Genomic DNA, 288358 nt, shown 5'->3' with positions numbered 1-288358 from the left:
ATGCTGAACCTTAAAGAATTTTATTTCCATCCTAACAAAAACATAAACTTGGAAAGCTCTTTCTTTACTGTTTAAATGAATACAACTCATGAGAGATAAAGATTTTACTAAAACCACGTGTGAAGACTACTAATAAAAATGGAAGAAAGAAATATAAAAATTCGAAACATGCATAAATAACAGTATGTTCCTCTAAGGCTTAGAACCCTGTGAAAGTTATTTTTAGTTATTTAACGTATCTATTGCTCTTTGAGTATTTCTCAATTTTTAAGTGGTTTTAAAATAGAAACTTTACTATTTACTGAATATTTTTCCTAACCTTAAGAGTTGGGTTTTTTTTGAAATTTAAATAGACAGTAAAAGAAAATAAAATTTACAAACCACTTTCTATGGTCTTCGTAATGTAATAGGTTAGTGCTTCATCTTTGTATACAGTAAAATTATTTCTGATTTGTTACTAAAACTCCATAATCCTAGGACTAGTGCTTCAACATCTATGCTTAGCAGTCTCAGTAGGCACTTAGCCATTTTAAAAACATTATCTCCAACCTCGCAGAAAGTTTAAGAATTTTTCAGAAGTGAATGTTTGATTTAGCATGTTACTCTGAATTTCTCTCCTGGTTTTAAAACAAAGAAGAAGTAACATCAAAAATTCCTTTGGGGGCAGATGAATGAGTACATTTGTTAGACTTTCAGTTATTTTACTATTACTTGTGTGCCCCAGGTAAAAGTACTCCCCAGGGAGTACTTTATTCTATTTTACAGAGATTTTAAAACATATCCATGTACCACCTAAGGCAAAGAAATTTTTAATCAGTTTATGTGTAAATAAATAAACTTTTGAGTTGAAGGATGCAAATTGGGTTTACCGTACTTTTTTTTTAAATAAAATGTTTAATGTATAAATAAGATATGGATAATAAATTATGTCCTTTGAAAAATAGAGTTTTTATGTATAGGTAAAGTACAACGAAGAGAGGAATTTTGCATTAAATCTGCATTTAGACAAAAAGCTTTGGTTTCTGAAGGTTGACAAACATGACGAGGCTCAGGAAACCCATCCCAGTGCTTTGAACACAGGGACCTCAGCATCCGTCACCGCAGAGGAGGACGTGTCATTTCAGGGTTACACGTCCTGTGTGTAAAGGAAAAGCTGGATGTGAAGAACGTGTTCACACTGATTATTATTATTATTATTATTTTTTTTTTTTTTGCGGTACGCGGGCCTCTCACTGTTGTGGCCTCTCCCGTTGCGGAGCACAGGCTCCGGACGCGCAGACTCAGCGGCCATGGCTCATGCGCCCAGCTGCTCCACGGCACGTGGGATCTTCCTGGACCGGGGCACGAACCTGTGTCCCCTGCATCGGCAGGCGGACTCTCAACCACTGCGCCACCAGGGAAGCCCCACAATGATTATTTTTACCGTATTTAAAGCATGTTTCTCTACTCACTACTGTTGGTTCCTCTTGAGCATGGCAAAACTCACACATTTTAATATAGAAAATAGTGCTGGATGGGTCCCCTTGCCTTCTTTATTATGTATCACTGCCCACAAGACTGATCCAACCCATCGCCTCTTAAATAAAGCAGCCTCCATTTCTCCTATATTTCAAGCCTACAAAGAATATTAGCTTCCCTCATTTCTTGTGGGTGTTTTAAAACAAATATCTCTGTGCTGTTGGGTCCTTTACTCAGCCCATCCCTCCTACGAAAAGAAAAGAACTAACAATTAGAGGATGCTTTCTTCTCTTGGCCGGTGATGCTAGGTGCTTGCTCTAGTCGTGAGGGGCTACCGAGGATGGGGGGCCTGTCTTGCAGGAACTACCTTTCCTTAGAAAACAACCGGTAACGCTTTGTGGTTCCGGCAGGCTTTGATACCCATCGGTGAGTCTGTCTCTGGCCTCAGATACACCGTTGTTTATGCCAGGGAGTAGCCCACATTTCAGTGCAGGGAAACACATGTTCTGCTGAAACCCGACCCTTCCCATCGGCTCCTGGGATGCAGAGGTTGAGGACAAAAGACAAAGATGGCTGGTGACAGAAGCAGCCAAGTTCGGAGCCGTCTCCAAGGACGTTTCTTAAAGCGAGGGAGAAGTTAGAAACCAGAAACCTGGCTGGAGGGTGTGGGTAAAGTGAGTCTCCAGGACACAGGCCTGGGTGGGGACACCTGGCCTCTTGTGGCCCCCGCCAAGCCCCCCAACATAATTCACTGCAGCAGGAAACCCGGTGCCGCCTCCCAATGACCCTGCCGAGGTCACGGGCACGCACGGCCAGACGTGGCCAGAGGCTCCTGTTTCTGTGCTGGGGTTTCCTGCTTGTAGCTCTCATCTCTTACCAGCCTGGATTTGTTCCTGCTTCTGTGTCTTGGGCAGGAATCCATCACTGGACGCGTCCAAGTGGGGACATTGAAACAGACGGCAGTGACAGGAGCGTCTCCAGCCTGGGGGCAGAGGCCCAGGGGAAACGGGGAGATTTCCGAGTGACCACAATCACAGCTCCTTCTATACGATAGACACTTGCATCTGCTTGTGAACCAGTGACGTGTGTGAACGTGATGTTCCCTGAAAACCTTCTGTGAATATTTTAAATGTGTCTTATATGTACATGGACACAAAGCCCTAGGTGCCATTATATCTATGAACCTATTTTTTAACTTCCCAACAACATGTAAAAGTATAACGTCAAAGCTTCACCCTCTTGCTCTTTGCTCTCTGCACCTGAGGACTGGGGCCTGACAAGATCCAGGGCTCCGGGACGGCGCTAACCCCTCCCTGCCCCTCAACAGATACATAAACGGGAAGGGAGCAGAAAGGGCTCAGCCTGGAGCGGCCGCTCCCGTTAAACCGACCTTCTCCAGCAGAGCCACGCACCGTCTCCCAAGAGTGGATGTCAAGGTCACCCGGGCTACCCCGAGCCCGGCCCGCCCCGCCCCGCCCCGCAACAGAGCGGCCAAGTCAGGGAACAGGGGTGAAGCCACCATCACAGAAATCACGCGGGAACGTCCAGCGTTAAGGAGGCACCTGACCACAGCGGCTGCTAATTTGTGGAAAAAGCCCAGTTACTGGATTTAAACTTGAAACTTACCACTGCACCCTGGGACACATTCCAGATCAGGGTGCACATCACAAACCCATGCTGATCTAGAACACATAAGTGCTTCCTACAAATACAATAAAAAGTTACATGGATATATGTATTTATATACGCATATGAAAAAACAATATAATTAATTCCTTTGAACTTTGCTAAAAGTATGAAAACGGTTTATAAATACCATTTTTAAAAGAAAATCATTTTTCCTATGCAGAATATAACTAGGGTCTAGGGTCTTGAAATACTCTACAGAAAACTCTGGTAAAAACACTGAATAACATTTCTATTAAAAATTTAAGTGTATGAATGAAAAGTAAAATATTTTAGTGACTATTACCCACAGAAGTCTTTCAAACTGCATTTTAATTCCTAGATTCTGTGATCTAAGAAAATCTCATTTTCCGTGGTAGAGCTTACAAATGAAATACAAAAAGCTGAGGTTAGAAAGAGATTGCATTAGTTACATTTAATGCCATTTAAAAAGCTGAGTCAGAATTGAATGTCAGAGAGCAGCGTTTATTGTACACGTGCTGGGGCTCGTTGATGGTGCTGGAAAATTGCAGTGTGAGGTCGGGGGGTCGGGGGAGCCGGTGATCACGGAGGGGCGGGATCACAAAGGCAGGTTTCCAGTGACCAGTGGACCTGACCCTCCACCACGTGGACTCCTGGACCGGGGGCGAGTCTCATGTGAAGATTTCCTCACAGCCCCATCTCGGCTATGCTGGTCTCGCATCGGGTTTGCCCTTCCTCTCTCCTGGGGGGTGGGGGGCAGAGGTGTGTCTGCGGGGCAGGGAGGGCAGTTCTGGGGGCCCTCAGAGCTGGCCAGGGTGGAGGGCGGGCTGTGGCAGAAGGTGGACAGCATCTTGGCTTCTCCTGTTCTTCCCCAGCTTTATGGGGAGGGGGGTGTCTTTATTTGGTAAAAGGCAAAATTTCAGACAGAACTTCAGGCGCACGTTCACATGTACCTACAAAAGCAAAACCCAAAGCCAGATACACATAATTTTTGGATGGTCATTATTCTGGATTGCTTCTGTGATTTTTTTTCTTAGCTAAGAGATAAAGAGAGAAACTTGCTGCAGTGCATGAGAATGGGCAGATTTTCATATCATTTATTTTCCTCCAAGGAGATAAGAGGGCACATTGAACAAGCTGGCCACCCCGTCCTTCCTGAGATGAAGACACCCAACCTCCCCAAGCCAGTCTGGTACCAAGCCTCTGTGCAGAGTTTTGAGGATTCGTCTTATTTTTGCAGAAAGCCTGCCGGTTACACCTGTGTTTGAAGCCCCGCAGGATTTCCGGTCGCCTCACGGGAGGCAGTGACTGACCCCAGCAAAGCCACCGGCCCGGAAGCTGCAGCATCAGCCCCACGTCCTCTCTGAGAAGCACCATTGGCAACGGTGCCGTTTCCATGGAGACAACTGCAGACCCAGAGGAGAATCTCGTCCCAGCAGCAGGTGCCATCAGTAGGACCCTTGAGCAGAAAATGCAGAATTAGGAGAAAGCAGTGCCCTTTTGTGGAGAATCAGGCCCAGATTTAGAGTCTAACCTGGGTCTCCTCCTGGCACACACTCACGCATCTTTCCACGAGGCCCACTTTGTGTTAATATTTGCATAACAACAACAACAGCTCCTGCTCTGATTTTCATGGTAATCAAGATGCCCTGTGCCCATTTTACAGATGAGAAGGTACAGAACAAACAGCTCACCCAGCTTGTAACTGTGCCAGTCGTGTCATATTCTGAGCCTGTCTACTGTAACCATGTCACATCACCAGGTGGTAGAATTGGAAGGGGTCCCCAGATTGATCACTGGCATAAACTATTTCCAAATCTATACCACAGAAACCAAAATTACAGAGGGTATAGGGTACGCACAGCTGTAACCCCATCGTGGGTGAGTGGGAGGCATTCTTAAGGAAGGAACTCTCTCTTGAGGCTGTTGTCTGTAAAATGCTTATAATCTGCGGAATAACACACGCTTGGAGGCTCCCATACGATTAAATGGGCAGGTGAGCACACCTCTCCTCCCACAAGGACCAGGATTTAAGGCTACATTAATGATAAGCAAAGTTGATGAAAAACGCATGAAGACAACGCACAGGATTCTCTCAGAAGATCTACATAAAAGACCCCTCCATGGGCACAGAGACCTTGTAGAATTAGCAAACAGCACTAACTGTTCTTCTAGCATTGGGTATGCAGCCAATGCTATTTCATCCCCAGGAGAATTTTGAAGGCCGTCCACGACCTCTGGGAAGTTTGGACCTGTTAACCATTTAGTCACGCGACACTTACTTGGAAAAAGAAGCCCTTTCTGCTGTTTCTTACAGCTTCTCCTTTTAGCACTCCAGCCCCATTAGGTAGTAGGCAGAATAATACATTTCTTCGGTTTCCCCTCCATTCTAAGCCCAGTATAAGAAATATGGTCCAGAAACCTACTGAATGTTAAAATTGCTGGCGCTGGTTCAGATCGATTAGGGAAGAGCTGACTTCATAGGAAGGCGCTGAGAAGGGGAGGATGGAGTCAGCCTCACACTGTCACCTTCACGGTGCGTCCCAAAGAGCTTGCTCTACCCCGGCCACAGTGTCCTCACCTGTGAAGTGGGGGAGGTTTAACCCAGGCACAACCCAGGCCCGATTTCCAAACCCCTGACTTCATGAGCAGCATTTCGAGCCCAGGGCTCTGAGCGCCTGGGCCTTTGCGGCTCCTGAACAAACCTGCCCGGGGCGAGTGAGCAACAAAGAGGCCTGGATCCAAAATACTTGCCCCAAAGTCTAAGCACCTCGGGCTTTTATGTCCTCGAGCCCTCACCCGTCCTTTTGGTTGTTATTGTCTTTTTTCCCAACAGCCTGCAAAGTTTAAGTGCAGGAGGTCTGAGTGAGAGCTTCGGATGGCACCGAATTCTGTGGAGCTGCCAGTGGCTCCGTTTGGAGAAGGAAAAGCCCACAGCAGGGGCTCCCTCTGTCCTTTTCTCCTCCAGCTATAACAGGTTAGTAGCAAAGCGACCCAGAGACTCTGCTTTTACCTACACAGTTTGTTTATCTTGTACAAAGATTGGACTGAAGCAAATATTTTAACACACAGCATTTGTTCATCTTGAAAGGTGAGAACCTGAGTTTTTGTCATATTATTTTCAGTATTTGTATGTTTTGTTTTTGCGATAGAAAAGGCAGCAAAAGATAATAAACACAAAATATTTAAACAAGAAATTTAAGATTTCCTGAGAGGTTTTTAACTTAGAAAATTTTAAATCAGATTTAAAATTTTTTATTTTAAATAAAAAATAAATAAAATAAAATAAAAATAAAATAAAAATAAAAAATAAATTAAAAAATTTATTTTTCTATGCCTAAATTTGTTAATAACTTGAATATTTCCTCCCTGGAAAAAAGAAGAAAGAATTCAGAAATCACAAAGTAGTGTTTGCTACTTATTATTTTGGTTTTCTACATCAGCTATGATAGATACAAAATGTCCATAATTCCTCAAATTCTCTATTGCCAATCTCTTCATTGTCAAACCAACTACATCAAGAAGAAAATCACATTAAGATAAATACAATTCAGTATATTTATGCTTTTGCATTAATGAGACAATTTCAGGTCACAAGGAAACTGATACTCAGATTATTGATTATTTGCTATAAACATCATGTTTACTTCACACAAAATGTATAAAATGCACCCCAATTTTGTAAGAAAATATTTTGAAAAAATGTAACTTGTATTGAGAACAATTTTAAAGTTCTGGGAATGCAACCCAATCCATTAACTCTGAAAGGAAAATATCACATCACAACGCTAAAGAAACTGTGTCTCATGGTTAATACGGACATATACTAGGTAACAAACAGAGCATATTTGCTGGGAAATTGTCTCACACTGTCCACGGCCATCGCAAGGGCAAATAGCGTTACTGTATCTAGTGAATATTAGGAACTAAAAAGCCACGTTATAAAATAACTTTGACTGACGTTTAATAGAACACACGAGAGGCAAATATAGCAATAAAAATTTATTCAGAAATGCAGCAAAATAAAACTTTGAATGAATTCCTAAACAGGTAGTTAGAGTGTATGTAGACAAAATTTTTTGTTATGAAGAATACAGAAAAAAAAATTTTGGAGGAAATATAAGGTCATGCTGCACATTCATGAAAGCAAATCCAGCCCCACTACTAACACAAATAGGAAGAGGAAATAAAAAATAACACATTTCAAGACAAACTGGTATTTCAGAATTAGCACTTGTAAATACGTCATGAGCAGAATAAGCATGAAAAAAGAGCATCAAAATTTCGATCTTCATCCTCAAAGACTAGAAAACTCTCATCTTCAAAAGCAGAGGCCCACCCTCGAGGAAACCCAGGTGAGCCTCTCATCATTGCCAGCTCTGGCTGTTGTTCGCCCAGCCATCACTGTTGTCAGGCAATAAATCACCCTCCACAGAGTGGAAGGCACCGCTAATGCCACGTGTTTAAGGGATTAGACCACTGCCCCTTGATATTCAGCCTTGCATGAAGCCTCAACTCCCATGCTGGTCCCCGGGGCCACTTCCTTCCCCTCCAGGTCACTTCAGAAGCCCAGTCTTGCGCCCACCTGTTCCTCTCCTCCTTCCTGAGTCCTCCAAGTCACACACTGAGTTCCATCTGCAGCTCACAGCTGGCCGTAGCCCGTCCGGAATTACGGCTAAATCAGTGTGTCCTCCAGACACTTGGCACCAAGGAATTCAGCTGGGCTTTTGAAAGCCGACAGGACTGGCTGCCCACACCTCCCTTTGTCTGCGGACGGCTCCACGCCATCCTCATTCATCTGCCATTTTCATGGACACAAATATAAACTTCACTTGAGATGCTTTCTTCTGGTACAACGTTTCTTCTGGTAATTGACACATCGGGCACTCATGACATTGACAGCGTGCTCACACAGCTCTGTCTTCTCTCTCGTGTCGGAAAGTTATGACCCGTTAAAAGAGGAGTCCACCTTTTTTTTTTTCCTTTTGGGAAGCACAATAAATATCAAAAGACTTGGCCATACTTCTATCTATAAAAGGCAAAGATTAGCTTTCCTGCTAGCGTCCAAATTTACGTAAACTAATATGTAGCTGGCATATTTATGCTCGAAATAACTCAAGTTTCCTCGTTAATCTGAACACATAAGGATTGATCCATCTGTATATTGTTACCAGTTGTTGTTAGTACATTTTCATGTCAATGGTTACTAAACTCTTCAATTTTCCTTTATCTAATACTCAAGTTTCTCAAATGCTGTGATTGTGGCCACTGCGGAGATCATTTTGTTTGTTCTTATTATGTTGATAGATCCACTAGCTTCTTGCTTCTCGTTCTGATTTCTAGAATCCTTATTAGTTATTCAGGTTTCAGTGGGCAAAATGCCCCTCAGAAAACTTTGTTCCTAATTTACTTTACTAAATCATTAATATGGAGTATCTACCTAATATTGTAGCAATGCCTCCATTAATTTTGAGCCATGGCTTATGATACCAATTAAATAAAAAACTAAAATGTGAAGGGAATAACTAAAATTCTACCTTAAAAAAAAAAAAAAGCAGCAATTGGTTTGACACTGCAGTCTTGGCTAAGTTGCTGAGGTCACCCCACCACCAGGAGGCCCTAGAGGGGCCTTCTTCGCCAAGTTACTGAGGTCACCCCACCACCAGGAGGTCCTAGAGGGACCTTGGCCTGCATCACCCTTTGCAAAGGCTCGAGACCCCCCCCTCCCCACCCCTGGGACTCAGAGGGCCCCCAGGCAGACAGCTGTCAGGCCTCCAGCACCCTGCCTTGGGGACAAAGGTCCCAGCCTTGGAAGGGACATACAACCTGAGGGCCCTGAAACCAAGCTTGGTTAGTGTCATGGCCTTGGAGTTGAGGGGAGAAGGGAAACAGTCGTGGGAAGAGAGGATCCACAAAGCTGTGTGTGTGGGGTGACCCCAGGGGCCTGGGTTCTCATGGAGACAATGTGAGTGGGATGAAGAGCCTGGTGGTCTGAGGCAAACCTGGAGGTAGAATTTGGCCATGCGGGCTGGAGGACCCTGAGTCCCACACCCCTTCACCCCACAGGGTGATATGGGGCCGGAAGAGGAGGGGTTTCAGCTACAGGGTGTTAGGGCTCCGTTCCAAACCCCAAAGCCCTGATCCCTATGGCCGAGGGAGGAGAGACGGCTGAGGAAGACAGTGGTCTTGCCCTGCAGCCCGCGGAGCTCTTGGTCCTCACCATGGGTGCTGGGGATGGTCAAGAAGCCCGCCGGGTTCTGACAGAGAGAATCCAGCATGTTCCGCTGGGATGGGCGGTGGAGACGGTCTCAGATGGCTACAGGTGCGGTGAGGAGTCTGCGCTTGCCCTGCCTTTTGCGTTCAAGCTCCACCCGGGGATGGAATCAGCCAGGAGCCACGTGCTGGGACTAACCTGGGGCCAAGAGGTGAAGCTTAGAGCAAAGCCCTTTCTGATGGAGAATGAGGAAAATCGCTGACAGGGCAGGCAGAATGGACTGCACCCCTAGGTCGTGGGTTTCAACACTGAAAATATTTTAGCCAAGACTGTAGGGTCACTGGTAAGAAAAGATGTAGAGAGGATTTGTCCACAGAACAGGAGTTTGGAGGACAATTTCTAAGTCTCCTCACAATGATAATTTTAGAATTCTTCCAGCCTTCTATGAACTTCTATTACTTTTACAGTCTCTTCCTTTCCACACTGGTTTCAGGTAAGTTATCAGGCCTCTCCACCTGGAATTCAGGGGGTGGCTGCCACATTTCATTTTCCTTTTGTGTCCTCAGAATGTTGAGCACAAAACTGGAACCAAGTATTGACCGGCTGATTGATGGTTTGGTAGGTTTATGCTGTTAGTGGACTTTCCTAGTATGACATTACTGTACCCTCTTCTTTCCATAAGGCCACAATTTACAGTACTCCAACAATTAGGACAAAAATGTTAGGAAATGGTGAACCTGGTTTTAGGCTTATGGGAGTTGAATCGTACTGTTTCTGCTTCTTTTTTCAAAGTAGAAAAGTTTTAAAGACCTTAAAAGAGCTAGGTGAGTGCTGCGTGTTGGCCGCATTGGCTGCACTCGTCAAGGTGTTTCAAGAAAGAACTGGTCTCAGGAAAGGCTGGTACAGAACACAGCAAGCAGGTATGAAAGTGGATGGAGAAAGTCCAAAATGTGGAGCCTTAAGGAAAGGAAAAACCAAGCGATTCCAGATCCGAGCAGGAACAGAGGCAACCAGGAGAGCCTTCAAGAGCAAAAGGCGCAAACCCTGCCCATTTGGAAACATGACTAAGAGCGCGCGGAGGTGTGGCCTCCACGGTTATTTCCGGGATGAAACTGGCCGGGGGCGGGGCGGGGGGTGGGGAGTGGAGGAAGCCCAGCTAGAATGGGGGGGGAGGAGCCAGGGTCCCGAGGGCAGGAAAGCGGAGAAAGTAAGCAACTTTGAGAATTATTCTTGAAATATCCTCTGGGTGTGGCTAGTGGCATATGGAAGTGACCAGAAGCACGTAGGTCAGAAACCTACTAAGTTTTTAACAGCCTTACTGAGATATACTTCCCGGACGACAAGAGTCACCCATGTAGTGTATACAGTTCAGTGGCTTTCAGTGCAGTCGCAGAGCGGCGCAGTCCTCGCCACAGTTGATTTTGGGCACTTTGCTCACCGCAGAAAGAAACCCCGTGCCCACGGGGGGTTACGCCCACTTCCTCCCCTGCCCCCAGCCCTCTCCCAGGCCATCCCTGATCTATTTAACGTCTCTGTAGATCTGCCCGTTCTGGAAGCTTCACACGTGAGGAATCATATACAATATGGGGTCTTCTGCGTTTGGCTGCAATCATGTGGCACAACGTTTCCAAGTCTCATCCATGTTGTAATCTTCCTTTCTATGTAGTCTTCCTTTTTAAGGCTGAATAACTTTTCGTTGTACTGCTACACCACATCTTGTTAATCCGTTTATCAGGTCATAGCCATTTGGGTTTTTCCCACTCCTTGCCTTTTGTGTATAATGCTGCTATGAAGATCCATGTACACAAGTTTTTGTGTACACACGGGTTTTCAGTTTGGGGGGTATATACCTAGGAGTGGAATTGCGGGGTCACGTGGTAACTCAGCTTAGCTTTGAGCAGCTGCCAGACTGTTTTCTAAAGTGGCCGCACAGCCTTGCCCTCCCACCAGCACTGTATCAGGTTCCAACATCTCCCGCCCTCTGCAACACCAGCTATTGTTCACCTTTTCATCGTGGCCGTCCAAGTGGCTGTGAAGTGATATCTCGTGGTACTTTTGACTTGCATTTGATGAGTATGTTGAGTATCTTTTCCTGTAAACCTTCTTTGCATCCCTTCTTTGAAAAAATGTCTATTCAAATCCTTTGCCCATTTTTAAAGTGGGTTGCCTTTGTATTGTTGAATTGTAAGAGTTCTTTATATATTATGGACATTGAAACCTTATCATATTGTGATTTACAAATATTTCTTCCATTCTGTGGTTTGTCTCTACACTTTCATGATAATGTCCTTTGAAACACAAAAGTTTTTAACTTTGGTCAAGTCCAATCTATCTGTTTATCTCTTTTGTTGCTAGTGCTTTTGGTGTCATATCTGAGAAAACAATGCCAGCCTATGAGAATATCCCACTCTAAACACCTCTAGCAACTTTTAATAGCCATGAAGGGCTAGGTCTAGCCACATAAGAATTGTTGAGTTGTGTTTTAAAAAATCAGAGATACAACACAAAACTTATTCTGCAACGAGTGAAGTACTGAAAAAAAAAAACAGAGGTCAGTCACTGAGACACATCCTGGTTAGGTTATTGAATTTCTATCAAATTGCAAGGATCATGAACATTTTTTCCCAACATACAAGCAGAAAAAGGAAGTCATCTACCAGGGGGAAAATTCCTTTTAGGCTCAGTTTTCCAACAAGCAATGCCAAAGACCAAGGGAAAAAAGGCCACAAAACTCAGTAGGAAAGGAAGTGTGACTGTGGACTAATACACACAGTCAGCTTGTGATTGGAGTTTAAAAACTAGCCTCTGAATGTCACCCACGTCACCAGAAAACCATCCAAGTCTGCGATTATTTCCATGTTAGTCTGTCCTGTTACTGATGTCCAATTGCTCTGCACGTTTCCCAGTATGGACTGCAAATCCCTGGAGGGCAAGCATGTTTCTCTTTTGCTCTTCGTAGACCTGGCTCATAGGAGGCACTCCACCCTGTGTGTAAGTATATGTGCCCCGTGACAGCTCTGCACCAGCCTCTCCCCGTCAGACTCTTGGAGTTGACGTTAGTGCAGGTCAGAACCCCCAGACGGCTCAGTGACACCGATTCCACAGGTCTGGGTGGGACGGCACCTCTGCAGTCCCAGGGGCTACTGCCGCTGGACCAAGGCCACACTTGGAGGGACACTGCTCTACATGGCAGTCCCGGCTCTGGCTGCACCTGGACATCACCTGGGGAGACTACTGCTGGTGCCTGGGGCTCCCCGAGACGTAATGATTCAATCCACTGGGGAGAGGGCTGAGCACTCACATGACTCCCTCAGGCACCCCGTGCCTGAGCTGGCCCTCCTGTCACACACCCTATGTATGGGCACGGGATACAGGTATCTTTATGGGAATAATGACAGGTGAAGGCAGAGATTTTGGAAGGTTTGTGGGCTACTTTCCTCCCCAGCACCTATCTCTCATAGTGACAATAATGAGTGACCAAAAGGTTGTTTGAATAAAGGAAGGAGTGAAAGGAAGAGTTGGGACAAGTCACAAAGAGGAATTAAAGTGCAGTCCTTGGTGGGAGCCCCCCTCCCTCGCATCCTCCCATAAAGCCCAGCTTTGCGTGGGCGACAGCATCTCCGTCCCCCAGAAGGACCCACCTGCCCCACATTACCTTCATCTGTGTCACCTCATCTCCTAGACATCTCAGAGTTTGGACCCGGGGTTTGGGATGCTCTGTAATGGCCACGGCCCCCCTGGGCCGGAGGGCAGGAATTCGGACCAGAGATCCTGTCCCGGGGGTGGGGGGGACTTGGAGGTCACATCGGATTTTTTTCCTAAATTTGTCATCATTGCAAACAATGCACATGCCTATTTCTTGAATAACTGAACTCCTTTATGTAAAGCCTGTCGAATGGAATTGACAGAAGTCACTCCTGTCCAGCTCAGCAAGGGCCTCCTTCTTGCAGTTTGCTGGCTTCGCCTGACCCCGCTTCTCAGCAGCCTGGGCCCAGCGCCTCTAGCATGCTCTGTCTCCAGGTGGGGCCCACCTCCGCGCCGCCTTCCGCCTTCCCGGCTGCTGCCTTAGGCACCTGTGCCAGTTCAGCTCCACCTCCGAGGGCCGGAAGGTCCCGGGTTCTTTCCTGAAGCTGCTCCTCGCCTGTGATCTTACCCAGAGCTCTCGGGCGGACCTGGGGGAGGGCAGGGGAGGGAGAGAGGATGGGCAGCTCTCCCCATTACGTGGTGTGTGTGTGTAACACACAGCAGAGAATTCATAGCTAACAATCCTCGCTGTTGTAAGGACAACTTCTGAATCACCAACAACTTTATTTATTCAAAATACATGGAAACAAGGAAGACTTCTCTTTCAGAGTCTCCCAGAATTTCATGACAGATTCAGCTGGAAACGGGACAAGTGCATCACTCCTCGGAACTTCCATTTCACTCGGGGGAGCCTGCTCTAGGGGTGCTCTCTTTTTGGTCTTAACATCTACAGCTAATCAAAAGCCCGACTGGGTTAGGATGAAAGAACCCTGTCCCACTGCATTCCCACATTCTTCCTTCTTCTTTCAGTGTCTTCCAAGATCTACTTTGAACTGGAGTGTTGTATACTGTTCAGGGGCCCTTTGACCTGTTCCCATTAAATCAAAAGGAAACTGGGTCTCAGCCTTCACCCAACAGCCAGCCCACTAAGGCCCGTGTCCAGCACCCTTGCCAAGGAGGTGGTCATTTCCAGGGGCTTCCCTGCCAGTCTGTCTACACAGCTGACTGCTAATCCAGTCCAGATTAGTGGGTAATTCTGGAATTAGCCTCTTTGAGGGAAAGTGTGTAAAGGATGGAAGTTTACAGGGAATTTTACCGACCTTGGAAGACAACACAGAAGTTCCCAGCGGGCGGGAGAGGAAAGGAGAGGAACTAGCACGGCCCCCGACCCCTGCACGCCCCACCCTGTGTGTGGGCAGCCCACGTGGCACCTTTTGACTTTTCCAAATATCGGGAGAAAAAGCAGCCACGGTTTTATGTGAGAACAAAAGCCCTGAAGCTCCAATTTCCGGTGGTTAAACAAAAGAGGACACACACCAAGAAAAGCCAGTCCAAATGCGTGTGAAAAGCTGGACAAAAGAGAATCTGCATGTAAACAGAGAAAAAAAAAGGAAAAAGAGAAATGATCCATTATTTGGATGTAGCATAACTGCCCGGTAGGTGTTTTCATAAATTCCTTGGGCATCCAGTGACGGGATAATGTTATAAGGTCCACATCCCTCGGAAAGAGAACTGGTCTGGCCCTGCATCTTCTCCGAGGGATATTCATCACGGGGCACAATTAGCACACAGATAAAGCTGCTCTCACCACAAACACGGGTGTTGTGGGCCTGAGTTCAGCATTGCTGGGCCTGGAGCCCAGAGACACCCAGATTTCTCGGCGGGCGCACAGCCCCCCGGGAGCAGGGCCTGCGGCAGAGCAGGGCAAGTATTCCATAAAACTGCCCATCAAAGAAGTCAGTCAGAGTGGAGTCAGGGAAAAGCTGCAAATTGATTCCAGACCCTGCTTCTCTCAGGCCGTCCTGGAGAGAGTGGCTGAATTTATTGAAACCTTCCCGCCAGGGTGACTCCTCCAATCACTGCACCCTGGTCTCCTGGGAACAGGGTGGGGGGCCCGGGACCTCACCTGAGCCCCGGGGGCACCGGCGGGGCAGGTGAGATGCAGGGTGCAACCTGAGGGCCGCAATGGCCAGCCACCTCCTTCGTGTCCTGGAAATCCCTCCCCGGGCACGTTTTATTGCGCATCTGGATATAATCCTCTTCCGGAAATCTTAAATTGACCACGTTTAGTCACATCTGAGGAATCACGCTGAACAAAGAGAGGTGCGTGAATACTGGAGAACGACAAAAGCGCCAACTTTGTGTAAGAAAGAACTAGACGCATCTCAGGTTCTCAACTGGCACATGGGACTCAGATACAGAAGAACTCTAATGGAATAGTCAGTTTATTGATAGCTTGATTGCACTTGAAGAGGAATAAACCATGCATCCAACCACGTGAAGCGACTGAAGATTTGGTTATCACACGTGTCTGTAATTGAGGGGCTCCCGTGACCCACGGGTGTGGACCCTCAGGTGACAGTGGCCTGGAGGAGAGCCTCGTAAGGCCGGGCTTGTGCAGATGGCTGACGTGCCAGGTGACGGAATCTACACCAGAACGATCTTCAGGCCTTGAGCGAGGAGCGAAAAACAAACAGATCAATTTATTAGAGATAAAAGTTGAAAAAATATAAAATTCTGATTTCAGAGGCTCACAAATAATTACACAGTTCCAGTGCAGATAGCAACCAGCTTGGGAGAAAGGCTTGAGGATGAGTTACAACTGCTTCAAAGAGATAAACAGAGGCAGCCGTGGCTAGAAGCACAGAGTCCCCGTCACGGGTCCCTAGAAGCCCTGGCCGCTCGGCACACGTGTCAGACAGGCCATCCCGGGCCCCGCCTGCCACCTTCCCCACGCCTGCTGCTTCCCCTCGTCCTTCCCCGCTGCCCAGACGCTGGCCATACCGACAAGCACTTCTTCCCCGTAACGAGGTCTCGCCCGCATTCCACCTTTAAGAACATGACAACCTACTCGTTTCAAGCCCAAGTTCAAATCCCGCCTTCCCTGCCTGACTCTCCTCTTCTCACAAGGAGATGATCCTGCTGCCTCTGGCCATGGATCCCGCGGCTTGGGGTCCTGGTGACTCTCAGCTGCGTCGTCGGAGAGGGTCTTGTCTGAGACCCTTTATTACACTTTACGGCTTCTGAACAACTCTGTAGGCAGCTGAGGCTATAACTGTATTTTTACGTAGAGTTTCCATTTGTCATATAAGCCTATTCCTATTATGGGGAAGGAGGGAGGGAAGGAGGACCCAGTGGCCAGAATGGGGCCCCCAACTCCGCAACTCCCAGGAGGAGGGGTTTCAGACAGTCGGTCACATGTCACACAGTCCATGATGCTGGCATCAGTTATGAGATTATAAAGCTCTGCACCAACGTGACAGTTAATCCCACCCGCCTTGAGAGAGTCAGGCTTGGGCTTGTCGACTGACAGGTCTCAGTCTACACGGATGTGCCCCTTAAAATACCAAGCACCACTGTGGTCGTGGCCCCTCCACCCGTGTGTGAGGTGGGTGTCGGACACGCTGGCAAAGAAAATCTCTGCACCTAGTTTTCCTGGAAAACTTTTCACAGGAAAATCTCAATCCACAGGGCAGGAAAACTAGGTGCAGAGAAGAACATGTCTCTAAGCCCAGCAGTAATTTATTAAAAGGTCAGGGGGATATATAAGCATTTTCCCCCTGAGGCATATGTAGACAAAACTAGAGGAAAATGCAAGTATAAAATATATTACATTTCAAGCCAGTAAGCACTGGTTCAAAAAGATTTAAAGAGGTGCGGCTGCACAAGTGAGCTTGGGAGCGAGTCTGCCCAGCTCTGCCCCCGAAGCCGGGGAGGACTCGGGAAGGGTCAAGTCCGCGAGCAGGGTTTAGATTAACAAACCCAGTTTGTTTTGGAAGCAGATTTCTTCCAGAATGTCTTAATGGGTTATTACTATTCTACTGATTTTCTCTAATCCCTACTTTTTGCTGGGACTTCAAATTTGCCAACTGTGGCAGTTTTTGGGTCTGTGGTTGATGACCATGAACCCAGCGGGGGTAGCCCCGCTCGGTCTGGCTCCCTGGGACGGGTTTACACACAAAGACAAACTTTTATCCGAAGGGGCTCCTGGACACAGGTCTAGCCTGAGCCACCGTCGCTGTGCAGAGAGCGCGGCAGAGCTTCTCCCAGAATCCTTGAACTTGGACATAAATACATCAAAGGTTGGATGAGATCCTGATAAGCTGTGGGAACAAAACTGGGATTTGTTTACAACACCACCCAACCCAGGGATCTGAGGGGGTCTCCTGACCCACGCTGACGGTGAAATGTGCCCCAATCTGCAAACAAGATGGTTTCACTCAGTGAAGGGCATTGGCCTGTGAACACTGCATCAGTTTAAAACAATCTCATCTCACCCCGCTGCAGGCCCCACGCATGAAGTCCTCGTTAAAGTTTACAGAGCATGTGGAGCTCTATCGCAAAGACAGGTCGTTGATGGAGAATGTCAGGCGCTTCTCCCTATTTCCTACTTCAAATGTATTATTTTCTCCTTTTAAAATATTTTTTGCAGAGTGTAAAGTTTGGGTCAAGCCAAAACCTCAATCTTTATATTTTATTTCTGAACATATTATGAGTAGACAGTTGAAAATAAATGTCGAAGCACTTGGTCTCTTTTAACCAAACCAATAACAAAGAATTTAAAATAAACTTTCCGAGACGCTTATCAATTACACGATGTACAAAAATTCCACAAACACATGAAAATCTTACTTTTAAACATGTTATTTACATTATAAAAAAATCTTCAATATGTTTTTTTTCAACCTCCAGACAGCTTTTCAGATGAAGTACCTCTAAATTTAAAGCAATGATCCTATTGTTAATCTGAACAAAAGCGCAATAAGTACACTCCAAATATTCGGGAGACATGGGGAAAATAGTATATTTATTGTATTTTTTCAGGCTAACGATCAGATTTCTTGTTTTAAATTGAGTTACTTTACCTAAAAAGGTGTCTGGAGGTTGGGGGGAAACGTATTAAGTATATCCTTTGAAAACGTAACTAATAAACTATTGAAATAAGTTTATCCTCTGTTGCCAGCCTTTTCAGACAGGCTGCATGTTATCTAGGCCCAGCAGAGCATTTTACATACTAATGAAGTACATATGGGTCGCAAAATTACCGCCCAATAAAAGTTAAAGACATGAGCGTACGTGTTGATCTACAGAAAGAGGCTGATTATGCCAGGGACAGGGCACAGAGTCTCTCTGAACCCTCAACAGAGAAAAGAAGCTTGAACAAAAGCTGGGATGTACACCCCCCACCCACCCAAGGAACAGAGGTTCTAGCAAGCACACATTTCCTGAAGGCCTGGTTTGCTCAGCGATCCATCACACAGGCCCTGACGGTCCACCAAGCCTGTGGTCCATCCATGGGCTGACTTATTCCACACATTTCCTGAGTCTCTACCCTGTGCCAGCATCACAACCCCTGGGAAGCTCTTTTTGGGGTTTAGGCACAAAGTTCCCAAAGGCACAAGACTTGACACAAGGTAGCTCAACTCACAGCACTGAGGCCCCTGCTCTGAATGCTCCAGGGACGTGTGCCCACCTGGGGCACCCGAAGGAGGAGACTCAGCTCCCAGGTCTTCAGAGGGCGCCTTCCAGGGCACTGCTCACTGCCTGGGACCGTCCCTAGGATGCAGGCAGAGGATGCTATTTTGATGCCTCTGGCCAAGAGGCGAGCCCTAAGCACAGCCGCCGCTCTTAAATTCTAATCTCACATTAGCGTAAGCATCACGAAGCCACTGAGAGTAAAGGCACATGCGATTTTCGTCTCTGATGTGCTGTGTTACACAAATCTGGGCTATTTTATTCGATTAGATTATAAATGGGCAATATTACAATTTGTTAATTGCCAAATGTCAGCTTAATTCGTTTAAGATGATTGCTACTGCAGGGCCTACCAAGACACCCCGACCCCATCCATTTTCTCAGCCAGACGCCCCTCCTTCACAGACGTTCCCACGCACGCACAGACATATGTGGGCCCAGCGGGCTGAGGGTCCCGCCCCACTGGCTCTTCGCCTTCAGCATTTCCCAGGACGTGGTCTTCAGCGTCTTCTCTCCCTCAGGCCGTCTCCCAAGACCCTCTGTGAACCTCCTGTCCTCTCCTCTCCATCAGTCTCTCAGTCCTGACTCCCCTTCCGATATTTTAGGGACTCTTGTCACCATAATGTCAGTTTGCAAATATGCAAATTGAGGTCTAAAAGGAGTAACAATCGAAGATTTAAGCATCAGAACCATATGCAAAAGCTCAGCGTAACAGATACACCAGCCGCAGAATCAGGACTGCTGAGAAGCACGTGTGGCCCTCCTGCCTCCCTCCCTCCCAGGCTTGCTCTGAATATTCCTGCTGGGCTCACCGCCCTAACTTTTGAACACAGGTGTAGCCTGGCTGACAGGTGCTTGTGCTCCATAAGGTTTCCAGGCGCTCAGGGTCCCCCTGCCCTGATTCTCTGCTCTACCCAAAGTGCCACCTTCATCTGCCTGATGCTCCCCCACCAAGCGCACACTCCAGCCACGAGGGAGGAGGGGAGAGGAAGGGGGGAGCTGTCCAGCAGGGGCACAGGGCTTCCACGCCTTCCATTCACTGCCCCCCCCCCGACACACCTCCACCAGAACTTAGGCATCTGGCCACACCTGGCTGCCAGAGAGGCTGGGATGACGTCTGCACGTGTCCAGCCAGCTATGGACCCAGCTGAAAACCCTACTGCTCTGGGCGGTGAGAAGATGGATACTGGGAGACAAGCAGGAGGGTCTCCACACCCAAGCTCTTCTTCACGTGTCTCTGCTCAAATTTCACGCTGAATATCTGTGGTCCTGCAACACGGTCCATGATCGGCCAGCCGGGTGCCCTGCAGGGCCCCCCTGAGCAGGTGCACCTCAGTCAAACTTCCGCCACCAGCTCAGGCTTTCGGGAGCCCCTGAGAACCCCCCACCTCCCTGACTCTCTGCGCCCTCCGTCCCCACCTTGTCTGTAAAGGTCCCCCTTGCCACATCCCATGACGCGCTCCCTCCTCTGAACTCCTGCACCTGTTGGGCACCCTTCACCCCATGCTCGGCCCTCAGCACCTGCCGAGCAGCCCCCGGCTCCCGCCCCGCCTGCTCGGGAAAGCTGGACCTCCAGGCCGGTGGTGCTCCCGAAGCAACCATGGCGGGTGCGCTGCCCCGTCTCCCTCGCTCTGGGTGGACCAGCCTCAGGCTGCATCCCGTTGGAATCCCGGTGGAAGTAGCAGGCGCCCACCATGCAGCTGGTCTCATGTGTTCCACGTTTCTGCCCGTGCTTCCTGGGATCACACTAAATACACCCGTGTCCTCGAATCCTCATGTCAGCGTCTGCTTCTTTGGCCCAAACGGAGACAAGCAGGCCCCGCCTTCCCGCTCTCCCTGGAGTCCTGGTGGCTCGCCCGCTTCCTTCGCATCATCGTGGTCCAGCACGCAGTAGGCACTTAACAGAGGCTGGGCTTTGTCAGAACTGACTGTATCTACCTTGTCCTTCTCTGTCCTAAAGCCAGTGTAGTAACTTGTCAGGTTAAGACCCAGGTTGCTAAGGAGCGGCTACTGCACACTCAGAAGCCTGTGGTCCCGCTAGGTACCCACCTGCTGCCCACGGGGATTCAGCCCAGAAGGGCGTTCCCCGGGCTTACAGGGCACAAAGCTATTCGTCTGGGCTTCATCAGCACCACTTCACTGAGCAGCACAAAGGGAGGCTCTACAACGAACCAGCTCTGCACTAAGCCTTGCTTACTTTCTGCAGAATGAACGTGCTAATTCGCTGTCACAAAATCCACAGCTGACATGAAGATCTGTTGTCCACTATCTTCCAAACGTGAGCAACTAAAATGTGTAGCAGATGGCCCCGCAGGACTGAGATCAGCCAGGCCGGCGGTGCACGGGGCTGCTTCTCCCCCCCCTCCCCGGCTCACTTGGTGCCCCTCACCCTCCGAGGAGGGGGTCCCAGGAGAGATAACCATTTCCATCCGGCGCGGCCGCCCACAAGCTGCTTGGATTTGCACCCATCACTTTTGCTACCTCCCCAGGTCGTCTTTGCGGTTGTGTTTGGGCGTATGTGTAGACATTTTTCAAGCATTTTGAATTCTGTAAAATCCAGAAGAAGCTGCCCAATCTATTCCCTTCTTGTGTTTTAAACCCATGTACATTTAAAGGGATATTCAATACTTTTGTTTTTGAACTGGTTACCCATATCCCATTAAAGCGTTGTCTTTTAAAAGCTATTTGCTATTCAAGGAGCCTTGGGAGCCCATTAAAAATCCTTTTTAAATCCTTTTTCTCTGAAACAGGAAGTTGCATTTTGCCGAGTAAACACTCTGGCCTGAGTGCGGGGTGCCGGCCCCGCGAGCGGCTGCCCACACTTCACGTGTGTGAATCCCCAGAGGAAATCTCGGTCGAGGCAATTAGCATTAGAAAGCAACAAAGTGAAAATCAGAAGCTTAAATACCAGCAAAGAACTTGTTCTTCTTCTGGGGCCAAACCCAGTGATGACCAGAGAAGACGTGTTTCTCGGAATCTCGGGAGTTCCCGGGATGAGGGTGCCGCGTTTCCTCCCCAGGCTGCTTTGGCTGCCCACATCAGCGCATGAGTCGGGCGGCGTGTGGCTACGATGGCCATCTGGACGGTCTCACCCTCAACACTTCACTTCACCTTTAACTGGCCCTGCTGGGGAACACGCGCCCCGGGCTAGAGAAAGCAAGGTGAGCCCCCTTCCTCCTACTGCTTCCTGTTGTGGACGTAAGGAAATGCATGGCCACTCTGGGTTAGCTCCCTACAGCTGCCAGAACAAACCATCACACACTGGGTAACTTCAAACAGCAGCAGTGTGTTCACTCTCTCTCCCGTGATTCTGGAAGCTGGACTCTCCATCTCTGCGGTCACCCGGTGTCCTCTCTGACACGAGACGTTTTGGACTTAGGGTCCACCCTACTCAAGTGTGACCACATCTTACCTTAACTACTGACACCTGCAGAGACCCTATTTCCAAATAGGATCACGCTCTGAGATCCCAGGTGGGCATGACTTTCGGAGGGATGCCCTTCGACCCTGGAGAGGCCCCCTGCTGGCCCCGAAATGTACGTTCATCCCACGTGTAAATTACATTCACCCCATCCCAACTTCCCCAAAAGTCTTATCTCAGCATCATCTCTAAGTCCAAAATTTCAAATAAACGCCATCTGCTCGAAAAGTCCCAGTCTCACTGTCTAAACCAGATACGGATGAGGCCCTGGGTATGAGCCTTCCGGGGACAAAATACCCCTCCCTCTGGGGACCCGTGAAACTAGAAAACAAGTTAACTGCTTCCAAAATGCGAAGGTGGGACAGGCAGGGGATAGGCTTTCCTAGTCCTAGATGGGGGACAAAGGGGCCACTTGTCTCGAGCAAGTTCAGAACACAGCAGGGCAAATTCCGCCAGGTTTCAAGGCCTGGGAATAATCCCATGAGTCTCCACGCTTTGACCTCCAGGCCCACGGAGGCCCCAGGAAAAGTCCGATCAGCCCTGCTGTCTGGGCAATGCGTTCCCACCCGTGGAGCCCAGAAGCCTGACACGCTTCCCTCATCTCATCCTGTGTCTGTCCACTCCAGTCCAAGCTGGCAGTGTTCCTACTGGAATGACGTTCTCATAAATCCGGTTGGTCTTCCATGGATATCACAGGCTCCAATGTTGCCAGACACAAGGGTCCTCCGTGGGTTTTTCCTGGACCAACCGATCCCTGTCCCTTACTCCTGCTGCAATGGTTCAGGGACCCACAAGGGTTAAACCTAATCTCTCCACCAGAGCTTGTCCAGCCTCACCCTCAGCCCTTTCTCCAGAGCACACCTTGGCATCTTCGGCCATATGGACAGATTGAGAATTTTCCAAATCAGCAAATGCTTGTTCTTTTTGTTTTCCAGTCCCCTCTGCAGTTTATCTCCTTCCTCACGCATTTTACTGTAAACAGCAAGGAGCAACCGGGCCACTCCCTCCGTCACACCTTGCTTGGAAATCTCCCCAGCTAAATATCCAAGTTCATCACTTTCCACCCAACATAGAACTTAATTCAGCCAAATTCCCTACCATCATATAACAAGGTTCACCTCCAGTGTCCAATAACATTTTTCTCACTTCCTTCTCAAGTCTCACCGGAGGTACTTTTAAGGTTCACATCTCTAGCAACGGTTCTGATCATGACAATCTATATTCCCTAAGACAGCAGAAACTTCCACAGTTTTAGATGTTTGTTACAGTAGAACCCCTCTTCCCAGTACCAAAATCTGTATCAGTGAGGGTTCTCTAGAGAAATGGAATCATTCAATAGGAGAGATAGATGGATGACAGATAGATGGGTAGATAGATAGATACATAGATGATAGATAAGATACATAGATTAGATAGATAGATAGATGATAGATACATAGATTAGTTATAGATAGGTAGGTAGATAGGTAGATAGTAGGTAGATGATAGATAGACAGATAGAAAAGTAGGAGAGAAAGAGATTGACTGCTTTGAAGGAACTGGCTCCCACGGCTGTGGGACTTGGCTGGTCCAACATGTGTGCGGCTGGCAGGCAGGAGTTGGCGCCATAGTCTTGTGCGTAAATTCTCCGGGACATCTCAGTTTTGCTCTTAACAGCCTTTGCCTGATAGGGTGACGCCTACCTACGTTTTCCATTTTAATTTTTAAAGTAAACTGATGGTAGATGTTAACCACGTCTACAAAATCTCTTCATGGCATTTAATTAGGTAACTGGGTACGAGCCAAACCGACACATGAAATTAAACATTGCACATTCCCAATGTAATGAGACCCCAAGATTTAAAATCGTTTGTCCATATTTGAGTGGTCACTATTTCACTTATTTTAAGATTCAGTTGGCCTCAGATGAAATTATTATGTGACTTTTAGGGGCAACAGCATCATTTTTCCAATCAAAGTTCAGAGATAAAGGAAAACCAGCTGACTTGTCTCAGCTCTTACAGCTTAAAGATGTAAATGGATTGAAAACGTGGGAGACAAAGGTATTCCTACCCAACGTGCAAATGTATAACGTTTGTACCGCATCAAAAAAAAGCATGTACATATATCATAGGAAAGCACACTTGATTTTTTTTTTTACTTTTAAAAAGAATCTTTATTTCTCCTGGTTACAAAAATAATACATGTTCACTCTAGATAATTTGTAAAATGCAAACAAGTAAAGAAAAGAAGAAAAATCATATAAAATTCCACTTCAGAGGTATCCTCTCAACATTTTAGCGTATTTCCTCAAACATGTTTTGCCATATACACCTACATACATTAACATACACATGTATAATCCAGAAATGTGTGTATACGCACACACACACACGCACACGGAGACACATATACACACATATATATACATATAAAATTCAAATCGTCATGACACTTTATATTTTCACATTTCTGGTTTATAAGTCCCCTTTTCCTCCCCAGTAATTATCTCTATTAATTTGTGGTCAAATTAGACCCCTCAAAAACGTCCAGTGTGTATCAAAACTTACAGCCTAGAACAGATGTTTAGAGACTATGCAATGATAACCTACTTTCCACAGTGGCAGGATGTCACAGTCCGACCAGCAGATCTAGACACAACTGCAGCAGGTAGTAACCTGAGTATAATGTGGGCACATTTCCTGCACTTCCGACAGCACAAGTTTGATACCAGGATTAAAACACATGCAGGGGGGCTTCCCTAGTGGCGCAGTGGTTGAGAGTCCGCCTGCCGATGCAGGGGACGCGGGTTCGTGCCCCGGTCCGGGAGGATCCCACATGCCGCGGAGCGGTTGGGCCCGTGAGCCATGGCCGCTGAGCCTGCGCGTCCGGAGCAACGGGAGAGGCCACAACAGTGAGAGGCCTGCGTACCGCAAAAAAAAAAGAAAGAAAGAATCTCTTGAGCATCCAAACCAAACGAAGGAGAGACACACATTAGGTGGATCATCTCTAAGAAGAAACTGTCAGGCCGGCCTCAGCTTCTCTCACAGTCACATGTGACATCAGGAGACAGGTGCCAGTACCTGTGATGGCCTCAGTGACGTAAGAGGAGGTCTGAGAATGTAACTGAAGGAGGTCAACTGAACTCTCACTCACATAAAAAGGCAACAGCAAAAGTTCACAATAGGCAAGAACTCAGCTCCCATGACCCTTTACTAAAGAAATCATTAAAGGATGGACTCTGGCCAAAAACTAGCAGTGACACTGGATCCATCAAACTGCAGGATTAGGGTTAAAGCAAAGATGGGCTGAATACAGTAAATTTTATAAATCTTGTCAATGTAGAAATAATACCACAAAAGGTGTGAGAAGAAAAAAAGATGAAGGTGCAAAAAAGAATAAATATGCTGATTTCATCCTTGTCTTTTATGCTGGATAGACAATTATGCCACTTGAAGCTGATGAATCAAGTAATAAAGGTATATTTAAAGATATAAAATAACACTAAGAAGAATAAAATAAATAAAATTGCATGATGGAGGGGAACGAAAAAAAGATGAGAAAGGAAAGTATATTAATTATAATAATGTTCACAGAAGGAAGTCAAAGGATATTGTCTAAAGAAATGTAAAGTAAACTTATAAAGTTAACCATCAGAACAAAACTTCAAACCACCCAAGTTATCAGAAGAAACAGTGAAAAAGGAATAAAGAAAATACAAACCATATTATGAAAAAAATTTAAACTTAAATCGAAGGTATAATGTTAAATATTGTGGCACATAGGAATTGGTATAAGGGTCAGGTCAGAAAATGCAAATGGGCAAAACATTCTTAATAACAGAAGCAGATTTAAAGGTTGTACCACATTATGCCATTTGTAATCTAAACATTAAAATAAATGATGGTGAAAGGATATTAGGCAAATACAAACCCCCCCAAAAGTTGTTGATTTAATATTATTTAAGACTGATTTAAGAGCAAAAGTTTTTTGTTTTTTGGGGTTTTTTTTGGCTGTGTTGGGTCTTTGTTTCTGTGCGTGGGCTTTCTCTCGTTGCCGCGAGCGGGGGCTACTCTTCGTTGCGGTGCGTGGGCTTCTCATTGCGGTGGCTTCTCTTGTTGTGGAGCACAGGCTCTAGGTGCGCAGGTTTCAGTAGTTGCAGCACGCAGGCTCAGTAGTTGTGGCATGTGGGCCCTAGAGCACGCGGGCTTCAGTACTTGCAGTGCGCGGGCTCTAGGGCGCACGCGCTTCAGTAGTTGTGGCTCGCAGGCTCTAGAGCGCAGTCTCAGTAGTTGTGGCGCACAGGCTTAGTTGCTCCACGGCATGTGGGATCTCCCTGGACCAGGGATCAAACCGTGTCCCCTACATTGGCAAGCGGATTCTTAACCACTGTGCCACTACGGAAGTCCCAGAGCAAAAGTATTAAGTCAAGTAAAGAAGGTAAATTTATTAAATTCTATAAAACAAATAATACAGTACCTACATTCATAAATCAAATTATATAATTAATATAAGAAGAAATATACAGAGGTACATTACTTTCAGGAAACTTTATTTCACATTGCGTCAACCCAGGACAGATCAAGTGATCAAAAAAGATCTAATTAATATAATGAGATACATATATATGGATGTACATTGAACTCTGTGCCCTAAAGAAAAATATATATCTTATTTTCACATAAACATGGAACATTCATAAAATTGACCATATAGTAGGTCATAAAAATCGCTCAATAAATTTTAAAAAGTATAACACAGGCTCCATTCTCAGAACAAAAGGAAATAAAACTATACATTAATAATAATACAGGAAACAAAAAATCCGTCACTTGAAGATTTTAGAACTCTCATTTAAACAAAGAATAGCTATAAACTTTTCATGAAACTATAGAAATTACTGTAAGTTTTCACGGAAACACTAAATATCAGACCTTATAAGATACAAGAAAGTACTGCTCAGAGGAAAATACATAGCCCTAGATATACATACCAGAATAAGAAGGATGAAAATCTATAAATTAAGCATCCAACTCAAATATTTAGAAAAAGAACATTATAATAAACTTAAGGAAAGCAAAGAAAAATTAAAATAAAGGCATTAATGAATAAATTATAAAATTTTCAAACGTTTTTATTTCTTGAAAAATAAATAAGTAAACTGACAGTGGTAAACACTTGGCATGGCTCGTTTAACCCTCTTTGACCCCCTTTCTGTTTGGACAGGATACAAAATAAAGAAAAACATTTCCCGTACTCCCCTGAACATGGGAATCTGGTGTATGTAGCAGGGTCCACCAATGAGACACATTTGCATGAGATTTAGAAAGTCTCAGAGGGAACCATAGGTGGAGCCCGTAGGGGGAAAATATCAGGAGTTCAATTTTAGACTGGTTGAGTTTCAATTGTCTTTTAAATGTCAACTGGATGCACTGAATAGGCAACTGGATTTACAAATGTGAATTTGGAAGGGTGCTCAGAGACAGAGGTATAAGTTTGGGAGCTGTCAGCACGTAGCTGGTCTTCAAAGTCGAGAGACTAGATGAGATCCCAAGGGAATACATGTGGATAAACAGAGGAAAGAACTGGAGTCTGAGCCCTGTGGTCTCCAACATTCATTCACTCAGTGATAATAGGTGGAACCAGCAAGGGAGATAGAAAAAGAGTGACCAGTGTGATAGAAGAAAAACTGAGTAAGAGCGACTTCTTGGAAGCCAAGTGTAAATGCACATCGTAGAGGAAGGAGGGATCACCAGCTGATGGATCAAAAAGATGAGGACTGGATTTAGCAAGTGCGGAGGCCATAGCTGACCCTGGAAGGAGTAGTTTCAGTTGAACAGAGGCTAGTTAACTTTGCTGTCTGCTCATTACCCATAAAATAAGAATAATAATAGCATCTACTTCAAAGGTAGTGTTGTGAAGATTGCATGAATGAGTATGTGTGGAATGGTGCCTAGTACATAATGGCCAGACAACAGATGTTCTTGCCACATAGCATGATTCCATACATGAGAAGGAAAACCAAGCAATAACTCCAAACTGCCGAGTAGATATAAATATGTGTGCACAGAAAATTATGTGGAATAATATACATAAACCTACTAACATCACCTCTGAGAATATAAGTATGACTGGGAATGGAGACCAGGGATGACGAGAGAGTAAAATAAATGTTTTATCGTATATGGTTCTTTACTAAATTCTTTGCACTGAGAATGTGTTCATGTATATTATTTGTATGATATTTTCTAATTAAAAATTTATAGAGGGGAGCAGCCTCAACTTGATAAAGATCATCTATAAAAAAATCCACAGCTAGCATCATACATAATGATGAGAAACTAGATGCTTTGCTCCTAAGATTAGGAACAAGCAAGGATTTGCCCTTTTACCACTCTTGTTGAACATTGTATTAGAAGTCCTAGCTAATGCAATAAAATAAGAAAAGGAAATAAAAAGTTTACAAGTTTAGAAGGAAGAAATAAACTATCTTTTTTTGCAGATAATATCATTGTCTATGTAGACAATCCCAAAGAGTTGATTAAAAAAAAAAAAAACAAAACCAAAACCTCTTGGCACTAATAAGCATGTATATTAAGGTTGCAGGATACAAGGCTAATACACAAAATTCAATTGCTTTCTCAGATATCAGCAGTAAATAACTGAAATTTGATATTAAAAACACATCATTTAACACCAAAGAATTAAAACTTAGGTATAAACCTAACAAAATATGTACAAAATCTATATAAGGAAAACAACAAAACTGATTAAAGAAATCAAAGATCTAAATAAATGGAGAGATTGTATCTTCATGGACAGGAAGACATAAAATTAAGATGTCAGTTCTTCCTAACTTGACCCATAGGTTCAACGCAATCCCAATCTAAATCTCAGCAAGTTGTTTTATGGATATTGACGATCTGATTCTAAAGTTTATATGGAGAGACAAAAGACCCAGAATAGTCAACAAAATACTGAAGAAGAACAAAGTTGGAGAAGTGGCATTACCCGATTCAAGACTTTCTACAAAGCTACAGTGATCAGGACAGTGTGGCACTAGTGGAAAAGTAAGACGCATAGATCCGTGGAGCAGCATGGCGAGCCCAGAGACAGACCAGCACAGATGCAGTGAACTGACCTTTGGCAAAGGGGTGAAGGCGACTCAATAAAGGAAGGGCAGTCTTTCTAAAACATGGTGCTGGAGAAACTGGGACCCACAGGCAAAACACTGAATCCAGACACAGACCTCACACCCTTCATAATAATTAACTCAAAATGGGTCACAGACCTGATGAAAATGCAAAACTATAAAGCTCCCAGTAGATAACATAGGAGAAAATCTAGGAGACTTTGGGTTTGGGTTTGGTGATAACTTTTTAGGTACAACACCAAAAGCAGGATCGTGAAAGAAGAAGTTGGTAAGTGGATCTTCATTAAAACTAATAACTTCTGCTTAAGACACTCAGGAGATCGAGAAGACAAAGCATAGACTGGGAGAAAACATTTGTAAAACTCATATCTGATAAAGGACTGGTATACAAAATATATAAATTTCTCTTAAAACTCAATAATAAGAAAACAGGGACTTCCTTCGTGGTCCAGTGGTAGAGAATCCACCTTCCAATACAGGGGACGCAGGTTCAATCCCTGGCCGGGGAACTAAGATCCCACTAGCTGCAGGGCAGCTAAGCCCGTGCACCATAATTCCTGAGCCCGTGCGCCTCAACTAGAGAGCCCAAGCACCACAAACTACAGAGCCCATGCATCCTGGAGCCTGTGCACCGCAACAAGAGATCCCGCATGCCTCTACGAAGATCCCGCGTGCCACAACTAAAACCTGACACAGCCAAACAAACAAACAAACAAATAAATAAATAAAAGGCTGTGGGTGGCAAGAAAAGAGATCACATTTTGCCTTGTCGGGGTGAGGTTTCAAAAGGTTGCTTTCTAAATAAACCTCAAAGTAGAAATAGAGATAGAAAATAAAAGATGCACTATTTAAAAAAAAAAAGAAGAAAACAAACATCAAACTCATAGAAGCAGAGAGTAGAAGGTGGTTACCATGGGCTGGCTCGCAGGGTGGGCAGGGGGCAGACACTGGTCAAAGGGTACGAAGTTACAGTATGTAGAACAAGTCTAGAGACCTAGTGAACGGCATGATGGCTAAATAATACTGCAGAGAATGCTGGAAATATGCTAGGAGAGTAGATGTTAGGTGCACTCATCACACCAAAGACATGGGCCACGTGAGGAGGTAATATGTTATTAGCTGGGCTATAAGAATCATTTCACTCTGTGTATATGTTATCAGTCGTGTTGTGCACCTTAAATATATACAATCTTGTCAAAAACTATGTAAATAAATGACAAAAGTAATAGGAAAAAAGGAAACAAACATCCCAATTACAAAATGGGGTCTGAACAGACACCTCACCAAACAAGATGTACAGATGGCAAATAAGCACATGAAAAGATACTCAGCATCACAGGGATTAGGGAATCACACGTTAAAATAACAGTGAGATTCCTCCACACAACTGTGAGAGTGTCACACAATTAGAATAGTAACACAGAGATTTCTATCATTTACCTGTGGAATAAACATAGATTTGCACTTTGATTACGTTGTTGCCAGCCAGGGGAGTGAATCTTTTGTCTCTTATGATAGAATCCGAACCAAACTAGAAAACAGACAAACCAACCAGACCACTGACAAGAAGCCAAAGACCCGTGTGAGTACAGATCAGAGGAATAAAATGCTTAACACCCAAAACTAACTTTAACTGTCATATTTCCTGTAAATATTATCAATGCCCCATCCCTCAACCAGCACTATCATAGTGAAAACATTGTACAAGTAGAGCTGTTTCCATCTCTTATAGATTTTTTTCTCTCTTCCCCCTCTCTCACTGAGAGAATTCAGCTATGGGTCTATTGAAGGCAGTGGTTCTCAACTTTGTGCATTCTCTCACCTGGGAGCTCTAAAAGTGTCCAGGCCAATGAACTCAGAATCCTTGGACAATTCTGAGTTTAGTTTAAGAGGCAATTCTCTCTCACTGGAAGATGTGTTTCTCCTATTTCATATTTTTGACAAGTAGCCTTTGGCATAATAATAAAGCTTAACACTTGTACTGCTCTTACTGTGTAACAGAAGTTACAGTAAAACGTCAGCCTCTTCATCTGTAACTGTGTCCTCAGCTCCTTCGTGCAGAGCCGCTTTCTCTTCTGTTTAAGAAAAGTCCACTCACTTGGTTAGACTTAAACTGGAGACAAAATCAAAGCATCACATTTGTCCGCGCTCTACAAGAGGATGAATCTGCATGACTGTTTCTTTTGGTCCCTGTTCACGAAGCCTAAATTATGAAGAACTTAAATGCATGATGCAAATATTTTAAAAATCACCTTTCCTTCTGCCGCAGTGATAGGACGCATTTTGCAGCTAATCTGCAGGTTTCTGGTCAGATGTTCCTTCCTCGCTGACAAATTTGCCACCTGGGTGTAAGCAAGCCCCCGGGGTCAACCTCCCCGGAAACCCCGCATGCCAGCCCCTCTCCTCAGCTTCATGGCAGTCCAGCCAGACCCATGTGGCTGACACCGGGTTGTCCACTCAGGACCCGGGCACGTGGATGAAGCATCAAGCTGCACACACCCCAAAGGAGGTAAATAAAGTTCCCGTGAAGCAGCTTTGCTCTTTCCCTCAGTTCCCTTCCCTGAGGACGACCTCAGTTCTCGCCGCCTCTTTCCCTAGAAGACCTGTGACAATTGCTTCCCCCAAATCCACACATGGTGCGCCTACCCTCACTTTGCAGAACCCACTCAGAGCCTCGTGGTGACAATCCACCCTTCCCCGAGGGATCTTGCCTCCCAGGGCAGGCAGCTGCCACAGCGTACCTCCGGAAATACAAGACCCAGGTTTGCTCTCTTAGAAGACCTTTTCCCATACAGTGTCTAAATTGTACTTTTTTCAAAAGGGTTTTTATAGAAATCATACAGCTAGCTACCCATTGCCACTCTGAATCTATAGTTCTGAAGATACAAAAATGAACTGAACTTACCTCCGCTCAGAGATGGAGAAGGCAGGGCAGTGGAAGAACAGGTGGCCTGTCCAGTTTCTCAAAGCTTATGGCAAACTGTGGAAGGTCACCCTATCCCCTTTGACTTATAGCCCAACTTTCTTACCACTAAAGAGCGCCTCCCAGTAAGGACAAACTTTCTGCTTGAAATGGGTCCTTCATCTTTATTTTCTCATCCATAAACTGAAGCTACGCCTTATCCTTGAAAATGCAAGTGGCTTCTGTGAGGACGCATATTATGAATGTGAACATACTGTGTGTTTCTTAGAAGAAAGAGACCTAATCAATACAAGGTGTTGCTCTAATCAAGATCAAGTTTTGACCTCGGTTACATGTCAGTGACTGATGTCATGCATTTCGAAGCAAAATGTAGCCCGATATTGTCTGGGTAAACCAGGCATGTAAATTAACTCAGCCGTAAAAACTTCCTAAAAATTTTAAAAGAGACGAGCTTTGTCAAGTCATTAAACTACAGAACAATATAAGTATTTCAGGATGTTGGTGCTACCCACTGCCATCCTGTCCGTTACTGCTGCGGCATTGACAGCGTGGCACAGGCCACTGGCTCTTGTGAGAGGTAGATTTGTCCTAATCTGTTCATGAGATCGTTCACACTAACCCCTCTCACTGGGAAAAGAGGGCATGGGAGGTACCAGCTGAGGTGAGGCAGGTGATCCGGCGCCACTTCTGCCCACCCCGCTCCTGGGCGTGGCCTGTCTGGAGGATGCAGCAAATTGAAGGGATCGCCATTCACCCCTTTTCTGTACGACATGGCTGATTTTACTACCAAAGCCACGAAGGCATCGTAACCCATGGAGGGCACTTAGTAAACTGAATGGCATTAAATCATACCCAGAAGTCTGAAATTGCTTTCTGTTTTGTTTTGGTTTTTAATACAGAAACACATTTGAAATGTATTTGTCTGGTAGGGATGAGATTGGCATAAAGGTAAACAGCTGGCAGGCTGTTCATAGCAATTAATTTGTGCAGTGGCTTTTCATTCCCAAACTTCAGAAATTAGAGACTGACTGTTCACCAGATGTTGTTAAAAAAAAGATTTTTTTTTTTTTTTACTAATTAACTACTAAACTACTAAAAGGTACACTCTTGTAAGTCCTCTTTTAGCTGAAAATGTCTGTGTCTTGTTAACTGTTTATTGAATTGAGTAATTATATTGCTTTTGCTGTTAAATGATATTGACATTTTTGAATGAAGGTTTTCGGTCAGGAGAAATGAACATGCCTTCTGGCAGTAACCTAACGTGTGCAGTTGAAACAAACAAACAAAAAGCTTGACTATTTGTGTTATTTCTCCCTTTTCCTCTTCCCCAGGTTCTCGGGGTGTGACTCATATCAGAATATACTTAAACATGAGGACTTTGTCACTTACCATTGAAACGTTCAAAGTAAATCCCTAGGGAGCTGCTGGAGTTGGGGTTGATTTAGCTCTGAAACAGCTGCTTCTCAAACCGTGGGGCAGCTGCTTGATTCATTTCAAATTATTGTGATAGAAAAAGGAAAAAAGGGTTTTTAAAATAGACATAATACAATCATCATTCATTATAACATTGCCAGAAGCTTAATGTTTTGTAAAACATGTTTATTAGGACTCAAGACACCACAGCAAATGACAAAACTAATTTCCAGATGGAATTGTCAGTTTGCTGCAGACTTTTTTCTCTACGCAGAATGTTCTAGTGTAAAAATCTCTCAATTTTGTCTGTTATATGATTGGCCCTCCACAAAGCAGCTGTAATTAGGCCACAGGAAGAGGATCAGTGGCAAGGTCGGCCCGCTGTGTTCCGACACATTCCTTTCTTCTCTGTCCCGCTTCCCACTGTGTAACAGAGGGTGGCCTTAGAGCTCCTTATTCATTTAAAGGCACCATTCTGATTTGTGTGGAAGAAAGAAGTTGAATACAGCCCTGAATGTTTCACAAAGAATCTCCAAGGCAGATTTTTTTTCTTTTAGGTCTCCCTGTCAAAAAATAGATTTAGACATCAGGGTAAGTCAGATATAATCAAATGCGAATGTCTAGCACCAGCTGTGTCCACACAGTAAGGCAGCAGATGGCAAACCGACTCCCTTAATCCAAGCCCAAGTCTGAAGGCATTTATTCATCTTAAGTATCCAGAATGGCTATCAGGGAAGTCTCCAGTTGGCCAGTTCCTCAGCATCCTGTTTGCTTTACTTTACTTTAAAGCACATTCCTGCACAGCCAAGGCATAACCACGTGACCAAAGATCTGGTCCCCACTCTTCTGCTCATCAGCAGGGCTGCTTCTATCAGGTGCTAGGATGGCCCGAACCAAACGGGGATCCCAATCCTTCAGTCCCAGAACAGGTTCTTGAGCGTCTTGAATATGGTAGGCCTGGAAATGTGAGGAGAATTGATAAAGGCATTTGAGCCCATCACAAGCAGAGGCGCTGAAAACCATAGGGCCTATCTGGTGAAAAGTGAGTGGGCTGAACTATTCAGAGTAGGAGGTTACTTTCAGTCTTGAAAGATGTGCAGGTGGATGGTGGTGGGTGGATGGTGAGAACATTAAAGAGAACAGGCAGGACAGTTAAATTAGTCCGGCAGGTGAAGTAATTTCCAGAGGTCTGGCCAGCCGGAGCGTAAGTTCTGGGTGTGGGTGGGGACCGGTTTACACCAGCAGGAGTCAGGTAATCGAGTCCCCAGGCATGCTGAGGGCTTTGAATTTAATCCAAGAGGCATCGGTATTTTTGGTGAGTTTGTGTTTCAGAATGATCACCCCCATGACTTAGAGGGTGGGCTGGAGGGACAGTAATATAGGAAAGAAGACATGAAGTGGGAGGAGAAATTCTAAAAAGGTGGAGCAGGCAGGCCTCCTTGTTAGGTGGCACGAGAAAGGTGAGGAAGATGGCTTGGGTCACTGTCTCCATGAAGGTGCTCCTCTTAGATACGAGGGAGAAGTAGGAGTTTGGTATGAGACAGGGTAGTCTAGAGAGGTGCTTGTTAAACATTGAAGCTGAGGGAATTCCCTGGCAGTCCTGTGGTTAGGACTCTGCACTTTCACTGTGGAGGACCCGGGTTCAATCCCTGGTCGGGAACTAAGATCCTGGAAGCGGCTCACCGCTGCCAAAAACAAAAAACAAACACATTGTATAGGGCTTCCCTGGAGGCACAGTGGTTAAGAATCCACCTGCCAGTGCAGGGGACACAGGTTCGAGCCCTGGTCCGGGAAGATCCCACATGCCGTGGAGCAACTAAGCCTGTGCGCCACAGCTACTGAGCCTGCGCTCTAGAGCCCGCGAGCCACAGCTACTGAGTCCTGCACGCCTAGAGCCCGTGCTCCGCAACAAGAGAAGCCACCACAACGAGAAGCCCATGCACTGCAACTAGAGAAAGCCGGAATGCAGCAACGAAGACCCAGCACAGACAAAAATAAATAAATAAAATAAATAAATTTATAAAACAAACAAAAAAACATTGTAGCTGAATCCCCAGTAGATGGGTATGGAATTCGGGAAGGATCACTGGAGCAAATATGTATATATGTGTGTGTATATATATATATATACACATATACACACAACAACTAAAATATATAAATATGTATTATATATAGAATTATTCTTCTGATTTAAAAGTAACAGAAGCTTATTTCAGAAAATTTAGGAAAATCAGCAAAGTGTAAAACATAAGATCTGAAATGGGGCTGGATGTGTAGACTCAATAGTTAAGCGTCCTGAATGATAATTGCCATCTAGTTCACACGTGAAGCATACACTTTCCAAGGTTTATCATATAATAAAATGCACTTAAAAGTAAAACTAAACTGTATACAGGATGTAGTTTGACTGTCATGAACAGAAAACGACCTTTAGAAACTGAGCTGCCATGAGAAGGAAAAGCTCAGTGTTCACTGCATTAGAATCGAAATAGCGTCCACACCAACCAGATCCAGTCTTCAGGCCCACGGGCCACCTCTGCAGCCCGCCTGTCTCAGCAGGCCCATTAGGAAACGGTAGCCGGAGCCCCACAGCCTTGGGCTCGTCCACCGTTAACACAGCTACCTGTAAACACCTGCCCCTTTAATCTTCTGTTGCCTATGTATGGAATTCTACGATCTCCAGTAATAATCGCCCCATACATGAGCAAATCCAAACTTCCTTTGAGAAGAAGTTGGCTCTGTCTTTGGTCAACTCTACAGCTAACTTCCGCAACAAGGTGGAACCTCTTTGAGGCAAGAATGAAAGTCAGCGTCTACCGTTTCCACAGGCACCTCTCGCTTACGTAGAACGTACGCACTCTAGGCTCTTTCCAAACCAGCCCGAATTTTTCTTCTGTGTAGAGGTGTGCCTCACATGAAGCGCACAACTAGACGACTTCTCACATGTTCCGCAATAGACCTACGTAATCACCACCAAGGTCTCCATAGAGAACCTGTGCACTCAAATGCCCTTCGTTCCCTATTACTGAGGGCGGGGGAGGTAGGATAGGCCAGGAGGTGCTGGAGGGGGGCCAGGGGAACATGATCTAAGAGACTGTGAGGCCGTGTCTGTGGGGCGACGTGCAGGTGACATCTGGGGCTTAGAAGGCTGAGAAATGGGGCTGAGTCTCAGCAGCAGGGAGTGAACCGGAGCAGGACCCTCAGGACCCTCTTGGGTGTAAGAGCCCCGCCCTCATGTCTCTGTCTCATGAACTCAGAGGACTTGCATCAGGCCTCCCCTGAGTCTGAAAAGTCTGGATCAGAAGTTAATGATGAGGAAAATGTGAATGTGTAGAAACAAAGAAGAGCTGCTGGGCTGGAAACTGGTGACAATTTTAATGACAGATCAGCAGAGTCCTAGGACCCTTAGCTCCTCCCTGAAGCGCACAGATAACAATGTCTGATGCTCACCCCTAACTTGTTTTACAGAAACCAGACTCCCACCAGTTGGAAACTGCTGACCACAAGCCCGTAGGCCCCGGATGGGTTGGGATGAGAAGGTTGATGATGCTGACCTCTGAAATACCACCCTGTCGTCTCAGCACCAGCCAAGCAGAATAAGGTCCATGAGCTGGTCCCACTCCCTGAAACCCGCTCCCTCACCCTGTCTTTAAAATCCTTTCTCTGACAGCCCTCAGGAAGTTCTGGTCTTTTGAGCACAAGCTGCCCATTCTCCTTGCTGGCAACCCTGCAATTAATGCTGGGCTTGCCTTCTCCACAACCCCGTGTCTGTAGGGCAGCTTTGCCAGGTGAGAAGACCCAAGTTCAGTTCAGTAACAAGAGGTCAGGGAGCAAGACAAGTTGCCTGGCTGTCGGGAGGGTGCCCAGGGCGTCAGTTCCGACAGCGTGAAAGTTGGAGAAGTGAACAACGCACATATGGAAGGAGAGATGCCAGGACAGTCCCCTGAAATGAAAACAGGAGAGATGTAGATAAAGAAAGAGCCTGGGAAAAGAGAAGGGCCAGCCCCCTTTGGGGAGGGTTTGCGGGGGAAGCACGGAGGGAAAGCCAGGCTTCAGATGAAGAAGTAGGAAAAACGTTGAAAAAATGTTCAGGATATAGAGGAGTTCACTAAAAATTAAATGAGGAATTCACAAGAATAGTCCAACTTATATTTAGATAATTTATATTTAGATAATTAGAATTAATTAGTGAAAGCAAAAGCCCCATGAGCCGTGTTCCAGAAACCAAGCATTTCCCTGCTTCCACATACTCATGGCGGTTCCTACGCTTTTCTCCTCACCTGGTTTCTACATGCTGATGTGGGGTAAATACTTTGTTAGGTCATTTCTTTGCAAATTACAATTTTAAATCAAGAACTTAGCTTGACTGCCCTACATCTTGTCAAACGAATTCTAATTGAAGGCAGCATTAAATGCCCTTCCGCCAGAACTTTGAACACAGTGATAGAATTATGTGAATTGACTCACTTTCCCAGGTTTAAGTCTCCTCCCATGTAAGAAGCATGTTCTCCAACAGCGAAGCTTTGTAAGCTGGTGACATATTTGAAAACTGCTAGAGTTCTAACATGAAGTGAGTACAGGACTTTCCCACTAGAAACTTTCCTAGACTCTCTAATTTGATGCATCAGGAAAACCAAATGATTAGGTATCTTGCTTTGATGCTGTCACTAAATCAGTCCTAGAAAGAAACGTATTACTTTTGAAATTATTTGACCTTAGTGGCACTGAAATTCTACTTGCTCTTATTCCCCTTGCCACATTCTAGGATTTTTCTTTACAAACCACTGTTTTCCCTTGTTACAGAACGTTCAGCTGATGTCAGTGCCCTGAAGCTTGCTTTTCCTCCATCATGAAATTATTGGAGTCACGTAATCCAAAAAGTGTACATCGAATAAAAAGAAGCCAAAGTTATTGCAAGATCATCTTTTAGAACTAGTTATTATTCTTAAAGTGTAAGTCTAATATAAGACCCGGTCGACTGAATGTCTGCAGAAACCAGTCCTAAGGGAGCAGGCGGTATCATGGAAGTGGGAGGGTCTCGGGGGATGCACGCCTGCCTGCTTGGCAGAGGGCAGGGCCCCTTATCCGCGGACAGAGCAGGCTCTGAAGCCCGGGGGGCCTTTGGGTCTGCACTCAGTCTTGGTGCCTCGATTCTGGGTCTCAGTGGACTGTACCCTGGGGGAGAGAGAGAAAGCCAGGACCTGCACAGCTGGAAGTTTCGCTGAGAGACTAGAAGAGCGCTGGACGAGGGGGGTTGCTCTGGTCAGGAGGTTGGGGAGGAGAGAAACACAGGAACAGAGGAGACCCCACTGTATGTGGACACTTGACTCTTACCTTAGTGGTGGGTACCCAGGGACTCACTTTCTTTTTATTCCCCAAATTATACACGCATTCTTTCCATCAGGTTGTTTTAGTTTGATGTGAAATAACTTTGCTAAAGTCAAATCCATGTCAAAATATCAAGGGCAATTTCAATTTAGAAAATGACCTTTGTTGCCCACAAAAAGCACAGCTAATATGTTAAAATACCTGTGAATATACAGTCACCCCAGAGGACATGCTTTTATAACAGTTTTGCAATAACCCACCTCCTCTGCTTTATCCTGCATTTGGCGAATCAGAGGAATACCAAACCTTGGTTTGTCCAATTAGCTGAAGCTCAACTCTGTCACCAAACCCACTATACTCCTCATTTTGCTGTCAGATTGTAACAGATGAGCCTCTGTAACCACCAGCATTGCTGAGAATGACTTGCAAGTTTTCAAAAATCAAATTCATACACCCAAAACAAAGAATGACCAAAAATAAGGTTTTATTTTAATTTTCCAATATTTGAAAACAGTCCTAAATAGGAAATGCAAAGCATTTTGAGGACTGGCCACTCACCAGAATATGTGTCCAGCTTCCCAAACAACAACCCTGAAGAGGCCAACATTCACTCAAAAGTCAAAAACTTTGTGTTATGTTTTTAAAGAATCAATTTCCTTAATTCATATTATACCCAAATAATGCTTTATTAATGGAGAGATGTTTCTGACAGCCCACAAACCACTTATAGAAAATACCAGCTGTTGAAATATTAAAGTTAATATTTTCTCTGTTAAGTACTTGAAGAAATCAAGAGACGTCGTGATTTGCAATTTTAATTAGATTCACTTGAAATGTGGCCCTAGGCTTCAGACCTAGCATCCTGAGGACAGCTGTAGGCCAAGAGTAAATGCCCCTCTCTCCCAGCACTGCCTTTAGAGGCAGGACTCCAGGCCGGTCACGTCAGCTGCCTGGTTACACCCCACACGCACAGGGCATTCCTGCCTCAGCACCTCTGCACCTGCTGTTCCTTCCGCAGAAGCATCTCCAGCCAGAAGCCCACGTGGCTTCTGTTCAGGTCTCTGGGCCTTTCCTCAAATGTCATCTTTTTCTGTGAGTCCCCTCCCCCAGCATTCCCTGCCCGCATTCCTTCTTCCTCTTCCTTTTCTTCTTCTTAATTTCAGCTTTATGGACTCAGCTGACAAATAAAATTGTAAGACCTTTAAAGCACTCATCATAGTGATTTAATATATATACGTTGTGAATGGATTTGCCCCATTGAGTTAATTAACATGTCCATCACCTCACATACTTACACTCATCTTTTTTTCTTTTCTTCTCCTTCTCCTTCTCCTTCTTCTCCTTCTCCTTCTCCTTCTTTTTCTTGGTGAGACTATTTAGGTGCTACTCTCTCAGCAAATTTCAACTATACATTACGGTTTTGTCACCATGTTTTAACATGAGATCCTCAGACCTTCTCATCTTATGGATGAAGGGCTGTGCCCTTGTACCCACCCCTCCCTAGCAGTCTCTCCTCAGGGCTGTTAACACTTGCTTTACCTACCTAGGTGCTGCTATGTTGGGTGCATGAATATTTACAAATGTTACATCCTCTTGTTGGATTGACCCTTTATTGTCATATAATAACTTTTTTGTCTCTTCTTACAGTCTTTGGCTTAAAGTCCTCACCCCTTTATTCCTCCACAGTCTTTGTCACATCTATCGTCTTACACACTTTTTAAGTGTTTTTATTGTCTGCGTTCCCCGCTAGAGTGTAAGCCCTGTGGGTGCAGGGATTTTTGTCCTTTTGTTCCTGCTGTGTCCCCAGCACCAGGGGGAGGGCTGAGTACTTAGCAGACGGGCAGGAAATATTCCTGAGTGAATGAATGGAAGGCAGCCACCCACATTCACTTGTTTCAAATAACGACGAGAGGAAGACTCCCACCTACGGACCTTCGGGAGAGGCCGGGTCTTCAGTCACCGAGGTCGGCAGAGTCTCCCGGGGCAGAAATCCTCTGGGCTCTGAGCCTTACGGCCAAATCAGGATTGCAGAGCAGGGCACACGCACCAGAGATTTTTCTCTCTTTGCCCACTTTTCGAACCCAATGAACATTATAGAAACATCCTTTATTTCCGGTAGGTTTTGCCATAACTCTCCAAACAATGTTCCAACGCCAGCTCCCCCGGCAGGAGCGCCGTGTGGGGAATGAGCCCGCAGTCAGTCAGCCGCTGCCTTTCTCGGGGACTTTCCACGCCGTGTTTTTCTCCTCATTCTTAAACCTTCCAGATCTGCTCATTTCTCCTGGTGAGAGATTTAATTACTGGTATTTTCAGTGGTGCATGTTCACTACAGGAACGATGAAAGCGGCTAGGATCGGGGCTGAGAGGGCTGAGTCCTGCCACGGTGACCACGAGCCCTGAGTGACAGCGACAGACCCACCAGGGCCAGAGCCCCCACTCCGGGCAGCTCATGCTTGCAAAGCAGCTCAAAGCCCGACAGAGTCAGTCCTTTCCTCACACGCTCAATTGTAAAATCCTAGAGCAATGTCAGCGTGAGAACTAAATGGTAATTTGCATGGGTCTCCTCCATGTACTCCTTCTGGAGAAATAGAGCCGTGTGGGGTGTTTCAGGCTGAAAAGCCTTTCCCTGCGCTCTGGCTTCAGTCCACTTTCCATGGCTGGCTCAACAGGAAAATGAGTAGGAATAGGATAATCAGCACACTGGTTTCTAACTGGTTCCATCTATCTATTAATTCAGCACAATTGACCTAATTTGTAGAGTGAAGTCAGGTGGCATTTGTCCACAGCAGAAACAGAAATATGTCACCAAGTAGCCACTGCTCCGTCTTTAAGGCAGACGGAAATTTATTTATTCACCTGCCAGTCTTTTATCGTCACCTGTCCTGGGGAATTCTGAAGGGAGTATAACACGATTTCTCCACCGATTTAATAATGCTGATCAGTCACTCGAAGTCCAGATGCAAACCTGGCCTCTACAGAAATCTAGTCATCTACACAGGCAGGTGCAGGTCTTTAACTGGTGGGGATAATTTTATATATGAATCTTATTCATTACTTAGAGTTTACAGAAAATGGAAAAACCTCGTTTTTAGCTAATAATGTGGAATACAGCATACCCAGTGTTGTCCAAACTTTAGGCATTCTCATTCTGCTTTCAGAACTTTTGTCATCTCCAATGTACTTCATTTCTATGACACTCTTTAAATTTCCTGAATAATTTTCTTTACAAACCCACCTTTACCTTCATTCCAAGTAACAGTAGCTACCAAATCATTGGTTTGGTTCATGCTTTCATCTAACAAATATTTATTGAGCGTGTACCTTGTGACACATTTTTGGGAGCTGGAAATATAGCTGTGATGACGGGGGACCAAGACCCCCTCTCGGGGAGGTTACATTCTGAAGGAGGAGAGAGTCAGTAAACAAGTACTTACAGGGTGTTCCAGAAACACCATGTCAGCTGCGTGAGAAAAAGAAAACTAAAGGAAGGTGAGGGGAAAAGAGAAGTGGGGTGAGTGAGCCTCTGAAGGGGGGACATCTCAGCGGAGACCTGAGTGCGAGCCCAGGCGGCCACCGAGTGGGAGACGAGGGAAGATGCTCCCAGGGGACAGCGGAGGTGGGGTCTGGGACAGAGTCGGGGGCAGAGCCCCGGGACCGGGATCGGGGGCCAGGCGGGGGGCCTCACAGGCCCCGGGGAGGAGCTCGGGTTTCCTTTGTGGGTAACTGGGGGGGTTCTGTCATCGTCATCACTGGGGCTCCTGCGGGAAGCACAGACCTTGGGGAGCAGTTCTGGGCACCACTCAGGGTTCCCACGGTGATGGGGGCGGGGAAGCGGATGGATGAGCCAGCTAGCTTTATTCTTCTCTCTGAGACACACCAAAATGAACACACGACTACTAGGGGAGGTTTGCGGTTCCTCCACGTTCTGTGTGGACGCATGTCGAAGGGTTCCTGGGTCCGGCCGTCGGGAGGCCCCACCACAGGCTGGGAAGGCGGGCTGCCTGGCGTCCAGCCCGCTGCCCGAGTTCCTGCCTGGCACATCTTTTGCAGGTTTCTCCTTCTTTGTCTGGATACCAAGGATGCCGAGAGCTGTCTCACGGGGTCCCCGGCGGTATCAGCGAGATGGGTATGGCCCTGCTCAGCGCATTCCTGCCGGATAATAAGCAAGGGCCGCTCCAGTGTCTGTGAGCAACACGGGACCCAGCCCTGCCCTTCCCACGGCGACGATAACCAGCCCCACGCGGACTGCACGCTCAGTTTTACTTGCTGCTCTTATTACCCTTAAGAAGAGCCACGTTTTGTTTTTAATTGGGCATTTAATAAACAGCAGTAATACTTTCCAAATATAGGGGGTGTTTTCCAAATAATTTCAGGGCTTCAAAGTCCCAGGAGGCTTTTGCTCCTGTGCTCCCGCAGGTGAAATCACAGCTGGGACGACCAGAATTCTCCTCCGCCTCCAAGAGTCTGAGTGCGGTGGGTAAAGCTGACCCAAGTGCCCCAGCCGCCCCCGAAGAATGAACAGAAGCACGTGTTCTGAAAGGGACGTAACCCTCAGTTCTCAGAACACACATCGGCTGACACCTGCCGGGCCACCTGGCTTCCCTTATCGCGTTTATTATTATTAACTATTTCAAAAGCACCTTGGAGATTTTCAAGAAAGGGATAGATTGTGATCTCTGCTTTGAGTGTGGTCCTGCCAAGAGACCCAATGACTCTTTAAAGGTCCCTTTACTGACACGGTATGTCTTAACTGATACTTTCCTTTTAAAAACAACAGTCCTTTTGGGGAGTGTGCAGAAAGGATATTGGGGATTATGTTTGAATAAAAACACTGGAACTTGCTTTCCTGTGCCCCCTTTTTTTCAGGGAAGAAATCCTCTTGGAATGTGGAAAAGAAATGAGTTTGAGCAACTAAATCCAAACATCCCCACGCTGATCTGCTCCTCCCAGGTCAGCACCAGAGCAGAAGCCCCACGATGTTCCCCTCCCTCCTGGAAGATGGGACCACGACGTGCTTGCCTGCTTGAGACGGGCGGGTGGTCTGCAGGATGATTCTCCTGTGAGAACAAAGGCCTGCACACACACACACACACACACACACACACACACACACACACACACACATGCTTAAAAGACCCCTTGAGGAGGCCTTCTGCGAATCTCTGTGCTGTCCCCAATTCTTCCAACTCAAATTGAAGAGCCCTCTGACTTTTCAAACTTTCCCTAAGTAACACCAAGTGCTGGGCTTCGCTGTGCTTTCCTAACTGGATATTTACTTGACCGGCCTAATCAACCCCCATCTGAGAATAACCTCCCAGCTTCATACTTGATTTTCTTCTAACCATAAACTGTGGCAGCCTCTCCTCACCAACCTCCAAAATGAGTGTGATTGGGTGAATCTCAGGACAGCCAAGCCCAGACTCACTGAAACACGGGAACGCGTGACCAACAACACTTTTCGGCTCAGCCCAAACTTACCTGAGTGCTCTTGCAAAGTGCTCACGTAGTTTGACAACCTGTTGACCTGCGGAGCCGGGCCACAGGCAACCTCAACTGTGGTAGAAAAATACACTAGGGAGTTACGAGGGGCAGAACCTTCCAACACTGCCTTCCCCCGAGTCTGTTAGCAATTCTCTTGGGAGTTGGTGGAAAGCCCATTTCTCTACCTGGGGTAAGTGTTTCTTCTTCTGGATTCCGTACTAACTGAATCATCCCACATATTAAAAAATGTAATTCGTGCCCCCACTTATGGAGAATTTTACAGCTAAAATGTAGAAATACCGTAGTCAGAATATTTTATGAAAGACCCAAAACACGTGGTAAATTAAGATTGATTTGCATGAAATTTCACAGATACCCAGATGATAATATAAAAAGGAAACAAACTCTGAACCGTGTAGCTGTTCTATTAGATTATCCCCTGTCTGTCCCAATTCCTGCTTCTGATCTAACACCTATAAATGGCCATGGAAATTGTGTATAAAACATGCATTTCATATTGCAAAGGTAGAAAGTTCAAGTTGTACGAGAGTCAGAATTTTATTAGAACCTCTTTGACTCATGCCTTTTCCTAGCCTTGAAAATGTGGGCAATTCATTTCGATCACTCTTTGTAACTCGGAGAGTTTGGTGGCAGCCGACAAACTGGTCAGCGAGCTGGGAGACGTTGCTGGGCTGTGAAACATGGCGAAGAGGTGAACCAGATGAGTTTGAACTTAATAGTCTTCTAATCCACTTTTACATTAATTTCTTGAACAAATGGGAAAACTGGAGGAGCCCCCGGTGGCTCCACTGACCCTGACCCTGGATGAGGGCAGGAAGGCGGTCTGGCTCCTAAGCCCCCAGCTTGCATCACTCCATCACTTGCTTTCCTCTTTCCACAGGTGGGACCTGATCCACTGCTACAAGCCTCCCAAAGCGAAGGCATCAAGCAGAGAAACTCTTTCCGAGGCGCACTTCTGTGCCAGTCCTTCCAGAACATGGCCTCTGCTGGAGATTTCTAGCCAGAAAGCTGCGTTGTGCTTGTCCTTGCCAATGCTCCTATGTCTCTTCTAGCTTCTTGCCTGGCACCCCTCTCTCTCCATCTCTCTCTGTCTCTCTGTCTTTGTGTCTCTCTGTCTCTGACTCTCCATCTCCATCTCTCTTGATAGCCGAGGGCCAAAAGATTGGCGTCCAGTTCCCACGACGTACAGACTGTGTCCGGGAGGAATGTAAGGCAGCGCAAAGACCTCGCCGGGAGCCGCAGGCGGGAATGGGCTTCTGTCTGCCTGCTCCTTGGTCCTCGTGCCTCAGGTTCAATCACGCACGGAGCACCGCCTGAGAACCTCCCCAGCCAGACTCCTGGACACGCTGCTCTTGTTTTTATAAATGCAAGAAATTCCCCGTGATTTTAAATCAGGACCACAGTGAGAGAGCTTCTCCCAAGCACATGTGCCCAGTAGACAGCAGACCCAGGACTCCCACCTCAGCTCCAAACTCTGGCTCCCGCCCCGGTCAATGTCCCTGGGCTGCATTAGCTCACAGCCGGTTACTTCACAGTAATGTCAAGGGCCATTGGAACTATTTTAGCAAAGTCCCTGTAGCAAAATTTTCAGTATCTGTTTTCCAGATAGACTGTGAATCTACTGCTGAACTAGAGCTAGACTCTAGACTTCCTGAAAAACTCCATTTGCCCACTTGCAGCGTCTTCATAAGCTCCCTTTGGTGTGAAAGCACTTAAACCTTCTGTTCTCCTGGGGCCCCTGGGCAGTGGGCAGGTGCACCCTAACTGCGACAGGCAGGTGGGAGTCAAAGACTAGGGACAGGGTGACACCAGATGGTTAAAGCTGTATAACTCTTCCTCCCCCATAAATGTGAACTTCCCATTCTTTCTTTCTTAATTAAAAAAATTATTCTTTATCTAAAGAGCAAAACTTAAAGTTTAACCATTATTTATAGATGAATTTTTTAAAAATCCCTCAAAGAAATGAAAGAGGAAATTCTAACCAATTGCTACCTTTCCCCCATTTTCTACCATATGAATCTACACCTTCAGTTTCAAAGCTCTTTCTTCCTGGCAGTCTGCGGCAACTTTTGGGCTGCCCAGTTCCACCGCTCAGGGCACTGGGCAAACGTTACTGTGGCTTCAGCTCTTGGCTGGGAAGTTCTCAGGTGCCTGGGCACTGACTTACATCCTCAGGAGATCCTGATGAAGGACCCTCCATCCCCAGGTAGAAAGTGGCCATTTTCACTCCTTTTGTTTTGAGTTTCCACCACCCAGTTAGTTACTTAGCTTCACTAATAGTCCTTATTTGCATATTATACTGTTTATTGTGCTTTATTTTTGGCAACAACCGGACTCACAAACTGCCTAACTAAGAAAAGTCTGAACAAAATGTGAACGACTCTTAGGACAGGTCCTCACACGAACTGGATCATTTCACATCCACTCACTGGAGCTGCCCCTGCGACCGTCACCAGAACCTGCAGGCTGGGCTCCAGTTAGTAGCACAGCAGAGCCGAGCGTAACTGCAGGACGAAAAATCCCAGTAGATCACAGAGATCCACTTATAAATTATAATTTTGCTCTGTGTGGAAGAAAATATTCAAGACCTGTATCACTCACATACTTAGAAATGAAAGCAACTTATTTTTGCCCTACTTTCTCGAATTGCTTGGGGGTGAAAAATGTTAAACGGATAATATCTTTCAACGCTGAATTGATTTCTCAGCTTAATTTAAGCATGGAAATTATGTGCCAGATGGCATAATCAACATGTTCTGTTGAAAGACTGCAATTTTATTCCTACAAGGAAAAATAAAAGAAGCGTTTTTCCGCGTGGTCTACTCAGTGGGAAGGAAAGTTTATACGCGCTCCCTCCAACAATGCCACCTTTGATGAGGAGAATGACAACAGCTTGAATGTATTGACTGAGCGCTTTGGAAAGCAGGAATAGTGCTTTGTTTCATTCTGCCATGCGGTTCACATGGGAAGAGAAAGAGTGAAAGGAATAATCATGAATACAGTAAAACTCATCTCAGCACCACTGGACATTTAAAGTCTTTCTGAAATGCATTTCATTTTCAATCATGTCATAACTATTTCATTAGATATCCTGAGCCTCATGCTATAAAATCGGAATATGCCCTTGGTTCTCTCCTCCCAGGAGGTTGTTCAGAGATTTGCGTGTCTTGGGAGAGATGGGAACTGCCTGTTTTCACAACCCAATCTGTTTTATGTGACATTCCCACTCCCTGCCTAACGCCCATAAAGCTCTTGGCCGAGGAACTCAGTTATGAGCTAAAGAGAAAAGCATGATGTTTATGAAGAGGGACGAGCACAGTTCACCGGCGCAAACATCTGAGCGTGAAGAAGAGGTGGGGGCGGAGGAGAGGAGAGCAGACGCAGGCAGGGTGACTGATGCGTGACCTTGTTTCTGTGCGATGAAGATGCCCTTCCTACGACAGATCAGTTATTGCTGGAGAAGACAGGATGTTTCTACTAACTTTGAACAAAAATTTAAAATGATTATTAAAACAGATCCTTGGAATAAGATATGTTCCAATAAAGCAATAACCTCTCAGTCTACACTTTTTGGGTTTCATCAGCACTTTTATGGTCATGGGGGCAAGTTCTTTTTTTCATCTCCGGGTTGAGACTCTTCCCTCTTATCTTTAAAACACTCGTATTTTGGTGCCTCGTCAACTCTAGGCATCCCTGGCCCGAAAATGACAGCCTGCTTGGCAGTATTATGCTAAAACACGTTTTTCAATCTTCTCACATAAAAATAACTCTATTGAAGATGCATTCGCTTATCATAGCAGATACATTTCAGAAGAACCACATTATGTTTATTCAGACATCTAAATCTTATTTCTTGAGTGTCAATTTTTTTCCATCATTATTCTCATGATTAAATACACGTCACCACAGTCTCTTACACAGGATGACATGATACAATCAGCTTCTATGAAGTTTACTAGGTGTCTAACAGATCACTATTTACACATAGTTCAAAGATGACAAATCACACCAGTTGACACGTTAATCACTCTGCACCTGGGCTGTTGCAAGTTCCGCATGTCTGGGGTCAAGTATGAGTTTGCACGTTGTTCCAACCCTATTTCTATCCCTATACCAATGAAAACAATATGAATCAAGGAAATTTATTTTTAAATGGTTTGCTTTTTAGTTTACATTCTAGAATAAACAGACCAAATAAGTGGAACATGGGGTGGGGGGAGAGCAGCTTTTATTTACCAGACAAAGTGACAGAAAAGCCGTACTTGAGAAACGTGAGCAACACAAGGAAGAACGAGGTGCAGAGACCACAGAGTCTGTGTCCAGAACAGGGGGAGCGAGTTTCCAGAAGGAGACGGCGGCATCGCTGTCAAAGGCAGCGGCTCATCAGAAGTCACTCATTAGGAGCTTCGACTACGAGGTGGGTCTGAGGCAAAGTGCAGGGTTTGAGGTGTGAATGTGCAGCAGGAAAAGGGACAGCAGAGAATCTTCTGCAGAATTTAGAGCAACTGTTCTGCATTTTTTTCCCTGTGAAAGGAAAAGTGAATGCCTGCTACATCGTTACGGCTCCTCCCTCAATCTTTAAGTGCTATTGTGTACCCCAAGTTGTTGCGTCAATTTTGCACTCTACTTATCTTGCACTTGAGTGATGTTGAGTAGTCTGTGTTCTAGTTTTGAATCTTCCACAGTGCAGAGATTGAGAAAAGATTTGGGTGCAGCGAGAGAGCAGAGGGAGAGACAGGGAAGGAGGGAAGGTGGGCAGGGGTAGCTGAGCGGACTGCCCCTCTGGGGACGGAGCCAGTTCCAGTGGGATCTGCCGAGGAACCACCGCAGACCCTCCTCTCCAAGACCTGGGGCCGGGGGAGTGTGCACTAGTGCCCCCAGCACACACACCGGGCGTTGCCCCCCAGGGCCTTACCCCTCCTGCACTTCCCGGGGTCCGACTGTGTTGGAGGGACCCGGGCAGAGGAGCCAGAGGAGAAGGGGCTCGGTGGGGAGGGAGTTTGGGGCGCCTGCCCCACCAGGGGAGTCAGACAGCTTCCTGGCTCCGCCAAGGGTCCTGCTCGGTCGGGGCGGCACCATGCTTTCTCATCGCCCGGCCTGGGAGGGACCACTTACACCTGCTGGAGGAGCGTGGCCTTGGATGCTGTGAATCTAGGTGCCTTGAAACAAACGGATAAGCAGGTTGAAAGGACCCCAGGCCGTTAGTGGAGTCTGATACGGGGATGAGGGCCGAGCGGCCTCCACGCAGAGCCCAGGAGCCCGGGCTGCGGCCCAGACAGATGCGGGGTGATGCAGCCATTCTCCTGCCTCCTGTGTCGGCGGCTCCAAGGCCAGGGCCAAACCCGCCCCTCACAGAGATGGATCGGGAGGTCGAGCAAACACTTCTGTGTCAAAGAGCACAAGTAGCTAATAGCGCATGCAGTGGTAATAGCACAAGGGACCACCCAACTCCAGACTGACCGTCTGACGGCTCCATGCCCCCTTCCCACGCCTGACACGGGCCCTGACACACAGGTGGCTCTTGTCCTATCAGTGCGGGGCTCCACCCCAAGGTGTCACAGCAATGCCAGCGCTTTCAGGGGGAATGGAGGAACCCACAACGCGTGCATTTCTGCTTCCCCAAGGAGCTCACAATGTCCCAGACCCGCGGGGCTCCTACTGGGTTCCCCGGGCCCAGAGCATCCGCATCACCTAGAACAAGTTCTCCCCCGTGACCGTGACCGTGACGGAGACCGAGACGGAGACCGAGACTCTCTCCTGGACCAGCTTTGGCCTCCGAGCCCTCTTCTCAGCTGGGCCCTCATTTCGGCTCCTGTGTTATTCGCGCTGTCCAGTTCTAGCAAGAAGCCTGTCAGGTGGGCTTAGCCAGAGCCCTACCACCCACATCTGCTCACAGCCGCCATCTGATTGGTCTCCTCACCCCTGGAGCCCCCAGGCTGTCCGATCGCCCTCAGTGGCGATCCCGTGGGGTCAGTTCAGCCAGCGCGCCCCGCCGCCCCGCCGCGAGGTTTCCTCCGAGTAACCCTCCTTCCCCAGCCCCCTGCTCCTTGGCTGTGAACCCGCACTCTCCTTGTGGCGCTCTGAGTGAGCCCCACCTCTCCTCCCAGCTACAGGGCCTATGGAAGTGCCCCCTTGAGTGACGTCTTCCTTACCGTCCTTAAGAAGCAGCAGAATCGCTATTTTCTCTAACAACCTCCCTAGACCTAGTGAAGCGGAAACTCTGAGAGTGGGGCGCGGCACCCGGGTTTTATACAGCCCTCGGTGGGTTCTGGGGTGATGACACACGTTTGAGACCCACTGCTCAGACGGAGACCCTACACAGGGCACTTTCCTGCTGCAAAGACGAGGCCCTGGGTGACCAGGTAGGTGCCGGAGTGCTCGGAGGAGGTGGAATCTTCATTCCCGTGGGTCTCCTGTCCGAGAGAGCTCCAGCTGGAGAGGGGCACCCACCAATGTGCAACAAAATTGAGAAAGGCTGACCCAGGCCCCCTGGAGGAATTGTGATTATTTCAGGCATCCGGTGGTAGTCATTTAAGATCGGGATTTAAGTATGGAGACAGTTGTGGCTCTAAAAACCCCACAGGACAGTGGCTAAAATTCTAATTGCCAGGATCAGTTCTGTGGTTCTGGACTGACCTGTGGTTTCACATGGGAAAGACCCACAGCTGTAGAGGAAACCACAAAGGTCTGGAAACGGCGGGCAGAGGTAAACAGAACCACAGTACATTCTGCAAGGGATAATAAGGAACCACAGAAAAGTATCAAAAGGGGAAAAAGTGCATTCCTTGGCTGAGACCTTATTGAATGTTTAAAGTCAGGGAACAGACTGCTAAGAAGGGGAAGGGGATCTCCTTGGCTTGAATTCCGCAAAGAAACAGCAGTTAAAGCCTATATTTTTACTTCTTATTAAGGCTGGTTAAGAACATAATACAACAGAGGAGTTATTTCAGAATATGTCATTGTTTCACTTCGTATTTTGGTTGCATTTTAAAATCTCTACAGACGTTAGGAATGTATATGTCTCTGCAAATGTTGAAAAATACAGAAACTTCTATAACAGACAGGCTTTTACAAGAGGAATATTTAAATAAGGAGAAAACTTCACTTCTCCAACTTCAGCATTTGACCATTACTATCAAATCAGCCACCTAGGAGACAGGTGAGTGAGTGGTAACTGTTAGGGCGGAGATTTCTTCAGATTTCGCTCCACGTTTGTCCTGGAGGAGCCCTTAGACTCCCTCTGGTGGCAGCTCCTTTGGAGCTGGAGAGAACAGGCATCTCAGAACTCTGCACAGTAGAATTTCATGTGAAATTTCAAATCCAAAAGCTGCCCCATTGCTAATGCCCACCTGCCTCCAAAACAAAAGTGCCTTTTCCTTAATTCACTAGAAATACCGGGAGAGGGTTTTACTTTGTGGCAAACTCTAGTGCAATATTTGAATAGTCATTAAATTCTTTAAATTATTCCTTAAAATTATAACATTGATGTTAATACTTATAAGTCATTTATATACGTCCCTATCAGAGACAGTGTTTAACACTCACGATGCAGAAAGACAAAAGCTATTTCTTTAATTATGAATTGTCTGTTCTACAAAAATTAATAAGACAGAAACTTTATATCTTTGTAAAGGTTTAAAACATTTAAAATTGGGAGAAAACTTCAATTCTCCGACGTCAGCTTCTTGGTCGCAAGTACTTATGCTCCAAGTCCCTCGAGGTCCAGCCCACTTGGGGCGAGCAAGCCCATCCTGCTCATCGCAAACGTCGTCTCCTGCACCCTATCCCCGCCACTGCCCTGCCCACGTTCCCCTCTTCCTCCGTCCTCACCCTCCCCTGCTGTCTTTAACACACGCTAGTTTAGGGCAGCTTCCATCCCATGATCGGCCGGACCGGCACTGGTCAAACGCACCCACCGTTTTCCTCTGCCCACATCCAGTGGTCCCTCGGGTTTCCTTCCTACTTCCTGAGGGAAACTGGACTCCTCTGGCCTCCCAGCTCATGACCCTCCAGCGGCTGCCCGCTCCAATCAGAAGGAAATACAGCTCCCCCGCATGGCCAACAAGGTACTGCATCATCCAGTCTCGCCAGACCTCCACACCTGTGTCCCCACGCCTGCCCTTGTGCCCCTGCACCGTCTGCTCCCCCTGCATGCACGTGGTCCGCTGCATGCCTCTCCTCCTCTGACCACCCCGTCAAAGCAGCCCCCACCTCATCCATCACCTTTCTCAGCGTGCACGGCACCTTCCCTGTCTTGAACCGTCTCGTCGGTTCCTGTGTGTTGTGTCTCCACCACCAGAACGTAAGCACGGCCGAGTCAGGGATCTCCTCTTGTTCAGCCATCACTGGGTTTGCGCGCCAAGTACTCAGGATGCGGTCTACTTACTGAACAAATCAACGAACGCATCAGTGGTGCTGTGAGTTGCCCCTTCCCGGGCATGTCCCGGGCTGTGCTGGTTTCCTCCCTGCTAGACCACCTGGGCCTGGTGGGCATCCCCCTCCCACATCCTCCATGCCCCAACACCAGGAGAGCCTCAAAGGGAGACTCCTCAAAGGGAGACCTCAAAGGGAGACTATTCCTGGCTCTGGTCCCCGAGACAGACGAAGGATGAGTGGATCACGGCAGACATGAGACCAACACGGAGGCGATTTCAATGGTCCAGGAAAGAGATTAAGTGCCTGAACCAAGGCCCCCGCAGGGGCAGGCGCAGAGTGAATAAGCTCGAGAGATACTGTAGCAGCAGAATCGACTCTCTAGGTAAGTGGGTTGGGAGTGTTCTCGTCTGCTGGGGCTGCAACAAAATTCCACAGATGGGGCACAGCTTAAACAACCGACGTTTATGTCTCCCAGTTCTGCAGGCTGGAAGCCTGAGGCCAGGGCGTCAGCAGGGTTGCTTCCTTCTGAGGCCTCCCTCTCTCCTTGACTTGCTGGTGGCTATGTCCTTACGGTGCGTGTGTCTCTCTTCCTATAAGGACACCAGTCCTAGGGGATTAAGGCCCCACCCTATGACCTCATTTAACCTTAATTACCTCCTTAAAGGCCCATCTCAAAATACAGTCACATTGGGAATTAAGCTCCAACATGTTAATTTGTGGGGAACAAGATTCAGTCCATAAGAAGGAGGCCTGTGGAGGTTAGGGAGCATCTAGAATGACTTCCAGAATTATATGAATTGCTTGGTTGTTCTTCGTTGCTATTACTTATGTCTTATTTATTTTCTATATTAAGCATATTATGATCATTTTAAAGGGCAGGAAAACCTTCTGTTGCTTGCAGAGCACAATCTATAGATTGGTTTTAGGACACAGGATCCCTCAACTTCCAAATTCCACCCAAAAATCCCTGAGCCAATTTCTGCATCATTTTGATGAGTGTGTCAGGGGGCTTCATTCGTCTTCAGCACCTGAACCATCACTGCTGCTTCTCAATTCTTCTTGAAAAGATTGGGAAGGAGCTGAGGACACTGTGGTCCCTACAGAAGTGCCCACTGAAGGCTGAGGGTTTGAAGAGTGAAGCTTGCATACCCCAGGTGGGAGGGCATGCAAGACAGAGCCAGGGTGCTGTCCCAGCTGGGCCACCTGCACCTCATCACCTCCTGCTCTGCACACACGCCACATGGGCTTCCGACCTTGCAGGAGCCCCTCTTGTCCCAGCGCCAGGACTGCCACGCACCACACTCCACGGTCAAGCCTCGAGCCCACTTCACCGACTGCTGAAGGAGAAGCAACACAGCTGAACATGCCTCTGGCTCAAAGCACCATTTCCCTCAGAAAATGTGTGATCTCCCTCCAGCACATGGGGCCCTCCTTCTGGCTCCTTCTCCCTTCCCCAGCCTCTCGATGCCCACGATCTCCTTTAGGACCCCTCCTTTAAAGATCACATCCATGTCTCTAGCTCTGCCCTTGCCCAGCTCGACCGTCTTCCACGCAACACCTCCGAAGCGGAATTCCCGATGTTTCCCTCCACCTTCTCATCGCAGCCACGGACACCAAATCCACCGAGCTGCTGAACTCACTAATAATAATGAGAATAATACTTGCTAACACACGTGTGTCTACTGGAGGCCCAATTCTGTTCTCAGCAGGAAACCTGCTCATTTTTAAGGCTTCCCATTTTCTGCACTGAGCTTCCTTGGAAGGTTTCTTGGAAGGTTTCTTCTGTACACGGTAGGAGCACAGCCACAGGACAAGATCAGAGCTCCCCTCCCGCTGCAGCCCTCACCCACCCATGCTGGACCACGGATGCTGCAAGTCTGCACCTGAGCAACCCCGCCCCGCCCCCGGAACGCCGTGCTCCCCTTCCTAGGGAGGGTTAGCTGATGGTAACAACTACCATGCTCTTTTACACCCAGGGAACAGAGAGCTCACAGAAGACACTGCCTCTCGAAACTGCAGCAGGAGACACTATTAAAAACACAACCGCAAGGAAAAGCTTTAGCTGCAGGTCGAGACCCGCAGGCAAGCCCAGGGCAGCCGGGCTTTCCGGCCAGGCCACCCTCCCGGCTGTTCCTCCTCCTCGAGCCATGGAAAGGGACCACATCCGTGAGCCAGTGGGCACCAGGTGGTGGCTGGGGACACATGTGTCCCTGTGTCCCGGCCGCAGTGGCGTCTCCGTTGAAGGGCTCGGGCGAGCGGCTCAGCTTCACAGCCGTCAGGACTCCGGGTAAACACGCTTGACTGATTAATGATAACAGCTCTAAAACCCCACAGACGTTTCCAGCACCCAGAAATGTTTATTTTTTATACTAAATTAAATTCATTTTCTCCCTCATTCCCTCTAAGGGAAACGGTGACAAATTTAAATTCAGAGTGGCCTTCTCTCTTGGAGGTGGCCCTGTGCCATGACCTCTAAACAGGCTCTGGTTTGGGTTTGTCTTTCAGCGGGGGCGGGGAGGGGGAGATTGAAGGGCAGGAAAAGAAAAAGTACTGGGTACAGTGCCCTGAGCCAACCGCCTCGCGCAAGAAGGAACTTGTTAAGTATTTTGTATTTACCAGGTTCACAGTAGGTGCTTACTTATGATGGAAAAAGAGAAGGAGACAAATCCTTAAGGAGCATCTGCTTTGTGCCAGACACCACGATGCTGGGAAACAGAAGACGTGGTCTCTGTGCAGCTCCTCAGAAAACTGAAGCTTGGAGGGGTTCCGTTGCCCAAAGCAGCACCAGGCAGAACCAGGGCTTCAGCTCAAGTCTCTTGCATTCCAAAGCCCATTTTCCATCTCTGTATGTTTATCCACACAGCCGTCAATGAGGAGAGCAGCAATAGACCCTGATTTCTGCCGTGCCTATTTTGTTTACATAAATCATTGTGGCCATTTTTATGCTAGTAAATTTGTTACCTCTTGAAAATCTGTATTAGACTACATAGCCTTTGTGCTTCTTTCCATGTTACCCTGGCAATTCCCACCAGCTGCGCACTGGCCAGCAGACAGATGTTCTCAGATGAGCAATCCCTCCAAGGACTAGCTTTCCCTGGATGCTAAGGCTCTACCTCTGGACTCAGGGATGTACACAGACCCTCTAGGAGCTGAGACAGGACGAGAAATTCAGATTGTTGAGAATATCGTTCTAAAACACTGAGCTGAAATAAAGCCATGGTTTGTCAGTCAGTGCCAAAGGACAATCAGACATTGCTTTTTCCAGTTTTGTTTTCCTTTTTAAATTTTAGTCACCGATGAATTTGTAAAGGCGCATGCAGTTACGTATAAAATAAGAAGATGTGCGGCTTAGCTGTGACCTTCAAGGAAAGAAGACACTTGACTTGCTGTTCAGGAAAAGTCATCATAAATGTTGGGAGAACGCTTGACGATGATTCTGATGTTTCTTCTACATGCTAAAGATGGGCCTGGATTTCCCTCACTTCATAAAGTGTAATGTAGAAGTGAGGGAGGCCAACAGCGTGGATTGGGTTGCGCTTCACTAAGGGCCTGTATCAAGAGCTGTACTCGGTTTCAGGGTCGCATCTCGGCCAGACGCTGCCCTGTGCTGATGCCCAGCGGTGGGTGGGACGCAGGAGTGAGAGCAAACAGCCGAGTGCAGGACTCGAGCCAAACTATCAGTGAAAAACACGCTGGGAGAGATCACGTTTCAGAACCTCCTCTCCCATTGAAACAAAAACGAAACAAGCGAACGCTTGCCCCAATGTAGTAACTACTAACTCTCTGAGTCAAAGATTCGTTCCGGAAGGTGCAACACACTTTATGAAGCTCTCCAGGCCTTCCTCCGTGGCTCCGCATCACAGAGGACTCATGGGGCCAGTGGCCATTTCCTGCTCTCTGAATGCTGAGCTCCTGCGCATTCCTCAAAGCCCAGCAGAAAAGCCGCCTCCTCCAAAAGGACCTTCTGGATATCCTGAGTACACTCTGTGGCCGGCTCTACTGCTGTCTTAGAAACAGATAATTCTCTAGCCCGCCATGGCGACTGTATCTGCCTTTGCCTGTGGGAACGCGTGGCCCAGGCAAAGGCCACCTGAAGTTACCAAAGAGAGAAAGCTCTCCTGTGAGACCGTCCTGTCATGGCAGCCCAGCTGATGCTTCGACATTTGGTCAAAGGAGAGCACCCCATGGTGCAGGGGGCCCCTGCTGCTGTTGGGTCCCTGTGGACCCGTCCACGGAGCCCTGGAGCCGAGCACATGGGTGTCTGCCTTCCACGAGCCCACTTTTTGAGCTTAGTGCAAAAACTCAGGACGATGATGTACAGAAGGGCCCCCGATCACGGTGAAGCTGTGCTGAAGGCGGGGAATCACGCTGCCTTCGTAGCAACACCACGTCGGCTGAGCTGTGCTTTGCTGTCAAAACAAACAACCCTGAACCCTCAGGAGTGACGACAACAGCACTTCTCTCTCACTCCGGTGACCCTGTCCTGGCCGCGGCTCTGCCCCACCCAGTCTTTCTCCCAGGACCTTGGCTGAAGAAGCAGACATGATGCAGACATTCTCCAGGAGGGAAAGAAGGTGACAGGTCCCATGACTGCTTTTCAGGCTTCCTCTGTTGCTGCTCCACCATGGAAAGAAGCCGGGGGCTGAGATGGGCCCCAGGGGGACGGGAAGCCTGTAGGAGGGGCAGGGACTGTCCTAAACAGTAATGTCACCCGCCACAACCTGTGAGAAAGATGTGCTATTGAAGCAATCCAGAAAGAACGCTAGACGAGCAGGTTCCTACTGAGTTTTACTGGAAATACAGTCCCTCCAATTGTCTGGTTCTAGGCTTTAACATTTTCACCTATAAAATCAGAGGTTTGGTCCACGTGGTGTCAAGGTCTCTTCCAACTCTGCGTTGAGCCCGAAGCCTTGCCTCATGGTTATCTGTTTTGCTATCTTATCCAAAGGACAAGCGCCAGTATCATTTCTCTCTTTCTCACCAAGTGCGGTGCGTGAGAACACTGGCTGAATAAATAAGTTAAACCTAATGAATAGCTTACGCTTTAGTGGGAATTCAATAGATGATTTCCTGGAAGCAGGTTCATGGCCCCCGCCTTGGTGGAGAAGGAGGAAAAGAAGGAGAAGAAACAAAAACGCAGCACAAGAGGGCCTGGGGGTGGGGGGGCAGGCCCGACAACGCAGCCTGGGGATTCCCGGCTCCTGAGACGTCCCCTTGAGGGCAGCTCCGTCACCACGGGACTCAGCCCTGGATCTCCCCATGGCTGAAAACTCCTTAACTTACTAAATCTAAAGGCATATGTATTTTGAAACTATTGCAAATGGAAAGAGGTTTCTTTCTTTTTTTCCCTGTTCCGTGTTTTGTGTAGGGAAAGTAGGTAAAGAGCACACTCCCAAATCATTAGAATTCAACTATAGGAAACGCTGCAGTATTATGCGAAAATGAAATTCCTGATTTTACTGTGAAAAGGAAATGATAGCCTTTCGAACCTAACAAAATAGCTGATTTGCCAAGAAAATGCTCTCAGCTAGAAGGAATCCGCCAGGAAGAAAAATAGTCAGTGCTTGGGTCCCATTTACTCTGTTTTTGTAAGGTGATGAATAATCATTTTTTGAAGCTCTCCTAAATTTATGACAAATACACAGCATTCTTATTTCAATAATTACAAAGCATGATTTGGGTTTCACATTTTATCTTCAGCTGGAGTGAGTGATGGGCACTGTCTTCCGCTCAGCCCTGCCGGTCCCGCCCTGAGGTGCAGCTTGGCAAGGTCACCTGCGAGCCTAACTCCTTGTTCTAAGGATTGTAGCCCACAGTAACTCCTCAGTCATTGCACTCCTTGGTTGTAAGAGTAAATCGGATGTGTAGATTCACTTTGCATCAAGCCTTTGTGTGGTTTGAAATTAAATACAAGTAGACCCACAACAAAGATAAAATCCATCAGAATAACAGGGGCTGTTTTGTAAGCTCAACCAACATCATGCAGCTGGAAAACCAACCCTTTTTCCTTTTTCCTTAACTAACTCCAACATGATGAGCTGTAAAACTCCACATGCTGTAGTGAAATCTGAGAAGTGAAACAGAAAGCAAGTGAAGGAACAACGCAGGAGTCGGGTACGAACGCACAAACCTTGAAGGGTCCTTTGTTTTCCAGCTTTCCTTTTGTGGCTTTCAAGTATTACCTTCAAATCAGTGATTTGAGCATTTCAGAGAAACACATTTAAGGAAAGGCACTTCTACAGCATAACTTTTTTCCTCCCTCAGAAATCTGTACTCAGGAGACACTGGCCCTTGCTTTGGGGAGGGAAGGCACCCCGTCTCCCTACCTCATGACACACCCACTGGCTACAAGCCGTTCCACCAAGTGGGAGACAACCCACCCTTAAGCCTGACACTTCTAACTCATGAGCATTTTATACTTTTCACCAACTGTCTGGAGTATTTCTGCTTCCAGCGGCTAAAACTCTGTATGTGGGTGATACTGAGAACGTTCAGGAAGCTTAGGCTTTAAATATATAACGTTCGAAGAACTTTCAAGTGCTACTTTACCACTAAACCCCCGAATCACGGAGCCTGGCAGCTCCGCGGGCAGGACGTGATGCCCGCCGCCTGCCTCTGGCGTCACATCCCCCCGTTGGTCTGCAGTTTTCCTTGGAGACGGGCCATCTTCACACTGTGCCTGCATCCCCTTCCAGCCCTCCTGCCACTGCTCTGTGTGCACGACCCTGCCTGGGGCGCCTGGGACGGATCTCCTGCCATTTCCTGCACTCTGCACAAGCACTAATTGAAAATTTGGGTGGCCTTGCTTATTTATTTTCCTGGAATGCAGTGGGTTATATTTTCATGGCATTTTCTCAGCAGTGCAGCATTTCAATTTCAAACTAGGACAATGAGAAGAAAAGCCAGTTCTCATCAGCAAAAGACGACTGCACCCAGTTTGGATTTGCAGGATGGCGTGTATAAATTGTGACTAAATGTAAACCATCAGAAATGCCTGTTTTTTTCAGGAAACTAAAAAGACAAGTTGACTTTCTCCCTAAAAAGAAAAAAAACAACAACATGGTGATGGGCTCAGTTACCACAAAAAATGAAAGATAAATAGAAGGTACCATTCAAAACTATTCGGTAAAATTCAGCAATTCACTGTCCATGTCTAAATCTTCATAAGATGCACTGGCTCGAATTTTCTGTTGGATTCGTGCCTGTCAGAAAGCTTCACAGCAGCACTGGAGTCTTGTACAAATCACATCCTGGTTTGCATGGGCATTTCTCTTTAGCAATATGAAGGCTAACAGTGGAACTTTTAATTTTATCAAGATGTTATCCCATGTTATTCTAATAATCTACCACTGCTGTAAGTTTTGTATTGCTTAATATTTAAAGAGGAATCTATTTCAATGAAGTTGTGTAGAAACACAATTTTGGCAAAAATTGAATTTATACACATGGCTTAGAGAGTTTACACCTTAAAACTGCCTTTCGATTTCATCCTGAATGTGTGCATCTTTCATTTCTGAAATAACAGTATGTATAGAGTGAATTTTTAATATCTGGTACATTTTGCATGAAATATTTTAAAAGAAAACTTTAGAATGATTGAAAATATATGCACATGTTAAATAAACTTATTTACCAAAGACAATTACTTTAATAAAACTCCCTGAAAAAGTGCCAGTTGAGGGGCAAATACATTTCCAGTTTCGTGTCTTAAATAGGGCTGAGTCTAGGTCATTTTCTTAATCTTGAGAGCTACCTTCCCTTGGTCTGTATGCATTCCTGCCATTGGTGTAACTGACGGGCACACCAACTGTACATCAGTTCACCTCAGAATGGGACACTGACGAGACCTTTACTTGGAGCAAAGTTGCCACGGCTATGATCTGAAAGTAAAATGTTCAAAAGCCTCTGAACTAGTTTGGGCAGATGATTTGGGAAATAAAGAAATTTCGTCTGTTCATTTTAATCAAACAATTAATACTATTAAGTTGCTATTCTGAGTTACTTTTTAAAAATTGGAAATAGTGCTAAATTGTCAAAGAATCAATGACACTGGCACATATCTTCCCATAAAAATAAGTACTAAAGGTATCTGGCTTCTCAGGTGAACAAACTTATTAAAGCTTCACTATAATTCATGAATAGGATTTCTCTTCCACACACATTTTGTCTTAAAATTAAGGGTGTTAAAGAGGAAAACAAAATCTGTTGGACTATGTAAATATTGCTGAAGTACTGATTTTGAATATACAGATGTGAGCTGAATAACATAATTATAGTTTTTCATGTGCTACTGATTATGTATTTGAAACTCACTCTATAAGAAATGCTGTGCATATAATAATGGTAACACTTCATGTTTACATAGGTCTTCATAAACTTCAAAAGTATTTTTCAACATATGTAATTGAGGTTCATAATAATTCTTTGAGGCTCACTTGCTTAAAAAGCACATTAAATTTTGTGTTTTAAGAAAAGGTATTAAAGGAAAGTAAGCGTATGTTTATTAAAAACGTAGACATAGTAATAGAACCAAGCATGGAAAACAAAAAAATTTTACAGTTTAAATAAAGAAGATACTTGGCCTTGGATGGCCGTGTCAGATGTTTGATCCAGTGCAGCTCTTCTGACCTTCTGAACAGCTTAGGAAACAAGCTAGCAGAACTTCACTAGCTTGGTAAATTCAAATATATTTGATGTAGTATTTTTCCTTTCATTTCACTGACTTTAATAAAACGATAAAAGGAAATATTGCATTATTCACATTCACATCATTTTTTCCAGTAGTGGGCCTCTTCTTATGTCTGTCTTGTTATGTTAAATTACACCTTAGGAAAATAAATGCCATCTGAGATACAGTCCATTAGGAGACTCGCCGTTTGTAGTTGAGTCAGAACAGATATGGGGAAAGATATACTTGCACAAAGTGTCAAAAATAAAAATTACATATTTCTAATATTTCCCAGTATCATTTCCACTTTGCTGGAATTAACAATACATTTTAGTATGGCTGATGATTTCTTCCCTAGATGTGAAATAGCAAAATATTTTTTAAAAGAAATGTACGTCACAGAACAAACAAGAACCAAACCACTTCTGGTGACCAGCCCTTCCCTGCGTCTGGCGGAGCTGCCGCTTCCTTAGGTAGGGATGTAGGATGACTCCAGAGTATATTTTACAACTTGTGCGTAGACATAATTCACAGCCGAATTTAGGAATTGCCCAACAGAAATTAATTCCTAAAATGTCGAAACTACTCCTAATAAAACCGCCAAGTCTGGGCTGGAGGATTATTTCCATGACAGGGGTGGGCCGTTACCTGCAGGGGAACAGGCTGCTGCGGGGACTGCACAGAACAGAAAACCGAAAGCCTGAGTACGAACATCTTCTCATCTGTGCTTTCTCTGGAAACTTAACGACTTGGACAGCAAATGAGGTACATGGACAGTGTTGGAGAACAGACTCGTTGGATCTATGTATCGGTTTTCTGCGTCTGACATCCAACTGTATACAACTGACAACTTACCTGATTTGGATTAGTTTATCCAAAGCACAGGCAAAATAAACCAGGTCCTGATTTCTTTTTCTTGAGAAAATAAGCTGGTTCTTCTGCACACTTTCTTGTAATAGAGGCAAAAAGCGGTGCATAACTAAGAGAACAAGGCACCTAACAGACTTCCAGGCCAAGGATCTGCCAGTGTAGACCGTCCACTCCCTTCAAGTCGGGGAGTGGAGCCCAGACCCTCCCAAACATGATTCTCCAGTTACACGGCCTCAGACAATCTCAAGAGGCATTGAAAGCAAAGCACAGTTTACAACCTTCCTGTGATGAGGAGGCCAGCCGCAAAAGAGAAGTGTGTCAATCGGAGAATGTTTTAAACATTAGAATGTTGCTGTCAGCATTCCTTTCACAGAGAATTCTGCCGAAGGCCTCAATTTACAGAAAAGATGAAAGAGCTGCGAGGAAAACAAGTATTTGAACTGTGACTGAGGGACAGGATGAGGCAGGTGGGCTGAAGCGGGTTAGGACAAGCGGAGTCTGAACGTCAGAAGCCTGCAGCCCCCATGGTGGCCCCCCGGTCCTCACACCTGCCGCCCGTGGGACTGCGACCCCCAGGGGCCACCCCTCACCCCTGCAGCCCTTCCCAGCGGCTGATACCTCCAAACTCGGTTTAAGCTTTCATTCGTTTCTTAGAGGGTGTGGGTGTGTGTGCATGTGTGCGTGCACGTATGCGTGGGTGTGTGCGGCGGGCAGTGACCCACGATGCACACCGCCGGCCTAAGCTCAGCAAGCCCCTGGCCTACCTGCCAGGTGAGTCTTTGCCCGAAGACGAGGTGGGGCCCCTGCGCAGGGCACAGCCCTGCCCTTGGGTTGGCTGCCTTCACCCGCCACCTCCCGTGGCTTTTAGGAGGTGAAAGCCGAAGCATCAGTAAGTCCGTGCAGTCACTTGCTACTCTGCCTTCCAATTCTCGCAGAAGCATTTGTTCTGTTGGGAAGTGGAAATGGAAGGAGGGAAGGGAGGGGGATGGCAGGAGGGAAGGGGCCCTGGTCTGTGCCCTCGCGTCCCCATCCCCTCCTACTCAGTTCTTCCCCAGGCACCATGACTTGTCAGCTGAGGGTCCTCGCCTGCCTGCGGCTGCCTCTTCTGGTTCTCTAACCATTTTTCTCTTCACTATGAAAGTGTGATTTTCAGTAATAAAAAGCCACAGGATATAATCAACCCCTGTGAATCTAAGACAAATTATTTATGCAAAAGGGATAAGAAGTTGACACCTGCTGCTACCGTCTCTGGCAGGTCCAAGTGCTTGCTTCAGTCTTCTGGACCAGTGGCCACCACCTCCTGCCCCCCAGGGTGCGGTGCCCCCGGGACTGGCCGTGAGTCTCTCTATACGATTATGTTCACGACGGCCTGAAAAGAACTCCAAAACTGGGTGGAGATGTTTACATCTCAGACTCCCCCACAGACTCTGTACATGAAAGAAGGTTTTTGTCTCTAAGTGTTTCTCAGCGATTGCAGACTACTATTAATTGTAAATATTGTTAGCAATATTAATTTTATTATAACTATTACAGATATGCTGAAAAGATAAGTCAGCCTAAATTCATATATCAGAGTTGCTAACATTTTTAATTTTTTCATCTTTAAATAAGCTGCTTGCTTAGTCTTCTTAGAAGTGCAGTTCATTAAGTGCTTCTGCAATGAGAACTATTCTGATTCCCTCTTTAAAAAATGTAAGGTCTCTCAAGTTTGTAAAAGTTAATTTGCTGTTGCTGTTTATATGCTAAGACAACATGAAATCTCATTGGATGAAGGAGAAAGCTTTGATTCCGTAAAAGAGCTACCTGCATCCTCTAATTATATTTTATAAGCAAGGTCAGTATTCTAAGTTAGTTATTTAGGTTCATTAAATGTCATGAAATATATAACATTTATGGTAATTTAAAAATGTTTAACATGCAGTTATTAGATTCCTAATAAGGATGGGCATATAGTTTCAAAGTACATTTGATTTGTTATTGTCCTTTTACAAAGAAAAAGGTGGTGATAATGTGTATTTAATTGTATTCTCGTATGAAGCTTACAAATGGCCCATATTTCTGTATCTCCGAGATCACAATAATGTGAATGTGTGTGCATATAATGTGAATTATAACATATAGACTTCTTCCTACACGAATAAGTTCACATTAAAAAATTCAAAGATTAATAGTGTACAGGTCGCTCACTTTTAAAGCAGTGTTTATCTGGGCTAGCATTGTAACAAGATTAGTTGTGTCCATAGCCTTGTGCCTGGGATTATTTCCACCCCTAACTCTGCTTACATAATTGTGTTAACTCAAACCTAACCAATACCCAAGTCCTTTACATGGTTCTGCTCAAAACTTGCTGGTTTAAATATGTTAGAGCGGGGCTTCCCTGGTGGTGCAGTGGTTGAGAGTCTGCCTGCCGATGCAGGGGACACGGGTTCGTGCCCCGGTCCGGGAAGATCTCACATGCCGCGGAGCGGCTGGGCCCGTGAGCCACGGCCGCTGAGTCTGTGCGTCCGGAGCCTGTGCTCCGCAACGGGAGAGGCCACGACAATGAGAGGCCCGCGTACCGCAAAAATAAATAAATAAATAAATATGTTAGAGTATGCTTGAAAAACAAGCAGGAAAGGCAGATTCTTCAGAATTCTACCTCTTATTTTCTTATTTGTTAAAATCTTCCCCCCAAAGATTCTCTCAGACAATGAATTTGCTTCAGCCCTAATTGTAAATATTTATGAAACAAGACCTGTATGCAAAAAATAAAAAGACAAAACAGGATGTTTTATTTATCATCATCACCTTCCACAATCCAAAATATGTTGTTCTTATTTTACTTTTGGAAAATAAATATTGCGAACAAATAATTAGAATGTCTTTAATGGCAGATAAGCTTAATTTATAGAAACAAAGAGAGGACGTGTAGGGAAAGAGCAATGCCCAGACTATGAGGCACTGTGTCTATACTTGTTGATCTGCAAAGCAAGCTCGGATTGCTGCAAAATGCATGTACAGAGGACCTCTCTGAATTAGTGGCTAGATGATTAGTTTTGTGCAGAAAACAAACCTTTTTTTGAAAGTGCTTGTTAGAATTCAACTGCCTCTAGCACCAGTTAAACAGATATCTTAGACATTAAAAAATTACTACCAGCTCTATTGAGGTAGACTTGAATATAAAAATTGCACACATTTAATGTATACAATTTGGTGAGTTTGGAAGTTACACATCTTGAAAGGAAAGAATTACGGTGTGTAAACCAAGAAAGGAAAGCAATGTGAAAATTCTGTAAGTATAGGAAATCAACTAAAAATGCAAAAAGCTTGCCTCTCTGATGTGGGAAGCTGCCTGGTCTTGTTCAGGAAGAACATTCTCAATTCTTTGAGAATTAATTTAACTCTTATTTCTCTTAAAGCATGCCAAAACCCATGGGTCGGAGGCGGCCAGGGCTGTACAGCAATGCATTGCTTCTCCTTTATTTGGACGATGCTCTACTTTACACTACAGTTTCTGGTCTGAAATTATATTTACTAGAAAAATTGCTGCCAAATTTAGAGTCAGTAGTTAGCAGCATGCTTATGCAAAAACTATTAAACTGGATGGTGTTTAATTTTTTTCCTGGTTATTAACCCATGTTGTGTCTTGTCACACCATGGCTGGTCGCTCTTCCATTAGACAGTGGAAGAGAACTGGCGCTTCAGAGCAAGCCAGCACTGTAACCAAGGAAAATATGGTCTGTAAATTCTGGTTCAAAACTGATTTTCATAAAGAATGAAAACCTCCTTCTAAATGTGTCCTGACAAATACAAGCTTACAAAGAGAAGGCCAGTTAACAGCAGTGACAATGACATTTAAACACATCTGAAACACAAATGGCACGAAAGGGCTAACAGCAGTCACTGAAGTTTTCTTCCACAATTTGGAATCAGCAAGCAGAGCATATAAATTTCTAGGATAAAATTATAATTACAGCATTAGAGAGACAGTCTCCACTAGTTCTCAAACAAAGCTTTGTTAGGGAGCCTCAAAAGTCTACAGTTTGAAAAGCTGTTGTTTATTGGAAAGAAAGCATATGCACAGGCGAAAATCTGTCATTCATATCTGTGCATTCGAGTGTCTCTGTTAGCGGGATGGATATGCAGCATGATAAATATATGTAAGGCATAATAATGCAAATCAACACAGCCTCACACATCTGGGCTCTGAAAAAATGTGGCCAAGCTTGGAAGGAATTACTTTATGGAAAAGTAGGAATTCAATAAAAACATAACGTTGAAAATCAACCCACATGTTTACATTGTATTGTTTTCCTCTTCATTGCTTTACTTCACAGCTAACCTCCTACAGTTTGACTTTCCACTCCAGCTGCACTCCAGTGCCACCGCCAGGGACAAAGAGGCAAAGATACTAGTTCACGGCGGCTGGGGGCTGTGGAGGTGTGGACGCGATTCAGGACAGGGGTCAAAAGTTACAGAAACAGAAAAGGATCAACAATCTGCTTCAAGTTCGGAGAAGGCAACCAAGAAGTTCTGTTTTAAAATGGATTGCATTATAGGTGACAAATTCAAAGAACAAAAAGATCCCTTTAATTGAATACCAAGAAAAATTAGTGTGACCTGCTACCACTGGCATATAGTTATTCCGAAAATCCCCACTAACAGCCCCACCTGTCTTCCCCTATGCACAGAGGAAGGCCCAAATTCACTGCAGAACAGTCACTTGCTGGAAAACAGAGCCATGAGTTCAGGGCTTACAGGGGCTTTACGGTGGCTCCTACCCACCACCTTATTTCAAAAATGAGATCACCGGACCTCTCAAGGGGTCAAAGAATGCACCTGATCAGGGTCCATATAAGGCTGGCCCAGAATGTGGGTTTCTGGACTCTAATCTCTCTCTATATCTATCTATCTATCTATCTACCTACCTATCCATCCATCCATCCATCTATCCATCTATCAATCTATTTACCTATCACCTATCTATCTATCTATGTGTATTTAAACCAACAGCAGTATAGTCAACTCTTGATTTTTCAGGGACCATTGATATTTGTTTATTTTTAGTATGTCAATGCTCAAACTCCACCAGGAGCACAAAAATAAGTTCTTACTCAAATCAATTGGCTATACTTTGTTATCACTTCTTTTTTTTTCAAATTTAGGTACTTATTTAATTCAGGTACTTATTCAGGACCTGCATAGGTTTAAAAAAAAAAAACCACATACAGTAAACAAATCATAAATGAAAAACTGGATGCACTGTCACAAAGTGAACACACCTGTATTATCACACAGGTTAAAAAGTAAATTCAATTATTGCCAGCACCCCAAAGTCTCCTTTTTGTCCAGTCCCAGTCTCATCTCCACCCCTACATTACTGTTTGCCCGTATAATTGAAATCATACAGTATTTATTCTTTTGTGTCTGTCTTCTTTTGTGCAGCATTATCTGTGAGTAGACTTTCATTGCTCTGCTGTACTTCATGACATAAATATGCCACTATTTATGTGTTTATTTTCACTGTGGACAGGCATTTCACATACACCGATGTGAATGTCCTCTTACACATCTTTTGTGCCAATATAGACACAGTTCTCTTTGGTAGATGGCTGGGGACAGAACTGTATGTTATCACTTTTGTTATAAGGGTCCAGTCAGAAAGGAAAAAGGTTCAGACTGTTGTCTAAAGTGTGGGCTGGATGTTTTCCTTGGCTTTTAATTTTCTGTGTACTCCTCGTCCCTCTGTACCACGCAAAGTGTGTAGGGAGCTCTGCCTTCCTGGGGGATGGCCCAGGATACTGGGCGGTGGGAGAGCACCAGCAGCTGCTTGCAGTGGAGCTCACAGGGCGCGGGGGGCAGGACCAGCCTCTGGGATGCACAGGCCTGAGAGCCGGGACACGGGTGTGGTGAGCAGGTCCTGCACACTGACGCTTGCTGTTGCTGTCGGGAACACATTCACTACTCCAAGCGGGGTATAGCTTAGCTCACAATGTAGGCGAAATCTACTGAAAACAGAGGGTGAGAAAACTGCCTTCAGGGAGTTTAAAATCTTTTATCAGCTTGGTGGGAAACCAAGGAGTTAGCCAAGCAATGAAAGGACTCATAAATATCGTGTCACATTAGAATAAAAAAGAATGAGATTTGAGGCCAGGCAGATTACACGTATTCAAGGCATTCCTAAAACTCCTGGGAAGCGGGAAGCCTTCATAAAGAAGTGTCCAGAGGACTGAAATCCTACGCAACAGCCGAGAGGCCGACAACATGTCTCCCTGCCTAAGTGGAGCCGGAACTGGCGACATCTGCCTTTACAGCAGGGCGCAAAGAGCAGCAGGCCAAGGCAGCCGGCTGCTCCCGAGCCCCCGTGCGTTAGGACAAGCATCGCGTCAGTGGAATAAACTGGGAACGTGGTACCATTTTTACGGCTACTGATAAATGCAAAGCACATAGGACCTTAAAGTGGAAAGCCGGAAAAGACAAAACACACACACTCAGAAACCCAAGACAAACAAAAAAGCTCCCAACCCCCTAATGCTGCCTAGCAATTTAAAACAAATTAACGCTACCTTTCATTCAGTGATAAGTCCTTCATTTAGAACATAAAGAGGCCTAAATTCCTAGTCACAGAACCTCAGCAGCAGCAGGGCCTAGCAGGGCAGGGAGGCCTCACTCCAACCCTGTTCCCTCTCTCCAGGTGCCACACCTCTCATGTCTCTCTGGCAGCCAGTGACTGTCCTCAATCTCTGTCCTCTTCCAGACCACCTACAGACAGCCGGGAGAGACCCCGGAATAAACACAGCTGCGTCTTTGTGCTGGTGGCAGCAACGGGGTAACGCTGTTGAAACACGGTATCCTTGCGCAGACCCAGCTTTATTTACAGGGTGCTTAACAAAATATGCAAAGAGAAGGTAAGCAGAAAAACACAAGGGCTCTGCTTTGCTGTAGAATTGGAGACATTTATTCTGAGGCCTTTGCAGATACAGCGCTTTGAAGCTGACAAGAAACACAGATGCTGAAGTCCACACAAAGGCATCTGCTAGGAGTACAGGGTAGCCAGATTCCTTAACCAACAGGCCCAATCTGAGAATTGCTAAAACAACGTCATAACTGTTACAACCTTGGAGGATTTCAAATTGTCCTTGTGATCTTAAATCATAAAAGACTCCAGCAAAGAATGACAAAGCTGGGTGGTATTCGATGAAACCTCTCAGCAATTCATACATTGTCAAGATGGACACAGTAAACTGGGCTCATGTTTGCCTCTAAGTGACCATAAAGCACGTTCTGAAATAGACTGCTAGAAACAGGCATCTCCCCCAACTCTGCCACTATCATGATGTATTGTTATGATTGTTACTTTTCGTTTTCCACTCAACACTTACTTAGGTTGTGGTTAGTGCTATTACTGAGTGGCTGGCCTGATGTATTGAATACCTGCTGTGTAAGGCCCTGTGGTATCTACAATGGAGACAGGAATTTGCCATCAAGGGGCTTTGTTAAGCTGTGTGTTAACACATCAGACCATTGTCAGTCTTTGGTAAAAAGGATCACTAGATATGGCAAAATATAGTTGTTTTGAGGATTAGAATCTGTACTAACTATGGTCCATTACAGACTGATATACCATGTAGCATGAAACACTTCAGGTGTTCACTTAATGTAAAAAAAAAATCTACAGAATGGGTAACTGTGCCATCATAGTGTTTGCTAAGACTGAAACCAAAGGAATTCCACGTTTCAAAGTTATTTTTTCCTCTCTAGGACAAACAAAATCTGATGCAGAATTGCAAACACAAGCTACAGTGATATTTAATTGCCTCAGCAGCTACTCCAGAATTTCGGGTTTAATGATTTAATTTCCGGCCGGCTTCTGCACGTATTGCACTAACACTTGCCAGGGGCTTCAGAATGTGGACCAGAAGTTTAAGAAAAAAGAAACACTACCAGTAATTTTTATATTAGCAAAAGACTCTTTCTTCTTCTAGTGTTTCTGTCTCAGGGATACAGTATCATTTATCATTTTTTTGATCCAGGAAAGAGCTGTGAGTCCTCAAGAGTCATTCATACCAGCTTAATGGCAGGATCGCCTGACTTGGGAAACGATGCATCACCGAGAGCAAAGGAGAGACGAGAAACAGGTTCAGTTTCACTGTGAGGCAGGGTACCACTGCCGACCTGTGCTTCAGGCCGCTGACTCGTGCTTCCTGTGTTTAAAGTGAATGATCCTGGGAAAGCTGAGTTGCTGCACACGGAAGCACTCCTTCCGAGGTAAAGGGGAGAAAAACGAAGTCACGCCAAGTCCCACAACTGAGAACGTTTGTCCAAAATGTTACCTTCTTTTTCTCAGGATGTATTTCTCTAATATAGGTGTGCAATTCAACATGTAAAGGTATTCAAATTATAATAAAAATAGGCTGCTTATTTTTCTGTGATAACGCCTGTCTTGGCTGGACTCCCCCGGAAGCTGACCCTGCGATACGGTTTCCTCGAATTTAACTTGGGAGGTGATACCAGGAAACACCAGGAGGGGATGGGGAAGCCAGGTGGGAAAGGGGAGGAAGCAAGTGGAGGTGTGGGTGAAGGTGGTCCTGAGGGCACTGGGGCCCAGCCTCGAGGGCAGCTCTGGACACGCTGGATACCGTGCCTCCCAGCCGCCCCGGGAGCTCCACACCAACTCCTCGCCTGTCTTTGGCTGAAGCCTGCTTCCGGGCCAGGAAACTCTCCGGTGCTTCCAGCCTACCACGTGTCCAGGAAGAAAGACCCAAGGCACAGCGGCAGGTGCCAGAGAGCAGAGGGGCAGCAGAGGGGGTACGGGTGGGCTCTGGTGGGCACTGCTACACCCTGTTGTGTTCACCTGGTCCTGTCACTGGTGCCTCACGGAGTTACAGCCGCACCAGGAGTGCTGATAGACTGAGCTGTGGGCTCCTGCTGCAGTTAGTCCTGGGGCCACAGAGGTTCTCAGCATCTTCCTCCTTTATCACTCGTTCCGGATGTCCCTCACTCTCCACCAGCACTTCTGCTGGCCTAGGTTGCCTGCTTGATGATGTTGCTTGTTTCGTCCCTGTGGGGTCTGAGCCCCTGGTTGCCATACCCCTGTCAGGCCAGGGGTGCTGCGTTATCCATTTGCTGCTATCACCAGGCACGGAAAAGATGCTCAGTGAGTGCCCTGAGTCCAGAAGTAATCCTCCCTGCCCCTGTTTCCTACTGATCATAAAGGTCATTTTTTTTTTTTTTTTGTCGCCTGTACGAGGAGCCCAGGGGAGGAGAGGTCCTTAGATTGAGTGGAACCTTGTGTCCCCTGGCAGAGCATCCTTCCCTGCCGCAGGAGCCAGGGCTCTACTGGGGACGCAGCACCGTACGCTGGTACGAGGTTCACAATACACCTTGCATCCCATAGCACAGCATCCCACCCCCGCGAAAAGGTTATTCCCGGCCAGAGCTACAGTTGTGCCCCTGAGGCCGTTCTAATGTTCTACCAGGGTGGCACCTTCTGGGTGTGTGAAGTAGGGCAGACCCAGTGCATCTTGCGGTACTGGCCCCTCTGTCATACCTCTTTCACTCTCAAACGGGTCCCTGTCCCAGGTGATATCACGGGAAGCCCCCCTGATGATATATCGGACACAGTGAGCAACTGCACAGTGATGACTGCCAGAGCCCTGCAGGCAGGGAAGACTAACCCGAACCCGGATCTGCATCTGGGTCTGAGAAAATCCGCTTGCCACCCAGTGGCTGCCTGGCCTCCGGGAGGGAAGGCCCCGTTCCCCGGCTGGACCTCGGCCTCCGCGTCCGGAAGGGCGGACGCAGCGCGCAGCTCCATAGCCGCCACCACGGATACACACTCCCAGGCCCCGGAGCAAACAGGCCGGCCCGTCGGCTGGAGTAACCCGCACAGGCGAGCGGAGAGGAGGGGCGGGGAAGCAGAGGCGCAGCCAGCCTTCATCCCTGGTACACACAACGCGCGACTCCCTCCGCACTAAACCGAGTGGCCGGAAGAGCGCGTTCTCTTCCGTCCCGCAGCGCTCGGGGCTGCGCGTCACTTCCGGCCGGCCCGCGGCGGCCGCTCCCTGTCAGGCAGCCGGTTCCTCCTGGCCGGGCCCGGGTGGGCCGCCTTTCTATGTCGGAGGCCGGCTCCCGGCAGCGCCCGCCCACCGAACCCGAGCACTGTCCACGCGCAGGGGTCCCGGCCGCGAGCACCATGGCATTCCGGCCTGCGCGTCGCCTGCCGCCCAGACGCGGAGGTTCAGCCTGAGGCTCCTGAGGAACCGGGGTCGCGGACGGGTACTCCGCTCCCATCCGTCTCCCAACTCCCGCCCCCACCCCGCCCCTGGGGCTCGGCCGTTGGGCGCTCGACGCTCGACTGCGCGGCGGATCGACGCCCTCGGCGCTCCGGTGGCGGAAGTGAGGGCGTTGGCGGCGGGGCGGCAGCGGCCAGGGAGCCCTTGGTCGAGCGCGGGGCCCTGTCCGTGCGGGCCTGCAGGTAGGTGTGGGGGGGGTGAGGCCTTGGCTGAGGCCGGCCGGGGCCGCCGTCAGCCCCGCGCCGCCCTGCAGCCGCGACCGTGCGGAGGGGCCCTGCGCGGGTCCCGGAGCCCCGCCCCCTCCCCGCCGTCCGGGGCCCCTGCTGGGGACTCGGAGCCCCGCCCCGGCGTGCGCCTTCGGAGCGCCGAGCCTCGGGGGCGGTTGGCCGTTGGCCTCAACTGCTCCCTGGAGCGCCTGCTTACCTGTCCCAGCGTAGGGTTGCGGGGTTCACTGGCGGGGAGCGAAGTCAAGACGCCGGTGTTGCTTGTTCTCTTCGGACGCGTCACTGGAGAGCTGCGCCGAGCGTTTACTAGGCGCCCGTCGCCTTGCCTCCGGATCGATTGCGTTATCCCCACTTGACGGACGGCTAGACGGAGCTCATCGTGGCGGCGCGCCTAGCCGTCAGTCTCAGCGCGGGCTGCCGTTGCGGCCGCGCCCGGACGCCGGTGCTGCCCCAGTGAAGCCGGGGCGTGCTCAGGCGGGCGGGAAACCGCGCGCAGGCGCTTCTCTCGGAGGGGAAATAGGCGACCGCTCCTACTAGCGAGTCTGAGAAACGTGTGCCTTTCTTTTCACCTTTTTTCTTTTTTTAAATGAATCTGAGTAAACTTGCAAGGAAAGCTTTAACAAAGTGTTTTAGACCGCTTAAGTAAGTCGCCTGGATGCGGTGGATTGAAAAGCTCCTTCTCGCTGAGGGTGTGCGCACCGCTCCTCGAATGCCTGACGATGCTCTGCTTACATTCTGGGCAGGCTTGGTGTAACGACAGGAACTGACAGCCGGAAGCTTCCCAGGGAGCCTGTGTGTCCAACGTGGTGGATCCACAGAGGGTGATGGAAAGAGGGCGATGCGTGCTTGGTACTTAGATGCTCTCTTCTGTCTGGTTCAGTAGAAGTCTAGTAGTTTTAAACAGAGGGCCCCCCAGCGCAACTTGGAACAATTCTTGGAAGTTTCAGAAAATGATTTTTTCTTCTTGTCAGGCATTTAATTTCCCGAGCTGAATATCGTGTTGAAAGTTACCTCTCTAAAAGACGGTTTACCAGCATGCTAAGTCGAATTTTCATTCATCCCACAAATATTGGAGAGCCCGTGCTGTGTGACTCTAATGGGAAGGGGAACTAGTACTTAAAATTTTTGCACAGGCAGCCTTTTAATAAAGGACTTCGGCCAGTTCAGTGCTGGGCCCGGCAACCTGAGGCCATGTAGGAAATGCTGGTTGTACAGTTAGCCTCTCCATTACTGTTCACCCGTTCTCCACCTTACTCCTGTCATCTCGCCAGGGTTCCTAGTTCAGCGCCTGCCACAGAGTAGAGCTTACATGTTTTCCGAGTGTGTGGGTTTTAGGCCCCTGTTGGGTAGAGAGGATTGTAAATTGACTGGGGTGGGAAGTAATGCCCGTCACTCTGCTGAGCAGTATGCTAGGGCCTTGATTGTTCTCAGACGCTGGGGAAGGTGTTCCTGGATCCCCGGGAGTGCCTGGTGAGACCGCAAGGTGGAAGTGTTTGTTACACTCACATGATTCTGTGCATGTTTATGCCGATTGGAAAGAATTGTTGTTACAAACACAAGCTTACAGCAATTGTAGAGAAATGATGCATCTCTGTGGACACACCTGTAGGTATCCTTAGACCTCAGTTTGAAAATTATGGAGTCGAAGCACCATTTACTGGTCCGTGTGCTACCACCACCTGCTTTGTAGCATGGGCTGAGCTACTTAGCAGCCTTTTTGGGCTTCAGTTTCCTTGTACCTGAGGATATATAAAACTAGATTATCTCAGAGTTCTTCCTGCTTTGAAATTTTCCAACTCAGTGAATCCTATAACCACTTAGCGCTTGTCCTGTCCTGTGGTATCTTAGGGGTTGTAGCTATTGTTGGTATTTACACGTCTGTCAACAGACTAAGCTCTTGCCAGACAGGGATTAGCCTTAGTCATTTTTGTATCCCAATTTTAGCATATGCCTGACACATGTTAGAAATAAAATTAGTCTGTATTCAGAAAGGGGATATTTTTGCCCTCTCCATTAAAAAACAGCCAAGAACGAAGCTGCAGTATTCAGTGTAAGTACAGCAGGAATTCAGAGGGGGGAAGGATCTTTTGGGGTTGGAGCAATTGGGAAGGCTTCATGGAGATCAGACCTTGATGGGGGATGACGTGGCCCTTCCGAGAGAAGGCATGTGAACGTCTGGGTGGCTTATGAGAGACAGAGGCCCATAGGCTGGGAAGTGAGTGCATTTTGGATTATGGAGTTCCTTGAACTTCAGGCAGAGGAGTTTGGAACTGACTTACGAGGCTTTTTTTTCCTGGAAGATTGTATTAGGTTTGCTCAAAAGCTTCATTAACATCCTTTAATACTGTTGGTAGCAGTTAAGACTGGGGTGGACTATACAGTTTGCTTAATTTTCGGTTTGGGTTTGAGTAATTCCTTCTACTTGCTAGTTCCCACTTACAGTCAGTCTCGGTGCCAGTATGGAAAGAGCAGTGGACACTGGGACTTAGGAAGCCTGGATCTGAGTTAGAATGTAAGCTGCGCAAGGAGGATCCTCGCCACGACCTGAGGTGCTGTCTGGCACCAGTTCGCTTTCAGAAGTCCTTGTGCAGCGCTGACTGAGCTCTGCCTCTGCTGCTTGCTAGCTGTGCCACTTTTGACAGGGTCGACCTTTAGTTTCATCTGTAAGCTTTGGTGCATTTTTTACGGCCATATCCGCTTGTAAAGTGCGGGGTGGATGATTTTAACTTTTGTTGTATTATAATTTTACTGAAAGACAAAACAAGGTAAAAAGCAAGGAGTATTTGGTTTTAGTTTAATTTTAATGAAAGCCCCATGTGATTGACATATCTGGGTAAGTCAGGGTGTCAGGAATCAGAATTCATGCCAGATGGTTCAAATAATGAGATTTAAATAAAGAAACTACTTGCAGAGGTGTGGGCAGAGTGAGGGAACAAACGGGATAGTGAGGCCCCAAGGGCAACTAAACAGCTGGAGGGGACAAAGGAGAAAGCAGAGCTGCCCCAGCTGGAGCCTCGGCGGAGGGGTGGCTGCTGCCAGAGGTGTGGTGCTGGGGGCTGGGGGAGCAGGACAGAGGTGCCCCAACCTGAGACTGGTTCACCTCTGAAATCCGGAGCTCAGACCACCCACTCTTTGCTGGCAGTCTCTTGTCTTTCTGACCCTCACTCAGTTACCTCCCTCTGCTCCTTTACCCGATATTCCGTCACCCTTCTACCAGGATGCTCAGTTGTGTCCTCCCTCATCTTTCTGTGGCATCTGGCCGACAGATTATCAGTCCTGGACCATCTCAACTCTTTGCCTTTTTTAAATGCTTGAACTGAGGTTCTGAGACCAGAAGGGGAAAATCATAGCGCCTAGATTTGTACCCCTATAAATCTGTGGTCACCACTTGCAAGTGGCCATCAAAGAGTTTTTTAGAGTTTTCTTTGTTAGCCACTTGCTGCTTCTCTGCAGAATCTATTTTAAGCATTTTCTACTCTTCTCAAACCTCTCATCCTTACACATAATCAGTCTCTACAAAGCCGATAATCTTGCCACCTGAGAACTATGAGAGCCCTCAGAGGAGAACCCTGGGCTCTCTTCCAGAACCTTTCCTCCTCCCAGTTACATTGAAAGTGGTTGCCTTTACCCCAGGATGGATCCCTGTACCCCTGCACTCCTGCCTTTGGGAGCACTGCACTCAGTGTTCCTCTCTTGCTAAAGGCTCCTTCCAGTCAGCCTTTAAACGTGCTTAGACAGACAGCAGCAAAGCAAAATAGAAAAACAACAATAAAAAGGTAGCATCCTCCTTTGATTTCACATTCACCTGTTAAAGCTTCTCTCTCTCCTTCCCTTCCAGCCAGATTTCTTAAATAGTTGTTTATAGGCTGCATCAGTCACCCCACTGCTGTCTGGTTAGGTGCCCACCACTCTGCTGAAGGCCAAGGTCACCTGGGACCCCCTTGTCACTAGGTCTTGTTCCTGTCATTTCCCTAGTGTAGTGCCAGAGACCCAACCAATGCTTACTAGATACTTGTTTTGACTGAACAATCTGAGGGTACTCCCTCGTTTCAGATCCCGGTTTTATCTGCATCTTTTTTGTTTTTCTCTTTCTTTTTTATTGAAGATTTTTTTGATGTGGACCATTTTTAAAGTCTTTATCGAATTTGTTACAGATATTGCTCCTGTTTTTGTATTTTGTTTTGGCGCGAGGCATGTGGGATCTTAGCTCCCCCACCAGGGATAGAACCCGCACCCCCTACATTGGAAGGCGAAGTCTTAACCACTGGATCGCCAGGGAAGTCCCCTCTTTGTTTTTCTTAGGGATGGGAATCTGACACTGTCATCTTTTGAGGTGCTGGGTAACTAGTCTCTATATATATCTCAAATCTTCTGGGTCCACTAAACAAATAGAAATCTGTTTTATTTGATAATGACCTTTTCAGTATTGTCCAGGTGACCTGTCTTTCCAGGGGAACCTGGACATTTTTTTCCCTAAAAAATTACATTTCCTAAAATATCAAGAAGTTATGTTGTGTCCACCCCATGTGGATCTAGTAAAGAGGAAGTGGTAGGGACATGGGGACAGCTGGCAATAGACTTGATGAACGAATAATGCCGTGCTTTGACATGAAGCACTCTCCTTCTTCCTTCCAATAAGTAGTGTATCTTCTTGGAGGTTTTTGCTCTTACGTTTCTTTTTTGAAGGGTGGTGGTAGAGGGGATGGATTTGCACTGTTCTGTTTCATTTTTTTTTTTTTTTTTTTTTTGCGGTACGCGGGCCTCTCACTGCCGTGGCCTCTCCCATCGCGGAGCACAGGCCCCGGACGCGCAGGCCCAGTGGCTGCGGCTCACGGGCCCAGCCGCTCCGCGGCATGCGGGACCCCCCCGGACCGGGGCACGAACCTGCGTCCCCTGCACCGGCAGGCAAACTCCCAACCACTGCGCCACCAGGGAAGCCCTCTGTTTCATTTTTGATATGTCATCAGTGTCCAGTGGCATGAGTTAGAGGACCAGTCACCTTTGGGACCACAGCTTTTCGCTTTGAAATGTAGTGAAGGTAATTGTCCCCTAGGAGGAGACTTAGCCTGCTGAGGCAGAGAGTTTATAGTTTCTGGGAAGTAAAGGAGCGTTTTAATAAACTCTTCTAATTAAGATGGAATCCAGTGCTTGTTTTAAGGGAGTAGCTGGGTAATCAAGTATTTATGTGACAGATGAGGCGTGTGGGAGCTCTGGAGAGTGGAATTGTCAGGCTTTCCCTGTGGACTGTCTGGCTTCCAGCATTCCCTGCTAGTCGCCTTGTGTACCTTCTCTCCCTTTAATACCGTACCTCCAAACATTATTATTATTATTATTATTATTGGCACGCGGGCCTCCCACTGCTGTGGCCTCTCCCGTTGTGGAGCACAGGCTCCGGACGCACAGGCTCAGTGGCCATGGCTCACGGTCCCAGCCACTCCGCGGCATATGGGATCTTCCTGGACCGGGGCACGAACCCGTGTCCCCTGCATCGGCAGGTGGACTCTCAACCACTGCGCCAGCAGGGAAGCCCTATCAGTTATATTTTTTAAATCATTGGATTTTTTCTCCCCAAATGAGTTGAAACTTATACATTCATTAAAAAACCCAGTATACCTCAGTTATACTTTCTTTATGGGAGTAATAAGGGAAAGAGGTATAAGGAGAGAGCTGGGAAAGCAAGGATGCTTTATCTCTTGTCTGTCCAGCTCTTTTGCTGACATCCCTTCTGAGACCTCAGGAGCCTTCTTAGTACATTTGGTACCCCACGGATTCTTTCAGATTTGTGCATGACTCTGTTTTTGTTAACCATGATTTTGAGACGGAGCAGGAGGGAGATGATTAACTTAGGACACTGGACAGGAGTTCAGGACCTTGTGTCTGAGACTTGTCCCGCCCTGAGCTTGAGATGGTGGAGGGTGTGGCAGTGTGATAGAACTTGACCTTGTTCAGGAACAGTAGAGTTTACAGAGGACAGAAGGAGGTAAATCACCATTCTCAGAGACTTTTCCCCAGGTCTCTGGGAGATCCCTCTGGGGCCAGCTGCCCCTGCCGTGCCTTGCCGTGGGGGGCAGGTCTATCCTAGGATAGGTTGCAGTGGCACCAGGAAGATGTGAATTCTGCAGTTTGGGTCTGTTGGTGGGTGGCCCAAGAGTCTAGTTGAGTATGATTTTATTTTTCAGACTCATTAGGCAGCTCTGCGACCAGATTTTTCTGGGGGTCCTTTGGATCCAGGGCGGCTCTGGGCAGGATAGGTCTACCGAGTGCTTCTCAGACACTCCTGTGCACAGACTGGCTTAGATGTGTATTAGTGGGTCGGACTGGGCTGCTGAGAGTCCCCCTTCCTGATTTGCTCCCTGGTGATGCTCATTTGAGTAGCATGGGGGTGGAGGCGGGGGGGGGGGGGGGGGGGTGGGGTGGCGGCGGGGGGAGTTTGGGAGTTTATTATTACTATGATTTGGTGGTTTGGGGGGAAACTCACTTTTCTACGGCCTGACCTCAGAAAATAGTGCTTCAGCATCAGGAGGCTTTCCTTGGCCTATTTGCTGAAGGTTCTCCAAGTCTTCAGTGAGTCAGAACTTCTGTTTTTCCAACTCCTGGCCTAATCCCTTTAGCTGAGCTGGGCCTCTGGGTACCTGACAGTGAAAGAACACCTGATCACTCGTTTTGTTCAGATTTCTTGTCTGCTATTCCAATCAAAATTCTTCCTTACTAAATAGTAAAAAATTTTGGTTTAATCCTTTTAAAGCTACTTTGGTGGTTACGTTTTCTGTTTTTTCCCCCCAAATGCTGCTACTTGTTATTTTTTTCTATGTACATTTAGCCTGAAATTATGTAAAAAATAATTTACTGTGTCTTTTTTGTATCAATAAGTCTTTTGGAAAATTAAAGATTGTGCCACAGTGAAATATGAGAAAATTATAAAATTAAAATTTTCTGACCTCTGTTGCAGAAACACTTGATATTCATGCTGTGCGCTTCATTAGAGGAAAAGAGGCAGGCGGGTTAAAACCAACGTAATATAAATCTAAAAGAAAATGCATTATTTAAGTATATATTATAGACTATAAGAAAATACGTTTGTCTTTATTTTAATGAAATGCTTTTATAATGGTAATTTTCTCTTTTGACCTGTGATGGATAGGAGGTTAATTGATGTTAAATGGATGCTTTGTTAATCCTTCATCAGCTACTAAATTGGTTGGGGGAGTACAGGTCAAGGCCACACAAGGCCGGGACTGGCTTGTTTTCTCAGGGAAGCCACTCTTCGCTGTCCTGACTCTCCCTTTCTGGCTCTCCATCCCCTCCTCCCCCCCCCCCCCCCCCGCTCCCCCCCTCCCATCTCTCTCCTCTCCCCTCCCCTCTCCTTCCCTCCCCGCTTCCCCCTCCGCTCTGGGCCCCGAGTGACAGCTGTTGGACGTTGCGTGCGAGTTGAGCCGGCGCTGTGTGGTCCGAGTGTGTGGTCTCCCTCAGCCAAGAGGCTGCTAACAGGGTGGATGGGAGAGAGCACGACTGTTTACTTTACTTTCTTTCGGATGCGGGGATTGTGCCCAGAGTTTCTCCTAAGCACGAGCAGCTTCGATCCCTCCCAGCTGGGCTGCAGCCTCCGCCTGCGCTGTCTCCCTGTTTGATCCCCGAGGCTCATGGCACTGCTGAGTGCTGGGGTGATTTTGCTTTCGCTGTGCCAAGATATGTGGCCTTGGAGAAGTTTCTTTTGAGATAGAGCTAGGGAAGTAAAGCAGAAATTTCAAGATAAGTGACAAAGTTGATGCATTTTTAGAAATCGGGAAAGCTATTATACAAAATTTGGGTCAAATTAATCCAGCTCTGCTTATGTAAAGGAATCTGGGAGTTAAGTGACATTCTGTCATGTATAACAATTTTAATAAAAGTAACCAATTTAAGCTGACAGTTGATTCCTTGACCTTTTGTGAAAATCTACATTGATTTTGGCATGCCTGTTTACTGTAGTTATTATATTGTCAGCAGTCATATTGGCTTATTTCATGGTAAAGATTTGACAAGTCAAGACTATTAAAAAAAGAGACAACAGGCCCCAAATGGAAGCACTTGTGCTAAAACCCATGTCACCGAACTGAGACTTTAATACCTAATTTAATTGCAGTTTCAGGCTTTCTCAGGAAGATAGTCTTAACCAGTCAGTCTGAAATTGCCTGGTCAGGACAGTGAGGTAATCCCTGCTGTTCCCCGGAGGAAGGTGACCTTGCCTGAAACAGCTCTATGCTGGTAACTTCTTTATCCAGCCCCTTCTGCCTGCAGAAGTCTTACACTGGGTACAGCTCAGAGGAGGACCGCCTTTCTATTTGCTAGATGGGGTGTTGCCCAATTCATGAATTGCTGAATAAAGCCAATTGGATCTTTAAATTTACTCAGTTAATTTTTTAAAAATGAGACAAATGAAACTTTGTTTTCATGCAATAATACATATTTAGGATAATATCTTTTTTCCTAATTCTTTTTTTTTTTTTTTTGCTGTACGCGGGCCTCTCACTGTTGTGGCCTCTCCCGTTGCGGAGCACAGGCTCCGGACGCGCAGGCTCAGCGGCCATGGCTCACGGGCCCAGCCGCTCCGCGGCATGTGGGATCTTCCCGGACCACGGCACGAACTGGTGTCCCCTGCATCGGCAGGTGGACTCTCAACCACTGCACCACCAGGGAAGCCCCTTTTTTTCCTAATTCTTTCATTATAATTAGCTTAGTTTCTTGATTTTATTCCTCTCTCATTCCTGAACATTCTCATAGAGATGGTTAAATATCTTGTGACTTAAGTGAGCACATGTGGACTGTTGATGTCATTGGGATTTTCCATTGTTTACTTCTTCCTCTCCCTGTCTTCCCAACAGTCTTGCTGAAATGGAGTTGGTGTTGCTGATGCCTGTTCAGGACTGGAAAGGCTAGGCCGCTGACGCTTTCCACAGGGGCTAATGTAGGTGGCTTATTGTTGTTCCACTGCTTTTCCCGCTGATTTTAACCCTGGGTTTCAGTAAATGAGCTGGGAGGGTAAAGCCTTCCTCCTCTCCCTTGCTCCCTTTCAGTCCTGGCCTTGGCCTTCCTTAATCTCATTTGATCTTGTATCAGAAGATTTTAGAACTTAGTAGTGTCAAATGCTTTAAAAGAAAAAAAAAAACTGCCATCCTGTATTTCCTGTTGTGTCCATTTTTGGGAGGTTCTGTGTTTGTGGTGATAATGATAATCTAATGCTCCTAGGAATTCTGAAGCAAAATTAGTATAGTCACAAAATCGTGTACACATCACCACAATCGAATTCTTTAACATTTTCATCACTCCACTATCAGTCCTTTCCCGTTCCCCTCCTCTAGCCACCGCTAATCTACTTACTGTCTCTCGGGGTTTACTTGTTTGAATTTTCATATAAATGGAATCATAAAATATGCAACCTTGTGTGTTGATTATGGCAAAATGTGTGTAGTGTTAGTAATTTCATTATGTCTTTTACGTAGCAAATGAAAATTATGTAGAGAGAGAACACTGATAAATAGATGCTACAGTCAAGTAATCATTAAAAATAAAATTGAACTTATGTTTTGGAAACAAATATTTAACAGGAGCTGTGAAATGTTCTAGGCTTATCTTTGATAGAAGTGCTACTTGTGTACTGCCTGTCACCCAGCCCTCTGCCGCAGCAGCCCTGCAGGGTCCTGAGTTGCACAGTGTCATTGCTAACCGGTTGTTTGAACTCTCAGTGGATAAATCCTGATTGGACTGAGTCCCTCCATTTCTTGCTTCGAATTTACTGGGCTGAGTCCTCCAGGAATGAGCCCTGAGCAGGGAAGCAGGAAAAGGGGCCACTGGAGTGGAAACTGCCCTCAAGAGCAGCGAGTCCTTTGCAGGGCAGAGGAAAGCATCTGTAGAGCCACAATACCGTGGCAGCGTTTTTAAAAATAGCATCTCCAAATGCTTCTCTGTTGGAGACAAATTCGTCGTTAAGTCTAAGGGAAAAATTACTGTCTTTGTTTGGACTTTACATTATTTAGACCTGAAGAGTTGGAATCTTTTGTGGGGTTTTTTTGGAATTCTTTTTATATTCTCAGTACTGCTCCTTTTTTTATGTGTGGAGTTTTTAAACTGAAAAATCAGACTTAAATCAGTTTTGGCTTGGTTTTTGTAGAAATAAAATATGGTGAAAAATAAATATTTTTCTAATCAGAGATTTATGAGGGGTAAAACTCATTTTGGTTTAAACATTTTAAGTACTTTTGGGGAAAAGGGGACTCAGTATTAAAGATCTGACCGTACACATTAGATTTCTGATCTTCAGGTAATTCTTTGTGGAAGTGGTAATAGAATAGGAAACTTTTCACCTCTTGGGCATTACAATTGGAGACCACCCCTCCCAGAGGCAGCCCAAGAAGAGGAGTTGTTCTGAGCGGGTCTTGGTAGTTAATTTGGATTCACCTCTGATTCCTTCCTGTGGTGTGAACTATAACCTGCCTGTAAAGTGAGCGCCTCTGGGCTGGGTGGCCAGAGGAGCTGTCATAGGGTGATGGAGTAAACTTTCAGGATACAGTTAGAGGACTCAGTTTCTATAGTAGTTTTTGGTGATTGCTATTGTGGCACAGATTTATTGGTTTAAAAAAACAATGGGACGGCTTCCCTGGTGGCGCAGTGGTTGAGAGTCCACCTGCCGATGCAGGGGACATGGGTTCGTGCCCTGGTCCGGGAAGATCCCACATGCCGCGGAGCGGCTGGGCCCGTGAGCCATGGCCGCTGAGCCTGCGCGTCCGGAGCCTGTGCTCCGCAACGGGAGAGGCCACAACAGTGAGGGGCCTGCGTACCGCAAAAAAACCAAAAAAAACAATGGGATACAGCACAGAATCAAGGAATGGCATCTGTCCTGCAGTGGGACAAATCAGGTCGACATCCCTCTCAAAGGCCACCTCTTGGTGGTGTCTTATAGCTGGAATCTCACATGGCCTGAGGTTTGCTGCTGTCCTTGAAGAGCCAGAAGAAGAGAGCACCAGTGAGCCCACGTGTTCCCTGGTCTCTTTTCCCAGCCACCATCTGCCAAGTGTCCACGTTGTTCTGGCCCTGGGCTGGGTGCTGGGAGTACAGAAAAGAATACAATGCAGTCCTAACCAAACCCATTGAGGACTGTTCTTTATCAGGGACCTTGGTACAATAATTCTTTTTTTCTCCTTTTTTTTTTTTTTTTAATGTAGGGGATGCTATTGTTATCCCTTTCCTATGCAAATGGATTTGCAGGAGTAGTGAGCAGGTCCAGAACTACCAAGAGGAAACATCCTGTGGTCACTGTTCCTAAGGAAGCGGTAGACTGCCTGGGTCCCTGTCCATGAGGGCTGCTCTGTACTGTGCTCCGGAATTGGCCTTTCTGCACCGCCCAAGGCTGACTGCACCTCAGAAGTTTACATATGTGCTCACTGCCACAGGGAAGGCATGTAAAAATGTATTAAAAGCATGATTTCTCTGACCCTCTACCCTCTCCCAAGAATGTTAACCTCTGGAATCTGTCCTCAGCCTTTGTCCATATTCATCAAATAGATGTACAAAGGTAGCATTGGTTTTGGTTTTTTTCCCTCCCTCCTTCCCTTTCTTAGGAGCATTGGTTGGATCCCCATTCTACCACATCCACTGTAACAAATAATTTTTTAAAATATTTATTTATTTTTATATGGTTGCACCAGGTCTTAGTTGTGGCAGGCGGGCTCCTTAGTTGCAGCATGTGGGCTCCTTAGTTGCGGCAGGTGGGCTCTTTAATTGCGGCTCGTGGGCTCCTTAGTTGTGGCACACGGGCTCCTTAGCTGTGGCATGTGCACTCTTAGTTGTGGCATGCATGTGGGATCTAGTTTCCTGACCAGGGATTGAACCCGGGCCCCCTGCATTGGGAGTACAGAGTCTCATCTACTGCACCACCAGGGAAGGCCCTGTCACAAATAATTTTTGAGACAATATAGAACAGTTGGACTTGGGCTGAGTACAAAGTCCTTTATAGAGACACAAACTGAAATATTTATGGATGACATGGTATGATATCTGGGATTTGCTTTAAAATACTCCCTCAAAAACAACATAAAAGTGTGTTGAGGAGGAGATGTAGTTGAAAAAGAGACAAAATGGGAACATGGAGGTTCATTATGCTGGTCTCTCTTCTTTTATGTGTGTTTAAAATTTCCATAATAAAAAGTAAAAAAAAAAAGAAAAGAAAAACCACATGGAGAATCAGAATAACATGGCTCTGAGGACTGGTTTTGAATCCCAACTCTGCCACTCACTAGCTGTGACTTTGGACAAGCTGTTTAATCTCTGATAATCTTACCATTATTAATAAAACTACTTAGCATTTTAGAAAACTAAACTTTTTCTATACATTCTAAAATCATAATATATATAAAAATTATATAGTAACACAGTTGTAAATATATAGATTATATAATTAGTTTTTTTTTTTTTTTTTTTTTTTTTTTTTTGCAGTATGTGGGCCTCTTACTGTTGTGGCCTCTCCTGTTGCGGAGCACAGGCTCTGGACGCGCAGGCTCAGTGGTCATGGCTCACGGGCCCAGCCGCTCCGCGGCATGTGGGATCTTCCCGGACCGGGGCATGAACTCGTGTCCCCTTCGTCAGCAGGCGGACTTTCAACCACTGCGCCACCAGGGAAGCCCATAATTATTAATTTTTTAAAGAAAGAAATTATATTTTTTTATTGGCAAAAATTGAAAATGCTCATATAAATTACTAGCCCAGAGCTTGAATTTCCATTGGATCCATCGCAGGAAACAAGAGTCTGTCATTTCTTGCCAGGTTTGGGGGCCCTTTCTAGGCCTTGAGGGTGTTTTTGAGGAAGCTGATACTCTTCAAGCACAGCTGGCTGAGGTGGTCGACCTGTTTCCCTGCATCTGGACCTGCAGGCTGTCCTTGGCTCTGGGGGCAGGAGGGACAGTGGTGTTGGCCTGGCGTCGCTGCTGGAGGATGGCAGCCCCCCAGTGTGGCCCAGATTGTAGGCCTCCAAGGTCAGAACCAGGCTTACCTGTTTACTAGAAGCTTTCTGTGCTAGGCTTGTGTCAGTTGGTAGGTTTTCCTCTCTCTTCACAATAGGGTCTTGTCCAGGAAATGTCACTTGATATGCAGGCTGTAGCTCTTCTAAACATCTGGTCAGGAAACTGTCCCATGGAAGCTTTATATATTGTGTTACATATGTATTTGTGTGTGTATGTGTGTGTTATATGTACATATTTATACATAACTTATATAAATATGCATAATATGTATACATATACAAATGTATATATAAAAATGATTTTAAATTTATAGAAAAAGTTCCTGGCAGTAAGTATTCTAAAATGGCAAATAGTTAGCTTAATATATATATGTGTGTATATATATGCCCCCACGTGTCATTATTTTTAACCAATTTGTTTAAGTGTTCTCTTGGTCTTGCATACTTTTCAGAACATTTTTTTAGAGGATCATCCTGCCAGTTAAGCCGTGGCATCACTTTGAGACCAATCATTTAGAGCTTGAAGAAAAAGGAGTTGAATGGTTTTAAGTGTAGACATTATGAGCTTCTTAAAGGCAAAAATTACTGCAGCTTTTCACACTAGAAATAAAAAAGCCACTGAAGCATCCTGTAGGTTTTAATTTCTAATAAAGTAACTATTAATTGCTGTCACTTATATAAACAAAAAGCCCTTTGGGGTCCCCCCTCTCCTTTTTCTTTTTCTTTTTTTTTTTTTTGCGTAACGCGGGCCTCTCACTGTTGTGGCCTCTCCCGTTGCGGAGCACAGGCTCCGGACGCACAGGCTCAGCGGCCATGGCTCACGGGCCCAGCCGCTCCGCGGCATGTGGGATCTTCCCGGACCGGGGCACAAACCTGTGTCCCCTGCATCGGCAGGTGGACTCTCAACCACTGCGCCACCAGGGAAGCCGCCCCCTCTCTTTTTTTTTAAAAAAAGTAAAGCGTTCTTGTGACCAAAAAGTGAGAAAATCACTGCGGATTATCTCCAGCCACTATTGGCTCATTTCTTGCTTAAGGAACCACCGTTAGGAAGCTCCAGGCTCCTGTGTGAGGGTCTTGGATCTTTTACCTAGGGAGCTGACGCTTGGTGAGAGGGACTTGGACCACAGGTGGCTTCTTTCCTTTTTGTGATTTTTTTCTCTTTATTTTCTCTATAAAATTTCTTTTTTCTTTTTTCTTATTCAGTGTACAGTTTAGGGGGAAGGTGGAGGACAGGGTGGGGGGATGATCATGGGGTGTCAGGGGGGACTCTGGGGGACAGGGTGGGTGAGTCTCCATTTGCCCCCTCTCTGTGCAAATGATGTGAAGCAGTAATGACTGAGAATTTTCCAATGTTAATACTAGACAACAAACGGCAGATGCAGGAAGCTCGGAGAATATCAAGTAGGATCAGTACTAGAAAATCTGCCTCTAATCGTATTATATTCAAACTGCAGAAAATCAAAAAGAGGAAATCTTGAAGTAAGCTAGAGGAAAAAAGCCTTACCCTTGCGGGGTACCAAGAGTAAGAATTATATTGGATTAGAACAAATGAACTAAGTGTTCAGTCCAGACAGATAGAAAAAGAAAAGCAAAATAAAATGCAAGGAAGAGGAATTAATAAATGTTGAAGCTGTCAGTAATGAATTAGTAACAGTGCTCCTGAAAAAGAAGGTAGAATTTATAGCTTACATCAAGGACTGTTATTATAAAAGGTCATTAAAACAAAATATTGACCAGTCTAACCATGAAAAAGATATTTACAGATACTCAAGACAATGAAAAAAGTAATAAAATGATAGCTGTGGAAGAAAATAGTATATTAAACTTGAAAATCAGAGCAAAATACCTGACTTTCTGAAAAATATAATAAAATTGTCTGAAGATTTATAAAATACATACCCATAATCATTAAGCAAATTCCCAAATAATCATGCCCAGCGTGGTACTAGAATGAGATAGTTTTATAGGCCAGTAATAGGAAACCTACAAGGAAAAATATTCCTGTACTATTTATAAGATGACAAGTATCGAAAACTTCAGATTCTTTCTGTAAGGTAGCAATAGCACTCTGGATACAGTAAATGCTTAATAATATTTGTAAACTGCTGAGTGCTTCCTGCTACTACAGCAAACAGGCAATGGAGTAAAAGAGAAGATAATTTCTAATTGTAAATAAGATTAAAGACGTAGAACTCCTAAATAAAGTATTAGCAAATCAAATCCAGGAATACCTAAAGGACTAGTAAAATGGAACCAAGTAGTGTTTATTCCTAGAATGCCCACTAATTCATTAATAGGAAAATTATTTCAATTCACTGTATTAATAAGTAAAAAAAATTATCTTGAAAGATGCTGAAAAATATTTGATAAAATTAAAACTTCATTTCTGATTTAAAAAATAGACTTCCAGTAAATAAGAATAAAGATATTTTCTGTAAGATAACTACATAATATCAATAGCAGACATCTTAGTGGTGAAATGCTAGAGCATGTATTCTCAACAGGAGCAATAACTGAAAATTAGCTCTTGAGGGGACAGAAACAAGTCTTAACCTTTATGTATTAAGTGCAGATAGACATACAGTACCTAATACAGGTTTTACATTATGATATTGAAACTTCTTGGGAGTGACTGAGAAAAAGACCTAAATAGAAATGCTTCTCCTGGGGTAGGAAGGCAAACAGGTGGAGAAGCGTTGCTCTAGAGGCTTGCCTGCTACGGTCACACCTGTGCTTGCGAATACCACAGTTCGCACTGGTTGGGATGTTACAGCAAATGCAATAAGGCAACTGAAATAAGTGACACAAATATTGAAGAGTAAGAGCCAAGGCTGTTAAAGTATTTGAAGGTGATGAAATTTTCTGCAGAGAAAACATAGAAGGTCTTTTGGGGAATTATTTCAGTTGAGAGAGGCTCAATAAGTTGGTTTCAGATAAATTACATGAACTCTCCCTGTGAACAGAGCTGAATAGTTTATTGACAGTCATAAAAAATGAGTAAGTGGGAAGATTCAATGTTGTAGCTATTTTAAATGTCCTGAAATTATCCAGAAATTCTGTGTAATTTATACATTCGTTCATTTAACAAATATGTGTTAAGCATCAGTTGTATGACATACTGTTCTAAATTCTGGGTGTACAGCAGTGTGTGGACAGAAAAAACCGCTTCCCTACTGGAATTTATACTCTAGTCAGTAGAGATAGACAAAAAAGTATAGAGTATGTCAGGGTGGTGATAATTCCCATCAGAATTCTAGTAGGATTAGTTTTAGAATCAAATAAAGTATTTTAGAGTTCATCTGGACCAATATCTCTGAGAGATGGCTAAGAGAACTTGTTAAAGATTAATTGTCCTGGGCTTCCCTGGTGGCAGCACAGTGGTTGAGAGTCCGCCTGCTGATGCAGGGGACACGGGTTCGTGCCCCGGTCCGGGAAGATCCCACATGCCGCGGAGCAGCTGGGCCCATGAGCCATGGCAGCTGAGCCTGTGCGTCCGGAGCCTGCGCTCCGCAACGGGAGAGGCCGCGGCGGTGAGAGGCCCGTGTACCGCAAAAAAAAAAAAAAAAAAAAAAAGATTAATTGTCCTATCAGATAATTGATTATAATATAAAATTGAGTTACGCCATAGGTGCAAAATAAATCAGTGGGGTGAAATACAGAGGGTCCAGAAACAGACTCAAAATGAGAATTTTTGTCAGAGATAAAAGTGGCATTTCAGATCAGTGGAGAAAATAGTGGGTTATTCAGTGAGATGGTATTGTGGTCGACCAGCTATTCTCAGTACTCCAAAATAGATTCCAAAGGAGGTAAATTCCAAAATAGATTCCAGAGGAGGTAAATAATCATAAAGATTAAACCAGCATTAAAGTACCAGGAACATGACTTTGAATGCGTGACTCTAGAGTGGCGAAGAAAAGGTCAATGGGTTTGATGTTAAAAGACTCAAAATTTCCCGAGGCCCAAGAGCACCGTAACCAATGTGAAAAGACAGTGATAACTGGGAAGATTTGGACAGTGGGGACAGTGGACACAGGGTGAACATTCCCATTAGAGATCTTACAGTTAAGGAAATTAAGCCTAATAAAAAGATGCAAAGGTGATGAAAATGGAATTTACACACAGTGCAAGTTGAAACCATTTATTTTGTTTTGCCTGTCAGATCACTGCAGATTAAAGAGGTTCTGACACCCACTGTTGCTTGTGGGAGATGTGCTGATAGCACTGCAGGCCAGTTTGGTTTTCACGTTAGGCTCTTAAATGTACATCCTTTGGCCAGCGATCCCTCTTTGAATGTAATGAAAGGAAATAATTGGGTAAATGTGCAAAAATCTTTTGCAGTCAAGTGTCCATTGTCATGGTCCAATAGGAAAAAATTGGAAGCCATCTCAGTGCCACTTTAATTATACATCCATACAGTGGAATACTAAGGAGCCTGAAACTGGTGTAGATTTGTATTTACAAACACAGTAAGGTGTCCCATGTGTCATTTACGTGTTAGATGACACTGCGGAGCACATGGCACCTGTGACACCTGTAGACGAGGCTGCAGAGCACACAGCTAGGCGCCCTGGTACACGGAGGACCTGTGGCCTCAGCACCACGGGCATCCTGACTGAGGCGGCTATGTGTGGACGCCTGCTCTTAAAGGTGAAGGTGGCTCCTTGCCCTGAGGGATGGTTTTTAATCCCTTCGTGTAGTTGGACTGTTCACGGGTTTCTGCGATGGACGTGCCTGTCCTTTTCTCAATCCAGGCGGGAACCCTGAAGCCCCTCTCAAGGGAGGAGGAGGAGCAGGAAAGGTGAGGATTGAGGCTGAGGGGTCCAAGTTGTCTCAGAGCTGGTGGTGCCCTGCTGCTGGGCACGAACAAGGCCCAGGAGGTGCTGGGGCTAGTGCCAGCTCACTGGTGGGCAGAGCCAGGTTCCTGAGTGTCTTCTGCAGGGTCCTGGGGGGTCCTTGAGCTGATGTCCCCTCAGCAGTGGGTGGGACCAGTTACTGACATGGCTAGCTGCAGGGTCCAGGGTATTCCAAAGTTGGTGTTGGCCTGCAGTGGGCAGGGCTGGCGCCCAGGGGGTTCTGGGGCTGGTGCTGGCCTGCTAGTGGGTGGGCTGGGTCCTGACATGGCAGGCTGGGTCCTGACATGGCAGGCTGGTGGTCCTGGAGCTTGTGTCCTCTCCCTAGTGGCTGGAGTTGGGGCCCACGGGGTCCCAGGGCTGGTGCCCGTCCACTGGTGGGTCAGGCTGGGTCCTGGACTCTGGTGAACAGGGCTGGGTCCTGGGATGGCTGGGGGGTCAGGGGGTATTAAGGCAGCAGGCCTGCTGCTGGGCGGGATTGTGTCCCTGCTCAGCTAGTTGCTTGGCCTGAGGCCACACCGTACTGGTGCCCATAGGCTGGTGGGCGGTGCCAGGTCCACACTAATGAGCTAGAGGACGGGTTCCAAAATGGCCCTTGCCAGCAGCACCAGTGTCCTCCTGACAGAACGAGCTCCCCAACGTGGCTGCCGCCCATGTCTGTGGCCCCAGGGTCTATGGCCCCAGGGTCTGTGGTCCCAGGGTGAGCTCCAGCTGCCTCCTCTCTCTCTGGGAGTTTCTCCAAGATCAGCAGGCAGGTCTGATCCAGGGTTCTTGTGAGATGCTGTGTGCGCCCTTTGAGAGTGGAGTCTATTTCCCACAGCCCTCTGGCACTCCCAAAAGTAACCCCCATGATCATAAAGCCAAACGACCTGGGGGCTATGGCGTCTTCCTGGTGTAGCACCGCCAGTCTGGGAGCCCGACCTGGGGCTTGGACCACACTCTCCTTGGGGAGAACCTCTGAAGTTGTGATTACCCTCCTGTTTGTGAGTCGCCCACCTGGGGACCCCATTTTGTGGGTCTTAACTGCACCACATCTGCACTCCTCCTACCTGTCTTGTGTGGTTCCTTCTTTATGTTTTTGGTTACAGAAGATCTTCTCTGTAGGCTTCCGGTTTTCTCATCAATAGTTTCTCTGTATGTAGTTGCAGTTTCTTGCGCCCTTTGGAGGTGAGGTCAGGGTCTTCCTACTTTGCCATCTTGGCCTGGTTTTGTTTTTCATAAAGCTTACGGGCTTTTCAAAACGGACACAGACCCTGAGCTAATTGGGTTGAAAGTCTGGACCCTTACTGTCTTATACAGGTGTACCTTTTGTTGAGCCTCTTCCTTTGTAAAGCTTTCATGAAAAATCATTGGTGAAGAGAGTTGGATAGTTGATTCTTATGTTCACTGTCAGTTTTTCCTTGCTTTTTAAGGTGCCAACAAGAAAAAGCTTTTCTAACTCAACTCTGTTTTTTTTTGGGGGGGGGACGGATTGTAACAAAATAAAAATAATTTTGAATCCTGAAACAATTTGGTCAGTATTTTATTATAAAATGCTCCTGTGTAAAATGGGAACTTCTCTTTTTTAAAAAAGAAATATGAACATTTTCTGAGGGATTTTTCTTAATTTAGAGAGCTCAATATGATACCTGAAACATAGAAGATGTTTAGCATTTCGTGTGTTACATAGTCCTTGTCAAGCTGTGTGTGTTTCATCAAAGTATGTTAGTGTATACTCATGGGTTTAGATTTATCATCTACAAAGTTTGAATTGGTTATTCGTGAAGTTTGATAATAATGTTTCTTATTCACACAAGGATTCGAAGAAATAGTCAAGTTGATGTGGACCAAGATAACTTTTATATAAACCAAGTTTCCTATTTTTTTTTTTTTTTTTTTTTGCGGTATGCAGGCCCCTCACTGTTGTGTCCTCTCCCTTTGCGGAGCACAGGCTCTGGACACGCAGGCTCAGCAGCCATGGCTCATGGGCCTAGCCGCTCCGCCGCATGTGAGATCTTCCCGGACCGGGGCACGAACCGTGTCCCCTGCATCGGCAGGCAGACTCTCAACCACTGCGCCACCAGGGAAGCCCCAAGTTTCCATTTTTTTCCCCGTAGTATTCCAGTATTCCATTTAGAAAATAATTCTTACTGCTTCATTATTTTGAGAAGAGGAAGAAGGGGTTTTTAAAGGGCTACTACAGTGAGTTAAAGTCTCATGAAGAAGGGACGTTCATATTCTTTCACGTTGAATTTTCGTTCTTTAATGGCTCATGCAATAAGATAAACCACTAACTTGGCAGCCTTTATTTTTGCCAACTCAGTAAATTCCCATGACTGTACTTCCATCAGTAATGAATAATTTCCTACTAGATTTGGTGATAAAAATACTTTGTTAATTTATTTTGTTTTGCTGATTTCTGAATTCCATTCATGGTGTTGTGGAAAGAACACAGAAACAAAAGACCTAGGCAAGTCACAGGAACTCGTCTGCAGTCTCTTTCGGTTTTGAATAGATTGTGATTCAGTAGTACTCTAAGGGTTATAATACGGACAGTGAAACAGTTGTTTTCAGAAGTATTTCAAAAATAGTGTCTTAAAATTAATAATACATAACCATTTCAGAGTTATAGTTTAAGCTTTGTGAAGCTGTTTACTTTCTGACTTCTGAGTTATACAGAAGTGCTTGGTGAATATTTTCAAAGCTGTTTGTGAAGATTTTTACAAAAAACTGCTTTTAACATTTTAAAATCCTTGACCTCATGGGCGTTTTTGTAGACTTTAAATGCAAGATAAAAATGCAAAACAATTTATTACGATTGTATTTTTCTCCATATACAAACCCTACTTATGACATAATGCCTTGTAATGTAAGGTTAGTAGATAGTCAATAAATTTTTATTGTTTAAAAAAAAGAAAATAAATGCAAAACAAATCTTTAACACAGAAACTTGTAAGATATGCAGATTTTTTTTAGTTGTGCCGTCACACAGAAATGACTTACCAGGCTTGTTTCTAGTATCTTTTCCATATTTTTCTTTGGTTTATTTAATGAGAATTTCTAAGCCATAGTAAAAGTCTCTCTTTTTACCTAAATGTTGCATTCCCTCTCCCCTCCTTCCTTCCCTCAGTCTGTCTGTTCATCTCTCTCTTTCTCTGTTTCTCCTTTAATAAAATGGGGGAAATGAAAAAAACCTGTGGTTTGTTTTTTACAATAAATAATTGTGTATTTTAATCTGGTAACTATAATGGTTTACTTTTAATAATTTATTTTTAAAAAGTATCTGTAAAAGCTTTGTAGCCTAGTCTTTGCAATATAACTTTTGAAAATGAAAGGGATAATTAGGCTATCTAATACCCTAATATTCAAATATAAGATTTTAAAAATTCAGATTCTTCTAATGATATATCAAAAATATTTTATAATAAATACAAGAATTTTTAAATGAATAACAACATGCTTTTATCATAGTTTAGTTTAATTGTGAAAAGCTAGGGAGGCCAGTTTCTATAGTCTTAACATTGGTAACTGAATTTAAAAGCTTTGTCCTATAAGACTCTCATAGAATCGAGAACTAAAAAGCGGCCTTAGGAATAATCTCATCCAGCCACCTTATATACAGATGAGAAAACTGTTTCAGAGCGCATAAGAGTAACCAAGGGCTTTTAGTTGTTAATGCCAGAGCCCAGCTTAGAACCTAGATCTCCAGACTATTCACAGATGTTAAGTTTTTGAGGTTGTTCTATCAAGGCTTCATTCAGCGACTTACAGCTTGGATATACTTCTGTTTATTAAAATATATCTAGATTACCATGTGAAACTATTACTTATCTAAAAAGATAAAATTCAAATGAAATTCTGAAACCTTTTTGAAGGGAATTGTTGTCCTTGAGTGAAGATGTCCTTTGTTCGTATAGATGGGAAGGAATGTATTTGCCACAAAATGATAATTCCATGGTAAAGCAAAACCTCACATTAAAAAAATCAACGCATCAAGTTGAGAAATTATTTCAGCTTCTTCCAGTTCTTTCTTTTAGAGAAACACTGCTGAGAAGCAAGAAAACACTTATGCTTTTATTTTCATTGTGTCTACAGAATATAAGTCATTGACAAAATGTAATATTAAAGTGCTTCCTTATTGAGGTACTAAGCAAGTGAAGCTCCAGCCAGAATATTAGCCTTGCTTATTAGTACCTCAGTGAAACAAAACAAAATATCTCACCTGGTCCTATTTCCACGAGTACAGACGCTCTAGGAGGTAGCACAAAATCAGGTCAAGAGTGGGCACGTTGGAGTCAGGCAGTGTATCCAGCTCCGCCCCTCACGTGCTGTCTGAGCTCCAACAAGTCTGTTTACTTCCCTGAGCCTCGGCTTCCTCTTGGAGGCAGGAGAGCTGATAAGACTTACCTTGTCTGGCTGCTTAAAGGACGATGCGGAATGTGGTACCTGGACGTCAGGCAATGGGATATGACTGAGTCATTCAACTGGTATTATTGTGTCCTTTAAAATTTAACATTAAATATTGCAGTGGTAGATATGTGTCATTATACCTTTGTGAAAACCTACAGAATGTACAACACCAAGAATGAACTCTAATGTAAACCGTGGACTTTGGGTGACACTGATGTGTAATGTAGGTTCATGAATTGTGGTAGATATACCAGTGTGTATACCAGTGATAGATGTACCACTGGAGTAGGGTGTCCATCATAAGGGAGGTTGTGTGTGTGTGGTGTGGGGGAGGGTTGTGCAGTGGGAATCTGGGGACTCTGTACTCTTGGCTTAATTTTGCTGTGAACCTAAGGCTGCTTTAAAAATAAAGCTTATTGATTTAAAAAATAACATGAATAAATGTTAGTTGGATCACCTGTCCATCACACATTGGGTAGAGAGCCCAGCATCCCTCCAGATATCTGGCAAGTTTTGGAGAATTCTCTTAGACTTGGGCTCTTCTAGCTTTAACTTCAAGTTCTGCTGCATTGCCAACCTCAGCTCTGCCTTCTCCAGCTACCTGCTCTGTTCCTTATTAAGAGGCACTGGCCTATATATGTGCTGTATGAGCAGGAGAATATATTAAAAGTTTGGGAGTATGAGTGGGAGAGGGAAAAAAAGGACAGCCAATGAAAAGTGTTAGTGCTCCCATTCTAAAAGTCTCTGGGTTGTACCTGCCATTGGGACAGTTCATTGGTCCCTTCACATAAAGCTTTATTCTCTTGTCATGATTTACTGACCCTTGCACCTACCACTCTGTTCTCCCTCTCTCTCTCTCTTTTTTTCAGTCTACCTGGAGAAACTGAAAAAACTTACTTTCTTAATGCAGATCCATTTTCTTTCCTTGGTTCTGTTAAGAATTATTATTTTTTTAAGGGTAAAATCACGACTGTATAAATAAATTTTAAAAGTAACACATTGAAAAGAAAAAGTGCTTCCTTAAATCCAGAAATGTTTCAGTGTAGTTTTTATTGTCCCACTAAATATAATTTGCTATAAACTAGACCTGCAATTCATATGATAACAGTGATATATTTTTATTCCGTTAACTAAAAAAGAAAAAAAAATCACTCTTACGTGTATGTTTATTCACTGTAACTATATCAACACCATACCAACATCAAAAGAAATCAGACAAGTGTCTATTACCTGGTTAATTCCTAAAAGGGTCCTCTTAGTCCCGTTTATTCCCATTCAGGTCCAGGTAGTTGAAATGTTCTTGACACATTAACATGAGTCTGGAGACATGTCAGAATTATGATTGCTTTTTAAATTTTTTTTTATTTTTTAGGTTAAAGTATAATTGTCTTACAGTATTATTTTTAGGTGTACAACATATTGATTCGATATTTATAGATTGTACTCCATGTAAAATTATAAAATACTCCTATATTTTCTGTTCTGTACATTACATCCTTGTGACTTATTTCTTTTATACCTAGTAGTTTGTACCTCTTAATCCCCATCCCCTGTTTGGCCCTTCCCCTCCCCCGCTCCCTGCTGGTAACCACTGGTTTGTTCTCTGTATCTGTGAATCTGTTTCTGTTTTATTTGTTCATTTGCTTTGTTAGATCCCACATATAAGTGAAAACATACAGTATTTGTCTTTCTTTGTCTGACTGTTTTCACTAAGCATAATACCCTTCGGGTCCATCCATATTGTTGCAAATGGCAAAATTTTATTCTTTTTAATGGATGAGTGGTATTCCATTGTATATATGTACCACATCTTGTTTATCTGTTCATCTGTTGATGTACACTTGGGTTGCTTCCATATCTTGGCTATCGTAAATAAAGTTCCATGAACATTGGGGTGCATGTATCTTTTTGAATTACCGTTTTTGTTTCCTTCAGATATATACCCAGGGGTGGAATTGCTAGATCATATGGTAGTTCTATTTTTAAATTTTTTGAGGAACCTCTATACTGTTTTCCATAGGGTCTGCACCAATTTACATTCCCACCAGCCGTGCATGAGGGTTCCCTTTTCTCCACATCCTTGCCAACACTTACTTCTTGTCTTTCTGAGGATCGGCATTTTGACAGGTGTGAGGTGATGTCCATTGTGGTTTTGATTTGCATTTCTCCAGTGATTAGTGATGTTGAGCATCTTTTCATGTGCCTGTTGGCCATCTGCATGTTTTCTTTGGGAAGATGCCTATTCAGGTCCTCTGCCCAGTTTTTATTCAGGTTGTTTGTTTGATATTGAGTTGTATGAATATATTTTGGATATTAATCCCTTAGTAGACATATTATTTGCAAATGTCTTTTCCTATTCAGTAGATTATCTTTTCGTTTTGATGATGGTTTCCTTTGCTGTGCAAGAGCTTCTCAGTTTCATGTAGTCCATTTGTTTATTTTTGCTTTTGTTTCCCTTGCCTGAGAAGACAGATCCAAAAAAATATTGCTAAGACCAATGTGAAAGAGTGCACTTCCTATGTTTTTGTACATTTAGGTCTTTAATCCATTTTGAGTTTTTGTTTATGGTGTGAGAAAATGTTGTAATTTCGTTCATTTGCACGTAGCTGTCCAGTTTACCCAACACCATTTATTGAAGAGGCTGTCTTTCCCCCATCTTATAGTCTTGCCTCCTTTATCATAAATAACCGTGGGAATATTTCTGCGCTGTCTATTCTGTTCCATTGATATGTGTGTCTGTTTTTATGCCAGTACCATGCTATTTTGATTACTGTAGCTTTGTAGTATAGTTTCAAGTCAGGCAGCATGATTCCTCCATCTCTGGTCTTCTTTCTCAAGATTGTTTTGGCTGTTCGGGGTCTTTTGTGGTTCCATACAAATTTTAGGATTGTTTGATCTAGTTCTGTGAAAAATGTCATGGATAATTTGATAGGAAGGGCATTAAAGCTGTAGATTGCTGTGGGTAGTACAGACATTTTAACAATATTAATTCTTTCTGAACATATCCATGAACACGGGATATCTTTCCATTTCTTTGTATCATGTTCAGTTTCCTTCATGAATGCTTTATAGTTTTCAGAGTATTGGTCTTTCACCTCCTTGGTTAAGTTTCTTCCTAGGTATTTTATTCTTTCGGATGTGGTTTTTAAATGGGACTGTTCTTTCTTTCTCTTATAGTTCATTATTAGTGTTTAGCAACACAACAGATTTCTGTATGATTCCTTTTTAGCAAATCTATAACCCTGTTTGGTACCTAACAGGTTTTAAGCATGGAGTATGTTCTTAGGCTAAGAGCCAGTGTGTAACAATTTGCAGCTCATCTAAGTGTACCTATGTATATATGTAAAATTCCCAATACAGTACTCTGCTGCTGTCAGCCTTTATCATTTGTCCATTTGTATAATTTAATCCTTTATTATTAGTGTGCTTGGGCGAGGATATTGCCTTTAAAAATGGCTTATTCTGTGTCTGCAACAATTTTCGTTACATGAGTAAGTAATAGCTACTTTACCTCCTGTCTCTGTCATTCCACTTTCAAAAGATAAAATTAGCTTGTGGTGTGTAATTTTAGGGTAGGTTCTTTCACTTTTTATTCCTTACCTCTTTCATTATCTTATATGGCTGTATAATGTAAATGCTGGATATTGTTTTAATTAAAAAATGAGGCTTATGACAGGAAAGTCAGACTTTTGTTAACCTCTGTTCAGTGTATTTATATAAGAAAGATCTTATGACAGAATTTCAAAGACTGTTGCGTTATTGCATTTGGAAAATGCTTGTGAGGAAAATGTATAGGCACTTAATGACAACTCTAGATGAAAGTTTTCCTTTAAAAATATCCTTGTTGATTCGGCATGAGTTGTGAAACTGAACATGTTCAGAAACTAAATTCTCTTTTCTTAAGGCTTAGACTTTTTCCTTAGAGTGATGATAATGTATTTCATTTATTTGTGATTTTAAATGTAAGAACGTTACCTATAATGCAGAATGTTTCTAAGTAGAGGTGGGTTGAAAAGAGACATCTCTTTCCAGAATTCATTCCACAGATAATTATTGAGTGCATATTTTGTGGGTAGGTACTGTTGTGTGTGTTGTGGACATTGTAGTGTAAAAAGTACATATTCTTATATTTGTAAGTTACATGGCTCACTGATCTTCCTGAGATAAGGGTTTGTCCATGCTTGGGGATGTGTAGGTGATGCTTCATGGTAAGGAAATGCCATTTAATTTTTGTATATGAACCAACATAATGAACACTGGATTTTCAGCTGCCTTTGATGTGTATATCTGGAACAGAGCTGTACTTTTCAATCATAAATAAGAAAATAGATCATAGCTTTTGATTCGTGACTCTCCATAGTGGCCCAGACATTACCTGTTATTACCAGACACTACTTTGTTTTACGTGGACAAACTTTGAGGATAACATAGGTAAGATTTATGATCCTCTGTAAACACCTCCAAAATGGATTTGGGAAATTGGGAGTAAGTTGAAAGTGTCTTGTCCTAATTGTGTGTGTGTGTGTGTGTGTGTGTGTGTGTGTGTGTATGTGTATGTGTGCGTGCGTGCCCTTTTATTTTTTTTGAGACCAGAGGTATTCTAATTTCAACTCTGTTTCGCAGCAGGATGAGCCAGTGCCCCCAGTCATGTAAGAAACAACTAAGGTTCTTAGAATGTGACTATCATACACAGATGACCTAGTAAGATGCAGGATGCTCTAAAGGAAAGAGCGGTATCAGACTCCTGTGAGTCAGGAGACCAAGGGTCTGGTCTGTTTTACAACGAATTGGGTGTGTGACCATGAAAATGGTCTAACCCTAACTCTGGGTAGTATTGCCATCTTAACAATATTAAGTCTTCCTGTCCACATCTTTCAATTTATTTAGGTCTTTAATTTCTTTCAACATTTTAAAATAATTTTCAAAGTACAAGTTCTGCACTTTTGTAAAATTCATTCCTGAGTATTTTATTCTTTTTGATGCTATTGTATACAAGTATCTTTTAAACTTTTTTTTGTTTTTTCATGTGTATACCTAATACCTCTCCCCATCCCTATTCTCTACCCCTTGTACCTCTTCATCCTATTTTAATTCCAGTATTCCACTGATACCATGAACATTCAGAAAACATTTATTCAACTTCTGTCAGCAGTCATCTGGCATGTTTATTTTGTGTCAGGTACTGTATGACAGGTATTAGAAAAGTAGAGTTGATTGAATATTATGTGTTTTCAATGAGGAGATACAGACTTGGTATCTAAGATGTAACACTTATGTAACAGAAGTGTTATAGAAGGAGGAGGGATCAGGGAGACTTTTTAGAGAAGGTAACATTTAAGCTTGACTTTGAAATATTGGTAAGGATTTAACAAACTTGGAAAGTCTTTCTATTTAGTCGAAATAAGGTAAATGAAATCAGGAAGGCATAAAAAGTACCTGGTGGTTCTTAAGAGGTGAGTGGGCTTGTGTGGTTAGTGTCAGATGGGTGAGGGAAATGACTGAGGATGACCTAGGGGTGTAGAAGAGTCTGATGGTGACAGGTTTTAATAAGATGCTAAGGATGTCATGGGGACTGGAGACCACTGAGCAGTGGGGGAGATGTTTTTTTGAATCAGGAATGATGATTAGATCTGTAGTTTGGAGAATTGACTCTAGTGTTTGCTGAGGGGGGATTGCAGCGAAGGGATAACAGGGGCAGAGTGACCAGTTAGGAGCTGGCTGGCTTCAGTATCCAGGGAGAGAAGCAGTGGACCTTGGACTCTGCCAGGGGATTCTGTTTGATTCAGGGAGTGTGATGGGGAGGGAGGGGAGTTCAAGATAATTTTGGGTTGCCTCATTTGGCTTATTAGGTGAATGGTAACCTCCTGTGGTTCTTCGCTTTTTGCTGCTGTTGTTTTGCTGTCTTAATTGCGTTAAAGGAGTTTACATAGGCATGATTGAACTCAGTCTCCAGCCCCCTCCCCTTTCTCAGAGGAGGCCAAGCTGATGGCACCTGGCTCAGAACCCCAGCCCTCAAATCACAGGGTTGCTGTCTCTGGTTTGGCAGTCCTGGTACTGGGCTGCCATGAGCACTACGTACGAGCGGTACTGAGGGTTCATGAAGAGCCAAGACACTCCTTGGATTTTGAGCCTCTCTCCCAGAAACCAGGGACAAAGGTCTGTCACCTCTGTATTATCCAGCACAGCCCAGACTTGTTTAGCTCACTCTGCCAGCACCCGCTTCCATGTTTCCAGATTCTGTGGCTAATCTGCCAATATCTGGATAGTCACTTCTGGATAAAATTTAAAACTCCCTCCCCCTCTTCCCAGATACACATCTGCCTATTTGCAGCCTTATTACCACTTCTGTTAAACCAATGGTCAGTTCTTACATTAACAGGACAATATAAATCTTTTTTCTTTTGCCTCTTTTGAAAGTTTCCAGAGCTGTTATTCTTGGGTTGGTTCCTTTTCACGGCATCCTGTTCTTTTAGGCATAAAAGTTTTCTCCTTCTGCAGATATTTATTTGGGGATCAAAGTTTACAGTACTTTTGAAGTGTGTGTGTGTGTGTGTGTGTGTGTGTGTGTCCTGTTATCCACTGTGTTAATTTGCTGGGGCTGCCATAACAAAGTACCATAGGCTGAAACAACAGACATGTGTTTTCTCATGATCTGGGGGCTAGAAGTCCAAGATCTAGGTGTTGGCAGGGCTGGTTTCTCCCGAGGCCTCCCTACTTGGCTTGGAGATGCCACCTTCTCCCTGTGTCCTCACGTGGTTGTCCCTCTGTGTGTGTCTGTGTCCTCATCTCCTCTCCGTATAAGGACACTGGTCCTGTGGGATCAGCGCCCATCCTAGTGACCTCATTTTACCTTAACCACCTCTTTAAAGTCCCGATCTCTAAATACAGTCACATTCTGAGGTCCTGGATTAGTACTTCAATGTAATTTGCAGGGAAGCACTGTAGCCCATAGCCTTATCTCTGTTTCCTCTGGATCTTTTTTTAATTTTTTTTAAAATTTATTTGTTATTTTATTTTTGGCTGTGCTGGGTCTTCGTTGCTGTGTGTGGGGCTTTCTCTAGTTGTGAGCGGGGGCTACTCTTCGTTGTGGTGTGTGGGCTTCTCATTGTCGTGGCTTCTCTTGTTGCAGAGCACAGGCTCTAGGCGTGCGGGCTTCAGTAGTTGTGGCGCGTGGGCTCAGTAGCTGTGGCTCGCGGGCTCTAGAGCTCAGGCTCAGTAGTTGTGGCGCGCGGGCTTAGTTGCTCCACGGCATGTGGGATCTTCCCGGGCCAGGGCTTGAACCCGTGTCCCTTGCATTGGCAGGCAGATTCTTAACCACTGCGCCACCAGGGAAGCCCTGGATCTTTTTTTTTAATCTGACTGTCATCCCTCGCTCACGTATTTTCCTTGACCACCTTACAGTCTTTGTCCTTGTGCCTTTTAGGATGAGGCTGTGACTGCTGCTTGTTTAGTCTATGCATGGGCAGAGTTGGTCTGTATATGCTTTTCCTTGGCTGATGTGGCTACAGGTAGTCCTTTCTGGGAGGACCCTTCCATGTTAGAGTCTTCGGTTCTGTCTTTCCAGGGCTCCTTAGTTTCTCCAGAGTGATTCTTGTTACCCGGACAGAGCGGAGTTGGGTGAGAGGGTTGGCGCCCTCCTCTCTGTGCCTGGTGTCTGTCCCTCAGTCCTGGTCCCTTCTGTTTGGTTTCGTGAGAGATTGAACTGATCTGGCTAACGGTGGGGTGAAGGCAGGGGCCACTGTCTAACTTCGCTCTGTGAAAAGATAGACAACCAGCAGCTGTTTTTCTCTGAACCCACCCTTCCCTTGTCTTCTGGAGCATCTGAAGCCTCGAGCACTTGAGGAGTTCTGTGGGTTTATTAGTGAGGTTTTCTCATTTCCTGGTTGCCTGCTGTGCAGTAGGTGCTCTGCCCTGCTGGGATTATGTACCTGATCTTTGTTGTAGCCTTATGGAAGGCTCTGTTACTGGCCGCAGTGTCCGTATATGAAAACAAAGGTTTGGAGCGGAATTAGAGTGCCAGGACTAGAGCTCAGGGCATCTGAGAACTCAGAAGCTGCACTTCTGCCGGCTCCGCACTGGGACAGTTAGCAAGTCTCTGCTCCTGTCTCAGTGTCGAAGATGTCAGTGTATTGATTTGAGCACATTTAAAAGAGTTGCTACACTAAGTCTAACACAAAAATAAAATGAAATTCAGTATACCTATGAGAATGGAGATGTTCTTTAATTTTATGAATCTGATTAGTTCAGAATGTGCTCCTTCAGGAGCTTCCAGCATATACTTTGGGTGCAGCAGGTGGTGGCATGGAGCTCAGGGGGACCTTAGGTTCTGTCTGTCCTTGCATCAGAAGTTTATGTTCTTGATGTCTCCCTCCCAGTACTAGCTAGTGTCCTTAGTCACCTTCATGTGCAGGAATTGTTGGCAGACAGGCTAACTGACAGCTAAAAAACCTGGCACTGTATGTTTGCAGAATACTGCTGTGTTTTGGTACTGAATGTCTAGTTCTGGCGTTCCTAGTTGCTGCTCATCTCAGTTGGCATTAACCCTTTTTTCCTTTCTCTTCTACAGATTACTTCCGTAGCTTGACCTCTACTTTCCTCAACAAGCAGAATGTCTCGAACACGACAACCCCCCCTTGTGACAGGCATCTCTCCAAATGAAGGAATCCCATGGACAAAGGTCACGATTAGGGGAGAAAACCTGGGGACTGGGCCAGCTGACCTCATAGGTAAGGGCAGGGACGATGCTGTGTGTTCATGGTGAATGCATTTTTATGTTGGGCAACTGAGGCAAGATATACTATTTTGAAATAGTGAAGGTGATAGAAAAACACCCCTGAGGTCTGTACAGGATGATCTGAATAGAAATGAAAGAATTATTTGGTTTTCTGATTTTTCTGTTAAAATCATTATTTTGTCAGATCTTGCCTGTATTGTCTTTCGCCTGGTCATTGAGAAAGTCCCCCACAGCCGAGGTTTGCCTCCTTTCCTCGGGGTCGGCCTCTCCTGCCAAGACTGCCAAAACAGCCGCCCAGCTCTTCTGGCCTCCCCTCATACAGCTGTCTGTTCTTCTCAGGTGCCGGGTGAGCTTGGCCTCTTCTGTTCCTTACTGCTCTCGGAACCAAATCTAGACTCCCTCCACCCAGAGGAGCCTGTGTGCTCTGCCGGGCCGCACCCTGGGACCTGTGGGCATTTGTCTGCACCCGATGCCCATTGGGGCGGGAGCACTGAGCCTCCAAACTTAACAGCCACAGGCTCTCTGCAAACTCATGCCCGCCCATGGTTTGCATTAGGCTCCCCTAATGTTTACATATTTAGAGCAAGCTACGTTTTAGTTTTTAGGATCAGTTTATGCTGTTTATAAGCCCAAGGACGCGAGCATAGAACACTCTGCATCCACTTGGCACTGCGCGAGTGTTTTTTTGATTTTGGTTTGCAGTGTGCCCCCTTCTTCTGGGGGAGACCCTTTCCCGCTGGTTATTTCATTATTCTGGTCTGTCAGTGGTTCTCACCTGGCTTGTCTTCATCTTCTCTAGAACTTAAAAAAATGCTCTTGCCTTAGCTGCTAAGTCTCAGTCTCTAAAGATGGAGCCTTATCATTGCTTTTTTTAAAACACAGATGAGTGTAAAGCACTGCCAGGATAGAGAGCAAACCATAAATATCAGTGTGTGGTCAGTTTGGGTTATTTTCATGTGAACTCTGCATGAGGGTGTGCAGATACATTCAGAATAAGAGAGCGGGGAGGCAACTCAGTATGTGCTGCTGGATGTGTATTCTGATTTCCCACACGTTAATTTATTTGGATTCAGACGTTCATTTGACTCATTTCTTAATTCATGAAGGACCCATTGGTAAATACTAGAGATTATGAGTTGGAGCTTGTTTTTCTTGCATTATAGCTGCTGGTTGACACATTGTTTTTTGGCCATCCAGAAATCCCTTGGAAAAGAGAAGGTTGATTAGAGCTGGGCACCATGTTTAATTACTGAGTCTTGCCCTCCCCAGCTCGTTCTTTTCACTAGTGTTACTTAACTATGTCTCATTTTATACTGTTTTCTCTAGCCACAGTTTTTGATTCTTCAGTAAATAAAACTTAAGTTTATTATCCTTATGAAGGTAGTCTTTCTTATCCTATGTCTTGGTTCTTGACAAAGCTCATTCCAGGTTGTTCTTTATCCAAAGTGGAAAAATCCCTAGAATTCATGGAAATAGACCATCTAGACGGAGGTTCAGTTTAACTGGCAGTCACTGAGCCCTCACACGTGACTGCTGCCCATCTGTGTGGATGCTGATCTCTCTTTAGCTTCAGGCAGTGCGATTCCTGTTTGACTTGAGTGCGCACGACTTTTATAAACCCGCTAGTTCAGCTTTCAGCCTGCCCATGTATTGCCAAGAAACCACTTTTTAAAAAAGCAAACTTAACCTACTAAATAATTTAAGCGTTTTTATAACTCCGGTGACATCTACACTAGCCAAGTAAAATACTACAAAAACACTTTATTTGGAATTCTACAAGTTACTGAAAAAAAAAAAAGATGTTATATTTCATGAAGCAGATTTCTTGGCAAAACATGTTTAAGAAATAGATCGTATGATATTATTTAATGTCCATGCATTTAAAATGATCTGTTTAAATCTGTGTTTTAAATTATATGGTGATTATTAACTTTTTTAGTTAAAATGCAGAACAGATATTAAATCTGAGGAACCTCGATAGCAGCTACAATGAGATGAATAAACTGTTATTCCGGGTGCTTTTTCCCAAAGTTCCATCATCATGGATATCATACATATTTGCTCATCTGAACATGTTTTTAAGACTTTATGTCTGTATATCTGAAATCTCCCATTTCTCAGTTTTAATTGTAAGATAGCTCCGCAGCAGGGGACTTATATTAGGAACTTTAATACATTAAGTCCTGACATTGGGTTGCGTTATTTCCTTTCTAAAGTTAGTATTTAAATCACAAAAATCATTTTGATATTGTAAAATTTAAAAATATCAAGTTATGTATTGACCTGGAGTGATATTGAAATATATACCATCTATAACTAAACAGTTCATAAATTAAAACATTTCCCATTTATATAAAAAATACATAGACTGATTTATGTGTACATAAAAATTATTTGAGCACTGTATGTATTGAAGTGTTTCACAGGCTTACCTTGGAGATGGAGAGGAGTTTCAGGGGGTGCTTTCAACCTCTTAAAAGGCTTAAATTTTTCATAATAAAAGTTGAGTATCAAGAAAACTAACAAACACTCCCATTTTGAAAAATAATTTTGAATTATGAATGCATTTAAAAATGTGTAAATGTCATTACACATTTAAAAAGCCAATGGAAAACTTAGTCCTAAAGGAACTTTGAAGTGCTGTCATTAGAGAAACTGAATTCCTTACATGAATAAATAGTAATAGATGTCTTAGGGAAATCTCTGAAATTAATTATTTCAATAAACATCTTTAAAATGGAGTTGTTTTTATTCCTTTATGGTTAGTATAACATTCTTACTAAATAGTGCTTTCAGTTGTAACAAAAGATGACTTGAATCCCTCCCTACATTTTTTCAACCGAATTTGGCATAAGTTGAGGTGTTCCTGGTATCTGATTAAAAAAACAAAACAAAACAAAAAGCTTGCATTTGCTAAACTTGACTGCCGAGCAGTATCAAAAGTTAAATGATGAGAAAAGAAAGTGCGAGTGTCTGGGGTGTTTGCAGAATACACTTCGGTCTGTTTTCTCCATGAATGTTTATTACATTGGTCTCTGTTTTGCAGAAATGCACGTGGTGGGATGGTGGTCCTCTGCCTGGGGCCACGTCTTCCCTGTCTGCATCACAGTTTACGTGGGTCTGGGCAGAGATGCCAGGCGTGGGCTGAGATTTTGGGAGCAGAGTGTAGTACAGCGACAGGACCATGAGGGAAACATTTAGGCAGCGTGGACTGCCGTTGCAGGAGCGATGTAGAGACTTGAAAAATGCACTAGTAATCCAGCAATGCCTGAGAACATTTACTGATTTAACAGACTTCAGGCTGTGCTTAACATAAACTACAAACTTTAGCTCATTCTGTAGAATCATGTATAATTGAACACTAGGAAAAGTATGTGCGGATTATTTTCAGGAAGATGATAAATATTTTTTTTAGGGAATGATGTACACATTTATTAATACGCTTTAGAGCTTTATAGCACGAACTTGGACTTCTAAAAATAACAATAATTTCCTTTCTAATACCTATGAAAGCAATCTAAGATTCTCATGGTTAAGTAATCTGGAGTGCCTAGACATTATGGTTATTATTTTCTAATTCCAATGATGTTTGAAGACACTTAAATATAATCTAAAAGAAGTATTAAATATTAGAGAAAAAACAGACAAATTCAGTAGAGACAGTCGTTTGTTTGCAAATAATATTGGGTATATTCAAGAATAGAAATAACTAACTGATGAACCAGGAAATGCTATTTCTAGTTCTGTTTTTCAGTTCAGGAAAAAGGCCTGGCGATACTGACAGAAGAATTGTCTTTTCATGAAATAGCTGTTCTTTGGACTTTGTTATGTGCATGCATGCTTTTACTTTCAGGTCTGACAATTTGTGGGCATAATTGCCTTCTGACAGCAGAGTGGATGTCTCCGAGTAAAATTGTATGTCGCGTGGGACAGGCCAAGAACGACAAAGGAGACATTATTGTCACAACCAAGTCAGGTGGCAAAGGAACCTCCACAGTCTCCTTCAAGCTGCTCAGACCTGAGAAAATAGGTATCATCTCCCATGACTTTACTCTAAAGAAGAAAATAAAAGTGGGTTTTGTCTTTTAAAATTGACAACTGGTAAATTAGTATAAAATTTACTTACTCTCATGTCATTAACTTAGATTCAGTTTATGTTTATTTTTTCAGGAATGGGATATTGGTTAAAGTCTGCATTACTTTCGAAAAGGCAGTTAGCTGAGCTGACGGTAAACCCTAAGGATGCTGACTAATCATTAGAACTGCTGTTCTGTCCTGTATAAAAGCTGTTCATGTAACACGTCGAAATGCCGATTTTAGTTTCTTGATCTTGAATACAATAATTGCATTTCCTGCTGTGATACAGATAAGATTTGAGGTGAAATACATACCTGGTTTGGCCAAATTAGCCAGTAATGCCTAAATAATGTTCCGTGTTCCTTCACTTTATGCGTCCTTTGAGGCCCCGACAAGATGTTGCCCACCTAGGTGTGCCTCTGGCCTCCAAACTAGAAATCACACTCTTCTTGTGCCCTAGAGCCCCTCCTGTGTTCCCTTTGTGCCCTTAACCCGTGCTTCCTCACCTTGGGGCACAGAGCTTGGTCTGAGAAGCTGGGACTCTGATCACACGAGCAGCCAGCTGTGGGTAGAGTGGAGTCACAGAATCACCTACCTCAGAGGATTGAATGAGTTAGAACATTGGAGAAAGTGCTTAGCATAGGTCCTCACACAAACTAAGGGCTCCATAAATTAGTGTTTTTAATTATTCGTCTTCTAGCTCTTTATGTATATGGCATCTCCTCTGCTAAAGTAAGAATACTGTTAGATTCATCTTTGTGGTCCTGTAATGACTTGCACATGGTCAGTACTTAATAAATATTTGTGTAATGTAGGCCTATCACAGGCATAATTAAACCCAGGCCTTCTCTCATATAGAAAAGCAAAGAGTTTTGCAAATTTTGTTTTCTGTCTTAGAGCATAAAGCCTTTCTTCAGCATTATATCTTTAAATTCCTTGATTCTTTTTAATAAAAATTTGAGGAACTTAAGGGAAAACCAAAAATGGAATTTACATTTATGTACGTGTGTGTATGTAAACGTACGTACATATATATACATACAATATTTTTGTTTTTGTTTACTCACTTTTATTTAATGTCTTTGAAAACCGAACTGTGAAATTAAAGCAGGAACTTGTTTCCAGTTTTCTGGAGGAACTTAAAAACATTTTGACAGAATCCAGCATCATCTTGTATCATGTTTGTACAGCAGGTGAAGAAAACTTATTTGAAAGTATTGATTTTATGCTAAAACGCTCTGCCCAGGACTTAGCACAGCACAGGCTCAGGAAAGGCCTATAGACCTGAACCTGGGAGTGTCTGGGCCTGAGCTTACCCTCTGACAGAGCTTCCTTGTGTCATCCTGGTAGACCTGTGGGTGCCCATAGAGTTAGAAGGCTCACAAGGAGCCCTCTGGTCCCCCGGCCCTGTGCTCTACTCTGCTCCCTCGCACACTGCCCAGCCTCTGTTTCAGCCCAGTCCGAGCGACAGGAAAGAGGGTACTGTTTTCAGAGATTATATTTTGTTTTTCCTGAATATCCTAGTCATTTCCATCACACAAGCCATGCATTCCGTGGAAGGTGTTTGATTTCTTTATATTGATATAAGGATTGTTGGGTGTTTTGTTGATGTACCAAATTAAGTGTACTGCTTATTATTTGTAAAATACATTTGTTTTAGAGAACTTTTTCTCAGAGGCTTAACTTGTCTTCTGTATTGAATAATGTACAGTGCAATCAAGAGGTGTTATTTTTGCCTTTCTATAGATTTTTAGTGGTTTTAATTAAGCTACCAGCCATTACAAAAAAAAAAAAAAACCTGGAGCTTTTGTGCCTTCAAATCTTTAAAAAATTACTGTAGCATGCATTCTGTATTAGGTCTTTCAACAGTAAAGCAGTATGGTAAGACTTAGTGCCTGGGGAGTATGTATCTTATTAAGGCTGTGCTCCTCATTTGGTAGGTATTTTGGATCAGTCTGCTGTGTGGGTTGATGAGATGAATTATTATGACATGCGCACTGACAGGAATAAAGGGATTCCTCCCTTGTCCCTGCGTCCTGCTAATCCACTCGGCATCGAGATTGAAAAGTGAGTACCGCCTTGCCTCCGTTGTCTTTATTTCTAGCTGCTGAAAAGTTCTGTGCACTCAGTGAAGAGAGTCAGGCTCCAGGAACATCCAGGGAAGCACAGTTGAAGACACCTCTGTTGTTGGGAGTCGGGCATCATCTCTAGGAGCTTGGTCAGCTTTGCTAGAGCGAACCTTCCAGTTGGTTAGAACTGTTGGCAAAAACTACTTACCTCTTCAGTTTTTGAGTTTACATTTTGTGAGGAGGAAAAGTATCTTGAAATTTTGAATAACTAATACTTTTAATGATATGAGAATTAACGGGTTGTCTGGAGTTGGTAAGTTTAAATATTTAGATGGTACTTGAGATTAAAACAGAATTTTCCATGTGCTTGACTTTTCAGGATATATTTGGCAGTAAGTAGAACCGAGGTAGTCTTGTCATTTTGTTTATAACCCCTACCTGTAATTCATACTTAATTCAGACTTACTTTACCAGAATTGTGGCAGATAAATCTTTCAAGATGTCTTGGACCAAATCTAGAATTCCCTGTTCTTATTCCCTAGTACAGTGTTTTCGTAGATTTTATAATCAGTGCCTTTATCCTTGCAGCTTCCTTAGTCAGTTCACCTAACACGTTAGTTGTTTCTGACTTGTCTCTCGGCCTTAGTGACTCTGCTGGTGAAGTTACTACTGAGCGTTTCTCCATAAGCATTTCTGCAGGCGACAGATTAGTTTTGCTAATGCTTTAGCCATAGTTTATTTTAGGTTTTTCTAGGAATGGAGAAAGTTGTCCACTGATCTTTATATATTTAACCTTCAAGCCTACACTTGAAGACCATTAGTAAATCAAAAGTAAGCTTCTTTTTCACCTGCTGGGGTTTGCCCTGGCTGAGAGGGAGGGAGCACATGTTTGTCTTGGGAAGTTGTCTTGTGTTGAAAAAGGCCTGGGGTTTGGCAGCTTTTAGTGAGCGGGGACTGTCCTGGGTCACAGCTGGGAAGCTCTTTGGCCAGCGTGGGTCATTCTGGAGCTGTTTTAAGGGTTTCAGTGCCCGATAAATTAAGAGTTTAAGGATCAAGAAGGTCCAGGAAAGGAAAGTAATTGCTGGGTCTTTATTTGAGCATAGTTTCCTGCATGAATGGACTTTGTGGTTGAGAGTAAACCTCTCAGTGGCCTGCTTCAGTGGCCTGGATTCGGCTTCTTTCCAAGGCCCACCACAAAGGAAGTGTGGAGCAGAAGGGTTCTTTGGATTGTTCTTTTGTAAGGAAGATACAGTTTTGCACCTTTGTACCAGGATTATAGGAATATGGTGTGACTTTTGTCTGAGCCTTAGATGGAACTATCAAAGTTAGGATTAAATTGGTTATTTACTATCATAAAATGGATTTCCTTAATTTTTAGTTTAGCATGTAACTCACCCCTCGTTTGATCTCTTTACCTTTCCATGCCCTCTTACTTTTTGATTGTCTTGATTGTTCCTGTTACTGCCGCTACTCACACAGGGGTTCGGCTTGAACTCTCTCTTACAGCTCTTTTTCTTAATACATTTCGGGATAATCCCGAGGTAACGTTGGTAACCAGCCAGAAGCACTAAAAGTGCCTGGCTCTTTAGAAGTTGTTTTTCTTCTTCTCTGAGGCAGTCTAGTTGGGTCTGAGCCCCTCTCTCTGTTTAACTCTTGGCCCTCCCGTTACTTGCAGGGTGACTTGGAGTCTGCTCAGCTTCCTCAAGGTGCAGACCTGGGTCACCAAGGGCGGCCTGGGTCACGCGGCATGTGCGTTTCAGCGGTGGGGACGCTTACTCGCAGTGGGCGCTGGTTGGATGTTCATCGTCGTCACCGTGATTCTTCTTACATGTGCGCTACTCAGTGCTGTGCCCCCAGGGAAAGAATCTTCTTATGACTTAAGATTTCAGGGTGATGAATTGTATTCAAATCTTAAAATAGTATTATGTACATTCAAGAAGTGCTTAAATGGTGATAAAATTTACAGTAATATTTCTTTCAAGTTGTTACTTGAAAGTTTCAGAAATAATCTGCTTAGCCATGGAATAACTAAAGGATAGTTTTTGAAAAGGTAAACGCTTGACTCTCATACAAATACAAAATGCGCACATGTCCAAGCTTTTATTTAATTCATTAATTAATGGGAAAACCAGTGAAATGTTAAAACCAGTTCAGGGGGAATTCCAGAGGACAGAGATAATGGGCAGTGAGGAATGCTGAAAGGTGCAACACCGGCCACTTCTCCTCAGTAACCAGTTGCATCTTCACCTGACAGGTATTTCTGTGCCAGGCATCCCTGGTCACCATCAACCCTCCACTTCTGCTTCTGTAACAGAGCTGCAGAGCAGAGACAAGGCATGGATGGGGGAAGATCAGGGGACCCTGGGCAGGCCCTTCAGACAGTGAAAGGATGGCCAGGAATCTTTTTGCCCATTTAAAGTCTTTCACAAGTTTTCTGGTCAAAAGGAAGAGTGGATAGATGGCTTCCCTGGTGGCGCAGTGGTTAAGAATCCGCCTGCCAATGCAGGGGACACGGGTTCCAGCCCTGGTCTGCGAAGATCCCCCATGCCACAGAGCAACTAAGCCCGTGCGCCACGACTACTGAGCCTGCGTGCTAGAGCCCGTGAGCCACAACAAGAGAAGCCACCACGATGAGAAGCACGCGCACCGCAATGAACAGTAGCCCCCGCTCGCCGCAACTAGAGAAAAGCCTGTGCGCAGCAATGAAGACCCAGTGCAGCCAAAAATAAAATAAATAAATTTAAAAAACAACAACAGCATTCACTTAAAAAAAAAAAAAAAAAGAGTGGACAGAGATACTAGGAAGCAAGAAAATGGAAGGTGAAGGTAGGAAAAGGTATAGAAACCAAGAAGAAGAGTATATAATTTGGCCAGAAAAATGCTTTTCCAGGTTCCTTTTCACCTTTTAAAGATACTGTCAGGAAAACTGCATTTGTTTTATTGAAGTCTGACTTCAGATAGAGAAGCCTTATTTTAGAAAAAGAGAGTAGGAAAGGAAAAGCAGATGTTAAAATATTGGTGTGGGTTTTATTTCCCTGACTCTCTTAATATCTTTTAGATAAAAGCTTTGGTCCCTGTAGAGAATGGTGTTAACATTGAGGTTAGAATCCCTGAGAGCATTTCCTTTTACTATGTCTTTTATTTCTGTTTCTTAATGTCATTTGGGGTTTCTTTTATAATTAAAAGACGGGAGAGGACCTATTTTAAATTTTTAAAAAAATGTCATCAGAGAAGGAATAACAGGATTTAATTACTTGCTTGTTGAAATATACTAATTGAGAAGGTTTGAAGAATTATGACTGCTTGTTATAAAGTACCATGGTCCTGATGAATTACCAGACTAAAGTAGTGAGGTCGCCTTTGGAAGAGGAATCAGCTCCTGGTAATTACAATGCTGAGTGTTGATGGCAATTCTCAGCCCACAGTCAAATGCACAAGGTGGAGCCAGGAGGAGCCTTGCAGTGTTGTGGCCACTTCATGTGACCATGAGTAGCAAGCGCGAGTAGCCGAATACAGTGTTGTTCTTTGGTGTGAGGCAGAGTTTAATAAATGTTTTATTGGTGTGCTCGGCGTGCACGCTGCCGTCTTTCAGCCCACAGGCTTAACAGCTGGCGTTTATGGGCCTCCTTCGGCTGCTGAAGTCCTGCATATCCCTAGAGTTTTAACTGATGTTCTGTACACATGGTGCCTTGATACTTATAAAAATGTTACTAATTGCTCAGAAAAAAATAACTTCACTTTGAACTGAGACTAGGATTTGCTTGTAAAAAGTCTGTATTTCTGATTTACTATACTGTCACAAATATGCATTCTTTGCACTGCTTAAAATTATGATGGAGACAAACTTAACTGAAAAAGAAGGTAAAAACAGGTTCGTATTAATAAGTAAAAGCCTTCACTCTGTTTTATTTCTTAAAAGTACTCTTTGCCTACTAGGAGAATATCTATAAGTAATGTTTTTGGAGACAGTACATACATGGGAGTTAGGGCCTTAAAATGGAGGTTTGCCCCTCCTGTTTTTATGGGATCTGCAACCTTTTTGTGAAATTACTACCTGGGAAGAGCTGTCTAGAGTAGTCAGTTGATGCACCACTAGTATCTTTATTTCCACAGAGGCTTCATGAACAACGCAGGTCTGACTTGCTCCTCATCAGTTTGCTTTCCAGTACAAAGAAAAGGCGGCCAGTTTTCCTGCTCCATTTAGAAGACAAGGAAAGGTGACAGAATAATTCTTAGTATGAGTGTGGAAGGGAAAAAAGCCTTGGGTAAATTTTCAGAAATGTTATGAAAACAGATTTGTGGGCTGTGATGTAGTGCCTAGGTCCATAAACTGGACCAAAAAAGGAAAAAAAACACACAACGTAAAACAAGCTCATAATATTTAAGGTGCAGAGTAACACTGGTGCTGGAGTGAAAGCTATGAGAATTGAGTGTGACACACACTTGGAAGAGCCCCCTTTCCTCCTGTCTTTCTACCTGCAGGTCAGGAGAGCGTGTTCCCCTTGGTGTGAGCACAGTGATGCAGCCGTACCCAGGCTCCTCTGCGCGGGTAGTTAGACTTTCTCTCAGAAGGGTTTTTGTTGTTTTGCTGGCTCGCGGGTCATCACTGCCAGTCGTTCTCGTACTTGAAAGTGAATGCTGCTGTGTTGAGAACATTCCTGTTTTGCATCTGACCACTGGGTCGGTCAGGTCCGTGTACCTGGGGCTTCATGGCTAATCCTTTTTGGAAGGTGTAATCTGAGCTCACACTGCCATCTAATGGGGAGCTTGCGCTGTAGGGGCATGAAGCTTGTCAGCTACTGAAACTGTTGGTTCCTTAATGAAAACACTTCCCGTGTTTACATGGTAGACTCTGTGTTGTTTTCATCCTCCAGTTAGTGGGTTTAGTTTGAATCACTCAGAATATACCTTGCTGTTACTGACTTGCTAAGCCATCACTTCACTTGGAGGGTCAGAGCCTAAGATCCAGTTATTGTGGACAGAGGTTTGAGTTTTAACTCTCCAGACTTCGTGCTCCATTGACACAGTGTTTCTGCCCTTCCTCATGCTGTTACCAAGACCATTAGCAATTTTCTGCATTCTGAATCACTGTCTCCCTCAGTTTCTGTCTTTCTGGATTTGTAGTTGTGGGATTTTTTTCATGCCTGAGATTCTCTGGTTCTTTAATTGGCAATAGAAGTACGGGGTCCTGCTCTTGACTGTTTACATGCAACCTCTCCGGGGCTGTTTCCTGACTGTAAAATGGGAATGCATAACTCATGTTGTTACGAGAATCAAACAAAATGGTTCTTACGAAGAGTCTGTTAAATATAGAGAACCAAGTGGAGAGAATAAAAATAACAGCAAGTAACATTTTTGAGCATTTATCACGTGTCAGAAACTGCTAAGCCTTCCACACTGCATTACCTACTTTAATCCTCAAAATATTCCTAAGAGGAAGATACTATGATCCCATTATCCTCATGAATAAATGGAACCTTAGAGAGGTTAAATATCTTCCTCAAGGTTATTCCAACAACGCTAGCCAACTTGTAACTACTGCCGTGGGCCGTCTCTGCTTTTGTGGGTACACTCCCCACAGAGTATCATTGCTTCCCGTGTTGTCGTTCGTTGTCTCTTTTTTCTGGATCTTCTGTTTCACATTCATTTTGAGGTGTTTGCAAAGAAGATCTTATTTTGGGATAGACTCTTGACTCAGGATGCCTTCAGCTGTGAGTAGCAGAAACAAAAATTCATTCTGGTTTAAGCAAAAAAGATATTTATTTTCTCATAATATACAAAGTCCGGAGATGGTGGACTCCACGATTGGCTGAGTCTGTGGCTCAGAAGTGTCACTGAGATGTAAGGAGCCTGGGTTTGCTGTTCTGCTGCTCTTTGAGTCTCACTGATCTCCTTCATAACTGTAGAGTGGCGTTAGAGGTTTCTAGTGTCGCGACGACAGTAATACACAGGAAATAACAGTGTTAAAATAAAGATCCATTATTGCTGAAACTGTAATAATACACAGGAGATAACAGTGTTAAAATAAAGATCCAGTATTGCAGAAACTGTAATAATACACAGGAGCTAAAGAAGCTCGGTAAAGTCTGAGGGCAGAAAGACACCGTCTCTTCTTAGTTCTCCTTAGAAGTGTGGAGGCCTTTCCCAGAAATGCTCCAGCAGCTCTTTCCTCAGATATTGTGGTCAAAATCCAATCACTCGATCAATAGCAAGGGGAGCGCGATAAGCACAGCTGCTGAGGATTATCGGTGTTCGTACTCAGTGAGGCGTGGACACCCCACTCTCTCTGCAGGTGGTTCTGTCCGCGAAAGGGGAGGCGACGTCGGGTCTCGGGCTGACGGCGGGCCACTTGTGTAGTTCGGATCGAACTGTCTGACTCTGTGACAGAGTGTTGTCATCTTTAGTGTAACTTGTCTTATTCTTGTACAGCTGATTCCTAATCACTCTTTTTCCAATTTAAATGTATAGTAAGATTGGTAAGAGTTGAATGTCTTCAGGAAGAAATCACTCTAAAATAAACTCATTCTTAGGGGTGATTATGAGGGTTTGAGAACTAGGACTTAGTGTTCTGACCAAGAGATCCAGTACCTTTCAAAGTCTTGACCCGTTCAGGTGCGTGAAGGAGCTGTGTGTACAAGAAGTGCAGTGGGTGGGGTGGATTAATGCTTCAGATCTCAGTGGACGGCTGTCACGTGGCCCCTTCCAAATGTCGCCACTCACACTAATGCCAGCACTCAGGGTCAGCCCCTGCCCCCCGGCTGTGCTTGAAGGGACGCACAGGGGTGCAGAGCCCATGGAGTCCTGCGGAGGACGGTGTGGGGAGGGGCTCCCGGGGCAGCAGAGTCCTCTCGTAGAGCCCGCACTAGACTTCAGGCCTTTATCCTGTGATGAAGCAGACCCTGTACGTGTGTAAAAACAACAACATAGGGCATTACAGGTGAGGTGTTACTAAGGTTTAGGGATCAGATCAGTTTTAAGTATGGGAAGTTCTAGATGGTTGGGATTTGTTATCTTTCAATACCACCAGTTTAAGCATCCTAACAGTATAGGATATAACCTTTTGTTTTTTAACTTTTTTTTATAGCTTTATTGAGAAATAATTGACAAATTTGTAAGATGTTTAAAGTGTACGTCTTAGTGATTTGATTTACGTATATATTGTAAAAGGAGTCCCACCATCTAGGTAACTAACACATTCATCACCTCACATATTTACTTTTTTTGGTGGGAACATATAAGTTCTATTCTCTCTATGGTGTTATCACCTATAGTCACATATTACACATTAGATCCTCAGACCTTATTCATCTCATGAGTGAAAGTTTCTACCTCTCCCTATTCCCCCATCTCCAGGCAACCGCTTTCCTACTCTATTTCTACAGTTTGACTTTTTAAAAAATATTTCACATATTTTGCACATCTGATAAGGGGCTTATATTTGCACATCTGACAAGTGGTTAATATCCAAAATATATAAAGAAGCCTACAACTCAATAGCAAAAAAAAAAAAAAAAAGCCAATCTGATGAAAAAATGGGCAGAGGATCCGGACGTTCTTCCGAAGAAGACACACGAATGCCAACACGTACATGAAAAGGTGCTGAGCATCACTAACCATCAGGGAGATGCAAAGCAAAGCCACAGTGAAATCCCCTCACACCTGGCAGAATGGCTCTCTTGTTATTTGAATGGCTCACAACAAATAACAAGTGTTGGAAAAGGTGTGGAGGAAAGGGAACCCTCCTGCGCTGTTGGTGGGAACGTAAATTGGTGCAGCCACTGTGCAGAACAGCAGGGAAGGCCTCAAAAAGTTAAAAATAGAGCTACCGTATGACCCAGCAGTCCCACTTCTGGGTATTTATCCAAAGAAAATGAAAACAGGATCTCAAAGTTATCTGCACCCCGTGTTCACTTGCAGCATTATTTACAGTTGCCAAGATATGGGAACAACCTTTATTCACAATAGCCAAGATATGGAAACAACCTAAGCGTGCATCCACGGACAAGGGGTTAAAGGAGTTGTACGTGTGGGTGCCCAGGCTTGCATTGTTACTCAGGAACACGGGAACGTTACTCAGCCATGAGAAGGAGGACAGTCCTGTCATCTGCAACAACGTGGGTGGACCTTGATCTCAGTATGCCAGACAGGAAGACAAAGTTTTTTTCTTTTTTAAAACTAAACCCGTTGAGTAGTACTTGCTGTCAGACCTGTGGGAACTGCGTGGCCTTAGCCATCTCACTGTGGCATACAACTTCTGTATTTTTTAGTTTCGTGTCTGCGTTTGGTGCCTCTTTGCTTTATTTGCTGTCATTGTCTCAGAGCCTTTTTTGTCCTGTCATACTTAACTCCAGCTACTCTTCTCACGTTGTGCTTTGATGATGGGTAGGAACCACCCAACGAGAGTAAAGCTGCAGGGCCCGAGTGAGGGAGAGAAGCTCAGTTTGGCTCCCAGAGGCCCTTTCTGCTGCTCTTTTGTCAGTTGTGTCTTCAGTGTCTTGAGTGTGGACCTGACCCTTGTTAGGTGAGAGTTTCATGGAGTTGAATAATTTATAAAGACTGTTAATAGCAGGGATTTAGTTGGTATCAGATGATTCTGTGGTACTTTTGATTCTGTTAAGACTATTTAACTTCAGGACTACGTAGAGCGCCACGTTGACGAAAAAGCAGTAGGTGGGCCGCCATGCCCTTCTTCACACTAATGAGGCCCCACTGGTGCACCAGGCTGTCCTTTCCAGCTTAGACAGCTCCCTGGGCAGATACCTCCTGCCGGTGAAGGTAGAACTGTGGCTCGTGACCCTTGCCTTTCAGAGCGAGTGGAAGGCTCCTGGGTGCCTCCCTGGGGCTCAGCTAAGTCTCCGCTCAGCCATATATTCCCCCAGAGTTCCAACGTGGAGGCATGAAGTATAAATAAATAAAATGATAAAAACTTCCAAAGGTGACAGGGTTTTATTATAAAGTATCAAACCAGCATGAAGAATCTAAACCAAAATAAACTTCAAAAAATGCAGTTCTCCAACTCCCTCTCAAAGACTCTGGTGACAGTGACCAGCGTGCCTATGGAGCACACACTCAGAGGCACACCTGCTCACACACATCCCCCAAGAAGATTGAGGCTACAGTTATTCTTCACTGTTGAAGCCAGTGAGGAAAGATTAAGGTTGACTTGGTCTCCAAGTTACTAAGACTCAGGTGATGCCAGCTTGGTATCCACGGCTCCCTTAGTCTCATCTCACCTTGTCTGTTACTCCCATGTTAAACCTTTTCTTCCCCTAATTAAGGGAAAACTCCGTGGTGAGAGAGGTTAAGTGTAACAGGAGGGAACATGGGACCTCCTGGCCGAGGTGCCAGCCTCCGTGTCCAGATGCAGGGTTTCCAGGGGAGATCGTGGAGAGCTGTGTTTCGGACTTGTGTCCCTTGCCCTCTGGGGTAGAATGGGGACAAAGGAGCCAGTAGAGAAGAGGAGGGTGGGCGAGAGCTGCTGGAGGGTGTGACGGGCTTCCCGGCCACCCGGTCAGGGCCCCCGAGCCCAGGTGAGCACCTCCCTCTCCCTGGAGAGAGTGGGCTCCAGGCCTTTGCCAGTTGTGCCCAAGGGGACTGGTCACCTGCAAGGTGAAGGGCTCCAGCGGGCAGTGCTCGTGGGTGGAGGTGGGATGTTGTCCTTGGACAAGGCTGCCTGACTTCTTAAATGAGGCTGTGTCTGTGATAATGTGGCATTGGGACTCTCAGAGGAGTCATCAGACCTGCACACCTTTTCTTCCAGGCTGGGGATAATTTCTCCCACTGAATAAATTTTAGAGACAAAATAATTGTGTGTCCCATATGGGGGTGGGGAACAATTTTAGTCAGAGGGGAACGAGGTAAAAACGACCAGGATGTTTGCAGGAAACTGTGATCCCTTTGAAGTTGCTGGAGCTTCAGCTTCGAGGGTTAGGGTAGCAGAAATGAGTCCTGAGAGAGAAGCAGGTTTGGGAAGTGGAGGGACTTGACCACAGAGCTTGGACTTCATTCTGCAGGCAGAGCGTGGGCACTGTAAGGGCTGCTCGCTCACAAGCCCTCAGTGGGCCGGGCCCTGCCCAGTTCAGTTTGCTCTCAGACACAACTTGCTCACCTCCAGTGTGGAGCCTGACACCTCTGGTAGGTACTTAATTCGTGTTTGAATGAATAGATAAATGAACTGATCAGGAAGTTGACCTTAAAAATGTGGGCAAGAAAGTGAGCTACAGATAAGGAAGTGTCAGGTAGTGTAAGCTTTTCTTGAAATTGATCTAGACATGGGCATAGAAACATGGATACTATATAGATCTGATTTTATCAGTAGGGGTCATCAGGCATCAGTGTGTCTTAAAGCAACTTTCATATAGGTCTTTAACAAAAACCATTGTAACAAGTTGATTTACTGTTTTTAATTTCAGTGTACCCAAATTTTGATTTTTATCTACTGAGTAGGAAATGATTTCATGTTTGGATAGATTTCATGAAGCATCAACTCAGCCTCTTTAAATCTTATATTCTTTTTTTGATGTAATTTCTGTATTTTAACTAATTTCCTATCTTACATATACAGTCAAAGGTTATATGTTAAGTTAGCTGAGGTGTAGGAAGTATATTTTTTTACACATGCAAACGTAGGCTCCATGATGTATCATGTATCATTGTAATGGTTTGTATTCACGTTTATTACTGTTGGTTACATCTTTGTAGTAATAGCACTCAAAATATATCTTAAACCTTTTCCTCCCTCAGAGGTAAATTTCCCCAGAAGGACTTAGAAATGCTGTTCCCTGGAATGAGTGCTGATTTTACAAGTGAGAACTTTTCGGCTGCCTGGTACCTCATAGAGAACCACTCCAACACCAGGTTAGTGGGTGCTGGGCTGTGTTGTGTGGTTTCACGGGGTGCAGCTCATCAGACTTCAGGTAACGCGGGTTTCCCTCTGGCTTTGCTGCTTAGCAGCCCTTTGACCTCGGGTGAGCTTGTGAACATCTCAGAGTATCTGTTTCCTTACTTATAAAATGGGATCATTAATCAAGAGGACCCCTATTTCCTACTATCATGTTCTGTCTATATGTTTCGTTATTTATGCCACGCATTAAAACTTTGGAGTCTCAGCTGTGTCCTGTGTCTGAATGTGATCCCCCTCCCTACTCAAGTAACAGAATTCTCGAGTGCTGCTTTAAAACGAGGAACACACCTCCTTCCCTGACCAGAGAGCAAAGGAAGATGAGTTATTTATCATTTTGCAAAGACTTGGCTTAAAATTAGCCAAAAAATAAACAAGGGTCATATATCCAATTAAAGTCCTCCTTTGTATCTGCTACGTATAGTTTACCCACCCTCTGTACAAGAGCAGATCTGTAACTTTTTCGCAAGACTGGCTTAAAACAGTTATATTTAGTAAAAATGTTTTAATAAATCAGTGGCTTATTGTTTAAAATTTGTATTCTTGAAAAGCCAACTTGTTAAAATATACCTTAGGCGAAATCCTTCCCTCACCTATTGGGATGAAAACCATTATAGAAAACAGGAAAAGTTGGTATATACCTAGAGTAAATTTGGCCTGATAAATTTTTAGAGCAAATGCCTGTCACTTTCTTTGTGGAAGATGGTTCTGAGTTCACATTATAGATGTGCTTTTCTGTCACCATGTCAGGATTGATCTCTGTTCTCTGTGTAGGGCCATCTTGGCATTCAAGAATATAGTTAACATTTTATATAGCCAGATTTTCTTAGCTCAGGTGGAAATAAAACTTCTAAAATACAGAGAGCTGACTATTTTTTCTCTGCCTGAGATATAAAGATGAAATAGTGTGATCTGTTTAGTTATTTAAATTTTGAGTTGACCCCCAGGTTTTCTGTAATTTCACTGTTAATGGCGGGGCCTGGTCATGATGGGCTGAAGAGGACAGCGTGCGCAGCTTGTGTCCAGAGCATAGCAGTGGACGTCCAGGGGGTCCTTCTTAGTCCTGTCACCCAGCACTGCATGGTCCAGGTCTCCACATCTGGGAGACGCTCTTCAAAACTCCTTACCTGGCAAATCCTGTGTGTGATTTGGGTTCGATTATAAGAATGTCTCCATGTGTATTTACTTCCCAGGGTTCTGACATATGAGGGCTACAGATCTCCTTGTATAGCTGCTGTAACTTTGGTGTTCATAACATGTAAAGGTTTAGATCTAGGTAAGCATTTGAAAGCTTGGTTTCATCTGATTACATATTGTGTCAGGCTGTGTCTTTCCAGGGTAGGCTCAGTATTTCACACTTGATGCATCATCTTCTTGTGGTTTCTTCATTTCACTTCAGTTTTGAACAGCTCAAAATGGCCGTCACCCACCTGAAGAGACAGGCTAACAAGAAGAGCGAGGGCAGCCTGGCATGCGTGAAAGGGGGACTCAGTACTTTCTTTGAGGCACAGGACGCCCTCTCAGGTAAGGTGACCCCCAGCCATCTGCTGGGGCTTCCCCGCGGACACCAGGCCCTGCACGTACGGAGTGTTTGCAGGCTGTGATGCTGAGACTGTGTCCCTGGGAGCGGAGCTCTGCAGTGGCCACCAGTCAGTCTTTGCGGCCGGGCTGGAATCTCTTTGAAGGCTTGGTACCTTAAGTATTTGTCCCTGAGGCTTTGCTCACCCATCAGACACGTGTGAAGTAGGAGACCACTTTGCCTCCCCGCAGTGTCTGGTGTCCAGGGACAATAAGGAGTTAAATCCCAAGGGTAGAATTCTAGAATTTTAAAAATCCTTGTACAGCCATCAGTATCTTGCACATGGGACTAATTCTGTAGATGTGACCCATTGTGTGTTTGGTCTGGGAAGAACTGGTGATAACGTGTCCTTTCTTTGTAGCCATCGCCCCACCAGCCCCGCACGGTAGCTAACTCCCCCACCCACATACTCATCCTTACATGTGAAGGAAATGGTATTCAATAGAAATGGTGTGGCTTTAGACATTTCAAGGGAAGATGTTGGATAGGTTATTTTATTTTTTTTCTTTTTAACTACCTTTAATTAATAAAAATCAAATTGTTTATCTAGTAAAAAGTAAGATATATTAAAAAAAAAAGTTAGCCCAATTCTTTTTAAAAACAAAGACACCTGTAACTAAGTACCTGTATAGCTAAATACCTATAACCCAAACTGTAGACTAAGAGGCCACACCTTCTTCAATTCAGAAAGACTTAGTTTTTAAAATTAATTTGTATTGTTAAAGTTCGGACGTCCTATTATCTTTTTTAAAACCCTTCTCCTCCTGGGCCAGACACGCTTGGTTGCCTTTTGACCAGTTAAATGTGCATCTGGTACAGCTCTCTGCACGTAGAAGTTAGGTCTTTGAAGGAGTGAGCTGTGAATGCCTGGGAGGGAGCTGAGAAGTCAGGTAAACTTGGATAAAGTCTCTGTGCCCTGCGTTTTTTGATGGTGTGCTGTGCTGCTTTCTTTGTGCTTATTGATATTCTAAGTTGTCAGTGGTGCTATGTCAGCAGCAGAAACTTGAGCATAAATGAACGGAGTTTAGTGTTCTCGAGTTGAACGAAGTTATCGATATGCCTGGTAGCTGTGCACATGATAATTTGCCATATGTGATTAGCAATTCTCATAACTATTGTAATTACAATATTTCCTTAGCAAAAACATGCTTGACTTTTCTCTCCACCCTTTCTTTTTTTTTTGCCATACGCGGGCCTCTCACTGTTGTGGCCTCTCCCATTGCGGAGCACAGGCTCCGGACGCGCAGGCTCAGCGGCCATGGCTCACGGGCCCAGCCGCTCCGCGGCATGTGGGATCTTCCCGGACCGGGGCACAAACCCGAGTCCCCTGCATCGGCAGGCGGACTCTCAACCACTAGTGCCACCAGGGAAGCCCTCCACCCTTTTTTTTTAACATATGTATTTGTAAACACATGTATACTTGTATTCATTTATTTATGGTTTTACTTATGTAAATGGCTTCACTCCTGGCAGATTTCGAGAGATTTTATTTGGTGCATTAAATTTAGTCTCACTTATTAGACATTTGTCCTAGAAGTATACTGGTAATTTAAAATTAAAGTTTAGCAAAGATGATAATGCTGACCAACTACTAATAAGCGAGTGACTCTGTGGCATATAGAAAATGATTTTAATGGTAAATTAGAAAATTTTAAACATACATATATCTAGCTTTTCTATTTTTTGATGTAAATGTACGTTACAAAAAATATTAAACAGACAAATAATCAAGAATGACTTACAACCCTACTGTAGGGATAATCACAGTAACATTTTGACGTATTTCCTTTTGGTCTTTTTTCCCCTCAGCTTATATGAGTGCCTATTAAAAAATTGGAATTATATTGTGTATATAGTTGTGTGTGCTAGAAATCTTTTATACTTTAGGTGGCTCCTCTGAGTAATTATTTTACTATACTTTAGCATTTGATTTGTTTTATTAGTAGCTCTTTAAAAATTTTTTCAACTGTAGTCTTAATTGAAATTGAACTGTAGTTTTAAAAAAGGCTTTTTCGGTCAGGTTTTGGTGTTACTGTTATACAGAATCATGTGGATCTGTACGAGTATATGTTCGTACTGTGAAGGGGGTTATGTAGATTAGGAATTATTTGAAATTTGAGAGCATTGATACATTGAAAGAGCTAATAAACTGCTCAGGTAATTAGCTTTACTTTCTTATTATGAAAAATTTCAAGCATGCTAAGAGTAGAGAGAATAGTACCATCACTTCCGTATATACCTGTCACCTAGATTTAACGGGTCATATTTTTCCATACTTGCCTCATCACAGGTTTTGAGGTTGGTTGGTTTGTGTTTTGCTGATCTCAGGCAGCATGACCTCTCTCTCCTGTGCACTTCAGTGTGAGTCCCCTGATAAGGACGTTACGTACTCGACCACAGCCCCGTGACCACAGCTCAGAAAGTTCCAGTAATCCTTCAGTATCATTCAAGGCCCCAAATTCAAATTTCCCCAGTTACACTTACTTGGTTTGTCCAAACCAAGATCCACATAAGACCCAGACAGTTCATTTGTTTTTTTTTTTTCCAGTCTGTTAAGCCTCTTTTAAACTAGAACAGTCCTTTCACCTTTGCTACCCGTCTTCGTTTTTTTCATGCTATTGATTTGTTGAAGACATGAGGCTGTTTGTCCTGTAGGATATCCCATATTCTGGATTTGACTCATTACTTCCTCATGGTGCCATTAGCTTATTTTACTCTCCATTGTATTGCTGGGACTTATCTGATTGGATACCAGTTAGGATTCAGTTTTGACCCTTGTGGCTACATGTGGTAGTGTGTGCTTCCGATCTTATCCCATCAGGAGACGTTAGTGTCTGTTCCTCCTGGAGAGAGACCCTGGGGTGTATATATAGACACTGGCAGTGTGTATATAGATACACTTTTGAAATCTCTGCTTTTTGTGTTTTGTGGATTTTGGTTTGGCTTTCTCCTGAAGTTCTCTATTTCATTAAGATTTTCATGCCTTTTAGAATTGCATTATAATTGAAAAGTCATTAAAAATTCATTGTAATAGGCCCTTGTCGCCAGTTTCATTCACGCGTGTGTCCTACTTCTTTGTTTACGTTGATTCTTTAGTTATGCCTTTTCTGTGTTTTTAAAATTTGAAGTTTTCCTCTTTGATCTAGTAGTTTGTAGTGTATTTTTGTTTTTTAAAGTTAGTTTCTAGTCTAACTATAATTATGAAAAGAAAATGTGTTTCTTGATAGATACCAGTTTTCTGCAACTGCCTGTTCTCTTCAGGGCACACTGATTGGTGTATTATTATCAGTGCCTGATTAATTACTTATGTTATTTAGGTCTAGGTTATTTATAATAAACATGCCAGACAAATCTCCCTCTTTAATTTTGATTCTGTCAGTTTTTCTTTGTATGTAAAACATGTTTCCTTTGTAACTTTTGATGCTTGGATTCTCTTGATACTAATATTACACTGTAAGGTAATAATAATAGCTGCAAAATTGGGGCACTTCCCAGGACTACCGCAGGTTTGGTGATCAGCGGGAAGAACTCACAGTTGTGTACTCACAGTTGTGGTTTATTATAGCGAAGGGAGACAACTTAGCTCAGCCTGGGGAAGGGCACCTGGGGTGGGGCCAGGCGGTCCCACCCACAGGGAGCCCTGGTTGTCCTCTCAGGTGGAGTCATGTGGCACCGACCCTCCTGGTAGTGATGTGAGATGGTGGCGTGGAGTGTTGCACCCAAGCCTGGGTCTGGAGTTTTTATCGGGACTCTGTCACATAGACACGAGCTGACTCCCAACAGCTGACCTCCATCTCCAGTCCCTCTGCAGATCGAGCCAATGCCAAGTGACCAAAGCCCTTACCATAAACCACGTTGTCAGACTGTGCGGTGCAGCCCCATCACAGAAGATGCTTGAAGAGCTTAGAGGTGACCTTCCAGCAGCCGAGGGCAAAGGCCAACCCCCTCTTCGGGCAAGATTAAATTCTTTACTGTACAGGATTAACATTCCATACCCTTCTTTTTGTATGCATTTGCTTGATGATATTATGCATTAAGTTCCTTTTAACCTTGAGAAATTTTGATTTTGTTTCTCTCTTATAAGCAAGAAATGGTAGGATTTATATTCTTTTATGCCGTTCTGAGAGGTTCTGCCTTTTCATAGAAGAATTTAAGCCATGTACATTTATCATAAGTGAAACTTCTGTCCTTTTGTTCTGTAATTTTTTTTTTCATTTTTACCTCTGCTATATGGACCATATTGTTCGCAGATTTGGAAGAAATGGTCTTACATTTTGTTACAGGTTGTCTCTGACTCCTGATGTGCATGACAACAGTTTGGCACATCTGCATTCCTCATGTGCTTTCCTTTTTTCTGGTCTTAATTTAATCTGAAGTCATAGACCCAGCTGCTTTTTTTTTACCTTTTCTATTTTATGATTCTGTTTCTAGATTTATTCTTGTCTTTTGCATTTAATTTCATATTTACCACAGTCACTTAAAATTTGCCATTTATACACATACATTTCATTGGCTTTACTGTTTGTTGCCAGTTGTGTATGTGTCATCTTTCCTCTTCGGATTTTTTGTTTTGTAACTCTTGTGCGTTATCTGTTGAATTCCTGCATGCAGAAGTGTCTCTTGTTTTCATACAAGAGAATGACTCTTAAAACATTGATTCAGGGTCTTTTAGTGTCACAGAGAGGAAATCCTGAGCCAGAGTAATTCTTTATTACTTGTAGGTGACTTGTTTATTTTTCTCTCTGCCTAAATGCTTAAGATATATTTGTTTAGCCTTAAATTATTTAAAAAAAAAAAAAACCAAAACAAAAAAAACACCTTTTCAGGGTATATTGGAATGTAGGTCTTGTTTTTATTCATTTTTACCCAACACTTGATGAGCTTTTAGAGCCTGTAGACTCACACCTGCAGGCTTTGACACTTTTCTTTCACTCGGTCAGCTGTCACTCCCTGGGGTGTCTCTGAGAGGCTTCTTCCTCTGCTGCTTCCCTGCACGGTGCCCAGGGGAGGAGCCCTCTGCTAATTTCCCTCCCTCTCCTGCGTGCTGGGTGCTGGGAAATGGTGTTCTTAAACAGTCCTTTCCTTAAAGGGGTGCTGGAGGTGAGAACAGTAGGGGAGACTCTGCAGTCTTGAAGACTTGGGAAAAAGTCTGCAGGTGTGTCATGTCTGGGCCACCCTGTGTTACAGAGTTAGCTGGATAAATACCTTTCTCTGCCCTTTTGATATCAGCTGTGTTCTTCTCTTGACTGAGTGGACTTTTTTCATACACAGTCCAAGGATTTTTTTCAGTCCATCCCAGTCAGGTGTACAGTTTGCAGCAATTACCTTCTTGTATGGCTTTTATTTATCTTTAAGGTTTTATGCTGTTTTCTTTATTCCTTTGTGTACCATGAGTATTTTAATTAGAATTTGGCAAGAAGTGTGTCTGGCATAACTAATCTGCCAATGTTAACCTCGGTGTGTTCATTATTATAGTTTTTTCTTTACCATATCCTGCAAAAATATTCCCAGCACCGTACTTCCCTTTCCCGTGGCTGTCGCCCTGCTGTTCCCTTCCAGGCCTCAAAGCCTTGAAGCCCAGGTTCTCCCCCGTTGCGGTGGTGCCTGTGGGGCCTCCTTACAGGAAAGGCCAGCTGTTCCTCAGTCCCTCTGACCCTGACCTGGCCAATCATTTGTTTTAGTGGCAGGTCCAGCCCCATCAACTGCTCCTTGTGAGAACAGCTGTGGGCCTGGCCTTCTTTACCGTATATGCTAGGTGAGGGGTCGCCGAGGGAGGAGGCCCAGGCAGAGTGGCAGTGCGTACTGCTCAGAACACGCGTGGCCCTCCCCTCCGTCCGTGCGTTGCTGCTGCTCCAGGAGCGGGTGCCACTCTGTTGAGGGGTGCAGATAACCTTGGCATGCGCTTATCCAGGACCCACTTTTCTAAGTGGGCTCCTTTGTACCTGCTAGTCTTCGAAGGAGTAGTGGGAATTATGTTGTTATTGTTTTCAGTATAACTGAGGAAGGAAAGAATTCATAGAGTACCCAACCAATTTAGATGTAATTTATGTATGATTTAGCCACTCTGATAAAAATTTGGTAGAGTAAGAAGTAGAGAACTAAATGTTTGAAAAGTTCTATATAAATCTGAGTTATTAATCTCCCCCTAACCCTGCCTAGTGTCCTATCTTAGTATTATCCTCAGAGGTCGGCAACTCGACCAAGTTGGGCCACACCTGTCTTTGTACACGTCAGGAGATGAACATGCCTGTTTTTCAAGAGTTGTTTAAGAAAACAAGGGAGAAGAATGTGTGCTAGAGGCTCCCTGTGGCCCCCAAAGCCCTCAATATTTACAGTGTGTTTCTTACAAAAGTAGTTTGCCAGTCTCTGGTGTAGCCTGAAATGCCTGCAGCACCCAGGCCGGTCGCAGCATTCAGTGGTTAGAGCCTGCAGCTAGCTTGTGGATGGCCGTGTGCCTGACACTCCTGAGGGACTCCACCTGCACTCATGCCTTTCCTTAGTGCTCACCTAATAATGGCGTTATATAAATGCTTACATAAATATTATGAATTCTTAAATTGAAATTAGAAAATTCGATGTCCACATTCTTCTGTCAGAGTTCAATAAAACAAATCATTTCTTTGAATCAGTAGGCAGTCTTTCTGTAACTGATTTTTCTTTGAGTAGAACTTGCACATACATACTTTTTTGTTTCCCAAATATAGATTTATGGTGTTCAACTGCTTCACATATTTAACTTTTAATACATGAGGAACTGTAACAAGCCTGTGACTGTGGACTGAGTTTTTTTTTTTTTTCTTGAGGTTTTCCTGCTTATCAAGGTCACAATTTTTTGAAATTAATTACTTTATTTTTGGCTGTGTTGGGCCTTTGTCGCGGAGTGCGGGCTTTCTCGTTGTGGTGAGCGGGAGCTACTCTTCTTTGCGGTGCACGGGCATTTCATCGCGGTGGCGTCTCTTGTTGCGGAGCACAGGCTCTAGGCACGCGGGCTTCAGTAGTTGTGGCGTGAGGGCTCAGTAGTTGTGGCTCGCGGGCTCTAGAACGCAGGCTCAGTAGTTGTGGCTCAAGGGCTTAGTTGCTCCGCGGCATGTGGGATCTTCCCGGACCAGGGCTTGAACCCGTGTCCCCTGCATTGGCAGGTGGATTCTTAAGCACTGCGCCACCAGGGAAGCCCCCAAGTTGCTTATTGAGTTATACTATTTAAAAATGTTTTCAGAGAAAATAAAAGGTCAAGTGACCCAGACCTTGGGTTATTTGCATTCGTTTTCTGGAAAATAGGATTGCCTTTATCAGATCCTAGTGTCTCTGGGTCCTCATGCTGGCTGACAGCCTGACGGGTCTGCTGTGTGGAGATGGGCCCAGGAAGCCGCTTTGTGGCAGAACAGGGCTGTGAGCCATGCAGCAGCCTGGACCTGTGGAGTGGCAAGGGGCCTGTCAGTAGCAGAGAATGTGGCTGGGGACTCATTTAGTGCAGACTCTGACTTAGAAGCAGCATTCGAGCAGAAGCTCTCAGGTGTAACCTCTTAACTGCCACCGATGGACCGGGAGCGGTGATCACCTAATAACATGCCACGTGGCCACTGGCTCCCTTCCAGCCAGGACTGTCAGAAACACAGCAGCCTTTGCTCAGGAGCAGTGCGAACAGATGTGCTTGTTTGGAACATAGGCGTCCTTCTAGTTTCGCTTTTTAATATTTGGGCTTTTTTATCTCTGTTCCTTAAAGATAGGAAAGTTCTTTTCCATTTAACTTAATCAGTTCAAGGTATGTGGAAATGTTTTATGTCATCACATAATCCAAATTTAAAATATTAGGTGAATAACTTTCTTTTCATTCCTGAATCAACCAAGACAATTAAAAATACAGTAGTTGGTTTTTCCCCCAAATATATACATTTTTCTTCCTATGAATGTGTTTTTTTCAACAGAGAAGCAATATATTTTTAGAGTTCATGCAAAATTTGAGGTTGTTTTACAAAAAAGTATAAAAAAGGACAAGATTAAGAGTAGAAACTAATTAAAAGAAGTCGTCGATGTTCAAAGCTCATTTGACCCAGAATTCCCTAACCAGTGAGTCAAGGGAAACCAACTAAATTGTAATTGATTAAAGAAACACACATCAGTTTTGCTTAGACAGACTTTTTTTCCCTGTAAATCTGCCACTCCTGACTGGTGGGTCGAGGCAGAACCTGTCAGTTCCTTCTAAGGAGGAGTTTGAATGTTAGAGAAGAGCTCATGTCCTGGAGTGCTGCTGCCCTGGAGTCCTGCCGGGATGCTGGGGCGTGAGCTGTCCTGCAGCGGAGTGTGTGCTGGAGCATGTCCGGGGAAGGCATAGAATCCTGGCTGTCTCAGCAGCTGGTATTTTGGAAAGAAGTCTTGTATTTGCAACTGAATGCAGTTCCCCACTGACATGGTAGTTCTGTTGTTCCCAGTTTACAGATGTGGAAACAAAGGCTGAGGGGGTTTGGGTCACCTGTCCATGCAGTGTGGGCAGGATGTGGTGAAGCTTCTTGTCCTGGGATCACACCGCTTGAGCTCAAATTTGGGGTTTGGCTTTGTGACCTTGGTCAGCTTATTTAATTTTACTGAGCTGTGGTTTTCCCATCTATGAAACAGAAATAACATTAGAAGCTCATCATTGGCTTCTTACCAGATATGCATCGTGCGTTAGAAACTTATCATGGTGCTCTGCTTATGGTCATGTCTCGATAATATTTGCCTTGCTATTTTTATTACTTTTACTGTGTCACAGTTTTGCATTTGCAATTGTATTTGGAGATTTGTTTTGAAATTTTTCTTAATGAGTCACCTGAGCAAGCCTGATCTGCTGTTTAAAGCCTCCTCTCTTCAGTAGGTAAAAGTTTTTAAATATAAATTAACGCTTTCCTAATACTCTTTATCAGAGCCATTCAGATGTGCGTCGGTGTGAGCAAACAACTCCAGTGTAATTCGTACATCCACAAATTGACGTATTGGTAGATGTTACTAGATATTTCTTGAGAACCTCCAGGGAAATAATTACAGACTAAATAGAATATGTATAATATGTATTTTGCCATGTTAAATCCCAAGGCTGAAATTAAATATTTTGAGGTTGATAGATATCAAATAGTAGTATTTCTATTTTGTAGTTGGTGAAACTGAGAAATAGAATGACTTTCTTATGGCCAGATATCAAAGGTTATTTAAGCCTCACTTTTCGTTTTTAATTCAACCGTCTTTACCACTCAGCCTTGGTGATCAGATGACTAAGTACGTGTATTATGTACTATTTTAATAGCATTAAACTACCATGACTTAATACTGGTGTCTGCTGGTTACTTTGCAGAGTTTGTGCAGAGTTTTTGTGTGTTTGTGCTTCTTTCTAGCACTGAAAATATGACCATTTTTTATGCTGTTTAAAAATGTCATTTTGACGTAATGTTTTCCCACCCATTAAAATAGCCTATATTTTAACTAGATCCTTTTTTCTAGCCATCCATCAGAAACTAGAAGCGGATGGAACGGAAAAAGTTGAAGGATCCATGACGCAGAAACTGGAGAATGTTCTGAACAGTAAGTTTTGTCCTACTACCCAAAACTATTTATGGACTTCATAACAAGCTTTGATACAGCTCTTGGACCTGGTTTCACAGAACAAGGCAGTAAGTTGTATTTTAGTATTTATTTCTAAATAGTAGTGATTTAATGAACATAAAGGGAAATAAAAACATTGAAAATGAATGTTCTCTTTCTGTTTGCATTTATTTATGAGAACTCATCATTTGAAAGCAAGCCAGTGTACTTCTTAAAAAGTAAAATTTGTTACCATAAAGGAGGCCAGGATATAAATAGCATCATCAAAGATAGAAAAATGCTGCAGCAATAACCAAGACTGTCATTGACCAAAACCTGAAAAAGCATCTTCAAGTACGTGCCATCGTCAATGCAAATAACATCAGCTACTAGAGTGACAGATACCGAGCTGCTGTCTATTTATTTGTGCCTTACCTTTTTCCAAAACAACTTTAAGGCAGCTGCATACTTGAGTGTTTCCAACTCTGAGACATTTTGCAGGAATTGTAGGCCAAGAGAAACGGATACATGCAATTTGAGGCCCTGTCCACCTCCCCTTCTTTTTTCTGACATCTGTACTTCCAGCTACTTATCCTACTGATTTAGAAGAAACTCATCAGATAAATCAATCCCTATGATAATATTAGTGGCTTAAACGTAAATTATTCTCTTCCACGTATGTAGTAAAAACATTTGACAAGAGCAGTAACGCCCAGGGGACTCTCCTAGTCTTCAAGTATAAGCATATATAGCATATGATTTCTCCAGGAAGTAGAGTAGGCTCGAGAATAACGGAAACATTTAAGAACCCCGGCATCGGCTCTTTAGTGATTCTATAAGCGCAGGACTGTGGTAGCAAGTCAGTTTTGCACGTCTAGCTTAATTTAGTTCCATCAGCAAAAGTTTCTGAGCTTTTTTGTAAATATCTATTTGTCATTGACCAAAACCTGAAAAAGGTTTTGGTCAACGACAAATATCTAAACCTGGGGATAGCTCGAATAATAAAAGTGTTTCCTAGAAAGAAGCTTTAATTTGATACAGGCTTTCCTTGGTAGTAGAATTTGAGCACTTGGATTTCATCCCAAAATTTATGAGTTTAACAGCACTTTAAACGTTTTGGTCTCTGGTTGTTGGTATTGTTATCATCATCATCACCATTTTGCCTTGAGATTTTACCTCGTTCCTCTTCTCATCTGAGAACCAAGTCACCAGCTTTGTTCAAATGGCTATATTCTGAATTCAGCCCAAGTAAGCATTTACTAAAGCTATTTCTGTATTAACATAGACATTTTAAGGTCTTGGATGGATATTTTCTGTTTAGGGATGTTATTTTCCCTGGAGAAGTTGCCATCAAACCATGATATCTGTTTAAAAAAAAGATTATGTCAGTAACTTTTAAAAGGTGGCTTGTGAGAACAATCTGGCTTAGTAAGTATCTCATTGTATCAGTAGAAGAAAATGGATATTTGCTCAGGTTTGGAAAAAATCACGATCTGTTTCATGGGTGAGCCCTGGCGTAGTATGTTAATGTAATTTTTTTCTTTTCAGTAGTTTAGGTAATTCTCCTTTGGGACTTGTGGTATAAAATTTGTAAGGGAAATGATTTTACTTCTGTTCCTTTATAAGCACAAACTTTTTCTAGAAATGTGTCCTTTTACCTTTCTACTGAAATTTGCTCTTTTTTGGGTAAAGTTGGCTTAATGTGAATGTCACTTCTTTGAGACTCAGGACTTTCTGGGATAAAAATTTCCTGTAGATTATATTCCTTTGTAACAATCCATTTTTCCTAGAAACATTTTTATGTCAACTGGGTATTGATGTTTGCTATCTTAGGGCAAGTCGTGTTAGTTTAGGTCAGCTTGGCGAACATTTGTAAGACTGGTTGTGTCAAGTGCCGTGCTGGGTCCAGCGTCGAGTATGGAGCTGTGAGGGATGTGGCTGCCGCCCAACAAGCAGGTCCCCTGCCCTGACGGCGTGCCCAGGTTACCGATTCACCGATCTTCAGGAGCTGTACCGCTGGGGAACTGAAACAGAAATTTTGCAGGAGTGCAAATGTAGTCCGGTTTGCTTAAATTATATATTTTTTCTTTTTTTTGAATTTCTATTTCTCCATTTATTTATTAGCATCTTTATTGGAGTATAATTGCTTTACAGTGGTGTGTTAGTTTCTGCTGTATAACAAAGTGAATCAGCTATACGTACACATATATCCCCATATCTCCTCCCTCTTGCATCTCCCTCCCACCCTCCCTATCCCACCCCTCTAGGTGGTCACAGAGCACTGAGCTGATCTCCCTGTGCTATGCGGCTGCTTCCCACTAGCATTTGGTCGTGTATATATGTCCATGCCACTCTCTCACTTCGTCCCAGCTTCCCCTTCCCCCTCCCCGTGTCCTCAAGTCCATTCTCTACATCTGCTTAGATTATATTAATGCTTTAATCTTGTGTATAATTACATACTAACTTATGTGCATTTTCCCTGAGTTATTTTAAATGAAAGTTTTTTAAATTTGGGCACCTTTTCCACTTTGTTTCTAAAGGGTGATGTTGACTAAGAAATTCAGTCCCTTTTGTTCAGAATTTATCAACGTTGAAGCCTTTCATTGAAATTCTTTTTTGTTTTCACTGATACATGTTTTTCATATTTGCCTTGGTATTTAATAATTCCTTCTTGATTTCAAGCCAGTGATGAAGTGATGACTGTTAATTTCTGTCAAATCCACATATCTCACTCTGTGTTGTTACCTGTTCCAAGAGCATAGAACAGCGCCGTCCAACAGAACTTCTGCCATGATGGAAATGTAGCTCTTGAGCACTTAAAATGGAACTAGTATTGCTGAGGAATTTAATTTTTATTCAATCTTAATAATTTGGCTTTAAGTCGAAGTAGCCCCGTGTGGCTGGCGCGGCTGGGCTAGGCAGGCAGGTGCGGGGAGGGACCCTGTGGTCTAGGTGTGTGTCGCCAGAGCTGGGACAGCTAGACCTCTGTGCCCCTCACTGGTGTCAGGGCTTGCTCCCACAGTCCACAGATGCTCAGCCCCCGCGGTAACCCCGGGAGGCTTATGCTGTAACCCGCATTTTTATTGACGAAAAACTGAGGCTCAGAAGGATTGAACGCGTTACCTAAAGTCACATCAGCAGTAAGTGGCAGAGCTGGGATCTGTGTCTGTGCATCTGGCTTTGAGCCTGCGCTTTAAACTACAGACTGCCTTGCTGGTTTGGGATGCGTGGGTTTCAGTGACCAGTGTTCTTGCCACGTTGCATCAAGCACACACCTGGTTGCTAGCTCTGCGGTCCACTGAACGTTCAGCAGTAACATGCCCAGCTGCTCTTCCTGCAGAGTCGGGGGACCCACTGCAGACGCTTTGCCAGGCCCTGCTCAGACAGCAGAGTGTGCCCGTGGGCAGCCTCCTTGTCTCCCAGAGAGAAGCTTGCAGACATTTCACAGACATGGAGACTCAGAAGGGGAAGTTGGCCCACAGAGATGAAAGTGCATCAGAAAAGGGAAAGTGATGACAGTGTGAGTGGAATTCAAATCCAGCGCGACTTGGGTTGTAGAAGTGGCTGTGGTGGGGTGTGGATACTGGGAGGCCCGAGGAGCTCAGTGAGGGTGGACTTCCCCACCGAAGCCAGGAAGGTGTGACGAGGAGGTAAGGCTGTCCCAGAGGGAGTGAGGCCGACGGAGCGCTCAGAGCTGACCCGTGAAGCTGGAATTACAGCAGGCAGACGTGGAAACGAGCGTCATTGTTTGTCAGAGCGCAGAAAAGATGCTTGATACGTGCTGTAAACTTTATGACAAGAAGAGGCGGGCTATCTTGATGATATATTTTACAAAGAAATTAAACACTTGAATTTTCAGTTCCTAATGTTTTTTATTATAGTGTGCTAAATAAAAATTAGCTTTACTGTTCTTTCATTTTCTTATTGATCTATAACCAACAGTAAGCAAGTTTTTAATGTTTCAGCAAAAATTTTCTAAGTCACAGAACAAGCGTCGTTTTCACGTTGATTATTAGGATTGCTTGCTCTGCTCGGTTCAGCTGCCCGATCACTGACGTGGTCCTGCACATGGGCCCTGTGCTGTCCCTCCCTCAGGGGACAGAGTCCTGGGCACTGGTTCTGAGGCTGGTTTCTGGCACTTGCCCTGTAAGCGTTTATTGAGCGCTCTTATTCCTCTTCAGGGACAGGAGGATGAAACTTGTGCTTTGCTTCCGAGAGTTTATAATCCAGTGAAAAAGTAGGACCAGATAGGCAGGGGATTAAATTGTGGTGTGACAGTGCTCTGCTGGTAGGGGTCCCGGAGCCCCGATGGAGAGAGGACGGGGGAGGGCTGCGAGCCTCAGGAGAGGAGGGGGACAGGCCAGGCAGGCTGACATTGGCCGGTGGGCACTAAGTGGGCCCAGGTGCATCCCGGGCGGGGCAGGCCACATGAGGAAGAAGGCGCTGACCTCAGGGGAGATGGCTGTGGGCCATGAAGCAGGACCGAGTACCCTGGGGTGCAGACGTGAGGGCTGAGGCTGCCGGGTCGAGGGGTCTGCTCATGACAAGCTCTCTGTGCGGCGTTGTGGAGTTTGTCTTTATCTTGAGACTACTGGTGAGCCGTGGGAGGATTTTACATAAGGAATTCACATGGTGAACTTTTAAAAAAACATTCTGTCATCTGTCCAGAGAATGCACTGGAGGGAGCTGGATAGAGACCAGAAGAGAAACCGGTAGAAGTGTGCACTGGTGACGTGACAGCGGTTTGTAGGACCCCAGCGTCAGGCCTGGCTGGGAACAAGCACTAGGTGACTCAGGTAGTGACCTTGTTCATGTAATGTCGCCCTGTAATGTCAGATAGCTGCCTGTCTGGCCGTTTTCTGGAGTCTGTTAAGAGAAACGAGACACACAGCAGGTTGTTCAGTCTCTTTGTGTCCTGGTTTTGCTATGAATTTAAGTATACGTTGAAAAGTTACCTTAAATTTCATTCAGCTTTATTGCTTTATTGTGTCGTGGGTGTGTAGGGGGAAGCCTCCTCCCACCCCCCCCCCCCCAGCTCCCATCAAGCAGAGACGCAGGTTATACATCACCCGTACTGTCCTCTGTGCTGGGTGCCAGTGCCATGAAAAGGGGCCAGAGAGAGCTTCGTGTTTACTTTAATAAACATGCTTGAAATGACCAGGCGCCATCAGAAGTACATGACTAGCTTTTGTGGATGACGGGTTCCTGGCACAGTTACAGTGTTTTTCCATCTTTGAGGGCAGGTATGAGTTTGATTGGTCAGTGGGCAGCACTGCAGTGACTTGTCTTCCCATCTTATTCTCCAGCTCTGCTGAGATAATAGTTGACACAGGACATTGTGCAAGTTTAAGGTGCGCGGTGTGATGGTTAGATACCTGTCTGTGATGCCACGTGTTCACCTCACCCCCCCCCCCGCCAGCGCTGTCACCACACGTAATTCCATTTGTTTGTGATGAGAATGTTTGAGATTTCCTCTTGAAGCCACTTTCAGGCTACAGTACAGCATTGTTAGCTCTGTTTCCGATGCTGTGCATCACATCCTCAGAGCGCATCCATCTCCCCGAGGCCCCAGCCCGGCCTGCTTACAAGAGCTCGGCTTTTCAGGCTCCACGTGTAAGTGGAGCCACTCAGGGTCTGTCTTCCTGTGACTGCACGTGGCGTGGAGCCCTCCAGGTCCATCCGCATCTCCCTGTCTCATGCTGAGGAAAATATCACTGCCCTGCCAGCCCAGCTGAGGCCAGTGTCATTGCTGTCAGTGCAGGGGGGGCATCCATCCCCCAGACCATGATGCAGTGTCCCTGCGGGGGGAGGGGACAGCCTTCAGCCTGCATGTGCCCAGGGCTGCTCGTGGGCTGGCGCAGGTGGCCTTCAGGGCGGCCCTGCCTCCGCTCGTGGGGCCAGCGCGCCCTTCTCCTCTCAGCTGCCCTCAGGTGTGGCTGGTGAGCTGCTGCTGCTTTTTTATCCGCTTGCACAAATCTCGGTTTCCCTGCTTTCATGTTTCGTTTCTTACTGTCTATAATCATCCAGTTATCAGAGCTATGAACTCCCAGAATTTTATTGTGAATGCAGTAAAGTTTGCAACAGAATAATTTATGGACAGAAATTATCTATAAATTCATAATTTCATGACTTAAAATTTGTACGTAAATTAGAATTCTCTATATGTATACATTTTTGTGTAACTAAATTAAATTTTAATTTTATAGTTTATAATTTCTGCCTATAAGTTTTTCTGTATTAAATATTTATATTTTATTTAATTTTAAGCAGATTTTCTACCTGTGCTTGTTATAACTTTTAGGGGAGTTTCAAATTATTAGTTTGTATTTTTTTATTGTCTTTAAAATAAGATGAAAAAAAATCTAGTTTTGATATTTTGTACTCCTTCATTGTAGAGAAAGTGCTTGGGGATTTAACATCCGCAGTGCACACATAAGTAATCAACCTTTAAAAATATTCAGTCCCCATTCACGTATCTAATTCATTCATGAAGCCTCAATTTGTGAAGTTTATTTCTAAATGATAAACAAATGCTTAATATTAATTTTCTTCCAAGAAAAATACTTTTAACCGTAATCACATTTCCAGTATTCATTTAGTCATCATTATATGGTTTGGTGGCAAGAAGGGAATATATTTTTTTCTCAGAGTAGAAATTTAGTATTCTACATTAAATAGCAGGTGGTGAAAATAGCTGTCCTGACAAAACAAAGTTTTTATACCAGGCCTTTAAAATTTCAACAGAATTTAAACATTATTTAGATAAAACAATTATGTTACAAAGATGACTTTTAACACACTCAGGCCACCCACAGTGTGGACCAGAGAATGCGGCATGCCAGCCACCCAGCGAGACTGAGGTCGTTTTTTTTCATCTTTGCTTAAAGTATAGTCACTAGACCAGATAATGTAGAAACTTTTTATGAGCAGTGGTCAAACAGCCAAAAAAAGTTTATCCTTTTTCTTCCCTTTCCTTGTGACTAATTAAAAATAATTCACAAGTTGAAAAAGCTTAACTATTTTTGTACGCGGTAAATTTTGTTTTAGATAAAGAAACTCCTTCATACAGTGATTCATAGAGTTTGAGGTCTTTAAGGTAAAAAAAATACATATATATAGAATGTCCAGTCTGTGTATCATTTTAAGAAATATTAAGCTGATTTAAGAAATATTCATTAATAGTGGTGTGTTAAAGTTTGACATTTTAAATTGCTTATATCATTTTTTGTGCCTGCTACATAATTAGATAATTTTATGTAGAAGTAGGATTAGGTCTAAAATATTTCTTTTGAACAACTTTTCGGAAAAATTTTTTCCGTTTTTTTTTTTATTACTATGGATCTGTAAATATTGAATCCAGAGAATTTAACTAGTGTACTTGTGTGTGCACGCGTGTATGTGTGTGGGTTTTAACCTGTTGTCTGAATTAATGAAATAACCTAAGGTTCCATAATGCTGTAAAACTTAAAAGAAGCTAAAATAAACGTAGATTGACATTAGACAATTTATTTGGGCCCGGTAAGTATGGTTATTCTTAATTGGATACCATTAACTGGTATACACATATGAAAAGACTTCAGAGGCAAAAAGGAAATTGTATTTTAGCAAATCGTAAAAAAAAACTCCAATATAGCTGACTTTTAGAAAAGTCTACTGAGTTTTAATATTAAGTGTAATAGCAGTCTAACATTTTATTTCTTTTGTCCAGTGACACATTTTCTGATTAAAATTAGTTTTTATCTAAGTTTCTTTTTGTCCTTTTAAAATAGGAGCAAGTAACACTGCGGACACATTGTTTCAAGAAGTCTTGGGTCGTAAGGACAAGGCGGATTCCACTAGAAATGCGCTCAATGTGCTGCAGCGATTTAAGTTTCTCTTCAACCTTCCTCTAAGTATTGAAAGGAATATCCAAAAGGTAGAGTGCATATTTATGTACCTATGGTCATAGATGTCATAAATTTTAAAGAGTTGTTAAGATGTTTTTTATCTTAACCAAATGTCTTCATTAAACTTTACTGACAGTCTCCAAAATGTTTCTTTATTTTAAAGGGTGATTATGATGTGGTTATTAATGATTATGAAAAGGCCAAGTCACTTTTTGGGAAAACGGAGGTGCAAGTTTTCAAGAAATGTAAGATTTGTTTATTACTTTTAGATTTTCTACTTTGCTTTTACAGGAAGAATGTGGAATGTAGTCTGCAAAGAATGTTACATTCATTTTAGTTTTTGTTTATATGGTGCCCTTTCTCAGGTGTAAGACAGTTACTTCAGAAGTAACAGGATGGCTTTTCTTACTAAGATGGAGTGAAAACTGTAGGATAGGTTAGTCTTGGACATTCTTTGCTGCTTGTTAATCATGTTGCTATTTAAAGTCTTTTCTTCTGGAAAGAATCAATTATAGATATTTTACAGAAACATAAATCTACATTTTAATCTTCCCTCTTCAGAAAGACCAATATATTTATGAATTCTAACCCTACTTTAAAGTAAACTAAACAACTTTTGAAATTATCTCTAAGGCTAGAGTTACAGAAAATAAGAAAAGCCTAAAATGCCTTATGGTCATGCCTTATTAACTGGGAGAAATATCACAAGGCTTGATTAAATTTGTAAATAATTTTATTTTTATTGTGGTAAATTTACATGCAGTGATATGCACAGGCTTACATGTTGAAGCTCAGTGAGTTTGACAAATACCCACGCCCATGGAACCCACACCCTGGAGAGATCGTTTTCATCACTCCGGAAATTTCCCTCTTGCCTCTTCTCAGTCGCCCCTCTACCCCAAGGCAGCCACTGTTCTGCTTTCCGTAATTGGATTTTAAATTTTCATTCTGTAAGTCATGTAATTCTTTCCTTTTTAAACAGATTATGCTGAAGTAGAAACACGGATTGAAGCTTTAAGAGAATTACTTCTGGATAAGTTGCTTGAGACACCATCGACCTTACATGACCAAAAACGTTATATAAGGTAAACCTTCTGCAAGAATTTTGACAAATCACATGTGTCTGGATAGTGCTGCATACATCATGTAACTCTTAAAGCTGATTTGGGGGAAATTGGGAGACTGATGAAACGGTAAAAGGGAAGACAAGTAGCAGAAATTTAGGGATACCTAGTGTAGGACACCAAAATTCTTTTGTGTACTCAAAAATTTGGGAGCTCTCACTCTTTAAAGGCAAGGAAATCCTGCCGGTTTGGAGAAAGGAAAAGTAGCCTCATTGCACCCCTCCTCCCGTCCACAGCATCTTCCCCAGCCTGGGGTTGCAGGGCGCTCCCCGTGGGCCCCCGCAGGTGGGGACTCCCTGACTGGCTTCGAGGGTGGCACTGTCCCACAGGCGGGAGGGTGTCTGGTGCCCCGAGAGTGGCCGGGGCTCAGCAGCAGAGAAAATTCTGAAAGCAGTCTTGAAAAGGAAGTGGGAGGGCTTACGTGAAAAAGACAGCAGTAACAGCAAAAGCCATGGACACCACAGCATAGAGGGAACCATGTTGCCCGAGAGGGAGGGGCTTCAGCAGGCGCAGGGGCGCTGGAACTGCTGACTGCCCCCCCCCCAAACAAGCCTGTGCAGCTGTGTCCGAGCCTCACAGCCACCATGCGGTGTCTGCATCACACCTGGCGCGCAGGTGAGGACCTGGGACTCAGAGCGGTCGCTGCTCAGCACGCACCGCCACAGGCCTCCCTGTCTGTCTGGCTTCACAGCCTGTCTTTGCTTTTCTCTAAGTGCCCCCAGAGGAAAGAATGCATTTCGGAGATTTTTCTGGCCTGTAGAATCATAGAAATCTAATGCTGCGAATAAACTGCACGTTAGTTATCCAACCGCCTTTTTTTTTTTTTTTTAACATGTAAAGTAACAGAGTTCCAGGAAGGTTAATCTCTCATGTAGGAAACATAGCTGGTTAGCATCTTGTCTGTGTTCTGCTGTGTTGCTTCACTAATCGGGCTTTGTGTCTATTTACCTGTTTACACTTATTCTTTTTCATTTGCTGATAGTCACACGCTAAACCTTATTGAGTGCAGGATTTCTTTGTGTAGCGAATTACCATTTATGTAGATTACTCATGTCCAGTTCCTGTGACTGGTTAACCTACTGGATACCATTTAAAAGATGGTGGGTGTTAAAAAAGATTCTTTAAAATGGCCTATTTTCCCTGTCATTTTAAAGGGAAAAGAACAAGAATGTCACTGAGAATGTCAAGTCATTTACTTATTTTTTAATCATTATGTTATTTTTGATACTTTGAGAAGATACTGAGCAATTTTATCATCCTTCTTAAATTATGGGTTTCATTATTAATGAATAGGAAAAACAACATCACAACCAGGCCAAATACCTGTTGGACTTTGGAATCTATGGTGCACAGTCCTTTGAGCACCAAGTGGGGGTGAGACTCTCAACTTTATCATCAGCAACACTCCATCTCTTAGCTCTCACGTAACCAGGTTGCACAGGGAATGAGCGAGTCAGATTACCCCTGTGTTGTTGTGCTGTGGTTCACTGCTGTATCTACCTAAAGACATCCTGATTCTTTTCACTCTCCTTACTCTGGTGAGGCTAGTAGCTCAAGTAAGAAGCAAAGTACCACATACTTCTTCAATGCCAGTGTGATTCTTTCTGTCCTTGGTAATTGTTAAAAATCATGTTCGAGTATGGCTAAAGACTTTAATTCTTAAATTTTAAAATTTTGAGCCTATGCTCATCATAATTAACATTCCTTACCTTCTGCCCTCCAAAAATGTTTTTTAAAAAGTGTTCTCGGATAACACGTATTTAAAAGAAATAACAATAACCTGTATCATATGCTAAGCCAAGATGTTTGAAATGAAACTACATACTAAAAGAAAAGAAGACGCTCATTGGATTAAGTCATTTAACCAAGGAAGAGCCTAGCACAAGTTGTGCTTTTGAACTGAGACACTGCAGAGTTTCTGAGACAAGAAATTTATCTTTCTTTATAAAACTCTTTTATGTAATACCCATTAGCAAGATGATAGAAAGAGGATTATTATTAAATTTTGGGAGGACCTAGTCAGCATTCTAAAAAGACATAATCTGAGAAGATGCTGAGCAGAAAGGCATGTTGATCTTGCTGTGCTGCTCGAGAGCGAGCCCTGTGACGGCCCCTCTGTGTGCTGCTGGTGGTGTGTGCACACGGAGGGAAGCCGCCCTCCGACAGGGACGGTGCCGTATTTACTGCTGCTGCCGATCTGAGGTTGCTGTTGAGTGCCAGCGTCAGGAGGTGCAGCAGGACCTGTCTGAGGGCACCTCCGGCAGACAGTCCCTCCCTGGCAGGAAGGGTGGAAGCTCACGTTTTGGGGAAAGAAATGACACAATGTACTATTTGTCATATTTACATTCCAGAGGATAGAAGAGGAAAGCCTGTGTGAGGGGAAGACTCAGATTAGGTTTTGAAGGCTTTGCTGAACGTCACCTGTTAGATCCTCCTGGGGATGCTGGTAATTGATTTGCCAGACTCTCAGCACAGCCAGCCTCCTGGCCCCTATAAGTAAAGGGTCATGGCTCGGGTAGGAGAGGAGCCCGCACCGGACACCCCGCTGTCTTCGGAAACCATTCTTCCCCGTTAGCCCGTGGAGGTCAGGGGAGGTGGGTCGTTCCCGAATGTGATGTCAGGTTTCTTCTCAGTGTTTTATTTGCCACTAACTTGTTTCTCCTCTAATTAGCTGCTAAGTAAGGAAATACTCAGTATTGCAGAAGCTGGGGAGAGAAGCCCAGGTGTGTCGCTGCGTGTTTAGAGGTCACAGCTTGTCACCATTAATTAAAATTTATTCTTGAACAAAACTTTTAACCCCAAGACAACAGACAGCTTAGGGTTTAAGAGTTATTTTAAGACAATAAGTCCAGCTTTTGAGGTTGATTTAATTGGATTTAACTTGTTACATTTATATATTTCATGAGGGCCAAGTTTTTAATGATATTTGGCAGAAATTTTTCAAGTTGTCTATCTGGGTTTGGAATTTTTACAGAGAAAGAAGACTTTAAATATTTTAAGAACTATTTAAAAACTAAGAAAAATGCCCATCTATACTGTATTTTCTAGAGAAATATCTTCTCATGAATTAGAGTTTAGACTTAGAAGTCAGTGCTTGCTGTCACCAAATCTCTTTGTGTAATAAAGTGTTGCCCTGTTTGGATCCTGCAGAAAAAAGGGTCACACTGCCACCTCGTGGCCGTATTTCAGACCAGAAAGGAATGAAGAAATATTCACACTGAGGCCTCTGCTGGCTCTCACCTGTTTTCTGTGTGACTGAGAACTAAGTAGAAACACTCTGTGAACAAAATGTAACCATAAAGATACGCTCTCACTGGGCGTTATAGGGGCATTGCAAGTTGTCTTTGTCTTCTTGGTTGTATTTTTATAAAGTCCTAACTTCTTAAAGTGTAGGTTTATTGTTTGTTAATTGCCTGAAAAGAAATCTGAATATATTTCATTTAGAACTGAATATTAAAGACTAGTATTGACGAATGCTTTACTAATTGACAAAGTTTTAGGTTTTCTTAAAAGTGATGACTTTAAGATATGCTAGCTTTCCTCTTGTCCTCATTATGGCTGTGCAGCAGAAGCTGACTGGGTCAGCCTTGGCCTTGCTGTTTCAGGTACCTGTCTGACCTCCACGCGCCGGGCGACCCTGCGTGGCAGTGCATCGGAGCCCAGCACCGATGGATCCTCCAGCTCATGCACAGCTGCCAGGAGGGCTGCGTGCGGGACCTCAAAGGCAAGACCCTTTCTCCCTGCATGAGTCCTCCCCCTCGTCACTCGACACACTCTGGGAATGCTCTATATTGAGGGATGAGTCGTTCCCTTTGTAACTATACCTGCCCCCCACCCCGGTTAGCATCCTCCCTGGGCGAGTAAGAGAGCAGGGGAAGGAGAAAGCCCTCTCAGCATGCCTGTCTCATGGCTGACTGGCAGTGTTGACAGAAGTTCGGCTTACGGAACAGTTACCTCTTGTGGAAGCGACATGATGTTGTAGAAATGATACTAGTCTTGATCAACAGGAACAGTACACTCACTATTCCATCAAGTGCATGTTGAGCCCTGCTGCGCACCAGGCACCATGCCAAGTCCAGGTGCACGGACGCAGTCCCAGCCCTCATGGAGCTCAACTAACCAAGTACCAGGTTGTGACTGGTAGATGGCAGGTTTGGGGACGTGTCTTAGACAGGACTCTGTGTTAGCAGAGAACCTAGAGGATGAGGAATGCCTGCCGGGCCGCCTCCAGCACAGGCCCTGAGGAGAGTGGAGGAAGAGTCACAGCTGGTTCACAACCAGCACAGTGGCAGGACTTGAGGCCGGGTGAGGAGGCCCCGGGCCTGGATGGACTTCGTCCAGGGGTTTGAAGCCTGGGAAAGACCCGATGAGATGGGGACAGTGGAGCCGGTTAGGAGGCTGCTGTGGTGATTCAGGCATCTCGCCGGCACGGGGGCCGTGGGTGTGGAGGAGGAGGGGGTTCGAGAGCTGTCCGGAACCTGCGATCGACAGGACCTGGTGATGGAAGGAGGGGTAGGAGGGGCTCGGTGATGCCCAGAGGTCTGACCTTGGCAGCTGGTGGGGATGGGGCGCCGTGGGGTTGGGGCGAGGAGGAGAAGACGGTCTTCCCTTTTCTTTGGACCGGTTGGTGTGCGGCTGTCTGATGAACAAGTGGAGGCGTCCAGTAGGTAACTGAATTTAAAGAGCGAGAGGTTTGGGTGTGCTCTGCACGTAGATGGTCCCTGGGAGTTGACATATTCACCCAAGAAGGAGAAAAAGGAAGGAAATGTAGGAATGTAGGACAGAGTCCTAGGGAGTGCTCTTTACAGCACTGGTGGAGGAGAAACCTGCAGGGTGGCCAGGGAGCCGGGAGGGAAAGGAGGGTCAGCAAGGGTTTTACGGTGAAGAGTCCGATAAAGGGGTGTCCTTTAGATTTTGTGCTGAGGCTGTTGGTGACCTTGGCAAATGCAGTTTCAGTGGCCTGAGACACCAAATAGATTGTATAAATAAGGCGCAGCGATTCCTACAAGGTTTCCGGACGAGAAAGTAAAGTAACATGAGAGCAGCCCTGGCACAGAAGGAGGTGCCACAGAGAGGCCATGATTATTTATATATAGTTTAGTTTTGTCGTGAATTAGGTGGCTTGGAGTTGAGTATTTTCCGGCTATGAGTCTGTTCTTTTCTATTGTTGATGTTTAGGAAAACCCAAATATCTCTTCACTGATGCCATATCTAAATTTCTAGTATGTCATTAGTTATTTTACAGTTCTAGCAAGTGAAAATGACATCAAACAACATATGCACAGTCTGAGGTTGTTGGGGGATATTTAGAGGTCCTCAGGTTCTCGTGTACTGAGTCTGCTCTGTTGGGCAGGACTCTCGACGTGGCTGCCCGTCACAACCCACTGGGTTTTTTTAAAGACTGTCACTTCCCAGCATCCTCCCCATTCCTGACCATTATATTAGACTCTCTAGCAGTGGAGTCCACGCAGCAGTATTTTTTAAAGCTCCCAGGAGACTGTGGTGCAGCCGGGGCTGGTAATCAGTGTGGTGGATGTGCTCTCGGGACTGAAGAGCCGTGATGAGCAAGACCCACATGGTCTCTGGCCTCTTGGAGCTTGTAGTCTAGTGAGAGAGACCTATGTCTTTAAACAATTCACATGTTGTTTATTACATAAGTGTACTTGTGAAAGGTATTGCGAAGTGGGGAGTGCAGAACTCTGCCTCAGTCTCGTTAGCGGGAGGCCCAAGGAAGTTTCCTAGAGGAGGTGTTGTTGCCACTGAACCTAAATGAGGGATGTGAGTTTTCCAGGGAAAGAGCCACAGAGAAGTAGTCCAGAGACCCAGTAGGTGCTCAGTAAGTGCCACCCTTCCCCTCTCCAGTGAAGAGGCTGTAAATACAGTGATACAAACAGGATCACGGTCTGACAAACGTTTTCCCTACTCAGGCTTATAAGAAACAATCCAACTGTATGATTTAGTTCTGAAAATATTTGAATTTCTGGAAAGCATGTGTCATTTATGAAGACAGCATATAGACCATTTGAAACTGGAGAAGTGCCAGGAAAATTCATATGCCTTATTGTCACACCCATACCTGAAGGATCTAATAACCGATATTCCATCACTAAAGGTCTGAATCTTTCTTGAAGATAAGTAGAGACACACCCTTACCTAATGGATTCCTGCCCTGCCGTCTTGGTGTTATGTATTGCTATATGTATTTATCCAAAACTGCTGAAAATCAGCATTTCTGGAAGAAAAAAAAAAGACACTAGCTTCTGTGTAACTGGAGACCTGCCTTTTTATTCACTCTGACCAAGCCTGTTGTAGAAGTTGCCGCTCGCATATGAAGTACTTGGAGGAATGTGCATTATATGGATCCTTTTGTTAGTGATGAGGTTTACCTAAAGTTATTTTCATAAGTTGGTCTTTAAAATTAGGAAGTGAAACATAACAGTTTACGACTCTTTGAACTTACTCCACAGATTTTGTGACAATACAATGTAAATTTCCTAAATTCATTAGTCAGATGTTTATAGGTTAGGATTTAATCGTCCTTGACATTCAGAGGAACATCCTGAGCCGTGCCCACCTGTTGTCGGCAAACACGACTAATATGAACAGTATAGACAGTCCCAACAGATAACTGTCCTTCAGTTGGAAAGTTGGTGTGTTCTTTTGAGCTCACCATCAGAAGGAGTTCTTATTATTTTATTTTGGAGAATTCCAAACATACTTAAGAGCACCAAAGGTGATACCACAACCTCCCGTGTACCTGCCCAGTTTCGACAGTTATCCCCTCACAGCCAGTCTCGTTTTATCTACACCGCCTCCCTCACCCTGAATTATTTTGGAAGCAGGTCACATCATTTCATCCATAATTATTTCAGTATGTAATTTTCAAAGGTAAAGATGCTTTGTGAAAACTGTAACTAAAATACTATTATCATTACCTGAAATGTGGTTTCTTAATATCAAGTATTCAGTTAATTGTCAAATTCAGAAGCAGTTTAATACCTCCAGTATCTTTTTAAGTACACGGATACTATGTACTTAATGTGGCTTTTTAATCGATAGCCAGTGCAAAGGCAGATGATACGAGAAGTGACACAGATGGAGACAGAACTTGTGTTTCCTAGAAGAATTAGCCGTGGTGACATACTGTCCACTTTGGCCACTTGGCACCTAGATGCCTTCCTGGTTGTTGTCATCAGAGTGTGCGTATGTCAGTGGACACGCCAGCTCTTTACTGTGCACCTGCCTACCCCTGTACAGGTAATGTCATTATATAGCATAGGCATGTGCATGTGTGGGTGTGTTTATGTAAGATATTGGCCTTAATTATACGTTTGCTGGGAATAAGTACAATTTTTCTTTCATGTAATCTACACCCGATTGTTCCTGATAGACTCCTAATTGATATTTATGAGCGTCCTAGTTAGGTGTAATAGAAATGCAGTCAGTATGAGGGCAAGTCTCCTAAACATCATTTGGACTTTCTGTTGGCCATCCTCTCGTAATCACAACATTTTGGGTCTGGAAGAAACCTGGGAAGTTGTCTGGTTTGGTACATGACTTGGATCTGTTTTGCACGTGAGGAAGCTGCCTCAGAGAAGCCAGGTGACGGACAGCCCATCTTCTCCGTGTCCTGCATGGTGGTTCCACAGACCTCTCTGTGTTCTGTGGTTGAAGATAATATTTCATCAAGTGTGTTTCTGAACATGGTGACGGATGGCACGATGATGGCAGTGCCTTTTTGTGAAGCTGCATTGCTTTCATTCAGGTCTTCTCCAGAACCTATTTTCAAAATGAAAGCTTGTTGCATTCTAAATCTAAAGAATGAATTGTAAGTTCTTCTATTTGTTAACACCTGTACTTGGACTTTTAACACCAGAGAAATGCTTGTAACTGATTGATAACCCAGTCTTGTGAGGTGAAATACGATTTTAAAAAGATAGACTGTAAATATTTTAGACAGGAAAAGACTTCTTTGTGTCTTTGTAAGTAAAGCTGGTTTTTATGCATGAATTTAAGAAACCTAATTAACATACAAGTTTTTTTTTTTTTTTTAAGTCTTTACATGGTGCTTTGGGTTAAAATGTTAATTGTATTTAGTCTTGTGGTCTTCAAGAAAAGTTCATGAGCCAAGATGGTGATAGATTTTCAGAGACAGCAGTCCTACATAAAAAAGCCACATTTGTCCAGGTTACATTCTTCTGTATATGAAGCATTCATTGGTCAGCAGCATTCATTGGGTCATAGGGTTGATATTTTTATAAACACTGCATTAGAGCCTTCTCTGGATTCCAATTTTTATAATAACGCATACGAACCTGGTAGATGGTGCCCCTAGATGTTGCACACCAGGACACAGACAGGAGATGAGCATTACGCCTCAACACACCCTGCCAAGTATCCGGGAGTTCCTCACTCTGCTTCCGCAGCCTCCTCTGTAGCCCAAATGTGATCTTTCTGTTTTTCTAAGGGGAGACAAATAGGAGGAAAAAAACAAGAATAAAGATCAACATTAAAAAAAAAATTCATCTTGAAAGCATAAACGCCTATGGAAGGGTCTGTTTTCTTCCAGCTTGAGCTAGTCAACTCTACAGCTTCTCTTCCAAAACTTTTACCGCCTTATAAGAAGTGTCATTTGTCTCTTAAAATTTCTGTGAAATAGGGCCAAAATTAGACTAAATCTTCAGGTTTCCTGTCAGGAAAAGCCTTTGGTTTAACCCCCTACGGACATTCTCAAACAGGATTTTGAAAGGTAGCCTTCAAAGGTGTGTTTTTTCCTTTGTTCTGAAAATGAGTTTAACTCTAAACTCATTTAAAATATGTGCTGACTACATGTGGTGACTCCAGGGAGAAGCATCTAGAGCAGTTATCTCTGCTTTCTGCTGTCTGCACCGCTAGGGCTTCCCAGAGGACATATTAGAGCAGAGGCAAGTGACGCGTTTAGAATGGAAGCCATAGATTCTTTCGGACAGTCACACAGCAGAAGGGAACACATTTCCATGTGGCTCAGGTTCTCTTTGAAAACTTAGAGATACGTCATACCTGAAAGGTTTATTCTGAACCATCACAGTACGGATCTATTATAGAGGAAAAATGTTAAGAATAGAGGCTAATTATCTACTCTTTTAATTATTTCAAACAGAGCAGATTATTAATGACTTGCTGAAATAAAAAGGCTGTATTTTCAATTCAAGCTCATCAAATACATGCATAAAGTACATTTTAAATTTTTGTACAGTTTCATCAATTTAGTATAACTAAACTGTATTTTTTCTTGATATTTAAAAAATAAAGATGTGGCCTTTATGTAGATAATCACTGGGGTTAAAAAAATATAATTCTAGTATTTCCACAATTTGGCATCAGGTAGCTCCTGGGCACCAGATTAGGTTGCAAGCCTCCATTAGGAAATTGGCAGCAGATTCGTCAGATCGTCTACGTAACTACAAAAATGTTTCTATGTTTAAAAAGACAGTAAACGTTTATACATAGATTTCTAATAAAATTTCTAATTTTTTATTTTAAAGTTGTTAGCATGAGGTTGTACATTAGGAAGTTTCTTTTATGAAGTTTCTTTTTTGGAGATTTAAAAAGTAGTTTCTCTCCTGAATGTTTATTATACCAACGTGAAACCAGAATGATAGACGTTGATTTAAAAAGAAGAAAAGGCACAGCTCCTGCAAGTACAGGTAGGCGACACTGGTTTGGTCTCCACCTTCCCGTCCCTGTGACTGAGTCCTCCCGATGTGAATTGTGCTTTACCTGCTCACTGTTGCTTCAGTTGGCTTTAGAAGAGGCAGTGCTTCTAAATACTTGTAGTGGGATTTCATTCACTTACTTTGAGATTCGTAAGCCATAAAGGATATACAGAAGAAGGTAGATTCAGGAGAGAGGAATAGAAGAAAAGTACCAGTTTATGACTGTAATAGCAAAAATCTTCTCTCCAGCAAAGTGGTGGTCTGGTTTTCCTTTCCCTTTTGTCCTTTTTCTCAGAAAGAGAAGAAACCTAGGTGATACTCAGTGTGCCATGAATTAGATTCACAGTGCATCCTGTTAGAAATTGTCGCTGTTGTTTGTAAACAGTATAAGTTTACATAAGCAGTTTTAATTACCTGACAGCTTAGCAGGATTTTACGTGATTGTAAATTTGTTTTTTAATCTAATTTGAAAAGACAAATTTAGCTTCCAAATTAAAATGAGGACTAGTAATTAATACTAGTAATTTAAACAGTTTTTTAGAAGTCGGTAAACTAGCACTTGAGCATTTGACTTACTGTTCAAATAGCACAGCGTTCATTCGCAGGTCCTGTCAGTGCTTCCCCAGCTGTTGGGTATGGTTGGAGGAGTGAGACTTGCCTCATTTTGTGCTCGGTTCTGGTCACCTGGTGGCAGCGTCTGTCTGTGTCAGGTCAGACAGGGCAGCAGGGCTTCCGTCAGGAGGACCTCTCCGCGTGACGTCCCAGCGCTGGGTCTTTTCTGCTTGGCTCACTGTCTGTCTGGGGGGAGACACACCTCCAGCCTTCAGAGAAAATGGCTTTGATCGTAAATGCCCCGCACACCTTGAATTGCTAGCATTGCCTGGTAATTTTAGAATATTCAGGGGTACAGATATTTTATGTCTCCTGTTGTCATTTTTGTAATAATTCTATTGCTTATACAGTCTAAGTAGGTGCTCTCTACTTAAATCTGTATATAACTGCAGAAAAGGGTCGTACTTAAATAAAAGCATAAATAATTTGGTTTTGGTTATTCACCTAACCAGCTTGTTACGATGTATGGTTCTTGCTTATATAGCCAATGTTAGCTGAGAAGTGCTTCTTCAAGGTTCACACCTGTAGTCTTGCTTTTAAAATACGTCTCTTCCTTTCAGCTTTTTTCCGAACGATGTTGGAATACAGTTCAGAATTTGGCCCGCAGCCCTAAGAAGTGGAGTGAGGTTATGCGGCCTGTTAAATACGCCTTCCTTGGTTTAATTTGGATTAAACGATCCCCTTTAAATTGAGGAAGTACCCCATAGGAATTTTAAATGTATGTATAGAAGCATCAGATCAAAAAGAACATTCTTATCTGTGGACACAGTCTCATTCCTGGAGGTTGGTAGCCGCCTTGCTGCACCCACCCCATCCCAGTCACCGACCTTTGTGTGTGCTGTGCTTGACAGGAGTCCAGCTGGCCTGTGTCTGCAGAGGCTCCTGGCCCCGAGCACGGTCAACAAGTGGCAGGGGGTGGTCCGGCTGCTGCTCAGGACAGGGGCCTGCTGTGCGCAGGAAAGTGTGTTTGGAGGTGTTTCGGGCTGAGGAAGTGGGCCGCCTGGAGAGTTGGCTGTAGACCAGGGCTCCCCGTACCACATGGGCTGGGAGAAAGCTGGGCGGGAGGCCGGGGGCCGAGTACACATGGCGGATGTATCACCTGGCCCACATCTGCAGGCCTCCCCCTCCGCAGAAAAGCCTCTCCTGCCCTTTGTGTCTCAGGGAGTCTGGTAAACACATACTGACCACTGCATTTAAAGAAGGGAGAGCACACCCAGGTAGCTGGAGTTGAAAGGATTTGGCTGATGTGTGATATGGAATCCTTGGTATAACAAGCATTTCTTACAAATCTTCCTAAAGCCATTATCAGTTTTTTGTCGGACTCAGAGTTTTAAGGTAAACCCTTAAGTTTTTGAGCTTTGCAGAAAATCTTGCCATATCTCTTAAGTTCGCATAAAGCTGAAGACTTTTTATCTGGTAAAAATCTCATAGTTGGAAAAAAAATAGCAAATCTTTCAACTCGTTCATAGCAAATTGTGAAAGATAAATAGTTTTTCTTTTAGAAAAGTAATACGCTTTAAACTTGGTTTCTGTGCTGCCACTTTCACTCTTGGTGAAGCAGCTGGGATTGTTAGTGTTCTGAGGAAAGTTACTTCTGCAACTTCTGAAGACAGATTTTCTGTTTTTCTCTTTTTAAAAGTAAATTTCTGTTTTGTTTATATAGTATTCCAAAGGTGATTTTTCTAATTTTATATTTATTTGTAATCTGTTAAATTTCTCCTGCATACTCACAATTAGAAAAATAGTTCCCTTTGAGAATGCTGGTAGCATGTTTTAGAAGCTTTATTTAAACCGGAGAAAAAGAATGTTGACTCAAGTGTGTCAACGAAAATAAACGATCTGTAATGGGAAAAGAATTTTATTTGATAGAAAAGAGTTTTATTTGAGCCAAACTGAGGACTGTAGCCCAGAAGACAGCCTCTCAGATAACTCTGAGGAACTGTTCCAGAGAAGCATGGTTTTCAGCACAGTTTTATATCTTGTCAGAACAAAGAACATCAAACACGTCAGGGATACAGACCAGCATGTACACGGCGAGTCAGTGTGGCCTTGGCACCTGGGAAGGGAATCTCACCATTCAAGAAGGACCAGCATTGGTGGCCCAGGGAGACAGGCATTTCATCTTTACTTTTAGCGTGGACATTCTTTACTTCTGGCCACTGTGCCCTTTTCTGTAATAATTAAAGCAGACGTACAATGTATGTTTGATTGAACAGCCACAAACAGGCTGTTCCAGTTAGTATAAAATTCAAGTTAACGTGTGTATAAGCCAGAATGTCTTCCCCAGACCTCAACATGTGAACGTTTCTTCTATCAAGTGTCAGTAATTAAGAAGTTTAGTCATTTTAAAAAAAATTTTAAGTGTTTAAAAGAGTTTTTCTTCCAAGATGCTTCTTCCAAGCATATGTAGATAAGATATATATGTTTTCTTTGATGTATTGGTAAAAACTCAAATATTAGTTCATGGAATTTAGAAGATACAGCTATACCCTAGGATTATTTAGTTCTAGAATTTTTTTAGTATCCTTTTTTTTTTTTTTTTTTTTTTTTTCTTCCCCCCTACAAACACCATATAGAATTTTAGGACTGGAAATACTGTACTGATGGAAGTGTTGCTGTGTGAAGTTTTGTCAGGAGAGCAATCTTTCCCCATAGTTATTCCTCAGATAACTTGGACAGATTGCAGCCAAGTAATCTTGATCTTATCAGCACACTGTCATTTGAGGGTATTTATTGGTTACTCTGCTTGGTGCCTCTAAAATAGCCAAGCTGTAAGGTCCACAATAACAAGTATGAAATCCTAGTGACGTTTTCCCTGTTACTGTTTTTGTCGCCTTTAATATTTTCTTGATGAAATTTCCTTTTACGACTTAACGCTCACGTGTGCTCTCTGTGTAGAGGCAGAGACTGTTTATACATTTAAACAGCACTGCTAATCATCACCCTCAGTTGTCTCAAACTATTCCAGGGAGCGGAATAAGCGGTGGTTCAAAGTTTCAAATTCAGATTTTGTATCATAGAATCAGAATTTTAGAGCTAAAAAAGACACTAAGGCTTGTGTAGTTCAAGCCCTGATTTTTACAGGTGAAGAAGCATATGCCGCCTGTGACTCCTTCTGCCACAGAGCGGGGGCCCCTGGGATAGGGAGCAGTTGTCAGCGTGAGCACAGATGAGGGAAAGCTGGGCTGTGATCCTATTTGAGAAAAACTTTCATCAGGGATAAAATCGTAGGAGCAGTTCATTTCTAGAGAAAATCTACTCTCAAGAAAACAAATGACCTCCCATAACTCATTAATGCAGTTTTAGGTTAGAAAAAGACAAAGTCAAACACAATTTTACAAAAACTTTAGGCTCTGTCACCTGCAGAACATCTTAGTGCAAACTGAGCTTCTAATGAAAAACCCAAGTCCTGTGTATATATGTATTGAACACCATCCTTAGGTGGATATCAGGGCAGATAATTTAGTGTTTTCAGGGAAAATATACGAAGTAACATAATTTTCATTTGTGTATGGTCTGCACATAAATAAGAGCATGATATTATGAAACTTCCTAGTTACTCTCATTTATAACAGTATATTTTATATAACATTTCTCTTAAACATATCAAGAGATACTGCTATCGTATTGTGAGGTAAAACAGTCAAGAGCAAATGAACGGATTTCTTATATTTTAAAACCTTTTGCTGATTTTATGTTACAGAAACTTTTTTTCATCTTTTTCTTTGTTTTATAATAATGTTTGTTTATCATCAGAAGCACTTCATATTTGTAATAATTTTGTGGGGTATAAATATCGTCATGTAATTTAAGTTTAAAAGGAGTGTCAGAATCCTCAAGTTGTTTTTTTTTTTGACACTTGATAGTAAATAATTTCTGACAACTGAGATTTTAAATGTTTTTATTAATTTTCTCCTCAAAGGACAATCCTCCTAATTCCCCATAAGATTACTCATTGCAAGACTTTCTCTGACCAGAGAAAGGAGCAGTCTGTTAGAGGAGAGCGAGTTCTGGGCTCAGGCCCGGGCTCCCACTGCAGGGCTGGTCCCCGGGCTGTGCAGGGCACCACCTGCCGGACCCTCGGCCCAGCACGCCCACATACGCGTCTGTCCCCGGGGTCTGGGGGCCGTCCTCTCCCTGCTACTGTGCTGTCCTTGCTGCTATTCGACAGACACTTCCAAATAAGAAATTAGTTCTTGGTAAGCTTTCTTTTCCTGATATCGTAGAAAATGATGATACGGTTTCTAATAGAAGGAACGCATGTTCTTAATAGTTTCTGCCATTAAAGGGAAAAATAAATCAGTCTTTTAACAGTTTCAAAATTCAAGTTTATTTAAATTAAACTATACAGGACTTAATATCATGCATTTAAATTAATGCTGTAAACACACCAGTTACGGGGAAAAACTTTTTCTGAGGATCTACTTAATGATCATTGTATATTTTTGTAGGAATGGTATACAGTGTGTATTCAGGAAACTAGGAGGTTTTCCTTCTAATCAAAAATTTATAGTCCTGAAACCTTCAAGGGTAGTAACTTATAACGTTTTGAATTAAAGCATTCTCTTCTTGCACCTTTCAATATACATGTTTACATAAATTACACATTTTATACAAATACTTAATATGGTGCCAAGTTTGGGCTTTTTTACATTTCCTTTTTTATATAAATTGATCTATTTTTTTTTGGCTGCGTTGGGTCTTTGTCGCTGTGCGCGGGCTTTCTCTAGTTGTGGCGAGTGGGGGCTCTTCTTCATTGCGGTGCGCGGGCTTCTCTTGTGGAGCACTGGCTCTAGGTGCATGGGCTTCAGTAGTTGTGGCATGCGGGCTCAGTAGCTGTGGCCACAGGCTTAGTTGCTCCGTGGCATGTGGGATCCTCCCAGACCAGGGCTGGAACTTGTGTCCCCTGCATTGGCAGGCAGATTCCCAACCACTGCGCTACCAGGGAAGTCCCTACATTTCCTTTTAAAATATGTCAGAAAATTGATATTTTGATATTAATTTCTTGAATTCTACAATTAATAGCAGTGGTGACTCTGTAAACTTCAGAGGAAAATGTCATAAATCTTCAAAGCTTGCACACAAATCCCTCTTTGAGATGGGGAAAAAATCAATTATAAAAAACATTATTTCTTCATCTTTGTGTTTTCTTACTCTCATTTTTCTTGCTATTTTAAAATATTGAATTCTACAAGTCTTATCCTAGATTTAATGTGTTCCAAAGTAGAAGTGCATGTAAATAAAGCATTTAGCATAGTAGGTGAAACATCGTGGGTATTTAATAAAATGCCGTTCCACTGAAAATATCTGTTCAAATGACTTGGTTTCTATTTCTGTAAAACCTGCCTGGTAGAATCTGTGAGGAGGCGGGGAGATAGCTCATACCGTATCATGCTGAGTGGCTCATGATGGGAGGAGCCATGAAAGCAGACTCTTTGCTTATATTGTATTCACTTACGTCTCGATTTTCTGCCTCCACTGCCAGGATGTAAACACCTTGAGGACAGGCCTTTACCTGTTAACCCACCGCCATATCCCAGGGGCCTGCAATTCCTGGCACATGGGAGGGCTCAGTAAAGACTTGTTTGATGCTGCTACTGAATAACTGACACTATCATTGGCGTAAAATCATTATTTTATAAATGGGTTTCATCTTTTGCCCTTGGAAACAAATCTATAAGCTTTTCATATTCTGTTAAGTTATAAAACAAAGGAAGAGCATTCTTATTGAATAATTTAGTATCAGTCACTCAGTGTATATTGAAGGAATTATATGCAGAAGATCCAGCTGTGGACAGAGACTTAATATTGATCCTTATCCCCGAGAAGTTCTGATTGGAACTGTTAATGAACAGCAGAAGGCAGAATGTTGAGTCAATGAGACGGTGTTCATTCGGAGGGCAGGGAAAGTAGGCAGCACTTTGAGCTGGGACAGCAGGAGGCGACTTGTGTTTATTATTAACAGGATGGGGAGGATGATGAAAAGGGTAGGAAGTGAGGCAGGAAAATGAAAGATGCATTTTCATAGTGTCCTCTGCACCGTAAGCACCCTGTAAATGTTTATTGAATTCAGCTTGTTTTGGAGGTCTTTGAATGCTCAGCCGCAGAGCTCGGAGTGCTGGTTATAGCACCTCTGCAGGCTGACAAGGCGAATTCTACCCATAATGCCAGCCTCTCACTAACAGGATTAGCAACACGGGATTCCATTCCTGGTGACTCTGGAGAACCATCTTAGAAAAAGTGTTTCCTGGTTCTTAGATAATTTGGGTTGGAATTCTGAGGGTTTTCTGGAAGACTTCTGAGAAGAGAATCAAGATAGCAGTATTTTGGTGGTATTAATCCAGGACAATAAAGAGAATGTCTTGACATTCTCTAGTGAAGTGTTAGGCTTCTAGAATATTAACAGTGTGGGGTGAAAAGGGTCCCAACTAGGTGGCTGGCAGTGGGAATAGAAATAAGAAATCACATCCCACATTGCAAAGAAAGAAGTTGTGGTATTTGGAGATTTAAATTTTAAGGGGGAAGTCAAAGATTTATGCTGTTAAGTCTGCTCCATTAAACCCTGTACCTTCCTTTCCAAGTGCCAAGTTGCTTTTCAAAAAAGAATTTTTCATCCTGATTTTTATGTTTATGGAACCCCCTCCCCTCCGTTTTGCTGAACATTCATTCTGAAATGATATGTAAGTTACATGTCTGTATTAAGCCAGAGTAATAGATTTAATCCTCCAAATCTGTATGGTGGGAGTGACTTTTAAAAGCTATTTAGAGAAAATATTTCTGGTTTTACTTTAGTAGATGTCTTCTTTAAAAAAAAGAATGGAACGGTTGAGCAAGAAATCTCTCAGAGAAGAGGTCCATTAAATCACTTAGTAAGCTCTATGAGTCCATGGAAACGCTGCTTCTCTCTTCCAGGGCCACCGGGCCTTCACAGCGCCACGCTGGACCTGGACGGCGACGTGCGTGCCTCCGTGCCGGGTCATCTAGGCCAGACGGCGTCTCTGAAGAGGGGTAGCAGCTTTCAGCCTGGTCGAGATGATGGTGAGTGTCTCCCTCCCACTTGTATCTTTTAAATTTGTACTCGTGTAATAGCCAGCATTTTTCTCTTGGAAAATTCCATAATTACCTGTGTTACTGCTGCTGGGTATTACCAGCCATCATCCCTTCTACTTAAGCAACTACCCAGTAATTAAATTTAGATAATTAAAATGAATTTTACATTGTACATTAAAGAAATGCCATTTGATTTTTTAGTAAGTCATTTCATTGGGCACAGGTCAGTGTTATTCAACACATTTCTGTGGTTGAATTTTTAAAGATATGCCACAGAAAAAATTATCTGAGAACGTCTTTAGGATGAAGGTTGCAACGAAAGTGAATCTCTGTAGTCAGTACAGAAAAATAGTAGACACCTTTTTAATGAATTTTAAAATTTGGTTTGAAAAGAGTTGTTTGTTTATTACCCATAAATTAGTTGCTAATCATTTTTTCTATGCTAAGGCATCTCAAATTGTAACTGTGTTACATTTCTTCCTGAGGTTGACATTTATCTTTTGTTTGTTTACCTATATGAGATACAAAACATGTTGGTTATAATGCATTTGTGTACCAATTAGATGCTGTTAGTCAGTGGTTACTTACAACCTCAATAATAGATAAAAGAAATGCACATAAGGTAATAGAAATACCTTACTTCTTATTAAGTTCAAATACCTCTAAAGATTATTTCAAAGTATTTCATATTATTCTTCTAAGTACTGGAGTAGAGATTTTTTTTCTAAAGTTCTATTAATAATATGAATGAATGTCCATCATAAGCACTAAAATCAAATGATACATTTGCACTAAATGAAGGGATTCCATAACTGTCAGTGTGGCTGCTTCTTGTCCTGTTCCATTCTCCACCCAGCCCACCAAACTCTAGAATAAACACCGGAAAGAGCAGAACTGTTTGATTCTGTACATTGTGGTACCGTGTAGCCCTCTAAGCAGATATAGCCAGGGCCTGACCCTGAAGTGCAACCCACCTGAGTTTCAAAAAAATACTTCCTTTCTTTAATGAGTAGGATGACACATGATCTGTGAAAACCCTTTCCACACCCCTTCCTTGCCCTTATGTGATTCACTACCACTCGTTGACATGCTAACAGGCTTAAAACAGTTAGAAATTATACTTGAGACTGACTGTAATGAATTACATCATCTTGAACAGTTCAAATTGACCCTGCCTGGGGTTTGTCAAGCTTCTTGCATCAATTTTATCAAATTCTGGAAATTTCCATCAAATTTGCAAAATTTTTGGCTACCATTTTGTCAGATATCTTTCTGCTCTGCTTCCTTTTCTGGAATCCCAACTGCATGTATGTTAAGCCAATGGATTATCCCGTAGATCACTGAGGATCTGTTCCCCACCCCAGTTTCTCCACTCTGTGCTCCACTGTAGAGTTAATTGTTATGCCTTCAACTTCTCTGATCTTTTATCTTCAGCGTCTAAGCCAAAAGTTTCATGTACGTTTTCATCTCTAGAAGTTCCATTTGGTTCTTTTAAATATCTTCCCTTTCTTTCTTCATTATTTCACGTTTTCCTTTACTTGAACATTGTCCTTATAGGTTAATTCTCTCTCTGTCATTTGTGGCTCTGTTACTCTTGACTAGTTTTCTCCCTGGTTTCTGGTTCTGATTCTCCTTCCCCTTTTAGCCTGGTTAATCGTGTTTCATTGTTTCTCAGACACTGGGAATGTTCAGTGTTGAGTGTCTGGGTTTTGTTCTCTTCCTTTAAAGAGTGTGCGACTTTGTTTTACCCGTTACTTGCAAATAAGTTTGATTCATCCAAGGCCTGTGGTTAGTTGCTGGAGCAGTAGCCTGCCTTCTAGGGAGACTTGAGGCCACTCCTGAATGGCCTGGGGTCACTCAGGAGGACTGCTCCCCCACCCCCCACCCCGTGTGATTCCTGGGAACCCTTGGCCTTACTACTCCCTGGCTGCTCTTTGCCTGGCTGTGAAGTTCACTGGACATGAGCATGACTTAGGAAGACTCTTATGTGGATTCTGGGAGCTTTTTTCCCACGTAGTTCCTCCCTCCTTTCCAGAACTCTTCCATGTATCATCCACTCACCCCCGCTGCCCTGAACTCCATCTTTCCAACTCCGAAAGCCCACTGAGCTTTGCTTCAGTTCCTCCTCCCTTGACCTCTCTTGTCTAGAAATGGCAGGCAGAAATCCAGAGCAGTTGTGGGCTCCCCACCTGTTCCCTTCCCCTTCCCTTAGGGATCACAGTCTTGTGCTGCCTATGAAATGCTTGTTTAGATATTCCCCCACCCCCACCCCCACCCCCGCCCCACAGTTTTCTAGTTGTTCACGACCAGAAGTTAAATCCAGCCCTTGTTACTCCAGCATGGCTAGAAGTGAAAGCAAAGTAAGTCAGCTTTAATTTCTCCAGAGTTATTACTTGGAATTGGAACATTATGAGGGATTGCTTGCAGTAAACAATAGCTGTGAATAAAGTTGAGGAAGCTCATTCTTGATCTTGTGATCAAAAAAAGCCTACGTTATGACTTCTGTTGAGACAAATTAGATACTCCTGCCATATTCCCTTAGTTCTTTTCATCAGTCTTAGGAGATAACTCTTAAAGTTATTCTTTCAGTGATAGAGCATGTGGGAATTTATCAATAAGAAAAGAAAATCCAAAATCATTTTTTAGTTATAACGATCAGAATTTGGATGTAGTAGGCTTAGAAGGAACAAGGGGAAAGGGCTCTCAGTACACACATACACACGTGGGTGTAAAGAATCTGCTGGTGATAAAAAGAGCAAAAACACATGACCCTCAGAATTGTTCCCTGTCACCGGGCAGGAGGCTGCAGGAGCCCGTGTGCTTTCCGAGAGCCCTGGTGCCTGAGTGCCAGCCCCTCGGTAACACGGCCCTGCAGCCAGTGTGCGCCTCTGGCGGGGACGCTCCATCCCAAGGGGAATTCAGACAAAATCATTTTATCAGTTTATCTGCTATAGAAAGATTCAGCCAATGGAATCCAGAATCTTTTTGGAAGCCTTTTGGAATTGGTTTGTTTTTATTTATACTTGTCCAGATACTTGTCCCATCATAAAATCGTTTCACATAGAATACTTGTTAATTTTTTTTCTTTTTTTATATACATTTATTTATTTGTTTTTGTCTGCCTTGGGTCTTCATTGCTGCATGCCAGCTTTCTCTAGTTGTGGCGAGCGGGGGCTACTCTTTGTTGCGGTGCATGGGCTTCTCATTGCAGTGGCTTCTCTTGTTGCGGAGCATGGGTTCTAGGCTCATGGGCTTCAGTAGCTGTGGCTCGCGGGCTCAGCAGTTGTGGCTCACAGGCTCTAGAGCGCAGGGTCAGTAGCTGTGGTGCATGGGCTTAGTTGCTCCGCGGCATGTGGGATCTTCCCAGACCAGGGCTCAAACCTGTGTGCCCTGCACTGGCAGGCAGATTCTTAACCACTGCGCCACCAGGGAAGCCCAGAATACTTACTAATTAGTGGATTCAGCAAGAGAGAAGCTGAGTTTACTTCCTATTTGTTTATTTTGTGGTTTTTAAAAAGATTTCTTTTTAAGTGGTGAGAAGGCAGTGTTCCCTCTTTCCCTTGGGGTGGAGGCATCCTCTGTGCCGACTGCTCTTGGGAGCAGGTGGTGTGTGTGCAGGACGTGTGCGCACACAGAGCCACCTGGGTGTCTCAACTTCAGACCAAGGGGGACTCGTCAGCTTGGGTCACTTTCACGTGTTCCCCGCAGACCTGGCCGAGGATCTGTGAGCTCGGGAGCCCGATGAGCTCTCCCACCAGGGGATGCAAACCGGAGATCAGTTCGGCTGCAGGAGCATGGATCTTTTGAAACTAATTTTCAAAAAATTAGTCTTTCGAAATTAATTTTGGGGACTATCCCGTGTAAGAGTCTGCTTGCATCCTTATGAGGTGGGTCTTCTAAAGCTTCAGGTTTTAGATCTTGTCCTGTCTCCTGCCTTGTCCTTCGCCTGTGATACCGGAGCTGTGGCCACGCCAGGTCTGCTACTGCCACCGTTGGAAAGCAGCTCGTGTCAGTCCATGTTGAGTTGGTCTGTAGGTGATAAAGGGTGGGGGGATTGGGAAATGGTTGGTGCTCGCAGACCTAATACTTTCACCTTTATTCCCTCGAACTTATTCTTCCCACAAGAAATCTGTCAGACCTTGTTTCCCACTTTCTACAATAACTGCGTTAAATGATGTGTTATCCAAGAGGCTTCAGTGTTTTTACTTTCTGTTAAATGTATTTGTTATGGGAGGAGTTTTTAATTACATGACTGTGCTTGAATATGTCCCTTTATGATAATTTGATTCCTTACTGAGTTTCCACCATGGAGTTACAACCTGAAGACAACAGGGTTGGAAAGCCGAAGCCCCTCCTCTGTGAAGGTCTCCTGTCCTGCCTCCGCTCCCCACTTGCCCCACCAGACCCGCTGAGCAAGCAGGCCCCTCTGCTCACTGTGCTGCCACAGGCGTTGGTAGTTGGTGGGAAAAGGAAATACTGGTCTATCAGCAGATTAAAGCTCTGCAGCCCAAGTGGGACAGCATGGGGCACGCTTTTAGGTGGGGGAGCAGCAGTATGTTCAAACGCATTTTTAGTCTTGATTCCAAAGGATATTAATAGTATTTTATTCTTTTCCTCTTTAGCATGGAGATACCAAACTCCCCACCGGGTGGCATTTGTTGAAAAATTGACCAAGCTTGTTTTAAGTCAGCTGCCCAACTTCTGGAAACTCTGGATTTCATATGTTAACGGAAGCCTTTTCAGTGAGGTATGTGTACAGATTTGACTATAGTTGTAGCTAAGTCGTGGATTTCTAGTCTTAAAAATTTTAGATTTTGAAGTGACTTTTTTAAAGCCTCAGAAGCCCAAAGCCTCTAAGTATTGTCAGATGTTTTAAGATTAGTAGAAAATGCTGTAAAGCCCTAACACTTAATAGCTGTATGGCCTTGAACAAGTTACTCAACTCTTCCGGGAGTCACTGTCCTTGATTGTAAAGGAGAATAGTGAGGGTCTCTCTCAGAACGCAGGGGTGAGTGCTCAGGGAAACAGTGGCTTAAAGAATAAAAGAATCTGAATTGAGTATAATGCCAGTCAGGCCATGTGGTGGATGAAACTGTCGTGCAATTGATGATGAACAGGTGATACAACAAGGATCAAATGTTTGCATCTTGCACATGGGTCTCAAGTGAGAGGGAACTTCCTAGTTGGAAAGAACTTAAAGATCCTGTTTTCTGGCCCCTATGTGATCAGCCTGGAGAAGTTGTTTAAGGCTTTACACTCTCACAAGTTGCACGTGTACTTCGTGTCCTAATCATGTATAATTGGAGCACAGAAATTACGAGCGTAAAGTAACGACTCTTGACTTTTTTGCGTAGCACACAGATTCGGACTCGTCACTCAGTTGTCTCACGTCAAGTGCCCATGACAGGCCTCCAGGTCCCAGAATATAGACTCTGAGGCCCTTTGCCTGGAGCTCTGGTGGCTCAGGAGAAGACAGCTCTGGTTTCGTATCTCCGGGGAGACTCTTCACAGCCCTGGGGAAGCTGGGAGAGGCGGGGTCTTCCTGGGGCTAGTGCACTTGCCAGCACAAAACTGCTTTTGCTCTTTTACACCAAGGACACCTCTGCAGTTTGACAGAAGGTGGTGGGTGTCTTGGTTCTCCAGGATCCATCCAGTCTCCTTTGACCATGGATGCATGCTCATGCTGCTATTAAAGAAGTTTGCCACTATCTCTTTTCCTTTTAACGTGGTAGATCCCTAGATGTTTGTTTAAATGAAAGGTTAGTTATCTAAACCATAAAATTTACTTAGTACATGAAAAACAGAAAAACAATAGTGCATGCAAAAAAACAGACTCCTTCATGCAGAAAAACCTATCTCTTAAGCATGAGTTATCCCTGTATTTTTTTCTTACGTTAATTTCAGCAGTGTGTCAGTTACTGACACATTCAAATATTATAGCAATAAATAACATACCTCACAACTCTTTCATGTCCATTTTGTATTACCTGGTTATTGTACAAAAGCTCTGTTGAAAAGTTCACTGTACAGAGAAAGTCAGTCTTCCATAAAATATGTGTAGAGTTTGGCTGGCCTTCATTGCTGCCTGAAGAAGAGAGTGCCTTTAGGTGTCCTGAAAAGAGTTTTCTCAGCGTTGTGCTTTCAGACGTGCCCGATCAGCCCGCATTTTTGTTCGTGGCAGCTGGATGAGAGTGGCGGCCTCTGTGGTGGGGAAGGTTTGGGTTTCTTGCCTTTTGCTGCAGTGGGGGACAGCCACCCCCTCCTGCCGTGTTGTACCCTCCTCCTCTTACCTGCTGCCTCTAAAGCAGAGCTCTTGTGAGACTGGAAAGGGGAGGTGCTTCCACGCCAGTGCCTGGACAGCTGTGTTCACAGCGTCTCTTGCAGAGCGCCAGGGTTAGAGTAGAACACCCAGTGTGTGTCGCTTACTGGCTGTGACCTTGGGCAGATACCGTTACTTCTCAGCCTACTTCCAGGGGGATGGTTTGGGAATTAGATGAGTTAATATTAAGTGAAGTGCTTATAATAGTGTCGGGGAGATAAAAAAGAATTTGCTCTTATTATTTGGAGTAAATATTTATTCCAGTATTTGAAGTGTCATTGGCCTGGCACACAGTAGGTGTTTCATGAACAAAGCTTAGTAGTGGTGAGAAGTGTGGGACTGATGTAGAACAGAGACGTGCTGAATGTTGCCAAGGCGGGTTCTCACATGTGAGGGAGCAGAACCCAGGAAACGTCTGGAAACCTAGTTTTGTTTCCAGCCGAGTGTTTTCCTTCCAACTGGAGCGGCGTCTGGAGGTGGCCCCCATGCATGGACAGTAGTTGCCTCATCTTGCATCTTTTTAGGGTGTTTTGATCTGAGATGATTTAGTGGAAAGGGACGGTATTCTCCTTCTCACAGGTTACGCCTAGTTGTGTAAACGTCTGAATGAGGTGTTTGGTTGCAGATGAGGAGTAAATGAGCTCAGGAGTCACAGCGCTGGAAAACCACTGTGATCAGTTGTGCTGAGTTGGGTGTGCCTGTGGAATTTCCAACAGTTTATACTCATAAACTTTTCTTAAAAGTTTATGGTAATAATTATTAAGTGTAATTCACTGTACAGATTTGGGCATGTTTTTAAACTAAGTGACCCTCTATTGAAAAGCCAGAAAGACACCAGAGGACAGTGGAAGGAATGGAGGAGTTAGGAAAGGGTGCCAATCATGTCATGAGTGAGATCCAGAGACTTAATTAAATTAATATTGGGAAGAGTTCCAGGGTTTCAGTCTCATACAAGAAAGCTCTCTAATATTTAAACACAATTTACTTGGAATTTCTTATTTTTTCTTGTTGTAAAACTGTTTTGTTTTATTTCGAGTTCATCTGTTAAAAGATTTAGATGGAGTTTCCAACAGTTTAACAAATAGTTCTTCAGACCAGTCAAGACCATGTGAGGTAACATATGTGAATCAAAACAGTGCGATCTAGCCGTTGGTCTTACCACAAAGTAGTTTTGGTCTGTGTGTGCAGGAAAGAGTTAAGGTTTTTAGCTAGCAAAATGGTTAATAGTAGGTTAAGATTTTACCTTTAGATATATTTTAAATGTAGTGTATTTTGAGGTGAAAACTTTTAAAGTATCCAAATAATTTTTAAACTTTAGGAATCAGCATTTTAAAAAATTGCATAACTCATAGTATGTAAATTAAAATGTCCTTTCTGTTCCAAAATTAAATTTTCTTTTAAAAGTAGGGCAAAGTGTACATAATTCAGCATGTTGGAGATGTTCAACTCTTCATCAGATTAAAACAATAAGTAACGATTTTTTTAACAATTGCAAGAGGTATGCCTTACAGGTAGTTCCCCTACCCTCTCCACTTCTTTTGTGTTTGGAGACAGGCCCTTGATGTTTAAATAGTTATTCTGTCCAGTAGGTGTCATCACGCGTGCATTAGCACCTGTTTGGTGGGCAGAATTGTTCTGGCAAAGTTTAACCTAAATTTTGGTATGATGTTTTTCAAACAATTGATTTTCACTCTTTTGATTCAAAAATATTTCACAGAACAAAGAAAGGACTGTGAAATAATCTTCCCATTGAGCAAGCCTATTGTATAAAAAATTCAGCGTTAGGTGCTATGGCAGATAAAACCAGAAAAGACCCCATCTGACGGGACACTTGCAGGTTTGTGTGGGCTTGACCCTTCCCGGGGACAGATGACACCTTCTTCCAGAGGCCCTTCCCATCCGTCCTCCACAGCACAGTGAGCCAGGGCTCAGAAAAACAACCAATAGGGTGTTGGCTCTGTTTCCAACCGTGTATATAAAGAGAATGAGCTTTACTCTAAGGAGTTGGCTCGTGTGACTGTGGAGGGTAGCAAGCCCCAAAGTCCGCAATCAGCACTCTGGAGACCCTGCAGTTCCCAGCTGGAGGCCAGCAAACTCCAGACCCAGAAGCACCACCGTTTCACCTTGTTCTGCCCAGGCCTTCTGCGGACACCAAGTAGGCAACGTGAAATTCAAATTTGGACCTCAGAGGAAAGATTTGGGCTGGAGATGTAAATTTGGAACGGTGATCTTTAGATTGATAATAAGAAATATATATTTGATCTTGCTCACCCTTGATATTGTGACTTCCTAAGTGAGGAGTGGTAAAAGATGCCTTTTGTTGTGATAATGAGTGTCTCCCACCTGAGGATGGGGGCTAGTTGTCTGGAGGACCAACCCTGTGTTTAGAGGGTAGGAGCTTTCAGTCCCACCCCCAGACCTCTGGGAGAAGGGCTGGAGGCTGAGTTCAGTGACCAGTGGCCAGTGATCTGATCAATCGTGTCTACTTAATGAAGCCTCCATAAAACCCCCAAAGGACACGTGGAGGTTGGGGAGAGTGTCCCACCTGCAGAGGGCAGGGGACTCCACCCCTTTCCCCACACCTCGCCCTGTGTCTCTTGTCTTTGTAGCTGGTCAAACTCCGACATGAGCCCCTCTGGTCACGCCTCACTGCAGCTCTAAAACGCTTCAGTTACTTCGCATTTGTCCTAAAAAGAATCAATTTCTGTAAATCCTGATATACAAAGAATTTTGATGGTTGTTGGCCAATGAACTTAGAAATTTGCTTATTGAATTATTATTGTGAATTTGGGGTTTAGTTTTTTTAAAAACTAAACTTAAATTCTTTTAAAAGCGCATCTCTACAAAGAAAAAAATGATAAAAGCTGCACGATAAGTGTAAATTAGCTCCGGAAGAGGTGTGTGTGTCTGTGTGTGCTGGCCTCTTCTGTCAGGGTGTCTGATACTTTGTTGAAGACGTCAGCAATCCTTATCCTTGTCTTACTCCTTCCCGTCAATGGTGTTGATCCTGTAGACCAACTCTCCACACTGTTTCTCTAGCTTATACCTTAAATAGAAATAGCATACCTTGAAGTATTTTAAAATTACCTTGGCATCAATATCATAATTATTTATAATGCAGTTGTTCCTAAGTAAAAAGTTCTCTAACCAAATACACCAGTATTTTACCTTTAAAGGGTAACTTTTACATTATGTTGGTGAAGTATCTGAATTTTCTTTTACATTGTACCATTTTGTGATTACTTCTTCCTTTGGAAAGTTCCCTAAGTTTGCCCTGCTAGGACATTCTGTATAATAATATTTAGTTGTTAGAAAATTTGGTAATAAAAAGTTAACTGAAATCCAGTGGAACAGATTTCTCATTTAATCAGTGTAAAGTGGTCTTCTACACATTAAGGAGAAAGAAATCAGAGGAAAACATGGCTATCAGTGAACAGATAACAACCAATTCTAGAATACGTTCCCTCCTAAATGAGATCGTGAGGCCCCTGGAAGAAGAGCAGTGATGTGTAAGTTTTTAAAAATAAATGTCAGTGCTAATGCTCATGTTCACGAAAACTATCGGGAGGAGCGGAGCGGGGTGTCCAAAGGCGTCCGGACACTTGTCCAGAGCTTCTGCTCCTCTCGTTTCTGCACCCACTGCCCGGGAAGTGGTGCTGGAGCGGCATCGTGGACTGAATGCCCGTAGGCTTAACTGTAGAAAACTGTGGATGAAAACAGCATGTGAAATTCACCTACAGGAAGTTTCAGTTTAATACTTAGGTTTATTTATGAGAATTGTACTTAAAGGTTTTAGGAAGATGAATAGCTTCTTGTTGGAATAAGAAGGGTTTTCTAATTAGTCATCCTTTAATCAGAAACTTAGATTACTTCTTATACATTCCTTTTAATCAAGTTATAACTATATTTCATGCTTTCTTTATATACAACTGCTAAAGCATTTCTTTTTTTTTATAAATTATTTCTAAAGACAACTAATTTTTTTTTTTTTAATTTTTAAGACTGCTGAGAAGTCAGGCCACATTGAAAGATCAAAGAATGTAAGGCAAAGACAAAATGATTTTAAGGTGAGTTAAGGATAGGTATGTAGACTCTTTCTTGGGGTAGGGTTTTCTCAAGCAAAGTGACTAGAGACCTTGATGTACATTGAAGACACTTGTCTTGTGCAGGCCGACTCTTCCAGTTGATTTAATCAAGTTGATGCCTTTTAATGTAGTTTTGCTTGTTCATCATTGTCTAGAAAATGATCCAGGAAGTAATGCACTGTCTGGTGAAGCTGCTCCGGGGGGCCCTGCTCCCGCTCAGCGTCACGGAGGGCGGAGGGCGGCAGTGCAGAGGCTGGGAAGTGAAGGCCGAGCTCTCTGGGCAGGGGCTCGCTCACGCCATCCAGACTCTGAGGTAAATGTGGGCGCGTTCTCCAGAAAAGGGGGAAACACCACACACTCAGTGTGGGATATGATTTTTAATACACTCAACACAGAATTTTACTGTCTCCTTTTGTGCCCACTGTTCCCCGTGTGTCACCTGATAACTAAGCTCTTAAACCTTGCTGGTGCTTTTGTCTGATGAGAATGTCACCTTTTTCATTGTTTAGTTCAGTGTCACTGTGATATTATCCCTGTGAATGGGCTTACTTTCCCCATGTTTTCAACATAACGCTGTAGCTTATAAGCACCATTGTGAATCGTTGTGGGATGGCCAAAATGATGTCTGGAATTGCTTCCAGATCCTGCTCTGCTGACATTTGTTTTGCTGTGTTTGTTCTACAGGCTTACTTATGAATCCTTGACTGCCCTTGAGATTCCTAATGACCTGTTACAGACGATCCAGGACCTCGTCTTGGACCTTCGAGTGCGTTGTGTGGTGGTCACACTGCAGCACACAGCGGAAGGTATGTTGAGAAAAACTGATGACATTGGCTAGACAACAGTTATTTGCACATGCCACCTCTTTCCAGCTTCCAAATCCTTAAAAACATGAAAGATGCTCTTATAGAAATCTGAGTATTTCAGACTGTCTTTAGCTGCTCAATATAACTTTTTTCCTTTTTTGAAACTTTTCAAATCTATTTACTTTGAGATGCCAGACCATATATAAATTAAGATGGGTATACTTGAAAAATATTTAAGGATATAAGAACATCCTTATGGAAAATGCTAAGTGGAAAAAGTCGAATATAAAATGTGTATAAAAGTATGATCCCAATTTTGAAAATATATATATGTATATTTAAAATTTTTAATTTAGAAATGTCAGCATAAAATCAGAAGAAAGACTGTTAACAGTTTCTCTTTGCCGCAGAAGTTATAGGTGTTCATTTTCTTTATACTTTTATAGAGTTTTCAGGATTTCTGCATATAGTCATAAACAATGAAGGTTATCTTTACAAAGCAGCCTTTTGGGTTATTAAACATTTTCAAAAACAATCAAGAATATTGTTGTGAAAGGCACAAGCCGTTGGTATCTGTCCCAAGGACTTTGTTGTAGGAAGGCTGTGTCTGCACAGAACCAGCCCCTGGCCCAGGTCGGGGCTGAGCCCTCAGGTGTGCACTGGTCGTGTTCTTCCCTCCGTGGGTATCACATTATCATCATCGGGAGCATACAGGACTGAGAGAGAGTCCACTTTGGTCATCAGAAATCTTAGGGGGAAATGCCGTGTGTCTTGTATTGTACCTGTTTAATATTATCAGGAGTGCTGAATAACTACTAAGTTGTTGTCTGAAGCTGTCACTGAACCTAGCCCAGCATTCTCCAGATTGGGCTACACAGTAGACAATTTTATTTACATTAATGTTGTATTAGAAAAATCCAGTGAGTGATACACATTTAAATCCTTGAGTCTACCAGAATTATATTCTCTCCCTACTTTCACTGATTTTTTACAAACTTATATAAAACAATTAAAAACCATAACCTTTATGCATTTTTATCTCTCTGAAGTTCAGTGAGATAATTATAATAAGACGCGCTCGTGTACTTGTGTTCCCTGTAGAAGTAAAGAGATTGGCTGAAAAGGAAGACTGGGTTGTCGACAGTGAAGGCCTGACGTCCCTAGTAAGTTTAAATTCTTTTTGGTGATTAATCATTAGTGTCTGTTATATTCAAAATAATTGATTTATTTTGATAATGAGCATATGCTCTCTATTGCAACTCTAAAACGTTTCTGGAAATGCAGAAGCAAACTTCTTAAAGTTTTCTTTCTCAGAGTCATTTTTGCTTAACACTAACCACAGGTATTTAAAAATGAGTAAAAACAGTGGATCCGCCTTTAGAGTGATCTTTCTTCATCCTGTGACTCTTAACTATTTTTTGTTGTGTTACATTTTTTAATGTAATTCTAAGTTACCCAGCAATTTGAATTTTTCAGAAAAGCACGATAGGAAACCAGTGCTGTTGCTCGGCCCTAAGGCAAAACAGGCAACAGCGAACTTCTCCAGACGCATGCAGGGGTCAGGTGGGCAGTTAAAACCATGGTCTGTTCGCTCTGGAATAATCATCTTTTCAGATGGGGCTTTGAGATTTTCAGAATCCCCTTGAAAATTGTGTTAGTGTTAGAGTTTGTGAGTTCTCGTGTTTTTGAGTCTGTCCCATGGATCCCACAGCAACCTGTATGTGGGTGTCAGGCAAGGTTAAAACATTCAGTGGCTTAAAGAAGAGGGCATTTCCTTTTTCTCCCCCACTAAAGAGGTTGGAACTGGTGTGGCAGCTTTGTCATGTAGTACGGGCAGTGTCCAGGGCTCCTCCGACTCCTGCTTTGTGACCCTTAGTGTGGCTCCTCTCTCAGGATGGCCTCATGACACGGGATGGCCACTGCAGTTCCAGCCACCACAGCCTTATTCCTGTCAGCAGGGAAGTCCAGCATTTTCCCAGGAGCCACAACTGACAACTCTGCTTACATCTAATTGGCCATAATTTATCCACGTGCCTACCCCTGTCTGCAGCGGAGGCTGGAAAAAATGTAGTTTTTCAGCAGAGCACAATCCTGGCCCCAACAGTTCTGCCTTACCTTAGTAGACAGGTACAGTGGAATAAAACGGTCTGACTTGCTCACATTTACAAAGTAGTGGGGCTCAGGTTGTTGAGGAGCAACCACCCCCTGTAACATTTCTTCATGTCCTTGAATTTGTGTGCTTGTCCACAGCCTTCCTCTGACAGTTGGGGATTTTTTTTGAATTTTATTTATTTTTTTATACAGCAGGTTCTTATTAGTTATCCATAGTTATCCATTTTATACATATTAGTGTACAATCTCAGTTGGGGAATTTTTGACAAGTTGAAACTCTTCTTTTCCTCCAAAGTTCAAAGTTCTTTCTTAAGTTAATACAAAGCTATACAAGTGTGTGTTTGGAACAGCAGTGCTTACTTCCAAATTTTTGTAAATTAAATCATGCTTGAAATTAGGGGAATTTATTTTTAATAAGTCTTATAATTATATATGTATATTTTTAAATCTTATTATTATTTTTGGCTGCGTTGGGTCTTCAGTGCTGCACATGGGCTTTCTCTAGTTGTGGCGAGCAGGGGCTGCTCTTCATTGTGGTGCAAATACTTCTCATTGTGGTGGCTTCTCTTGCTGCAGAGCACGGGCTCTAGGGGTGCGGGCTTCAGTAGTTGCAGCACATGGGCTCAGTAGTTGTGGTTCGCAGGCTCTAGAGCACAGGCTCAGTAGTTGTGGCACACGGGCTTAGTTGCTCTGCGGCATGTGGGATCTTCCCGGACCAGGGCTTGAACCCATGTCCTCTGCATTGGCAGTTGGATTCTTAACCACTGCACCACCAGGGAGGTCCCTGTAATTATATTTTAAAGGATTTAATTTTAATAAAAATTTGTTTTGATTTATTTGGCTTATTTTTCAGAAGTATTTATGTTTAAATACAAACTGTCCTATAGCTAAATATTGGGTTGGCCATAAGGTTCGTTCGGTTTTTTCCGTAAGATGCTCTAGTAGCACTTAGTTGTGTTTAACTTCATTTGAAACAATTTTGTTAGATTGTATGTGACACCTGTCATATCAGCGTGCATTTAAAAAAAAGACTTATCTAAATTGGTGAATTTTTGTGTAACCATTTTAATATTGAAGATGGAAGAAGAAAAGCAACATTTTCAGCATATTATGCTTTATTATTTCAAGAAAGATAAAAACAACCAAAATGCAAAAAAAGATTTGTGCAGCGTATGGAGAAGGTGCTGTGACTGATAGAACATGTCTAAAGTGGTTTGCGAAGTTCCGTGCTGGAGATTTCTCCCTGGACAGTGCTCCACAGTTGGGTAGACCAGTTGAAGTTGATAGTGATCAAATGGAGACATTAATTGAGAACAATCAGTGTTACACCACGCAGGAGATAGCCGACATACTCAAAATATCCAAATCAAGTGTTGGAAAATCATTTGCACCAGCTTGGTTATGTGGATTGCTTTGATGTCTGGGTTCCACATAAGTTAAGCGAAAAAAACCTTCTTGACCGCATTTCTGCATGCGAGTCTCTACTTAAACGTAATGAAAACGTTCAGTTTTTAAAACAAATTGTGATGGGCGATGAAAAGTGGATACTGTACAATAATGTGGAACGGAAGAAATCATGGGGCAAGTGAAATGAAGCACCACCTACCACACCAAAGGCCGGTCTTCATCCAAAGAAGGTAATGTGTGTGTAGTGGGATTGGAAGGGAGTCCTCTATTATGAGCTCCTTCCAGAAAACCAAACGATTAATTCCAACAGGTACTGCTCCCGGTTAGACCAACTGGCAGCACTCCATGAAAAGCATCCAGAATTAGTCAGCAGAAAACGCATAATCTTCTATCAGGATGATGCGAGACCACGTGTTTCTTTGATGACCAGGCAAAAACTGTTACAGCTCGGCTGGGAAGTTCTGATTCATCTGCCATATTCACCAGACATTGCACCTTCAGATTTTCATTTATCGGTCTTTACATAATTCTCTTAATGGAAAAAATTTCAATTCCCTGGAAGACTGTGAAAGGCACCTGGAACAGTTCTTTGCTCAAAAAGATAAAAAGTTTTGGGAAGATGGAATTATGAAGTTGCCTGAAAATGGCAGAAGGTAGTGGAACAAAAGGGCGAATACGTTGTTAAGTAAAGTTCTTGGTGAAAATGAAAAATGTGTCTTTTATTTTTACTTAAAAATCAAAGGCACTTTTTGGCCCCCCCAATATTTAGAGGAAGGAGGTGTGGAGCAGATGGTACCATCCAGCACAGCAGCCACTTGGCACAGCTTCAGACTCCAAAGAAAGAAGCAAGTACAGAAAGAAAGAAGATCTCAACTTTCTGTATTGACTACATGTTGAAATAATTTTTGATATATTACACGTTATAAACTAAAATTTAGGTTTTTCTTTTACTTTTCTTATTGTGGTTCCTGGAAAATCTAAGACGTGTGTTTGTGGCTCCTGGAAAATCATGACGTGTGTTTGTGGCTCACACTGCACTTGTGTTGGGCGGCACTGGTGTGGAGGGAAGGCCCTGTGCTGCTTCAGTGTCTGGTCTGGTTACGTCCTCAGTTCTGTCTCAGTAGCTGTGCCATCTTCAGAAGCCACTTAACCTCTCTGCCTCTAGTTAAAGAAGCAGAATGCTTGTTCACAGTGGTGTTGGTTACGATTAAATGAGATGCTGTAGAAAAAAGCTGTAATACAAAGCTTTATACACATACAGAGAATTTTAATTTATTAAACTAATACTTGTAATACTGGGACCACTATGATAAAAATACCGTAAATGTACATAAAGCCTTACTATTATCAAAGCTCTGTCCTATGCCCCTGTCATCCCTAATTATCACAGCAGGCCTGGATGGCAGGCCAGAGACATTGCTGGACCAGCACTGCTGAATTACTGCCCCAAATGAAACAAGCCAGGCAGAGCAGACAGCACAGCCCTGACCCTGGGTTCTTAGTACCAGCTTCAGGTCATCTTGTGCAAAGAAAAAGATGTGTGTTCAATTTGAGAAAACGAAGCATCTGTTTTCAAGGATTTATGTTCATTTAAAAAAAAAAAAAGGACAAAATATGAACAACTTAGTCATAAAATAGGTATTGGCTTCAGGTTAGTGGTTTATGTACACACAGTCTAGTGTGCGTGTGTGATGGCTGCAAATCTGGGTCCCCAGTGTGTGTGCGTGAGATAACAGCCACATCTAAGGTTGGTTGGTTGGTTGTAGTAGATAAGCCCCCATGAAAGTCCTTCGAAGTGGTTACTGTAGAGGCTTGTTTCTAATAAATTTAAAGTTTATAACATGGTAAGATACTGTATCCATAGCATAGCTGGTCTCGTGTTTGGTGACACACAAGCCAGAGATCTAAAGCCACTTACTGGTGATTTGGTGCCAGCCAGTGTGTCTTGTTGGACGTTGTTGAAGAAATGTGCTAATCCCATAGGCCTCTGGGAGCTGAGCCTGCTGTCAGCTGTGGGCACAGACTTCCCGTGAGAGGGAAGGTACATCCAGGCTTAGAGGAATGTCCAGGGTCCAGCTTTGAGTGTTTACCTAACATCTGAAATTCTCAGGTTTTGAACAGAGAGTCAGTTGTCTCAAAGGCTATTACATACACTACTTTACATTTTCTTAGCATTTCCATAGTACTGATCCCATTTGTTTGAAATAAGGATGTTTTTCTTTCCCTGTGAGTCCTTATCAAGTTAAAGAAATGCACATGAGCTTTGCCCCCATGACTGTGCTTTCAGCTGAGTGTCTGAAACAGCTCGTTGGAGAGCATCCTGTTTTCTACTCTTGTTGAAAATGTTTTCTGCCTTTTTTCAGTTTGGATAATTCTGAGAATTTTCTCCTTTCAGAATAACTGGAATGATATGTGATGTTATAATCAGCAGCTTGGGTGATTCACTGACAAAATGCAGAGATAGTGCCTGTTCTTTCTTTTCAGAAAAAAAGAAATCGCAGCTGTGTAGACTCATGTGCTCCTTTTCCCACTGGCAGTGCTCTCCGGGCTCTCTGTTCACATTCTAAGGCAAGACAGTTAGGAAACAGCACAGGAACACTGAACTGCCTGCCATTGGATTTGGGGTTGAATTCCCAGTGTTATTATTGTAACATCTTAGATTTTCCTACCTTCTGGGGCAGGAAGGTGGGTTCGTAAGGCCGGTGTCTACCAGGACTTTACTTTCTGTAGGCGGTATTTTCTGTCACATCCATCCCTGCCCCTGCCCCCGCCCCCAACCTTCTTTCTCTGCACTTAAAGACTTTTGCATGTTCTTTATGGTGCCCTCTGGTGGCTCCAAAGTGCAGTATTAAAATGACATTAAGTTGAGGTGCTATTAGTTTTCCTTAAGCCTGGATTCCTTTTTGTGAGAGAGTAAACTTGTCTTTCTTTGGTTTGTATACAGGTGTGTCTTTTTTTCTGTTCGATTTTTCCCTGAGTTCTTTTAGTAATTGAAGCAGATTTTGCCCAGAGCTGGTTCAGCTGAACTGAGCCTTGTCCTGCCCCGTGCAGGCTCTACCAGGCTCTGGCCCGTGGTGGTGACTCGGCGCCTCCAGGCCCCTCCTGTCTCTGTCCGGGGGCGGCCCCTCTTGCCCTTGGTCTCAGCTTGGATGTTGTCACTGGCTCAGGGGCTTCTCCTGCTTAGGGCAGAACCCCTCCATCAGTTTTCCTCTGAGTGCCCGCTTGTTCTCTTCATGGCCCTTACCCTACTTTGCAGTCCACTTATTTTATTTCTGTACTTTTTTTTTGTAGAAGTGACAGTTTTGTCGACTCCATCCCAGAATGTACACATAACGAGAACACGTGTCACCGTCCCCTGGAGAGGGCCTGGCACGAGGAGGTGTAGTTAGGGCTCATTCAGACTCATCCTGAAGCCCATTTGTTGGACATGTTTTCAGGTTTCATTTCTGACTTGATGGGCATAGAATCTGGTGACCGTAGAGATGGTTGGAATGAAAGGTCGGCCTTCCTCTGGGTCATCGTACTAACGTCCCCTGGGAGATGAGGAAGGCCCGGGAGATGGAGCTCGTCCCAGAGTATGTTACTTCTGCGCTTCATCCCGGCATCTGCCTCTCAGGAGAGTAGAATTTTGAAGAAAAATTCTCATTCTACCCAACTTCTATTCTAATTGAATTAGATGCGCTTCCAACTGTCAGGGTTCATGGTCTTTAAATATCAAGGGCAGAACATGCCAGGTCTAGGTCTGGGTGGCGGGGAGGCTGTGTGTGTCTCCATCCCTTTCCTCACATCTGGAAATCTGGGCATCAGGGCCGAGTTTGCTTCTGCTCGGGGTCTGCATGCCCAGGTCCTGTTGCTTTTGTCTTCTGCAGCCATGCCACTTTGAGCGCTGCGTGGTGCACTCCCTGCAGTCGCTGCGAGAAGTCCTGGAGTGCAAGCCCGGAGAAGCCAGCGTGAGTGTCTGAGAGCAGCCGTCTGCGGTGGGGGCCGGGCAGCCGGGGACTCCCCTTGCAGGTTTGGGTCATTGCGATGCCAGAGCTGCTGCCCTGTCACTCAGGCCACAGTCACTCGGCCCGAGGCCAGCTCTCCATTCCTGTCCCCTTTCAGAGTCAGGTGACCCACACTGGACACACTTTCCCACGTGTTAACTTCTTATATCGAACTTCATAAACAAAAAGTTTTCTTAGCCAAGTACAACAATTCTCATTCTTCCTTACAGGTCTTTCAACAACCGAAAACCCAGGAAGAGGTTTGCCAGCTAAGCATCAACATCATGCAGGTACTTTGTAAAAGCGCTGATGCCCTGAAGCCTGAAATAATGCGAATTATTAGTCTTCCCTCCTACTCATAATCAGCGTATAGCAGATATTAAATATGTATTCTTTTTTCCTTCTTGTCTGAGAACATAATAGTTTATGGTAAATAAGTTCAAGGTAAGATTAGTTCCACCTTGCTTAGCAGTACCCCAATAACTCATTTTTATTATGCTCCCCTTTTTTGTGTTCTCACAGTACTTTGTGTGTATATATCTGTTAGAGCACAGATTAAATGACATGACAGTTGTTTACATTGTACCTAGAGCACCAAGTTCTTTGGGACCAGTGCCTTGTGGGCACATAAACCCAGTTGAATGCATGAGTGAATGAGTGAGAGGAAGGAAATAAAATACATTCAAGAACTTAACAATGGGATCAGAACATAGGTGCTTTAAATTTTTTTATCACTTAGCATTATACGTTGGGATGTGGGTTCCCAGTGCTTACATACTTTTATGTGTATGTGAATATATACTCTATATATGGGACATACAGTCTATCCACTTACAGAAGGTATATATGCATACATACCACTTAATAGAGATACACTATTTCTGGTTATTTATGTAAAATTTATCTTTAAGGTCCGAATAGATTAGTATCTAAGCGTTCATACCACTGAAACGTCTTATTTTTGACTTAGGTTTTTATATGCTGTCTGGAACAGTTGAGCACCAAGCCTGATGCCGATGTAGATACTGCACAGTAAGTAGAGCTGAGAGTAGCCTCACCGATGCATTTACCAGGATTGAAAATACAGGCTTTTGTTCTGTATTTGGTCTTATACCCTGGGACTTCCAATAAGAGAGAGCAAGTAGTCATATGAATTATATTTTTATATATTTGGCCTGTATTCTTTCCACAATTTCTTCATCTTCTGAACTTGTCTCACCTTTACTAGAGGCACATTGAACAAACTGAGCACACGATTAGCTTACTGATTATCCGGAGGAACAGGGTTTATAAATAATAAAATAGGGAGTTAAAATGCGTGACTCCTCGTTGATAGCTGTTGTGGTTCTGGTGCAGGGGGTTACCCTGGCACTCCTGTTAAAGGGACACTGTCTGGGCCATTCTTGGTTAGTTGAACTCCAGAGGACACATCTCTATTCCTGATATTTCCAAATCCATGTGATAATTCTTTTATAATGCTGCTCTCTGGGATTTTTTTTAAACCTAGTTTTTCTGACTGTTTGGCATGTGTAACTTCTGTGTACCTAAGGCTTATGCGCTCTGACACAGATGATAGTGAAATAAATGCCTCTTAAATCTATAACTGACAACTGGAATTTTTTCCATGTTTGTCTGTTTCCATGTTTACATGGTTTTTGCCTCTCAGTATATAAGACACTTATCCCTCTGAGACCTAATAAATATTTAGTTATTCTAGTTTTTCTTTGATTTTTATATGTTTATTAGCACATTAATTTACCAGGAATTTGTATTGTTAATCAGTTTACTGATGTTTTGAATTAAATAAGTTTTGTCTTCTTGTTTTGTTACAATTTCTGTGCCTTACATCATTGAATTCTAATATGTAGTGAAGGTATTTCTGAACTTTATCTTCGGTTCTATTCATTCACAAATGTTTCCTATCAGTGTTTGTTGTTTTAATTATCAGTAGTTTTGTTTTTTTGTTTTTGTTTTTTTTGAGAGGGCCACTCACTGCTGTGGCCTCTCCCATTGCAGAGCAGGGCTCTGGACAGCGGCCATGGCTCACGGGCCTAGCCGCTCCGCGGCATGTGGGATCTTCCCGGACCGGGGCACGGACCCGCGTCCCCTGCATTGGCAGGCGGACTCTCAACCACTGCGCCACCAGGGAAGCCCAGTAGTTTTTTTTTTTTAATGTTTTTCAGATTGTTATCCTTTTATTGCTTCTTTATGTTAAACTTATTTTATATTTTTATCTATTTAGTCTTCCATATGAATTCTAAAATCAGTTGGTTAGATTTAAAGAAAAGGAATCCTGCTAAGGTGTTACTTGTGATTCTGCTATACCTGTAAATTAATCAGTGGGTCTTTGGTGTTTCCTCCCCTGCAGCTTTCTGTGTCTGGTCACTTGTTAGGAAATTAACTAATTTCCTAACTCAGCTCACCTCAAGTCATTTACTATGAACGTGAGCTTGAAAAAATCCCCTCTAGATTCTGATGGGCAAAAACATTTCAGTTATGAGAGTCTATACCTAGAAATTAAATTATTGGGAAGACCCCAAAAGCACATTTTATGTGGCCCATGTTAATAGATAGTCCACAGTGTCTACTTTGAGCTGTTAGGTGTTAAATATTAAAAAACAGAAAGTTATATGATTTTTGACCAAGAGGTTTTAAAGTCAAATTTACATAGGTTTCATTGCATTTTTTATTGAGGTATAATTGACATATAACATTATGTTACCATTTTTAATTTTAGTGCTTTAACTTGTTCTCTTACTTCTCTATTCAGTCTCTCCGTTGATGTTTCTTCTCCTGATTTGTTTGGAAGTATCCATGAAGACTTTAGTTTGACTTCTGTAAGTAAGATCATAAATAATTAAGATGATAAATAGAAAGTAAAATGTCATTTGTTATAAAACGTGTCATTATGACTGTTTCATAACTCAGTCTAAATTATTAATACTTTGTTACCACATTACTGCTGTAGCATGCTACTGTTACTTTGGAGCTGTGTTTTATTTTGTGAAAGTTTTAGTAAAAATATAATTTTGTAAATATTCCGCACTTAAAAATCTTTTAGCTGAAGTTGCAGCTTAAGTAGCTCCGTCTCCTCTCTGCATTGTGTGGAGATCCTGAGTGTGGTACCCTGGTGCTTGAAAGCTGTGAGAGGAGGCAAAGGACAGGCACCGTTTCTCCCCATTTTCCCTCTTTAAACAGAGAAGCTCTGCTTTTCTCTATTTTTTTTTTTTGTTGTTGTTGTTGTTGTTGTTAAGTTCCCTAATAGCATTTTATTTGAACACAAAATTCCATGGCAAAACCAAAACCAAATCACCTTTTCTATAAACACACATATATTTTAAACATATGCATGTGTTTAGCAATGATTCACACATACACTTTATCCTGTATGTGAATTTAGCTGTTGAAATTCAAACTCCAGCTATCCTAAAAAACAAACAAACAAAAAAAACAACCCTCTCTGGTTTGTCATTAGCTTGAATGATGTGTGTGTATGTGTATGTACCTGTCAAGAAAGAAAACATGTGAACTAAATTTCCTGCCATATATAATTTCTACAGTTATTATAAGTATGAATTCCTAAATAAGGATTTGTTATATTAGGAAAAATAGAGTTTAATCAAAGTAATTTTTTTTTAAAAGCTATTATAGGTTTACTTACTTGGGTGACTAGGTAGATAACAGTACTGTTCATGAAGAGAATTCAGGAAAGAAATAGTTTCTAAAGAAAGATTAAAAATTCAGTTTGGGACCAGATGTGTTGAATGAGGGATGTTCAGGTGGGATGTCTAGTGGGTGATTGGACCCCAGGAGAGAGATCTAGGTACAGATTTGTGAGTCAGCAGTGTAAGGCCTGGGAGTGGATGAGAATACTAGGGAAAACAGTAGGAGGAGAGGAGGGCCAAATATATAAAAATAATATTGAGGGTGCCAGTATTTAAGGGAAGGCCTGAGGCAGAGAGCCTGGAAGTTCCCTGAGAAGGAAGAATCAGGGAAGGAAATCCAGGGACAGGTGGGAGAGCGCGTTTAAGCAAAGGAATATTTAACGGTATCGCAGACTGACAGAGCATCAGGCCAGGTCAGACAGAAGCCAGGCCTCGTGGGAGGGCGTGTGGATGGCCGAGGGGCAGCTGCCTGCGCTGGGTCAGGGATGAGTGGCAGCTGAGGAGGGCTATGTGGTGAGTTCAAACCGTTCTCCCGCTGTGAACGGGAGAGAAGGACATGCGAGGAAGGATCCTTCTCAGTGGAGAAAGGCCTTGCTGCCTGTCTGGCCAACCACGTTTCTCCTGGGTCTTTTGGGACAAGCCTAATTTCTACGTGACTATCTTCCCAGTATTTGGAGCAGCTGCCGTGTGCTCCCAAGTTCCCTTCTTGAGCTAACACGGCTTGCTCTGAGCCCAGGACTCCCCCAGAACCATGCCTTCGCCTCCTCTCCTCTGTCACCCAGAGCCCTGCATGCTTCGCACTTGCTTCTGCTGGTCACTGGACCTTCTCTGTCCCATTTCACTCTCCTGAAATTGTTCCAGATTTGGAACCAAATTCAGTTCCTGTGTTTTTCCCCATTGGATGATACCGTGTTAGATTTGGTCCAGGTAATTGAGATCTTCTTAGGGTCTTGTCCTGTTATCCAGCAGAGAGGCACCTTGTGGGAAGAAAGGGCTAGGTTTCTGGTTCGCTTGCTGGTGTGCTGCTTACTGACAGAAGAACCTCGGGCATGCCACGGAGGGTGGCCTGATGGCCGCATCACAGAGATGCTGTGGGGTAGCCAGAACAGTACACAAGGCCGTGCAGTCCTCAGTCTGCAGGTACTGCCATGGATAGGTTGAGTTGTTATTTTCAAGCATGTGTATTCATCTGAGTTGTTTGTCAGCTTTTGATGAGTCATTCAATTTTAAGAATTTGATTATTTGTCAGGTTTTCTTCCCACTTTTGTTTCCTGTGATTGGTTATATTTGAGGAAAAAATACACTTACTAAGAGTAAGACTTCAAATCACTCAAATAGTTTTTCCATTCTGGGGGAAGAACCATTCAGATTACAAGGGTAAGAATCAACCAGAGTTAATTAATGAAGAGGGCAGAGAAGGTGTGGCAGGCTGGGGTGGGCAGCTGGGAGGCGGTGCCTGGAGGGTAATTAAGGATTGATCGTGGGGCTGAGAGACCAGTTGAGATATTTGGGATGCCACTGCTCAGCGTGGCTGATGAAGTGTCACGGTGACTTTATGTCACACGCTTTACAAGGGCCACATAACAGTGACAGCTAGCTGTGGGCAGGGGTCTGGGCCTCCCCCAGCCTCACGTGTCACCTCCTGGTGCCCACCTCACGCGGTTTGAACACAGAACGTGGACGAGGAGTAGACGCACAGCACATTTGTTTTAGGCTTTTTTTTGCCGCCACTTCCTGTCCATAGAGTCATTCAGGCCACTGACAAACTTTCATTGCTTTGAAAGCACTGTAATACTTCCTGGGCCTTTTAATTATATTTGTTGATGACCACAAAAGGCAGCAAATCGGCCACACTCTGCCAGAACTAAACAGTAAAATTTTAAATAAAGACATGGAAAGTTTTACACATTTTGAGGGAGCTGAATGGAATTCTTGGGTGATCCAGGCTCAGTGAGCCTAGCCCTGTGGTCTGTGCACCTGCCAGGGCCTGGTTATTCCCACCTGCCTTCCTGACATTAACCTAAGCTACCCTGATTAGTACACAGCAGCGATCAAAGTATGGGTGAGAGCTTCTCCTAGGAAGGAGTTCTGCCTTAGTTTTTAGTCAAGGATCTAAACCAAGGCCCTAAGTTAGTCACAGTGGTTCCAGAGAAGCCCTCACGCCTGAGGGAGCAGGGACAGTGCTCAGACAGCCCCAAGAACAGTGACAGTGCCATTCCTAGAACTGTATTTAGAAAGCCAGTTCTTCTGAACTCTGAGAGGATGATTGATTCATCAGCCTGGGGGGTCTGGTAATTTTGATACAAGTCACCTTAAACAGCGGGAAGCCTGGGGAGTGTAGACCGGCGCCCTGCATGGCTGACCGGGGGAGAGTCCCCGTAAGAGGGAGACTCTTCTACATAAGAAATTCTGTGAAGGCCTGGTGTTTGAAGGAGCCCGTCTATGGATGGCATTACAATTCTCTTCCAAGTTATAAGAAATTTAGAAATTATTTTCTGAGAGTTTCTCCATTTTTTGGTAGTTATTTTAAAATATCCATTTTTATAGCTTTTTTGGGGTGCAAAACGTATGAAGTGGAATAACCAATAAAGTAGAATCCCTTTCCTAAGAAAGCAGCTATCCTGTTTTTCTAGTTTACTGTGTTGCATCAGTCTGTTTTTCCATACAGCTGATAAATTTCAAAAGGAATTTGAGTCAAACATTGTTTGGCTCTATAGTGTGTTATGTCATAGTGAGCAATTAGTAGAATTATAGAACTGTATTGTGTTTCTCCCTCTTACTGGAAAGAAGGAACCAAGAAAAACAAAGCATTGAATATTGATATTAAACACCAAGAGATTATAATTAAATTTAACAAGTGATAAATGTTATCTGTTAGACTTTCAATATGTTACTCTAAATATTTTTCTAAAAATTTGTATTGGTTTTAGGAACAGAGACTTTTAATAGTCCTGAGTAATTGCTGCTACCTTGAACGTCACACCTTCCGAAATATCGCAGAACATTTTGAAAAGCACAACTTCCAGGGAATAGAAAAAATAACACAGGTAAATGGATCGCGTTAAATGGACAAGTGGTGGTGTCATCCGCTTCGTTCCCAGCTGTTTCCTCAGCCCCCCACCCCCGCTCCTCCCCGTGCCCGGTCCCTCCTTCTCACAGCTCACCGGAGTCACTGAGGTAATGCTCTCCTCTTTCTCTAGAGCAAAGCCCTCTCAAGGTTAGAGCTTTTCAAAACTGAGGGAGGAAAAGGAAAGAAAGGCTTCAAACCCACATCTTGAGGAGTCATCTCTGATTTGGCTTCTTGTAGGTTAAAGCTTTTACTTCTAGCCGACAGCAAACCCTGAGCTTGCAGAGCCACCTCTTCTTCCTCCCTCCCGCTCCAGGGGGCCACAGCATTGCTTCTGCTTGCCTGCCAGAGCACACGCACACACGCGTGCGTGCACACACACTCGTGCACGCGGGCACAGCTCTAGGTTGCTTTGTCTTACCTGAAAAGTACATACCCTCCACTCTCCAGTCCTGCCTGTAGAAAGGTGGACAAAAATGAGCCCTGTATAAATCAATGGAGTAGTTTTTTTTAGTGTTACACTTTGTTAATTCTATTTTTCAAGTAAGCAGAAAAGGAAAAAGTGAAGTAATCATGTTATTATTAAAGGCTGCTTGGTTCCTGGACAAAAGTTTATCAGATTTCTAAGTAAAACTAAGCTAGAACCACTTTTCTAATGTCAGTACAGTTTTCTCAGTGCAAAGAATAAGAAAGATAGTGATCTTGTTAATCTTATAATCAGAAAGTGCTCTTGATGGATTGCATACTTTTTACAAATGATGGTTCCAGTTCATGAACTAGATTGGGATTTTTTTTTCAAAGATAGAAAATGTCAGAGTGGGTGGCTGTGTCTTGTTTTCTTGCCTTTTCGTAAAGATTAATCATCCTGATGAGAAATGTTGTGACTTAAGACTTTAGGGCCAAATGTCGAGTTTATTTCCAGAAATTTTTGTGTTGAGAACCGCAAGGTGCTCTCTTGCAGTAGAAAGTTAGTATTTGTAGAAAGTGGGCATTTTATTTTTATGCAGTAACAATAATGACACTAACATTATTATTGAAGAAATCTTTTATCATTTTAAAAATATATGAAGTGATTAGGAACTGCATATAACAAGCAGGGAGATTTTTAGGTTTTTACAAAGTTATGAGTGGGAATTATCTGTTAGGTTCAGTTTGTATCATTAGGAAGAAGAATGAAATTGACATGCAGATGGGCTTTGATGTCCTTCCCAGCCTTTGTCCAGATTGTTCTGAGACAAGGTGATATGCAGGATCTGGGGGTGGGCTATTTTGGGCACTCAGAATTTGGAATTGAATATTTTGAAATCATTCAGTTGAGTATTAAAGCAATAGACAGTAAACTAGATTTATAGTGTTTGTGCCGATTCTGTTTTTTATGAGTGAATTCATTAATTTCATGATGACGATCAAGTAAAATATATTTCTTGAATTAAGGTATAAAGGTTGCCAACTGCCACTGTTTTTCACGGTTCCTTTCTCAAATGACAGGTAGCTCGGGAGGCCCAGATCCTAGAACAATCCCAGGGCACGTGGGTCCCATGAACATTGGTTATCTGTTCTCTGGCTCTGCTCTGCTCTCGGAGGGAAGTGCTCACCGAGGGCTTCTGCCTGGTGTGCTTCTACCAGATGGGCCCCACCTCTCTCAGGTCTCCTTCAGGCTGCGGGTGGGGACTTTGCCAAGGGTCCTCCAGGCATAGTTCTTTCTGCTTTCTTGCTCCGCCAGGAGCTCTACCAGGAGCGGCACAGAGATGGCCAGCCTCTTCAGTCCCCTTTGTCTCGGTCTCCATCTTCAAGAGTAGAATTAATTTTTACATAGGAACAGTACGTGCATAATCACGCTTGTTAGGCGTTTATTAAAATTTAATCATCGCTCATCCTTTAAAGCTAGAATGATTTTATATACACAGTTTTATTTGATGAAAATAGCTCTGTGAAGTAATCAAGGAAAGTATTATTAACTCCATTTTTTTCATGCAGAAAAATGCTCGGAGAGGTTAATGCCTTGACCTGTAAACAGCAGAGCAGAGCAGGACTCAAAATTAAGTTTTCTCATGCTAAATCCAGAATGCTTTCTGGCCAAGCACCATACATATATTAAGATAAAGAACAAAATTGTTTCCATGAAAAGCACACCAAAGGAATAGGACATGAAGCCGGTTGATAAATGTATATCATTTCGGACTTGATGAAACAACATTAAATAATAAACATTAAATTTATCAGATCAGAGTATCAAACTCCTCTTTCCCTACAAGTTACGTCCTTTAAAATAGGCCCCATTGCAGGCCTTCAGTGGATGTGCTGTTTGGAGCCCGTAGAGCAGGTGCCAGCCCTTGAGTACTCTGTGCGTTTCCATGTGCAGGGCCAGCGCCTTTGAGTTTTCCTCAAGTCTTGGAAGTGTTTTTCCAGTCACGCATTTTTTTCTTTATTATAAAAGTAAGACCTAATTATCATTTTTTAAAAAGAGAAATACTGAAAATCTAAAAAACTTTTTAAATCATCTATAATGCGCCAAAGATGAACACTGTCTTATTTTAGTATATATAATTAGTGTCTTATATATACCATATACCTGTGTGTATATATGTTATAAAAAATATATGAAACATTTTCCCCAATTCTGTTTACCTTGAATGTATCTTTTTCTATCAGCTCTTCTGTTGTGAGCGCTTTTCCATTTTTATTAACTATTTTTGTAAAGATGAGTTTTATGGCTTTATATTTGTTAGTGCAGATGTACCATTTTCTAATTTTTATTATTTTAACTTTTTTCCTGCTGGTTATTTTCGTTGTTGTTACTGAGAGGGGAAGATAGTCTTTGGTCACATTTCTTACTTCCTCACAGTGGATTCTTACAACTGGGAGTACAACTCCAAAGACTCCTGGTGGGGTTTGCCAGATTGCTTTCCAGAAGCCGGTCTCACCACATTTGGCCATCATCGCTGATTATAGTTTCTAATTTGATAGGTAAACATACTCTTTCATGGTATTTTCATCTGCATGCCTTTCTCTGCTTGGTAGGTTAACACTTTTTCATATGCTCATTGACTGTTTACAGAGTTTTGCGTTCTAAGTGTGCACCCCAGGTTAACCACAAATCCTTAATTCTTTGAGACCTTTGAGAAAGGAAAACCAGAGCTATATGCTTAATAAACCTTAGCTTGTAATTTTATTGCGGTAGCTGTAATTACATAATTCCAAGGAATTTTTTTTTACATATATTTTAACCTGTGCCAGTCTTTTAAAAGGAATTATCTAATTTAGAGTTTGGATAATTGCAGATTTTTGACCGACTCAGGAAGGTAGTCATAATGGCCATTAAAGTCTGGCATGAAATGCTTGATTGAGGTTTTATTTGAAGCCCCTAAATCTCTTCCAGGTATTCCAACATGGAGGTGGAGAAAGGACAGGTGTTTTGTTTTTGTTCTTTTTAAATATGTCCAGGGAGGGTCCTTTACAGCAATCAGTTTTAAAGGTTTTTGAGTCACTTGAACCATGGGTACCATATTTTACATATTTGATTATTTTTAGCTTAATTGTATATAACTGTCTTTTTTTGCTGCTGTTTTTATTTATTCTAGTTAAAACTTTGTTTTTTAATACAACTTTTAAAAGTCAAACTCCATTTACAGTTATTACAAAATATTGGCTCTATTCCCCATGTTGTACAGTATTATACTTGAGGCTATCTTACACCCAGTAGTTTGTACCTCCCCTCCACCACTGGTAACCACTAGTTTGTTCTCTATATCTTGGAGTCTGTTTCTTTTTTGCTTCAGTCACTAGTTTGTTGTCTTTTTTTAGATTCCACATATAAGTGATATCATCTGATATTTGTCTGACTTATTTCACTAAGCATAATGCCCTCCAGGTCCATCTGTGTTGCTGCAAATGGCAGAATTTCATTCTTTTTATGGCTGAGTAGTATTCCATTGTATACAGAGACCACATCTTTCTCCATTCACCTTTCAGTGGGCACTTGGATGCTTTCAAGTCTTGGCCGTTATACGTAGTGCTGCTGTTTTTTCACATAGATGTTGTTTCAGAGATGAGAGAGAAGCTAAAAGTCTGTTTGGAAAGTTGGGGATGTGCAGGGCATAAGTGAGTAAAACCATTGATTCACCACTTGGGCGCAGGATGTGGGTCCCGAAGTCAAAACCTTGAACCCTGGCAGATAAAATTCAACCACTGGAGTTGTCTTTCACCCCACTCCTCTTCCCATTTCTGTCCTCATGCGGGCGCTCTGGGCCCTCCTCAGTCTCTTCTCATCTACTCCCTCCGCCCCTTTGTCAGTGGTGCCCGTGATCTTTAACCTGCAGGCCGTTCCTAGGCTTCGGATCTGTTTCCTACGAGACGTCTTCGCTGGAAGTTCCCCTGGGATATCAGGTCATTGTGTCCAAACCAAAATGGCCCTCCTCCTTCATGCCAGCCCCTTTCTGTGCGTCCTTGTCTCAGGCGGCCAGCTGGGCCCTGGGGGTGTTCTGGCCTCCATCTCTCGTGAGGGCTGATGAGCGTCCTCTGAACCTGTCTCTACCTGGTTGGCTCTTCCTGCTCAGGCCCGGCCCTTCATCAGCCGACCACTGTGCTTTCGCAGGAGCCTCGCTCCCTGACGCTCTGTGCCCTAAGTCCCTTCGCTCTGCACCATCCTTCAACTCCCGTCTCAGATGCAGGTGTCTCGTCCCACAGAGAGCCTCCTGTGGCATGGCCCTGTCCTGTTCCCCCAAAGCGTGCACGGGCGAGGCCCTCTGCTCTTCTTGTGGTGCTTCCTTCAGATGCTGGAGTCGCATTTGACACCTCACATTGTGACTACTTTAATGTTGGTTTGCTTCTTTACTCGACTAAGTTCTTTTCAAATATTTCTGTATGAAATGTTTTATCCCTACAGAGGAATAGCTCTTGTGTAGATGTGAATTAGAAGAAATTGCAGCTGAAGAAATGCAGTGTTGTGATCAGGACCCTCGGTGCACATTTGCATCACCTCCCTCCCCTTGTAGAGTCACTTCTGCATTTTGTGGTTCCTGATTAACACGTTGTTTACTGTTACCTGTTTCTGAGTTTTAAATAGCATCAGTGGGATCACAGGCGTGCATTTTTCTGTGACTCCTCTTTCTACTCAGTACTGTTTTTGAGGTTTATCCATGTTGCTGCATGTAGGTTATGCTAATTTGTAAAATAAGTTAGAGTGTCTCCTTTTTTCTTCTTCTGAGAGTTTATATAGAGTTGGAATTACAGTATTCGTTATCTGAATACTTAGAAGAATTCTGGTAAAACTTTCTGGGGCTGTATTTTCTTTGTGAGACAGTTTTTAATGACTGGTTCATTTTCTTTAATGGTTAAAGAACCATTCAGGCTTTCCGTTTCCTCTTGTTAATTTGGGTCATCTGTGTTTTTCTTGGACTTTGTCCATTTTGCCTAAATTTTCAAATGTATTGGCATAAAATCGTTTTATAATAGTTCCATATTCTTGCAATCTCAACTGCATCTACAGTTATGACCCCCTTTTATACTTAATGTTGCATGCTTAATATTTTAGTCTTTTTTTCGATCAGCTTTGCCAGAACCTTTTCAAGAGCCAACCTCTGTCTTCACTGATCTCTCTTCGCATCCTTGTTTTCTGAGGCAGTAACTTGGGTGCTGAGCTTAATTGTTTTGTCTACACAGCTCACTGATTCCAAACCTTTCTCCTTTTTCATATGAACATTTAAGGCTATGAATTTCCCTCTCTCTAGTGGTGTGCCGCATGCTAACACATGGTGTTCTGATTGTTCAGTTTGTATTTTCCAATTTTAATTGTGTGTTTTCCTTTGACACATCAGTATGTAGAGGTGTGATTTTAAATTTCCAAGTTGAGGGAGCAGCTAGTTTCCATATTGGGAGTTCGTTTTTTCTTTGTTAGAGATTTCTGACTTAAGTGTTCTGATGTCAGAATATCATGTTTTTAACTTTGTGGAAACTTGCTTTGCAGATATACATGGTGAGCTTTCTTAAATACTCTACCTTGCTTGAAAAGATTGTCCTTCAGTTTTGAATACCAGGTTCCGTTTGCGTCTGTTAGACCCAAAGTGTGAATTGTTCATATCTGTTCCTTTTGTTTGTTTGTGTGGTCTTTAATCTGTCCATTACTGAGAAAGACGTAGTACAGTCTCTCTTTGGCTACTTTTACTTTTTAGATATTTTCTTCACCTCTAGCATTCTGTAGTTCAACTATGATGTGTCTCTTGGTATGATTTTTTTTTTTTTTTTGCCTTTTTGCCTTTTTGCCTTTTTGCCTTTTTGCCTTGACTCTGATTGATACTTTTAAGCAGTCCTGGAAAATTCTCAGCCATTACCTCGTCAAAAATTCTCCCCCTGGGCTTCCCTGGTGGCGCAGTGGTTGAGAGTCCGCCTGCCGATGCAGGGGACATGGGTTCGTGCCCCGGTCCGGGAAGATCCCACGTGGCGTGGAGTGGCTGGGCTGAGCCTGCACGTCTGGAGCCTGTGCTCCGCAATGGGAGAGACCACAACAGTCAGAGGCCTGCAAAAAAAAAAAAAAATTCTCCCCTGTTCACTCTTTTCTCCCTTCAAGAATTCCTGTTGGATCATATCAGACCTTATATTCTCCATGTCTCTTACCTTCTTCTTTCATGTTTTTTCCCTCATCTTTAAATACTCTGTAATGGTTAGGAATATTTCTTCAGATCTCTCTTCTCATCCACTGCTGCTTCTGTTATGTCTAATCTTGCTGAAATTTGCTGTCTGTTGACATTTTATTAAAGTTGTTTTTCATTCCCAGAAACTATTTTTGGTTTTTGTTACTAAGTCAGGGAAAACTATTAACTTACTCTGGAATAGTACACTTTGAAACATTATACCAGTGTAGGAGATGGTGGCGGTAAAGTGCTTTCCAGTGGCCCTCAGATGGTTCTGCGTAGGTGGCCAAGTCAGCTGCAGGCTATAGTCAAGTAAATGGAGAGGGATTTTTGCAGTCAGGTGAAGCCTGATTAATGGGATGTGAGCTGGTTGACTTGATTATAAAAAATTCACAGAAAACGAACAGTTGGGGAATATATAGATCATAATCAGTCACAGGTTAGAACCACGGCAGAAGGAAGATGAGGGGAAGTGGCTCCCGACAGCAAGTCCTAGGTGGTCCTTCTGTGTCAGAGTGACAGGATGTCCTGCTTTATCACAGCTTGCTCTTTTGTTTTAATAGTGCCACCTCTACTAGGGATTAAAGGTTTATTTTTTAAAATTAACTATTTACTTGGCATTTATTTGGTCCACATTTGACAAGTTATGGTTCAGTAACATGAAGGAATGTCAGTTCACTGTCCAGCCATCTGTTTGTAAAGAATTAAAAATATATTAATTTGACTGAAACTAGTAATCCAGATTCAGTTGCATAGAGATTCTGATTATAGTTTGATGAGTTTATTTCTGTAGAGCTGGCTCAGTTAAATGCACTCTTTCTGTCATCTTTGAAATGAAAATAACAGGGCTTTTTTCCTGCTGTTTTTTTCTTTCTCAGAAACTTATTTTTTTTAGAAGTATTCCTTCCAAAAAGTTTTTAAAATAGTAAACCAGAAAATTTAAGTTGGAAACATTAAATCACAACAATGAGATGATTTTACATTTCGTTAACTATTTTGAGTGAGCTACAGACCCTTGTGTAGACACCAGGGAAGCAGGGCATCCGCCATCTGCGTTTTGTTCCTGGACGTGCCCCCCGTGACCACGTGTGACATCGGAGCACCTTGACCTGCACGTTGCTGCCAAAGAGAGAGCTGGTAGATCATCACAAGCCTCTAAAATGCTGCCTCCTAACACGCTCTGTATTTCTCCATGTTATTACTGGTTGTTGAACTACAGTTGACCTTGAACTACTTATGCACTGGGGTTAGGGTGCTGACCCTCCACCCAGTCGTGTAACTTAGAGTCAGCCCTCTGTATCCACCCTCCCCGTCTGCGGGTTCGTACAGTACGGTAGTATTTACTACCGAGAAAAATCCACATATCCGTGGACCTGCACAGCTCAAACCTGTGTGAGAACACCTATTTCTAATTACATAACTGTTGAATTAGCACCCTTTTTTCCCCTTTTCCATTAGAGACGGCTGGCCTGGAAGCCGTCCGGCCCCACCTTCCCTGAGAAGCTTTTCAGCCCCTTAGCAGTGCCCTGGTCACTCTTGCTCCCTCTGCTTCCTTATCAGCCACATTCCGTGAACATTGTCTTTTGTATGTTTTCTTGTCTGTCTGCCCTACTGGACTGTGGTTTCCTTCCTAACAGAGTTTTTTTTCATGTAACTTTCATCCATCACTCTCAGGTGGTGGGTTCGTGATAGACAGACCCCATCCTTGCATAATAGGGTCAGGTGAACTCAGCTGACATCTGTGCTTCTCAGGTGGTATGAACAGGGCATTTGAAAAATGATAATCATAGCTGCTAGCATTTATTATGTATCTTAGATGTGCTACACAAGGCTCATAAATTATCATTTCTAATCCTCACAAAAAAATTTATGAGGTGAGTATCGTTGATTCTCATTGTTTCATTTGTCTGGTACCTATCTGTGCATACATTCATTTTCAACCTTTTTTCTTAAATTGAGATATACCTTATATACAGTAAAACATATAAATCTTAAGTGTATTAGATTGGTGACTTTTTGCACAGTACCCACCACCCAGATCAAAATATAAAATGTTCTCCTTGTGCCAAGTCCCATGCAGTGGGACACCTGCATGGCACCCCTCTCACCACTGTCTGACTTCTGTCTGCACAGGTTAGTTCCACCTTTTCTTGAACTTCATGTAAAGTGGAGCCATACAATTTGTAGTCTCCTGTGTCTGGCTGCTTTTGCTCAGACCTAATCATTTCTGAGATTCAGCCAAATTGCGTGTCTATTACTGATCTATTTTATTGCAGAGTTTAGGTAACATATTTTGCTTACTCATTCTTGGTAATGGGCTTTGGGTTGTTTCCAGTTTTAGGTCTTTATGAATAAAGTTGCTGTGGGCACTGCTGTAAAAGTCTTTCTGTGGACATTTGTACTCTCTTATCTTACATATATACCTAGAAGTGGAATTGCTGGTCATGGAATAAGTTGATAGAACCTCTGAGTATTCCCAAGTGGGGATATCCTTTACACTCAGCCAGCAACGTGTGAGTGTCCGGGTGCCCCACTTGCTCACTACCACTTCACATTCTGTTTTACTTTAGCCCGTCTCCTGGCTTTTGTTGGCGTTCCCTGATAAACAGTGATGTTAAGCATCTTTCTTATGCATTTAGCTGTTCATATTCAGGTACCGTCTTTAGAAGTGACTGTTCATTTCATTTGTTCATTTTTTAATTGGGTTGTTTACCTTTCTATTAGTGATGTTAGAAATCTGTGTATATCTTTGTCAGATATATATTCTTTGAGTAGAAATTTTAAATTTTGATGAGGTTTATCTACTTTTAAAAATGTTTAGTGTCTTTCATATCCTGTCAAAATCTTTACCTGCTCCAGTGTCCTGAATTTCTTTTTCCCAGAGGCTTTGTAGTTTTAACTGTTATCTTCAGGGAGATGATCTGTCTCTTACTGAGTATTACATTGTGTTCATTATTACTATAATTATACGTATACTATGATAGCTTTATAGTATGCATTGAAAGGACAGTTGTGCTCTTTTTTCCTGGTATCTTTTCATGCTGTATTGTATGGTCTACAACCTCTAGTACAGTCTAGTGCCAGCCCCGACCCTGCACTCCCCAGATTCTCACTCCTCCCATGTTGAGGGCTCGGCCCACCCCCTCTGCAAGTCCTTGGCCCCTGGGTGCTGGTGAGACCAGGCATGGACGCACGGGGCTGACACTGACCCGCTCTTCCATCAAGAACTAGTTCATGTGGGCTGACCTTGTGAAGACGGCCCCTGGTCTATACAGAGGACTAATTCTTATCTTGTTACACAGCTGCACTAGAGTGGTCTTTATTACTGAAAGTAAAATAAAAATCTTGCCTTTTTGTAAGAAGTTGGTAAAAACTGTTAAAATCTACTGAAGTATTTATTTACATTGTTTTACTTTGTTCTTCACCCTCAAGCAGACAGCTCATAATTACTCTTCTTTGTGTTTATAGGTTAGCGTGGCCTCACTGAAAGAGTTGGACCAAAGACTCTTTGAAAACTACATTGAATTGAAGGCAGACCCCATCGTTGGCTCCTTAGAACCTGGAATTTACGCAGGCTACTTCGACTGGAAGGACTGCCTGCCCCCGACAGGTGGGTGGTTTGAAGTTACTGAAGTCTCCAGATGCATCCAGAGGGGTAAATATGGATTTCCTTTTCTCAGTACAGGCTGAAGATGCTTTTCTGTTTATTCCCTTTTTTTTTTCATGTTTACTGAGGGGTTGATTTAAATTTTTATTAGCTTACCCACTTTTTGGTAGCTTGGGGTTATTAGTACTTAAAATGGTTAAAGATATTCTTAAATTCCAGAGAATAATTAATTACACCTCATAATGTGTGATCATCTCAGTAACGTACACTTGCTTCCTATGATATTTCTTTACTGCATAGAAATAATAGACTGTGAGTGACAGTTTTATGCAATGACCTTGCAACCTTCATCAAAAAATTTACTTAAGCCGTTTGGTCACTTCTATGGAAGACCCAATTACTGATGCCAAAAAGGTGAAAGATACAAGGAAAACGTATGGGAGTAAGATTATTATAATAATTTAGCAAAGAACATTAAACTGGAGAAGGATGACTGACAGTTCCAGTATTATCGTTTTGACATCAAATGAAAGTCACTTAAATCACTTCATAATATATATTTTAGAACTAACTATTGCTTGTTGAATGAAATAAACTTTTTGATTGATCAAATAGTTGTTTCTTTGTATGAAGTACTGTAGAATACATAAAGCCAAGCAACCTACTAACATCGTTATGTCGATGTAGCGTGATGTGGAAATGGTTCTGTTCATATTAGACCATCGGTTCTTTGAGGCGAGTGTGGCTGTACCAGTGACCTGCTTGCAGGTTGTTACCTTCGTTCTTTCAACGAATTGTTGTGATCACCTGTCATTTCTGTTGTGTGATGCTTTTATTAGATGGTGATAACATTGTTTACTCTTTAATGCCTTTGGTTTTTATTGTTATTTTTCATATTAAGGGTAACGATACAGTGATGCCAAAATTCTAAGCTAAGAGCCAGAATCATTAAATCAGTAATATTTTATGTGACTGCAGGTATTTAATTCCTGAAATCACCATCATTATAGACATATGAGCCTTCTGCTTACAGCTGACCATAATTGATCTTTTTCCTGTAATGCCAGGACTCTTGTGTACCCATGTTTTTCTGTGTCCAAACTGGAGTACAGTTCACATCCCAAATATATCCTTTTACAGTTTAAGTCAGAGCCTGTCAGTAACTTGCTTAAAATTTTTGCGGCATCTTCCTGCTCACTCGCGGTAAAATCCACAGAGCAGGCAGCACTGAGTCCGGCACCCGCCCCCTGCGGCCCCTCCGGCCGCCTCCAGCACACTGGGCCTCTTGTGGCCCAGACTTCCCACATCCTCCCCCAGGTCCTTCCCTTTGCTTAGACGGTAATCCTCCCTCATGCGTACTTTTGTCCTCAGGCCTCTACTTAAATATCAGGACACCAGCCGTCCACCCTGCAGAGGTGACACGGCCAGTGGAGAGTAGGCATGGCGTTTTAGATTAAACCTGTGGGAATTACGTGTATTTTATGTGTAAGATAATTATCTACAAGGGAGAAGGCTGTACATGTGGTTCCAGCACCTGCCTTTATGTTGGTTGAGCTTCTTAAAGCCAAATCCGTGAGGTTGTGGGTAGTGGTCAGTTATCCAAGGTGGGTGATGAAATGCACCTTCTGTGTAAGCTGGGTTCCTGACTCCATGTGAACAGACCTCTGGAACTTTTGAACTCAATAGCCTCTGGAACTTTTGATCTACCATCCTTTTCAAAACTCTTGGGCTAGATGACTGGGAGTTTCAGTATCTTTGGACTTTAGGAAGGTAACAGTGCACATACCACATATTATGTTATATCCCCGGTAGAGATCCCTGCAGAGAAATAGGTGAATATTAGATTAGGAGTGATAACAAGATCCTTATCAGTTCAGGTGAGACATGCCACCACAAAAGTTTATCACGAATTTGCAAATTCACAAACAGAGGCTCTTGCCTCCCGGGTTCTATGTCTCCCTTGTCTAGACTCCAGCATGGTGCGTGGCGCCTGCTCGTGAAGATTTGTTCAGTAACTGGGGTCCCCTTGCAGCTCCCACGGAGCCATGCCCGTGTCCTTGCTGCCCCCCCCCCCCGCCTCACTCCCGGCGGGTCCGCGCCTGCTCCACTCGGGGCCCCCTCCCACTCAAGTGCTTTCCCAGGTAGTTCCCCTGTGTGAGCAAGGTTGTTTTCGGGTCCTTTTAATCTCTGTTGTAACTCTTCAGTACATGAACGTAATAGATGTATTTCTGTATCTGTTTTTTATTTCCCTGTTTTGGAGAAATTTTTAAACAAAGATGTGAGGAGATTCCTTTCACATTCCCAGACTTCTCATCATTTAAGTTTTTTATAGAGCAGTGACTGAAAGGTTCAGAATTCCAAGGGTCAGATCGCAGAATGTTTTTCAATAAAATCTCTCCATTTTCTCCTCAAGGGAACAATACCCAGTAATCAGCTGTGCTCTGTGCTTGGCCCCTAGCCTCTGCAGACCAGCCTGGCTGTTGCTTCCCCTTGGGGGCCTCTCTCCTTCCCCCGAGACGTGTATGAATTACCTCACATGGGCCCTGCTGCACCAAGCTCTTGTGCAGTTAACCAATCCCCAGTTCACAAATGAAGGAGTCGTTATACAGCAGGCCCTGCACACGTGCACACACGTGTGCACACACTTGCACATTCGTATGTACATATGCACACACATGCACATCCTAAATGTTTTAACTCCTTGCAAACAGTTTCAGTCATTTGCGTGCCTATAACACCTGTGCCTCGCCTATGATTATCACTTAATACTTACTACCATCTTCTAAATGTCAACTATCCTAAGACACAAATTACTTACGACCTCCTGAGGGTCGGGGAGGGGTGGCTAGGACATCAGGCACTGAACCCTAAGCTCTGGTCCCCCTAACTGTACTCACAGCCCCGTCACACTCCTCTTTACAGCCCAGCTTCAGAAAGTCGGCTGGGTGGTTCCTCAGAGATTCCATGTGAGGCCCCGTGTCCTCTCGTGTCCTCCCAACATCTCCGGCACCCCTGCGACTCCACCTCTGTGCCATGACTGGGTCCGTGGACATGCTCGCTCTTGTGCTCCGTGACCGGAGTGCTCCCGGGCTGCTCCCTCTCCCTGGGAGAGATGGCCCTCCTGCGGGCCCTGCGGTCCCACTGCTGGTGGCCGGCCCTCAGTCTCCTTCCCCTGCCTAGCCTTGCACCCTGGCATCCCTGGGACGCTGGCTTCCTCTGGGCTTGCTAGTCTTTCCTCGGACTCTGCCCTTCCCACGCCTCCTCCGGGGGCTTCCCTGCCCCCCCGCTCCCCGGCCTGCTCTTGAGTCCTGCACGTGGGCAGTCACTGTGCCCCCGGCTCCTGTGCTGCGAGCTGAGGGTGGGAGTTCACAGGTTACAGCCTCAGTGACGTGCAGGTCATGCCTCAGTTTATCTTCTGAGTACTTGCTCTGTGGTTCACAGTGATTTTTCTCAGTTGTTTTTCCGATAGGAAAGTAAATCGTGATGTTCTCGTTTCCATTAATCTTCTTGTTCACTTTTTAATAAATACAACACGGTGGGTGTTCATATTTGTTTAACCGAAGTGAGCGTGTTAGCACTTGCTTCCTGTGGAAGCTTTGTGCATCCCTAGATCTTGAGCAATTGCATTTGAATTAAAACATGCATGTCAGGGATACCTGACACATGAGCAGTTCTGTGCAGCATCGCTGTGCTCTTCAGGGACAGTTGAGGTGTGTCTGGCTCAATCCTTGTGAGGACGAGGGTGTGGGAAGGGCAGTGCCAGGTTCTTAGGGTCTTGGGTCCCACTGCCTCCAGGTGGGTGACTGACTCAGACTGTCCAGATCCTGCCTTGAAGGGACCTGGGGTCCTTTCTCTGCCACTTCCCATCTTCCCAGCCCTCGCGTGAGTGACGATGGATACAAAATGATGTCATCATTATCGGGGCCACTTTTTATACAAAATTAAGCTTCTGCTGGCCTTGTGGCATTGAGGCCTGTGGCTCTGTCTTTCAGATAAACTTCCAGAGCAGACGCATACACCACTGCTTTGTCAGCCATTCATTTACCATTTCTCTGGTTCCGAAGCCTCTTAGAAATTGTTGGTTTTGGTTTCACTTTTATAAACTGTATTTAGTTCTGTTCTTGGTGTAGCTTTGACTTCGTGATCCCCAACTGAACTTCAGTCTCGCATAGTCATATAGTGATTTTTAGTTTCTTTAAAGATGACTGAAGTTTTGAGACCTCGTGTAGGGTGAACAGCCAAAATAGTTTGACTTCAGTCTTCCAAAATAATTTCAATTAACAACTTTAGTATTATCTTTAGAATTTTCATCTCCAAAATTTCATCCAAAACTGAATTTTACAAATCATGTAGGTAACCGATTGTTTATTGCAGTAGTTAGCAATAAATTTAGTTTCTGATACTGTTTGTGGTGATTTTTAAAAGAAATTCAGTTGATTAATTTCACGATTCAAGAAGAGATATTCGTTAAAGCTTTTTATTTATTTATTTTTTTTAGCGGTACGCGGGCCTCTCACCGCTGTGGCCTCTCCCGTTGCGGAGCACAGGCTCCGGATGCGCAGGCTCAGCGGCCATGGCTCACGGGCCCAGCTGCTCCGTGGCATGTGGGATCTTCCCGGACCGGGGCACGAACCCATGTCCCCTGCATCGGCAGGCGGACTCCCAACCACTGCGCCACCAGGGAAGCCCCATAGCTATGCTTTTTTTTAACCTGACAGTTGGATATTTAAATTCTCACCTCTTTATTTGTATATGTGTCAGGAAAGATTATTCTGGTTAGTTCTGAGTCACTTAACTGACTGTGTCGTTATTCTTACCTGCAGTTATTAAGAGCTCTGAGTATTTGCATTTGATAGGTTTTAGCTAAATTGAGAATGGTCTTAGTCTTCATTTATGAATACACATGGAAGTTCATATCTTTAAAACATATTGAATAAGAAAAATAATCTTTCTTAAAATTTTCTCTTAAATATTGGTGTTCTGTCTAAAAGGCATTCAAGTTTACATATATTCCTAAAGATACTTAATAAATGAATTTAAAATTAACCATTTTTATAAAGGTAAAGTACTTAACTGATTTTTAACTCAAAAGGCCTTTTTATTAATTGTAGTCATTGACATTATCGGGAGGAGGGAAGACATTTATGTCATCGGTGATGTGAGTGAGTGGAGTGCCGGATGTTAGCGTGGTCAGCCGACTACTTGTGTGGGATGCATGGAACCCGGAGCAGAATGATTTCCACATCAGTCATATGTCAGATCCAGTATTTGGAATACTGAGACTACTCAAAGTCTGTAAGAAAATATTCCTCTCATGGACAGATAGAGAATTTGCTTTTCATTCACAAATTCAGCCAGTATTATCAAGTCTGTTAACATCCGAGGCACTCTACACATTTCCCGAGTTGTTCCTGCTTCCAAGGTTAGAAGGTGGTAGAGAAGCTGAGGGTGGTGCTGCGTGTGAGGTGAGATGGTGGCTCTGACCCGGGGGAGTTGGGATGCACCCGTGTCCCCCCTCAAGTCATGTGGCCTGCTCCCAGTGGCACCAAGGAGAGCAGGGCGGGACTCAGGAGGGACCAGCGCTGCTCCCCGCCCTGTGGGGGAGCCCTGGCACCAGCACCCCCAGGGCAGCTCCCGAGACCACGTCATAACCTTGGCGTCTGTACCGGTGGTGCGTGCTTCTGTGTTTGTTATGGGGCGGTTGGCGGTATGTGTGAGGGCAGGTGTTTTGGTGAAAAAGATCACACAGCATGAGGTGGCAAAAAAACTAAAATAGATCCGTTGTTCTCTTGTGATTTTTATATCCATTTATTTTTTTAAATTATATCATCTTGGAGCCCTTGAGGTATTTTTTTTATCCTTTAAAGTTAAAATCCAGTGCATTATTGGGGGAGGAGGGAATGTGAAAAATAGCTTCTGTGCTGTTCATTGACCGTCTAATCATCTCATTTTTTTAAAGTTATCATCGTTTCTGCAGTTACCTAAAGAAAATATATTTCCACTGCCATGCGAAGAGTATCTTGATTGGTTATTGTATGTTTTCTTCCCCCAACACTTTTCTCCTAATACTCTTGTGATTTTAATTGGATCCTTGTATTTCAGTGAGCTAATTGCACTTACCTCTAACTAATCGCACTTAGTTAGCATGAAGAACTCTGAGGTAGTGGCCAGGCTGCCTGCCATTTATCTCATCAAATCAGCACCTCCATTTAAACATTCATCTCAATAGTTGTTAAACTGTAACCACGCGTAGGGAAAATCTTTTTCTGAAAGTTCTCGGGGAGTTTACTAAATGCTGGAACAGGGCTGTTGCGATCCTGCTTTCTGGATCCTCCTGATAGATGAGTCATCGTGTCCAGTGTCAGGGAGGAGGGGAAAGAAGGGACTCTGGCCCCATCGCTACCTCCGCCTGCACAGAGGGAAAGAAAGAAAAACACCGTCTGAATCTTGGGGCCTGGGGAATCCCGATGAATAACAGTCTTCTTCTCTGTCCAAATTTCGAACCGACTGAAGAATAAGACGCAAGAGCCAGTAGGTGAGAAGGCCGGTGCCGGAGGGTCAGAGTGAGAGCCCAGACCCCTCGCCCAGCCCCTCCGAGAAGTAGCCCTTCTGCCTGCTCGCCACCTCCCACAGGCAGGGGTAGCAAAGAAGCAGGGGACAAACCCCCATGCACTGCTGACCCTGCCAGAGGTGGACGAAGGCTGTCCCTCCCTCTGGGAAGCCCCACTCAAACCAGAAGGGCAGGGAGACGCCGTTCTCCTTTAAAGCACCAGACGTGAACTTCCAGCAAGAGGTGGCTGGCTCTGGGTGTGCGGACAAGAGGTAGGAGCTGATTTCAGCAAACAAAAAACTTGTTTTGTCCCATTAGTAAACAAGGAAGCAGAATTACTTCAGAATCTAAATATTAATTCCTATTGCAAATAAAATACCGCAGCCAGCAGTTCAAGGGTCAGTTACAGAGACGGTCTGTAGAAAAGGAGGGGACTCAAAGACGTCTTTCCCTCTGCAGCCCACAGCCTGCCTCTGGTTTCGGGAGGGGGCGGGGCAGCCCTCAGGCCCTCACTCCCTCCCATGCTCCCCTTCAGCCCCACCCCACTGTCTCCAGGCCCCCAGGCCACCCCTCCTCCATGCCTGCAGCCCTTGGTGGTACCCAGCACAGGGAGATCCTTCCCTGACAGACTTGGTCCATCAGTTGGTTGGTGAATGAGAAACACCTCGGCAGAAATTACTCAAGCAAGTAAAATACTAATTTACAGTTTAGTTTTTACCCTGGTAGGTATTTTCAACAGAATGTCGCATTGAATTGTCTCTTAATTCAGCTAATGTTAAAGAAGAGAACTTTGGTTGAGTACATAAGAAAACGGTTACCAAAAATAACGTGTGGACTACCCATTCAGAAATAATTAGAATATTGTAAAATTTTATATCTATGTGTAAAATGAAAAAATCCTAACACCAAAGGTCTCTGAATGTCATTTCACCTTTCCAGAATTATTCTGAAGACTGAGGCTTGCAGAATTCTGAGGGCGCCTTTACGAGCATCACATTCTTGGTGCTGTTTGTTGGACACTCTAGAAATCTCTTCTCTTCTCGAATGTGGAACACAGGTGGTAACACCCAGTGACACGGCTGTCCTCTCGTGCCTGTCTTCCACAGGTTTCCTGCGCCCTGGTCATGGGGTACTTTGGCAAACTATCGCATCTGCTTCTGATCGAAACAGATGCCGGTCGCCTGAACTCCACCTTTGAAGAGAGACATCCAAGTCAGTAGTCTTTCCCGGTACTGAACTTCTCAGAAGGAGTAGTTTTATCAATTCCTTGGACTGTTTTTCTTAATTTCATTTAAAACATACTGTCAGGTAGATATTAATAAACTTATATTTCATCTATTTATGAGAGAAAAGCAATGTTACATTTTTCAAAGGAGGATGGTCCTAGTCAGTCATCTTTTTTTAAACACACTTTCATCATTTAACTTCACTTTTTTTCCCAGCCATTTTCTCCTTTTTTATAAGCAGTTTCATGCATCAGTGTCAGTGCTGTGAAACCGTTTATACAATGCTTCGGACATTTGGTTACAGTTTGTCTGCCAAGCATTTTTCAGTAAAGCTAAATGTTGGCTCTGATGGTATTCAGTGTGAAATGTATTCACCTTGAGAGGACCTGTGGCCCTACATACTTTCTTCATTGCATGTTTTATCTGTTGAAGTATTTATTTTATTGTGTCTGAAACTGATAGCTGTTTGGCACCAGGGTAAACTAACGTGCTGTTTTGCAAAGGCCATTGTTTAAACTTATTTTGGACATTCCTAGACATTTATCACAATAGAGCAGGGAAGCGCAGCTCCTGACCTCGTGGCAGCTTCAGCAGGGCCAGTCTTCTGCCCCCTCCTCCAGATGAAGGGTCATTTCATCTACACACAGATCAGATAAGGACTGATTTCTTTAAAAACATAACCTCAGTACCATTATCAGATCTGGAAACAAATAATAATTCATTAATTTTAGCAAATATCCAGTCAGTGTCCAGAATTCTCAGAAGAGCTTTATTTTAGATCGTTTGCTTGGATCAGGATTCTGTCAAGGTCTGTGTGTTGCTTTTACTTGCTGTGTCTCTTAAGTTTTTTTCTTTTTTCTTTCTCTAGGGCCCCCTCTTCAGCTTATTTGTTGACTAAATCAGGTGGTTCTTATAGATATTCTCACTTTCTGGATTTTTCTTATTGTTTCCTCATGGTGTCATTTCACATGTTCCTCTGTCCCTTGTGTTTCCTATGAACTTGTGGTTAATAAAGAAGCTTTATCAGTTTCAGGTTCAATTTTGTTTTAATTTGCTTTCTGCCACCAGCAGGTCCATCACGTTTGATTGTCTCCATGTTTGTGATATTAAGATTGAAAACTGGATTCAAGTGTTACCAGCTTGCTCCACCCTTTAAAATTTTGTCATAAACTTGTCATCTAATGGTTTTAGCGCCATGGGTAATTGTTGCCATGATCTGTTGTTTCCTTAGAGATTGCAAACTAATGATTGGTAGCTGGAGCACGAAATTAAAAAGTAAAAAATTTCATCAACTATTTAGTTACTTTGAAGTACAGTTCATGTAGGAAAAGCAGGATAAATGTTTGATTTTTCTCTTTATTTAGAGTTTTCAGAGTAAGTTGGTTCCCTTGTGTTTTTTTTTTATTAAAGGTGATGAACAAGGTGTTTTTTTAATTATCTTCATTAATTCATACCTTGAGCATATTTCATGAGTTTCAATTCATTGTCATAGTCACTGTTTTTTAATAATCAAGCTGTTCCCTCTCTGGCTGGGAATGCCCCCCACCATGGGCCCCGGGTCTTCCCTGCTTTCTGTGGTCCAGTTGTCCCACCCAGTGTGTGCCTTCTCCTCCCAGATGTGGAACCAGCCATTGGATGGGAATGAAATGATATGAAATATGGAAAAACTTCCTCTCTCTTAACTTTCTTCTGCTCTTTCCACACTATGTCTCTGTCCTTCCTAGGGGCCCCCTGGCTTTTTTGTCATCCCTCTCACTCTCGTTAAGTCGCACCCAAAAGTCCGTTGCTTGTCCATGATTAGACAAGCACCACATTACCTGGTGGTCCTGTGTCCTGGTGGCCCTGTGTCCTGGTGGCCCTGTGTCCCAGTGGTGCCGCCGCTTCCCTTCAGGTCGCACCAGCTGGCCTGTTGCTTAACATCATGTTCCTGCCCATCGGCTCGTGGCGGGCTGTGTCCCCTCTGGCTAGTGAGGCCTTAGGAAGGCTGCGTGGATGTTCTGTAATTACGAGTATATGTCCTATGGACAGTGTTAGGGATTTTTTTTCCTCACTTCACCTGATTTTGTCTAATTATGACCTAAGAGTCTTCTTCTAAAACTCGTTTACACACTTCACAACTGTGTGTGCTGTGGGAAACAGCAAAGTAATGGATACTCATATGTATCCTACCATTTTGGCATTGCTTTCTTCATCCCAGCTATTTTATTCCCTGTGACCTTGGCTACCTTTGAGGTTAATGCTCACTCTGAACTTACAAGTGTTTGTCTTCAGACAGTTCTGTGTGAGGAGTTTTAAAGGGCGCTGGAGGGTCTGCCTTTGTTCTGGTCTCCGACTCGGGGCACGACCTGAGAGCCAGTGGAGGCCCGGTGCCCTGGCACAGTGAGCTGACAGCTGTGCCGGCCCCTCCGTTTGGCCACAGCCCAGCCAGCAAGCACACCGGCCCCACGCTGGGGACACTGACAGCTCGACCGACAGGGCATTGGGCCGTCATTTTTGTGAGTTTAGCCTAGATGTTGTAGCTACGTTAGTCTCCACCCTGATTCCTCCTCAGAACCAAAGCCATGGCTCATATTCCCCTAGTTCTAGTACAGAAGATGGCTGCAGAACACTGATTAACTTGAATGCCTCTGCTCTCGGCCTTAGCTGCGGGTTTTAGTGTTTGGATAGATGGGGTGCATTGGTAGCATAGTGAGCAGACAACTCCAAATTGTTGCTTTAACCTGAAAATGGTGGCAAGTGTTCACTTTCCCAGTTACTTAAAACATTATTTATCACAATAGAAAGCTGAGGTTCATATGATTCCAAATGTTGTATTTCGACTTCTTAACAAAAAAGTGCTTTGATATATTAGTGGTTAACAGAATCTAAGGAAGGGATTCCTCCGCCAGACAGACCCTTATGGCCTGGCCCAGGCCCTGTGTGCCGGGGAGCGTCACGGCCTGACCGTACCGCGCACCCAGAACCTGCCAGGCTTGCTCTCGTCCAAGAGAGGAGGATGCACACCTTTTGGGCTCCGTGAGAAAACTAAACCATAGAGCAGCCTCGGGACGCTTCACTTCCTCTAGCCTGTCCAGCCGGGGCTAGAAATGACGTCCCTGTCTGTGTCTCTCCCAACACCAGGCAAAAACGTCCGTAACCATCTTCCCTTGATAACAAGCAGCAAAGGCCAACCACTCCTAACCACTTGGAGTGCAGCTTAACAACAGCCACTTTGATGGCTGTTATTCTGCACATTCCGGTGCGAAACTTGTGAGTGTGTGTTTTTAAAACAATAATGTCTCAAATGTTTCCTGGGAGTCCACAGTAGAAAGGAGACCCACAGGCCTGGAGGGGCTCAGAGACCTGCTTCCCTCCCCTGAAGCCGAGGACGCTTGGTTGACAAAACTGGGACTTGTCTCTCTGTCTCGTTTATCAGTGAGGGGATTAATCGGGCAAACCCCCCATCTCTCCACCGTGTAAACAGGCCAATGGTGGGACGGTTTGAGGCTAGGTGTTAGGTGACGGGAGGAAGACATCAGCAAAGCAGTTCCTGTCCCTAGGAGCAAATGAAAGGTGATGCGAATAAAATCTTCACGTTGTGCAGGAAGTTTACTTGGGATGTGAGTTTTCTTTTGGATCAGTTTACTTCAATTTTCTGTTAATATCTCATACTAATAATCAAACTGTTTGAGTGACAACCAAGGTAGATTCATGAACATGACATATTTGAAAACGCGTTTTTCATTTTTGCAGTTGCTGTCATTTCTGATTGCAGATGGTGTGATGGCCTCTGATTACAGTAGTAAGGACTTCAGGATGACACGTGGAACGCGTGTCGGTCTGAGCAGGTCTGTGTACTGAAGGAGTGTGATGATAGGCCTTACGAAATCACAAAGACACCTTCAGAGGCTTCAGATGTGACGGAAGTCAAAGGAGTGAACACGCCTGCGCTGCACGCTCGGGTTGTATTAATGAAGGAGAAATTGGTGTACATTCTTGGACTTTTCTCTCTTTTTTTCCTTTGTGCTGTGGCTTTTTCATCTTATGCTAAGGAAAATAGGCGTGGAAACCCTTTCTTTAAACTAGAGCACGTGCTGCTTTGGGATACGTGGGCCACCGTCCAGCAAGACAGCACGTAAACTGCTGTGGACGGCGGGGTGTGTGGCGGCGCTCAGGGCCCTGCTCTCCTCTCCGCACGAGAAGACTGGCGGGAAGACTGGCGGAGCCGCGGGGGCAACCAGGCCCCTTGGCAGGGACCCAGCCCCACCCCAGGGCGCTGTGGTGGGTGTTTCTGCAGACAGCAGCCTCCACTGCAGCTCTGCCTGAGGTAGCCAAAGGCTGGAAGCGGCTCCAGAGCCCGCCCGCCGGCCCGCCAGCCAGTGGGGTGGGTGCATGAGCGTGATGTCCTCGTCCAGTCAAGGTCTGTGTGGCAGGGAGACCCTCCCACACAAAACCAGGCCGTAACCTTGAGGGGAGCCGCAAACTGTGCTCCTCCTGTGGAAGTTCATCCCTCTGCCTGTGTGAAAGCCAGCACCTTGCCCAGGGGAGGTGGAGGTCAGGTAGTGGCGAGCTGCCGGGTATGGGCGCGACAGGGGCGGGGCGCAGGAGGGCCTGCTGCATCTCCCTCGGGATGCTGGTTACCTGTGTGTGCGGGGCACGCGCAGCATCACATCGTACACAGGAGTTACATGCTTCCCTACGTGTGAGTTCTACTTACTTTGAAAAGAGAGAACTCCCGTTGGCAGACTTAAAAACCTCGACAGCAGAACGTCATGATTAGCAAGTATGGCCACTTGACACCTCTTCCAAACTCACATCTTTGTGCGGCGCTTTGTACTTTCTCAGCTCTGAAAGCCAGCTCAGACTCAGACCTTTAACTCGTTGATTTCAATTCAGAAATGCTTTTTGTGTGGTCAAATGTAAAGCTTAAAAAAATTGACTGTGATGCACTGTTCATCAGAGTCCCCTTTTCCTCACCAGGAGGGGTGGTCCTGCACGGCCCGCGGAGGACAGGCATGCCCTGTGGAGCCCGGGGCCCGAGGGCCGCGTGGTTTCTGCTCTCTCTGCCCTGTGCTGAGGGGGGCCTCTGAGAGCTGAGACACCTGAGTGACCCACCTCCCCACAACCCCATTGGCCTAAGACAGTATTTTCCCTATTGGGCAGATTTTTTAAACTTGGAGAGTAAGAAAAGTCTGTGGCTTGTTCAGAGCAGTACAGCTGTGTCTTCAGCCCAGTTCTGTCTCCAGAGTCTAACTTTGTCTTCTGACTGGAGAGGTGCGGGGGGTGAGGAAATGGGTCAGACCAGAGGGGCAACAGTACCGTGTAACTTTGTATGTCCTACCGTTTGTAAATAGTTAGATTAGAAAGCGCTTTCCGCCTTCCTCTGTCTGAGGTGCGTCTTCCTCTCTCCCAAGCACGGCCCACCCACCCCAGCCTCCCAGGCTCCCCGGCTGCAGAGACCGGCAGAGGCTGGCAGGAGGCCGGGGCATGTCCGGCCTGCCTTTCCCTGGACCAGCAGTGGCTGATTCGGGATCATCTCAAAGCATGGCAGACTTGTGAGATTTATAGTCATGAATGATAAAGATACTGGGAAGAATAAAGGGTTGCATTCATTTTAGGATAAGGAATCTGCACAAACCTGTTACCGGGCCCTAAGCAACGAATTCAGTAGAGTGATAACAGCAGCTTTGGCAGTGAAGATGGAAGAGCAGCTAAGTAATTGTCAGTAAAATTTTCAAGAGAAAAAATTATGTGGATCTGAGATGTTGGAGTGAAGATTTTGCTCTGGGGTCAGAGAAGCAACATCCTGTCAATGAAGGGAGCCGCCTGTGGCTTTGCAGGCATCCCTGCGGGAGTCTGGGAGCCGGGCTCGCCCAGGGGTGGAAGCTGACGTCTCCTGACCTCTCCGGCCTCCCGGAGCAGGTGCAGACCAGGCCTGTGGGTCCCTCCCTCACAATTAGGCTTCTCCAAATGCTGACTTAAAAGACCCATTATTGTGTAAATGAAGACTAAAATCCAAGTTAACTCTTGGCTTTCATGTTTTTTTCTGCCTTCCACTTTATTCCAACTCCACTGTTTTTGACTCCAAGGTCTTTTCTTTGGTTCAATGGCAGAAACTTACCCTAATTGGATTTCACTTCTCACACTGTGGGTGGAGCCCTGTACTGAGACCAGGACTCGGTGCTCTGCTCCACCTTGATGGCTCCAGCGTCAGAGGCGGGGCCGCTCGGGCCGAGCCACCTGCAGTGGCCACGCGCGTGTGCATCCACGGCCACGGGCTAAGTAGTGGGGCCGCAGTCCTGAACCAAGCTGTCGGGCTCCAGAGCCACGTTCTTCGGCCTGGCTTCTCTCATAAGCATTTATTAAGTTTGATTCCACTGAAGTCATTCTTGGGGGAAAAAAAATACTCCTAGAGATTTTGAAATTTGAAGCTATCAGTACCACAGACCTTTATGAAGTATTATATACAACTGTAACACCTCACAGTGTGAAACACATTTGCATACGTAGAATGAGTTCTACTTTCTTGTCACTTTCACTTTTCTAACTGAAGTTGCCTTCTAATGAAAACAATTTTTCTCTGCCAAAAGAAGAAATTGAAACAAAGGAATTTGATTTATGTTAAATCAAATTTTTATACCTTTAAGTCTAAAATTCAGTGTATCAGTGTTGAAACTGATATTTCATGCTAAATGTATAAAGTGTTCTGTAATATTTTAGGTTAGTATAATTCATAGACTACATAATTCATGTAGTTTTACACATCAGACTTTAACTTTGAAGTGGGAGAGGTTGTGATTCCCTTACCCATATTGGACTCTTCAAAGCTCCTTGTCTCTGAAATTTATGAAGGCTAAACTCTTACGAGTATAAATCCTTTCTTACAAATGGAAAAAATAAGCTATGAAATAATTTTACTGTTATTTTCACTGCTGGTGATATTTTGTTTTGTCTTCATAGGGAAAAGTTTTCTTATTCATATTTAAAAGCTAGGAGATAATTAAAGCAAAAAAATGAAAGGATTCTGAGAAAGAAAACAGAAAACTGTACAGGCCATGTCATTCGTTCATATACTACACGTGAAGGGTGTCCTTTCCACCCCAGGTATTCATTTAAAAATCCTCTACATTTCAGAAGACATTTATCAATTTAGAAAAGGTCATTAATTTAAGAAAGCGCGAACTAAAACATAAAGACTTGGACCTAAAAGCCCGTTCTCTGTTCCAACAAAAGCTGATTTTGTTGCAGAATGTTCAGGCCTTTTTAATCTGTCCAACAGTATTGATACCGTTCTGGTTGCCTTTTTTTTTAATAGGCAGTAATTTCAATAATGTATTTTCACACTGTAATTGAATAGATATTTACTTGAAAAAAAAAAATACCCCAAAGTTCTTTCATGTAGTGTTTCAGTTTGACCAAAAAAATAGTACACTGTGGGATATTTATAGTATTTTGCAATCTATTTTTATCTGTAGACTAGGACTGGTAGCTGATTTAGGGCATAAGGGTTAAAAACAGGAAATGTGGTTTATAAAGTAGGTAGTATCTCCAGAGTTTCCAGAGTTAGATTGCTTTTATTACTGACTATCGTGTTTCAAAACAACATGAGGCAGGGCACCTAGAGACCAGTCTGTGTTTGGAGGATGTGACAGGAAATGCTTCAGAGGAAAGCTTGTGTTCCTGGTACAGGTCAGGGGGGTACCGGTGTTTTCTGTACATGCACTGTCTTTCTGTCCAGCTCTTTCTCAGATACTCTTTATACAGTCAGATTGAGTATAAGTCTTGTGCAACACAGTAAATTTCCTTTGACCTTTGCATTTCGCTTGAATTTTTCTTCTAGTGTTTTAATGGAAAGTTTTGTCATCATCAGAGTTGAGGAGCATGTATTATGGTTATTATTAATTATAGTAATTAGAGAATCCAAGTTAAGAAAGTAAAAAGGCATGAAGACGCAGGAGTTTAATCTTGAATAGCCTTTTCAATGACAGGTTGACAGAACCAGTCAAAACCCAAAACCTTTGACTCAGCAGTTCCACTTCTACAAGGTGTCTTAAGTCAGTTATTCTACGAGAATACAAGGTCTGATATGGTTGTGTCGTTATTTATGACGGTCAATACTGAAAGGCAACAGGACTGTCGAGTAGTAGGAGAGTAAGTTATGAATAAATAAAGTGAAAAATAAAACAAATAAATCAGATAAATAAGAAGATAAATACCTTATGGCAGATCTGTGCTGTAGAATACCAGGCAGCCATTGAAAACTGTAAGGTCAGTGTGTGCACACTGGCATGGAAGAGTGTGTATGGTACATCATGGAAGGAAGCAAGTAAGTTTCAAGAAAAGAATGTGTACGGTAATCTCATTTTTTAGGGAAAAAATTTATATTCGTTGGAAAACATCTGGAAGAATACACACCAAACTAGGGAGAAGGATAAAGGGAAAGCTTATTGGACTTGTATTTGTTATTAGGAAACTTACGCTTCTGTATCTTAATTCCTTACAATGAGCAATTAATTTTTTCAAATTAAATTAAGAATGTAGGCTTGATCAATTCAAAATTGTTCACTGTTCTGTTCTTTAATGTGGCCATTCTCTAGAGAGGTCTGCCTAGTGGTTTGCCAAACTTATAAGAAGACTCAAATCTGCCTGTGTATCACTTTTTAATTGAATGAGCATTTTCCCATACTTCAAGGAAAACCTGAAGTTTCAGTGAATTAACTGGTTTTCCAGCCAGGGTTTAAATCCACGTCATTCCGTGCCCCCCTGTGCATCACCTGTTACAGGCTGTAGCTGGGACTGGCACATAGGAGCGCTGCTTCCTTTCCACCTGTCGGGGAGCATTTCTCCACAAACAGTGCTGAGGGTTCTCATCAGACAGAAGCCCTCTGTTCTACTGCTGCCAAACAGTTTTGTTTCAGGCACTTGCTTTCTGGGGGCTATTTCAGAGATGAAGTGAGGCTCTCTCCTGTGGAAGGTGGCCACGTTTTCCAATCTGGGTGTGTCCCCAGTGGTGTGTAAGCCCTGTGAGGAGGGGGCCTTTGTGTTTTGTGGGTTTGTTCTTGAGGTCACTCCATGTCCCCAGCACATGGAATAGAGTCTGGCATGTAATATTAATAGGCACTCAATAAAAATTTTACTAGTTATTCCAAAATTAAGTGTCCTCTCTATTTGATTAAAACAAGTAACTGACAAATAGAGTTTTATGAAAAACAAGACCATTGCTGGCAAAGATGTTCTGAGGTCCAGGCCCCCTTACGAGAAGCCCACCCTGCGAGGGGCCCAGAGGCTCTTGCCCAGAAGGTCTGGGCTCTGCCTTCTCCGTGGAGAATTCCCACCTGGGCCACTGGGTGAACTGCTCAGTGACGGCCTGGACTGATGCTACGTGGTTAGGGGCACTTTTTGGTCAAATATCATGACACATTCTAATTTCACGTTCAGAGCGTCAAGGAGATAATATTGTAAATACTTAGAAGCTGCTCTCATTCTGTGTCTAAATAACATGGGAAGCTGTGCGGGAGGAACCTTTCTACAAACACTTAACTACTGCATCACAGTAAAGTAGCTCTTGTCCGTTTGCTTTATTCTTCCTGTGCACATGCTCACGTTGCCAGCTAGTCCCGTCAAGTCAGCATTTATGACCCGCTGCTGTTGAAGCCGAAGCTGAAGCCAGCACATTTGCCGAGTGTTCATACGTTCTAATAAGCCAAGCGTCTTCCTAGGTATCTGGCACAGTGAGCGTTTAGTAAGTGTTGAGTGTTGTATTATTTGGAGCAAGCTTTTTGCTTTAGGATGCAGCTAGAAAAATCGTATTTTAAAAACAAATGTATTTAGCCTCAGCAATATTCTGTCCTGCTATACCTTCTTTATTTAAGTTGTATTTTTCAAATGGATCCTGAAAAATTGTTTCAGAAAGACTGTCTTTGTTTTCTTCAAGGCGAGACCAGATGCATTGTCCAGATTCTGCACCGTGTGTTTCAGAAAGAGAAATCAGTGTATATTTTCTAGTGGTCATGGCTTCTAGCTGACTTTTTGTTTATGTCTTAAGAAATGGTACCTGAAATAGGCAGCCTTCTCTGGAGTCCTGACCCCAGGGTGCGTGCGTGCGTGCTCTTCAGTGGGGAGGGAGGGTCTCGCCTGTTTGGCTCACGGGGGTGCACCCCACTGGCCGTGCCCAGCAGATGTTTGAAGGAGAAGGGAATAAACACACATCACATTTTCATCACAGATTTGTTAGCAAAGCAGATGTTGTCATTTCTACCTTGTGCAAAGTAGGCAGTTGTCTAGAGAGTGAACTGACTTTTATCTTACGGCCGCATCATTTGTATGTAGGTGAGCCAGAACTTAGACCCCGAGTCTTCTGACTTTACACTGAGTGTCCCTTCTGTCACCTTGATGAACTTGAAAGTCGTCATTAACCATTAATGTTCATAATAGTAAAAGCATACAGATAAATGCAGTGGGGAGAGAGCATGTATCACTGAAGTTCACTAAGGATGGTCCCTTCGTCAGTGTCGTGGAGCCTTTGAAAACTGTAACCAAAATCCTCTCCTGATCCCACTCCGGGCGCCTGACCACAGCCCCTGCGGACGCATCCCCAGCTTCCCCGGCTGCCCCCTGAGGCCTCAGCCATGCGGATGACAAAACGTGCCTGCAGCTCTTCTTGGAGCTTCCCCCAAGCGGGGGTGCCCTCTGGTGCCTCCACTGTGCCAGGCCTCTTGTGCTGCAGGTTTGAAAGAGCCTACATCCTCCTACAGTTGGATTTGGAGTAACATTTCAAAGCAGGAAACTCAACAGGCAGTTAAACCCAAGGAGCAAATCCGCATTCAGGCTTTAGAAACACACCCGAAAGTGTCAGTGTGGTCCCTGCGAGGTTCAGAGCAGGGCCTGGGAAGCAGGGCCACGAGCAGGGTGACTTGGCCTTGTGTCTCTCCTTAGAGGGAGGAATTGAGATTCCAACCTCAGAAGACCTCAGTGGTCTCATCTGTTGCATGCTTGTGACCTTCAGACCTCAGTCCCCGGACACGAGGCGTCTAGGCCCCAGCCCAGGGCCCCTGATGGCCTCCACCTCGCCACCCCCGCACACCACCCCTCACCTTTCAGGAACGTCACAGAACAGGGACAGCAAGGAAATGGTTCACGGGTTAGCGTCTGTCGGAGAACAGCGATCGTTTCTACAGCACACAACCCTTCCATGTGGACACCTGGCATTACTTCTCCCTGCCCCTTGGACACAAATATGAGCACCCAGCACCTTGGGGTGAAACTCGGAAACTAGCACTTTGGGGATTTACGCACATTCTGCCTGGAGGACCCAGTGCCCAAGCACCTCCGACGTGTGCCTGGCATGTAGTCGAACCAGCAGATTCACGCTGGGTGAATGAATCCATTCCCTTAGCGCTAACCAGTTTCAGCACAACGATTAGCTGTTTGGAGGGAGGCTGTCAATGATTGATTTTTGTGTTTTTAAGTTTTTATTGTTACCACACCAGCACGTGTGTTGCTCCGGAGTTTGTGATCATGTCTCGCGAGCTCCCTGGGGCCGCCTGCTCTTTCAGATCTGCCGCTGCCCCCTGCCCCCTCCTCATGGGACTGTGGGCCCCCTGCCCCCCCTCCTGATGTGACGTGTGATGGTTCAGGAGCAGCTGTATGTCCTCTCATCCCAGGACCACAGCTTTTCCCTTCTCTGTTTCCAACATTACCCCCTCTTTTCTTTTCCTAATATTTATTTAGTTGCACCAGGTCTTAGTTGCGGCAGGCGGGCTCCTTAGTTGTGGCTTGCAGGTTCCTTAGTTGTGGCATGCATGTGGGATCTAGTTCCCTGACCAGGGATCGAACGCGGGACCCCTGCATTGGGAGCACAGAGTCTTAACCACTGCACCACCAGGGAAGTCCCTCCAGTGTTACTCCTTGAAAGAGTTGTTTGGGAGGAGGGTAATTATTTTATTCTTTCTATTCATCAAAGGAAAGTCTCCAGGAAAGATAAAGTGTTCTTACTTGTGCAAGGCTGAGGCGCTATGCTCCTCCCAGCGTGTTACCCTGTAGCCACATAAAACGGGAAGCTCGATTGCTTTTTCAAATTTTCTATCAACGCAAACATGGTCCTGACTCTTAGAAGCACCTGCACTCTTATTCTTACCTCCACAGCTGTGTGTTTGGGGTTGGATTAGTGAGTTAGATTTACCTCTTCCTGGGGGGGCTTAATGGCTGCGCCTAGACCCGTGCTCTTGCCAGGAGCCGCCTTCTCTGGGGCAGCGTGGGCATCGAGCCCAGGGCGAGCGGTCGCCCACACGTGACCTCAGCTTGCTTCGTCCTAAGTTCGATTTTCTGCTTCTCAGGCAGCTCTCTGGCCCCACTCGTCTCTGTTCCCTTGAAGAACCTGAGGAGCTCACAGCTGCCCTCATGTTCCAGGCACGTGGCTGGGCCCAACTCCTGGTGCTGGTCCCAGCAACACTGACAGGACCCCGGTTTCATGGAGACAGAGGCCGTGGGAGCCCCTCCTCTGGCTCAGACCCTCACTGGCCCAGTGTCGGGCCGAACTTCTAGTAACTGCGTTTTCTCTCTGTACATGCGTGAGCCAGCCCTCCACACTGTTGCAGTTTAAAGACTCGAGACCTGAGTTCAGTGGTCACGGAGTTCACCCGAGCATGGCGGCTGAGGCCTATGGGCCCCGTGCTTGTGGCCTGCCTCATGCCCAGCCTGGGGCCCTGGGGGACAGCCCTCCTCTTGCGGGCAGAAAGCTTTCCTGGTCGTCGGCACAAGTCATGTGTTCCGCCTTCGCTGATATGAAGACTTGTTACTCTGCAGCTGTCATTTCTCTCAGGAAGAATCGACCTGTTTCTGGATTGTATTTCATTATTCTTCAACCAGTTTTCTCAGTTACTCCGTCAGCAAAATAGAATTAAAAACGCCTGCACCTCCATATCCCCAAGAAATATTTATGAGGTTGGCTCCTCAGAAGAAAAGCCGTGTGCCTCCTTACACACCAGGGTACATGGCAGAACCAGAAGCTGGCTGTGTATTGAGAATCTGCAAATGCCACGTCAACAAGGTGATTGCAGTTCAACTTCCCTGAATAATCAGTAGCTTGGACGACATTATGGGAGAAGATCCTCCTCAACATCATCATGATTTTGCAATACAGTAGGATTTTCTGTTTTGTAGAGAAGGAATTGTCAGTTTGTGCAATTAATTCTAGAAGGAATCCTGAGATATTCCACTCCAAGTGAAAGCCATTGTTTTGGAGTTACAATAAAGCAGCATTTTGTTTTTATATTTTTTTTCTTGCAAAATAGCGAAGGAGCTCTTAAGGAGCCCTGTGAACGCCAGGACCCCCTCACTGCAGCCCCACACGGGTGCGTTCTCACACTCTTGTCGATAGAAGGCGAAGCTGGGTCCCTGTCTTCCTGCCACAGGTCACTGCTTGTAGAGAGGAGGCTGGACTGAACCCATGCCCGCTGCCTGCAGACTGCGCTCTGCCCTCTCGTGTGCGCCCGCCCTGGAGGGCAGCCGTGCCATCCTGAAGTCGTGGGTTTGTCCAGTCTCTAACTTGCTTTACACAATCAGGTTGGAGTGTGTCTTTTTCAGAAGTTTCACCCAGAACTAATTTTTTTAAGATCAAAATAGTCATTCTGCATAATAATTCGACTTTTATTTGGAAGTAAGATGCTATAGTAGATGTTTAGCATATGTTTCATAAACTTTGGTAAATATCCTCCTTCTGTCCTCTGGGTTTTGTCTGGCGGGGGTGGGGTGTGTGTGTGTGCGTGTGTGTGTGTGTGTGTGTGTGTGTACATATGAAGAATATGTGTATGAAGAAACTGAAGGGCAGTTTTAAATTCCACTTTTGACAGACTGATCAGCAATTACAGAGAACAGAACAATGACAGAAATGGAAAAACAATGAAAGAAAACTCCTAATTAATTTAACCTTTTTTTAAAATAACTTGACCAAACGTAGCCCTCGGACCATTTGGCTCTCAGGCGCCCTGGGCCAGTGCTGCACCTCCGTCTCTCCTGGAAGGTGTGGGGCAGGGGCAGCCACAGCAGCGCCCACACTCGTGTCTCCACTAAATGCCTTTCCCTCCCCCATCTGATTTCAGGTGTCAGAAACTACTTAAAAGAAGCATTGGTGAATATAATTGCTGTGCATGCAGAGGTAAGCCGTCCTTAGCTATCCCTAAGGGACGTGGATAACTGGAGAAAAGAAGAGGCCAGTTCGATGGGTTTTATGGAGGTCTTTTTCCCTTCAGAATGTGTTTTTGGTGTAAATAAAATACACCTCTGGTTTCAGCGCACGCACATGTGTGTTTTAACTGTCAGAGAGTCTTTTTCTGAAATTGGGTATGTTTTTTTCTCATAATTAAAACTAAACTCATGAATATTTGAAAGGTAAAGAGAAGAGAAATTGAAAGGATGTCTTTCCCTAACTTGGAAAATTCCTTGCCCTGTTTTTAACCAGTGTACAAATGAGCGCTGACATCTTACTCTCGCAGCTGTGGGGCGTGTTGGAAAGAAGTTAGGTGGTGGCCTCCCCTCAGCATCTCACAGAGGTGCCCCTGGACGTTGGTGCTGTTGCTCACACCCAGCCTGCCCTCCCATGGCACTTTCTGCTTAGTGTCCCACCGTTGTCCCTGCTGTGACTGCCTTCGTAATTCCGCAGTCGTGGACTTCCAGGTTGGCTGTGGCCAGTGAACCGTTGTCCACCAGATGAAATGGGCCCAGCAAAGAAGTTCTCAGTAGAAGATTTCAGGCGCAGTTGACTGCTGCTCGAGAACCTTCTGAGTATCTGCATCTGGTGCAGGTGCATCGGGGGGTGTCAGGTTTACGTCACCCTCCACATGCACACGTGCTGCCTGGGTTACCAAGGTGAACTGGAGAAATGTGGATCATTAAGGCTGAAACAGAAGAGCGAGCAAAGGGCACAGATTGCAGCCTCCACTTGGCTCTGAGTCTGAAGCAGCCAGAGCAGAAAGCGGAGTGGGGTGTCTTGTAATTTTCATTTCCTAGTGAGGCAGAGCATACATGTTTCTCCATGAAGTAAAGTTTTTATGTGATCTGACTCAGGCAGGAATTTGCCATGTACATCTTTTTATGAAGAGTGATATACTTTCAACCCTGATTTTATCAAAGACATATAAAAGCGCTTTTTTGTTAGGTTAGCTTCCGATAAAGTTAGAGTGTAACATTAAATCATCAGGCAGTGGAGACATTTCAGTCGTAGGTGGGCAGGTGGTAATCAGAGGAGCTGCAGAATATGTGGGCATTTTAGTAATGATGGTGATTCCCACTGAGGCAACTTTGATTAACGTCCACTGTCGGTCGATAACCATGACGTTGTTTGTATTAGGCTTTTCAAGGCCCTTTTTAATATATCCCAGTGGCTGAAAACAGAATTTTGTACTTAACATTTACTATTTACTATTCCCACATGATCTTAACTTGCCGCAAATTTTCTTCAGTACTCAGGTTATGTTTGGGTTGACCCAAAGGTTTAATACTAGTGATTGAATCTGAAAAAAGGAAAAGCTAAAAAGAAAATACGATTTAGTCTAACTTAGAAATCAGGATAGTAATATGTTTCTCCAAATGTCCAAACTGTTAGTTTGCAAATATCAAAATTCAAAGCTTGAAAACAATGTTTTTGTCAAATGAAAGGAAATATATATTTAATTCAGCAAAGAGTAAAATCGGGAACTCTGTTGGCCAATACAGAATAACGTATCCAGTATGATGTAGCATTTGTTTTGACCCAAGGAGAGTCTGACCCAGTATGTTTTTATTTCTATAATTTCCTCTTTAGAAATCGTATTTCTTCTTGTGAAAAGGGTAGAGGAGGCAGAAACCTTTAAAACTATTTCAGTTTGTCCCCATCAACAATACCTTTCAAAACTACATTTGCCAATATTTTTTAAGAGGAATGTTTTTTGTCACGAATCAGTGAATACAGCTTGTGTGCAAGTCCGTGTCTGCCTTTCCTTCGTTAATTCTGATCCTGCAGAAATACAGCTTAGGAGACCTGGGAGTTGTTTTGCTACGTGCATCCCTTTGTTTTTAACAAGTTCTGGTCAAGGCAAGCCCTCATAATGCATCATTTCTTCTTACTTTCAACGTCCTATCAGGTGTTCACTATTTCCAAAGGCCTGGTGCCTCGGGTGCTGTCTAGGCTGGTGGAAGCAGTTTCTGAAGAGCTGAGTAGGCTGATGCAGTGCGTCTCATCCTTCAGCAAAAACGGAGCATTGCAGGTACCACAGCCGCGCAGTTCTGTGTTTAACTTAGTTGTTTGAAAACAGATGTGTTTTCAGTCATCAGTCTCAGGAGGTCCAGACAGGCTTCGTATTTTTCTGTGGATCTGCTGGTTGGAGAGCTACATGGTCTCCTGTGTGAGCCATATCCATGGCGTCGACAGTTCCAGAGTTCCTGTCCCTTTAGAGTACAGTCACTCTTGTGAAACTATCTGAATGCAGATTCCTTCTGAAGTTCTGTGATGTTTTCTGTTTTACAGTTGTCTTCACCACGTTCAGTTTAACAGGAAATTTTTAGAAACTTCTTGTAAATAGTCTTTCCAGAGCATTCAAATGCAGTTTGCATAGAAACAGCAAATAACTGTTTTTTCTACTCATATTCCATTGGTTTATGTTGTATTTACTTAAACTACGTAATTACAATAGCAAAGGTAACTTCTGTAAGTCAGATGAGCCTTGGTTTGCCTGTAGCCAGATCAGTAGGAACCAGGGTGTGCAGGCCTGTGGGGGCGTGAGCCCCCCTGTAGGCCCTCATGCCCAAGGGCATTGTGAGGGTATCTTCTTAAAGTACCAGAAGTTTTGCTTCTGGTAATGCCTGAGGACCTCCTATCAGGCCAACCCCCTACAGATAACAACTCTAATCCTGAATAATGTATAAAAATAAAAAATGTAAAAACAAAAACCTGTAGACTCTAGAGAGTGAACGTGAGTGGCTGATTCTGGAAGAAATGGCACTTGGGTGAATTCCTCACTTTTTATGGGTTTTGGCCTGAATGCAGGCCCAGGGGAAACTAAAACTACATAAAACCTGTTGTCTTTTCAGTTTAGAAGAATAGGCTTCAGGGCAGCCACAACTACAGGAAAGCAAGGGAGGTATCCCAGGGAGCAGAAAGCAGGAGCCGTAAGTTCTGTGTATACACTGCCTGGGTCTCCAGTTGGCCCCTAAACCACACGCCTGGTCAAACTCCACTCCAGCCCACATAAGGCAAGAACCGAAGTAAGAACTGAAAAGCTGCCCCAGAGCCGAGAGTTTTCAGTTTGAGTCCAGATACATTTATTGCTTGTTAAAATAAACAAAAATCAGCTCTTCAGAAGCATATTATAGAACCCAGAGTCTTCTCAAGATAACATTCACAATGTCCAGGATACAATCCAAATTTAGTTGAAATGCACAAGCAAAACAAAACAGGAAAACATGACCCATTCTCAATAGAAAAGACAATCAGCTGAGACCAGCCCTGAGATGACCCAGTTGTTAGAAATCAGACAAGGATTTTAAAGCAGCTGTGTTCAGTGATGTAAAGGAGACTGTGCTCCTAATGAATGAACAGACAGGGAATCTCAGCAGAAAAATAGGAGCCCTAAAATAGGAACTAAGTAGAAATTCTGGAGTAGAAAAGTATAATACATTAATATTTTAAAATATACTTGATGGTAATAACAGCAGGATAGAGAGGACAAAAGAAAAAAATCAGTGAATGTATAGACCAAACATCAGTTATCCAATATGAAGAAGAGAGAGAAGAAGAATTGAGAAAAAATAAACAGAGCTCTAGGGACCCTGGGACATGTGATTCCATGTCCAATCAGCAGGTGAAGGATGGTCCACATCATTAGTTATTTGAGACGTGAAAACTGACACAACAGTGAGTTCCCATCCAGCAGGAAGAAGAAAATTAAAGACTGAAAACACCCAGTTTTGGCAAGACTGTAGAGAAGCGAGTTCTCACGCGTTGGCAGGAGTGTGAAATAGTACCGCTGCTTCGGGAAAAGTTCTTGCAGTTTCTTTCAAAACTAAATATACAGTTACCCATCCAAACACTGGAAACAGCCCAGGTGTCCATCAGTAGGGTAAACAAACAAATGGTGTATCCATAAAACAATTACCGTTCAGCGTCAGGGAAGCCACGTGAAGGGGGCCTTGTACTGGATGGATATCATTTTCGTGGAGAAAACCCCAGGACGACGCTGTCCCCTGGGTGGTTGACACCAGTCGGGGAGCTGAGGGGGCTCTGCAGGCGGTGGTCCTACACCTCGGGATGGTTCCCGCACACAGCGTGTGCAGCAGCCCGAACTCACCAGATGTGCACTCGAAGATTTGTCCATTGTGCAGTGTGTAAGTTTTAACTCAAAGAATCGAAAAAGTTGCAACAGCCTACTCCAGGCAGTGACGCCTGTGGCAGATGCGTGTGCTGTGGAGAACATTGGCGGCGGAGTCTGTGCTGCACAGGTGCTCGCTGTAAAGTTCTCCCAGAGTCTCTGCACTTGAAAAAGTTCACACAGAAACGCAGGGTGAAAGGGATTGAGCATGTGTATTGACCTGGCAAGCTGGCGAGGGGAAAATCCATCACAGAAACTTCATAATATTTCCATGATCATGGCTGTTCTAAATAGTTGTGCAGGAGGAGATCAGTAACAGGAATTGTGTATGTGAAGATGAATTGAAAGGAAGTTTCAGTAGCTGCTTTGGGCCTAGGCGGTCCTGGAATTACAACAAAAAGCTCCCCTCCCTGCAGATTTTTTCTGCAGCCCATTTAGCTGATGACTGAGTTCCTCTCGCAGGAGGGTCAGCAGGAAGGGGCAGAAAGAGACATCGGAACCGGCTGGCAGCCCGGCCTCCTGAGCTCTGTGCCTCCTGGAGAGTGGCGTCAGTTGTGTTGTGAAACGTTGGCCACTGCCGTTCGGGATGCCTGTGTGTGACCTCCTCCTGATCAGATGGCTCTGCGAGGCCCGCGTGAAGGGTTGGCCTGGCCATCAGCCTCAGACCTTCCCGAGAGCCGCCGGCAGGGGCGTTTTCTGGCAGACGGTCCATGTATTTTGTATAAATAATCACAGCTTTTACAAGTGGCATAATTCATAGGTTAATTCCTTATCACTTTGTTTGAATAAAATTTCTAGCAGATACTAGTTTTACAGTGATTTAATCCTTCTCCTAAAATATTCAGCCGAAAGTTCTACCTTGTTTTTTCTCTTTGATGTTTTCCTTGTAGGTTCGTTTTTATATACACTAGAATGTAAACAAGAGAGACAAATTGTCACGTCTACGCTTTCTCATTACAAACTGTTTCAGGCTTCTAAACCCCTGAAAAACGAAACCAAACAATTGCTTTCCAAACTGAACATTTCACTGAACGTACTGTATCTTATGTAAGTCAGCTTTTATCTTTATTGGTTAATTTAAAAACTAGCCATGTCTTTCATTGTTTCATTTGTGTTTTGTGCACGCCTAGAGGTGAGGGCTGTGTCTTTAAAACAGCCTCCTGGGCAGCACGCACACTGCGGTACCTGAGGTGAAGGAGGGTGTCCTCGCTGAAGGCCCTAGGGCTCTGAGGGCAGCAAGCTGTATGCAGAGCACACCCTCTCCACCCTTGCCAAGAGGTAGAAGCGTTAGGTTAGCTTGTTTTTTCTTAAAACTCTTACGCAGATGAAATTCATATGCTGTACAGTGCGTCTGCAAGATAAAAAGAATACAGTTCAGTGGATTTTCTTCTGCTGTGTTCACAGAGTGGTGCAGTCCGTCACCACAATCCACTGTGGAACGCTGCATCACCCCAGAGAGAAACCCCAGCCCCGTTAGTGGTCACCGTCCACGTCCCTCCCAGCCCCCACCCCAGCCACTGACAAGCACCTGTCTGCTTTCTGTCTCTGGTTTGCCTCTTCTGAAAATTTCATATAAGTGGGATCATAGAATATGGCTTTTTGTGATGGGCTTCTTTCACTGAGCGTAATGCTTGCAAGGTTCGTCCCTATTGCAGCCTGTGTCATGCCTTGTTGTGGCTGAATAACGTCCCATTGTATAGATATGCCGCATTTTATTTGTTCACTCATCGTTTGATGGACATTTGGGTTTGCACTTTTTGGCTGATACAAAGAAAGGTTCTGTGAACAATTGTGTACAAGTTTTCTGTGGACACATGTTCTCATTTCTCTTGGGGATACCCCCAGGACTGGAATCACTAGGTTATGTGGCTACTCTGTGTTTAGTCTTCTGATGAGCTGCCAGACTGTTTTCCAAGTAGCTATACCATGTGCTTTCCTACCAGCAGTGTATGAGGTTTCCAAATTCTCCACATCCTCGTCGGCACCTGTGACTGTCTGGTTGGTCGTAGCCGTCCCCGTGTGTGTGAAACAGTATGTCATTCTGTGGGGTCGTCACTTTTGTGATGGTGTCCTTTGTAGCACAGAATGTTTTGATTTTGATGAAGCCCAAATTATCTAATTTTTCTTTTGTCACTTGTACTTCTATTGTCATTCCTAAGAAGGCAGGCCTAGCCTAATGTCACAGAGGTTTACTCCTGTTTTCTTCTAAGGGTTTTATAGTTTTTTCACTTACATTTAGGTCTGTGATCCATTCTGAGTCAGTTTTTAAGGAAGGGACCCACCTTCTGTCCTTTTGAGTGTGGACGTTCAGTTGTCCAGCTGTCCCTAGCACCATGTGTTGGAGAGACCATCTCTCCCACCAAATGGTCTTGGCACTTTGTTGAAAGTCAGCTGATCGTAAATGTAAGGGTTTGTTTCTGGGCACGCAGCCATGTTCCTGTTGATCTACATGTCTGTCCGTGTGCCAGTGCCACACTGTTTGGATTATGGTAGCTTTGCAGTAAGTTTTGAAATGAGAAGGTCTGAGTTTCTCCAACTGTGCTATTCCATTTCCATATTGTTGTGTCTAGGATCAACTTGTCAAGTTTTGTTTTTAAAATGAAAAAAGAAAAGAAAGAGAAAAGCCAGCTGTGACTTTCATAGCGCTGCACTGAGTCTGCAGAGCTTAGCTCTGAGGTTAGCGTCGTGGAGCCTGGAAGGGCAGGGCAGGAGGCAGTGTGGCAGCCCGCGTCCTTCCACCTCCTGTCAGTCTCGGGACAGGACAGTCCTGGTCTCCCCAGGGAGATCAGGGGAGGCACTGGTTGGAGGGTGACGTCTGGTGGCTGGACGGCCCTGGCACAGTCCCTACCCTTCAGAGCAGGACACCTGCCTCCACACAGTCAGACTTGACTCTCAGACAGTTTTCAGTGAAAGGGAACTTTGTTGTGGCCGATTTCTTTGGGCTGATTTAGAAGGTCTGCTCACTCGTAACGAGCTGCCACTGTGGCCATGGGGGTCTGCCCTGCATGGAGCAGGCTGGGGGCCGACCCTCGCGTTGTTTCTGTTTGACAGGCAACATAGTTCCCATGGTCACCTATCCCTTTCTCACCTCCAGGCAAGGCTTGAAATCTGCACCCTGAGGGACACCGTGGCTGCTCACCTGACGCCAGAGAGCAGGTGAGATGCTCCGTGGCCGTGCTGTGAGTGCTCCGAAAGCCCCTGTAGTAAAGCTCGTCGTACAGGCGTTAGGTCCCAGGTGAAGGTGACTGATCACAGCGAGCGCTTGTGACTGTGGTCTCATAGTTCATGTGTGATCAGTTGTTTTGTTAAAAGCACAAACCTACAGTAAGCCAAGGACTCCAGAGACTGCTTCTTTGTAGCACAGAAGGAAAAGAGGTTTAATGTAATTTCATGTTTCTCATTCACTGAGGTAAGTCTTAGTCTCATAAGCGGTGTAGCAGAGCATTGCATACTTCTTTTGAAAAGGAGAAAATAAGAATTGAGTCAGTCTATTCATCACAGACTCTGAAGGACAGTTCAAGCCTCATGAGTATCAGCATAAGAGGAAGGCCTTGTGGTTTCTCTGCAAAATTTTGTAGTGGAAATTTGGTGATAATTCTTAGCTGTTTTGAATGAAAGTCAGGATTTCCTATCATTGAAACATCAGTAGGTGAACCAAAACAGCACTACCTACAGAAGATTGTTTACCCCATTGGCAGTATTGCCTGGGAAGTGTTGGGTCCACAGGGGAACTGCTTAAACACGATGTGCGATGTACTTAACCGTTCGTTTCCAGCTTTAGACGGTGTGCTCGTGCCGTCATCCTGACTGTCATTGCTACAGCTGAAAACTTTTCCATGTTTTCCTAACACATGAGGTTATTAGCCTCTTACTTCTGTTCTGGCGGCTGACCGGGAGCCTTTCTGGTTCGTTCCCACCACTGCTGCTCTGCACAAGTGCTGAGTGATAGACACCAGAAAGCGCCCGCCCAGGACCCATGGGTGAGGTGCTCTGCATGAGGACGGACCTGTGTGTTCTTTCCCACTGACTTGACCTTTCGTAGCCCAGCTTCCTCATCTGTGACAGGAAGATAATAATACTTTCTAGGAAAAGTTTTGGGGGAATTAAATGAGAAACTATGTCAAACCACCCAGTAAACTCTTGGTGGGGTCACCTTCATCCTCTTCTTCTTGGTCGTGATGTAAAAATAGAGAGCAGTGGCCTCACATTGCTCTTCATCGAATGAGAAGAGGTTTACAGGAAGCCAGGTGACAGTGGAGGCGGCGGTAGAGACTTCTCTCCACGTCAGGGAAGAGGACTAAGTGCCCACAAGCTGTGACCTGTCCCCACCCCCCCATACCTGACCCACCAGGAACAGCTGGGCACCCTGCCAATTTCTGGGGCCCTGTTGGTACTTTGCTGTCTCTCTGTGTGTTGCTCTGATACCTGCCCCTAGTTTGAGAAACATTGCTCAGAAGTTTATTTCCTGGTCCACTGATGCAGACGTTTTTACAAAAAGAAAAAAATCAAAGGCCACTTTGAAGTCAAAATAATTACATTTATTTCTTTACTTTAGTCAATAGTCATAAAACAAAAAGAGATGAGAACTGTTCCTTAGTGAACAATACAAGTTATTACCAAATAATCTCCCCTAAAATGCTTTTCATTTGATTTAGTAACTTTTCTGGTACTTTCTACTTTAAAAAGTTAAACATACCAAATTGGTGGTTTTTAAATCCACTCCCTTTTCCGTATTTCAAGAAATGAAATGATGTTGAATTACACATACACACACACACACACACCCCTCTCCATTATCGTACAAATTTTAAATATGATAACAGCTAAATCCTCTTAAGACATGTTCAGTTATTATAAGAGGTTGGCTGGAAATCAGGCCCTGCACAGGTCAATTCTAGAAATACCCCCTTTGTATACTGTTGCACAAGATCATCCCTGTTTCTACTTAGCCCTCTTCCTCCCTTACCAGCTGTTTCATCTGTGTACTTCAGCTTTGTTTTGAAAGTAAAGACCTCCTTAAATTTAATGACTCCACACGAAGCTCTCACCTAGCACGGTGAGTAGCACCCTTGTGTAAAAATCAGCTTCTCCTTTGCCTTTCACGTTGTGTTTTATTTGCTGGTTGAATTCTTCTGGCCCAGCTCCTACAAACCCTCTTTCACTTTCACTTTTCCCCCTGCTTCTACTAGCCTGTATGTTTCTCTTCTACTGGCCTGTATGTTTCTCTGATGCGCTTTTTCTGACGTTCCTCTTCCCGGTGGGGCCGGCGTGTCCCTGCCTGGGATGTTGTCTGTGTTCCAGATCCAGTTTCAAGCAGGCTCTGGAAGCCCTACCGCAGCTCTCGAGTGGAGCGGACAGAAAGTAAGTCTGGGTGCTGGTCTCAGGGACCTAAACTCCTCCTCTTCAGGTGGAGACTTGGCCTTGAGGAAGGCGGTACTCGGTGGCCCTCAGGTATGTGTTGTTAGCTTGTCTCCCACGCGGCAGAAGGAGGTAAAACCTGGGTTTCATGACGATTCAGAAATTGGTTCTTTTACTGTTTTAAGTGACCGTACCAGTCCCTTAAACTTTCATAAGAAAGTTTATTTTGACTCACTCAGTAAACTATATTCTTATCTGAAATTTTTAAGAAAATACTTCGAGAAACGTAAAAGAGAGGACAGCATAGTAAAATGCAGGACTCAATGATTTTTTCCTTCCAGTAGGTCAGCAGTGTACATTTTGTGCTCTATAATATGAAGTGTTAAGACTAAATTTGTAGACATGACATAATAAAGTTATATACGTTTCGATATTGTATTAATGGTCTCAGCCTGACCTCAAACTTTGCTACTCACGTAACAGGAAATTCTGACCCGAGACAAAGTCTAGGCCAGGCAAAGGTCATGAGTGCCCGGGCTCCCCTCACCTGAGACAACGGAAACACCGCCGGCCTGGGCCCTTTCCCCAGCCCGGCCGAGGTCCGCCCACCCTTGCAGCTGGCTGACAAGGCAGACAGTTACGGAACCCTGACTGCGTGACACCCTCGGTGTGGCCTGGGACAGCACAGAGGATGCTGTGGACACTCAGAGGGCAGAGGGAGCCTGTAGGGTGTGGACGGGGCTGGGAGGACGGGCGGCAGAGACCTTCCTAGTGTCCTGCTCCTCTCGCTGACTGCGTGGTTCAAATGCTGTCCATTCCTCTAGCGTGAACATCATGAAAGATTGAAGCAGCCACGTATCGTTAACATGTGCAGCTAGTGCTCTCTAGGCTCAAAAGTCCAGTGCTTTTGAGGGAGTCAGGAGCAGCAGACATCACAGTGAAGGCCAGGACGGGGGCTGTTTCAGATCTGCGGGGAGCGCCGTGAAACCAGGAAGTAGTCTCTTGACCCCAGTAAGCTCATTTCTTGGCTGCTTCCTCTGAGCCAGACGAGCTGTAAGGTCCCTTGTGGCCCCAGAATGATGCGGCTCTGTCTGGCCAGCACAGGGACCGGGCAGGTTATTGCTGGGGTTGGGACTGACCCTGGGTGTTCCTGTGCTTAATTCACCCCTTCAGTCCCCTTCTCCAGTGTTTGCTAAAGGCAGAAATGCAAAATAAGAGCAACAGAAAAGAGACCAATAGTTGCCAAGGGGTGGGGTGAGGGCAAAGGTGACGACGGAAGGGCAGCACAGGAGGATTTGGAGGTGACGGGACTGCTCTGTCCTGACGGCGGGGGTCTTGAGGCTGCTGCGGTGCGTTTAGCAACGGGCACAGAGCTGATGCCAAAAAGAGTACATTTCAGTGTATGTGAAGTGTTTAAAATTAGAGGCTCAAATACCCAAACATCAGTCTGTTTGGGGGAGCATCTAACTAATCTAGGGGAAGGGGACAGAAGGACGATTTTATGTATAAGGTGAAGACGTCTGCACGTGTATGTCCTTGCAGCTAGCTTCTTTGGTCGGCTTATTTCTGTCATTGAGTCCAGAATCCACAGATGAGTGACTTTCCTGGCCCAGGGAGGCACCGTGGGGCAGGGCGTGTGGGGGACCGGACCGGACCGGGCGAGCGTGTCTGGGTCCCGCCCGCCACCCGCCCGTGGCTGTCAGCGCCTCTCCCCACAGGCTGCTGGAGTTGCTGCTGAGCCGGGTCAGGAGCGGCGTGCACCTGCAGCTCGCCTGCTTCCAGGCCGCCCCTCCGCCTGCCGTGAAGACGCAGGTGCCTTCCAGATGACACGCTCCCCCGAACGCCCACAGGTATATCTGGGCGGAAAGCACCGGTTAGGCTTGCGATCTCTCTCTCTTCCCATTCCCTTGAATTGGTAGCTTAGGAAGATGTTGGTATGTGTTATATTTCAACCAAAATGACCTGATGTAAAACGTCCAAGCAGCATTTGCTTTGTCGCTTTTATTACGTTAGGCCCCGTATGACTTCAAAATGCCTTTTCAAAACACAGAGTTTTCTCTCGTAGCTGCATGCTGCATGGTGAAGGCTGCGGAAGACTGGGCGGCTCAGGCCTACACCGAAGCATCTTCCGGGGCCTCCTGCAGCTTCCAGGGCACCTGGGGCGGCGACGAGAGATTCATCAGGAAGTTACATGCGAGCATCTGGAGCTTCAGCTGTCCTAAATTGTGCAGCTGTGCTTAAAACCTTTATTTCATACAGATGGCTCCCGATTCAAGTAGACTTTTAGAAAAACGTGTGGTCTGAATTAAAAGGTGTGACATTTGGGCTGTGCTTTCTGTGGTCCTCCATCCGTGAGTTAACTGCTGCCACTTTCTATGTTCACAGCGCTCGTGACATCAGGCCTCTTTTGTGTGACTCGCCCTGAACCTGACGTGGGCCTTGCGGCATCGTGCCTCCTGCCCCAGGACCCCCTTGCACGCGTGGGGAACGGCGGGCCCAGGCGCCTTGTGCACGCTGTCCCTCTGGCACCTTCCGCGCCACTTCTGGCCCCTTGAGTGGCCTGCTTGGTGGCCACGGGGGGTCTGCTCTGGTGGCATCTGTGTCACCAGGCGTGGGAGCTGCCGCTGACACCGTTACCAGAGCATGTCAGGCTGCCGCGACCTCCTTCAGAGTCAGCTTCCCTGACCTGACTTTGTCACACCGTTTGCTTCAGAAAACTGAGTCAGGGTTTTAGATTTTTCCAGGGATGTCACAGAATCCCCTTTTCAACACTGGCATTAAGGTCTGTATTAATACGGGGAACTCTGCGGTCCATCATGGCCATGTGCAGTGTCCATCGTTTGAAGTGAGTCCCTGTTGTGTTTGTGCATTTGTTGGTGTTGGGGGATGGGGCGTGGCAACTAGAAGGGAACGTTTCACCTTGTACAGATGTGCTGGATGAAGCTTATTAAGAAATATATGGACTGTCGTCTGTCCTAAGCATGTTAACCATTGTATCTGCCACGGCTGAGAACTAAATTACAAAACTGCAATCCTGAGTGTTTGTGTTATTTTAAATACCTGATGCAGAGCCTTCAGCCAATAGTGTGTCTTTAATACGAGATGTAAGTTAGTTGGCGTTTTTTCCCTAAGCATCTTTATTTCAGCATTTTCATTAGCTGTGTAACTTTTTATATGTCTAGTTATAACCCTCACAATAAATATTGGGTTGGCCAAAAAGTTTGTTCGGAACTTTTGGGCCAACCCAGTGCTTAAATCCCGGTTTACCTTGTGTTTGATCGTTGTTGGAAAGCATTACCAGGGGTCCCGCTGATTCGCCTCTTGTTGGGGGCCCCGCCCTGTCAGGCTCATAGGAGCCAAGACGAGGACTTCATGGCTCAGGGAAGCACAATAACACTTAAGCAGAAGAGGACCAGGGAAGCACTTCTGTGGCTCGGAATGGAGCGTCGGAGCATGAGAACCTCAAACCCAAAGGAGGGGGTTCACGGAGGACTTGCTGGAAGAACAGCTGCCTGGGCTACAGAAGACGGTTTAGTGGTTAAGAGGAGATTGCTGGCTGTAGTGAAGTTAGAAGAAAGCCGAGAGGCGAAAACAGGCACTGAGAAGACACGAGGCGCCCAGAGGCCCTTGGGTCCAGCACAGCCACGTCGGCCTGGCCTTCAGCACCAGGAAAGTACTGGCAGTGGTCTGGGCTTGCCGAGACTCCTCTGTCTGTGTCCCATGAAAGTGCATGTTCCAGAAATGATTCCCTCGTCACAGACAAGCATCCCTGCGGTGGGCGCGGCACCCAAGTCACTGTCTTGTCCCCGTCCTTCATCCAGTTTTCTTGAAGGAGGAGAACTAAAGAGCTTGCACTTGCAACTCTGATTTGGTTCAAGACGGTGCTGGGTCTCTGTCCTGATCATGTGCTGTCAGGTGTGCAGCTGGTGGTTGTATGAGAGCCACAGGATGTTTGAACCAGCTTTTACATCAAGATGAGGGTTCTAAAGTAAGAGTCAACTAGGTTTTATTTAATACATGGTTAAAGTAATTGTCATAAAACTACCTACCAGTACTGTCGTGAAGGTAAATACGCTCTGAAATCTAAAACATGGATTGAATGTCTGATGCATAACACAGAACATCAATTTCAAGGACTTTAGCTTTGCTTTAAATGCACGTTGCATATTTGTTATATATGAGATTCATCGTGCTCTTTGTGCACTGATGTCACCTCAGTTTCTGTTCACCCACACTTTTCATTCAGTTTCAGTGTATGTATCACTGGAAAGGCTTTTTGTGCCTGGCCAGGTGATAAATACATAACGAAAATGTTTTCCAAACAGGAGCTGGGTCTGCGGGTGTGCCTGTTGGTGAAAGCCAGGAGCGCCCCTCGACCGGCTGGCCCTGGAGCTGGCCGCACTGTCCTCCTTATCGTGGGACCATGACTGTCCCGGCTTGTGACTGTGGCCACTGTTGACCATTGTGCTGGTTTTCATTGTTTCTGTCACGTTTTTCTCGAATTTCCCTTCCCTCCCTCCCTGCCTACAGACCTCCAGCTGGGCACAAACAGCCCCTGAGAGCAGAGACCACTGCCAACTCTGATTGCCCGAGAGGCCCGGGGACTTGAGTGGGGCTGAGCCACAGCGGTCACGGAGCGACGGGATCATGGGAAGAGCAGAGGCCGTCGGCAGGCGGGGCGGGGGTCCAGGGGGTGAGTGCAGAGAGGTGGTGGCTGGGCTTGGCAGCTTCCTGATTTCCTGAGTGACCAGAGAGCAACAGGGAAGGAGTCGGAGGAACTGGAGACTTGGCACCGACTGCCCACCGGCTGCTGGGTCAGCCTGCAGGCCCCTCCTGGGCTCCGGGTGTCCGGTCAGTTCCGTTGGGTCGCCGCTCCTGGGCCCTCAGCCAGGGACGTGCTGAGAGCCTTTGCTGCTGCCCTTGCTGCGTTTTCTACGTAGTCTTCCCTCACCCCAGAGCCCCTCCACCCCAGCTCCACGGAGGGCCTTGCAGACGGGCTCAGGTTCGCCTGGAGTAAGTAAGGTCGCCAAGCCTGTCCCCTCAGGTCCCCGCCTCGGCCCGCTGCTGGAGCAGCCACAGCTCCATCCCTCCTTGGTCTGGCAGCTCCTTGAGAAGGGTGGGCGGAGGTGAGTGTCTGAGACCTTGAGTAGCCGCGTGAGGATTCTGGCTTGGAGGCCTCCTTCCCAGCTGTCGAGCCTTTGCACCGTCGACCTCAGTGCCTGGCTCCGTCGCTCTCTGCTTGAAGGATTATCTCCTTTTCCCAGTTCTCAGTTCCTGACGTTGCTCTGGGTTGTGATGCCTTTTGGTTCCTAGTGCTGAATCGAATGTCTTTAGATTCTGGGAAGTTGTCTTGAATCATTTCTTTGAATCTCCTCTGCCCCTGGTGTGTGTGGTTTTGTTGTTTTTTTCTCTTTGTTTTTAGTATTAGGATCTCCTATCCTGGATCTTTTTAAAATTTTAAAAATCTTTTCCCTCTTGTTTTCTCTTTGCCTTTATCCTACTTCCTGGGAAACTTTTACATTTACTGTCCAGCCTTCCTGTTGGGTTTTCCATTTCTGCTACGTTGTTTTTAATGTATGAGTTTTTTGTCCCCTGAATATTCTTTTTTATAGAGTCCTGTTTATTTCTTATTTCTCTGGGAATAATACTACACTTCTAGCAGTTTTTTTCTTTTTTCCTAGTCTCCAGTTTGCTGTATTCTTCTGTCTTATGCACTAGAATAAACATCGTAAGCGTCCTTCAGATTTCTAGCAAAAGCTTGGGTAGCTACCTATGTTTAGCGGTAGAGCACCATAAAGCTGAACTGGACTGCGAGCTCCCTGCGGTGGAAGGGGCTTATCAACTATGGGCTTCAACCAGGGTGGTCTGGATGGGCCTTTTCATTGGGGAATCCCCTAAATTGATATATTTAGGTCACTTCTCTGGGGCTGATAAGATTTCCCAGAGGGGGTTCTTCTGATCTCATGCCAAGTGGGTATGAGGTGCCTTCAGCGTCTGGAAGCAAGAGCAGGAAGAAGGCTGGGAGGTCACGTTTTCAGGGCAGCACCCCTGCTCTCACCTGGACCTGGTATCGCACAAGCTCCTGTATTTACCATCGTGGAGAAGGAAGCCCTGGCTCTGCTGAGGGGGACAGGTGAGGAGCCCTGGGAACATCTGCCTCTTTCTTATCAGCCTTTGAGCCGACCATTCAGTTTTAGCCCAACTTTATCCCCACTTTCAGGAGTTGCCACACCACAAGTTCTTGAGCCTTTGGGGCTCAGTTTTGCCATGTAAACTGGGCTGCATCCTTGCTTTTTATACTGCCAGTTTAGGATCTGACTTTTTTAGGTCAGCTACATCAGTTTCCACTCACTCATATCCTTGGCAGCTTTTAAACTCCTGTGGCTATTTCGTCTCCTGTTCTCCTTTTTCTTTGCAGATATACATATATATTTATTTAATTGTATTATTAACTATCTCTGTATTTAATTGTATTATTAACTATCTCTGTATAACTACATCTGTACTGTTGTGTGCAGTAGATGGACTGTGTGCATGTACTGGGTATGGATGCTGTATGTACACACGTACACACACACACACAAATGCACTGTCATTTTCGTAGGGTTTTGGTTAGAGCTAAGGTTAATGTGTGGTTTTAGTCTGCCATCTGTAACTGAAAGTTCAGGTTAACTTTTTGTTTTTTTGTTTTGTTTGATCATAACACCAAACTCCTTACATGTGCATGGTCTTCAGGTTTGTTGCTCACAAGACATGATCATTTACTGCAGCTTTCAAAAACTGAAAGGCACGTTAGGGGAGAGGAGCCATGGCCTCCTGTTGATGACACCGCTCCCCACCCCCAGGGGTGACAGCACCAAATCAGTGTGCAGAAAACGTCTTTTATCCCGCAGTTAGAAACAAGTCTCACAATACGGCAACGACGAAGTCTTACCGGAAAGTCAAACTTGAACACCTAGATCTGCCTACTTGATCCATAGGAAGCACGGGGGCTAGAAGAGCATATCCACGGACAGCCAGCAGAATCACTGCAGGCAGGCCGCGGGGACATTACGGGCTCAGTTTCAGACACTGCAGTAAAAGGGAGAGTCATACAGATTGTTTGGTTTCCCAGTGCATATAACAGTTGTGTTTATACCATACTGTAAGTGTGCAATAGCATTATACCTAAAAAAAAGTACATGCCTTAATTAAAAAATACTTTATTGCTAAAAATCACTAGCCATCATCTGAGCCTTCAGCGACTCATAATCTTTTTGCTGGTGGGAGGGTCTTGCCTTGCTTGGTGGTGGCTGCTGGCTGATCAGGGTGGTGGTCTCTGAAGGCTGGGGTGGCCGCGGCCATTTCTTAAAATAAGACAGTGAAGTTTGCCACATGGACTGACTCTTCCTTTCACGGATGATTTCTCTGTAGCCTGCAATGTTGTTTGATAGTATTTTACCCACAGTAGAACTTCTTTCGAAATTGGAGTCCTCTCAAAATCTGCCACTGTTTTAGCAGCTAACTTTAGGCAGTATTCTAAATCCTTTGTTAGAATTTCAACAATCTTCACAGCATCTTTACCAGGAGTAAATTCTATCTCAAGAAACCACTTTCTTTGCTCATCCATAAGAAGCAACTCCTCATCTGTTCGGATTTTATCCTGAGATTACAGCAGTTCAGTCACATCTTAGACCCCACTTCTAATTCTAGTTCTCTTGCTGTTTCCACCACATCTGCAGTTCCTTCCTCCACTGAAGTCTTGAGCCCCTCAAGGTCATCCCTGAGGGTTGGAATCCACTTCTTCCAAACTCCTGTTCATGTTGACATTTTGACCTCTTCCCATGAATCACAGATCCTTAATGGCATCTAGATTGCTGAATCCGTCCCAGAAGCTTTTCAGTTTCCTTTGCCCTGATCTATGAGAGGAGTCACTGTCTACTGCAGCTGTAGCCTTGCGAAATGCATTTCTTAAATGGTGCGACTTGAAAGTCAGGATGGCTCCTTGATCCACGGGCTGCAGGATGGATGTGTTAGCAGACATGAAAACAGCATGAACCTCACTGTACATCATAGCTCTTGGGTGATCGGGTACCTTGTCAGTGAGCAGTAATATTTGGAAAGGAATCTTACTTTCTGAGCGGTAGGTCTCAACGGTGGGCTTAAAATAGTCAGTAAACCATGCGGTAAACAGATGTGCTGCCATCCAGGCTTTGTGGTTCCATTCATAGAGCACGGGCAGAGTAGATTTAGCATAGTTCTTAAGGGCCCTGGGATTTTCAGATGGTAAATGAGCACTGGCTTCACTTAAAAGTCACCAGCTGCAAGAGCCCCTAACGAGAGTCAGCCCGTCCTTTGAAGCTTTGAAGCCAGGCATTGACTTCTCTTAAGGTTTGAAAGTCCTGGATGGCATCTTCTCCCAGTAGAAAGCTTTTTCTTCTGCGTTGAAGGTCTGTTGTTCAGTGGAGCCACCTTCGTGAATTATATTAGCTCGATCTTCTGGACAACTTCCTGTGGCTTCTCCATCAGCACTTGGTGCTTCACCTGGCACTTTTCTGTTATGGAGACGGCTTCTCTCCTTCAGCCTCGGAACCAGCCTCTGCTGGCTTCACGCTTTTCTCCTGCAGCTTCCTCACCTTTCTCGGCCTTCATAGCATTGAGGAGAGTTGGGGCCTTGCTCTGGATTAGACTTGGCTTAAGGGAATGTTGTGGCCGGTTTGATCTTCTATCCAGACACTAAAACTTTCTCCATATCAGTAGTAAGGCTGTCTCACTTTCTTACCATTCATGTGTTCACTGGAGGAGCACTTTTCATTTCCTTTAAGAACTTTTCCTTTGCCTTCACAACTTGGCTAATTGTCACAGGGGCCTTATCTCACCTTTCGACATGCCTTCCTCACTAAGCTTAATTTAAAGTGAGAGACATACATCATTCTCTTCACTTTGGATATATTTGAAATTTTCCGTAGTAAAATTTTTTAAGGAGGACGGACATAGAAAGATAGCCACTGAATAACCCAGCTCATTTATACTAAAGTGTCATCAACTGAACAAGTACAGGTAATTGATATCGAACCCTTTCATGACCGGAAAGAGATGACTGGAGAGTGAGTGGGCATCAGACACCTGCAGGGGCCGAGAGGCACCGTGAGGACCACTGTGTGCCTGCACGTCCTGCTGAACAGGAAGGTGCGGGCTGAGCTCTGTGCTAAGGCAGGTTTTCATGGGTCACGTCATGAGGAATCAGAGCTGCAGTCTTGTCTTAGCATAAGTAGGGCGGTGATGGTTGCTGCAGGCATAGGTTCCAGCATATCGTTGTGGGTATATTTTCAAAGTAAGTCTCAGAAAAAGGATGATCTCTATAAAAGGAGGTAATTTTACGTAGAAAAATGAAAGTATTTCCCTTTCATTATGCACACTAGGAGTATTAGTATTTTAGGGGATAATGATTATAGTCAGAGTAAAGCTTAATGTTTCAAAAGGTACTGAGCTCTAATTCTTCTCCTTGCTGGATAAAATCCTATCAGATGACACTCTTGCAGATAACAACCATAAACTACAGCCATAATTCATAAAGCAACAACCTGAAGGCACTAAGGAGTGAACAGAGCAGGCAGAATCCACACTCACATTATCAGAGGTACATGGAGTGATTTCCCATTTTTGTGGCTTTTAGCTGGGAACCAGGTGTAGTTGGCACACCTGGTGTGAAGAGGGTGACAAGGGGCGCCAGTGGGAAAACTGATGTGTTTCTGCTCTTAGAAGATTGTATCCAGAAAAGTGCAGCTACTGGAGAGAGAGGGAGAATTTTAGAAAAGAAGGAACCAGAGAAGAGACCCCCAAATTCTGTTTGTCTAACCCTCTGGCTGACACCCCTGAACAGCACCTGAATGAAGCAGAACAGTTCAGCTAAAGATGAAGACGCAGCCTGAGATGAAAGCTACCGGTCAAGAAACATGCAAAGACTGAGTTTGCAATTCAAGTCAAATCAACTGCATTTGGTTGCTGATCCAGATTATTAGCAGCTTATCTCCTAATGTCTAGAATTAACACCCAATATCACCTGACACATGAAGAACAAGGAAAATGGAGGACATTTTCAAGAGAACAGGAAAATCAACTGAGACCGACCTCAGTAGACCAATGGGTATCATCTAAAATGTAGAATAGAGAGGAGAATGTTTAGGATAAAGTGTTAGATGTAACCAGATAGTGTGACATATGTTTAGTCAGAGTTCTAGAAGGAGAACAAGTAAGAGAGGCAAAAAAGATAAAGAGCAACTCCGGTAGCGGCAGTAGAAAAACAAGCTGTCACAGGTGGGGCAGGTTTTGAATTCATTCTGACCTCACATCAGAAACTACGGACCCAGGAGAGAGTGAAATAGCCACGTCTGAAGTGACAGAAGGAAGAAACTGTCAACCAGACTTCTATGTCGAGTGAAAATATTCTTCCAGAATGAAAGCAAAATAAAGACATTTTCAGATAAAACTAAGAGAACGTGTTGCCAGCAGACCTGCACCATAAGAAATGATGAAGTTCTTCAAACTGAGAGGGGGTGACATCTGATGGAGCCTCACGTCTTCAGAAATTGACAGAGAGCATCTGAGATGGTAAATACACCTCAGTATTTGTACAGACACCTATGTGCGTGATATAAATACATCTCAGAGCTGAGGAAATACAAAACTTTCTTTGCTTTTTTCTTCTCTAAAGATTTTTATGATATATGTGACATACTCGTAATATGTCTGATGTGGGTTTATAGCACCTACAGGTGTAACGTGAGAGAAGGGGGTATGGACGTGTGATTGTAAGATTTCTACATGTTACATGAAATAATAATTGACTGCAAATGGACTGTGCAAAAGGGATAAATTATTATCCCACAACAATCAATAAGTTACATAGAGAAGTATAGCTTAAAAAGCAATAGGAAAATTGTAACGGAAAAATTCAGTTACAGTTTGAAGTATTTCATATTCAAATAATATTTAAAAGGCATGAAAGGAAGAACAGAAAACAGAACAGTAGAAAACAAACAACAGGATGGTTTACCCAAACAAAACCATAGCAACAGTTTCATCAAACATTAATGCACTAAACATTTCAATTAAAAGGCAGAGGATGTCAGAATGGATTGTAAACAGCATAAACCAACTATGCTATATACAAGAGATGCACTTTATATTTAAAGGCACAGTTAGGTTGAAAGTAACTGGATGGAAAAAATACACCATGCACACAGTTAAGCATAAAGAAGGCTGGTGTGGCTATATTAATATGAGATAAAGTAGGTGTTTCAAGACGAAAAGTGTCAGATGAAGAATTTTTCATAATTATAAAATGGTCAGAAAGACATAATTCTACATGTGTCTGGCCTAATAATAGAGCATTAAAATACATGAAGCAGAGATTGACAGAATTAAAGGGAGAAATGTGCGATTCCGTTATTCTCCTATTTGGAGAGTTTTAAACTCCTAGGCAATTGACACAACTAGACAAAAAAATCAGGAAAGACATAGGTTCTGAGTAATACTACTAGCTACCTTGATCTGAGCGACATTTATGAAACACCACTACACGGCAGCTGTAGGGTACACACTATTTCTTAAGTTCCATGGAACATTTGCCAGGATAGACTGACCATACACGGGGCTGTAAGACAAATCTAAAAATAATAGCATATAATCATACAGAGAATTAAATTGGAAGTCAACAAAATATTTAGAAAAGCTAAATATTTGGAAGTTAAACTAACACACTTCTAAATAACCCGAGTCGAGGAGGAAATCACCAGAGAATTTAGAAAATATTTTGAACTGAATGGAAAGTAAATAAATGGAATGAAACATAAAACATGAAAATTTGGGGGATGCAGCTAAAGGAACACTTAGGGGAGAGTTACAGACTTTACATGCTTGTGTTAGATAAGAAAACAGATGTCAATTGACGACCTAAGATCCCGTGGTAAGAAGGGAAAAGGAAGCCCCACGTGGTGGGATGAAGGACAGTAAGGGTGGGAGGTGGTCGGGAGGGTTCTGAGCTGGCCGCTCCATCCAGCCTCTGGCTTCAGCTCTGCAGATGCTGGGAAAGCTCTTCACCTTTCGATGCATCTGTTTACTCATCTGTGTAGCAAGTGTTCGGGCTCAGATGACACACACACTGCTCTAGATTTCTAGGTGCTTCCGAGGCTGAAAAGGAACAGAAGTGGGATTTTAACCATAGGTACGTACTGGCAGTTGCTCAGTAAAGATGCTGAATAAATGAAGCCTCAAAACGCGATCACGTCTCCAAGCATGAGATTGACTGGTTTGTGTTCTCTCAGCACTCAGGAATGTATTCCAGGGACATAGATGGGACACAGACAGTTGGCTCTGCCTCATGCACAAGACCGTTGACTTATCTGCCGGTGACTTTGTTCTCGCAGTCACTGCAAACCAGGGGTAGGAGGTCCAAGTTGATTTCTGTTTGACTTGCTCCTGAGGCCCTTGGAAAATCATTGTCTTTGTTCTTTGGGTCTATTTCCCCTTATGAGTTGTCTGCATTATTTTTAAGATTTAATCAGACACTCGGCAAAGTGAAATGTTTTCTGCCTCAAAATAAATTCTGGTAAGACAGGCACAAGGAGCATCTCTAATATGCCCCCAGCTCTCTTTAAATAAGGTTCTTTCTTAAAGTTACTAGATTCCTAAAATAACAATTTAGAATATGGCTCTAATGTCCAGGAGGAAGCACATCACTGAAATCTCAGACTTAAATAGATCGCCATCCTTCTGAGTAGTACTGGACCGTCTCAAGTTAAGTTCTCCAGACCGGCTCCCAAGAGGCCACCCCGTCAGACACCCCAGGCAGCTACGCGGGGCAGTTCTGGACATGTGGGGTTCAGCGGGCTGCCTGGGCTTGCGCTCCTCCAGATGCCAGTTAGGGGGTGTGGCCAGAACAGGACGTGATGCGCAGAGTATCTGGAGGAGAACGCACACTGGAGCGAAACACCTCCAGTTTGCCAACTGGCAGCATTAACATATTTTTTGGCAAAAATGCCAGAGAAGCAATGCTCATAACTTGAATTTAATCACAAGGAAACACGAAACAAGCACAACTAAGGGACATTCCACAAAACCCCAAACTAATCGTCTCCAGAGGGTCGAGTCACAGAAGACGACCAGGCACTGTCCCAGGTTAGAGACCCGACAGTTACCTGTGATGCATGGTCCTGGATGGGATCCTGAACCGGGAAAAGGACATCAGTGGACACTTGGTGACGTTTGAATAAGATCTGCAGATGCGTTAATAATCCTATCAGTGTGAATTTCCTGGTTTGGGTCATTGTGCAGTGATTAATATTTGGAGGAGTTGGGTGAAGAGAAGGAAGACGCAAATTCTTTATACTATTTTTGAAACTTTTTTGTAAGTCTTAAATTATTTAAAAATGAAAAGTTGTGTTTTAATTTTTTAAAAAGAAAAATACAGAAAACTTTCAAATCAGTGTATATTGGTGAGGAATTAAAAAAACAGTAGAAACAATTAATTTGGGGGGAGGCGAAGCACAAAAAAGAGAAAATGGAAAATGTGAACACGAAGGTAAGTATATTTTTAAATGAATTGACACAATGTCACAAACTAATGTTTTCAGATAAAATAGAACCTCAGATTAGAACAACAATAATTGCGTCTGTATGGTATTTCTGGGTCCTAAAGGACAAAGATTCATAAAGGTTGAAAGCAAAAGAATGCCAGGCCAAAAAAAAAATGCCATGAAAATATTGATGAAAAAGAAAGCTAGTAGTGCTAATTTGTTATCAAATGACACTTTAAGGCAAAATGTGCTCATGAATAAAAATAACTACTACATAGTGATAAAAGTAATAGTTTGCCAGGAAGATAAAATAGTTCTAAATTTAGGTCCACTTAATAATATAACCTCAAGGTATATAATTTTTAAATTGCTGAAATCCAAAATCAGATTGGTAGATTTTTAACACATTTTTTTCCAGTATTAATGGATTAAGTAGGCAAAATATCAAATTTAAAGAAAATTTGAAAAGCACAATTAGAAGACAATCTGGCAGAAACGTATAGAAGCTTACATTCATTAATTAGAGAATTGACCACATAGTAGCCACAAAGCAAGTCTCAAGAAATAACAAAGGATCAGTATCAAGTTCCCTAACCACAATAAAATTTTATTATAGAAATCGGTAATGAGAAGATAACTTTTAAAACCCCATACATGTGTGAGAATTCTAGAACAGATTTCTGAAGAGCATATTGGTCAAAGAAGAAGCCATCACAAAAATTAGAAAAAAATCGAGAGCTGAATACTAATGAAAAATTTTACACCGAAGTGTGAGATGCAGCTGAAGAAAAACTTCAGGAGGAAGACATACCGAACATGAGCTAAGCGTCAAACTCAGAAGGTAAAAGGAAGAAGTTAATGATCCCAAAGAAAATAGAAACAGAGATACAACGGGGACGGCCAGGTCCAAAGGCAGGACAGAGACAGGCCAGGTGGACGGCGTGAGAAGCAGAGACAGCCCGGAAAGAAGGGGGAAACAGGAAACATAAACCGCTTTTTAAAGCGAGGTGATCCTGTGATCAAACTGAGCCCCTGGCCCTGGATTTGATGGTCAATGGGGAGGGCGGACATCCAAGCCAGCAAGATCCTCACGGCCCCTCCGCCCGGTCCTGTCACTTCACACACAACCTCCATCCTCGTCAGAAGAGAGACCGTTGTGAGGAGAAGGCGGCTGGGGGGTCTTTGAGGCCCATCACCTCAGCGTCACAGCACCAGGGCACAGCAGGAAACCCTCCACGGGGGGAGGGAGTGCATGGTGTGTTACCTGCACTGACCGTGTGAATGACACTTGCAGGCTCCTCATCAGAACCTCTGAAAACTGCCTGTGTGTCTCCGGACATATGGAGACACAGGTGAGGTGTGCTTCCCACACTGTCCCCGTCACCGACTTCTCCAGCTCCCTCCCGTTGATTAAAAGGATGTGGGCACCAACGCCCAGCCACTCGCCTACCTTCTGACGTCAGTATGCGCAGCGTCCACGGGCCGGGGGCCCAGGCACTGGGTGGCCCTGGTCACACGGTCTGAGCATCTGCTCTCCCAGACTCGGCGCCCTGACCTCGGGCACCTTGATCGCCTGGAGCACTTACCCTTTGTCAGTCTTGTTCTGAGTTTACACGTAAGCATTTATTCTCTTCTTCCCCAACTCCCTGACATTTCTGTTTGGGTTTGAAGAAATCATATGTACTACTCAGGACCCCCAGGGCTGTGAGCAAGAAAGCCACGGAGGGATGGGATCATGTCAGACAGGAAGACGGGCAGGTCCAGGACAGGACTCCTGGGTCATGGGTTGGGGCAAGTGCAGGACACGGGACCCAGCAGGCGCAGGGGTTCTGGGGCCAAGGCAACAGGAAGGGGTTGCACCGAAGTCTACTTTTTAGAAAACGTGTTCAAACTTAGTCATTTAGCTGCTCCGTGTCCTAGAATTTCTGGGGTCCCTGACCCGACCCGAGCGTTGCTCTGAGCACCTGTGCTGTTTCCACACACTTATCCCCAGAACGGACTCCCCTCTACTTTGCCTTCCTCCCTGCAGGGATCTTGTTTCATTAAATCCACGTCCATGGACCCAAACGGCTCCAGCCAGGCTTCCGGTGTAAATTCCCGGATTCTGAGCCTCTCCTCCAACCTCAACCTGGTCCGGTGGGGCCCGGCCGGCCTTTGAGACGGCTTCTCACCTGGATACACGATTCTGCCTGCGAGGCTGGGGCGTCCCCAGGAGCAGGGGGCCAAAGCCCTGGAATCAGCCTCACCAGCCGGGCCCCTCCCCCCGTGTCCACCTCCGCGTTTTACAACAGGGGCTGGGGGAGGGGCTTGGCCAAGAGAAGACCCTGGTTTTCCCTTCCCCGCTTTCAAGGAGACCCTGGAAAAGAGCGGCGTCTGCGGAAGAGGGGGTGCGGGGGGCAGCCGGCTGAGCGGGGGTGAAGATCGCCCTTCAGCCCAGACCGTCTAACGGCCTCTGGTGTGTGGTTCCCTCCAGCTGAGCCCGAGGCGAGGGCTGAGGCCCCGCTCGCCCACCCTGGCCAGGCGGACCTCATTCCTTCATTTCGGGGAGCCTCTGTGTCACTTCACTTGTGAGAAGATCCCAACGCAACTTCATTCAGAAAATAAAACGTTTCTTTACAAAAATAGATGATACGTTTGCTCCTTCACGTACAGGTGAGACTCAAGTGCTTCGGGGATATCTTTAAAACATCAAGATGCAGCACGGTCGTTAGGCGGGAAGGTTCCCCTGGAAGTCGGGGGCTTCGGGAACCAGGAGTCAAGGGTCCGCGTCTGGGCCCAGAGCCTGGAGCATCCCTGCCCTGGGCCTGGGTGGCAGCGGGTCCCGCACCCGCTCGGTCCCGCATCTCAGATGCCAAGACGCCCAGAAGACCCGGTCACGTCAGCTCTGTTCTCGTCTATGTGAGTTTTCCCACCCGAGTCGGGAAATATGGAGAAGAACAGAAATGGGCTTGGAAATTTGGAGCGGCTGCCCTCCCTGGGCTGTGACCCCGCAGGAGCCCCGGCCTCCAGCTGCCCTTCCTGCCACCAGAGGTGAGCCTGCCCCTTCGGTCATTTTTGCGCCTTTGGGCAGCCCGTCTCTCCCCAGCCACTGGCGGGGAGGCGCCGTCCAGGGTGGAAGCTACCGGCTTCTTCCCCGAGGGCCACATCAAGGGGGCTTGTTCTCGCTCCATCCCTGGGGCTTGTTCACTTGGGATGGGTGTGCGCGAGCTCCTCCGGCTGCCAGACCGGCATAGAAAGCCACGTTTCTACAGGCCTGGGGCCTCGTTCTGGTCACTGATGACACGTGTGTAAGATCCTGACATCAGGGGAACCGGGCGCCGGCTGTGGACTCCCCGAACTGTCTTTGCCATCTTCCTGAAGCCTAAAATTATTTCAGAAGAAGTAGTTCGGGGGCAATTTGAGGACCATGTTCTCAACATGCCAGAAGTTCGAGTCCCCCCCCCCGCCCCCCCACCACCACCTAAAGGGGCTCAGAGGGTGCCCGGAGAGCGAAGGACGGGGGTGGGGAAGGTGGTGGAGCGCTGAGAGCTTCAGGAACAGTACGGCACCTGCCCGGTTCACCGCCCCGCTACCCAGCCCCACTGTGGCTCCGGAGGTGGAGGGCACCGGGAGGCCTGGCGGGAGCTGCGGTGAGGGCGACCTTGCCCTTGACCTGAGCCACGTTCCTCCAGCCTCGCTGCTGAGTCTGTTCTGCACCCTCCTCCTTCCAGGCTCCCATGGGGTGGGCTTGCTGCGGCCCGCACCCACAGGAGCCCACAGCCCTGTCTCCCCGAGGCCTCCGTGGTAGCAGTTACCCTGGTGTGCGCGGCGTGTGGGCCCCGCCGGACGCCCAGCTGGTGCCCAGGCCGACCACCAGTCCTGTCCTGCCCCCTCCTGTCCACGTCCCGGATGCTGCCTCAGCCGTCACGTCTGCCCCAGGCCACGCGCTCAGCCTTCTTTGTGCCAGGCATCCCTGCCTTCTCTGTATTGGTCCTCAGGCACGGCTTCCCCTCACCCTCTAAGCTTTAACTAAAAATGACCGTCTTCCTCCCTCCCAGCCTCAGGTCTACCCGTACCTGTGCCCCAACCCCGGCCTCGCCTGCTCCCGGGGGCTTCCCAAGGCGGCTGCCCGCACCCGGGTCTCTGTCCGATGGCGCTTGTCTCTTCATTCCAGGCCCCGGCCCAGCCCACTGAGTGCCGTCTCCGGGCGTGCCCGTGCTGTTCTACCTGTGAAACCCTGTCCGGACTCACGCGTGTAGAGATTCTCTTTCTAAGGAGCGGACTTAGCCCTGAGAGCACAGCCGGGAACAGCGCCCTTCTGCTCCTGCACTCGGAAACACCGTCACGGGTGTGTCTGTCCCCGTGTCTAGGCTGCCCACTGCCCAGCGCCCCACGATGTGGTCCAGGCCCGCTCCCCCGCCCTCACCCCACACGTGAGCCGTGTCGCAGCATCCACGCCCAGGGGCCCCCACCCCCTGCCCCAGGCCCAGCGAGCTCCTGCTTCTCTCCCAGGCGCCTGTTCCTCACACTCTTGATCCCTCCAGCCGGGTATCCTTTCTCTGCGCTCCCCAATTCTCTGTGGAAGTTCACCTACCGTGTTGCAATAGTTTTCTGTCTTTGCTAGGCCTCGAGGTCCCAGAAAGGAAGAATTCTACTGTTTTCGTCTCTGACTCTAGCTTCTGTTACTCTCGTGTCTGGCACGTCGGCACTAAGTCTTTAATAGACTGATGGATAATGTTTGTCCTCAAGTATGTGAAGAGCTATCACGCACAAGATGTATCGAACTTATTTTTAGCCTAAACGGGTAGGTTTAATGAGCGGAAACTAGAGGAGGACTAATCCTGCCAAAGACAGTGGATAAACATCTTTAGTACTGAAGCAAATTGCCTATCCAGAATTTCTTACCGAATCAAAGTCTCCCTCCAGAATGAGGGAGTAAAATTAAAATATAGGTGTTTTCAGATAAACTGCAGCTGAGGCAATTCATTTCCAGCAAACAGAAGCTGAGAGAACTCACAGCAGACCTACATTACAAGAAATGCTAAAGGAAATTTTTCAATCAAAAGGAAGATGCTAGGTGGAAATTATCTACACACACACACACACACACACACACACACACACACACACACACAAAGAACCCTGCACATTTTCAAAATGAGAATATACATCAAAGACATTTTTCTTATTTTTGATTGCTTTAAAAGACTGTCTAAACCAAAAGTAGGAAAAGGTAATACGGGGTTTTGTAACACGTAGAAGAAGATTTATGACAGGAGCACCAGATGGGAAGGAGGAAACTGTAACGTACCTTCTTACACTGAGGGATGGCCGTGTGTCGTGACCCAGAATCCACGTCTGGGTGGGAGGGACGCAGCAGGCACTCAGCCCCTGAATCTCGGCCTCTGCTGCATCTCCCCTCAGCTTCGCCCGAGCCCCTGGCCCATCTGGGGCCTTGGTGACCTTGTCCAAGCCAAGGACCTCAGGTCTCTGCGCTCCAGCCAAACTCTTGGCATCATTCTTGGCTGTTCTTTTCTCTCTTGCACCCACATCTGCTCTATTGGTAAATACCGTTAAGTCTACCTTTAAAATATGTCCAGAACTTGCCCCTGCTGGCACCCTCCCTTCTCGCCTGGACCCTGCGGGGGCCTCCCGGCCACTCTGTACAGTAGGGAGCCTGTCGGTTTGCTCAGTGGTTGTGGGTTCAGTCACCGAGATTTGGGGCCTCCCTCATTTTCCTCACCTGTAAAGTGAGGGGGCTCGCTGACCTCCAAGCTTCCTTTTTTTAATAAAAACAGTCTCTAGGAAGATGGCACGGGTCTGCTAGGGCCGCCGCAAATAACTAAGTTCCACAGTCGGGGAGGCTTAAACACACAGGAAGTTTGTTTCCACTCAGTCCTGGAGGCTGGACGGCCGGGACCAAGGTGTCGGCCGGGTGATCCCTCCCGAGGCCTCTCTCCTGGGCCTGTGGATGCCACCTCCTCCCCGTGCCTGCGGGTGGTGCCATCCTGTGTGGGTCCTGTTGTCTGCGTCCTCATCGCCTCTTTGTCTGGGGGCACCTGTCCTGTGGGATTAGGGCCTCACCCTAGTGACCCCACCTCACCTAAACACCTCCTTACAGGCCCCGTCTCCAAACACAGCACCTCCTGAGGTGCTGCAGCGTACGAATTTTGGGGGGACAAGTTCATCCCCTGACGGGTGATATCGGTGCAGCCTGGGGTGCAGCCATGTGACTGCCGGACCACCAGAGGTGGCCAAGGAGAGGGGCGATTTTGAAAACAACATTTCAACGATGAGAAGGTGGTTTCGAGATTGCTGTGCCGTGCTTCTGACTCTGTTTGTTAGAAGATTTTCCACTAAACCTCCTTGTGAAAATGTGGGGATTTTTTCCTCCCATTGTTTTGCTGCCAGATCACAACCCGAACAGGTGAGTGGAACGTGGGCGTTGCCCAGACGGCGTGGCTGGCAGGTGTCGCTGCTCCCCGAGGTGGCTGTTTTTAGTGAACTCTTTCATCTGGTTTATTTTCTTTCACTCCAGTTTAAATATAGACACGAACCCGAGATGTCACTTCAAAGGCAGCCTAGTCTTTGGGGCTGCTTGGACTGGGAGATTCCACTGGAGTCTGCCTTCCAGGGAGAGGAGGCCAGCCTCCAGCCCCTGGTCCCCAGCCCCGCCGCCCCCAGCCCCCTGGCTCCCAGACACCCCTCCCCCAGCCCCCGGCCCCCCAGCCCGGGCCTGTGTCTGGGCCTCCGCTGGCACTGCATTCTGGGAATGTGGCCCGGCTTCCGCAAGGATGCAGAAACCGTCCACCCATCTCTGGGACAGTTCACCCGCGTCAACCCTTATCAATGCAGTCCTGTCCCCGCAGAGTGGGAACTGGGACCTCTGGACCGTGGATCTGGTTTCTGGGGAAACGGCTGACCTCAGCAAGAGTCCCCAGGACACAGGGGTCACTGCGCCCCACACGCCTGCTGCATGCTGACCCACCTTCCAAGGCACCCCTGGCTGCACGCCATCCCCGGGCGCCTGCTGTTTACACGGCCCAGCCCGAGAAGGCGGCCCAGGTTTCCACCCTGAAATGGGGCCCCTCCCCGCGGGCGCCCTTGGGTTTCCCCAGCGTCTCCCGGGCCGCACAGCCCCCCGCCAGTGTTCCACTAGGGGCTTCTTATTTCTTGTAAAAGACGAGATTAGAGTAACCACGAGGCCTATTCCCACCTCGTCTCATAAACACAACAGGGAAATGCCAGTGACACACAAGCCGTCCTCAAACCACTTGTTTTGAGCTGAGTGGAAACACTACTTCCTTCCCCTGAGTCAGGACGGGGGCTCGCACTCGCTGCCGAGCCGGCCAAACACGGCTCCATCACTGTTTCCACTGAGACGCTCGTCTTCCCAGGGCCATCAGGAGGTGGGGTTGTTTTGCATGTGTCTGTCCTGTGTGTTTGTGAAGACCGCGTCAGTCACAAAGTAGAGGCTGGAAGAGGTGAGCTCCACCTCTTCACCCACCGTCCCCCGTCCCTGGCGCCGCCGTTCAGGACAGGCTGGGGGTGATGCCGTGTCCACGCCAGCACAAGCCACAGAAGGCCAGGGACCCGGGCAGGCAGCCGCCAGGGGACAAAAGTGGAGCCTTCCTCTTGTTGTCACTCAAATCTGCGTGTCCTCACGCCACATGGCTGACTTGTATCTGCTCTAGAATTTTCTAGGTGCCGCAGCTAAAACAATCCCTCCCCTGCCCGTGCCCCTCCCCCAGCCCCACGGAGGGCATCCAGCTCTCCGTCCTGCTGAGTGGCATGGGGGCTGGGCTGGGGGGAGGAGCTGCAGCTCTGGCAGGTCGGCAGGCGCCAGGTCCTGGGAATCAGGTGGAGAGGGATTGGAAGCCCAGGCCCAGAGCCGGAACGGGCCGGCCCACACAAGATCGGAACCTGGGGCAGGAGTTAAGGGACAGGTTCCAAATATTTCCATTAAAAATGTGACTTGGTGCTGAGCCCGTGGAGACCTCTGGACGCACACGTGACCCCAGTGTCCATGGCCCCTGCCCGCTGTCCCCTCCTTGAAGGGCTAGACCTGCTGTAGACCACCGCCCCAGCTTCCTGATTCGCGGGACCCCGGTGGGGGCCCGTCCGCTCCCAGAGGATCAGGGCGTCTCTATTCCTGGCTCCCTGAGGGGCCCATGGCCCCTGTGGCTTCCCAACTGGAATCTCTAATTTTAATACAAGATGCACTTTATTGAGGAAAGATGTGTTTGTCTTTGCCAATCCACTTTTTGCCATTTTCTTTGATCAGTCCCGATGACGGCTTCTGGAAAGGCCCAGACCTGGGCTCCTGGGTGCAGCTCTCCACCCTCACCCGTGTTTGTTCCAGACTCTGTGTCATAACAATGGCGCAGAGACCACGGAAACCAGTGGCCGCCAGCAGGTCGTGAAGATGTGCCCAGGCTGTTTATTTACCATGATTCTTATGAACCCCCTAATGGATCACTTCAAAGTCTGAAAAAGAAGAAAACAATCACCGCCGTCATCTGAAAAGTAAAAACCAAACCCTCACACAGTCTGGGCTTCTGAGCCGCCCCCCACCCCTGCCCCGCCCTGCCCTACACCCCACCCTCCGGCCCGGCTTTTCCATCCTTTCTGAGCTGCGTATGCAGCCTCACTCTCTCTAGAACCATCCTCATTTCCTCTCACGGGCTGTGGTTTCGTCTTTGATTTCAAGTTCATTCAACACTCATTCAGCACACTGTCACATGGACTCCCCACGTACCTGCTTCTGTGCCTCAGCAGGCTGCCGCCTTCCCACACTGTCCCCCAGGCCGCCCCTCCAGGCTGCCCCCTCCCCATGCCGTTCTACCCCCAGGCTGTCCCTCCCCAGGCTCCCCCCTGCCAACTGTCCCCCTCAGGATCCTCCCACCAGGCAGGGCCGAGAGGGCAGGCTGGTGGTGGGCCCAGCTGTGTCCCAGCGAGCGTCTAGTGGTGGGAGAGGCTGGGGTCCGCTGTCAGGCCGATTAATGGACAGCAGAGCCCCAGCAGGGTCGCCCCAGCGGGTCAGCAGCAGAGCTCGAATGACACAAAGGCACACAGGCCTGACCACGAAGCTGGGGCCACCTCGAAAAGCCATATAAGTCCCCTGGTGGGATTCCAGTGCAGGAGCAGAGCTGGGCCTTGGTTTCTAAGGGAGCATCAGATCAGATCAGATTAGGTTAGATTAGGGGCTGAGTAACTAGGGAGCCTTTCATGGCGGAGGGAGGATCAACCCCAGTCCGATGGATTGACAGAGGAGGAAAAAGACAGCTTCAGCTGAAGGGAAGGAAACCACCTGAGAGTCAGGACTGTGCGTGGCGGGGTCCCCAGCGGAGAGCGTTCTGAGTTCCGGGAGAGGGTCCAGGCCCACCCGCCTCTTTCTCCGCAGCTCCTGCCCCACAAGGGTCCCTGCGCCCGGGACCTCCCACCCACCGGCGCCTGCTGCCCCTCAGCTCGCGCATCCGCGCTACGGCTTGCGGGCTGGGTTCCTCGTCTGACCCCATCCTGTCTGTGTGGTCGTTCTTCAACATTTTATTTTGAAACCATTTAGACTTACACGTGAGTTGCTGCCATAGTATAAAGAATTCCCATGTTCCCTCCACCCAGTTTCTGAGTTGGTGTTTTATACTTGCTTCCCATTACCTCTCCCCACCCACCTCTTTCTCTGCATGTTTTTTTTTCCTGAACCATTTGGGAGCTCAGACATCATGCTCCTTCACCACTAACTTCTTGTGTGTTCCCTAAAGTTAAAGGCAAAGGCATCGCGCACAGCCCCGCACCGTCCGTTACCCACGTCGAGAATCATCACCTCGGTCCTGCAATCTGCTCTCCAGGCAATATTCTGACTTCACCAATCATCTCACTAACGTTCTCGATAGAAAAGAAGACCACGGTTGTTTCTGGTCCAGGGTGGGATCAAGGGCCTCACAGGGCGTTGAGGGGTCACCCCTTCAGCCTCCAGGAAGCCCTGTCATTTCACGTGCAAACGTTTCTCTCAGTGAATCGTCCTTTTTTCCGTGACCCCCATCTGCGTGCCTTTCCTGACCATAGCTGTGTCCTCCGGGCTCGCTCGCCTCCAGGGCTGGAGACCCCAGGGGTGCCCTCGTGCCCTCTGGCTCCGAGGAGGCCCTCGCTGGTCTCTGCTGAGCCTGGGGATGAAACGAAGACCAGCGTTTCCTGGTCCTGTTTCCCACCGTGTCCCACCTTGGGCCCAAGTAGTCCATCAGGGACCCTGTGAGAGCCCATGGCCCAGGGGAGCAGGGCTGCTGTGTCAGCCCCCCAGGGACAGGGCTGGCGGAGCATTACATCTGCGTCCTCAGGGCCAGTTTGCTGATGGAGGGAATGTGTGGGCTCTGGGGCCACCATGCAGCTCACAGAGGAGGCCAGGGTCTCCAGGCTCCGCCAGATGGGGGCACGGCTCTGAGTCTCAGAGACAGGCAGCCAAAGCTCCAGCAGCTGTGGCCCCCAGGCAGGAGCGCAGGAGCTCGCTTAAAATCCATGCCCTGGGGAAGGGCGGTGGGAAACGTCGGGGTTCAGGGGCGTCCGCCAGGAGCTGGTCAGAGAACACGGGGCCGGCGGGGACAAGGCGCAGCCCGTGCGGCCTCCACCGCAGCCGCGCGGCATCCTTCGGTCTCTACCACGTGTGCGCGTCACCTTGATGTTTATTGTTAAAGACCGACCAGAGAACTAAGAATCAGAGGAACCGGACTCTCGGTTCGCCAGTTAGCAGCAGGCGGTATCACCCGGGCGATGGCTTCCTGGGTGACCAGTCCTGCCTCGCCTCCCTCCCGGGGTCCTTTAGAGAGTCAGAGAGCAGCGCAGGCTTTGGTGTTTTATGAGCTGCGTGTTTCCAGCACCAAGAGGAGGAGGAGGACAAACGTAAACAACCGTCCAAAACTAAAGATACATGAAGGAAGACATCGGAGAGCCGTTCAAACGGCAGGAGAAGGTTGATGAGGTGAGGAGACGCCTGCCCTGCAGAGCCCTGGGCCTCCCGGGAATCGTTCGCGCCACGTGACCATCTGGGAATAATCGCAGACATACAGGAATGCGGGTGATGGAGGAACCTGCATGCTAACAGCAGAGAACTAACGCCACACAGTACGAGTTCTCTGCAGCAACACAGAAAATGCTGATTGTATTACGAGTCACTGGTACCGCGATTTATTCTACAGTGACCGCCACGCGGACAGGCGTGACTACGGGCAAACACTGGAGAGGAATGAGGAAAAGCAAAAGGGTGTGCCGTGCCCGAAGGGTGCGCGTGCCCCCTTCAACAGTGCCTGGGCCCGACGTTCCAGGTGGGACCAAAGCACCAGCCCCGCCTTGGCCATCGGGAGGCATGACTGGAAGAAGGAGGAAGCGTGCGATGACAGAGGGACACTTGTAAGAGGGACACCTCTGCCGTGGGACGAACGTGTCCCCCCAGAATCGTATGCTGAAGCTTGACCCCAAGGTGTGCAGCTAGGAGGGGCCTTTGTGGGCGATCAGGCCACGTGGTGGGTCCCCCGAGATAGGATTAGTGTCCTTATGAGAAGCCATTCCGAGGGGACCTGTGAGGGCACAGCGAGAGGATGGCAGCTACAAGCAGGACGAGCGACGGGACACCAGCCCGGGTGGCACCCTGACCCGGGCTCAGCCTCCAGAAACGTGGGAAAGAAATGTCTGCCGTTCAAGCCGCCCCCGTCCGTGGTGCTTTGCTACAGCGGCAGGAGGGACCGAGCCGGTCTGTGGCCAGGAAATGTGAAGATGGAGAAGGGCCGTTCCCTCAAAGGAGGGAGCCCGGGGTGGGGCGGGGCGGTGATGAAGGGTCGGGGGACTGGCTGAGGAAGGAGTGCTTCACAGACCGAGCAGGGCGGCCCGGAGCCTCATGGGCCTGGGAGTTCGGCGACACGAGTACACAGACGGGTTCCCAGGGCTCTAAGTGCTCTGACCAGTGACGGGCCCCCATGATGACTGAGGGAAGGTCTGTGGTGAGTGGGCGCCGCGGGGCACAAGGGACGGCACGGAGCCAGGAGCAGGGGAGGGCAAAGAGCCTGGGGTCCCTGCAGGTGGATGCAGCTGGGGGTGGGGGCAGAAGAGCTGCCTCCCTGTGCGTCTCTGAGCGGGGACGGGGACGGGGCAGGCGGTGCTTCTCAGCCCCGGGAGCAGCCCGACCTTGGCCGTGAGGCGTCGAGTGGGAGGTGCGCGCCGCAGGCAGGACCCCTGCTCACAGGTGGTGTCCAGCTGCTGGCCGGGCAGGGAACAGAGCTTCCCGGGAGGCTCTGCTACCCGCTTCCGTGCCTTGACCTCCTCGTGAGATGGGCACCCACCCCCCGTGAGGTGCCAGGCGAGCTCCCGCCGCCCTGCTTCTCCGTCTGTCCTGAACCCATCTGCGCCCCAAATGTCCACAGACAGGATTGACGATGGGCCGGTCTTGCCACGGGGCCAGCGATGCAAGCTGGGAAGAGCCGGTGTCCCTGCACTTGGACGCGCAGAAAGCCTCCGTGCGGGGCCAGCCTGCGTCCTGGGAGCCCCGCGGGCTCGGGCCGGGGGATGGTTGGTCACCCTGCACGTTCGTGGTGTGTCCAGCGCGGACACGGTACAGACAGATGGCGAGAGGGCCCACCCCGCCCCGGCGCGAAGGTGGAACTGGGAGTTTAGAGAAACGTCCCCGCACACCAAAGGCAGCACTCCCCCGACCGTTCACCTGCGAGAAAGCTCTAGAACAGGGTCATCCGGCCCGGAGCTTCCCTGGTCACGTGCTGCAGGGAGGGCACTTAGCCACCTTCTTCCCGTTTTCTGGGGACACGGTTTGGGAGCAGACGGAACGGGGGGAGACTTGCAGCCTGCACTGCCCCTCTGCTTATCCTCAGGGCCGCTGTGGCCGGTGGACTCCAGGGACCAGGGGCGTCATGTGCATCCTTGGGCTCCGGGACACACAGAGGAGTATGAATCTTCGTGACCTGGCGGGGGTCCCAGCCCCGGGCTTTCTGAGGCACAGGCACTGCTCCTCACCATGCACGTGGCTCTTCATTCTGAGGAAGAAAACAAAGGAAACGGCGTACTGTAGGAGGAGGAAAAGAATATGCCTGGGTTGAAAAGTGTTACCCCTCCCCCTCTGAGAGGGTTAACTATGCCCGGGGGGGGGAGCAGGCAGTGCAGGGAAGGGTCCCCAGACATGTGGCGGTGACCAACTTGTCCAGACGGACCCAGGACCGTCCCATTCTTAAGACAGGATTGCCTGGGTCCGGGAACGCCCCTCAGTATGTCCAGGGCAGCGGGATGGCCGTCGCCGCACGTCTACAAGGTGTCCCGTTGGCCGCGTGCCCCGTTGTGGAGCATGCAGACCAGCGCCCGCCGCGTGGGCCCCGCAGGGCAGGACGCACCGAGCCCGCAGCCCCACAGCGCCCCACTGCTAAACCACCCTTTCCAACTCGACCTTCGTCCGCAGGTGGAAAAGCGCGTCTGGAGCTGAAGCGGGCGTTCCCCGCGGAGCCTGAGGCCGCGGAGCTCGGCCACTGCAGCCTCCGGCGGAGGAGGCCCCATCCTGAGTCGGGACGCGGGCAGAGCGAAGGCCATCTCTTCGGGCGGCCACTGCGGGTGACTCGTGGCACTTCCTCTCACATCTCATCCGTTGCAAGAAGGTGAGGAGCCCTGAAGAGTCTGCGACGGTGACTGGGTTTTGCCTGTGACGCTGGGACAGGCTCGCAGGTGCAGCCTCAACCATAGGCAACAGGGTGTCCGAGGCCCTGACTGGCCGCTGTGGAGGGACTGGAACCTGCCCCCCATCCCCCGGGCGGGCAGGGACACTGCCGGCTGGTCCTCTCCAGGACACGTGGCTGCCCTGCCCCAGCCCCGTCCCCCGAGGTCGGAGGCCTCTTTCTGGCCAGGCTGTTGAGGACAAATGTAGTTCAGCAGAAAGATGTGACCAGAAGGGGCCTTTCCAGCGGAGGGAGAGGCTGTGTCCAGATGCGGCGGTTTACAGGGACAGGCTGTGATCCAAGCTCTCCTGATTCTGAACAAGGTTCCTAGAGGCACAAGTGAAATGACGTGGGAGAGAAAGTGCCCTGCTGGCTGAAAAGTGCTGGATGAATGTTGGATATTCCATCGTGACCCAGGGCACAGGTTACAGGTCACAGAGTGCTGGTTCTTAGGGACGATTTTGGTCTGAGTTGCATGCGTGTCAGCCCATCTTTCTCAGAGGAGCGGCTGCAAACATCCCGTCCTTGGGCTTCCTCTGGATTTTGCACACCAGCTCCGGCAGGAGTGGCTTCGTTATACCCCCGCCCGCAGGTCAGCAGGGCTCGCCGAGGAAATTAAAACTTCCTGTGTTTTCTAATATTGCGTGATGTTCTCTTTGGCCTTGGCTTTTTTTTTTTTTTTAAATGAATGTGCCCTGGAATCTGATTTCAGTTCAACTAGATTAGTGAGATGTCTTTGGTGCATTTATATCAGGAAATATTGAGGATTTTTCTGGTAAACTCAGATGAATCTAAAGCAATACAAATTCATGGACATTTACTATAACCCTTAATTGATTTGCTTGATATATTTATGTTAAATAAAAAATTTTCTAAGGCATATGTGTTTTTAAAACCAATTTATTTCTTGGTGTGATGCCTGGGATTTATTTTGCAATAATCCTGGCGGAGGGGGTAGCAGGAGGGTCACAGATGGAGCAAAAGTCCCCCCCAACCTCAGGAACTGTTGCAGCTGCCCTGAGCACATGCCCCAGGCTGTGTGCTTGGCATGTGGTATAGTTGGTTTAAAACTCACTTTATTTACACTTTGGGCCGACAAGGTCATTTAAGGCAACCAGAGCAACTCCTGGTGCTGCTGTAGATAATGGAAATTGTTCAGTGAGGTCAAATACGGTGGAACTAAGAAGTGGGACTGGACCCATGGACTGTGGTTTGCAGACCCTCCTATGGTATCAGGTAGAGACGCGTCTAAGACAAAAATGAAGGTAGGAACAAGTCCCCTCGCCCCCGTTCTGGGGGCCCAAGCTCATCAGGCATGCAATGTCAGTTTCCATAAACGGACTTGAATTGGAGCCACGGTCACGGGATTCTCGGCTGTGTCGTCTGATGCCGTCTCGACCCAGTGGGGCCATCGAGTAGCTGCCACGGAGACGGACTGAACACTCTCGGCTTTTCCTTTTGGCCTGTAGAGCCAAAAATATTTACATTTGACAGCCCCCGTGCTATGTATCTCGTTCGTTTGTTCGTTCATTTCTGTCTCCCCACCTGCATCGCCCTCACCTCGAGGGCAGGCGTCTGGGTTTTCAAGGCGCTTTTTTCGGCAGAGAAGACAGAGCAGTGCACAGAGGCCTGGGCTCTGGAGCCAGACAGCCTGGAGTTGAATCCGGGCTCCTCCCCGTAAGTCACGTGACCTTGGGTGACTCACTTCACCTCTGTAAAGTGGCGGTGTATAGTTCCTCCTGCGTGGAGCTGTGTTAGGGAATCAGTAAGTTAACACCCGTGAATCGTGGCTATTTGCATGTGTACTGTGATCATTATCCTCAAAGCGTCTGAATTCACATCAGCGGGTCCCTGCAGTTGATTCTCCTAGATCTACCCTCCTTGCCAAAAAAACCCCCAAAACCCGAAAACCCAATCTGTCCCCCAGGTGCACTGAGCCCCCAGCTCTTGCCAGGTTCAAGCTGCTGCACTTTACCCGCTGGGCTTTCCCCGCAGTCCACGTTGAGGACGTAGCAAGGGCCCTACTCCACCAGGGACTCTGAACGGGCACTGCGCAGCACCTCTGTATCCCTCCCTGCCTCCTGACAAAGTGCCTTCCTTCAAAACTCCACCAAGGACCCATCTTTTGAAGAGGCCCCTGAAAATGCCAGATGGCTGGTGATGGGTTGATCCGGGGTTCCTGCTCCCCAGCCCCCAGTTACCCACCAACTCCATTCGCTTAAAACTGCACCTGTATGTCTCTAACTTAAAGAAAATTCAGTCCTGGGGTGCTGTGGTCTGAATGCCTGTGTTCCCCTGAGTGCATATGCTGAAATCCTAACCCCAGAGTAATGGGGTTAGGGTTAGGGTCAGGGTCAGGGTCAGGGCTAGGGCTAGGGCTAGGGTTAGGGTCAGGGTCAGGGTCAGGGCTAGGGCTAGGGCTAGGGTTAGGGTCAGGGTCAGGGTCAGGGCTAGGGCTAGGGCTAGGGTTAGGGTCAGGGTCAGGGTTAGGCTTAGGGAATGAGTATGTGGGGGCTTTGGGAGGTGACCGGGTCCTGAGGCTTCACGTCCTGGGATTAGTGGCCTTGTAAAAGAGACCCCAGGAAGCTCCCATGCCCTTTCCATCCATCATGTGAGGACACGGCCAGAAGATGACTGTCTGTGAACCCGGAAGGGTCCTCCCCAGGCACCAAGCCTGCCTGCATCACCCTGTGGCCTTCAACCTCCAGAACCGTGAGAAGTAAATCCTTCTTGTTTATAAAAACCCAGTAGTTGGTTGCAGCAGCCCACACTGACCAAGGCAGGATGGGAGTGAGACACGGGGCAGCCACTGTGGAAAACCAGTATGGAGCCTCCTCAAAAAATCAAACATGGAACTACCACGTGGTCTAGGAATTCCACATCTGGGTGTGTACCCAGAAGACATGAAAGCAGGATCTCAAAGAGATATTCGTACCCCCATATTCACAGCAGCATTGTTCACAATAGCTAGGAGGTGGAAGCAACCCCAGTGTTCATCCGTAGAAGGATGATGGATAAACACAATGCGGTCCATCCAAACAATGGAATATTATTCAGCCTCAGAAAGGAAGGAAATCCTGACACCTGGTGCAACATGGATGAAATTTGAGAACGTGATGCCTAGTGGAATAAACCAGTCACAAAAAGACAAGTACTGTGTGATTCTACTCACATGAGGTCCCTGGAGGAATCAGATTCACAGAGACAGACAGCAGGAGGGTAGGTGCCAGGGGCTGGAGGAGGGGGTGGGGAGTCAGAGTTTAATGGGGACAGAGGTTCAGTTTCAGAGAGTTCGGCGGTGATGGTTGCACTACAGTGTGAGTGTACTTAAGGCCACTGAGCTCTCAGTTGAAAGTGGTCAAGATGGTCAATTTTATGTTCTGTGTATAAACACCTCAGAGCCACAGCCAGTGTCCTCCTTCTGGAACTCTTTCCAGAGCAGAACATAATGCATTACTTTGAGTATTCACAATAGTTGCCGGTGAGATTGATTTGGGGAAACCACCAAACATTACTCAGGTTCCCGTCAACGACAGTGTTTAGCTCTGAGGCCCACACGTGGGGCCACCACAAAGTGTCTCAAGACCTGGAGCCTGGGCCAGGCCACAGGGCCCAGAGGCTGGGAGGCCAAGCCGGGCTGGCAGGTGCCCGTCCCTCGGGGCAACGGCTCCAAGGTTTCTCCTGCAGCCTGTGGAGCAGGAGAGCCTCTGGGCCAGAACTCCTGCCTCTGCAGGTCCCAAGCCCAAACTCCGGCCCAAAGACCTCAGAAAGACTTGTTTCTTTTCCCTTTCTAACACAAAGTTCATCTTAATCAGAAACAAATGAGGCCAGCTTCCAGGCAGACCTCCTCTTGCACTTCAGCTCGTGCCAGTGACTAAGGCCAAGGATTTGGGGAACCACATGGCAATTCTAATAACTGAAGAACCGAGTTTGACCTGGGCGTTTTCCCTGTGAAAGCGAACGTTGATCAGTCCTGCAGCGAGTGAGATGAGTCACTGCTCTGACCACTCGTCTTGGCCGCGGCTCTTCCTTGCTGTGTCTCTGCTGCCCCGCATGACCAGCGGTCTCACCGGCAAGGCCCCCAGCATAGAGAAGAGACCACACATCACACAGGAGCCCGTGTGTTCTAGCTGGGCCAAAGGGAACTGAACGCACTCTCTTTAGAAATCACTTGGCTGGTTCTGCAATTAAGGTAATTCTCATTTCAGTTATGAAATATTCATTCTGAGTGTGTGTGGTCTGAGGTGCTGTGCAAATAACCCATCGAAGATCAGTTAGCTTTCCCCCAGAAGATCTGCTCTTTTGTCTCAGGAGTTTCCCCCTTCCTGGGAGAGGCAGAGCCAGAGGCAGGAGTCCGAGCCCAGGTGCCCTGCTCTTTCTTCCTTTCTGCACATCTTCACAAATCAATGATACCCGGAACGATCTGTCGGTCTCTGGGGATGTGGGATGAGTGAGACACAGCCCATAGCACTAGCAGCCCCAGGACTATAGTGAAGGGAGATTGCCGACCGCCCAGGGACCCCACCGCATCTTCAAACCGCGGGCTCCCACAGAGTCTTGGGGGAGCCAGCAGGTGCGCAGGCCAAGAAAGGAGTGACCATGGGATTCTGACTTTTCTGTGCTCGGGGGACCTGGCTGGGCTGCTGAAGGTTTCTTGGATTGTGGCATTTTGAAACTTTGTCCAGCAAGAGAGAAAGGCCAAGGGAAGGGAAGGGAAGGGGCCATGGGAGTTTGGTGACAGACAGAGGAGGAGCACCAGGTTCACGCCTCGGGGCACCTGCCCCGCTGTCCACTCTCCCCGCTCCGTCCTCAGCCCACACTGAGCGCACGGGGCCTCAGCTTCCACACTGACGGAGAAACAAACTGCGATCTCAGAAATGCTTCTGACTTAACCTCCTGTGGCTTTCAGGGGCTCGCCGTGGCCCTCTGGAGGCTGGCCTCTCTTTTCCGACCGTTTCTTGACCCTCCATGTTGGGACCCACAGAAGGTGTCAGTGACGTCAGCTTCTTTCCTTTGTTTTTCTTTCTGAAATTTAAGTCGGCACTTCGAGGAATGTTACCTATTAGGAAAATAGAATTCTATGACATTCAGAAGGGGAAATGATTTTCCTGAGATCTGAAGCCCCTAGGTAAACCTACTTTAGATGTAGACTTTTTTCCTTAATGCGCATGCAGTAAAATCCTCTTTTTGATGTGCAGCTCTCGTTTTGACAAGTGCACAGAGTTGGGTGACCGCCGCCAGTCTCATGTAAGTGGAATCACACAGTAGGTAGCTTCTGAGTCTGGCTCCTTTCACTTAAAAAATGCATTTAAGAAATAATGTATGTGAACATAAGTTTTCATTTTTCTTGGTTAAATACCTGGTAGTGGGATACTTTGGTCATATGGTAAGTGTATGTTTATAAGAAACCACCAAACTGGTTTTCAAACTGGTTTTCACATTTGCCTTTTTACCAACAACCTATGGGAGTTTTGGTTGCCCTGCATTCTTGTCAACCCTTGCTCTTGTCAGGTTTTTTCTTTCTTATTTTAGCCATTCCAGTAGGCATATAGAACTTGTTATAGTTTAAATTTGAATTTCTTTAATGACTAATGATACTGAACATCTATCCATGTGCTTACTTGCCATCCGTATAGCTTCTTTGGTGGAGGTTTATTTGTTAATGAAATATTTCAAACACGCAGATACTAATACAACAGATGCCTATCCGCCTACCCCCCACTAATGTCTAGAAGATTTAGTTTCTGGCCTGAAGTTGATAATTTCTATGACTGTTTTTGTTCATTCACTCCTTACATGTAAATATACACAAACAACATAGCTAGAGAGTTAGAGTGAAAACGGAATATTTCTGGAAAAACACAATGGACGTGGAGAGTGCCACCAATTTTAAAGATCTACCTCTTCGAGCCCACGTCTCCCCAGCCTCCGTGGTGAGGACAGCTCATGTGTTCCGTGCTCCGGCAGCTCTGGCCTTTCTCCTGCAGCCTCTCCCTCGACAGGGCGGCTGGGATGCGAGGCGAGCACGGGTCGATGGGACCCCCCCACCCTGTTTCTGCCCAGGGCTCTGCCCGGCCGTGGCTGCCCCGCTCCCACGTGGGCTGGATCCCACCCCGGCTGGCTGCCCCCGCCCGCCCTGCCCTGCCCTACAGGACACCATGCGGGGGCTCTGCCCTCGCTGGGCGTGAGCTTTGGTAGCTCATTCGGACACGGACCCGGGGCAGCTCTCCGTGGAGCCAGGCTGGTTTAGCGTGTTTGTCTTGTGAACGAGGGCAGGGAGGCTAAAGCCATGACCCAGAAACCAGTGGGCGCCAACCGGGGCTCAGCCGTCTCCAAATATGTTTCCGTGGGCATCTGGGCAAAGGCGAGCGCAGGAGCCGAGGCTCCACCACGAGACAGTTCCGCGCACGCCCTGTGCTGCGGTCACGGCCTCAGCCCTGTGGGGCAGAGTGAGTTTCAAGGCTGCTTTGGGGGCTGTGACAGCCAGAGTGAAGAGGACCGCCCCTTCCTGGTGGGTCGCCCAGGAGAGTTGTGAGGCCACTCAGTGTCTCATGTTTGCGTGGCCTCAAGGTTTGCGCAGACCCTCGCCCTTAGAGCCAGGCCAGGAGCCCGTCAGCAGACCCTCTGCTTGCCCGAACAGTGACCGCAGACGGCGAGGGTTCAGTCCATTCAGCGGCCCCACTTCTTTTCTTGCCTCTGACATTTGTCTTCCCGGCCGTGCAGTTCTCTTCATCCTCTGCCTTCCCGTGGTTTTGTTTTCCGCTCGTTACTGGACTTGGCTCATCCTGCCTTTCTGTCAAGTAACTAATTTGTGTGTCTGCTTCCCCCGTGGACTGATGGAGAAGCAGGGCCTCCGTGCACTGTCGTGCAGGTCTTACACTGCGCTGCCTTCAGTCTTGTGTCCATATTTATAAACATAGACATATACAACATTTATATATTTACCAGCACAACTCCCTGGTTGCTGGCAATAAAATGCCTTAAGAAAGAAATGTGTGTCTAATTTGCACAAAGGTCCCAGCAGGCTAAGCATGGCGCTGACTGTAATCACCTAGACGGCAGTGATACCATCTTTTTGTTAATCCACAGGCTTTATCTTTTAGAACAGGTTTAGGTTTGACAGGAAACGTAGGCACAGGGAGTCCAGCATTCCCACCCCATCCCCTCACAGGAACCTCGTCTCTGTAAACATCAAGCCCCGCATCCAAGCCGGTCTGGAACAAAACAGAAAGAAAACCCACAGAATGGGAGCATATATTTGCAGATGAAGCGACCAGCAAGGGATTAATCTCCACAATATACAAACAGCTCATGCAGCTCTATGTCAAAAAAACAAACAACCCAATCAAAAAATGGGCCAAAGATCTAAAGAGACATTTCTCCCAAGAAGACACAAAGAGGGCCAAAAAGCACATGAAAAGATGCTCCACATCACTAATTATCAGAGAAATGGAACATGGGAGCTTTCTGATACACATTTTTAACAACTCGAAGTACCTGACTGGTCCTCTGAGGAAGGGGCGTCCTTCCCAGAACCCTGGAGGGAGGTCACCCTGGGAGGACCCCGCCCCAGGGAGAGTGTGGCTACGGCAGCGGGGGGGACCAGGCCGTCCTCGCTCTGCACCTGGGGAGATCTGAGCCCAAGGATGTCAGAAGACTGTCAAGGTTACCCCTGCAGAAGTGGCGCTGGGGCTCGAGACCCCGCGTCCAGGGGTCTCTGTCTTCACAGCCTCCCTGCCCTGCACCTCCGTCTCTGGGTCCAGAAGAGTGGAAGGACCTCCGCCGCGGAGGTAGAAGCCAAAGGGACATATTGCTTCTCGTCCCCCTAAACACACTCACCTGCCCTGGTGGGTTGTGGTCGAGGACTTTCTTGGGACGTAGAGGATCGTCACAGTCGCTGTTCCTTGAACCACGAAGGGCGCACGGCCATGTGACCTGTTCACTTGGACAACACTTGTGGGCAAAGGGACCTTCAGACGCAAGAAAGCCAACGAGCTTTGGTTCTCAGCGACTCATACACATTCTTTCTTTCTCGTGGTTTATTTATTTCATCAACAGAGGACCTTGATGTAATCATTTCTCTGTAATTTGGAGATAACATCTCTTTCACTAAAAATAGAACACTGCCTCTGTCAATGCATTTTACAGGCAAGCCCTATCTTGCATGCAAATTAAACAAGAAGTTGGGATTACTAATAATGACATAACGGCGGTATGGGTATGCAGCTGAATTTAAGGTGTCCAAATTAGGAGAATAACATCATTGGAATAAAGATGTGGAAAACAGACCCCAGACGCACACCCTCTGAAAGGGGTCCCTCTGTCTACACGACAGTTCGAACATTATTTCAGCCACTTGGCAGAAACCTGGCCTGTAGAAACAGCAATGCGATAGTCTCCCCTTGTTCCACGCGGCCCTGTTTGCATCTGGAGAATCAGCCTTGACCTTCAGTGTTTCAGGAACAGGATATGGCAGACAGAACAGAACGCAGGTCACCCGTGCAGTGCACACAACCCACTCGAAGGTGTGAAACCTGTCTCGGGGTCAAGGGCTGGGGTCTGAGGCAGTCCTTACCCCAGAAAGCCACACCGTTCACCTGGGCGCCTCATCGCCACGTGCCTTCCTGGCCTGGGTGACAAGCATGGGACAGAACCAATGGTGCCATGGAAACAGCTGGCAGATGGGCTGAGCCTGCCATTTGGGCCACTTTCCCTTGTATATTTTTGCCCTCTTGTATATCCCTCTTCCCACCCCTGCTGAGTTAAACCGTTAGGTCTGGGAAGAGCAGGGTGTGACCTGCTCTGTTGGGCCCAAGGGACTCCCCTCTAACCAGGTCATCATGGTGCATCTCTCCTGCTGGCTGACCCCACCTGGGGCCCTGGACCTTTCCGAGAGAGTCCACAGGTGGAGGATAGCCTCTCGGGGCTGCTGGGCCTGTGTCCTGGAGAGCCCGCCCTGGTGACTCCTCCCACCACAAGGGGCTGCGAAGGCGACAGCCCTCTCACCAGGCCTCCCTGCGGGGGCACCTCCTCTTAGGTGGCAGGTTTGCTGCGCTGCAGGCAGTGATGAGCCTGGAGGAGTGGGTGGTCCCTGCTGAACCCTCCCCCCCAACACACGCACACAAACGCCAAGGGACAGAGCTCCTCAGCATGTGTGCCCACTGAGGCACTGCACAAACGTGGCCGTGGCCCTGCCCTTGGAGGTCCCTTTTCTGATGGCAAATACGGCTACAATGAAGGAGCACACTCACCACGTGCGGGCCACGGGCAGAGGCTTCGTGCTTGCTCTCCAGGGTGAGCCCGCGCAAGCCTGTGCCGGGCGCTCTGCAGCTGCCCCACCCCACGGAGGAGGGATGCTTAGGGTCCATCCAAGCCCATCCTCTCCGGAAGCACACGTGTTACACCCCGTCTCTCCCGAGCTCTTCTCTTATTTGTGGGGCACCGGGCTGGTGAAGCAGCCAGTGACCAGAGACGAGCAGAAGCCCGCTTAGGAAAGAAATGGGGAAGTGATCTGGGGGTTACCCTGCCCAGGTCCCTACCGCCTCTCCTGCCTCATAGAGGGTTAGGGTGACAGACTGCACGGCAGGCAACGCCTGTGTGTCCCTTGCCCCGGGGCGGGGGGTGCGGGCTGCCTCTTCTGTGCCCTGGCCCAGGGAGGGGCTCCAGGAAACACACTGCTGGGAGGACTGACTGGAGAGTCCGCACCGGGGAGAGGTCCGTGGCGCATTTCCATGGCCAAGAGAAGGAACGGGGACCACAGAGAGAGGGCCAGCGAGCCACAGTGTGGGGCGGCCGCCGTCGGGTGTGGAAGAGCAGGCCCCGCAGAAGGAGGTGGCCGGCGGCGTTGAGGGGGGGCAGCCTCAAGTCTGGGAGCAGCACGCATTCTCCCATTCTCCCCTCGCCCCTATAAACCTCCCCTGGGCCCGCTCGGGAGGCCCCGGGTCCTTCCCACCTGCACCTGCCTCTCCGCGGGCCCGGCTGGAGGAGGTGCCACGGCCCCCGAGTGCCGTGGGGCGAACGCTCCCACCGTGGTCACAGGGGCGCAGTCGGGAGACCCGGGCGGCGGCTCAGGGCCGTGAAGTGCTTCCGCAGCACGGACACGGTTACGCACATAGCCCCCAGGGCAGAGACGACAGTAAACGGCAGCCAAATAATTTGGAAATGCTGTTTGGAGGACCTGCTGTCTTTCCTTTAATATGGTGTATTACACGCTTATTTAATTTTCCGCAGTGGCTCTGTGGAGCGGCCACTGGACCCAGCAGACCCGGCGCCGGGGGCAGGAGGCAGAGGCTGGACCAGCGATGCCGGCGCGTCCTCCCCCGAGGGTGTCGCCGCGGCCTTCCCCGTCCTGTGCCCTCGCGCCCACCACCCAGAGCAGCGCGCACACCAGCTTCTGACTCACAGGAAACCCCGCGCGGCACTCATTTTCCCCTCCCGGCGAGGAGGCGGCACTGACCCCAGGAGACATGCAAAGAGGCACCGGAGAAGGCAGCGGCGGAGTTTCCTGCCTTCTGTTCAGCGCACGCGCCGCCCGACCTCTACGGGCGGCTCCCGCGGGCTCGGCCGTCGGCCCCTCTTTCCGGCCTCAGGCTCCGCCCCTCCGCGGCCCCGTGGTCCCCGCCGGCCCTCCCGCGCCGACGCAGCCCCGCTGACGCCGCAGCCCCGCAGCGCGAGGGCGGTCGCTCCCAGCCGAGCCCCACGGGGGCTCTCGCAGCTTGAGGAAGCCTGCGGGCGCCTTGGTCCGAGGAGACCGCGGGGCTGGCGGACACCCTGGAGGAGACCCAGGCGGGAGGCCCCAGGGGAAAGGCAGAACCCTCGCACGGGGAAGGGTGGCTCCGCCCCAGGCCCCCAGGGACGCAGAGCCCCGAGGGGGCCCACGCTGCTGGCACCGGGGGGGCCCCGAGGCCTGGGCTGTCGGATGAGCTGAGCGCCGTTTTTCCCCCGACCTGAGGTTTCGCTTTCGTTGCTGCTGCTGCTGCTTTCTAATTGCGAGGCAGTCATTCAACGCCCCGGGCTGCAGGGGGCTTTCGCTGGGCTTCCAGGAACAGGCTGGCCGGGGGTTCTCGCTCGCGCCCCGGCCTCGGCAGGCGGGGGTGAGGGAACCTCCAGGAGCCCGGGAAGGGTGAACGACCGGCGGGCGCCTTGACGCCAACTGCGCCCCACCCTGTGCTCCCGCGGCTCCCCGGTGGGCGCCTGCTGGGGCGGGGCGGGGCGGGGGGAGGAGCCTGCCAGGGCCTTAACCCCACCCTCTCCGACTCCCTGTCAGCGGAAGAGGCCGAAAGTTCCTTGGAGCTCACTGGGCAACGTACTGGGAAGGACCGGGTTTGCTCCCCCAACCTTGCCCCCGACGCCCCCCTCTGAACCCCTCTCTCCTCCCCTTTGGTCCATCCTTCAAGGGGCCATATTCCTCTCCAACGTCCCCAGAAGGAAGCTTTGACCAGGATGCTTAGGGTCCACCCAATTCTCACTCAAATATTCTGGTCCCACAAATCTCGCTATTGTCCAAATAGCTGTGTTAAAGCTGGATGTTTTGCCGGCATCTCCAGTGGGACTTCTGAGGGCCCTTCTGCCTTCAGAGTCGTCGGGGCAGAAGAAGGCATCTGGGATGAGTGGAAGTGTGCCGACCCCTGCCTCTCCCCCCTCCCCCCCCCCCCCTCCTAGACCCTCAAGTCGGAGAGCGCCCTCCGCAGAACCTTCTCTTCTGTAACCCATCCTGGTCATCATGGTGATGGGAGCCCTGGCTCCAGCTGGAAGGCGCACAGAGACCCCCAGGGCCGCCCGCGGGTCACAGATGAGGGAGGAGGAAAGTGGCCTGAGGGGCGGGCACTTCTCACGGACAGAGAATTAATTGCCCGTCGCCAGCCCTCACACTTGCTTCAAAAGTAGAAGAGGAAGAGACACTTTTATCCAAACTTAAGCGGTTCTCTTTTTCCTTCAAAGTTTAATGTCCCACACGGTGACTGGGACCCTAAGTGTCAGAAGACCTTGAATTTGCTGCAGCTGTTTGTTGCCATGGAAAGCAGCCGCTGAGCTGCATCCCGGGAGCCATCCAGGCCCTGGGCAGCAGGGATGTGAGACCAGAATCACAGAGAGAGTCCGCGGGGTGAGGTCGCTCCTGGAGCGGGGTGGGGGTGGGGGGTCAGAGGGGCCTGCCTGTCCCAGCCTGTCCCGCCTGAGTGCTAGAGAGCCCCATGGGCCCTGGAGAGGCCAGTGGGCAGACGGCGCGTGGTCCCCGGGGGAGGCGTGTCTTTAGGACCTGCCATGTCCCATTTCTGCAAACTGAACCCTTGAACCTTCTTTAAAAAAAGAAACAAGTGTATTACAGCATTTTCATTAATAGGAGATGTCACTGCTTGTGAAAGTGACCAGGTTAGGGATAGAATGTATTTCCCATGAAGTCAATAGTCAATCAAGAAATTAATTCTTTCTGATTGATTAAATACTCCATTCATTTGGTAAACACTGACACAAAGACCTTGCTGTGGGAAGATGGGGGCCTGAGGACCTTGGTGTCTCCCCGGGAGGGGTGTTTCAGATGGTTCAGGGGTGGACCTTTTTCTTTCAGTCGTTATTATTTATTTTAAATGGATATTGGAAAATAGATATATAACAAGCACATCCACTTTGTGTATTTACAAGTTTTCATTGCTTACAACGATGCTAAAGCAGACATTTAAACTTGAAAAGTGAGTCAAACTAAAGATTTTTTTAAAAATCTTTAAAAAATAGGACTGGCTTCCCTGGTGGCGCAGTGGTTGAGAGGTCGCCTGCCGATACAGGGGACGCGGGTTCGTGCCCCGGTCCGGGAAGATCCCACATGCCGCGGAGCAGCTAGGCCCGTGAGCCATGGCCGCTGAGCCTGCGTGTCCGGAGCCTGTGCTCCGCAAGGGGAGAGGCCACAACAGTGAGAGGCCCGCGTACCGCAAAAAAAAAAAAAATAACAGGACTTTTAAATGTATTTTGAGAAGTCACATTTTACATAGATAATAGCATATTGAATAAATAATATTTGTCATCATAAATGTTAATTCGATAATATTTACATAATTATAAACAAAATTTTGAAGGCAGAATATATGTGACTAAAATTTAGGAAACACTGAACTAAGATACCTTCCCTCCCCTCAAAGGAGCTCATGATAAGCACCAAGCTTAACCTAACAACCACCAACGTCTCCATGTCACTAACTCTCAGCATCTAGCGCAATGATGCCCAAGAAACTCAAAAACAGGGCTTCCCTGGTGGCGCAGTGGTTGAGAATCAACCTGCCAATGCAGGGGACACGGGTTCGAGCCCCGGTCCGGGAAGATCCCGCATGCCGCGGAGCAACTAAGCCCGTGCACCACAACTACTGAGCCCACGTGCTGCAACTACTGAAGCCCGCGTGCCTAGAGCCCGAGCTCCGCAACAAGAGAAGCCACCGCAATGAGAAGCCCGCGCAGCACAATGAAGAGTAGCCCCCGCTCGCGGCAACTAGAGAAAGCCCGCGCGCAGCAACGAAGACCCAACGCAGCCAAAAAAAAAAAAAAAAAATTAAAAAAAAAAAAAGAAACTCAAAAACAGAGCGTTTCACAGCAGGAAGATGGGGCCACGGTGCAGGACGACCTGGGGTCAGGTTTCTTCCCGGGGACTTGCTGGCCACACAACTGTAACAAGGTACCTACTTTCACGGCTCTCAGTTTCCCCAACAACAGGCGAGAAATACAATATTTGTCCGCTAGGATTCCGTCAAGGATCACAGGAACTTAGCACCCGGGAAACAGTAAAGAGAACCCGAGAGAGGGTTACCATACCTCAGCACGTGCTCCCACATCCTTGGTTCTTCTCCCTTTAGGGAAGTCTCTGTTTCTGGTCACTTTCCCATCTAAAGGGATGGGCCCCCACCTGTGGGTGTTGTCTTGGTGAAAAAGGCCAAACGTCTCAGAAAGTCTGGGTTTGATGGCTGAGGATGGGCACTGTCAGCCTCTCTGCCCCTCGACTACAGCTTGAAGTTAGAAAGATCTACATTAGAGTCCTGGCTTTGCCTCTTAGTAGTTGTCCAACATTGGGCAGTAACTTTAGGATTTCTGAGCCTCAGTTTCTGCAGCTTAAAAATGAAGGATGAAAATGCATCCTTCTTGGAAGCCACACTGCCGCCCAGCCAGTGGAGACGCCTGCCCACAACACCTGTTCAGTCCACGCCCCTCCTTCGACAGCCTGACTGTTGTCCTGTGGAGGCTGTGCAGGCCAGCAGAGGGCCAGGAACACGGTGAATCTTCAGGAGGTGTTTGTTAATGAATAGAGTTTAAAAAAAAATGCTCCTCAGAAAATAACAAGTGTCGGTAAGGATGTGGAAAAATTGGCACGCTCGTGCCCTGGTGGTGGGAGTGTGAAGCTGTGCAGCTGCTGTGGAAAACGGTACGGAGGATCCTCAGAAATTAAAAGTGAATTACCAGGCAACTTGGCAATTCCACATACATCCCAAAGAATTAGAAGAAAGGTCCCGAACAGGTATTGTACCCCCATATTGACAGCAGCATTAGCCACAGTAGCTGAAAGGTGAAGGAAACCCACATGTCCATCCGTAGAAGGGTGAATGGATAATCAACATGTGGTCCATCCACACAATGGAACATTATTCAGCCTTAAAAAGGAGGGAAATCCTGACACAGGCTACAACACGGGCGGGCCTTGAGGACGTTATGTTCATGAAATCAACCAGTTACAAAGAATAAGTACTGAATGACTTTACTTACATGAGGCCCCTAGAGTCTGATTCATAGACAGAAAGTAGATGGTGGTTTCTAGGGGCTGAGGGAGAGGGAGGGGAAGTTAGTGTCATTGGGGACAGAGTTTCAGTTGGAGAGATGAAAAGAGTTCTGGGGATGATGGTGGTGAAGGCTGCACAGCATTAAGTGAACGTACATGATGCCACTGAGCCATGGGCTTAAAGATCATACATTTTACCACAATTAAAAATATACATCAAGGCTTTTTTCTTTCCTGTTTTCAAGCAACCCTACCTTTTGCCATTCACACGAAGTAAATAGTGGGGCCCAAGGCAAAGAGTGAGGCTGCAGGAGCAAATAGGGTTGGTGGCGGGGGGAGGGAGGGATGCAGGTCCCCCAGGGAGCGTGGAGGTGATGGAGGCTTAGGGAGGACCTCAGAGGGACCAGAGAGGGCCTCAAGCATAATATGGAGCGTCCATGGTGGAGAACAGATGGTTCTGAGGAGATCGTCTTTCCAGGGGAAATAGCAGGAAGACAAGGACCCAAGGAAGGCGGGAGACTGGCAGCCCCTGGGGCCAGGGGAGGGCTGAGCACCAGGGGTCCCTTGCTTCCCGGCAGGAAGGCCACCCTGTGCTCTGTGTCCCCTGGAAACGGGACCACTGGGGACCCCATATAGCGACTTAAGAAAGAAAACCCACACACACACATTGAAAAGGATATACCAACCTAGAAGGACTACATTTTGTGCTTTTTTGTTTTTCCCTTCTGGTACTAAATATATGATCATAGGAGAAACTTTGGAAAATACAGAAAAGTGGACAAGAAAAATAAAAATCTCCGTCACTCCAACACTCAGAGTTACAATTTACACTTTTGACTCTTCAAAAAATTCACACATGGATTTCATAAAAATTTCCAACATTTATCACATTGTTGTAAAACCTGCTTTCTTTTCACCTAACCACGTAACAGACATTTCTCCACTGCACATGTTGAAATGGGACATGGTGTCCCATTCTATATGTGGCCTTCATTTAGCTCACAAGCCCTGGACACTGCTGGATGTAGTGGACAGATCCTTCCGAGTCACATGTGTGGTGCCCTGCAGGTACCAGGTACAGTGAGTCCCCTATATATGAACAAGTTACATTCCAAGAGCGCGTTCGTAAGCTAATTTGTTTGTAAGTCCAACAAAGTTAGCCTAGGTACCCAACTAACACAATTGGCTATGTAGTACTGTACTGTAATAGGTTTATAATATTTTTCACACAGATAATACATAAAAAACAAACACGAAAATAAAGAAGACATTTTTAATCTTACAGTACAGGACTTTGGAAAGTATAGCAGTCCCAGCTACAGCTTTTACACTTGCTTCTGGACATCCTGGGCTTGAAATAAAGATACTGTACTGCTACTGTACTCTGTATAGTAAAGTACACGAAAGTACAACCATTGTCAAGGATGCAGGCACGTGACAATGTACGCCAGACACGTGAACTAACTTACGTGATTGGGCGTGTGAACGCACGTTCACATCTTTGAAAGTTTGCAACTTGAAGGTTCGTATGTAGGGGATTTACTGTACGTGGTGAGGCCCAGCGCCCGTCTTCAAGCAGTTTATTTAGGGGAGAAAATTAATGAATAGGCGACTACAACAAAGAATGGCCAGTGTCATACTACAGACGCAGCAGGTACAAATGGAAGCCTTGGCTAATGTTTTCAAGAAATATAATTCATGTTTTCTTTAACAGTGTAATTTTCATTTTAGCTCTTACTCCCACAGGGAATTTCAATCTCAATTCACTTTGGATCGCTCCCCTTTCCTTGAGTTGGCACTACATTTGGTGCTGCCTCTGTGGTGCCAGGTGGTTGGGCAGGGGAGAAAGTGTGGGGCACTGGTCCTCAGCTTGATCTCCACTCAGACACACCCAAGTGTCCACCGCTCAGCCCGTACAGAGTGCGCGGAGCTCTCCTCCCGCCCAGCCCCCACCCTCTGAACCTGCGTGAACTGCTCCTCCAACAAGCTATTTTCAGGTCCACTCCCTAGAGCCTCCTTCCAGGAGACAGAGGACAGCTCTCCTTCACCTGGGAGCCACTGACAACTGCACCCTCACTTCTTCTCATTCTGTCTTCTGTCCTCGGCTCTGGGCATCTGAGTCCAGAAGGGCTGAAAGGGTTGATCTTTCTTAAACTCCAGTCTCCTTGAGTCCACTCCTTTCTCAACAAGAGCCAGTGTCTTTGGAGGACAAGAGCCACAGTGTCCTCTTTCTGCCCTGCGAGTGAGCAAGGTGGGTATACATGGAAGGAGCGTTTCTTCAGTATGTCAACATTACCCTTCATTGAGCCAAACAGCGGGTGCAACCAGGAAAGGCTCCCTGGGGGTGAAGAAATGCCTCCAGAAAGGGACGCCGTCAGAGCTGGGACCTGGTGGAGGAAAGGGGTGGCCATGTGGCAGCAGGAGAGGTCTTCCAGGAGAGAGGAGGGGCCTGGGGCCCTGCGGCCGCTCAGCAGGACCGAGGAGATGGTGAGAAATGAGGACCGAGGTGTTGGATGACCTGCTGATTCTCCTCCAGAGGAAGGTTGCTGTGGAAACCTGACCCAGAAAGAGAGGACAAAAGAGGCAAAGATGTCTTATTTGCTGGGATGATTTTCTACGAAGCCACCATCATGCCCGCCAGATGGGAAAGGGGGGAAACTGAGAATGGTAATTTTTAAAGAAGCAAAGTAACAGCTTTCAAGGATCATAAAGTGGCCACAGATTCCAAACTTCTGACCATTCGCTCAAGGACTGGGGTAAAATGAACTTTATGATATATTGTGCCAGATGCCTGCTGACGGCACCAAGGCCTCTGCCCTCCAGGAAGTCTCCAAGGACAGCCATGGGACACACACTGTCCCCTGGGGGACAGGGGTCACTGAAAGAGTTCCCAGTTCTCCAGGTGCCTGTAACAGCCTTGAATTCATAACTCTCCTCTAAGTCAGAAGATGTTGATCCAGCTGCCAGGGTTAATTTAGGTATAGCTTCTCCCAGAAGAAAATGACCTAGTATGACCCCTGGAGTTTCTTTCCAGAGAGATGATGTGAAAGGTGATGATTTTTTTCTGGCAGAGGCATGCTTTGCTCATGCACTCCACATAAAAGGGTTTACTTGTCAAGGAAACTGAATCCAATGCAGCCAAACGTGCCCTGTGTGTGAAGGAATCTTACAAATGTGGTACTTGACAGAGGTGTGGAATTACTTGAGAACAAGTTCAAGGGCACAGAATCCCTTTAAACCTTCTTTTAGCTGTAATGAGTTGATAGATCATGTGAAAAAGCTCGCTGTGACACTGACTCACATCCTTCCACACTTTCTGAGCAGACAGAGCCCCCAAAAGCAGTGTCATAGTTTATTTTCCCATTATTTCTGTTTGGTTACCACTTAGCACATCCAAAATTGTTCTTAGCTAACATTCTGGGCTCCTGGCTGCAAAGTGCAGTCACTGCTGACAGCTCCACTCCATCTTCGCCGCAAGGATTTTAACACTGTGACCGCGAACAGGAGCTGGCGGGCTGAAGGGCGGGTCACAGCGGCCAGAGCCGGGGGAGGAGGGCTCACGGCCTCATCTGTGCTCCCCACACATGGCTTTATGTCATTTTCCACGTTCAAGATGTTACAGCCCCTGCCCTTTAGCAACAGCGACAGAATCGAAGGAAATGTTGACACAGTGTCCTCGGCTCTGCGGGAACTGTGAGACGCAGCCAGGGGGCAAGGGGCGTTCCTGTCCTGCTTAGCGGGCATCGGAGGGTGGGCGTGGGGGGCAGGTGTTTATGAACAAGCTGCGCACTCTGAGATCTGATTTTAGCGAGGCTCACGGGAACCAGGAAGGAAACAGGCTGCCGAACGCAGCAGAAGGAGGAAGTATTAAAAAGCTATCCAGATAAGGGATTAATAACACGCACGGGCCCGTAAATGATCACTTTTTTACAAAGTCTTTATTTATCATAAGTATCTAAAACGCCATGTTATCACAAATATCAGTCTGCTTTGAAAAGCGATTTACAGCAGAATTCGTGACACGATGATGTACGCTTGTCCAAGGAACGCTCAGCCTGGCGCCCGGGCGGCTGCACAGTGCGGCATCGGGGTGAGGGAGCCACGTGGCCCTCTCCGCCTGCAGAGCGGGACGCAGGGGGCACCCGTGACCTGTCAGGCCCCTCCCGTCTCCAAGGGTCCAAGGCAAGATGCGAGCTGACCCTGGAGGAGGTTGGCCCGTCTCTCCTGAGCTTCAGCCATACTCCACACACATGTCCTCCTGAAAGCCGGGAAGAGAAATACCAGCAGAGCCGAGCACACTGACGGGGGTCCAGCTCTGAGAGGGGCCGTGGAAAAGGCAAGCTGCGCAATGATGCCTGTGGCAGGGCGGCCCGAAAGCGGCATTGAGATCGGCGCCAGCCAGCTACAAGCCGTTCAGGGGGGCGCGTGTTAAAATACGGAGCTTGGGGAAGTGCGCCACCGTCAGAGAGGCATTCGCCCGTGGAGAAAGGGGAGAAACGTGACCAAAGAGGAACGGAAGGGGCTTTGAACTGTGTCTGGATTTTTACTAAAAAAATGACTCATGCAAAAAAAAACCCAAAAAACCAAAAAACAACCTTCCCTGGTGCAGCCTTCCCTGTGGATGCAACCCCATCACCAGCCTCGTGGACATCGGCCCACGGCAGACCTGCACCAAGGCTTGCACGCAGTGACACAGGAAGAAGATCTTGTTCACACCTGAGCCTCACGGATGCCGCTCTGCTCACGGCCGGTGTAGGTGATTCCCACACCGTGGTGCACTCTCCCAGGGGAGCAGTATCAAACAGGGCCGTCTTTCGGGGTGCTCTGTACGGTGACCGAGGGGCTTCCAAAGCTTTGGTTTAAACGAGCTCTCCGTAGTGTTCCGGAAGACACCAGTTACTGCCCATGGTGTTCCTAAATCTCAAGAACAAGAAATAAGCCAGGAACGTCCCTGTGGCCTACACTTTCTCCTCCTGCGAACCTAAAAGCTCCTTCGAATAACAAGGGCCTAAACTCTGCAGCATCTAAACTCTGCGAACAAACTAAACTCTGGTTTGCTGAGGCCACTGTCAGGGAAGGAGGCCCCTTCTCAAATGTCCTGAGACAGCGGTCAGGATCCTTCATCGGGACCGTTTCATAATTAGTCCATTTACCCCTCACGCTCTGGATCCCTCAGAACGAAAGAACGCCAACGCACCTGAGTGTGGAGGTGGGAAGGGGGCCTGGCCCAGGCCAACAGCATTTTCCAGAAAATGTAACTCCAGAGTCAAAGCAGCTTAATGTTTGAAAAGGGAGAAAAAGGAAAGGGCCCACAACAACAACTGAAACTAAGCGTCTCCTTGAAGAGCCGGGAGGGCGGCACAGCCGGGACACACCTACCGCTCTGGGCGCTAGTGGCTCATCTGTCTCCCCCTTGGGGTAATATACCCCCAATACTCGCATCTATAAGATGCATAAGTCACTGCAGACCACAGAATACCATCTACTGTCCAAGTGTGTTTATTCCGAGTGGCTAATGCACCTTAAACTGTGCTGATGACCACGAGGTGGCTTCTGAAGCTCCACCTCTGAGGAGAATGAGGTGAGCCTGTGTCGTGGGGTTAACAGAACACTGCATACAAGTGAGTGCACGAAAGACCCCCGAGGTTTTTTAAGTTTATGTATATTTATAGAAAAGCAAAACGTGTTGGAAGAATCAAACTCTTCTTGTGGACAGCTCTAGGGAGGAGGATTTGGCCTGGAAAAAAGGAAGATTCACTTGGTTTTTGCCCTTTTATACAGTTTATATTTTCTGTAGTTGATATGTATTATTTTATCCCTAAAAACTTCTTCAAGAGAAAGAACAGAAAGAAATGACATTCTCAGGCTTCATTGCTTACTAAGCTGGATAAAAGCTCCAATCTGTCTAATGCAAGTTTGTTGAATGAATTAAAAATATAGACTAGAATAAGAGAACTGTCAAGTCCTGTGCTGAGCCTAAAAGTAACAGCAGTTATTTCCCAGTATGACAGAAATACAGCTGCTACATCACAGTCTAAATATCTCTACTTTTCCAGAAGGAACAACAAATAAGCGATCAGGTTTAAGCACGCAAGTGGAGATCTTAGCAATTCTATGAAGAGCTGTATTTGGAAAAAGCCCAGAATTTTTAAGGCCCTGTCAAACCGTCACTGGCATGAGGAAGCATATAATATACCGATAAGCAAAGCAGCTCACTGAGCCTGCAACTACTCAACCTGTGAAGCCCTGTCCTCCCTTCCCTACAGGACTCGCCACCGGGACAAGTAGGGGCTCCTCCTCTTAGTGTTGCCGTGGTAACTGGTCGCCTAACAAACAAGCAGGACCAGAGGGGAAATGTCGACCACGTTTCAAAAATACACCTTTAGTACTCGGATTGCTGAGCTGTCTCTTTTTGTTGTTGTCTTTAAGAAAAAAAAATTTAGCAATAATTTCTATAGAACGAGAGACAAAAAGACAACTATCTTAACCAGTCATTGGTAGAAAAAATGCTCTATTCAGGGCGGCCCTAATGCTTTTGGCTCAAGAAAACACAGCGGAGTCTCGCCTACTAGCTTCTGGGGCCATAGGGAGTGTGGATGGGAGGTGGGCGGGGGCCATCCTGGGGAGGGACCCCCAGGGCTGAGTCTGTGTCCTTCTATCAGCAAGCATTTCCTACAGAGCAGCCGTCCACAGGTGTTGGTACATTTCTCCTGTGGGCAGAGCAGACTCAAACTTAGGTTTTACTTCCCTGAGAAACAGAACGGCACTTGGGCGCCTTCATGCCGTCCTTAGTGGTAAGCACTGAAACACAGGTTTCTCAGTCTTCATGCAAGAAAGAGTCCACATCAAACTGGACATGGCATTTCAGTAAATGTAAACACATTTTAGTCAGTTTTCACATTATCGTCAGGGTCTACAGAAGACCCTGAATACCATTCTTCCTTTTGGAAAAAGCTCATCTGTCAATTAAATGTTTTCCTCAGGTGTGGGACTGAAGCCCCAATTTCCACATTCCTCAAAAGAAAAAGTAGGGGTTCAGTCAGCTGTTCTCTTCATTTACAATGAAGCAACGTCTCTGGTCTTGGCGTCCTCACTCTTGGATGGAGGAGTGGCGGATGGGCCTGTGGAAATCCTCGGGGCTGCTGACGTGCTCGGGTAAGTCGTAGCCTCTCAGGAAATGTCCACTGTTTTGCTGAGCAAAATAATACAGCTGCCTGGCTAGCAGAGGTTCGACCTTTAGTGAAAGATTGAAAAAAGATGTTACTGAGCTCTTTTAACTAACATCCTGTAATAACCCTCCATATCTAAGGGTACAGTCAAGTCTAAAGTTAGGTGCTATGACTCATCAAAACACGTCATACTGGGAGCCTCTGGAGAACTGACTTTCTGTGAGTCCTTGCATACGCCAACCTATAAGCAGAATATACTTAATTCTGGGTTTCAGTTGAAGGGAAAGGGAAAGATGGTACCTGTAAACCAGCCGCCGCTTGAAATTTACGTTAAACTAGGACTGAATGAAGCTAATCGGATAAAACGACCAAGTTAAAGGTAAATTTAAGGTAATCGGATAATGTAGGCCAATGGATTTATTTTTCCACATCTGCAGTTTGACAGGGATGAGGGGCTCAGTGATTTACAATTCATGGATGACCTGGTAATCTGTATATTTCTAAACCAAAGATAAAAGAAAGAAAGAAGCAAAACCAAACAACAGCAAAACTGCTACTGTGGAAAAAGAGAAGTTAACTGACCCAAGGTTCCTCTAGTTTGGTTATTAGTGTGGACCGCATTCACCAGAAAGTATCCAACATTCAGCTTTTCCTGAATTTGCAGCATCTAAGAGATCCGAATGCTTTCAGCCAATCGATTGTGCTAGTAACGTGAGCCTTTATGTTATTTGACATAAAATGACTTAAGCGTAACTCATTTGCGGTAACTGAAGAAAATTAAATCCATAATAAGAGGAGCAGGACTCCTGGGTGCACACGCATCCATCCTCCATCAACTCGGGCTCATGGTCCCAGCTGGGGCTATGTCCTCACCAAGCCAGGCCGGTGTGTCCAAGCCCTGAGACTCAGACGCAGGGGCTCACCACCGCTTTCAGAGATGTTACTCACCAGGACCGAGACCATTTAGTCCTTTGACAGTTGTTAACAAGAATCAGTTATTATATCAATAAATCTATCGATCGCTGGAGAGAATCCATGAGAAAACTCTAAAGTTTGTGGGGACTATATTTCTGTTTATTGGTTGGTTGTTTTTTGATTTTATAATCAAGAAGCAGGGGGTGTGTGTTTAAGATTAGACAGTGTTTTATTTCAGATTTCAATAAGGAACATCATTAGATGTACCACAATGTTCATTGCAGCTCTATTTACAATAGCCAGGACATGGAAGCAACCTAAATGTCCATCGCCAGATGAATGGATAAGGAAGATGTGGCACATGTATACAATGGAATATTACTCAGCCATAAAAAGAAACGAAATTGAGCTATTTGTAATGAGGTGGAAGGACCTAGAGTCTGTCATACAGAGGGAAGTAAGTCAGAAAGAGAAAAACAAATACCATATGCTAACACATATACATGGAATCTAAAATAAAAATGGTGCTGATGAACCTAGGGGCAGGACGGGAATAAAGATGCAGACCTACTAGAGAATGGACTTGAGGACATGGGGAGGGGGAAGGGTAAGCTGGGACGAAGTGAGAGAGTGGCATGGACATATATACACTACCAAATGTAAAATAGATAGCTAGTGGGAAGCAGCCACATAGCACAGGGAGATCAGCTCAGTGCTTTGTGACCGCCTGGAGGGGTGGGATAGGGAGGGTGGGAGGGAGACGCAAGAGGGAGGGGATATGGGGATATATGTATACGTATAGCTGATTCACTTTGTTATAAAGCAGAAACTAACACACCATTGTAAAGCAATTATACTCCAATAAAGATGTTAAAAAAAATAAAATCTGACTTGAATTCTGTTACTATTTGATGTAACTTTTTACCTGTTGCTGCCCATTACCTGGGCCCATTAATAACCCTTGCAGGTATGTAGCAATACAGAGTCTTCAAATTTCAGATTCAAAAATCTTAAGTATTCAAAACTCTGTTTTCTGTGGCAAATTAATGCTACATGTTATCTATCTAACCCTTTTTCTTTCCTTTTCTGTGAAAGATGTTTCCTTTGCACAGGTGAATGCGTCTTAAGCTCTGCTGGAGAACATGACCGTGGCCTGAGCGACTTGACGCCCTTGAGAGATTTCACGCCTCCAAATAGCACATGGCCCTTGGTTTCCAAAAATTAAATAGTTTCTAAAAATCCAGAGATAAAAGAGGATTTGGGGGGACATTAGGAGGGGGCCTACAAAATACTCAAGTCAGTGGACAGCTTCCCACTTAGGAAAAACTTTCCCTTCAAGTGAAGATCAGCTGGTTGGCATTTTAAAAGCAATATTAAACGTGAAGAATTTTAAAGGGCAACTTTTAGCATCATCCTTTTATAACCCTGTAAAATGGGAATATGACAATTTCCTTGAAAAATAAAAAAGATGGGATGGGTGCCGCCCAGGGCTGGAGGTCACCCCCAGCGGTGATGAGCAGATGTCCAGGGCTGGGAGGCACATGGTCCTTGGGCTGCACCCCTGCACCACTCACTGGACACCTTCCCTCCCTCCATCCCCTCTGCCCAGGTCCCTGGACACTTACTTCTCATCTGAACTCCTCTAAATGGGGCCCTGCCCCTGACGAGGGTCAGGGAAACTCAAACACCCGAAGGTGACTGGACACTCACGTGAGCAGTGATGAGCTTCCGTTGCCTCTGGGGATCTGGAAACTCTTCCCCGAAGCACAGCGTCACCTGGAACCTTGGCAGAGGCCGGCCATGGTGAGCAAAGGCTTGGAGCTCTGCAGAGAGCACAAGAGAAACCTCTCAGAAAGCCAGCTGAGCGCTGGACGCAGGCTGGGGAGGGAGCCCACGCTGACCTGGAGGCCAGAGCAGGGGGGACAGTGGGAGCAGACGCAGGAGTGCGCACGCGCGTTCACGCGGGTCTCTCCCGCGGCCCCGCCTTCACTTCAAGGGGGCCACGCACCTTGCTCTGCAGCCTTGGACCCAGAGGAGGCGAGGGCAGCAGGAAGGGGTGAAGGAGGAAAAGGGAATGGAGCCGAAAGAGTCCCTCACACACGGAGAAAGTGTGCTTTAAAGTCAGACTTTTCTGACTTGAGCCAGGATGACTTAGAAACCTCATCTCAGAGCTGCCAAGCCCTCAAACCCGCGGTCCACGTGACTCGGGCACCGCAGAATCTGGGAGGCTGAGCCCATCAGGGGCAGCCGTGGGTTTGAGATGGGAGGGCGGCGCTGGATGAAGCGCCGGGCCCACCTTTGTGGATGCGTGTCCCGAAGGCGCCTGCGTTCACCCTGACGGGACACTGTCCCTGCCCACCCTCAGGCCTCCGGCTGTCCTGCTTGTCCTCTAGGGTCAACGTCAGGTCCCCAGCAGAAGTGCGCTCACGCAGGCGCTAGCCCGTCTGCAGAGCTGCGGCTGCCGCCTTGTCAGACGTGAGCCGCTGCGCGGCGGGGCTGTCCCAGCAGCCTGCGGGGCCTGAATGGGTGGATCTCAAAGGTTTCCACCGTTCTCTTCAACCGAAGAAAAGTTTCTAGCTCACTCACTGGACCATTTGACTTCCTGCTTTCTTCTCTTCCAGAATTCAAATCAAACCTAACCGACTTCGGCAGAACGTGTGCAAAGCTTCCACAGTGCGAGGTGGGAGGTGACACCCACGCCTGCCGCGTTGGCACAGTTCTCTGAAAAAGTCGGCCGAGTTGCCTGGTAGCTCGAGAATGTTCGCGGGAATCCGCGACTGTGGGGCTGGTCTGCACAGCTGCAGCTTTTTAGTTCACAGTTTCCTCCTTGAACCTCAGTAAACACTTCAAGATAAGAGGTTGCCCTGGGCACAGAGGAAGCAGCCAAGCCAGAACAGCTCTTGGTCGCAAGCATGAGCGAGCACACCGCCCCGGGAGGCCGACTGCCGGCATCCCGCCTGCCAGAGAAGCGGGCCCCTTCCCTGGATGAAGCCCCCGGCCCAGCATGTCTTCTGCTTCCAAGACCCACGGCCTTGGAGGAGATCCAAAGGCAGGGCTCTTTCAGACCCCAGAGGTGCGGCCCTCGGCCCCTCCTTGGAGCCCCCCTCGGTCCACATGCTGGGCCCCGGGATGGACAGAACAGTCCGCTCGGAGGCAGCTCGCGGCTTGGGTCGGGAGGGGCTGCCTGGAGACCAGAGCCTCAGCTCTCCCTCTTCCTCCCGTTTTGCCTCTGGGGGAGGGTGAGTCATCCAGGGACATGTTTGCTTGGAGCAGCAAGAGAATTTGGAGGAGCCTGAGCAAATGTGGGCCACTTGAGCCCCAAAGGCTGAGCGAGTGTCTGGCGGTGGAGCTCACAGGCGCTCTGTGCTTCACGTGAACTGAATCACGAAGCAGCTTCAGGGAAAGGAGGGGCCCGTGACAGCCCAAAGACATAGGGTGTTCCTGAGGACGCGCCTGTATGAGAAGAGTTAAGAATGAGGTTGAGGAAGGACGGGCAGTAGCCAGCAGGGCAACCGCTTCTCCGTCCAGAAGCAGCACTGTGAATGGGGACAGCTAAGTGGAAACTCTGGACCACCTTCCACCAGAAGGTGGCCGAAGGCCTCACAAAAGCCGGCCCAGGGCTGACTGAATTGTCGTGAAATCAAAACTAGGAAAACAGAACCTACTGGCTCTGGAAAATGTGATTTGAAACCTAGAAACAACTCAAAACCGTCTCATAATTTCCCCTCTGCAAAATCAGTTCAACACGCTCGCCGTGGTCCCAGCTGCTGGAAAGCATCTGCTCGGGGTTGATACGTCTCAGAACCACGGACGCTCACAGTGTACTTAGAACCCTATGATTTTTCTAGGACCCTTAAAAGAGCTGAAACACCAACAGGTGTGCTTGCTGAGAACACACTGGCCGGTGAAGTATGAAGCTTGTTAGTTGGTGAGTATTGGATGAATCCCGGCGCTTCAAGACCTCAGCCTGAACCACAGCCCCCGACAATCCCCCTCCACAGCCCTTCTGATGGGGCGGCAGGTGGACCAACGGGAGACCTACTCTGGGATCGGGCCCCGCGGGCTCAGGGCCTCACAGAAGGAAGACCTGCTGGGAGTGGCCTGCGGCCTTCGCCCCCTGTGGCAGGCGTGCCGTCGCCAGCTCCATCCTCCCCAAGCCTCACAGGTAGGGCCCATTCCGGCAGACACACGCCACCTCACCTGATAAGAACTGCTGCGTGTCAAAGAGCTTGCAGGCCTGGTCTCTCTCCAGCTTGTTGGGCCGGTCGCTGCACAGTGCCAGGGGCCCGTCCCAGTAGACCCTGCTCTGGCACAGCCTCTTGGCGTAAAGCCCGTCGGGGGCCATCCAGAGGACCACGCCCCTTTCCAGGTGGCTCAGCAGCTTCTCGATGTTCTTCCTCTGGCCATTGTCCTCCGGGTAGGGAAAGAGGACCTGGTCCAGGCTGCTGGCGTCATAGGTGTGGGCGTGGGAGAGCCGGCAGCCTTCGGGGCTGGATGTGGTCAGCTCTTTCACCAGGACTTCCCGGTAGTACAGGCAGATGTGGAGCCGGCAGTCTGCAAACACAGACCCGTCGGGGTCAGTGCTAAGGAGTCAAGGTGCTGGTGCCCACCAGGATGCCAAATGACTGCCCAGAGCAAAGTGTCCTTGGTGGGACGCTCGTAAGAAGGGGCCTGGGGGACGGATGTTGCAAGGCCTTACGTCCCTCCCGGAGACTCACCCCGTGGTGGTGAAGTTCTGTACGAGTCTGGGTAATGTCCTCTAGCTCAGCATTTTCCAAATGTATGGGACATGGATTTTTTTTGGGGGGGAGAGCACAGGGGTGGTGATGGCGACACTTAGGTCTAATACAGCGAGTCATGTGCCACCGAACAAAAGTTCATTTTAAGCACAGCAATCAGTTTTGAGTTTGGAAGAAGTAAACCCTAAGTTTAAATAATTTCTACCAGCAAAAAGAGTACAATGGTGTTTCAGAAAAAAAAAGCAAATATGTCCACATATCCAAAACTACCCTAAAATATCAATATGATACCAGTTACATTAAAAAAATTATACACATCCAAGTACGCGTTGAAGTTTTGGGAAGCATAAGCCTTGACAGTGGTGATCTCTGGGTGGTGGGACTATGACGTTTCTATTTTCCATTTTTTGCTTTTCTGATTTCTAAATTATTTTTCCACTGTATACATACCACTTGTATAATAAAATTACCTCGTGAGGGAAACGTCCCAAGTGTAAAGTCTGCTGAGACCCACTTCGCTTTGTGTTTGAGTCTGAGGCTGGCTCTAGAACTGTGCTTCTCAAACACTAAACGAGATGAACTCATTTTTGAAACTTTGCTGATTTTAGAACCTTCTTTAAAATGCGACCCATGGGCTGAAAGGACCAAGCCAGGTTTGCCAAGGGCCACTGACCTGAAGTGCCAAAGGGCTTCCCGAGAGGCAACAGCTCCCACAGTAACTGGGGGGTTCAAACCTGAGCGGGTGGCAGTCCTCTGAACAACGGGCCAGGCTGGTAACTAGTCTGTACTGTGCACACCCAGAGAAACCCACAAAAGCCTCTCATCCCTCAAGGGCAGGTTTTGAGACTCAAACAACCCACATCACTGCCTCAAGCCTCCTCTGTGACTCCTGCCGCTGTGAACCCCAAGGAGTGGGTGTCGGCCACTCGAGGTTTCATTTCACTGAACGTCATCAGAAATCACGAGGTCGCGGGGATATAAATAGCTGTTTATTTCCTACTCTTCAGGCACCCACACAAGTCTTATGTGCTCAAGAAAAGGGTTTGAAAGTTCCTAAAAACAAACAGGCCTTTCTGCTCAGAAACCTCTCCTCCCTCCACTGTCCAGGAGCAGCTAAGAAGGAAGGCAGCAAGCTTCCCTCAGAGTCTCAGAACCAAAAGGAGCCTAACAGTGGGCCAGCTCCCCTGGGTGCAAGGAAGGGCCCCCAGCTCTCCTCTCCTGAAACCTTGAGAATTCAGCTTATGTTTTCTGTCGCTGATTTTCAAAGAGGCCAGGGGGCAAGGTGAGAATTCTGAAGCTTAAGCTATCCATTTTCAATATATGCAAATCTCATTTTAAAACAATCAAAACATTATCTAAAAAGTAAATATACATACACTACACGTGCTCAGTAAACCTCAGGTATCTTCCTTAAAACAGGCGAGACCGCTGAGGTATGGGGATTCCTTTAGAGAAGAGACTCTAAAAGCCAGATCTGATCTGTATTTGTTTGCAAGACACATGATGCAAAATGCTCCTCACTGAGGCACCAAGCGTGACGAGGACGGAGAACCCAGAGCTCGCGTCCCGGGAAACCGATGGGGCCAACTGTTTGTGGCTAAGCCTGCAGGGAGGATGAGCTTTCTAAAAACGAGCAGCCCCTGTGCTGTTGCAAGAAGCTGCACTGCGTCATGGGGGTGCTGGCTGTAGGGGGGCCCTCGGTAAACGGAACTGGAGGGTCTGCACATTTCTGGACAGTCAGACGCCAGTACAGAGCTTAGAATGACTCAGTTCAGACCAGCCTGCAGAAGTGGATCAGGGTCCGAAGCCGGCCTCTCGGTGCTAACTGTGCTAACCTTGTTCTCCCAGCTGGGAGTCAGAGGCGTCCACCCGCTCCAGGCCCCAGCTGAGCTCACCAACCCCACGAATCCACCCAAAGGTGAGGGGACCCTCACAGACGCCGCCTCCGGGGAGCCCCACTCACCTGAGAGGGCCAAGGCTTCGGCAGACCTTATGCTTGGCTCTATGGGGATCCCGGGGGCCTGGGACTCGGGCGGGGCACAAGCATAAAAGGTTCCTGTCACCTGGCAACCTGCATTTGCAAATAAAAATCAGATGCGGCCTAGACAGAGCCCCTCGGAGGCAGAGGGAGCGGAGGCGGCTCCCTGAGGGGGCCCGCGGGTCCCTGGGGGTGCACCAGCCCGGTGGGGGAGGGCCTGGGCCCTCGAGAGGCAAGGAGGCCGAGGTCCAGTCGGGAAAACCAAGGTTGAAGGAGGGAGGAGCCTTTTCACAGCCGGAGGGAAATTGGAGTCGCCCTCTGTCATTTTCTTCCTCCCTCCCTCCCTCCCTCCCTTCTTTCCTTCCTTCCTTCCTTTTTTTGTTAGTTAACACCTCCGCGCCTCACATCATTACCTGTGTGTGTGTGCGCGCACGCTGAGAACATTTCAGACCTACTTTCCTAGCAACTTTCAATACAGCAGAGCATTGCTAACTGTGCTCGCCAGGCTGAAGCCACAGAACATATTCACCTCCTAACTGAAGTTTGTGCCGTTTGACCAACATTCCTCCGTCACTGATATGCAGGGTAACTGAGGCTCAGAGACACAGCGTGATTCACCCCTGTTCACATAGCAAGTTCGCGGCAGAGCTGTGAGCCCAGGTCTCTCTACGTGAGATCTGACGCCCAACAGCCGGATCAAAACCCTGCCCGTGGCTTTGTCCGCATTCCCTTCACCGCTGCTTCTGGAACCAGGAGGGGCTGAGCCACGTCCCTGCCGGCACAGCTGCCGTGTGCTGTGTTAAATGTCAGCAGAGAAAGAGTATGTGGTAGAACCTCGCTGTGCTGGCGCATCATCTAATGTCACTTAGGCTTCAAGATATGTCCACCAGTCTATTCTCTCACAGCTCTAGGCGTTGTCTCTTCACCAGGGTCACTAGTTCAGCAGAGCTCATGCCCTGGACCCGGGTCTGAATTCCAGAAACCCGTCCAATGTCAGCTGATTCCCTCACTACAGTACGGAAAACAAACCTTCACTGCTAATCACTCTTGAGAAGCTAATAAAACCAAATTCTCATCTTTTTTGTAAACATGCCACTCAATACAAATCTTAAATAATGGCATACATCTTCAATCCCACAAGCCAAGAGTGACCCGGACCTGGCTGGAAAAAGGAGAGAATACTCCTAGGACACACGAGACCATCTGTGTGTTGACTGATCTCAGGATTTCTATTTCAATAACAGCTCAAAAGTCCTGCAAGCTTGTGCTTTGCTGCACGAACGTACTGTGTGAAATCTTCTCTGCACTTAGCAAATCAGTGCTTTCGCTGAGAGATCTCATCCTGACGTCTGGGGAAGGCCTCCGGGGGGACCACATCTAATCTAGTCCAGCGCCAACACCAACCGGGCACCCTTTTGTGGAGAGCTTTTCTGTTTTCTTCATAGTATTTATTCATCCCCTTCTTACTATCACCTCTAATCCCAGTGACAACTGCCGTGGGCACACCACTGCCTGAGAGAAATCCACCAGCGCGATAATCTCCTGGTGTCCCTGTGGAGGGGGTGCCTGGGCTCAGCTGCAGGACGCTGACTTCACAGAAGTGTAGACAGAGACAGTCAGCGTTAAGGGACAGTCTAGTCTTCTCTGGGAAGACTGACAAAACCGACTACTTTTTGCCCAAGATTAAAACATAAACTTTAAGATTATTCAGGAAGGAAGAAACATGTTAACTTATTAAGTAGCTAATTTAAAACATATAGCCAACCAGTCTGAAACCTGACACCCCGTCCTACGTGGCCTGGCTCCGGAGCTGGGAGATCTGGAGTTGAACCCAGCCCTCACTCTCACCGAGTAGCTTCGGGCACGTTGCTTGCATTCTGTGAGCGAATCCCTATACAAAGCAGGGCAGTTTTCAGGGGCCTGGCGAGATCCCTGCAATGCTTAAAGAAGGTTCCACGAGGCAGCCCGAGCCTGGGTCCTGGCACACAGCAGACCAGGCGTCAGTGAACCTTGGTGTCCTCCTCTGGGGGCTTTTTCCCTCCTTCACCGCATGCGGGGCCTTTCCTAGCGGCTCGGAGGAGGTGAGAGCCGTGGGACGGCACAGAGGACAGACCAGGCGGGGCCAGGCCCTCTGGCCACAGGAACTGTCCCAGCTCCCTCCTTACCGTTTTCACAGGCTGGGCCTTGCCAGTGGTGGCTGCGAGGCCCGAAGGTCACAGGACACTGGTACGGAGTCTCCGGGTGGGGCTGATCAGGGACGAACTCTCTCCAGCCTCGGTCGTGGGGCGGAATCATGTAGGTGTGAGCCTGCTGGGGGGCCAGAGGGGAGCTGGGGGGACAGCGACCAGCCCGGGGATGGCCTCGGGGAGCCCCCAGACTCCTCGGGAGCTCCCTTATCTTCCAAAGAGGCTTGGTGGAAACCCGCCATGAAGAACCAAAAGGCACAATGGAGACAGTGTTGTAAAGTGATGACCTATGTGAGGCTTCATCATATGGGTAAACCTGGCACCAAAGTACCGCAGGGAAATGTGCCTTCCTTTACCAGCACAGTGAATAAAACAGAGCTGTGATTCACATCAGAAGCGTCTGCAGGGATCAGCTGCCCTGCGGTTTCACATGATAAAGCCCTGCTCCCAAAATCTTGGACTCTAAGGTCGGTTTCCCAGATTTCAGAGTCTAACCGACAGGCAGACACACCCACCCTCCCCTCCCTAACTTCCAACCAGCAACACCAGGTGGAAACTGAGACGTTCATCCAATGACCCGGGATTTGGTTTGGCCGATTGACAAAGAGCAGAAACGGAGTTCTGCTGCTTTGCTTGTAGGTCTCTCCCGGGGCCTCGCGCAGACCCGCCTCCCCTCCTGGAAGCCCTGCCCGCCTCCCGTACCTGGGCTGGAAGTGAGCAGTAAGGAGCCGGCATGCTGTACGGGCGGCTCATGGGCACCTGTGGCTCCTCCAGGGTCAGCTGCTTCGCTCCTGAGTGTTTGGGCCAAAGGGAGACGCACAGTGTTGAAAACGGGAACTGGAAGGGCTTAGAAAAATACCTGAGAGTTTAATTCCTAGAATGCAGAACACAGTACTGACAAGTAAGGCGTTTTTCTACAGTTTCCTTGGGCAATTATTTATCCAGGCCATTAAATTGGTTCCCACAAGGTCCAATGTATGTATGGAGCATAGTAGTAGAGAAACAGTGCGTGGCGGGCCTTGTGGCCTCGAGGGCTCCCCAGCGAGATGCGCGGCTAGTGGGGTCACCGAGCGGTTTGTTTAAACTGCAGATTCCTGGGCTCTACTCTGACACATAGGTCAGAATCTTGGCGAGTGGGAATGTGAATTTGAATAAGCACCCCAGTTGACCATGGCACACTCTAAAATTACTATGAATGGTAACAATATTTGGATCACGAACGCTTCCCTTCTACAAAATGGCTAATCAAGAGAGACTGATGGAGGAGTAAAGCTTCAAACAGCTTTTCCATTTTTGGCTTGGAAATCTGGCCCGTATCGTAGCAGAAGTACTGGAAAGCACACACACATGCACGCACACAGGTAGAGACTTGGAGTCTGAGAAATTATTCTGCACTAAAACCACGAGAATTTCAATTTATGATCCAGAGAACTTGGGCGAACCGCCTGTGGGCGTGAATGGGAGGCTGAGGCAGGCGCTGTAAGAAGCAGCGGAGAAAGGGACCCTCACAGTGAAAGCGAGGCGGCCCGACCCAGGAAGCCCACCTTTCTTGGCCCCCTCAGGCACGATCCTGTACACCTTGTAGGGCTCAGAGATGTCCAGCTGGCTGCGCTCCACCAGTTCCTCGAAGTCGTTGCTCTTGTTCAGAGCGCATCGCAGACGTGTCTTCCAAGTAGGAGGGTCCGGCTTGTCGATGCCTTCCCGAAACTTTCCTTTAAATAGCGCCCAAGCCTGGTGGGAAGGAAGAGGGGAAAAAGTTAAAATCCAGGTCTTTCCAAAAAGAATCTGGGAATTGCATTTGTAAAGGAAAGAATGGTGTCAGGGGCTTCAGGTTCACACTGTTGCCCAAAACGTGGGACAGAAAGACAGCAGGTGTTTGTAAAAGGCGGGTGAGATTGGAGGACCCCTGGAAGGGCTCCACCCACAGGGTCTGGCGCGAGTTGGCTTGGAAGCAGGGACAGAGCTGTGGGGTGAGGGCCCACCCATAGAGCACCTCTGGACGTCAGGGGATCTGAGGTATTCTGCACGCCAGTTCCCTGAGGAAGTCCCCTTCGCCTGCTCTGCCCACTGGTGGTAGGGCTGGGCCCTAATGCGCAGGTCGCTGGGTAAACTGCCCGAGGGGGAAACAGGACAGCGAGGCACACACAGAGGACAAGAGAGAAACCCCCAGACAGACCCTGAGAGGGACAGAGGGGAGAAAGCGGAAGGGAGAGAAACACAAAGGCAATGGGGACGGGAGAGAGACCCGCACAGAACTTTCCAGAGAGACTTGGAAAGAGGGAGTCAGACAGAGACAGTGAGACATTGGGAGACACACAGATGGAAGGACCAGAGAGGAGAGAGAGGTAGGAGAGTGAAGGCCGGAGACAGAGAGTGAGAAGACGAAAAAATATTCAGGGAGAGACGGGAGAGAACAGACGCAGAGGAGCAGAGACCAGACAGTGAGGGGCACAGTCCAGCACACCCACCGGCGTTCACAGAAGGGGAGCCTGAAACACAGACGCGTGTGGATCAAGGGAGGCGAAGAGGGATCCAGAGGTTCACAAAGAGGATCCGGCGGAAACAGCGGTGCGGCCTTGGACCACCCCTCTCCCTAGTGGGCGAGCCTCCGGCATCTGACCCTAGGGGTCTGCGCGCCCCACACGCTCCGACTTGGGACCGGGTCCTCCCTCTGCGAGTCACTAGAGAAGCTGAACCCTCTCCTTCTCCCAGGGCTTGGGGCGCTGGCCAGCCGGCGCTCCGGGGCGCCCGCGCGTCCCTCCCCGCTGAGAACCGCCGGCCTGCCGGCTTCGCACTGGGCCCGCGGAGCCCGGGTCAGGTCGGGACGCGCGGGCCGCTGCCCCCCGCCACCCCCCCAAGCCGCGCCCCAGGCACCTTGAAGAGCGCGGCGTCCTCCTCGCGGTTGTAGTCTTGCTTGCCCGCGTGCTTCCAGGGGATGCGGAAGATGCTCTTCTCCTCGTTCTCCCACACCAGCCCCGGGTACTTGCCGCTGTCGATCTGGTCGATCAGCCACTGGCGGAGCTTCCCGTTGCCGCAGCTCACGGAGCTCATGCCGAACTCGCCGCCTCGGCTGCTGCCCTCCAGGTTCATGTCCAGCGCGCCGGCACAGTCCCCTCGCGCGCCCAAGATCCGCTCCTGCGCCCGCTCTGCGCTGCGGGGGAGAGGAGGGCCGCCCTCCGGCAATGACCACGAGGCCCCGGAGTCTCCGAGGCGGCAAGGCGCGCGCTACCGAGTCGGGGGCGGCTAAGGTCCCAAGAGAAGGCACCTTTCAGCCGGCCCGGCTGGTGCCCTGGGCGCGCGCCGTCCTGCCGCCTCCCCGGAGGCTGTCCTCCCACCCCACCTTCCGGACTCTCCATTCTTGTCACGCCCCGCAGCCCGCGCGCTGCCCAGACTTGCGGCTCTGGCCTTCGCGCACCCACCGCCCCCCCTCCCCATCCCACCGCCACCGCGCGTGACACTCTGCGCACTCGTAGTTGCTGCTCCCCTGCCCGGGCCCGAGCCGAGGCCAGTCCATTTCCCGCGCCACTGTCAGTTTCCACTGGTGCCCTCTCCCAAGTTCCCACTCCCTTGGTGGCCCGGCGTGTCTCGCACGCGGGCTCCCCTTTGGGCCGGCGTTCCAGGCGCGCGGCGCCCGCAGCTCCCCCCGCGGCCTTCGCCGGGACCCGCACTCTCTGCCCCAGCACACTCTTTTGCCCCTGAGCCCTGGCAGCTGGCGACCATCAGGTGGGCCCCGCGAGCCCCAAGAGGCTGAGAGCGAGCCAGCCTTAGCGAGCCGCGCAGCCTCGTAGCGGGGGATCCCCGCGCGCCGAGCGTCAGCTGGAGCCGGAGCCCGGCCGGGGAGAGCGGAGGCGGGGAAGGTGCCGGGTAGGGCGAGGGGTCGCGGAGCGCGGGGCCCGGAGCGGCCGAAATTCGGAGCGCCTCTCTTCCACCACGAGCCGGGAAGCCAGAGCCTGAGGCCGAGGTGAGTTTGAGCCCCTCAAGGAGGAGCACGGGAAGCAGCCCCGGGGCGGGGGGACCGTCCCCCGCGGTTAAGCCTGCCTCCCGCTGTGGGTCCCTTCGACGGCCCCACCTCG

The 288358-nt window shown here is 45.9% G+C and overlaps 2 protein-coding genes across 9 annotated transcripts in view; one reads left to right on the top strand and one right to left on the bottom strand.

Moving 5' to 3' along the window:
• Nucleotides 1-72395: 72395 nt before the first annotated feature.
• EXOC2 (exocyst complex component 2) lies at nucleotides 72396-228355 on the top strand. Of its 5 annotated transcripts, XM_029244252.1 has the most exons (29): nucleotides 72396-72630; nucleotides 103469-103628; nucleotides 107490-107666; nucleotides 109654-109780; nucleotides 120526-120639; nucleotides 122082-122206; nucleotides 131733-131813; nucleotides 139583-139728; nucleotides 139863-139944; nucleotides 140682-140784; nucleotides 144429-144547; nucleotides 158043-158168; nucleotides 162803-162927; nucleotides 168501-168566; nucleotides 168740-168897; nucleotides 169269-169390; nucleotides 170492-170553; nucleotides 176779-176859; nucleotides 177126-177185; nucleotides 177866-177927; nucleotides 179666-179732; nucleotides 183491-183607; nucleotides 193725-193866; nucleotides 215718-215773; nucleotides 217737-217859; nucleotides 223054-223115; nucleotides 225261-225320; nucleotides 227036-227167; nucleotides 227383-228355. In XM_029244252.1, exons 2-28 carry the CDS (start codon nucleotides 103511-103513, stop codon nucleotides 227142-227144), a joined length of 2790 nt encoding a protein of 929 aa, XP_029100085.1. In that variant the 5' UTR covers nucleotides 72396-72630; nucleotides 103469-103510; the 3' UTR covers nucleotides 227145-227167; nucleotides 227383-228355. The 5 variants fall into 5 exon arrangements, with proteins under 5 accessions (XP_029100085.1, XP_029100083.1, XP_029100086.1 ...); XM_029244250.1 differs by lacking the exon at nucleotides 227036-227167; XM_029244251.1 differs by lacking the exons at nucleotides 72396-72630; nucleotides 227036-227167 and adding an exon at nucleotides 81343-81616.
• Nucleotides 228356-271217: 42862 nt separating this feature from the next.
• The window catches only part of IRF4 (interferon regulatory factor 4), a 17478-nt gene continuing 337 nt past the window's right edge, over nucleotides 271218-288358 (bottom strand). The window contains exons 2-9 of one of the 4 annotated variants that reach the window (XM_029242634.1): nucleotides 287160-287436; nucleotides 285830-286016; nucleotides 284988-285076; nucleotides 284265-284409; nucleotides 282085-282192; nucleotides 279583-279936; nucleotides 277093-277205; nucleotides 271218-274532 (exon numbers count right to left, since the gene is read on the bottom strand). In XM_029242634.1, the coding sequence (XP_029098467.1) occupies nucleotides 274389-274532; nucleotides 277093-277205; nucleotides 279583-279936; nucleotides 282085-282192; nucleotides 284265-284409; nucleotides 284988-285076; nucleotides 285830-286016; nucleotides 287160-287375 (1356 nt within the window). In that variant the 5' untranslated portion in view covers nucleotides 287376-287436 and the 3' untranslated portion in view covers nucleotides 271218-274388. The remainder of the gene's footprint in view (nucleotides 274533-277092; nucleotides 277206-279582; nucleotides 279937-282084; nucleotides 282193-284264; nucleotides 284410-284987; nucleotides 285077-285829; nucleotides 286017-287159; nucleotides 287437-288358) is intronic. The other 3 variants (XM_029242635.1, XM_029242636.1, XM_029242637.1) reach the window with 3 other exon arrangements.

Source organism: Monodon monoceros, unplaced genomic scaffold (assembly GCF_005190385.1).
Source record: "Monodon monoceros isolate NGI ecotype Baffin Bay Population unplaced genomic scaffold, NGI_Narwhal_1 Super_Scaffold_3, whole genome shotgun sequence".
Taxonomy (NCBI): domain Eukaryota; kingdom Metazoa; phylum Chordata; class Mammalia; order Artiodactyla; family Monodontidae; genus Monodon; species Monodon monoceros.
Note: the sequence above shows the minus strand (reverse complement) of the source record. Positions and strands in the feature narration are given on the sequence as shown.

Excerpts from the sequence above, each read along its gene's own strand:
- EXOC2 (XM_029244250.1), top strand. The coding sequence starts at position 103,511 with ATGTCTCGAACACGACAACCCCCCCTTGTGACAGGCATCTCTCCAAAT. Across the intron at positions 131,814-139,582 it reads ACTGGAGAATGTTCTGAACA|GAGCAAGTAACACTGCGGAC; the intron begins GTAAGTTTTGTC and ends CTTTTAAAATAG. Across the intron at positions 176,860-177,125 it reads GCAAGCCCGGAGAAGCCAGC|GTCTTTCAACAACCGAAAAC; the intron begins GTGAGTGTCTGA and ends TCTTCCTTACAG.